Source organism: Phascolarctos cinereus, unplaced genomic scaffold (genome assembly GCF_003287225.1).
Source record: "Phascolarctos cinereus isolate Bilbo 61053 unplaced genomic scaffold, phaCin_HiC Scaffold_3;HRSCAF=262, whole genome shotgun sequence".
NCBI classification, from domain to species: domain Eukaryota; kingdom Metazoa; phylum Chordata; class Mammalia; order Diprotodontia; family Phascolarctidae; genus Phascolarctos; species Phascolarctos cinereus.
Window position 1 is genome coordinate 178,154,050 of NW_027555736.1, and position 288,358 is coordinate 178,442,407.

Consider the following 288,358-nt stretch of genomic DNA (forward strand, 5'->3'; position numbering starts at 1 on the left):
TTCTCATAATTCTCATTTCTCTTTTAAACTACTAAGGAACAAGATGTTGTTAGCCTATGCTCTCAATTTCTACAGGTTCTCTGTCTCATCAAGTGTGGGATCATTTTCCTTTATTCTAATGTATTTTAATAAATAGATGCCTGAACTCATTTACTAGATGTGGAGGCTATATTTCCATGTGTTGTTACTATTTTTTCTGTTGAGTTATCTGTTTATGGTCAAGGTTATTTCTTCCCAAAACCTTTAATACTTTCAGTCTTCCCCCCGGCCTTATTTTCCTAACCATTCATTTCTTGACTCCCTCCTCTCTGGTTTTTGTTTCCTGGTAAGCTGGATCTCAGAGCATCTCAACCTCATCCCACACCAGGCAATTCACAGTTCACCAGCCAACTACCCCCTTTTCTCCCCCTCCATACGCAATTTTTGGGTGGTCAGAACAGACCTCAGATGGGCACTGTGTTCTTTTCTTCAGAACTGCTGTAGTGTTGCACAGCTCCACACTTGCATGGAGTCCTGTCTTGGTGACTTGTCTTAGTCCTTTTATTCCTCTGTTCTCTGCCCTGGCACTAGCCATTCAGAGACTCTCTTCCCAGCATCAGCGGTTTAGCACTTTGCAATGCTGGCACTTCTGGATGCAGCCTCTCAGCAGGCTTTTCATTCTGAAGGCTATGACCAAGCTGGCTAATCCTGAGAGCCTTTAGGATGGATACTGGTCATGCTCCTCTGAATGCCCTCTAGCTTGTCCAAATCCTTCTTAAAAGATACACTCAGAACTAAATATTTTACTCTAGATGTTGTCTGACCAGGACAATATATAGTGGGTATTATTTGCTGCTCTTAGAAATTGGACCTAATGGAAAGGTTTATTCTAACTAATATAAAGTAAGTAGAACCAGAAAAACAATATATAAAATGACTAAAAGAATAGAAATGGAAATGGAAAGAAAAACAACCAAATAGAAACTGAGTGCTGTGAAATTTTAATGAGCAAGCTTAACCACAAAGAAGAGATATGAGAATACTCACTTTTCTATGGGAATGAGGGACTGCGGCTATAAAACACTGTATATACTGTTGGTAACTTAAACTTACTGAGGACAGTGAGGCCCTCTCTTACTCTCTCTTCACTTGTCTTGGGTTTTTATTCCTCACTGTTGCCTATTCCTTCCAGTCTGGAAATCTTTATACTTGATAGATAGGAGTTGAGTAGTTTTTGTTTTTCTCCAAGTCCATTCGCATCAGTCCATCATTGACTACAAGATTTCATAACCACTAGAGATTCTTTCCTGATTCCTTCTGGCATTATTATTCTTTTCCACATGTATTACTGGCAGGGGGTGAGGGGGAGGGAGGGTAGGAAGAGATTGATCTCCATAAAGGGAGGGAGTCCAAAGGCTTAAGGTTGTTAAAATATGGCAATGAGGATAAGATAGCAATGATGGTTAATAAAGGATATGATGGCATCTCTGTAGACCTTTTTTGGAGAGAAGCAAGACTGGTTTTAGGCAAAAATTTGAAGTGGATGAAATTTGTGTAAGGGAAAATTTCTCAGCTACCTGTTTATGCTTCATAATTTTAACCTACTTTCCACAGTCTGGTGCATAGGCTAATATAGATCCATAGGACCATACCAGACTCTGTGCACATTTTAGGTGGCAATTATTTAATCTGGTCAATTAATCTCAGCTAATGTGAGATTCTTAGAGCTTTCTATCCTTCCAGGTAGAGGTGAATGCCATGCCCTGCATGAAGGGCAGTCAGGAATTGGCAAAAGCAAGAGAGAAGGGAGCTCTTCAGCCTTTTTCAAGTTGTCTTTGAACTCTCTTTAAGTGACAAATGGCTTAGGGTCCTTCTGGCTTCCAGCTTCAAAAGGGAAGATGCATGAGGCCAACTCCACTTCAGGTTTCTAAAAGAAAAAGATTCCAGGAAGGCATGAGAGGAGTTGGAGACTTCCATGTTTCCATTCCTAGCTTTCTACACTGGAGACTTTGGAAAACTTCCACTTGGATGAGATCTAGAACTCTCTCTCTCTCTCTCTCTCTCTCTCTCTCTCTCTCTCTCTCTCTCTCTCTCTCTCTCTCTCTCTTGGTTATGCTGAGTTACCTCACTCCCAATGGGAGGGCTCCTTCACTCTGTATTTTTAGTAATGTATACCTTCTTTCATGTCTGTTTTGCTACTGATTTGTATAAATGGATTTTCTTTGATAATTGTTATGTGTGTTTATTATAGAACTGGTATTTGGTGGGAAGAGTCAAGCCTTGAATATAAGCTTTGGGTGAAGCAACTAAAGACATTTAACCTGGAGAAGATGTGCTTTAGTTGGTACATGATAGCCGTATCAAAATATTTGAACAGCTGTCATGGGAATAAGGGATTAGACTTGTTTTGCTGGACTCCAGAGAACATTACTAGAATTGATGGGTATAAGTTAAATACAGATTTTGGTTCAAAACAAGGAAAAAACTCTGTGTCAGCCCCTCTTGGGACTTGCTCCCCCCGCCTCCATCATGCTTACTGGTTGCAAACTGGGGCATGGGAGAGGAAACTACCCCAAGATTCAAGGTACTCGATGGGTCTGCACTTCTAAAATTGTACTTCACAAGCCCCTGCCAGTGTGTTTATCTTAATTGTCAAGTCAGCCCCAATCCCAACTTCAGGAACAATGCAGAAAAATCCCATAATTATTTCTGTGTAGGAAGCAGGGAATTCAAGATTGGGTAAGAGCATTACACATTCATGCGCCATTCATACATGATTGTGCAAAATAATCACACCCACCACATGAACATACTTTCATCTTTTCCCTCACATCTGCCAAAAAGAGATGGCCCATACCTAGCAGGATACATGGCAATTACAGGATCTGATAGGCATTTTCCTTCCTTTTCCCCAACTTCAGTAAAACCCTGCCTGCATTTACTTTGTCCACACTTAGGAGAGAATTTTTCTTCAGAATCTCCACCTTCAGATTCATGGATTGTTTCTAGGTTTCATTTTTTCCCCTTGTCACCACAGCTGCAATAGCAGTGTACTTCCTGGGGTCACTACAAAGAGTGTCTTTCCATAGTGAGTTCTGTTACCCTAGAAACAGCAAGAAATCCTCTTCCTGTAATGTCCCAGAAGATCATAAGTGGATGGGATGAAATCCTTTTCTCAAGAATGACAATAATAGGAGAGAATCTATTTCTACTGAAGAAAACATGATAGCATCACATACCCAGAAGGGAATCATATGGTGTCATATCATATCATACCATACCATATCATCATCATATATCATATTATAATAATAATAGCCAACATTTATATGATGCTTTAAGGTTTGCAAAGTGCTTTACGAATATCACCTCATTTTATCCACACAACAGCCCTGTGAAGTAGATGCTATTATTATCCCTATTTTATAGATGAGGAGACTGAGGCAAACAGAGGTTAAGTGACTTGCCCAGGGTCATAAAATTAGTCTGGTCTCAAAGGCTAGATATGAACTCAGTTCTTCCTGAATCTAGGCTCAGTGCTTTATCCGCTGGGCCACCAATTCACATCTCACTGGCTGTTTGTTCATAAGGACTGAAGACATACTGATTTTCACTTTTTAGAAAAGCCTTATTCATTGGTCATTTTTTTTTTACAGTTGGATGGTATGTTTACAAAGGGGCTATTTTGACCCTCCCCAGTCCTCTAGCCCATCCCCCAGGCATAAGATCACCGGTTTTGAGCTGTAAGGGACCTTAAAGGAAACTGAGTCCAACTTCATTTTACAGATGATAAAACTGAAGCCCAGAGTAATTATTTAACCACTTGCTTAAGGTTACACAAGTAGTAAGTGGCAGAGCTAAAATCTGAACCCAGGTCTCTTACTCCAAATTCATCACTTTCTACTAAATGAAGATACTCACTGTGACTAGTTCCCGGGGGAAAGATGCACACCAATCTTGATAGACTCCAACAGTGAGCCAGATCTGATAAGAGCAAATATAGTAGGTCCCTGTGAAGGGGACATATTCTCCATGTTGGGGTTGTGTGTAGAGAATGAGCTGTATTGGCATCAACTGCCTATTCTCTGGTATGATTCACAAGTAGCCCTCTGAACAAACCACTGCTTCTGGGGAGACTCTGAAGTGACTCTTTACTATCTTTCATCACCTTTAAACTCCTTCCAGTGGGATTTATGATTGGTTCCCACCTTTAAAAACAAAGGGGCATTCTTCTCACCTGTTCTACCCCCCTCACCCTCCTCCCCTGTCCCAGAACCCATCCAGGATGGCAGGGCAGCCGGAACACTTACCACCATCAGGGCACGTTCCCCTCTTGCTGCTTGACTGCCCCACAACTGTTTCTTCTGGTGCCACGGAAGACCATCACTTGCCCTCCCTCTTTGTACTACAGTCCCATGGCACCATGGGTTACGTAAGTAACCCAAAAACCCCTGGGCTTTGCTTTTCACCTCTTGCTGTACATTTAGGACTGAACTTTCTTGTTTAATTCTCTCCCATAGTTAGAGCCTGATTTCTTTGAGAGAAAGTCTTGATCTTTCATTCCTTCAGAAGCGTGTTCATCCCCATCTTCTGCCCTAGTCAAGTCCACCTCCTTCTGTGGCCCCCCAAGTATACACTTGTCATTATTTCATAGTTGTTCCTCACACCCAATATGATCTGTCCCCTGTTCTCTACCAAACCAGTCCTTCCTCCTCCAACCTGCAGACTCCTTTCTAATATAGCTCTTTCCTACTTAAGGCATTCTAAACTATTCGGTGTCTCAACACCTTGGGAAGTACCGAGTTCCCTGTCAAAAGATGTCTTCAAGTAGAAGCTAGACTTATCAGAATGCTACTGTGACAGGAACACTGAACTTGGAGCCAGAAGACTTGGCTTCCTTTTCTCTCTAGTTTTCTTCTCTTGAATATACAAATTCTTTCATAGAATACGTACTTCCATGTAAAAACCTCTGAAATTGCAATCTTTGTGTTAGCTATTTTTTAAAAAGTGACTTGAAAATTGATTGAAAATAGCCTTTGCAGCCATTTGCAAGTAGCATTTTGAGCATAGACAAATTCATGTTAAGGCCTCTTAACTATTTCATATATGTGGATGTGACCCATGGGAAAATCCCAGTGGAGATTTGCACTAATGCATTCCACTCCACACAGCTCTGGGTGGACTCACTCAGCTGTCCCCGCCTATCATATGTCCCCATGAGTCAGAAATGAAGAAACCCCCAAATCTGACACTGGAATCTGAGCAGCTATTGGAATTCCATGGCCCCCTAAGTATCTGTTACTCTGAAGGATCTCAGGCTTGCAGGTTCATCCCCTTTCTGCTGGCAAACATGAGCAGAAGAGAGGTCAGATCCACAGGATCATGGATCTAAAGCTAGAAGTCACCTTAGAGGCCATCTAGCCCAACCTCCTTATTTTGCAGATAAGGAAACTGAGGCCAAGGAATTAAATGTCTTGCCCAAGGTCAGACTGATGGAGGCAGAATTGGAACATGGATTCTCTGACTCCAATGATCTCATCTTCTTCCCTGTGTAAAAAACAGGATAGGGGGTAGAGATTATAATTCTATTGACTAGCATTGATGCCAGAGAATGGATAATTAAACATATCTTCTTCTTCTTGGCAGGCAGATGATCATTCATCTAGCTTATCAGATGCAGTTGCTGTATCCATTGTTTTTGTGTGACTGGTTTTCTACGTTACAATTCTGGAAAAGGTCTGTGTACATAAATGGAGGTGGGGGGTGGGGAGGAAAGGAATATCTAAAAATGGCTGTGATGTTCAAAACAGACAACAAAATACATCAATAAAGTTTTTTTAAGGTGATGGTAATATCTTTTCCACCAACTCAGGCAGCTTTTTTGCTCATTGTGGAAAAGAACTGCAGGTCACTACACCTAGCATCAATATTATGTGGCAAAGAAGATGTTTGTGTTCATTATCTACTCCACTTGACAGGTGAGAAAGCAGAGGCCTAGAGTCTGACTGAGTAAAAGCACCTTATGGCCCAAATCAGATTCCTTGGCCAAAGCCCAGCTTTCGTGGCAAACTACTATTCATCTGTGGTATAATAAATGAGAGTGTAAAGGAAACAAGATGATAAAATTTATATGCTACCCGACAATGCCACACAATACATTTTAATCTCTTAAACACACTTTAAAAACCCTGTCACAGCCTGTGGCTGAGTTTTAGCATTTAATCCTCTGTGACTGGACAAGGTACCATTCTTCTAAGAGCTATTAGGGAATACAAAGGCAAAATCCTGACCCTGAACAACTACACCACAGCAGCAACTAGTCAAAGAAGTCTGAAGAGCTCAAAGCACTCTGTAGTTCTGTTCTTTTTCTTTCTTTTTTCTGTCCAGGTCTTTGATTTCATCAGATGTTGAAGACCTTTGTAAGATGAACAGAGGAGTTTATAGTGTGTCCTAGGCTCAATAGGAAACCACTGGAGGGCACTGACTAGCAGAGTGATTTGGTAGGTGGGCAATGAACAGGAGAGGGCAGAGACTTCAAGCAGTAAAACCAGTTGGGAGGCTATCTTAATAGTCTAGGCAAGAAATGATGAGGGCTTGACTTCTAAGGTGGTGGCTACACGAGTGAAGGAAAGGGGATATCTATGAGAGATGTTGCGGGGATGAAAATAGTAAGATCTGGCAACTGATTGAATATGTGGAGTGAGTAGGTGTGTGGAGTGGAGGGTAATACCAAGGTTATAAAACTGGGTGTCTAGAAGGATGGTAGTGCCCTCCATAGAAATAAGGCAGGGGGGAGTTGGTTAGTTTTGCCAAACTATTTCCCCCCTTCTAAAAATTTTTCCTTAAAATGTATTAATTACTCTTTGGAAAAAACAAAGGGAGAGATATATTGCAAAATGTGGGTGGTACACGTAACAAAAGATAGAGCAAAATTTTACCTTGAAAAATTGGTAAATTGAGAAGAGGAATAAGTGTAGAGAGAGAGATAATGAGGTATATATTGGATATCTTGAGTTTGATATGCCTGTGGGATATCTAATTTGAAATGCCCAATTGGCAATTTATCATATAGTAATGAAACTCAAGAGGGAGAGTAGGACTAGATATAAATCTCTGAGATATATGCATAGAAGTAATACCAAGGAATTGATGAGATCACCTAATAGGAAAGTGTAGAGAGAAAATAAACTTGTACTTAGGTCTCCCTGACCCCAGGCCCAATGCTCAATCCACTGAACCACTTAGCTGCCTATAACATGATGACCAAGCTTGGTATGCCACCTTCCTTCCCCTAAAAAAAAAGATAAGAAAATGCCATTCCCTCTTTTCGTTGGAGAAGTTGGAACTATGGATGTAGTACACTGCATATGCTGTACTAAGTAGCTAAAGTATGTTAGTTATGCTGAACTCTTTTTTTATGTGAATCTTTGTTTCAAGGGACAGCTAATTGGTTAAGGGAGGAAAGAGGGTGCATTCATTAATGAATGTGACTTAAAAACAAAAGGTATAAATAAAATGTTTTTAAGAAAAAAAAGGAAATGAGGATTTTTATTTGGAAAGTAAGAATTAAAACTCTTTACCTCCCCACATTGTCTCCAACCTGCTTTTCCAACTCAAAATGACCTGTGATCTCAATTCATGAGTTTATTGCAATGATGCAGTTCAAAACCCATCCATGCCTACCCATCCCTTGCCCCTCTTTCCCATGTACTCCCATAAGTTCACCACATAGGGTCTGTCCAAAGTGCCTTTCTTTTTTTAATTATTTATTTATTTTTAGTTTTCAGCATTCACTTTCATAAGATTTTGAGTTCCAACTTTTCTCCCCATCTCTCCCTTCCCCCCACCCCAAGATGGTATGCAATTTGATATAAGTTCTACCTATACATTCATATTAAATCTATTTTCACATTAGTCATATTATAAAGAAGAATTAGAACCAATGAGAGAAACTATGAGAAAGAAGAAACAAACAAAAAGAGAGAGAGCAAACGATATGCTTTGGTCTGCATTCATACTACATAGTTCCTTTTCTGGACATCGTGAGTCTTTTGGAGTTGTCTTGGATCCTTGTATTACTAAGAAGAGATAAGTCCATCAAAGTTAGTCATCTCACAATGTGGCTGTTACTATGTACGATGTTCTGCTCACTTCACTCAGCATCAGTTCCTATAAGTCCTTCCAGGTTTTTCTAAAGTCTTCCTGTTCATCATTTTTTATAGCACGATAGTATTCCATTACATTCATATGCCACGATTTGTTCAGCCATTCCTAACTGATGGGCAACCCCTCAACTTCCAATTCTTTGCCACCACAAAAAAATCTGCTATAAATATTTTTGTGCATGTGAGTCCTTTTCCCATTTATATGAGCTCTTTGGGATACAGACCTAGAAGGGGTATTACTGGGTCAAAGGATATGCACATTTTTACAGCCCTTTGGGCATAGTTCCAAGTTGCTCTCCAGAATGGTTGGACCACTTCACAACTCTACCAACAATGCATTAGTGTTCAAATTTTCCCACATCTTCCCCAGCATTTATTATTTTCCTGTTTTGTCACCAACATGCCTTTCTTGCTCTCTCCTTTCATTCTGAGAGTACCAGTGGAACACCGACTCTCCACTTGCATCTCCATTCTCGCCACATGAGCAGTCTATCTTCTTGTCCAATTACGCAGTTCCTTGATGGTATCTTTTACTCCTTTTCTTCTCTGGAGTCCCTCCCTAGTTATACGTTGCAGCCTGCTCATAGCCACCATGTGCCCCCATCGTCCTCTGCGTGGTATCCATCTGGAATCCTTTGGAGGTAGTTGTGTCTATGACTCATTGCCATTTAGCAAAGTATTATACTTCCCATCAATCCCCAACATGACCCCTCTACTCCAGCCAGACTGATATGTTTATTCTCCATAGGTATATGTATTCTTGCCTCTGTACCTTTTTTTGCATGAGCTCAAGAGGCATTCTGTCATCCATACTCTCTGGTTATCCAAATCATATCCATCTTTCAAGGCTCATCTCAGGTTTTCCTTTCCTCCAAAAAGCCTTCCCTGACCAATCCACCATCACAGAATTGAGCTCTCTATCCTCTGGATTCATATAGAATATTTTGTTTGTGTCACTCACTTTGCACTTAATTACATACTTCCTGAAATTATGTAATTAAACTGTTTAATCTCTTCAGGACAGTGGACACCTCTCATACTTCTTGGTAACCTTAGCACCTAGCATAGCATGTTTCACATTGCAGTCTCTTCATAAATACTTGGATTTCTCAAATAACTTGAGAAAATCATTTCATATCTTTATTTAGGAAAGATATCCCCAGCTAAAAGATTGGAATCTACCAGCAGACTCAATTCAATTCAGTTAACACTTCTTAGGTGCCTATTATATGTAAGGTAAGAAGCAGGGTGGCATAGTGGATATAGGGTTGGCTTTAAAGTCTGGGAGACTTCGGTTCAAATCCTCTCTCAGACACAAACTAGCTATGCAGCCATGGGCAAAGCATTTAATTCTGTAGGTATTTCCAGGCACAACTACATAACATTGTAAGATGCTGAAGAGTTGGTGATTTGTCCTGATGTGATAAAGTTACTTTTCACAACAGCTTCTCATTCCACCCCAAAAGAAATAAGGTTTTTATAAAGGTTAAGGCATTTTGATAGGCATTGGTGAAACAAAGATAAAAAGGAAATAGCCTTACCTTCAAGGGACTTACATTCTGCTAGATCTCAAAGCATTTCCTGACAGATCTCTAAGCAGATTGCCTCATTCTCTATGGTTTGCCAAAATTCCCAGCAGGAAGAGTAGTTGAACTGTGGTAGCACCCTGTACCCCACTCTGATCAAAGACTTCACTGTCAGCATCCCTCCCCAAGCCAAGGATTTGAAGATTTCCTTTCATTTGAAGGGAAATGAAAAGTAGCTCCTCCCCGCCAAAAGTTTGGGGATCTTGATCTAGAAATTAGCCACAGAAAGGATTGTAAGACCACAGATTTAGAACTAGAAAGTTCTTAGGGGTCATCGAGTCCAATTGTCTTTAATTTGCAGAGGTTGAAACTGAGCCCCAAAGAGATGAACTGACTTGCCCAAACAGAAACATTTAGTTCCTGACTCTCATTCGTGGTTTTTTTTCTTGTACAATCCTATCAGGATATTGATTTGTTTTGCATGTATTTGGAATCAAGAAGAGACAGATGGCATTGATGTTTCCACACAAACATGTATAACCCTCAGAAGACAGCCAAGAAGTTCAAAGTGTGGAGAATTTAGGCTAATTCGTTTAAAATAACACTATGATTATGTTATTGTCATTTTGGCACAGAATGGAAAATGACCCAGAATGTAACTAACGTATGACCTTTTCATTGCACCCTAAAATAACTGATTCTCTAGGATTGTTTCATCACATCTATTTCTCATTTATATTGAGTGAGCAATTATCAAGTTTCTGACAATAGTGATGTTTGAGAACTTTTGTGTTCAAGGTCCTAAATTCAACTTGGATATTGTAACTTTCCACCGAGACTCATGATATGCATCTGATTAATTTTGTGAAAATGAAGTGTTGAAGTGTTTCAGTTTCAAAGCCCCCTAATATATAAATGAATTCTCACATCTCCTTCTCCATCCCCACCCTACCCCACTCCAACCATAAAAATAGCAACAACGAGCAATTTAGGTTGCAAGTCCCGGTCTTGTTTATTTATAAAGCAATAAATATTAGAAGCACAAATAAATTGCACATGTGTGTAAACAAACTGTACAATGACTGAAGAGAATTCAGGTAGGGTGGTATGGAAGACTCCAAGAAGCATAACATTGTCATCCTGAGTGGGAGGTAAACTGAGGGAGAAGGCACTTTAGAAGCATTTGCGGTGGACAATGGATGGGCCAGCCTCATCATACTCTTGTTTGCTAATCCACATTTGCTGGAACGTGGACAGGGAAGCCAAGATGGAGCCTCCAATCCAGACAGAGTACTTGCGCTCAGGGGGAGCAATGATCTGGAGAAAGAAAAACAAGACTTTCCCAATCAGTATTCAAGTTCTGACATGAATAAAAAGTAATCAATAAAAAGAAATGTAAGTAATTTGTGCTGGGTTGTCTAGGTTTTCCCAGAGCTTATCAAAAGTAGTCTACTCTTTTGTGGACTTTCCCCCTATTTCCATGTAGATGGTCTTAAATATTTCCATTATCAAGGATTCTTCAGGATAAGAAATGCCCTCCCGTCTAGGATTATACCAAGAGCATGGTGCAGTGGCAAGAATGATGGAATTGATATGAGTACTAGAGTTCAAATACTTGTTTCATCACTACCCATCTGATCTTGGGTAAATTACTTAGTTTCTCTAAGCCTCATTCTCTTTATATGTAAATGAAGAGGTTGGATTAGATGTCTTCTGAGGTCCCTTCATATGTGGCTGATATGTCCTTGGCAACAAGCTAAGGGCAAGGGTGAAAGGCAGAAGTGTATTGGTAAATATTTAACAACCAGACCTCCAGGGAGAGAAAATGTATACACAGCACACTTGTATATCTAATCTGCATTATTAACATTTTCTCCATCACTTTCTTAAGTCTAGACATTCAATAAATCAATCTCTGATTTGCTTTGGCATTTGTCAACTTCTGAGGTATAAACGCTCACATTGAAAGTTTAACAATTGACTATTGCCAGTAAGCATGATCTGGCTCCAGCACACCCCTGGACTTAAGGATAGATCAAACGTGAAGTACAAGGACAACATGGGAGACAGGCACAAAGGCAAAATGTGTGCCAGGAGCTATTCTGAGATCTATCTCATGTGAAAGCGTTTTAAAAGTCACATGTACGAGAAATGGGGACTAGGTAGCAGAAATAGAGAGAGCGAAGTGCCTAGCATTGATAAGGTAAATGTGTGCGAGAGGTTCAGAACACATCCTTTCTAAGATTTCAGGTTTGCCCAGTCCCATGTCTTACTCTTTTTCACCAAAGAAGCTCTTTACCTTAATCTTCATGGTGCTGGGAGCCAGAGCAGTGATTTCCTTCTGCATACGGTCAGCAATACCAGGGTACATAGTGGTGCCTCCAGACAAGACATTGTTAGCATACAGGTCCTTACGGATGTCAATGTCACATTTCATGATGCTGTTGTAAGTGGTCTCATGGATGCCAGCAGATTCCATACCTAAGGACACATGGTGGGGAATTAAAAGGAGTGAGCTCAGGCAAACAGAGGAAAGAAGACAAAGAACAGGATGATGCATGTAAGTAAGCTGTCACCATTTGTCTCAGCAACATATGCTCCCCTATAAAATACAATCCATGCGTTGGTTGAACAGGTGTTTCCTAAAAGGGCTGACAGTTAATCCTCAGCACCCTGCCAGGTAATGGACAACTGCATTTCTCATTCATTTGCTGTAGTTGTCAGATATGTCAGCGGTTATTAAGAATGTGAGCAAAAACATTCATTTAAGATAACACAGTGGTAATTACTGGACTAGCACTAAAGGTCCTAAAAACTCCACTCTAAAATGATTTCTTAAGAAAAGATTTCCAGTGATGCATCATTCTAACTAACTTAGCAGGGATTGCCTGATTGAGAACTCATAGGAATAAGTCAGTTTCCTCTACTCAGTCAACCCCTGTAAGTGAGACAAAGCAATATTGACTCATCCTTCATTCACAGTGAAATCTGTGTCATCCCTTATGCTACCAAGGCAAAACACTCACTTTTACAGTAATTAGTCAGTGGGACTGACAGATGAGATTTATATCATTCAAAGAATGGCTTTGTACTTATAGCTTAAGTGGGCTCTATAATAATTTTAAATAGAAAATGGAATCATAGAGCTGGGAGAAACCACAGAGATCATGTACTTCAGAGCTTCTCAAACTGTACTCCAGGGAACCACCAAGTTCCCCAAGGGATGGTGGTTGTTTAGATGAGCTTTATGTTGTTTGATACTAGGTATCAAAAGTGATCATTTTAGAGGATTTCACTATGTGGTTTCTGCCAAAGTTTGTTTCTTTGTTTAATTGAAGGGCTCTCACACTACAAAAATTTCAAGAACTACTAATTTAGTCATAGAACCATAGCTCTATGGGGACCTCAAAGGCCATCTGGTCTAATGCCCTCACCCTGCAGATGAGGAAACTGTCCCATAGTCTCATTTCCCTAGTAAAGAAGCCAAAAGTCAGATAGATTAGTAAATTGCCAAGTTAGTGGCAGACTGGACTGGAATTCAACTTTCTTGACATTCCCTCCCCCACCTAGCTACTGCTCGTTCTGTTACACTTTACTTTGGGATATAGGAAGGGTTCTTTCTCCCTAATGTCTACACGGGAAAAATTATTCTTTTGGCTCATTCCTTCTACAACTCACCAATGAAGGAAGGTTGGAACAGAGTCTCGGGACAACGGAAACGTTCATTGCCAATGGTGATGACTTGACCATCAGGCAATTCATAACTCTTTTCCAGGGAGGAGGAAGAGGCTGCCGTAGCCATTTCATTCTCAAAGTCCAGGGCAACATAGCACAGTTTCTCTTTGATGTCACGGACAATTTCACGTTCAGCTATAAAAATAAAAGAGAGTCTGTCAAGTTTGGAAGTGCATCCATTGTTGAGTGGCAAGTAAGTCTGTTAAAGAAGGGAAATAACAGACCCCTACTGACAAGCCCACATGTACACACACAAGAGAAAGAGAGTCAGCTCAACTTACCCGTAGTTACAAAGGAGTAGCCACGCTCAGTGAGGATCTTCATGAGGTAGTCAGTTAGATCCCTACCAGCCAGATCCAGACGCATGATGGCATGAGGCAGAGCATAGCCCTCATAGATGGGGACATTGTGAGTGACACCATCACCAGAGTCAAGAACGATTCCTGTAATAAGGAAATAATAAGGACAAGGTAAATCCCTAAGACTCTTTAGTCATAACAGACCCAGGAGAGAGAAGCTTGTTTCCAATCTTGGCTGCTGGCAGATACCAGAGCTAGGCATTGGCCCAGGAAAGATCAGATCTCTCCTACAGTAGAGAATACATTTCCATGTAATGAATGCTAAATCTGAAGCCAATCAGTCACAGCTCACACTTTTAAATAATGAAGTAGAAAAAAATTACTTCAGCACACTTACAAATGACCACATCTTACCAACCACACACACCCCTTGCTTAAAGATTACAGCATCCTCTTTTTCATATAATGTTTGTCTTGTTTCAGTATTGCACAAAGGTTATATATACTTTAGGTATGAAAGACAAATAAAAGCTACTTACTGGATTTTGCTCTTTCTACTTAACCATAGATCTTGTAAATTAAAATACAAAAATGAACTTATTGATCCACATTTTGAAAAGAATGAAAATTCACTCTTGGAGGTTGCATGCTGTCTTCCACATACGTAAGCAAATGTAAAATCACTCTATTCTTGTTTGCAAACATGTTGCAGGTTCTTGCCTATGATGGCATGTGCCTTCGAAATAACAGGAGAATTTTAAAAGTTCTTAGCATACTGTCCTATCAACTGCTGGTGTTATTACTGTCTCATTCTCCAAGCACTTTCCAGGTATGCTTCGCATTAGTCCTATTAATGATCCAGTAAGGTAGACAGATTAGTCAATCAATCAACGAGCAATTTAGGTACCTACTATAGGATAGGTACTGGGAAAATGGGATTATTTCCTTATTAGAGGTAGAAAACAACATAATGAAAAATAACTTAATTGCCTTGTGGGGCAGGTTGTCCAAATTCTCATAAAAGCTCTATTCACTAACCTAGACTGTCTTCTCAGTCAAGACAGAATATCTTTCATACCTGTGGTACGGCCAGAAGCATACAAGGACAGCACCGCCTGGATTGCCACATACATGGCAGGGACATTGAAAGTCTCAAACATGATCTGAGTCATCTTCTCCCGGTTGGCCTTGGGATTCAGGGGGGCCTCAGTGAGCAGAGTGGGGTGCTCCTCAGGGGCTACACGAAGTTCATTGTAGAAGGTGTGGTGCCAGATCTTTTCCATGTCATCCCAGTTGGTGATAATGCCATGCTCAATGGGGTACTTTAGGGTCAGGATACCTCTCTTGCTCTGAGCCTCATCACCTACATAGGAATCTTTCTGACCCATACCCACCATGACACCCTGTAGAGAGGAGAAAAAAGATGGGGAAACTGAGAAGTAAAGCTCCCTCTCTACCAACATTGATCAGGAGGCATCACTAACCAAGGTAAAAAGAGATGAAGTAGTTTGTGGTAGAAACAGTTCTGGCCTTGAAGTCAGAAGAGTGGATTTTCATCTTACCTTTGCATTTTATTGGCCTTATGACTACAGAGAAGGCACTTAATCTCTTTAAACCTCAGTTTGATCATCTGTAAAATGGAGATAATAATACCTGTACTATCTACCTAATTGGAATTTTTTTAGGAAAACATTTTATAAACTGTAAAGCATCACATAAATGCAAACCATTGTTAACGATAATGCTATTTTGTTGTATTTATGTATGTGTGTGTGTGTATACATATATATATGTATACACACACACACACACACATACACACACACACACACACACACACACACACACTAAATAACTGCAGGACTTATTTTCCCCATTACAGGAATGGATGGGGAAAACAAACTATAGAAAATCTAATTCACTGAAGAAAACACAATAGGGAAGGGACCTCAGATATCACATAATAGCTAGCATTTATTTAGCACTTTAAGGTTTGCAAAGTACTTTACAAATGTTATCTCATTCTCACAAAAACCCTAGGAGATAGGTGCTATTATTATCACCACTTTACAGAAGAGGAAACTGAAGTTAAGTGACTTGTTTAGGGTCACATGATTAGTAAATGTCCCAGGAAGGATTTGAAAGCAGGTCTATCCTGATTCCACACCAGAGCTTCACTGCCCCACCTAGGTGCTACTAGGATATCTCTCATTTTGCAGATGAAGAAACTGAAATCAGTAGAATTGAAATGACTTGTCCAAGTTCCTATAGACAATAAATAGCAGAATTGTCATTCAAACTAAGGTAAGTTACCTTAAAAAAAAACTACTGTAATTCAAATGAATATATACACACACACATATACATATGTAAATATATACATATATTTGTATATATGAGGGGTATAAAATTTCTTTTATGAATGACACCTAAGCAGAAAGCTTTAGAATTCCCAGAGGGAATAAAAAATTATAAAGAGCGAGGCTGTTATCACCCTGACAGTGAAATTTAGTCTCCACAGAACCCATATAGCATCCTATGTTTTATAAGGAGTTCTACCTGGACCAGCTTGGCAGCCTTGCCTGGCTGGCATGTTGCAGACACTCAGAGCATGACATTTCTTGTAGTAAACAAGGTGGTATGTTACTAGCACCATTTCAATAAGTAATTCAACCGTGCCTGGATTTTTAAGAAGCTGTAGTAAGGGACATGAGATCATTACTGAGAGATAGTAAACTCTCTTGAAGGAAGAAGAAAAATGGGGATGGGGGCTGAAAGCAGTTTTATTTTTGTAGAATTCTGGTAAAAGACAGAAAAAGGAAGAAGAGAAAGCAATATGTAGGGGAAAGGGGAAAGGAGAAGATACACTTTTGGTAGATAATTCCAGAGGGCATAGTTGGAAGAGAGTGGCTAATGGCTTAATTAATACTTGGGAAATGGGCCCCATCTTGGTATGTATCTATAGGGAGAGCCAGAGGAAGGATGTTAAGTTTATGGATAGGATTTCAGTGAGGCTGTCTTTGCTGGCGTTGATTTTGGTTTTTAAGTTTTTTGCTTACTTGGCCTTGGGATAGATTAAGCCATCAAGGTAAGAAAAAAAGCAAGGTCATACTTAAGGTTGTTGGGAGGGTCAAAAGTCAGATTTCTTTTTTTTTCTTTTTTTTTTCTTTTGTGAGGCAATTGGGGTCAAGTGACTTGCCCAGAGTCACACAGCTAGTAAGTGTTATGTGTCTGAGGCCCAATTTGAACTCAGGTACTCCTGACTTCAGGGCCAGCACTCTATCCACTGTGCCAGCTAGCTGCCCCTCAAAAGCCAGATTTCAAAGTAATCAAGGAGACATAGTGGAAAGAGCTCAGGACCTAAAGTCATGAACTCCCTACCTCTGACATTAGCTGTGGGGCCATAGGAAGTCTCTGAACCTCTGTTTGCTCAGCTGTAAATAAGGACAGTGCCTACCTCCAAGACCTATTTTGAGGTTGAAGTGAAATAGTGAATATAAAGCATTTTTCAAACCTTCAAGGGCTATATAAAATAACAGCTCTAGAGCTGAAAGGGATCTCTGAGGCTATCCAGTCCAATCCTCTCATTTTACACATGAGGAAACTGAGGCTGAGAAGTTAAAGTGACTTGTCCAGAGTCACATAGGTAACAAGGGGAAGCGTTAGGGTTTGAACGCAAAACCTCTAACTCCAAAGCTAATACAAATGTCGAGCTGTTTTGTTATCCGTTCTTGTTTTTATTGTTCCTCCTTCGTTCTGAAAGGGGACCAATGACATCATGAGGGTGATATTATTATTAAAGATTTAGTGGGATGGGGATGAGGAAGATCTGAGTAAGGGATGAGGTATGGAGGTCAGAAGACATGGCGGGAGGGGTAAGGAGTTGCTGGTGGAGTAGAGAGGCTCCTCCAAGCTGTAGGTCTGTGTTAGAGAGGAGTGCGAAGGTTACCTGGTGGCGGGGGCGGCCCACGATGGATGGGAAAACAGCACGGGGCGCATCATCCCCTGCAAAGCCGGCTTTCACCAGCCCAGAGCCATTGTCGCAAACCAGAGCGGTGGTCTCCTCGTCGTCACACATCTTGCTGAGGTCTCAAGGAGTTCTGTGGGTGGAGGAGAGAGGGGGTAGAGTCATGCTCCAGAAACGGAGATGCAGGCTGGTGGAGTTAGGCATCAACAAAAGAGTTTCTCTGAAAGGGGGGTGGGTTAATGATAAAGTGGGTGGGAGGGTGACCGCTCTTGGGCTCCTCAAAGGGAACAAAAAAAGCGATTTCATTGCGGCGGATGAGGTGTCAGAGAGAGAAGGAAGACGAAAGGAAAGCAAGAAGAGAGAATGAGACAGCAAAGGACTGGAAAGAAGCCACTGGTCACCCTTCCCTATTGTGGAGTAACAAAAACTGTCAGAGCATTCCCACCGCGCTTCGCTCCCTGGCGCCTGTCCTCAGCATTCCCAGTATCCTCATCCCCTGCTCCTGAACCAGCTGCTGCATGGCCCTGGGCTAGGGGAAAGCGCCTCTAGCTCGAGCCCACTCTTAGACTGGGTCTCAGAGTCAGCCCCATCCAGGTTCCAGTCTGAGCCCTAGAAAGCTTGCTGTTCTCCATCCTGGAAGCGGGAAGGTAGGCACTCGCAGTCACCAATGCTCCCCCAGTCCTGGTCTAGAATGAGAAGCTGAGCAGCTTGCTAGACCCCCGCGCCCACTCAAGCTGAGAGACGGCTGGGGAGTGAGGAGAGGGAGGAGTTGTTCCCACAAGAAAGAGAAGACAAAAGAAAACAAGAAATGCCCTCTGTTCATTCTCTATTCTACCCCCAACATCGTCCGAGTGGGAGGACCAAATGAAAAAGAAAAGTTGGTACAAAATCAAATAAGTTTTTCAGCTTGTTTTTTTCGGGAGGGAAGAGAGATAGAGAGAAGAAAAAGAAAAGAAGGAAAAAGAAAAGAAAGAAAAAGAAGTCAAACGGCGCCAGGAACCTAAGCGTGCGTCCCACCTTCTCTGCTCTCCTTCCTCCCCACCCTTCTGCCCTGAGGCTCTGGTCCTGCTTGGCTGAGAAGAGAAGCGTGGATGGGCTGCTGCGCCAGGCTCTGCGCTGACTCACCAGTTCAGCACCCGCGGCTCAAACTCCGGGGCAGGCAGGCGCTTGATGGCTGGGGCACAGCAGCCGCGCCGCTTTATACTGCTTTGATGGACGGTGTCAGTTGGGGCCGACTGGGGCCGGGGGTGGGGGGACCCAAGCTTGCCACCTTGCCCTTATTTGGTCGTCTTCACGCCATTAGGGAGCGCTGAGTCCATTCATGGAGCCAAGAGAAGGGGAGAGGCAGAACAGGGGCCCCCCCAGACCATGTAAGGTAGGGGAGGGGGACGGTCAAGGGGAGAGCCAAATAGGGAGTCCAGGGAGGGGGAGGAGAATGGGGGAGGGGGAGGGAGAGGGAAGGTCACACATACCCTATTCCTGGGGGATCAGACAGGAACAAGGGAGAAAGGTTTCTCGTTGAATTTGGTTTGACTCTACAGGATCATAGATTTAAAGACTGAATGGACTTTAGAGGGTCCTCTAGTACAACACCTCATTTTACAGATGAGGAAACTGAGGCCCAAGGAAGTAAAAAACCAATCAAGGTTACAGTGGTGGAGCCAGAATATTAAGGAAAGATCTCTTGCTCCAAACTTGGCATACTTTCCACCATGCCACCACACATTTTCTATCAATCTATGTAGCAGGGATATTGCCGATAAGTTATACAGAGATGATTATAGGAAGTCTGGCATGAGGCCCTCTTCCAGAGGAACCTGGAAGCTGAGCCAAGCATGAAGAAAGTAGCCCCATCCTTCTAGTGTTCCTGGGCAAGGAATGGGGAAGGAGATATAGGTACAGTTTTCATGAGCATGATAACCTGACACAAGGCCATGGAAGACACATATCTTCATGGCAAAGAGGTGGGTAGCTGGGTAGGAGAAATCACTGGGTTTCTGGAGCTGAATAGCCACCTTGGTAGTGTTACTATACACCCTACTGAGTTACGACGGGAAAGTAGAGCTGACTTCCTCCTGGTGAACAAAAGCTTTTATTAACAATCAAATTTATCAGCTGCATAAAGCCTCTTACTGCACTAGAGGAGTGAGAGAAGGAGAAAGAGGAAGAGTGATTTGGAGGTGGAGAGAATTTTCAAGTCTTGCTCAAGAAAGAGAAGCAGTTATATTCCAACACACAATTAAATAACTAATTGATCTCTATGCCTATCCCATACATGAACTAGATAGACTGAATTTGTGTGATTCCACAGTCCTGGGAAGAGCCCATCCCCCTACCCTCCCTCCTGCCCCTGCAAATATCTCTCCCACCTGTTCCCTGATGTTTGCTGGACATCTTTTAACAGGACACAAAAGCTTTCATTTCACAGTTAGAGATGTTTTAAAATGCAAGTGACCTTTGGGAAATGCAACACATTAACTTAAATTCACACAAAAGAAGACTGATAGATTAGATCCTTTCTTGCTAAGAAGTTTCAGTGAAGATTTCAGGGAGAGGATGTGAAAAGCTAAGGAAAGATCAACTTCATTCATAATTTTACCCAGTACTGGTCTCCTTGGATCTATAAATCTTTAAGGGAGTTATACTTTGTTTTTGTTTTGTGTTTTTATGTATTTTTCTTCTGTTCCACACCAGTTAAAAATAGAAGACCAGGCAGGCATCCCTCACCGGAGTGGGCTTGGGATGGTATGCTGAGGAGGCATTCAGATTAGAGATATGGGTCCTGACTGAAAATATCTAAGGCCTGCCCCTTTTCTCCTCAGCCATGTTTGGGTTGGTCTATGTAAGAAACAGATTAAGCCGGTTTTGGTGTTGAGCTTGGCTTCTGGAAAAGACACCAGATGTTCACCTGTTTGCATTCATGTTATATGCAATGAGTATGTTATACATGATGTCCTAGAAGTCCTCAGTAAGAATTCTGGGACACCCTGGGGGCAGCTAGGTGGTGCAGTGGATAGAGCACTGGCCCTGAAGTCAGGAGTACCTGAGTTCAAACCTGGCCTCAGACACATAACACTCACTAGCTGTGTGACTCTGGACAAGTCACTTAATCCCAATTGCCTCACCAAAAAAAAGGAAAAAGGAAAAGAAAAGAAAAAAAAAAGAAATCCCACATTAAGGTAAATACCATGGGTAGAAATGATGGCACCATTTCCCTGCCTCAGGAGGCCCAGTGGCAGCCTGTCTACAATCATTCAATCTTGTTCTAGAGTCAACTAACCTAGAACCTCCACTCTAGGAAGGGCTAAAACTAGAATAGGCCTCAGGAGGTAATGTAGAAGACCATTGGAAGATACTGAATAGATTGTAGGATCACATTTAGAGCTAAACACTGTCTAATTTACTTATTTGTGTCCCCAGTGCTTAGCACAGCACCTGGTATATTAGTTAGTGCTTTATATAGTTCAGCTACCTCATTTAACAGATAAGGAAACCAAAACCGCGGAAAGGTTTAAAGCGACTTGGCCAAGGTCACACAATTAGTAAGTGGCAAAACTAAGATTTCAGCTCAGGTCCTTTGACTCCAAATGCAATGCTCTAGTGGTGTCAGAGAACTTTCAGATGACCCAAAGCTGGGTCAGACCACCCAGAACAGAACAGAACTTTGCTGCCTTTGAGCCTCGCCGAACCTCTGTGAATAAGAGAGTCGAATACTATTGATCTGGACATGTACAGAAATGTGCTGGATGCTACCTGGATCGTTCTAGATTAAATCCAGCTAGCCTCATTTCCCCCAGATCTGTCAGAACCTTCTTCCATGGCTGCAAAAGCCAAAGACCATATATCCAGAACCCTCAGAAGACCATAGTGCTGAAGTCAGGCCCTTTGCAGTGATGATGTGGTGAACGTGCCAGGGGGCAGAATTAAGTAGCAGAAAAAGGCAATGTCTCTTGAGATCCCTATTTTTATTCCCTGATTAGAAGAAGTCCCCATCAACCATCTGGTGGGATCAGAAAGAATCATAATAATATTTATATAGCACCTTCACATTTGTGAAGTCCTTAAATGTATTATCTTATTTGACCCTCATAATAACTCTATGAAGTAGGTGCTATTATGATTCCCATTTGAGAGATGAGGAGGCTGAGGCTGAGAAGTTCATCAACTTGCCCAGCTAGTGAGACAGAATTTGAAATCAGGTCTTCCAAACTCCAAGTCCAGTAGTCTCTACTATAGCACCAATAGAGTAGACTCAGCCCCTTCTAGGGCTGATAGATTAACAGTCACTTATCTCAGCTGTTGCTGCTTTCAGAGGTGCCACAGTATTTACATAGAAGCTGGTAACTGATAGCCCTGGTTGAATTCCTCTCCAATCAGACTCTCCCAGTCACATCCTGCATTCCCCTGACTGCAAGGGAGAAAGACTCCTGGGTCCAGATTGCAGGAGGGGGCGGGGAGCCAGCCCTCCTGAACAGGGACAGCTGATGTCCTTCTCACACGTGTTTCTTTTTATTTCCTTCAGTTGGCCTCTCCCCACTCACCAGTGCCCTCTGGCTGGAGCTGGTTTTTCACTTTAATTAAAAGAAGAGAGTGTGGGAGTGGCAATGGGAGTGGGGGGAAACACAGAGGGGAGGTCACATCATAAAGCTTAGAACTCAATACCAAGGGACTGGCATTCTCTGAATATATTTCACCATTTTTTACATGCAACCCCCAAAGAAGCTGAGCACTAGGGAGAGCATTCCAACCCCAAATGGTCCTCTTCCCAGATAGCACATTCCTGTGGTCACTGTCATTTGACATGTTAGGGCCAACTGCAATTAGCTGTTTACTAAGACTCAGAAAAGGGGCTTGGGGGGTGGGACAGAGAGAGAGAGAGAGAGAGAGAGAGAGAGAGAGAGAGAGAGAGAGAGAGAGAGAGAGAGAGAGAGAGAGAGAATCAAGATACCAAAGTAGGTTGAGTCCAATTCCATTTACCTCCTGGCTACATTTTTATTATTCCCCTATCCTTGCATGAGTCGGAGTCAACACACAGGGATTTCTAGGTAGTATCCTAATTCCTTAAAAGGATCTTGTCCTTCAGGAATGTTTCTAGACCTGAAAAGCTCACAGGCTTGCATTTAATTTAGTAGGTTTCCTCTTTAGCTCAGACTTGGCTGGCTACCATGCTGGCCCTCATTTTACGTATGGAGTTTCCATTTTCTGAGGGTTAGGTGAAGTAAAGTTACCTTTCTTGGACAGCCCAAGCTTCGTGTTAGCCTACCCAAGTCTGTGTATAGCACCTTTTTCACAATGAACAGAAGCATTAGAATGAATCAAAGCAATCAGTTCTCACGTAAATGGAAGGCACCTCACCAGTTGGGAGGCTCTGGTATTTTCAATTCCTTTGTTAACACAGGTCACCAATCAATGTTTAAGTACCAGCTATATGCCAGCCACTGTGCTAAATGCTGGGAATACAAAGAAAGGCAAGAAATAGTCAAGAAACTCACAGTCTAATGGAGAAGACAAACATGCAAACAACTGAGTACCAACACCATATGTACAGGATAAACTGGAGATAATGGTAGAAGGAAGGCACTAGCATTGAGGGGGATCAGGGAAGACTTCATGCAGAGAAGACTGTGAATATAGAGCAGCCAGAAGATCACTGGACTCAGTACTTGTCTCCCATGCCTGGAATGCATTCCTTTCTTCCTTTTGCCTCCTAGAATACCCAGTCTCCTTTAAGACTCAGCTCAAGCATTGCCTTTTACATGAAGCCCTTCCTCTTTCTTCAGCTCCTAGTGCCCTCTTCTGCCAATCTCTTTGTATCTATTTTGTATGTTTCTATAGGATGCTATACCTATATAGACTATATATTTATATATACATATATACGTATATATGTATATATATACACATACACACTCACACATATATATACATATATATGTATATATATGTATATATATATATACACATACACACACACACACACACACACACACACACACACACACACATATATATATATATGTAATGTGTGCCAATAGAATGTAAGCTCCTTGAGGGCAGGGACTGTTACATTATTGCTTCTCTTTCCCCAGTGCCTAAGAGAGCATATAAAAGATGTTTAATAATACTTGTTGATTGATCATAGATTTAGAACTAGAGAGAGCCTTAGAGATCACCTAGTCTAACCCCTTCAATTAACAGAGGCCAAAGTGACTAAATGACTTGTCCAAGGTAGTTAAGGGACAGAAACAGTATTCAAACACAGGTCCTCAGACTCCAGATTCAGTATTCTTTCTATTATACTATCATGCATGTTTATCAGATTTATAGATAACACAAAGTTTGGTAGTATGGCTAACACACTAGATGACAAAGTCGGGAATCAAAAAGATCTTGACAGGCCAAACCTTGAGCTGAATAGAGTAAAAAGGAATTTAATAGGGATAAACATCAAACATTACTCTTAGGTACAAAAAATTTCCTTTGAAAGTACAAGTTGAGGGAGGCACATTTAAAAAGTAGGCTTTCAGAAAAAGATCTGAGGGCCTGAGTATACTGCAAGCTATTACAATAAAATAACAATAGTGACTCCATTTTGTCCTTATCCACCATTTTGTGAAGTTAAGTTTCAACTTCTTGGAAGTCACTTGGTTTTAGAGAAGTCACATGATTTCTCCCTCTCCCAATTGTCACTCAACTTAAGAAATGTCACAAAACCACCCCTCTCCCTCTCACCTCAGTGTCTCCCAATCCTCTCCACCAATAAGAAATCACAAGTCTCAATTCCCATAATCCTGCTTTCCCTGTTTTTTTCACTCCCTTCAAATTATATATTAATTTTGTAGAAACCAATGGTCGGGGCCCTTGGCTACTGAGAGCCTTGGACCCAATTTATTTCTGCCACCACATGCCTTACTAAAGGAATCAGTTGTTTGGATGAAACTTGGTTTCTTTATTCCACCTTAACAGCTATATTCCACCACAACAAAGCTCAGCATGAATCAATATTGTGATATGGCAAGCAAAAATGCTAATGTAATCTTGGGCTATGTTAAGGAAGGCATAGCTTCCAGGAAGAAAAAGTGACAATTCTCTTATACTTTGTCTTGATCAGATTATATCTGGAGTACTATGTTCAGTTCTGAGAATTACATTGAACATTGATAAACTGGAAGGTGACAGAAATGGTAAAAAGGACCTTGAGTCCATGCCATGTGAGGATTGGTTAAAGAAACGGGGGATGTTTAGCCTGAAGAAAATACTATGGGGAAAGGGAGACACATCAGTCAGTCAATAAATATCTATTAAGCACCTCCCATGGATCAGGCACTGTGCTAAGTTCTAGGAATGCAAAAAGAAGCAAAAGACAATCCTTGCCCTCAAGGAACTCACAAATCTAATGGGGTCGACAACAAACCCCAAAAAAAAAGTTGGCTGCTTTCAAGGATTTCAAGAACTACCATATGAAAATGGGAATGAATTTGTTCTTTTTAATTCCAAAAAGCAGAACTGGGAGAAATATGTGGAAGTTATGCAGAGATGCATTTAGGAATTGAGTAAGGAAAATTTTCCTAACAATGAGAGCTAACCAAAAGTGGAATGAGCTATCTTGGTAGATACTAGAATCCCTTTCAATGGTGGTCTTCAAACAAAGGTTGGATGATCACTTGTCAGCTATGTTGTTGAGGGGAGTCTCCTCCTTCAGGGATGGGTGGTCTAGATGGCCATGACTTCCCTTCCCACTCTATATGTCTGATTCTGTGATTTCTGATTTGCGTGGTTGACAGTTTCATTTCTTGAAACATAGAGGAAAGAATTAAAGGAACTGCTACTCTGGATCTAATTTAACCATGAAGTGGAGACGATGTGAACCTGGGGGGGGGGGTGATTACATTATCTACAATTTACAACAGCCAAATAAGAATATATTAGATGTGCTCCAAATATTAAAAAAGCAACCTTCAAAAACTTTAGAGAAAAACTGTAGGCATGATGTTATGATCGAAAACTTTCTGGAAGGAAAAAAGGATAAAGAGAGGTAAGAGGATTTCTAGATCTGCTTGTGAAATTTTGGTGGCATTGACATGAATCACTTATGCTCTCAGCCTGGCTTTCCTCATCTATAAAATGGGGATAACACCTGAAGGAGCTACCTCACAGCGTTGTTGTGAGAATGTATGTTCTCAAATGAGAAAGTACATAAAGTACTTAGTGATAGTTTAAGGTACTATATAAAAGTCAGTTATTATTATAAATTAACCCAGAGGGAAAGTATTTAAAGCAGCCAATGTGACTTTACAAGGAGCTCTCAGGTGAGCTCACATCAAAAAATAAATGAAAGAGTAGAACAAACCTCTACTATAGTATCCATAGAAAGAATGCACAGGAAGAACTGAGGCTTGTGAAAAATTGGCTAGAAAGATGGATAAATGGATAAAGCCATGGCTTAAGGAAGATATTACAATGGGTACAACGATGGTGGGTGACGAAATAAAGGAGTCACCTAATTTGCCTCCAATCATTATCCTCAAGGAGTATAACTTACAGACTGTAAAAGAACATAATTGGTTAAAAGGAATAGGACTTGAAGGTAGAGGATGAGGTAAAGAACTCCTAGAAGATTTAAATGAACTTCTCTTGGTCATTCAGTCAGTTGGCAAGAATTTAAGTGACTATTTTGTGCCAGGTGGGCAGCTAGGTGGTGAAGAAAAAGTTATGTGATCAACTATTAGTAATATTTTATAAGGGATTCACAGTCAGACTGGGGCAGCTAGGTGGTATAGTGGATAGAGTGCTGGGGCTAGAGTCAGGAAGACCTGAATTCAAATCTGGCCTCAGACACTCACTAGCTGTGTGACCCTGGGCAAGTCACTTAACCCTATTTGCCTCAGTTCCTCATCTGTAAAATGATCTGGAGAAGGAAATGGCAAACCACTACAGTATCTTTGCCAAGAAAGCTTCAAATGAGGTCACTAAGAGTCAGACACAACTGAAACAACTAAACAACAACGACAACTTTGTGCCAGGTACTGTTCTAAGTTCTAGAGATATGAAGAAAAGCAAAACAACAATAACAACAACACTGTCTTTCCTCTCAAGGAGCTCACAATCTAATAGGGAGACAACGGCAAACAACTATATTATAAAAGCTATATAAACGGTAAAGTGGAGATAATCAACAGAAGGAAGGCAGAGGGAAAGAAAGAGGAGAAGGTGTGATTTCAGCCGAGATGTGAAGGAAACCAGAGAAGCCAGAAGGTAGAGGTTAGGAGGGAGAGTATTCCTTTTGGGGGTACAGCCAATGAAAATGCCCAGAGTAGGGAGATAATTGTGACAAATTAGATCCCAAAGCACAGAAAGATGATTCTAAAGTGCCATTTGAATGATTTAGTAATCCTTGAGAAATTGTGGAGAATAGGAAAAGTGCCAAAAGATTACAGATTGACCCAGTATAGTCTTAATTTTTAAAAGGAATTTTTTTTTGGTGGTGAAGGAAAATGGATTCAAGAAGCTATAGACTGGTCGGTTTGACCTCGATATACATACAAATAAATTCTAGAGTGATTTTTTTTTAATATTAAGGGAACATTCAGGTAAGCTAGATGCCAGGACAGGTGCTCTGAGATACATTAGCAGTTAGGAAACACATAGGATAATAAATCTAGAGCTAGAAGGGACTCAGAGGTCATCTAGTCCTAACCCCTCATTTTACAGATGAGGAAACTCAGTCCCAGAAAGGTGAAGTAATTTGCCCAAGGTCACACAGGCAGTAAGTGGCAGAATACATTCCATGCCGATCGTTATATGGTGTGCCTTTTGGCTCTTTCCTTAACTCTTTTCTTTCTATATACTCTGTCCTTTTGTGATGTCACCTATTATCTGAAGTTTCATTTTTACATATGCATTTGCATATAACTCACAAAGACTCCCAAACTTTTCCATGTTCCTTAGATGTCTTTGGAACACATAGCTCCAATCTTCAAACTTGGCTTCTAGTCCTGCAAATGCTAACTAGATAACTTCAATTATATGTGCCTCAAACACCAACTCATCATCTTCCCATCTTTTCCTCAAATCTACTCCTCCTTTCACTTTCTCTACTTTTCACATACTCTGCCAGTGGCACTGGCCACCCTGCTTTTCCTCATACTGAACACTCTACTACCAGACTCCAGGCATTTTTACTGACTGGCCCCATGACTAGAATTTTCTCCTTCCTTATTTCCATTCCTAGCTTCCATGACTTTCTTTAAGTCCCACTTGAAATCTCACCTTCAGGAAAGAAGTCTTTCCTAATCCCCTTTAATGTTAGCTCCTTCCTTCTGTTGATTATCTCCAATTTATTCTCTATACATCTTGTCTATAAATAGTTGTTAACATGCTTCCTCCACCATTAGACTCCAAGTAGTCGAATGAGAGTAGAGGCTGGTTTTTTAATATTGTTTTGTTTTGCCTTTCTATATATCCTCAGCATTTAGCCCAACTCCTAGCTCATAATGGGATGATAAATGTTTGCTGACTTGGTTTGACTTTTTCTTGATGCTACTATCATCTTCCTGGTCACCCAAACTCCTAACCGTAAAGCCACCTTTAACTCTTCCCTCTTCCCCAATAGCCACATCCAACTAGTTGCGAAATCCTATTGATTCTACCCCATCCCTCATCTTTCACATTTGCCCCTCACTTTACATTCATCCTGCCAACACCCCGGTTTAGACATTTATTGTCTCATATACATGGACTACTACAATAGTCTCTTAAGTAGTTTCCCAATTTCCAGTCTCTTCCTCTCACCATTCCATTCTTCATCCATCCTCCAAGTTTTATTCCTCCTGAACAAACTTGAGCTAAAGCTTTACTCTGTAATTCTTTGGTTAATCCTTTATTAATGCAACTAGAATTCCCTATAGGAAACTCATCATTACTTCTCTGAATCAAAAGTTGCCTTTGGCCTATAAAATACTTAGCTGTCAGAATATTTCAGGACAAATGTACATCCAAAATCCCTCACTGGAGGCTTTCCTCCAACCTCTAACTACCTGCCTGGAGAGAAGCTGTTAATGGATATTTTGAGCATACCCTGTTTTCTCCAGACCGGCAGGGGTTTGTCTTAAATGGTTTATATCTGTTTCATGTTCTGAACATTTTCAACCACAGTAGAACATGAGATATAACATGGTACAAGAGAAAAGAGCATTGGGTTTGGAGGCCTTGGGTTCATGACATATGAAGATTTCTTGAAGTAACTGGGCTTGTTAAGACTGGAGAAAAGAAGAATGGGCGTCACTATGTTCAAGTATCTGAAGGATTCTTTTGAGGAGGAGGCATTAGATTTGTTCTGTGCGGCCCCAGAGAGCAGATCTACCAGAAAAGAACAGAAGTTACAAATGGCCAATCTAGGCTTAATATCAGGAAAAACTTCTTAACAATTGGAGTTGTCCAACATGGGATGTCTAGCCTTGAGGGGGGGGTGGGTTTCTCTTCCTTGGAGGTCTTCAAGCAGAGGCTGAATATCCAGTCATTGGCTATATTATAATGGAGATTTTCTTCATGTCTGGGTTGGACTAGATACTCATGGAAGTCCCTTCCAATTCTTACATTCTGTGACACTTCCATTTATTATATATAACCTATATAATCACTCTGGCCTCAGTTTTCTCATCTGTAAAAAGAGGAGTCAGACCAGATGGATTCTAAGACCCCTTTCCAGCTCTGCAACACCCACCAAAATAATTTTTCTGCTACATTGTTCTGAAGAAGTCAGGTGGCATATAGAGCTCTGGAATTGAAATGAGGAAGACTAGTGTTTGACTCCTACCTTGCTTTATCTGTATTACTTAACCTCTCTCTATGCCTCAATTTCTTCATCTATAAAATAGGGATAATAATAGGACCTACCTTATAGAGTTGCTTTGAGGATTCAATAAAATAACATATAAAAAGAGAATGAGATAGATTCAAGAGATGTTGTGGGGGTAGAAATTACAATATTTGCTAACTGTATATGTTGGGTAAGGAAAAGTGAGCTATCAAGGGTAAGACTACAAGGTGATTGGAATGATGATGGCACCCTCAAAAGAGGTAGGGATGTTCAGAAGAAGAGTGAGATTTGCCTGCAGAATTGCTGTAGGTGCTTGAGTCAGGTTAGACTTAAGAGTCCCACTTGCTAGGGTACAGGAAGGGGCAGAACAGAGGAATGTTGAACCAGGTTGGGTAATTGTGTTGGAAACAAACCTGAGACTGGCTATGAAAAAAAGAAAGGGATCTAACTCATCTTCTCACCCTTCAATTGCTTGATCATATACCCCCGGAGAATCAAGCCACAAGCCACTTGGGGCCATTCCATGGCTCATAATTTGAAGATCACTGTTCTATAGGATGAAATACAAGTATTTTTACTGGTAAGTTTCAAGGTCCCCCACAAAATTATAAATTGGTATGCATTTGATTTCAAGGAACCTTTGGGGATGTCTGAGTTCATGTGTGGTTCTTAGGATTTTGCTATAGAACAGATTAATATCCCCAGCCCCTGCAATTTACTATCCATGTGGTCTTCGGTCCCTTCTCTTCTCTGGATTTCAGTTTCCTCATGTATAGATGAATTGGATTAGATGGTGTTAATTTCCTAATTTTAATAATCTGTAATCCTGTAGCCTGGGAACAACCTACTTTTTCCAGCCATATTTGAGTCTATTACTTGTTAGTCTCTACGTGTCAGCTAAATTGTTTCCAGATTTTGTCCTGCCCTCTCCAACCTCCCCATATTCACACAGGCAATACCCCATGCTTGGAATGCATTCCATCCACTTCTCTATCTGTTGATCTTCCCTGAGCCATGCAACAGAACATGATATTTTTCTCTCCATATTTCTTGTGGCATATTGTCTAGATTACTTTTTTAATGTCATATTTATAGGGCTCTTTAAGGTTGGCAAAATTCTTCCCATGACAAGTTTATATGGTAGGTAGCAAGTATTCCATTTTGTTGGTAGGGAAACTGACATTCTGAGATGATGTGATTTGCCATGATCACATTAAGTGGTGAGATTTGGACTTAGGTTTTCTTATTCCAAAGCCCACATTCTATCTGCTGTGCCAAACTAGCCCTTCTTTGTCCCCTACCATGTCTTGTCTAGCATCATACTTTTTTGTCTACCCATTAAAATAAAAACTCCTCAAAATAAGGACCACATTGTTTTTCTCCTGTATATCCCCAATGCCTTACAGAAACATTTATTAGATTGAACCGAATTGAATTTGTTAATAAATGTAGCAACTTCATAGCGTCAATTATTTGCATATTTTTATCTCAAGGTAAATATAATGACTGTAAGTTGTTGGGGTTTTTTTTAAGGCACATGTTATAGCATAACAAAAATAAAACTATACATATCACAAAATCCAGGGGACATTAACTTCCCTATCTAGTTACAACCATTATATGTGGGGAATAGACAAATAGCCCCCTATTTTGGTAGTTTACAAGAATGTCCACTTGCTCTTCAAAGAGAGACATGCAATGCCTGGAATTCATGTTAAAAACATTGCTTAGCTTCTATGGTATAATCTCAAAATCATCTCAAGTCAACAGCTGGAATTACACAGTGCTAAACTGGATAGCAAGCTCTGTGACTTAAGACTGCACCACCTCTACCTCACTTGTAAATTTTAGAGTGTGGGTTTTATTTAGTTTCTGCTTCAGCTGTTGAACTCTTTCAAAATGCCAACCTAAAAACAGCCAAGAAGAGAGACTTACAAATATGGACTAAAAAAATGGCACACAAAGAAATCCCATTGAAACCTTTGGGCTCATCTTGTGAGATTCAAAGAAGCCAGCTTTCTAGACATTCTTCCAGCCTCTTATCACTTTTTCTGTGTGATACAGGTAAGATCTCATCAGTCAAATTCATGTTTTTCCTGGGCACCTTTTACCCAATCACCATTATTAGGAAAATGCTTCACCAATTCTATTTTTCAGCCTGGGAATAGCAACAAGAGGAATTCTGAATTGTTCTTTCCATTTTAGATCTAGATGTTCTATGATGTAGTTTAGATAAAAAGGAGAAGCAGAGAATATACAGCAACTTTTTAAATGGATAGATGGGAGCATAGGTTCATAGACTTAGATCTGGAAGAGACCTCAGAGGTCATCTGGTCCAATTCCCTCATTTTACAGATGAGGAAACTGAGGTCCAAATAGGTTAAATGACTTGATCTAAGATTATACAGGCAGTAAAGGGCAGAAGTAGGATTTTAATTTAGGCCTCATGACTCCCAGTTCTTTAGGAAAGTTCAGCATGTTTTGTACTGTACCATGTCACCTACCTGGGTACATGGAGGTCAAAGGGAGGAAAGATGTTACCCAAGGAATGGGAGGAATAAAAGCAAATTTCTCCAAAATCAAAAATGCCAATATCTAGACATTTTGAAGGTTTTAGGGGTGGGGGAACCTGCAGCCTCAAGGCAGCATGTGGCCCTCTAGGTCCTCAAGTGAGGCCCTTTGACTGAATCCAAATTTCACAGATCAAATCCCCTTCATAAAAGGATTTGTTCTGTAAAACTTGACTCAGTCAAAAGGCCATACTTGAGAACCTAGAAGGCCACATGTGGTCTTGAGACCTCAGGTTCCCTACCCCTGGTTTAGATCATAGAATCATAAAAGTGTAGAGCTTTAAGAGGCATTAGAGATGAGATCATCTAGTCTAACTTCCTTATTTTGCAGATGAAGAAGCTGATAACTGGAAGGGTTAAATGAATTGACTGATGCCCCATAGAAACAACGTCAGGAGAAAAAAATCAGTATAGGGCAAGGTTTCACTCAAAATATAAAAGTACCCTTTGAGATTTGTTGATGGATTTCATCCAAATAAACAAATAGGTTTTATGAAATTAATCATTAAAATTAAAAGTAGCAGATCTCAAATGTGTCCCTCCCCTCATAATTTAAGTGTAGTTCGAAAAAGAATAACAGTTGAGGTACCAAGATAATGGGTTAATTTAACAGATATCTTGGAGCTGGTGGTCACACCCTAGGATGGCGTCAAATTGAACCTTAAGGAAGAAAGCAGGGGGAAAAACAACTTACTATAGCACTAAAAGTTGGCTACAATTCATGGAATGTTATAACTGTTCCTCACCAGCTCACAATTACCACAATTGCCAGAAAGTATTCCTGAGAGACTGTTCTTTCTACTAATGGCCATGTCTTTATTTCTCCCTCCCTCCTCCTTCCACATCACTTTCACCATCCTTCTATGCTGATATAATCTAGGACCCAGCTCCTGGGACTCAATTATATGCAGATGCATATCCCTAAAAACTTTAAATGACCTGAAGGAAAAAAAATCGACCATCTACTACTGATCACTTATTGAAGGAACTGAAGGATCATATCCAAAAGTTATTAACTTGTTCAAGGGCAGGAATAAACAAGACAAACTAGTAATTTCAGCAGGGTGTCCCATTCCCCCTTCTTTCTTTCTCCCTCCCCCCACCCATTCCACTGTTCTCTAAATAAAACTTGGCTAAACACAAATGACTGAGCAAATTGTGGTATACAACTATAATGAAATACTATTTTGCTGTAAGGAATGAAGAAAAATATAGTTTCAGAGACTGATGCAGAGTGAAGTAAGCAGAACTAGGAGAATAATTTATATTATAACAAATAATTGGCCACAGTCAGATAGATGTAAGTTCAATATCTTTGCCACTGATGTTAGATAAGAGCTCAGAATTAACAGATATTCTGTGCTTTTCTTTCTAAAGATTTAAATGAGAAGCAGCATGGCCTTATAAATAGAGAGTTGGTTTTAGAATCAAGAAGTCACACCTCTGGCAAATACTGGCTGTGTGGCCCTGGGCAAGTCACTTAGTTTCTGATTACCCATATGCAACCCAACTGCAAAATAGTTGCCTATATGTACAATCTAAATTGGTGGAAATGGTTTCCTTACTGAGAGTTCCCTACACCAATTAAATCACTAGAAGAGGAGGAGGAGAAGGAAGGAAGGAAGGAAGGAAGGAAGGAAGGAAGGAAGGAAGGAAGGAAGGAAGGAAGGAAGGAAGGAAGGAAGGAAGGAAGGAAGGAAGGAAGGAAGGAAGTAGAGATGGGAAGAAGGAAGAGAAAAAGAAAAAGAGGAAACTGAACCCAGAGCGGGAAAATGACCTGCCTAAGGTAACACATGGTGTATGTGTAAGAGCTAAAATCATGAACCTAAATCCTCTTGGTTAATCCAGTGTTCTTTTCCACATGGGCACAGTTTATTCATTTGTAAAATATGAGATTAATAACACCTGGAGGGGCAGGTAGGTGGCACAGTGGATACAGCATCGACCCTGGATTCAGGAGGACCTGAATTCAATTCTGGATTCAGACACATAACACTTACTAGCTGTGTGACCCTGGGCAAGTCACTTAACCCCATTGCCTGGTCAAAAAAACCAAAACAATAACAACAAAAATAACACCTGGATCATTTACCTCAAAAAAGTTATTGTTAAAATCAAATGTGATGGTGTATGTAAAGTACTTTGCAAACATCACAGCACTATATAAATGTCATGTACAGAGACAAAAACCCCCAACCTAGTTGTTACCAGGTATCTGTAGTTACATTCTAGCATTGTCTTTCTCCAACTTCATTTGAATCAAAATTTCAACAGTACCGCTTCAGAAAAAAAAAACTTTTCAAATGATTTTTTAAAAAATCTCCACTACCAAAGAAGTGGAAATAAAATAGATGCTTATTGATTAAGGAATGGCTGAAAACATACGTGCTGGCACCTGAATTAAATGGAATTAATATGGCTGTGCTATAAGAAGTGAAGAACTGATACAAAGTGAATTCAACGGAACCAGGAAAATGATATATACAATGACTACAATAGTGTAAATGGGGGAAAAAAACCAATGTTCCCCAAACAATCAAAAATGACTAATGAAAAATTACAAATGAGCTGGGTCCCAAAGAAGAGATATGAGAAGATATCTATCCTCATTCTTGCAGAGATGGCCTAAGGATGTGGCATATTACACATAAAGTAAGATTTTTGTCAGTGTTTTCATTGGTATTGCTTATTTTTTTCTTCTTCTTTTTTCCCTTTTTTCATTTTCTAAAAAAATTCTTTGGTTTAAGGATGGCTCACAGATTGGGGGAGTGGGAAAGGAGAGAGAAGTATAGGAGGAGAATCTAAATGACATAAAACAAATACTATAAAAAATATTTTTTAAAAAATCCCTCCTACTTTTGGTATCAAATGACTTGATACTAGACTTCAAAGATCTGGGGTTTCATAAGTGTGGGCAATCCCTTTATGCATATTTATTATCTGATCACTTGTGTTTGTCAACTGTTTCTGTGTTTGTCCCCTCTCCCTTATCAGCTCCTTGAGAGCAAGGCCAATATCTTCTGATTACTCAGAGAAACCCCCTACAATTTATCACGTGATGAGTCTCAATACCTATTGATGGACTGAAGCCAAGAACCACAAAATGTTTGGGAGAAAATGAAATATGACTTCAGAAGGAAAGCTTGCTGTATGCATCTCTTAGAAAGGCTGTCTGAATGAGGACAGAATTATTTATTATTTTTTCCCTTGCTCCTGTTGTGGCTGTTTTCTACTTCCTTTCCTAATCTTGGGTGAAACGTGCCAGACATTGCGCAAACTGAGGAGCATGTCTAGGCTGGGGGGTGGGGAACATGCTAAATTAGCTCAGTGTTGAGATCTTAAAAACACACATCTAGAATCAAAGAATTATTCCTACTGATCCCAGATTCGGAGAGAGTTGTTCTTTTGTGTTGTCAAGGGTACTTGTCAGCTTCTCTTGTCACATTTCCAACATAAATCAAATGTACATGTATCTTTGGTCTTTCAAGTGACTGATTCAGGTATGAATATGCATGTGTAACTGACTCATCTGCCTATATTACTCCATTTAAAAATAATTAGCTTTGGAAAACTGAAAGAAGGTCTACAGCAAGCAGAAACTACACTCTAAACAAGTCTATCACTCTGCTTTAGCTTACTTTTCTCCTTAGTCCCAGATTCTCTATACTCTGCAAACTTATGGATTTTCTCCCATCGAAGATAAAAATCTCATCTCAAGAATTATTGTTAGTGATGTGAGAGAAGATCTCTCAGAAGTGAAGCCTCCTCAGGGGGTCAGTGGTTCTTATTAATAGTTCTTGATAGTTGCTTTCAAAACCCTCCCCGCTCAGACCCTGTTTTAAATACTTAGCAGAAAGAATAGTCCTGCCTCCAGCCTGAACTGCTTGCCCTTGAAAAGCTTCCCACCTTTTCTTGTCTCTGGGCAAACTTGTGTCTCTTGTACCCCCTGAAAGCCCAGCCAATGGGATAAGGGGAAGGGGGTTAGGGAGGAGGAACTCGCATTAGGGTATAAATAAGCCTTGATTTCTGTACCAAACTCGTACTCTCCAGGCCCACAATGGTGACTAAGAGGGTACCCTTTCAAATGAGAAAGCAATAAACTCCTTTCTACTTTCAAGGTATCTAAGTCTTTGTTTTTATTTTTGAGTAAGTGGTCTCTGTCCCACACAATGAGATATCTGATTAACAGAATATATAAGAATATAACAGAAATGAGGAGCACCTATCTAGAACCAAAATGTTTTTGCCACTGCCACACATCTATGAAAAGAAATACGATTATGAAGAGATCACTTTTCAGGCATCCCTATCTTTTTAAGGATTACAGACTGCTGCTTCCTATTCTGCCAAAACAAAGGGGGGGAAATCTGGTGACAAAATACAAGAATAAACAAATGCTTTTTTTTTCAATAAAAAAACCTCATCAGGGAGATTGTCCATTCATTCATTCAATCATTCTTTTACTGAGTATTCATTAAGCACACACTACATTATTGGGAGTAAATGAGAGTAGGAATAGAATTATAATTAGAGAAGAGAGAAAGAGGGTATAGTGGAAAATGCATTCAGTCTAGCTTAAGGAGACCAGGGTTTATTTAGTGTGGTAAAAGTCAGTCGGTCAGTAAACATTTATTAAGCACCTACCATGTACTAGGTGCTGTGCTAAGAATTAAAAAGGAAAGGAAGTCCCTGCCCTTAAGGAGTTTACAATCTAATGGGGGAAAACAGCATACCAAAGGAAGGTACTTGTCACTGGTGGGGGTGTTGGGGGGTCGGGGAGGATGTGATGAACTGCAAAGGAGTGCGGTGCAGCCTGGTGGGAAATGAAGTGATGGCTGGCCTTGGTGCCCTCCTTAAGTGGAAGTTCTAGTAGGAGCTCTCCCACTCCACTCTCCAATCAGAGGGAGGGTCCTATGGGGAGAACGCACTAAATGGATGGGGCAGTGTGATACAGTGGAAGGAGTGCTGCATGAGGAGTCAGGAAAACATGGTTCAAGCCCCTTTAGATACTTACTAGCCATCTAACCCTAATCAAGTCTCTGGGACTCAGTGACCTCCTCTGTGAAATGAGGAATCTGGACCTCTAAGGTGCCTCCAGCTCCAAACCTAAGATTTTTACTTGTGGTGCAGTCGTGGACAAATCACTTAACCTTTCTGAGACTTTTTTGAAACTGGGATAATAATACTTGCACTACCTACCTCTCTGGATCGTTGCAAGGAAAGCAATTTATCATTAGTAAAGCTCTTTCTAAATACAAAGCAGTTCTTACTTTACCTAAATTTGAATTGCGCAAATTTGACTCCCAGGGCTTTGGCAGGAGCACCCCCCCCAATACTAGCTAGGGCTCTGGGTCTGGCTCCTTGCAGGTAGCCACCCCAGTGCAGCCCCACACCAAGGGTCCTCTGCTGGGGGTGGGGGAGGGGGGGCAGCCAGTGAAGCTGCTCTAGGGCTGCAGAGCCATGGAGGGGACAAGGGAAGGAGGTGCTCTGTGAGAACTGGCTGCATAGCTATGCTTCACTGAAGCATAAACCTGGCACTAGAAAGGACCTCAGAGGCCACTGGATCTGACCCCCGAAGAGACTGAAGCCCAAGGAAGTTAAGTGACTTGCTTACTAAGCGTCATTATGCAGACCTTTCTTGCTTTACATAAATTCTCATTATGCAAATTTGACTTTATGTAAAGAATCCTGAAAGAAATCCACGTTGAAAACACCTATGTTAACTTTATTGTACAGTACTGTGCTCTCTCTCTGTTCCTGCCACTAGGCTTGGTGCTACTAGGCCTCCCATTCCCCACCCCCACCAAAAAATAAACCATAAAACCCCTCCAAGTGAAAGCTGCTGCTTTTGTTGTTCTTCTTCTTCCTTCATTTTCAAAGAGGACCAATGACATCCCAGGGTGATGTCTTGACTTTCGGGTGAATTGGATTTAAGTGAGGCAGAGTCGTCAGCTTTATTCTCTCTTCCAGAATCATTGACGTCCTGTGGCAGGACGAAAGTCAAGATGGCTACCCATGGCCCAGGATGTGGTGGATGACCTTGACATCTTTGATGTCAAGCATTCTGCAGCTCCTGCTGCAGCCACCTTCGTGGCCATTGGAGCAAGAGCTAGAACTAACCAATACTGGAAAGGGCTTCCTAGTGAAAGGGGGTCTACTCTCCCCAGTGCTTGGAAGGATTAAAGGAAAGAAGTTGAACAGCTGTGTTAAGAATACAATAAGAAGGGATCTTTTCATTTGGGTGGGAGGGAATGGATAAGTAGTCAAACTTCATATACAATCTACAAAGAATCACATACTATTAACAACCATATGTAAGATTATTCCACCTTAACTATAATAAGAGAAGTGTTTGTCAAAACAATTCTGAGGCTTCACTTTGTAGCAGAATGGCATATGACAAAAATCATTCATGAGGTGAAATAAAGCAGAAGAATGGAGAGATTACCACTGTCAGAAAGGCTTGAGTCCTTGGGCGCTAAGAGAGGAGAATTTTGTCCCTGCTCCACTCACCTGCCCACCCTAGAGTCAGGCCCCTCCTATCTGTCTTCCATCAGTCCATATCTGTCCTGGCCTACACGTTGCCTGTCCTGTCTGTGTCCATGTCTGGTACTCACATGTCTGCCCTCTCCAACATGTTCTTCCTCTCATTTCTGGACAGGTCCCTGTGGAGCTGGCCCCCATGCCAGCATGCTCCTCTTCCTGCTCTAGCTTCTTTGTCTTCAGCCTCCACACATCCTTGAACCACAAACCGGCCTTCTCCCTCCACTGCTGGATCCCTTCCTGTCTCTCTTCCTCCCTCCTTTACCCAAGTCTGCAGGCAAATTTCACATTCCTAAAAATCACTTTACATAGAGGTCTAAGGAACTTTCCACTTACATAAAGCAAGAACTGTCTGTATGTGTAAGATATAGTTCCTGCCCTCAGAGGGTTTATAATCTAGTTGGTGAGACATTAACCTATGGTATGTATAGTAGAGGAAAACCTATAGTTGGAGGGGGGATACTTGTTTTAGGTTGTCCCCCTGCCCAGGAACTAACTTCAGACAGCACACCGAAGTAGAAAGAGATTCCCTAGCCACTATTTGATTGTACTACTCTGGAAATGCTAGTGTAATTATAACTACACTGAACTTTAAGGTTTGCAAAGCACTTTACAAATATCTGATTTAATCCTCACAATAACCCTGGGATGTAGGTGCTATTTCTATTCCTATTTTACTTATGGAGAAATTGAGGCAAACTGAGATTAAAGTAACAAGGTCACACAGCTAGTAAATGTTTGAGTTGGGATTTGAGCACAGATCTTCCTGATTCAAGTTCCAAGTCACTACATCACCTCCATACTTGTGATATAGCAAGGAAAGAAACCCAAATAAGCAAGGGACACTGGGAACCCCCCATAAATAGCTATAATACACAGTCCATATATTAGAAGTTCAACTCCTCTTAGAAAATGCAAATATGGCAAGGGTGAGGCCTAATTAGACATTAGCATCTTATCGTGATTTATTCGGATTGGATCATTACATTGCCTCGTTCCTGAGATACATGAATATGACTCTTGATTGAGGAACAGTAAAGGGAAACAATTTTGGAGCATGGAGAGCTTCTGGGAGGTAAAGAGTGTGGTGCTTCAGTCACAGCTTTGAGACACCTGGAGGATTAGTATAGAAAGCACTAGGTGCCTTGAGGGCAGAGGGAGGAAGTAAGGACAAGGATGCTGAAAGGGAGGTAGGAAGGAGCCATCCAACATCAACTTACTTGCCATTATAATCACTAGTGTGCAGCTGCTTAAATGTAAAGTTGAAATATTTGTCATATTACACAAACCAAGTATATGCAAATCCTCTAGCAACCAGGAATCTACAGTTACATTCTACCATGGCAGTTCTCATTTTTGGCAGGAGGGAAAGGAGGAGGGCAGGGCAGCCCTAGATTCCTTCACTTTAAACAAAACTTCAACATCACCATTGCAGAAAAGCTAAGAAAATCCCTACTACTCACAGTACAAAACATACATTTCCATGGTTATCTCTGCCAGAGCTTTTACAGAAATTTCCTTCTCTTTCTCACAACCCTCATTTTTTTCCTTAATGGAAAGGGTGGGAGTGAAAGAAATCACATTTTTGTTAAGTAAAAATAAAATAAAATTTTATAAAAGCAAGAAATTCAGTCTTTTCCCTACTGGGCAATGCCTCCTTCTAACTTACTTGGATGCACAAGAACAGAGGTGGGGGGGATTTGGGTGTGTTATCTTCTGTAATTGGGTGTAAGAGAAGCAATCCACCCCATCCAAAGATTCACAGCCTGTCATTATCTTCAGTGTGGATTGGAACTAATTTTTCTTCATCATACAGTCAATGTAAAATCTGGACAACTAAACTGAGGGGAAAAATTATTAAGGAGCAAGTCAACAGGCAGTGTCTAAGTGTCTGCACTTATCTCATCTTTTCCCCTCTGGAAAGCACCAGACTGAGAGTCAGGAGAGCCTGGTTCTAGTCCCAACACTATACCTAACTGGTTAGCTGTTCGACCTTGAGCAAAGCACTGTCTCCTCTCTGAAAGTGAGTTTTCTCATCTTGAAAGATAATGAATGTAGGCTAAGTGATCTCTACCTGCCAGCTCTAACTTTCTGTGATTCCTGACGTCTTTCTTCAGTTTCCTAGAAGGAAGCCTTCTGATTACTTGGGATGAGCTCTTTACTTAGCAATGATCCTTTTGTCCATACCATTTCAATCTACTTTGAACTCAAGATTAATCATTGATTACAAATAGACAGCTTCAAAAGTTCTTGATCTCCATTTTTGTATTGCTTATCAATGTGGGCTTCTATCTAGATGATTTGTATATAAGTTTATTCTTTTTTAATTTAATTAATTTTTGTTACATTTTAAGTTCCAAGCTGTCTCTCTCCTCCCTCCCTCCCTCCCTCTCTCTTCACCCTAAACTGGAGAAGGCCATTTGACAGAGATATGTAGATATATAAATATATAGTTATCTATGTATGTATACATACACATACATACATATGTATGTAAAACAATACTATGCATGCTTCTATTTATCAGTTCTTTCTCTGGAGATGGATAGCAACTTCTTTAATTTAATAGATCCTTTATAGTTCATTTGAATATTTGTAATACTCAGAGTAGCTTAGTTGTCACAGTTATTCTTCAAACAACATTGCTGTTGCTATAGCCAATGTTCTCTTGATTTTGCTTATTTCATTTTTAATATTTCAGGCAAGTTTTTCCATTTTTTTTCTAAAATTAATCTGCTCATCATTTCATACAGCACAGTAGTATTCCATCACAATCATATACCACAACTTGTTTAGTCATTCCCCAATTGATGGGCATCTCCTCAATGTCTAGTTCTCTGTCACCACGAAGAGAGGGGCTATAAATATTTGAGAACATTTTTCCTTCTTCCCTGTTCACTTTGAAAAACAGACCTAACAGTAATATTGCTGGGTCAAAGAGTATACACAGTTGTTGGGGGGTTTTTTTCCACACTTTGGACATTAGATACTCTTTGCCACCATATAGATTGTTCTCCAAAATGGTTGGATAAGTTCATAGTTCCACCAACGGTGTATTAATGTCCCAATTTTCCACGCCCCTTCCAACATTTCTCATTTTCCCCTTCCATCATTTTAGCCAGTCTGATAAGTATGAGATGATATCTCAAAGCTGTTTTAATTTTCATTTTTCTATTCAATAATGATTTAGGGCATTTTTTCATTTGACTATATATAGTTTTGATTTCTTCATCCAAAAACTGCCTGTTCATATCCTTTGACCATTTGTCAATTGGGGAATGACTCATATTCTTATAAATTTGACAGAATTCTTTATCTCTTTGAGATAAGACCTGTATCCAAGAAACTTTCTATAAAAATTTTTCCCTTTTCTGCTTTCCTTCTAATCTTGGCTACATTGGTTTTATTTATCAAAAAACTTTTTTAAAAATTTAATGTAATCAAAATTATCCATTTTATATCTTACAATGCTATCTCTTTTTTATTCATAAATTCTTCTCCTATCAATAAGTTTGATAAGTAATATGTTCCATGTTCTTCTAATTTACTTATGATGTCTCCCTTTATGTCTAGGTCATGTATGCATTTTGACTTATCTTGGTAAATGGTATAAGATATCAATCTATGTCTTGTTTCTGCCAGACTGCTCTCCAGTTTTCCCAACAATTTTTTGCCAAATACTGAATTCTTATCCCCAAACCTTAAATTTGTCAAACATAAGGTTACTATAATCATTTAGTACTGTGTATTGTATGTCTTCTCTGTTCCACTGATCCACCTTTCTATTTCTTAGCCAGCACTGGATAGTTACCACCTTATAATACAATTTAAGATCTGGTACTGCTTTACTCCTGCCTTTACTTTTTTTCATTAATTCCTTTGATATTCTTAACCTCTTGTTCTTCCTTTTGTTATTATTTTTTCTAGCTCAATAAAATAATTTTTGATAATTTAATTGAGATGACATTGAATAAGTAGATTAGTTCAGGTAGAATTGTCATTTTATTATATTGGCTCTGACCACCCATGAACAATTAATATTTCTCCAGTTATTTAAATCTGACTTTATTTGTATAAAAGTATTTCATAATTATGTTCACGTAGTTCCTGGGTTTATCTTGGCAGGCATACTCCCAGGTGTTTTAAGCTGTCTACAGCTATTTTCAGTGGGGTATCTCCTACTATCTCTTCTTGTAGGGTTTTGTTGGTGATATGTAGAAATGTGATGATTTATGTGGGTTTATTTCATACCCTAATGGTTTATTCTTATCGATTCTGTCAGGACAGAAACATACAAACTGAGAAGGTATGAAGTTTAAAACCAAGAGCCCTATGATAACTGCTAGCCACTGAGCTGAGCTTCATCCCTTAGCACCAGTAACTATAAGCTATTTCCATCTCATTAACACTTTGCCCCACTGTAACTTTTATTATTACTTTTTGGATGTGTGTGTTCCTTTTTTATTATTATTTTCCTAAAATTGAAGGGCAACATATTATATTGGCTAGAGAGCCCATCTCAGAATCAGGGTGTGTTGGGTTCAAGATTTGCCTCTGGCGCATAAGGGTTGTGTGACCCTGGGCAAGTTACTTTCCTTTTCAGTGTCTCAGGCAAACTCTCTATGTCTGTGAGTTGTAAGACAGTTACCAACTGGCACTAGTAGAAGGAGTTTGTTAATAAAGGAGATTTCTAAACTGATGAAATCTTAGGTTGTGGAAAAGATATCCAGTTAGTAATCTTCCTTATCATCAAGTGATAAGAGCATTTTTCTAATTTTTAAACCTTTGGTTCGATTTTTAAAAATGCTCCAAATCACTAATAATTAGAAAAACATGCATTAAAACAACTCTAAGGTTCCTCGTATCCAGCAGAGTGGCAAAGATGGCAAAAAAAAAATGTGAAATGTTTGAGAGGCTACGAGAAAACAGACCCTATGTAGATAAAGCTATGAAGTAGTCCAGACATTCTGGGGAAAAAAACGGAACTATTCCCCCAAAGTTACTGAATTGTACACTCTTTGACTCAATGAAATACTCCCCAAAAAGAACAAAGAAAGAGGGAAAGAGTTCATATGTAAAAGATATTTATGGCAACTCTTTTTATGATCTCAAAGAACTGAAACTAAGAGAATGCCCACCAACTGAAGAACAGATGAAGAAACTGTGGTATATGAATGTAATGAAATACTCTTGTACTATAAGAAATAATAAATGGGATAGCTTCAGAGAACCCTTGGAAGACTTGTATGAATGCATGCAGAATGAAGTGAACAGGACCAGGAAAACAATTTCTATAACAAAATTATAAAGACAATTTTGAAAGAAAGAATCTGTTTAATGTAATGACTAACTGCAATTTCTGTGAATCAATGATGAAACATGCCAACTATTTCCTGACATTGGCAATAGACTCCGAGTACAGACTGACACATATATTTTTTATGGGCAATGTGGGAATTAGTTTTGTCTACTAACTATCCCTATTTGATAGAAGAGTTTGGTCTTCGTTTTTCTTTCCCCCTCACCCTCCACATGAGGAGGTGCAAGGGAAAGGAAATAGATTTTTTTATTGCTTTTTTTAATTAATTTTTTTTAAAGTTTATGGCTCCATTCTTCTACCACATGTTACAAATATCAGAGCATATAGGCTGCCTAGGCTTTGCTACCAAATCTGTTAAAGATCAGTGCTCTTTTTACCTCAGAATCCTATAACATTTGGCAAACTCCGGAGTCAAAAACAACTGGGCTCAGCTCTTACCTCTAACACATACTACCTGTGAAACCTTGGACAAGTCATTTAACCTTCACAAGTCTCAGTTTCTTTATCTGAAATGTATAGGGGTTGAATTAAATGACCTCTGAGCTGTCTTCTAGCTCGCTGTCCCTGAGCCTATGATATTCCAGGTGAGAAAGTGTACAAATATCTTGGCTCAGTTCCAGATAATTATTTGCTACTTGCCAGTAATTCATAAGTGTTGCTATCTATTTTTTGAACTAAACATAGAGATGCACTCAGAAATCCACATTCTAAAACCAACAGGATGGGTGATAAGGGTTTCACAGGAGGCAAAACAGCATCATAAATTGAGAAAACCAAAGTGAAGATAGTTTTTAAGCTTTTGAAACTGCACTTTTGGCTTTAGTTTCTATATATACTGACCCACAAAATTTACATTGTCAACAAACCTTGATTCCCCCAAAAGTTACATTTTTTAAAAAAATTTTTATTTAAAATTTTGAGTTTCAAATTCTATCCCTCCCTTCTTCCCTCCTTGAGATGGTAAGCAGTCGGATACAGGTTATGCATGTGCAATCATGTAAAACATTGTCATGTTAGCCATTTTGTCAAGAAGATTTGAATAAAAGAAAAAGAATGAAAGAAAGTGAAAATAGCATCCTTCAGTTTGTGTTCAAACAATATCAGTTCTTTCTTTGGAGGTGATAGTATGCTTCATCATTAGTTCTTTGGAACTGTCTTGGATCATTGTATTGCTGAGAATAGTGAAGTCATTTACAATTCTTCATTGAACAATATTGTTGTTACAATGTACAACATTCTCATGGTTCTATTCACTTCACTATGCATCAGTTCATGTAAGTCTTCCCACATTTTTCTGAAATCATCCTGCTCATCATTTCTAATAGCACAATAATATTCCATTACAATCATATAATGCAACTTGTTTAGCATTTCCCAATTGATGGGCATCCATTCAATTTCCAATTCTTAGCCACCACAAAAAGAGTTGCTATAAATATTTCTGTACCAATAGGTAATTTTCCTTTTTCAGGAGGTCTTTGGGATACAGACCTAGCAGTGGTATTGCTGGATCAAAGGGCATGTATCTGAGTCCATTGTCCATTGTCCATGGACAATTGTGCGTGCCTTCTGGGTATGGCTCCAAATTGCTCTCCAGAATGGTTGGATCAGTTCACAACTCCACCAGCAGTGCATTAGTGACTTTTTTTAAAAATTGAATCATACAATAAAAAAGTCTCAATTTGAAAAATCCTGTTATGAAAGCTTCTGCCAAAAAAAAAGCCAGTCCTTAATTTATCTTTTAATAAATCCAGATTTTTATGAACTGTGCTGAATTTGTTTGAAGTTTGAAACATCTGTAATGAAAATAGTCAAACTTGCTATAGAAACAAGGGACTTGTTGGGCAATAATGACACACTTTGATGGATTCGCATGACAATACTATCCATCAGTGCAGATCACAAAGTATCCATACCTTCTAATCTTATGCATCTCTTGTTTGTATCTACTCATGAATCCCATGAGCTAGAGGCCTTCCTCTGGTTCTTTTAATACTTTGTGGATACCAGTGTAGAACTTGGGCCCCTGCTCTGTTATCTCTCACTATCACTACATGCTGGTCCAAATCTTTTCTCAGCCATACATCTCCCTGATCACATTTCCGCAAAAGTCACCTTTAGTAATACCCACCTATATTCACTTTCTACCATTCCATTGCCATTATGGTTACTAACAATTGTGTTATGTGATGAGGTTGCTTGATTCTTGGCCATATGGAATGACCAAAAACATATTGTTATTTAAAAGGAAGATGGAATTTTGCAGCAGTGAGCAGCTTGAAATCATTGAAAGCAATCTCCCAAATGTAAATCAGATTGATCTCCTACTCAATTCTGTCAAATGATCTGGAGAAGGAAATGGCAAACCACTTCAGTATCTTTGCCAAGAAAACCCCAAAACAGAGTCACAAAAAGTCAGACGCGACTGAAACAAGTGAACAACAATCCTTCATGGGCTCCATTATATACGATAGTTTGGTATAGTGGGAAGTGGGGCAGCTACGCGGTACAGTGGATAGAGCACCAGGCCTGGAGTTAGACTCATTTTCCTGAATTAAAATCTGGCTTGAGACTCTTCCTAGCTGTGTGACCCTGGGCAATTCACTTAACCCTGTTCACCTCTGTTTCCTCATCCATCAAATGAGCTAGAGAAGGAAATGGCAAATTACTCCAGTATCTCTGCCAAGAAAACCCCAAATGCGGTCATGAAGAATCAGACACCACTGAAAAACAACTTAATGACAAAATAACAGAAAGCAAAGTACTCGCTACAGCTTAGAAGATCTCAGCTCAAAGCCCAGCTCCAACCTTTACTATCTGTGTGACCCAGGGCAAATCACATAGGGTCTAGGAACCTCTATTTTGTTTTAGCATCAGACGACCTAGGTTCAAATTCCAGCTCTGTTGGTATGAGCACTAATATGTCCATTAATGTCATTGGGCCTCAGTTTCCTCATTAGTGGAATGATGGGGTGGATGAGATAGCCTCTAAGGTAGTTTTCAGCTCTCAAATTGACAATCCTACTTAGGCTATCTACCTCAGAACATCATTTCCAGGAAAGAACTTTTGTAATGATTTTTACCCTCGAATGTGCTTGCTCCCAATCCATGACAACGAAATATTCAGACAGGAAAGGATGCCTTTTATTTAGTGATGCCCCGGAGGTGGTAAAAGTGTCAGGACAAGCTAAGCCTTTCTTGGCCCTGCTGTTTGGATTCAACCATGAAGTGTTTAGCAGTTCGCTATCTGCTAAGGGAATTTCCTGGCTGCAGTGAGTTTAAACTTTCCATCATAATGTTAGACTGACATGCTCGTTTGCACTGAAATATTTAAAGGAGGGAAAATTTACATCCAAGCTGCGAAAGACACATCACTGAAGTGGGAAGTAGTTCAAGGGGTGCCATGTGTTTGTTAGAATGTGAGACGGAAATAGCCTCACTGTGTTATTTGAGGCGTCTCACGTGGAGCACATATATATACTCTACCTGAGATCACACATAGAAATAGATGTGCGTCCTGTGCATTTAATTGAGAAAATGATCATACAGCTACATCTGAATGTACTGTCTCAACCTATAAAAACAAATGGAAACCCCTCAAATAATTGTGATCACAGAACCAAAACTTTCAATTTATCGAGGAGTGTAGTGGAAAGATTACTGGAACTCATGGAGTAGTGACTTTAAGTCAAGAAGAAAGAGTTGGGTTCAAATCCTGCCTTAGACGCTTATTAGCTGTGTGACCCTGGACAAGTCACTTCAGCTCCCTAGGACTTACTTTCTTTCATCTGTAAAGTGAGGGAATTGGGCTAGATGAGCCTTGAGGTCTTTCTGAGCGCTAAATTTAGGCTCTTAAGATTGAATTTTTATTGAGGACTGAGTCCATTTTACATTTGATATCCTACATATGTAGACCTCAAATAATATCATTTCAGAGGGGGAAATATATTTCCAACAGGAAAAAAATCTTTAAAAGAATTGAATTGATCTGAATTAACTCTGCAAATCTAAAAGTCCATACTTGGAAAAAGAAAAATACAACTGTTTTGTGACATTTTTGCTGTAGAGTTGGAAGGTATCTTTAGAGATCTTATAGTCTAACCATCTTGTTTTACCAATAAGGAAACTGAGGCCCTCAGATGCTTGTACACAGGTAAATAAATAGTGGAGTCAGGATCTGAATCAGATTCTCTAGACCAGTAATATAGAGTGGGAGGTGGAAGGGGTTGGCCCCTAGTGAGGGGAGCTATTATTTTTGTTATTCAGTTGTGTCTGGCTCTTCGTGACTCCATTTGGAGTTTTCTTGGCAAAGATACCAGAGTGCCTAGGTTCTCCATTTCCTTCTCTGGCTCATTTTACAGACGAGGAATTAAGGCAAACAGGGTTAAGTTTGCTCAGGGTCACAGAGCTAGTAAGTTCCTCTGGCCAGATTTGAACTCAGGAAGATGAGTCTTTCTGACTCCAGGCCAGCCGCTCACTGAGTCACCTAGCTATCCAAGGGTTTCTTAACCCTGAAGAATATGTGATCGACTGATCAGAAGACAAGAAAAAGGGGCATATTTTTGGCCATAATACTCAGTTGTGGGGTTGCCTCCAATATAATGAAATCTATCCTTATTTCCCAGGCCTCCCCAACTCTGCCCCCTCCTATTGTGGGGCAAACTCCCAGTCTGGTCATTTCAGAACTAGCCATCGGTCTGTCAGGGCCTCTACCTGGGCACCCACAGCAACAACTGCATAGGTGTCACTGGAAAAATCATACATCTGGGCCCCTAGAATCACCACACCATAACCCCCCAGGTCAATGGGCACCTTGGAGGCTGAACTCCACAACATGGGTCTCTGACCAGTAAGTAAGGGTCCTTTATCTCAATTTTTTGTTTTGGGTAAGACAGGATGAACAGTTGTTGACAAGTTGTGATCTTCTCTGTTACTGATTTCATTACATAACCTTGTCCCCAAACCCGAGCTTCCCCCAAGCACACTCTCATCCTTCCACAGTCACCCCAGTTCACAGCCACAGGGCCATCTTTGATCCCTCCCTTTCCTTCAATCCACAAAACCAATCAGCTTGGCGTTCCTCCCTCTAGTATCCCTCCAACCTGTCTCCTATATCTACTTGCATGACCCCCACCCTAATTCAGACCTCTATCATCTCTAACCTAGATTATTGCCATCCCATCCTTATTAACCTTCCTCCCTCAAGTTTCTTCCCCTCTCCAATTCATCCTCCACAGACAAAAGTAATTTTCCTGAAGTGTAAGTCTGATCACGTCACCCAATAAACTCCAGAGGCTCCCATTAACTCTAGTGTTGGTCAGTCATTTTCAACTCTGTGACCACATTTAGGGTTTTCATCGCAAAGATACTGGAGTGGTTTGCCATTTCCTTCTCCAGCTCATTTTTCAGATGAGAAAACTAAGGCAAACAGGGCTGAGTGACTTATCCAGGGTCCCACAGCTAGTGAGTGTCTGAAGCTGGATTTGAACTCAGGAAGATGTCTCTCTTACTTCAGGCTTAGCATTCAATCAATCCACTGCACCACCTGGCTGCCCCACTAACCCTAGTACCTAATATTATTTCACTTTTATCTCATCCTTTTTAAATTTAAATTTTGTGTAAGGTTTATAATATACACAATTATTAATATAATAAGCCCATTATAGTTTATAAGTGAGTGAATATATTTGGGGTATATGATCAAAAAAATTGAACTGATGGGGGTGTGATAAGAGAAGCTTGGGTACCATTGCTCCAGATTCACTCTATACTCTTCATTCCTCTCCAGGTGACACTCTGGATTCTCTCTACCATACCACCAAAACTTCTTTATCTTGGGAGCTAAATCCACCGTGGAGTTCACTCACTGGAAATACCCTCTGCTGTGACCTCTCCCTTTGGTTAAATGACTCCTCCCAGAACCTCTGTTTAGCACTCAAGCCGGCCATTTTCTTCATCCCTCTCCAGACTACACTCCAGACTTTCTCTACTAGGTTCCCACTCTGAAGCATTTTTAGCTTTTTTCTATGTGCTGTCTTCCTTCATTAGAATGTAAGTTCCTTGAGGGTAAGGACGGTCTTTCTACTTGTATTCGAATTCACAGCACTTAGCAGTTGAGTTCAAATCTGGCCTCAGACACTTACTAACTATATGACCCTGGGCAAGTCACTTAACCCTGTTTGCCTCAGTTTCCTCATCTGTAAAATGAGCTGGAGGAGAAAATGGCAAACCACTCCAGTGTCTTCGCCAAGAAAACCCCAAACAGGGTCACGAAGAGTTGGACACGACTGAACAAAAAAGCATTGTGCCTGACACAAAGTAAGTGTTTAACAAATGCGTGTTAACTTGACTTGCCTCTATATATAGTGTTCAGGCCAAAATATTAGGACAGGATACCACTAAAGGCCAGGTTCACAGAGTCAATCCCAAAATACCAAGTGCTACTTGGGAAATCTGTAGAACAGATCTTACCTCTTCACTGTTTTTTTTTTTTAAGATTATAGCACCTAGCACAATACCTTGCATTTTATAGGCACTCAACAAAAACTTGTTGATTCATTAATTGTCTTTTCCCAGGGATGCACTGGAGTAAGTCCTTCCCTGCTCCCAAAAGCTGATTGTTAACATTTTCAGTGTGAGAATTTACACCTAGGAAATCAATCACAAAATGCTACAAATCAGTGCTTAATTTATTGTTTTGTTGATTGTCTAGACTTAACAGAGTGATGGGGAAAGTGTTAATAATACAGATTAAACTTAAAAAGTGTATTGCGGATTCTCTTCCCCCCCCCCAGAGAGCTGGTTGTTAAACATTTACCAGTACCCTACTGTTTACACATTTCCCTTGCCCTCCTGTCTACACATTTCCCTTGCAACGTTAGAATCACTTTTCTCCTGAAATGAAATATTAGTGAATTTTGCTCAGCTGAAAATCTAGTAGAAGAGAAATTCAACACGAAAAAAAAAGTTTAGAATATGTGCAAAATATTCCCAAACTATTTGTTTCACAGGCCACTGCTGGTATTGCTGGCAATCTCCTAGTACAGGAGCCCTGAGGGCTGACATTTTGAACACTTTTACAAAGGTCAATTTTGCCACCTGAAATACAGTACCTGGAAGGGTGCTTAGAAGTCACCTAATCCAGCTTCCTCATTTTACAGATGAGAAAACTGAGGCCCAGAGAAGCAGTGACTTAGGCAAGGTCACACAGCTAAATAGCAGCAGATTGGGTCTAGAGCGTAGGGTTCCCAACTCACCGTGGAATGTTCTTTCCACATCCCATAGTTCAATCCCTTCTAATGTGGCATGATTACTCAGCAGCTGGAATCCACAGTGTTTCTACCTGAATTAATTGGATGAAATGGAATTAATTTGATAAGGGGAAGAAAATAGATTATTGAGGTAAAATAGGCAATTCTGAACACTAACTCCAAATGGGAAACAGTTCTATAGGTATGTGGGTGGCAATTTTCTTGATTTCAGGATATATTTGGTGTTCCTGTCATTTTTGTTTAGTTTTGTTTTTTCCCAGAATATACAAAAATATTTGCTGCTACTGGAAAAATCAGAGAAAAGGCTGTTGGGCTAAAATTACGTGTCATACTGCATATATTAGTAAGTGTGGGTGAGTATTTTACTGTATCATCCCCCCAAAATGGAATATTAATTAATTAAATTTTAAAATGGAATATTAAACCCCCTTCCTGCTGTCTTACCTGTTCAGGGAGGTGGTACCAGCCATTTTGCCTAGAACTGGCTGTCTCTCTAATCTGCTATTTGTCCAACTACATAACCTGCCCTCTACCTCACTATCTGTAATCTCTCTCCCTGAGCTCATGTCTCCTGTCTTGTAGAATGGATGGAACCAACTTTATTCCTGAATGAACTCATTATTTGTGAAAACTAGAGTAATCAGATACCACCAGGACACTTCTGTAGGTTCATTCTCCATCTCCCTTCTACTTAAGGCATTAAGTATATTTTTGGTATATTTTTAACATAAGCTTTTATTGATATTTTTTGCTTCTTATATCACCATATATCTCACGTGTCCCTCCTCAAGAGCCATCTCATATGACAAAGAGTATTTTTTTGAGTGGACAAAAACATCAGTACAACTTATTGATACATTGAAAAAATCCGAAAAACATGTGTAGTGTGTAACATTTGTGGAACTCTCACCTCTATGAAGGAGTAGGATAGGGTTGTCTTCTCATATTTCTTCATTCGAGTCCCACTTGATCTTCATAATTTTGTTACATTCACTTTTGATTTTTTGGTGTGTCATTTTTCTATCCATTTACATTGCTATAGTTATTGTGTATATTGTTTTCTTGGATCTATTTACTCCACTCTTCATAATTCATATAGATCTTTCCATGTTTCTTATTATTCTTCATATATATCATCTCTTACAGCACAGTACTATTCCATTATATTCATGTATCACAATTTGTTTAGCCATTCCCCAATTGCTGGGCATCTACTTTGTTTCCAAATCTTTGCTATCATAAAAAGGTGCTGCTATAAATATTTTGAAGTATATAGGGACTTTTTCCTTATTGATGGCTTCCTTGAGGTATAAGCCCAATAATGGAGTCTCTGGTTCAAAGGGTGTGCACATTTTAGTCATTTTTATTTGCATAATTCCAAATAGCTTTCCAAAATGGCTTGTACCACTTCAGAGCTCCGCCAACAATACATAATCCTATTTTTCCATACTCCCTCCAACATTGACTGTTGCCATTTTTTAAAAATCACTTTTGCCTATTTGAAGGATGTGAGGTAAAACCTCAGGGTTGTTTTGATTTACATTTCTCTTATTTTTAGTGATTTGCAGCATTTTTTCATGTGGTTGTGAACACTATACAGTTCTTTTGGGAATTGTTCATATTTTTTGCCATTTATCTGCTGGGGAATTATTATTAATTTTATATATACATATGTATATATATATATATATATATATATATATATATATATGGAGAGAGAGAGAGAGAGAGAGAGAGAGAGAGAGAGAGAGAGAGAGAGAGAGAGAGAGAGTTTATATATCTCTTGGATACCAAACTCTTATCAGAGATATTTGATAACAAAGATTTTTTTTTTTGCATTCAACCACTTCCATTCTTATCATAGAAGCATTAATGTTGTCCATACAGAAGTTTTTCAGTTTCAAGTAATTGGTTATTTTATCTTTTTTAATTACACCAGTTCTTATTTGGTTAAGAATACATCTCTTACCCAAAGCTGTAAGGGGTAATATGATGTTTCTCTTTTAATTTTTTTATGGTATGATCTTTAATATTAAGGCCATGTGTCCATTTAGAATGTATTGTGGAGTGTAGTATAAGCTGTTGGTCTAAGCCTAAGTTCTGCCAGGCTGCTTTCCAGTTTTCCCAGCAGTTTTTTATCAAATAGGCAGTCTTTCCCTAGGTAACTTATGTTTTCCATTTCATCAAACACTGGGTTCTTGAATTCTATTGTTCCAATTCTTATCTAGTTCTTGGTACATTTTGCTCATGAAAGTTATTATGGGATAACCCTGCTTTCTGAAAGCACATCCATATCTCGTGCTTTGGGGCATCCCTAGAGGGCCTAGTCCACTCACTGTCACTCCCGGGATTAAATATAAAATCCTCTGTTTTGTTTCAAAGCCTGAGATACTGTCCCAGAATGAAAAACATTCACAATATAAGACTAGCATATAGGCTAGATGCAACTGATTGAAACTCACAGAGCTATCAACTTGTAACAACAGCTCTACTGTAACTCAGCCATGTAGTTGGAATGGGCTCTGAAGAAACTTGCCTTTTCAGTAGGGGAAATAGGTTGTACAATTCTCACATTCTTTGGGTCACCATCACCTCCTCAAGTTTCCTATGAAGAGCTGCTAATTGTAGTAATAATAATAATGTAGTAGTGAGAGATTTCCTAGAGAGGAAGGAAAATTTTAAAAAAAAGGTACCCAACATACAAACATGAATCAGGTATTAAAAAGGTTTATTCCCACACAGAAAAGGGAATGTTAAGCCTGAAATGCTCACAGCATGCGTTACAAGATGATTAGAACAGAATTTAGTAGCTCACTTATAACCACTGTTGTAATCTGCTAGAAAGGTGTAAGATAAGCTTTATCAGGGCATAACACAGTTTGACAATTCTACTAATTAACCATTTCGTATTTCACCTGTGCATTAGACATTATCTAATCACACATAACCTTGATCTTTCTCCTGGTGGCCACTATCCTTGTCTTGCTGGTAGAAGAGACTAATCACTGCAACTATAGACACCTGGACCTTTCCAGTTCTGACAAGTTCAATGCCAAAGGGTGTAAATGCACAAGAAAGCCAAAGACAGCCACGAACCATGGCATAAGAATGGCTGGTTGAGTCCCTACCCCAAACAAAATTAGAAGAAGACTCAAGATGAATCATACACAGCAAGAAGCTTGGTCCCCTAGAATTCCCTCATTATCACAATGCAATTGTACATGCTCTTATGACAAAAGTACCCCATTACCTAACAGATCTGCTTGATAAGATATCAATGCTTGCTTCTTAGCTGCATCTATGTATCTTCTCTAAACTCAGCAGAAGAGGTTGGCAATAATTAATTATAAATTGAAACTTGGCATGCTGTATGTATACCAGGAACCCATTGCTTTGAGCTTTCTTGAATATCGGGATATCTAGTAAATTTTTACATGACAACATCATTGCATCAACTTGGATTGAAAATCTCCCACAAGATGATACTGTCAGGTAGTTTCTGATAGTCTTTTATCACAAAAAATTAACTTTCATTAAAAAGTCTAAGCAGAATTAAGCTAAAGCTTGCTACCATTCAAATTCCAAAGCTTGGGGGCTTTCCTTCTATCTAGAATATCATAAAATCTCCAACAGTAGCGTGGTGGAGTGGATGGGGTTCTGGATTTAGGGTCAGGATAGACTTAGATTCAAATCTCCATCAGACACCAACTCCCTGTGTGACCATGGCAAGTTACTTACCACTATGTGTCTGCAAAATGGTGAAATGCTAGATTCAATGCTTTCTAAGGTCTCTTCCATCTCTAAATCCATGATTCTATGAGTTGGAAGCAACATCAGAGGTCACCAGTCACAAGATCGTAGATATAGAGCTCAAACGAACTTTAGAGGCCATCTAGAAGGTGGTGAAATAGAGTGCTGGGCCTGGAGTCAGGAAGACTCATCTTCATGAGTTCAAATCTGGCCTTAGACACTTACTAGCTATGTGATCTAGGTAAGCAACCCCAGTTTCCTCATCTGTAAAATGAACTGGAGAAGGAAATGGGAAACCACTCCAGTATCTTTGCCAAGAAAACTCCAGATGTGGTCACAAAGAGTCAGACATGACTGAAAAATGACTGAACAACAAAAGTCTCACCTCTTTGTTTACAGATAAAGAATTGAGACCCACAGAGATTAAGTGAATTGTTCAAGGTCACCCAGATCTCAAGAAGCATGGCTGGAATTTGAACCAATATCAACTAACTATAAATCCAGAATTTTTGTGAGTCTTTCACAGGCCTGAAACTTGGATAGCCTCTAGAATAGGGTCAGGCAAATTACAACCCAGAGGCCATGAACCGTTCCCCTTCAATATGCCTGTGAGCTAAGAACAGCCTTTTGTTGTATTTAACAATGTAAATTCCGTTCCTATTTCAGCAGGCCATACAAAAACAGTTGTACTTTGACTACACCTGCTTTAGAGCGTTCCTGGCTCATAGTCATCCAGATTGCAAAGTTGCGATTATGGCAGCCCATTCCACTTTGGGAAAGCACTAATTTTTAGGAAGTTTATGCTTACATTGAGCCTCTCCATAGTTCAGACCACTTGTCCTAGATCTGCCCCATAAGACCAATCTAATCGGAAAAACAAGCCTAATATTATCATTTGACTCTCTCTGCAATACCAGTTGAAAGGAAGAATTGGGCATTTCAGCCAGGAGATGTTGGAAAGGACTCCATCAGCGATTCCAAACAAACAGCATTGAACTTGTTTTCAGCTGGCAAAGCCACCAAAGAAAAGGCGATCAATAGCTCGGGAGAAAAGGAAGGCTGTCAGGAGGAATGTAGTACAGTGATTGAGAGCCCTGAGTCACAAAGGGATGGTTGGGTTGAAAGGAGATGAAGAGCAGCAGCAGCAGGGGACAATGGAAGGAGATTGGGCCACAGCCAGAAGCAGGAGGGAGGCCTTCGAAGGAAAGAGCCGGAACAAAACAAAGTAAGTGCCAAAGTTAACAGGCAGGGAGCTGCTGTGCGAATGCCTGCCAGATTATTCTCCCACAGGGCAGAGAGATGTAGGCTGTCTGGTGAGTCAGCACCCATCAGCCATTCGTCTCTTCCTCAAGCCAAGATTCTGGTTCTTTCTAAAAAACAGCTCTGAGGGAGTCTTTTCCTCTTTCTCGGAGTAGATGTGAGCACGAGTTAGTTTCCTCTTAATGAAAGTCATCGTGTCACGAAGGCCCATTTGACTTATTTGGCAAATGTTACCATTTTTAAAAAAATGTCCACCAACTATGCTACCGCTATGACATCTGTTTTAATTTGGAGGAAAGCCAGATGCCCAAGCACCACTACAAAGTCTAAATAAATTCAAATTAAAGCAAGCAAATAGGACTTCACACATGGAAAAGCTCACAGTAACATCAACTGATGAACACAGCACGTACTTAAAGAGTTGTAACTAGGGTAGAACAACCAGGGCTTTGTCCCACGGGGACAAATTCAGGACTTTAGTGAGCACAGACAACATAGAAACAATAGATATTAGCACCTGCTTAGCAACACTAGCTAATTAAAGCAGGAAGCAACCTAACAGGGTGAGCTCCTCTTCTGCCCCACTTATGTTGCCTCTCCTCCTCTTCAACTGAACAGACTTGGTGATGATCATGGCAGGCAAGTTTTGTTGTATTTGTGTGAGTGGAAAGAAGGGATCATACTTGAGAGGTGTCAGGAAGGTAGAAGTGGCAAGATTTGGTAACTAAGCAACCACTTGTACTGAGGACAAAAATTCCTAGTTGTAGCCCTGATTACTTAGCCAGTGATTTACCCCACCCCCCAAAAAATAGAGCATACAAGGGTGGGGAGCCTGCAGCCTCTAGGTCCTCAAGTGCGGCCCTTTGACTGAATCCAAACTTTTGACATGAGGACCTAGAGGGCCACATGTGGCCTGAAGGCCACAGGTTCCCCACCTTTCATCCAAGGCTCATGAAGCAGTCAGTTAAGCTGAGGGTCAGATTCTTAAGGGGAAAAAAAGCTTGGTTTTCTACCATTTCCAGCATCCTTCCAGTCTTCCACCACATCTCAGTTCTCCTGTTTCATCATGCTGTTTTCTTTCTAGACACCTGCAGCAACCTTCCTGACCAATCCTGTGCAGTACAACCGGAAAGTGTATTGGCTTTATAGCCAAGGACCTGGGAACAAACCCTGGTTCTGCTGCTTCCCACCTGTGTGCCTTTGGGCAAGTCATTTAACTTCTGTGGGCCTCAGTGGAGGACTAGATAACCTCTAAGTTCTCTTCCATCTCTAAATCTATGATTCTATGACTCTGGGCAGCATTCCCTACTTCAGCGTTTTCCTGATACCATTTCCTGTCAAAACAAATCTAGTCAGTGTCTCATTCCCTCAGGATCCTTATGTGTGATAGCTAATCTATTAAGCCAATGTGCTAAAGTGTTAATGACTCCATGTTTTGCATTTTAGCACTGCCATAACCCAGAAGATTTAGGCAGGGGCAAACAGAGGCTTTTGAACATGAACCTTTTCAAACACCTTCAATAACTACAATTTATTTAACAATAATAACTCATATTTTAACACTACTTTACAAAGGTCTTTTCTCACAATGGTCCTCTGGCAGGAAGTGGGATAGTGGCTCCATTATCCCTATTTTGCCAATAAAGAAAGTGAGTCTCAGAGAAATTAAGTGACTTGCCTTTACACAGAGCCAGTAATTCAGAGCCAGGATTCAAATTGATGTCTCCTGACTCCAATTCTTACACCCTTTCCACACCTTCCTCCAATCTACTGAGTAGGGTATGAAAATACTTTTAGGTCTACCTTGATTGGACTTCCATATAGACTATCCTAGACACTCCACTTTTGCCACTCTCCCTCTGTTGGCAACCTAATCAGCATCCATGAGTTTAACTATAAGCTCTATGAAGATCACACACACACACACACACACACACACACACACACACACACACACACACACGTGTGTGCATGTAAAGTTGTTTTTTAGGCATGTCCAACTCTTCATGATGCCATTAATATTGAACTCCATAGGAAAAGGGTTGTTTGATTCTTTTTCTTTTTTTAGGCAATTGGAGTTAAGTGACTTGCCCAGGGTCACACAGCTAGTAAGTGTCAAGTGTTTGATGTGAGGCCGGATTTGAACTCAGGTCCTCCTGACTTCAGGGCTGGTGCTCTGTCCACTGCGCCACCTAGCTGCCCCAGAATTGTTTGTTTCTTGGTACTTATTGCCCCAGCCCCTAGCCTAGTGCCTGGCACATAGTAGGTGCTTAATCAATAGTTATTGATTGCCTGATCACATTGACTCGGTGGATGGAACAGTTTCAGGCACCATTCTGACTGTTCAGAGGTAGCCTCAGGAGATTCCTTTCTTCAGGGGGCTCTCTCAAATCAGTCAGCATTTAGGAAGTAAGAACAGAGCCAGCCCACGGCATGCCTGCACACCGGGCAAGAAAAATGTGCCTCACGTGGCAATGTGAACTGACATCACAAAATAAATATCTACATGCCATGGGGAATGAAATTTCCTGACACTAAAAAAATCTTTATTTACAAAAAACAATATTCAAAGGATCAGAATAACCCCATCCTTTGGTCCAATAATCCCATTACTCTAAAGTGTGAACATAAATTTAAAAAAATACCTATCCAAAATATGTACAGCAGTGTTACCTATATGGGAGCCACTTAAACATCTCATAGGTGGTGAATGATAATATACTAGAAGCCACTGTAGTAAAAGGTCCAAGGAGGTAATGTTGTTGTCCAACATCACACAGATATGAAATGTAGAGGTAGTATTTGAATTCAGATCCTCTGATTCAACAGTTAATATTCTTTCCACCCCACCATGTTACCTCCTTGTTATGGACCCAAAATCATCTTGCCCAGAATCACCTTTCCAATATTACTTCTTACTATTTCCCAATACAAATCTTCTACTGCAGTCCAGATAGTCTTGAATCAGAGGCAGTATAATATGTCTTGACTCAGAGACAGTATAATGTGGCAGATAACAAGCTGTATTTGGAAGCAAGAACACTTCTTATCAGACACCATTCTGGGGCAGCTAGGTGTCTCAGTAGGTAGAGTGCCAGGCCTGGAGTTAGCAAGACTCATCTCCCTATGTTCAAATTTGGCCTTAGACTCTTACCAGCTGTGTGACCCTAACCAAGTAACTTTACCCTGTTTGCCTCAGTTTTCTCATCTGTAAAATGAGCTGAAAGAAGGAAATGGCAAACTACTCCAGTATCTTTGCCAAGAAAACCCCAAATGGGACCAATGAAGAGTCTGACATAACAGAAAAAGCTCAACACCAAAAAGTGACCATGGGCAAGTCATTTAACCTTTCCAGGCCTCAGTTTCCACATCTGAAAAATAATAATAATGCCTAAAGTAATTACTCCCAGGATTGTTGAGAAGTTCAAGTGAGCTAAGTCATGTAAAGCTCTTTGCAGATTTTAAACACTATATAATTGTTAACTATTATTATTCTTCACTTTTCTCAAATACATCTTATCCTTTCTAGACTCCATTTCTCATATATCTCTTCCTGCCTCTTCCTTCCACCTTCCCTCTCAGTGATTTGCGCTTCCTCTCAACTCCTATAAAAATTCCTTATAATAACCATTTAAGTGTGGATGACTCGTACAATGAGTGAGATCATACAATCAAGAGTAGAAACCAGTCAGTCATTCAGTTAGCATTTATTAAGCACCTACTATGTGCCAGTCAATGTGCAAAGTGCTGAGGATACAAAGATAGGCAAAAGCTTGCACACTTGGAGGCTGAGTAAGGTCAGTGGATCACTTGACCTTGGGAGTTCTGAGCTGCAGTCAGGCTAGATTAATCCGTTGTCTTCACTAACCCAGCAACAGTGTAGCAAGTCCACTGGAGTAAATTGGCTCAAGTTGAAATGGATTACACCAGTTTTAGGTCCTATGATATTAAAATAGTAGAATTTCATAAACACTTGAAAGCCAGGGTCATTCTACTTGTAGGGAAATAATAATAGTTACTGATATTTATACATGTTTTACAAATATTATCTCATTTTATTCTCATAATGACCCTGTAAGATTAGCACTGTGGAAATTATTTTCCCAGTTTTTATAGATGAGGAAACTGAGGCTCATTCCTAGGATCACACAGCTAGTGCATGTTTGAAGTAAAATTCAAACCCAAGTTTTTCTGACACCAAATCCAGCATTCTATCCAATGTGAAAGATTTACAACAAAAGGCTTGAAATGGGAAGACGTTTCTGGCTAAACCAGCAAATAAACAAGGAATCCAGTTACCCAAGCACCCCCATTCTTAGCATTCTGGTTAATTGAGGTTCCATTGCATAATGCTAAATTTACCCAAATAGATTAAACCTGATCCTATAAATAGAAGCGTTTAAAGCTTCGAATGCAACCCTGTTTTATTTCTAGGGCCTCCTTCCTGCCAGGTGATTGCCTGGTTGATTTTCCATTTCAGAATACAAATAGTTCTCCCTCCACAACTAATGGGAAGCTTGGCAGGGTGTAGAACACTCTCCAGCCCTCAGTGAAGCCGTTGGCTAAACATCGTTAAGTGCTCTTCCCCTGGATTATGTAAGTGGGGCTGACAGAAAGGGAGAAACACCGTCTCGGGTAAAGATAAAAGTGTTTTCAACTTCTGGTGCTTTACAGATTCTGGTTTGGCCCTAGATAAATAATTTTTTAAAAATGATCATTAGCTGTAGTTCCTTCCAATGTGCCAGTGAAGATTAATTTATTCTAAATTAAACAAACTGGGTAATAGATTACAGATAAATGTCTACAGAGATTTAGTCAACATGGGAGGTCTCAGAGGAGTCTAAGGCTCTTTAAATTAATACGTAAATAAATTTCCAGCTAGAAGCCACTGAATACAAATGGCATTGCTGAAGTCACAACCTGTAATAACTGCCTAAATCAGACCCAGCTGGAAGCCAAAACTGGGGCTTCAGAGAGAGGCAGAATCAGATTGTCATCCTTAAAGTGACCTCCTTGGGAAGTGATGGTCTCCTAAGCGAGGATGGCCCTAGGCAATATTGTGAAGGAGCTTAAGCTTTGCCTTCAAGGCCTGCCACATGGCCTTTGGGGGCCCTCCCTGTCTCTGTGCTCCCTCTTCCTCCTTTTACTTTCAAGCCCCCAATGACTTCAGACTTTCAGGCTTTCTTCTCAACCTCTCTATTCTCCATATATTTGATAAATCACTCACACATAACTGTTACCCCAGAGAGAATGTTTACATTTTGTAGGAGATAAAGCTTTAAGACAAAGAGACAGATCTCTAATTCGAGGAGTTTCAAATGGAATGTCAGGTGTTAGTAATAGGTGACATATATTTTGGAGTATAGAGGCCTTCTTGTGGCCCATATGGAAGGAAGGAAGGAAGGAAGTTTTATCTCCATCCTTAAGGAAGATAAGGTAGATATGTTCCCAACAGACTTTCAGAGTCTTTTCCTTGGGCCTCAAGCTATTTGTACGCTGGACTTTAAGTGATTTTCTTTGTCCCCTTGCAAGTTTCTAAGGCTCTAGCCCCTTAGAAGTCCTACTCTCCTTACCCTTGGCTTCTTGGATAAAAAATATACTTCCTTCCTAGTAATCTGACTATCAACTTCTTCACCTTTTCAGAAATCCTAATGGCTCTAGTCCCTGAACACCCTGACTCATCTCTAACCTAATTATCTCTGACCTTTTTGGTTTTACATAAACCAAATTCACCATCCAGTTATGAAGCCTTATTCTACACTTACCATGAATCCTGTTTCTTTCAATTCAATTCAGTTCAATTGAACTAGGCCAGGGGTGGGGAACCTGTGGCCCTTTAGGTCCTCAAGTGTGGCCCTTTGACTGAATTCACAGAAGAAATCTGGATTTAATCAAAGGGCCCCACTTGAGAACCTAGAGGGCCACATGTGTCCGGGAGGCCACAAGTTTGCCACCCCTGAACTAGGCTATATATCTAAGCCAAAGGTGTCAAACATACATCCATCAGGCTTCGTGTAACCCACAACACTTCCCACTGTAGCCCAAATCAAATTAAAATGTAATTGGGAAGTATTTAACAAAATAAACAGAAGTACAGTAAAACCCAGATAATATTACATTTTTAAACTATGTCAATCTACAGCAGCAAGGATTCTTAGGTATGGATTACTGACCTCCATTTCTATTCTATTCTATCAAATATTCTGACACCACTGATCTAGGCCAAGTTCCTTTGAAAACTCTGTCTTTCATGCCATTCTTTTCAAAGACCAGGAACAGACTGCTTTGTTTTCCAATTTCAAAGCCATGATCCTTTGCTGAACCTCCCATTAAGTTCCTGTTTGCATGTGAAGAATGGGCCGTTTCCCAGTTGTTTCACAGAACTAACACATACCAAGGCCAATGAATGAATATACCTTTTCCAGCTTGGGTTCTTAGTTCTAACCAACTTCCCCAGGTTATCCTAAATGACTCATCCCTGTGATGCTGACACACAGTTATACACTCACACCTCTCAGAATCCTATCATTACAGTTTTGCTGCAGGAAAAAAAAAATGCCTTCACATAGAGGACTAATATAGACAATTCCCACCAACAGCAAGAGAAAAGTCTATCTCCCTCCCTTTCTCCCTAATGTCAATTATTCTAAAAATAAGTGTGCTTGTCCCAAGAGAGATGTTACAAGATTTCTACATGAGCTTCCAGAAGTGCCTAGGAATATACAACATATCTTTCCTTTGTAGATCCTGCTAATTTAGGAATCAATGACTGACAAGTTAGCACCTTTAATCTCTTACAAGAGTGACAAGCCTGGTACCAAGGACCTGTTTACATTCTTTTAACCTGGATTTGTAGTGCTTCTGACCTCTCCCCAGAGCATGGAAGTTTCATATGTGATCGGGACTGTTAAGAGAACTGTCCCTAATTTTGCTTCAGATTGGGCCCATGATAAAGACCCTGACACATATGAATACATTTTTGGTGGAGCTGTGAATTGGTTTAACCATTCTGGGAAGCAATTTAGAATTAGTCTAAAATGTGACTAAAATCTCCATGTCCTTGGATTCAGAGAACTCACTGCTAGGTACATATACACCACAAGAAGGTCAGACATAAAGAAAGGTCTCAAAATGTTTATAGCAGTACTCTTTGTGGGGGCAAAGAACTAGGAAAAAAAGTGAATTCTCATCAGTTAGGGAACAGCTAAACAAATTGTGATATAGGGATATGATGGAATATTGTCATGTTATAAGAAATGATGTACATGAAAAATTCCGAGAAGTATGGCAAGACTTACATGAATTGATACAGAGCAAAGAAAGCGGCACTAGGAAAGAAAAGTTCGTAATTACTATGCCAATGTAAATGGAAAGAATGATTAATGGAAATTAAATGCTGTGTAATTATAATGATCAAGAAGAGTTGAGAAAACATTCTTTCTTCCCATCATTATAGAAATGGGGATATGCGTACGTACAGTCATATTGTCAGACAAAGTTGATGTACTGGTTAGTTTTATTCAAATGGGTTTAAAATATTTTCTTTTTAAATATTTGTTTTAAGGGAAGGCTAACAGGGAAAGGAAGGGGAAAGACATGTTTAGAAATGAATGCGACATTTTTAAAAAAAGGCATAAGTATAAATACATTTACACATACATAGCCTGACAAGTTAAAAGATTAGTCTGATTAAAGTGGAATCTAAAATTTGCCATTGTCATGGCAAGGGTGCCAGCAATTTCCTGATGATTTTCCAAAAGTCAATACTTTCAGTGCTTCTCTGTACACCTTTTCCCCCTAGAAAAAACTGCTCTTTAATAAGGGTTGGAATATAGGACCAGATCTTGAAATGGTGGCCTTGGCAGAACTGTTTGTATCTAATTTCAGAAACTGCTCTCAAAGTTTAATCTTTCCAAGGTTGATGATTTCATCAGGATGAGCACTCTAACTTCCAATTCAGTTGATTTTAACAAGCATTTATTCAGTACTCACTTGTGTTAGACTACTGAATATACGAGAACAAAAATGAAACATTACTACACTCTAGCAGCTTACGTTCTACTGGGGGAAACCACATGTATCTGAAAAAAATAAATACAAAATGTAAACAAAATACAAAGTGATCTTGGAGGGGTTCTGATGAATGAGAGGCTCAGGAAAGTCCTGGAGCTAGAAGGGAGGAGGTGGTACAGCTTACATATAGTGAGGGATGCCAAGAGGCAGAATTGAGAAAAGGCATGTGGGACATTCCATTCCAGGAATGGCAAACAGCCTTGGAGCCTGTACAAAGGCACAAAGAGAGGAATGACAAACTGTTATATGTGGGGAAAAGCAAATAGGCTAACATGGCTGAAATGTAAAATATAGGAAGGGGAGAGATGGGTGGGGGGGAGAGTCTAGAAAGTCTGGTTGGAGCCAGATTGGGGAGGGCTTTCTAAAGTCATACCGAGAAGTTTAATAATATATCCTCTAGGCAATAGGGAGCAACTAGAGTTTCTTGAGCAGAAGTGTGGCTAGGTCGGACCAGGGCTTTAAAAGTCTCAATTTGTCTCCAGGATTAAATAGAAAATCCTTTGGCATTCAAAGCTCTTCACAACTGGCCCCTCTCTTTTTTTTTTGGTTTTGTTTTTTGGGGTTTTTCTAGTGAGACAATGGGGTTAAGTGATTTGCCCAAGGTCATACAGCTAGTACATGTCAAGTATTTGGTCTGAGGGTATATTTGAACTCCCAGCTCAGGTCCTCCTGACTTCAGAGCCGGTGCTCTATCCACGGGGCCACCTCGCTGCCCCTGCACCTGGGCCGCCTTCTAGCATTCTAGTCTTACAGTTTCCTCCTCGTCTCACTCACTCTGAGATCCAACGACATTGATCTTCCGGTCTCTTTTACACAACACTCCAGTTTCTGTACTGGGCATGCTCACTGGATTTCCCTTATGTTTAAAATACTCTCCTTCCTCATCTCTGCTTTCTAGCTTCTTTTGCTCCCTTCAGGATCTGGCTAAACCTCCATCTTCTACGAGAAAGCTTTCCTGATCTCCTTTAATGCTAGCGTCTTCCATCTATTGATTGTCTACATTTTAGCCTGTATACGTCATTTGTTAATGTTGTTTGGGTCCTCTCTCCTCCCATTAGACTGTGAGCTCCTTGAGCAGGGAATGTTTTCTGTCTTTCTTTGTGTCCCCAGCACTTAGCTCCGTACCTAGCGTACTGCAGGCGCTAATAAACACTTATTGATGGACTGACCAGAGGATGGGTCCGAGAGGTGGGACGATTCTGATTGTAAGGAGGTCGTCTAGAAAGCCATTATCATCTCTGAGAGAGACGATGAGGGACCCAGATAAGATGGAGTTATGTGAGTAAAGAATAACTATGGGGGGTAGAATTAAGATAACGTGGCAACTGATTGGATATGGACGGGGAGGGGAGAAAGGGGTTGAAAATGACTCTGAAATTGTGAACCTGGACGCACTTGACAGAAGCGAAGAAGTTAGTGTAACATTAGGAAGAAGGGTAAATTTTGGAAGAGATTATAAGATCATAGATTTGGGGGTGAAAGAGACCTTAGAGGCTATTTACTCCTACCCTTTAATTCTACAGATGACAAAAGTGAGGGCCCTGGAGGTTAAATGACCTTCCCAAGTTTAATCAGGTAAGTTAAGTGGCAAAGCCTGGGTTTGAACCCAAGTCCTAAGAGTCCAGCTCCAACACACTTTCCATCATATTATGCTAAAATAGACTTCTGGTGAATAGGGATTATTTCATTCTTTGGATCTATATCATCAGTGTCTGGCACATAACAGATGCTCAATAAATGTTTATTGATTGATTAATCAATCATATTATTATATTATATTATATTGTGTTGTGTTATGTTATGTAATATTGTTATATTATGTTATATCATATCATATCATACCATATTATATTATATCATATTATATCATATCGTATCACAGGTTCCTCTTCTGTAAAATAAGAGGGTTGCACTCAAATGGCCTTCCATCTCTAACTAATTATCCTAAATTCTGTTTTGGAAATGCTGCCTCTGGGCCATTCAGTTGGGGCTGTCCAGCAGGAAGTTGATGATGTGGGCTTGAGGCTCAGGAGAAAGATAAGGGCAGTGCAGATCACACCATTTCCATGCCTCTGTCTATCCAAACAGAATGAGTGAGTAAGAGAGAGAGAAAGAGAGAGAGAGAGAGAGAGAGAGAGAGAGAGAGAGAGAGAGAGAGAGAGAGAGAGAAAGAGAGAGAGAGAGAAGTAGATGGACAGATAGAGCATTTATTAATACCCTTCTGTATCAGACACTGTGCTCAGTGTTATGGATACAAAAACAAGATGATCGAGACTTCTATGGAGTTTACATTCTTATGAGGGAAGACGACCCGTGTTGCTGTTGTTGTCGTTTGTCCTTCCCTCTTGAACAACACATAAAGGGGAACTAGAAAAGGGGGCAGTTGCCCACATTGGGGCAACCAGTTTGGCTGGAGCATGGGCTGGAAGGGAAATGGGAAGCAGATGGCCTTCATGGGTTACTGTGGGGAAAAAAAAGCCATTACTTAGAGGTCAACCTCCCCAGACTTAACTAGGTGCTCAGATGACAAAAAGACATTAGTTACCAGGCCTGTGCTCAAAATCTCTCCATGATAGTGCCTTCCAGAGCTTGTGCCCAGCTGTCATTATCTCCCGGAGCTCAGGTCGCTCCCATACAAAAACAAGGCACTAAAGCAGTCCTGTAGTGTAGGAGATGCATGCATAATATTTGAAAAATTAAAGTATTCTAAAGTGCTTTGACATTTGAAGCACGTCACAGAGTGCTGGAACTGGGGTCTGAAGACCTGAGTTTAAACCTGAACTTTCCACCTTTAGAGTTTTGTGACCTTGACAGTCACTTACCCACTCTGAGTCTCAATTCCTTCATCTGGAAAATGAGATTCGATTGTCTCTAAGATTCCTTCCAGCTCTCAGATTCTGTGATGTTGTGTGATTATTTTTTCCTCAGGACTTTCTTCTTTAACAAACTGGTTTTCACATGGCTCTTTGTCTTCAGCTCCAAAATGTGTTAATAATGACAGACACTAAGAGACAGTGGCAAAGACCATGACAGGAAGTTTGGAAGCTGAAGCCCAGCCTTCCAGGGCTGGTGGATTGGAAATAGCAACACAAAATCAAAATGTCTGCTCAAGGCTGAAGCGGCTCTCCCCTCCAACAAATCACCGAATTTAAGACAAATGTTGTTTCAGCATGCACTGCCTTTGTTTTACAACAAAACAAAATGGCTTTATAGTAAATAACCAGCATTTCGGAGGCACTAATAGTCCTGTTCACTGGAGTACCTCCTCTTGATGTTTCTGATTGCACCCATTTCAAACCCAAATTAAATGCTAATTTGGCTTCCATCCAGCAGTGTAAACACTAGTGCAGTTATTTACAATCTTGATTCTGATATTCCAACTCTAAAAAGAAATTTACCCATTGGCTTTGTTTCACCCAAGAAGAGAAACTAGCTTTGAATCATTTTATGTCTTCCTTGGCTGGGGGAAGAACAGAATTGGTCCAGGGAGAAGAATACTAGACAAGAAGTTAGGACACCCAAGCTCTAGTCTAATTCTGCTCCTTATATAAGCATAAATTTAGAGATGGAAGGGACCACAACAGTCAATCAATTAACCAACAAGTATTTATTAAAGATTTACTCTGTGCTGGGTGCTAGGGGACATACAAAACCAAAAACGAAATAGTCCTTGCCCTCAAGAAGCTTTCATTCTAGTGGAAGAGGAGGCAACATATTTATATGTAGCACACACCCCATGCTCCATCCCCACCTTCCACCCTCCAGGAGCATTGGAACTGGCAGGTTAGGTTCCCAGGGAGAACAGTATAATGATTCCACTCAGGATCCTGGGGGTAACTCTGAGGGGTCATAACTTCTATTGCTATTGCCCACAAGCTCCCATCTGGTGCACTCCTCAATATCGATGGACCAGCTGACATCAATTAGTTTTTACAAAGGGATATTTACTGGAAAAATATAACAAGGACTGAAGTTGCCAAAAATTTCCTTTTACTCAGGGCACAGTCTCGCCCCTCCACCCCTCAATCTGTACCCACACAAGGTCCCTGAGTGGCTTCCAATTTGAAGCACAAAGGTGGCCCTAGGAGTCATTTTCTCCCAGCTCGGAGTCCCTACCAAGTCTGCTTCTGAATATGTCATGGACGTATCACTCCATACTCATCTGGGTTGATCACAGAGGACAGTGTTATAGCTGATGGGTCTATTCACTGCTTGTCTGGGTCAAGAGACAAACAGACAAACAGGAAGCCCTGAATTTAAATCTGGCCTCAGCTACTTATTAACTGTGTGCTCCTGGGCAAATCACTTAACGTGTTTGCCTTAGTTTCCTTACCTGTAAAATGGGGATAATAATGGCACCTACCTTGCAAAGTTGCTGTGAGGGTCAAATGAGATAATATTTGTAAAGCACTTAGCACAGTGCCCGGCACACAGTAGGCACTATATAAGTGCTTATTCCCTTCCCTTACCCTTCCCTTTAAATGCCAAACAGAGGAGTTCACAATTAATCCTAAAGGCAACAGGAAGCCAAAGGAGTTTATTGAGCACAAGAGTGAAATGGTCAGACCTGTACTTTAGGAAAATCCCTTTGGCAGCTGAATAGAGGATAGATTTAAGTGGGGAAGAGTCTAGAGGCAGGGAAACCAATTAGAAGGTTATTCTAATAATCCAGGCAAGAGATTATGAAGGACTGAACGAGAGTGGTAGTCACATCAGTAGGAAGAAGAGCCTAGATGCAAGAGATGTTGTAGAACTTAAAGAAGTAAGAGTTGACAACTGATTAAATATGTGGGGTAAATGACAAGGATAACACCAAATGATGGGGGTGTCTACAGCAATATAGGGAGTATTTGCTGGCCCCTCTCCCACTCCATTGTCCCGTCAGGGTTCTAAGGGGACTTCTGAGGGTGTAAGGTGTCTATTCTCTAATGTTCTTGACTAGCGCCCATATTCTGCTGTGTTCCTCCACTATTAGCCACTAATGACTAGCACTCTAACTCCATGTACCCAATTAATATCATTAAGTTTTTACAAAGTGACATTTGGTTCAAAGATGTGGCAAGAAGCACAAATATTTCCTGCCAGCATCACAGGGACACATTCTCCCCTATACCTCCATATTCTTTGGGAAGAGTTGGCTTAGACTTAACACAATTTCTACATATCATTGGTCCAACTAAGTTCGTGTCCAAATACGACCTTACTTCTGGAGGAGCCCTTGTCTCAGCTACTACTGGACTGGGTCCCAAAGGCCATTCCTCAATCCTTGGATCCTCAAAGCTTGGCCGGCTGGATGTAAACCCTAGCATGGACTGTACTCCTGGACCTTGGGTGACTTATTTTCCCAACTCCTCAAAGCTCACAAGGTTGTATTCATCTCTACCTAAAACAAAAGTACAAATACCAAGGCAAAAAACCAAGGCCTGTCTTCACAAGCCATATGTTAGCCTTGAGTCAGGAAGACATGCATTTTTAGCCATTCTACAATCACGACATTTCAAAAAGAAACCATTGGAGTTATGAAAAAAATAATGTTCAGATTTTTTTAGTCTAGGATGCAATAGATAAATGCTAAATTTGGAGAAACTAACCCTGTAGAAATTTCGACAGATCACTAAACCTTTCTGGGTCTCAGTTTTCTCATCTGAAAAATGAGAAGGTTGGACAAGATGACCTTTAAGGTTCCTCCCAACTCTAAATCTATAATCCCGTTAAATTTAATGGGTCTCAAACAAAATTAATTTTCTTCCCTTTTAAAAGTGCCTCTCCTTCAAACATCACTATTTTTGTTGATGACAAAATCTTACCAGACACCCAGGCTTGCAAACCTTAGTCATCTTTGAGCTTCCCTCTCCTCCTTCCCCTCCACCATGTGATTACTCACTAAGTCCTATCAATCCACTTCCACAATCCCTTTTGATTCCATCTACTTCTCTCAATTCATACTGTCATTTCCTCCTGCCTCCTCCCCCACCACACGCAGACCCCTTGTTCAGGCTCTCATCATCTCTGTCTTAGGCTATCACAATGACAAGAGTTCATACAGATATGCTTTTAAAGCCCATACAACACTTTCCTCACAGTAACCTTGTTTAGTGGGTATCATAAACATTATTGTACTCATTTTATAGATGAAGAAACTTAGGGTCATAAAAGTGAAATGATTTGCTTAAGGTCCCACAACTAGGAAGGGGCAGAACCAGGACTCAAATCCAGGTGCTGTCCCTCCAAATCCAGCAATTTTGCCATTGTAACATGCTGCCTCTCACAACCTAATGGCTCTCCCTATTTCTAGTTTCTCCTCTTTCCATCCATCCTTTACACAGCTGTCAAAATAATTTTCCTAATGCACAAATCTGACTGTCACTGTTCTGCTCTAAATTTTTCGATGGCTTTCTGTTGCTTCTAAGATAAAAGATAAACTCCTTAGCCTGGCATGGAGGTCATATGTTATGATATAGAGTACTGCTCTTAGAACTAGAAAGACTTGGGTTCGGGGCCTGCGTCTTACATCCTAGCAAGTCACTTTTCCTGGTGCTCTAGGGTGAATCTTTAAGAATATGCATCACAAAGAAGAGGGAGTTTTCTCATCTCGGACTTCCTCTTACTGATGAACTTGGAGCTGCTATTCCTACACCATAATCTAGCTCGAACCAACTCTTTTAACCTTATTTCTCATTACTCCCTCCCAAAATATTTACATTCAGCCCATATTTAGTCCTAGCTCTTCCTGGTCTTCTCCTGTGCATTCACATAGGCTATCCTCCATGGCCAGAACCTATTCTCTCCTCAACTCATCCTATTGAAATCCTCTTTCTTCAAGGCCTAAAGGAGGTTCCATTTTCTCTATGAAACCTTCCTTTGACCTCCTAAGTGAAAGTGATTGCTTGCTCAAATTTTCTAAAATTGTATCTGGATCTCTATTATGTTTTATCTTAATGTAATATTTATTTGTGTACTTGTCATCTCCTCATTCAGTTGTGAGTTTATTTAGAAGTATGTCATTTTTCATTTTTGTATACTCCAGTGTCTAGCACACTTCAAGTGGTGACTATACCAGTTTTCATTAGTATAGGGAACTCCCTCTAGAAAGGAGATTAGCACCTGCTCTGCAAGTTGTAGTCTCAGAAAGTTGCATGGGGCACTGAAAGATTAGTGACTTGCCCAGGGTCACACAGGAAAGTATGTGTTAGAAGTGAGACCTGAACCCAAGTTTTCCCCACTCCAATCCACTATGCCACACTGCCTCTTGCTTAGGTCACAGTAGGCAACTATTAAGTTTTTGATTAATTGAAGGAGAACTTTAGGTGGGGTTCTGGATTCTAGTTTAGCTCCACTTATTCTGTGTGCCCTAAGGCAAGTCTCAACCTCCTTGATCTTCAATTTCTTCTTTTGTAAAAGCAATTTTGACTACTAAGGTCCTTTCCTCTTCTAACATTATGTGATTTTAATAAAGACCTTTTGAAAGCATAGAAAAATAAATATTAACTTAGTCAACTCCTGCTCAACTGCAAATCACTAACACATACAATATGACTGAAGCTACTTGACCTCTTTCTTGGGTAGACTAAGCTTTGAAACTTTCAAGAATTGATGATGGTACTCAAAGCACAAAGTAGGGATGAAAATAAAATAACTTGGCTAGAAACTAGATATGTTGAAGACTCAGCATTTCATTTGATCAGCACCTAGAAAGGACAAATATGTGAAGTAAGTCTACATAAAAAAAAAAAACAACTGAGTTTGGCAATCCAGTTTGTTGAAGGAGATATTTCTGAGCATTAAACCAAGGTTCCATACTCTTTTTATGTTGGAGAATTTTTTTGATTTTCTCAAAGTTTTATGACCTCCAAAGACCAAGGTAGGATATGTGTTTACAATGCAAGTAAGTCATCAAGGGGGTTGGGAGTAGGATCAGGGAAGGAAAGGCCAAACTAGTAACTTCTTAGACCTCTTAGACATTGCCCAAGTAAGGCTTCAATATCAACTGGTAAGTTGTGATTAGCCCAATAGAGACTCATGCATTAAACATTCCCACCAAGAAGTTTCTCTCTGTATTCTGTATTTTCCTTAATTTCATTCTGCTCTTCCTAGTTATGTTCCCAAGGGCTATACTAAATAATTCTTCTTCCTTTTTAAAAATATTTGCACCTTTTAAGGAAGCAAGATAACCAACAAGCTGAGAAAATGGGATGTGTAGGTAATATGGGCTGTGTGCTTTCACTGTTTTGGAAAAAAAAAAGGGAGGGGAGCAAAAGGGGGAAGAAAGGCTTAGTGTTAAATCCTGGAGCTTAAAATGAAAATGTAAATAGGAAATGCTCAGTGACCTTTTCCCAGTGGACTTATATGAATTAATGCTAATGTTATGGTACATTGGTCCAACTGCTTTACTCAGTTTATTTGTCTTATTTCAAGATATTGCTTTTGTACAGAACTATTAGGGGGTTGAACTAGATAACCTGTAAGGTCCCATCCATCACTAACCTTCTATTAATCTATTATGACATTATGACACATCCTCTTAGCTTCTTCCTCAGAAATGTCTCTGTCCATCTAAGACAAATTTTTTTTTTAATATTTGGTTAGGCAATGGGGTTAGGTGACTTGTCCAGAGTCACACAGCTAATAAGTGTTGTGTGTCTGAGGCCAGATTTGAACGCAGGTCCTCCTGAATCCAGGGCCGGTGCTCTATCCACTGTTCCACCTAGCTGCCCCCATCTAAGATAATTTAAAAAAATTTTTTTCTTATTATTCTATCCCTCCCACTATCCCCTATCCCTCGAATAAAAAAAAAAAAAAGAAAGAACCTGACAAATGAAGGCCTATTACATAGCTGCATAGTCTTGCAAAACAAATTCTCACATAGGCCATATCTGAAAATATGTCTCCTTCTGTACTTGTCTCATCATGTCTCTAGTGGGTCATTCTTTTGAACTTGTGTTGATCAGAGTTCTAAAGTCTTACAAAGTTGTTTTTTTTCTGTTATTATTATTGTATAGTTGTTATTCTACTCACTTCACTTTGTTCATAGAGGTCTTCCCAATTTCCTATGAAATTATCCATTTAATCGTGTCTTATAGCACATTTATATTCCGTTGCATTAATATACCCCAAGCGGCATATTTACTAGTGTATCAGTTGATACTAGTCATTTACCAATAGGACACTCCCTTAGTTTCCAACTTCTGGCTATCACAAGAACTGCTCTAAATATTTTTGTACATGTAGGTCTTTTATCTCTTTCTTCAGTTTCTTTAAGGTGTGGGTCTGGTAGTGGTATAGGTACTTCAAAGTACCACAACTTAATAACTTTTGGGGCATAGTTCCAAATTGCTTCTAGAATGGCAGGACCAATTCACAACTCTATCAACAGTATACAAGTGTATCTGTTTTCTCATAGCTCCTTCAACAGTTATCACTTTTTTCTTTTGTCATCTTTACCAGTCTGATGACTGTGAGGTAGAACCTCAAAATTGCTCTAATTTGCATTCTCCTAATTATTAGTGATTTAGGACATTTTTAATATGGTTATTTTATTAATAACTAAGTTATTCTTGGATTTCTTCCTTTGAAAACTACTTGCTCATATCCTTTGACCACTTATCTATTGGGGAATGACTTTTATTCTTATAAATTTGAAGCAATTCCTTATTCATCTTGGATATGAAACTTGCTACAAAGACTTTTCCCCCAGTTATGTTTCACTTCTAATTTTAACTACATTAAATTTGTAGAAACAAAAATTTTAAAATTTTAAATAAAAATTGTCCATTTTATCTTGAGTGATTCTCTTGCTTATTTAGTCATGAACTCTTTCTCCATCCATAGATCTGAAAGATAATTTCTTCCTTGATTCTCTAATTTATATCACCTAAGATTATAAAAAAAAAAGACAGTGGTGACACATAATCTTCTAAGGAGACTCAAAAGATCACAGATTTAAGTTTGAAAGGGGCCTTTAAGGCCATTAACTCCCCTCATATTACTCATGAGAAAACTAAGGGCCAGAAAGATTAAATAACTTGCCCAAAGTCATGGAACTAATAAGTGTCTGAGGAAAGATATGAGCCCAGGTTTTTCTGACTCTAGCTCTGTGCTCCATCCACTATTATATGCTGTTTCAAAATTCAATTGTTATAATGAAATTTAGAAGAAGAAAAGAGAATATTGGCTAGGTCATCCTAGCAAGTTTACCAGGAAACAGAAAATGTCACCAGACAAATACAGAGGATTCGTCTTGCAAGTAGGATTAGCTATGGCGTGTAGTGCAGTGGTGTGGTGTATATAATGTGTGGTGAATAGAAAGCTGGCCTCAGAGAATCAGATGGCAGACCTCTGACACATCCTGTCTGTGTGACCCTGGGCAAGTCATTTAATTTTTCAGTGCCCTCGTCAATTTTCTAAGACTATAAATTGAAGAGACTTTCAACTATAATAAAAGTGCTGACTGCTGACCTGCACTAGTAGAGGGCATTATCTCACTAGGGATTCCCTTATGTCAATGAAACCACACATCTGGACAATAAAGAAAAAAGATTTGGATGTAGAAGATGAAGGAAAGGAAAGACTTGAAGAAGACTTCCATGGTCCCCTGACTAAGAGAGAGGCTTAAAAAGCAGTTAATGCAAGTACTTCAAAATTACACCTAACATCTAGGCCTTTCAGAGGAACCATGGCAGCATTAGAATTCTTCTGTTCTTTTATCTAGCATAATCAGTCAATCAATCAATCAACCAACCAATTAAAAGACATTTGGTAAGAACTTACGAAATACCACGAACCACATGTGCTAAGCATTGGGGACACAAAGAAAAGCAAAAAACAGCCTCTGATCTCAATAAATTTACATTCAAATCAGGGAGATAACATATACTGAAATTGGTACATACAATAAAAATAGAGAAGATGGCAAGTAATCTTATACAGATAAGGGACTGGAGAAGGGGGACTGGGAAAAGTGTCATACATGGGGTGACACCTGAGTTGAGACATGAGAGTTAAAAAGAAGCCAGTGGTCTAAGAATTGGAGATTAGAAGAAAAGTATTTCAAACATAGGGTACCACCGATGCAATTTTTAAAATAATCAACAAAAATAAACAATACGCCTTTTGGTCAATTCTGTCTAAAGATGTGACTTGCTATTGAAAACATCTGCAAGAGGCTGGGGTGGGGAGAGGGCAGGTCTGGTCCATGGGTGTGGAACATAGCATAAAATATCAAATTTTATCAATGATTCTTGAATCAGTTTTGCTGATTTTTAAAAAATCTGTTATGAGGTATGGCTCTCTGTGATGGGAGGAGGAATATGGAGAAATCTAGATGATACAAAAACATGAAATCAATATAATTCTATTTTTAAAAAAAATCTTCAAAAGCCTGCCTGTTCCCTTCTCATATTTTCATCAAAGAAGTCTTTTATATCAGTGTAGATCCTCCTCATAAAAATTTTAGAGATAAGTAAGGCACATAATTCAGTAGTTTGATCGTAGCTGTTTAGGGGGTAATGATAGCATCTCATGATTTCCTTCCAAACATTTGCTATATTCTACTCTTTTCCATATGTTAAAAATTAATCCATTAATACTTTCAAAATTATGTTACCTCCAGCATAGATTTCTTCCATGCATATTTGGTCTGTTTCTGTCATTTTCACCAATTTCATCATCTTAAGTGGCAGCTCCAATTACTTATATAGCACATTGGGTTCTGAGATATTTAGTCCAAATGTGATGGTTTCACTGTCATTGGTGATGAGAGATCACTATGGAAATTTTCATAGATGTTGTCCATTATCCATTCATCTGATATCCTTCCAGTTAAATCTACAAATGCTCTTGGAGTAATTTGGCTTTGTAGGGTTTCACACTGAGCTCTCTGAAGGCTAACTTTCCCCCATACTTTTAGCTATTTTGATAAGTGTTATTGCTCATAACATTCCTCTATCATCCTTGTAATGATGTTTCGATTGCATCAAGTTCCAGAATACTACACAGACTCCCAATGAGATCCATGGCAGTCTGAAAGATGTCCAATAAACCACACAGCAAAAAATTTTAAAAATGGAAGAAAAATGCATATTTCCCAGTTGGTTGGGCAATCAATGTTGATTCCATGGCAATTATATCTTAGGCACTCCATAACTTTATGGAACCTGAACTGAACAGGAGAAAGTACGCAGGATTGAACTTGGAAAATTAAGTGCTTTCAATCTCAAGCTACACCCTGATGCATCAAACCACCTCTGTAATACCAATATTCTAGTGATGGTAAATCAAAAATCACAGATGATTCAAAAGGCAATGGAGAGATGCATGGTAGGTGAACATAACTAAGCTAAAGTGTATTATCAATGATGAGAAGGGATTTAATACAATTGGAAAAGGAGATGGGTCAGACATGTACTGAGAATTAGGGACAGATAGCCCAAATGCTGTATTGGTCCCTACAAGATGTTAAAAGACCTATAGGAAGGCCCTCAGCCTCCTGGGTAACTTTCATGGAGAATTTGTAGGAAGATATGGACAAAGAAAGCATAAAATGAGAATGTACAAGTGGGTTACAATTGGCACTGGTGGAACAAGGTAGAAGTAATACCTACCCCCTGGACTAGGGTAGTTTTTTCCCTCTTAAGAAGGGAAGTTATCTGAGACTTGACCAATCCAGAGGACTAGGGTACAAGTTAATGATGCAATTTATCAGTCATTAGAGGAATAAAAAGGCCTGCCCATGAGAAGTCAGTGCCCCTTAGACTTGTCAGACATCCTATGATGACAATCAACCCACCCTTCTGACCAGATACATTTCCATATGGAGAGAGAGAAACTGTATCTATCTAAACCAGCATTATATCCTAAATGAAAATCTTTTCCATTCTGTGGCTAAGGAAACACCCTTTAGTTAAATGTTAGATGGCCTATTTCTCATTTGGTTCTAAACCCAAATATGCATCCCTGCTGTCAAGGAGCTTACAATCTAATGGGGGAGACAACATGCAAACAAATACATACAAAGCAAGCTAGATACAGAAAAAATAGGAAATAATTAAAAGAGGGATCCAGTCACACAGGTTAGGTTTTAACCCTTACAAGTTAGGGAAATTGTTGCTGAGACTGGATTGGTCTAGGGATTAATGTTGCTTCTGGTCACCTGGCATATCAAAAGGCCAGCCCACAAGGAGTCAGTGCCATTTAGATTTGACAGATATCTTCTAAGTCAAGACAGCTTTCTGACTACATGTTTCTGTATGAAGCTGAGGGGAGATGCACATAACCTGAATTAACTGAATATCCGTTCCATGCTATGGCTAAGTAAACTTGTTTTAGCTGTTATTTAAACATGTGAGTGTCTCATTCTGTTCCAATTTTGAACCTGAACCACCTGAAATGCCTGAATCAGGCTTGGCCCACAAAGCGGGTAACCAAAGCAATGCAATTACTAATCCATGGGAACACTGAGCACTCAGAATATTTGGACATTCAGGACATCCTTTCAATTTTCTGAATATCATTTCAACTTGCATCTTCCATTATCTTAAGAATCCTCCTAATAGATATTACTTTGTTTAAGCAGAGAGAAGCTTTTAGAAGTGCTATCTCATCCTAACCCCCATCAAAATTCCTGAACCACTTCAGGCTACGTCATCCAATTTCAACAAACAGCTTATTAAGTTCCTACTGTGGACAAAACACTGGAGAAGATACAAAAATGAAAAATAATCTAGTTGGAAGAGGGGTGGGAGTCATGCCCTTTGACTGTGAACACAATTTCTTAATTGGCCTCTAGTTTGTATAATTTAAAGTATCTTTTAATATGCATATTTTAATTTTAAAAACCTTGAGATGTTTTCAAATATGCTTGCATATGGAAATGGGAAAGCTGTGGCAACTCTCATGTGAATTTGTCACACGTTGGCTGCAGACCCTGTACCATTTAATTCTGATTAAAAATGACTCCTTAATTTATGAGCCTGAATTGCTCATGTCGTCCACTGTGTCTCATTGGTCCTTCCAGCAACAATTTAAAAATAACTCAGCCATTATTACTTTGACAAAAATCAATAACTTGCTGCAAATCAGAGAAAGATGTGGAAAGATCTTGGATCAGCTAAACAGTAATCTGTATTACTGAAAAAAAAAGGCTTATTTAATTAAGAAGATTACTGGTTTCCTTGCTTTGGTTGCAGGTATCATGACCCCTATCCCTGGAGGGCAGACAGAAAAATCAATCTTTTTTTCCAGAAAGACAGTATTACTTTAAAGCTGCTTTTCAACTTTGTCTATCCAGATACTCTTCTGACCAATGAAAATCATTTTGCCAGGCCTCTGCCTCACATAGATGCCCAAACACCTGCTTTCAAATTCTTATAATCGGTGAAATTACATAACCGACTAACCAGTTCAATCCCTGATAGAAAAAGCTCCCTCCCACATACCCTCTGGACCCTAGATTTATCCTGTGAGGTTTTCTCAGTATTTCACTTATCTCATCATTCCATCACCTCAATTTCTCATCTTCCCTATTAAGTCAGCACTTCCCTGCCAGTGATAACTTTCCTTTAAACTAATTGGGAAATGTAAACATGAAAAGCCAACACTACCAAATCTTAGATGGGTTTACATTTTAAGCTCCCTATCTGGGGCCTCTCATTTTAGCACATTTGTAACCGGGAAGAAATGCTGGATTGGTATGGTGAGTATAATTTATGTAATGTGAGGAGAGTGTTGAAGTGAGTAGATAGACTTGGAGTCAGGATGACCTGGGTTTAAATATTTTCTCTGACACTTGGTTATATCCTGGGCCAGAGCCACACTGTTTATGAGTGCATAAGGAAGGATTTGATTCAGTTCTTCTGGACCCCGATCCAGCCCTCTATTCACCTAGCCTCCTAAACAAGTCTCTTAGAGACACTAAAATTCTCACAGGAGTCTGCTCTTTCCTAATCCACCAATTTAATTCATTTCAATAAGTATTTGCTGAGCTCTTCAGGTCCTAACACTTTAATAAGCTTAAAACTGCACTAAGACTTTTGGGATACACTGTATACATGCTATAGGGAACCAGATCCTTCTTACACATTTTCCACAAGGAGTTATTTACCAGTGAAATCTTAAAAAAAAAATACAAGGAACTATGTAATCAAAGTATTAAAATGTGATAAAGGTAATGAGAGTTAAAGCATTAAGAAAAGGGAGATATTCATGTGGGCAGAAGAGTTTAAAAGTCTTTACATAGGTGGCAGGGCTTAAAATGGAACTTGAAGGCTAGGTAGGATTTGAATAGGTAAAAAAACAATGTAAGCACTGTAGAAATACTAATTTTTGAATGTGTGGGGAAAGATGACATGATAAAATGGTACCTTGGGAAGATATAACTGGCAGTAGTATATAAGATGGAAGAGAATCAGGCTGTAACAATCCATGCATAACCTGAGGAGATTCTGTATTAGGGTAGTAGGAGTGGGAATAGGGACATGAAGGAATTAGTCGAAGTTAAGTGATTTTAACCTTGAAAAGAAGTATAGTATAAAGGAAAGAATACTGGACTCAGAAGACCAGGCTCAAGTCACACTAACTCTGGATTTCATTTTTCTCTTACAAAACTAGATGATCTCCAAAGGTGCTTTCCTGTGCAACTTCTCAACTTCTCTATCATAATGTGCAAACCCTGCTCTTCTCTGGAGACAAGGTAAAAACTCAAATGCCAGCAACAAGAAAGGCCACTGTACTGCGATGACTGTGCCTGTGCCATGGAATGCTGAGGAAAAAAAAATCGAAGGATATTATGGGAAAGGTATTAAGAATCAGTTTTTAAACCATTAATCAATTTTAATTTGATTATTAGCTCACTAAATGAAATTTCCCAATGATCAGTAAGTGAACATAGAGCAGGAAAAGCTCAATCATTTAAGTTTTGATTCTTGCTATAAAAAAAAAAGACAGTTGCAGCTCAATGCAACAAGCATTCCTTGGAGATATGAAGACAGTTGGTGTAGTAGGTTTTATCACAAGCTCAAAGTCAACAAGAAACACTTCTTCATGGGATATTTGGTCATTCATCACGTACTACGACGTTGTTGCAAAATGGGCCCCACGAAAATAACTACAAGTTTTACAGCATTCATTGCAAAAGGATAAAATGGTAGAAAAATTCTAAAGAACTTGGTAAAATCTTCTAAATATATATGGAAAAAGCCTGGTACTAGTATAAGGAATAAGAGGCCAAAGATTTGTTGATGACACAGGAGCCCTCACATATCTATGTTAAAACACTTTTGAGAAAACAGTTGTTAGACAAGGCAAGTACTAAGTAACATCACAAAGAATAAAAAGGTTACATTTGAAGAGAGAAAAAAGATTTGTTATTGATGTCTTCCCTAAGTCAGCTAATCTGTGTACAGTCAGACCACAAGTCAGACTTGTGAGAGCTAAGAAAAGAATTAGTAAAAAACCAAGGATGGGGGCGGAAAATAGCATACAATGGAAACTGAACTACTTAAACAAGTGAAAATCAAAATGCTAAGAACAACAGAAATGCCATCAAATTGGTTACAACATTGGTTAGAAGCTTGACCATTGTAAATTGCCAAAACGAGACCAAAAGAACCTGGAAAGTGCTGTTACTAGCATTTCACTTACTTGCCAAAAATAAAGATGGCTGCCAAAGGCAATAGTGGGGCAGACATGTTAACTTTTGGAAAAATCTTAATGATGAACATGATCACCTCACAGAGCAATCAACAGAGGGCAAAACCAGTTTCAACAGAGCTGTGCAAGATATCAAAGTTCTACCAAGCATATTTAAGGATAAAAATGGAAAGAAGACTACATACAGAAGAAAAAATTGAAAAAATTTGCAAAAATCATAATGAACAAAAATTTCTACATTAACAGGAGTGGAACCACCACACTTGAATCTTAACGTTATGGTCCTGGATGTACTCAAACAGGAAGCAGAAATGATACTGAAGGGAACAAAACTAGGAAAAGCAGACAGAGTGGACAAAGTTTATACAGGGAAGGAAGACGTGTGCTGAAGGTGACACAATTGTAAAAATGTTGAGACCAATATACCAGTCAGCTGAGGCAAGCAAAGATATGAAAAGCCTAGATGGAAAATTTCAGACTTCATTAATACTTAAAAAAAAAAAGTGACCAAGAGATAAATAGCTACTGACCTGTATGACTACTCTCCCACCTACCGAAAATCTTTCAGAGGTTTCTATAAATAAACTGTTGGCATTCTGGGATGAAGATATTAGTAGGGAACACGAAGGCTTTTGCCAGAAATACTGAACAATGGACCACCAACTCCATAATTTCATAATTAACTAAAAGTTGTAAAGAATATAAGATTCCATTATGCTTACTATTAGTTGACTCAAAAAAAAAACTTGAAAAAGGCATCTGATTCAGGATAATAAAACACTTTCTCAGATTTTTTTAATAACGAATCTCCCAATTATATATCTAACCCACTCAAGATTCCTTGGCATATATAACAATGGAAATAATCCTGTTCAATAAGTCAGTTAGTAAACAGGTAAGGCATGAAACAAGAAAATGTATGCCTGCCATAGGTATTTGCCATTGTGATGGGGAAGGTCCAGTAGATAACTCCAGGTCAAAAAGGTATTCCTTCTTTGGACAGTGAGGTCCTCCAATTGCTCCCGTTTGTAGATGATATTGTATTTGTACTGCACGGGGCCCCAAAAACCCACTGATTATCATGGAAAATATTTATATAAAATAATTTGGTGTGTCTATCCACAAAGGCAATATCAAGTAGATGAAGACTATTGCCCAGATTTGAACAGTATGTATATCTGAGACAGATGGTTCAGATGGACAATTTGTTAGGCCCACCACTGAACAGAAAGAGACCAAGTCGGAAACACTGGGAAACTGCAAACCCCAAAAGCTAAGTCCCACCTTTTTGATACCAACATTCTATAGGTGTTTGTAAATGGCAGCAAGACATGGAACACAACTATCTATGAAAAATTCAACTGAATTATACAAAAGGCAATGGAGAGCCGCATGGTATGGGCAGGCTGCAATATACAATAAGGAACTTGGAAGAACAGGAGTAAAGAATATCATTATGGAATTATATAACAGGAAGGGAAAACAGCCCAGTTAAATGCTAAGAGTGAGGGGTGACCTGTGGTTTGCCAGAGTGCTCTACTGGTAACCTTCAGATATAAGAAGAAGGAGGTAAGGCCTCCAGCATATCAAGTGGAAGGCCCTCTGCTCTAAATTTATGGGAGGACAAAGACAAGAATCCAAACAGGATGGCCAGGCATTGATGGGTTATAATCTGCATCACTGGAAGTTCCAAATCAATGAGATCACAAATTCACTTGAGTACTGGGAAGGGAGAAAATCTTCTTCCTCATTTTAACATCTACTTGGCGTTTTTTATTATTTATTTTCAATGTATTTTGTTTCTGCCTTAGATTATTGATTTGAGTTACCCTCTGTGAGACTTAATAAGTGAAACAAGGCTGCAAAATATATTTTTTTAATGGATCCATGGATCCTAACATTTGGAACAGTTAAAAAAAAACCAACTATATACACCAGAAAGTATAGCAATAATAGAAATTCAGCATTAAGTCAGTCCTCTCAAAGTAGTAGGCAAACATGAAAGCAGAAAAGTAATACTATATTCAGAGAGCAATGAGTAGTGTTCTGTTCAAATGTGGATGGCAGGTTTACTGATCAGTCTTTGATGTTGTAGGTGTGACTTCTGCCAAAAGGGATGGGACCTCTGCTTGAACAGGTGTGGAATCTGTCTTTATGCTCTCTGTTGTTGTGGGGTTAGCCTCTTCTGTGGCAGGAGTAGCCTCTGCCATTGTGAGAATAGCCTCAGCTGTTGTTGGGGTAGTCTCTGATGGTTGATGGACAGGTTCTACTTCAGTTTCCATTTCTGCTTCCTGATTTTGAACTGCATCACTTTCTTCTACCATAGCTGGTGGAGGTAGCAAAGCCTGATGAGAAAGAAGAAAAAGAAGAAAATATTTCAGCATGTCTACAAATTTCAAAACAACAAAAAAATCATTGTTTACCCACCTTAGTTCCCACTGTCACATTTTCTTCCTTGATTACAAATACTGTTTATTCCCTCTTGTGGTACCAAGTACCTAGGCTTCTCTGATTAGAAATATCAGAATCACAGAATACTAGATTTAGAGCTAGGGAGTTCTTAAAAGTCACCTAGTCTAATTCTCTCATTTTACAGATAAGGAAACTGAGGCTTAGAGGGGGGAAGTGATTTGTCCTAAGTCACAGGAATAGTAAGAAGCAGAATTGGAAATCAAGGCCAAGTCACTGGAATTCAAACTCCAACCTCTTTCTCTTCTACAATTATTGCCCCCAAGCAAACAAAATAGTATGTGAAGACAATACTGAATGTTCATAATGGGACAGCCTGCCATAGTCCAGCACATAATGCAGTCATTTTATTCTCATTAATATTTGTGAATTGAAGCAGTAAGAAAAAATGCAGCATTAACTATGGAGAGAGCACTGGACTTCAGAGTCAGGACACAGAGGTTTGGATCTTGGCTCTGACACTTATCTATTCAGCCACAGGCAAGGCGCTTCACCTGAGTTTCTTCATCTGTAAGAAAGGAGGATTACTTGACCTCAGAAGTGAGCAAAGCATTTTATAAACCACAATGGTCAACCTCTCTTTAGAGAGTGGGAAGAAGAAAGAGGGGCAAAGGGATAGGAGGAATAACAGCAGCTTTTTCACATGGACATTATGAGGTCCAAGTGCTTTGTCATCTCTAATAACCCAGTGCATTTCCTCAAAGAGATGTTAACACAATCGTTATGACTGAACTCCACCATCATCACTTTACATTAGGGGTTCTTAACCTGGCAGCACAAGGACCTCCAAGGGGTCTGATAGATTTCAATGGGAAAAATATTAGAACTTTATTTTGCTAACATCTCACTGGAATTTAGCATTTCCTTAATGGGTTCACCAGACTGCCAAAGGAGTCCATAACACAGAAAAAGTTAAGAACTTCTGCTTTACATTCACTGAAATGGTCATTTCTGTGGTTCTCAACAGAATTTGGTCATGTGGATGAGGGCAACAGGAATATGTACTTACGTATTTTCTTTTTCAATTTAAACAGTGACTATGATGGGGAGGGTATGGGGAACTTGATCATAACAACTAAATGATAATAAAGGACTGGTCATTATGGATTCATACATATTAAGTTAAAAACCTAATAACAATGATAATTTATGCAGAACTTGGTTTAGAGGATAATACTTCAATTAAATATTGTTTCTAATTAATTTTTACAATACAGAATAACTTCTCTTTTATAGATATCAAAACTGAAGCACAGAAAAGTAAGCTGAGTCACCGATGATCACAGACTGCCAATAACACATTCAAAAATGGTGCTATCCTTACCAAGGCCAATAGGGCTTGCTTTTGTAATTCTCATCCTCAAATATTCCAAAAGGCATGAAATTTCCATTAACAAAATCCCCAACATTCCCTGGCAAGTATTCAATTTTTTTGATCTGTTCTATATAGCCACATTTGCTTCCTAGGAAAATCTGCTTTCTAAGAATTTCTAAAAAAACAATTCTGAAGATTATCTTGACAGAGTGCAAAGTTGATTGAGTCTGTTTAGTCAAAACGCATATCTACTTTTTAAAAACTTGACCCAGTTTTCATGCAAGGAATTCTAATGATGTATTTTTGTGAATATATACCATATGGCTAATATTGCACTTTATCTTATTACAAAGATATGTATTTCCTCAGAGCTTTTTTTTTGGGGGAGTACAAGGGGAGAAGAATACAAGCAGTATAGGCTTAGAAAAGTACAGTGGAGAGACCACTCACTGGCTTTGGAATCAGAGGACCTGAGTTCAAATCTCCTATATAACCTCGGGGAAGTAAACTCTTTGGGCCTATTTCCTCATTTGTAAAATGAGAAAGTTGTACTAAACAATCTCGGGGTGGGGGGTCCCCTTCAGTTCTTGACTTTATTAGTATTACTAGTGTAGGGACCTCTGAGAAGATATTCCCTCCACTAATGCAGGTCATCAACAGCTTAGCAATTTGTAGACTTCAAGAACTGTCTGGGGCACTGAGAGGTTCCATGGCCAGTTTGTATGTCAGGAGGTTAGACTGGAAACAAGTCTGACTCTGAGGCAAGCTCTCGATATACTGCATCATGTATGGTCTACAGGGTTGTGAGCAGAATCAGATATGTGCTTTGCAAACTATGTAAACCCTCAAGTGCCATATAAATATGAGTCAGTATCATTATGTTTAATTCTACTAACGTGTCATAAATATGGTGGGAGTTGGGGGTGGTGAGGAGTGCAAACACATGATTTCCTTGGTCTAGAAAACTCTCAGCAATGAAACTTCTCCAGATAATTTTAGAGTTACCTAGGGCACTGAAACATAAGGTGACTTGCCTGGTCAGCACGCATCAGAAGTGAGACTTTGATTCAAATCTCCTTGCTCTCCATTCATTATGGCACACAAAGCTTGTTCATGGGGCAGAGATACAATAATACTTTAAAAAACCCTTTCATCTCAAATAGTGAATTCAGAAGGTTCTCAAGGAAGGCACTAACAATTATTATAAAGTATTCTTTATAAGAATATATACTTTTAATGAAGTATTACAAAGTAGTCTTTCTTTTAGATACTTGGAAGTATCTATTACTATAAATCTATTACAAAGAAATCTGCAATCTAGTATTTCACTGAACCATTCCTAGTAGAGAATTCTAAATGAACAGATGACCAAAACTTTACAGAAGTAAAAAGCAACACTAACCTGCATGAATTTAGTTCTTTACTTGAAAGAATCAAGCACCCTATAGACTACAGAAATTTACTCTGCATTACACAAGACATTTCTCTAAAGAAAAGCAGGCTCCAGTTACCTCACCTGATTATAATGTGTACTCTGGATCATAAGCATGTACATGTTGTACACAAAGTTTGCCATTTGAGGCATATTTTTTATTATCTGCACAGGATGAGATGGCTTCTCTCCATTCTGGAAAGGGAGGAAAAAAGGAACATTAATAACAGTGAGCAATAAAATGGACACAACAATGCCCCTTTACCCACTATGTATGAGAATAGCATTAGCCTTCAGATGAAATGAGAAAAAAGGTCAAAATAAGGAGCTTAGAGTATCCACTAAGGGTCTTACGGGTAGTGACTAAAATTTAAAATTAGAAAGAGATTCAAAGAAAACTCTGCTCAATGCCTTTTCACATACTTGGAACACTGTGAATCAATTTATTTTGTTTCATCCATAAAATAAAACACCATGAGTTTAAAATGGGTATTATGATATAATCATTTGTTCAAATAAGACTATTCCAAATGAATTCGAGCAAAAGAGAAAGAAAAACAAAAAAGGAGCAGAGAAATTTGTAAAGTGGGGTCAAACTCAAATAGAAACAGATGCCTTTAATCCATGCAGGCTGCACTATTGGCTTAGTTTTAAAACGTAATATTATCTATATTTTATTATACTTTTATTTATTTTGTTAAATATTTCCCAATTACAATTTTATCTGACAGAGGCCACAGTTGAGTATTGTGGGCCACATGTAGTCCATGACACCTCTGACTTAACTCATACTAGACAAAACTCTACTATACTCTCCACTTTTCTATAAAGACTCACTAATAAGATCTAAATCAGTTTTGTTATTTTAGAATGATGATCAAAGGAACCTCCTCCTATGCACTATATACAATATATCAAAAAATATAAAGGTAAAGTCAATTCAGGGAAAAGAAAGCACATCATTTTATAAGACTAATTCTAGTATTGGGGCAGTATTAGCATTTTGAGCTTTGGCAACCTCTGGATGGACTATGTGACCTCTGAAATCCCTCCTAGTTCTAATTCTACAGGCCTATGCAGACTACAAATATTCAGGGAAAATAAGTGCCATGAATATAACAAAAACAACTTATAAATAATTCAGAGCATGTCAAAGTGGGAGTATTTGTCAAATTCAACGACATTTCTCAGAATTGCCAGGGGTGTATGGTTATCCAGCATATTAGCAGGCATTCTTTTGATTGAAGATCATTTTCTGATCTGGGCACCAACTGATATGAAAAGAGCGCGTAAGTTATTTACTAGGTGCTCTGCTTCAGGCAGCCTTCAAAAAAAGGCAATTAAAAAACAAAAGGATCATACCAACATAATTACAAAAATATAATTCAAACCTGAGGAATAAATGGACTGTACTGTTTGCTCCTCTTTTCCCTGTTGTGCAACTCTATTTAAAACCAGCATCTTTTTGCATACACTCATTCCCCATCAGGAATGCCCTCCCATAATTCATGTCCCAGCTCAAAAGTCACTTCTTTCTAGGAAGTCTCTTATTTATTCATCTGTTATGCTCTCATCACTCTTCTCTACACTCACGTACTATACATTTACATGGCACTCATGGGTTAAAATGGTATTTGCTGTCTGAGGGTAGAAATTTGCCAATCGCATTAGAAGATGAGCTCTTCAGGGAGGAGAGGTAACCTGTGTTTTTTTACTATTATCTCAAAGCATTTACTTGCGTATTCTCCTCACAAATAGTGTTCTCAAGAGGGAATGTGGGGAAGAAAAATCTATGTACGTCCCTTAGAATACTGAATAACCTAAGTCAGTAACAAAATAAACCATATACCTTTCTGGTGGTAGGGAAATGCTCAGTGGGAATTATTTGTAAATGAAGTGGGCGGGCTGTGAGCTGGTTAAAAGCTGGAGTTAGTTCGAAGCAGTTCTGGAAGAGGGACACTCTTGCAAAGATATAAAGTCCAAGTCTGGCTCTTGACATGGCCACCACTAAACGACGAACATCTCTTTGGAAAACAGAGAAAAAAATGAAAACATTTCAATTTTATTGCTATATTTTTACATGTGACTTTTCAACATTTCACCTACAATCTTTCTCATCAGGCATAGCAAAACCTGTCACTGAACTCTAGTGAAGAAAATATGTCACAGTGCTGCACAGCCAATCAATTTTAAATAAAGTCATGAACTAAGCAAGACAAGTAAGTTAGTGTTTGCTATTGATCAGGCTGCTTAATCAGAGAAATAAATCTTTTCACTAATACAAAAGTCAAAGCAACTGGACTGTATCACGCCAAAACCATACAATTTAGTTTGCAATGACCCATCCGTATGGTCCCCATGAGTGATTCAAACACGCTGCCAATTCACAATGGTCAGCTCAAAGGTCTGGCCATGCTGTGACCCATCTGTGTGTAGACACAGCCTAGCTCTTGTTTCCTTAACAACCAGTGATGTCATTTCAAATTCTAAACATAAATTTTGGAAGGTCTATGAATTATCTATAATTTATAAAAATAAAACATAGTTCACATAAGCTTACCCACCGTATTACAATGGATTACAGTCCATAGCTATTCCCTACTACAGAAGCATTTGTTTTGATTGGAAGAAGCCATTTTAGTTTCAACAACAAAGGACAATTTGGTGGGCCCCCATTTTCAAATGGTAAATTGAAAGTCCGAGATATTTGCAATTGTGCTTTTTTAGGATTTTTTAAATATTTGGTCAAACTCCAATTTTCCACTACTTTTCTGATGATCACTTACATTTTTGAGTACCCTGCAAAGATGAGTAGATTTTTTTTTTTTGCTTTTTGGTGAGGCAATTGGGGTTAAGTGACTTGCCCAGAGTCACACAGCTAATAAGTGTTATGTGTCTGAGGCTGGATTTTAACTCAGGTCCTCCTGACTCCAAGGCCGGAGCTCTGTCCACTGTACCACCTAGCTGCCCCTAAAGATTAGATTTCTTAAAGAATATGTCTGGCACATTAAATTCTGTAGCCTGAAATTCTTGTAATAAGGGAAATAGCATAAGCTGTTTAAAACTTCATATCACAGTATGTTAGTGGCCTGTATCAGAAAAGGGTAGGTAAAAATGCCCCCATTTATCACCCACACATCCAGAAGCATCTGGCCACATTCTCAACTGAACAAAAAACAGAGAAAATCCTATCTTAATTTATCATATTCTAGGTTTTGCCTAATAACTTATGTAATTAAAGCATTGCTCAGACCTGGAAGAAAAGGGGGAGAATAGAACTTCCAACAACTTATGACTAGTCTTAGTTTCATTATTTTTCATTCTTTCTACCTCCTTCTAAGTACCTTTACTATGTAAGTAAAAGAAGCTCTAGGTAGGCAATCACAATTCAAAATAAAAATTAAAAAATCATCATAGCAACCCTATTCACTTACTTACCCTGACAGGCATAACTTTGGAATGGGGGACCTGAGACAATACACAGTTGGGCCTGCACTAAATGTAGCTACCTGTTGTGGACATACACCAAAAATACTATTTAAAGACCAAGATTAGCCAGAATATATGGAGCTACCGAATACTCTTCTACAGCCAGGAAAGTGGCCACTATTAGTCTTCAAACAAGTCATTAAAGTCATTTTAGCTCTACAGGAGAGGCAAGCAACAAACCACCTCTGGTATAATTCCAATACATGAGTCATCATGAAAAAGTCTCACTATTTTACTCTGGGCCAACCACTTCTATTTAAAGCTGCTTGGTCCCTCCAAATGAATTTAAGGGCCTGAACAATGGATGTTGGGAAAGCAGCCAGAACTCCCTACTTCTCTGGCTTACAAAGAGCACCATCCAGGCTTAGAACAGGTTTTTGGAAAAGAAAATAGTACAAGGTGGGGTGCCATCCCTTTAGCTTACCATGTGTGTCCTAGGATGATGAAGAAGATGATATCATGGTGAGGGTCAAAGAGTGGGGTGAACAGGAGGTAGGTCTCCTCATTTTATTTCAGAGGCTAATTTATTTTTTAACTCTTACAACAATTACATAAGAGTATTTTTCCTCCTTGTATGTCAAAGCTATAGAGTCAGACATATAATATATTATTTGGCTCACTGATGGACTGTTATTAAATTTGGTAAAAATTAATTTCTTCCCAGTGACTAGCTAGCTAGTTTTTCTTCGGTTTCAACTTTCATATTCAGTTTCTAAACTGAAAAAGTTTTACTGAAAGTTCATGGAATATGGTGACCAATCTAGCAGCGACAACTAGAAAAATGAAATCATGAATTCCAGTCTAACATATTTTCTCTTATATACTGACAGCAAAAAAAAAAAAAAGAGGAAGCTGGCCATTCAAAAGAACCTTTCAGCAGATTCTTTGATACATCATCCATTATTTAAGACTATGATTTAGTGTACACTGATATTTAATGTAAGAAAAAACTGAAATCAAATATTTTAAAGCCTTTTATAGCAAACATGTTCATTAGTGCCTTTCCTGAGAAAGTAGGTAAGAAGTATAAGGTAGGGGAGCTGGAAGTTAAGAAAGAGTCCAAATAAAGATTAATCTACAATACAAATGAACTAATGTGTATTCCGTTAAGAGCCCACAGAACTTGGCAAAGAAAAAAATAGAGATAAGTCCATTCAGATCTCAGTCAACAAGTTCCCCCTACTTAAAGCATGAAATACACACACACACACACACACACACACACACACACACACACGGTGGTCTGATATATCCCCATGAAAAATAAAATCAGGAACAATCTTACTATTTAAAAATAGTAAGGACTTGAAGCAATTTCTTGAAACATAGCATTTTTACTTACCCTTATATAAAACGTTATCAGACTAATGGGAAATGATTACTAGGTTAAGCCCCAAACAGATCTTGGCTACAGTGGTAACTCTATGGGAGCTTGATTTTATTTTTAAGTATGGGCATTTATCATCCATCAGAAAAAAATAATAAAAAGAATTCTTATAGTTTTACTGGTAAGTCATTTGATATGGAGGTTTACATAAAACTAAACTGCTGCCTGATAATAATAAGATGTTCTTCCCATAAGTCTCTAACACATAAATACATCACAATAAACGACAAAAATAGATTATGGTTTGTTTTGACAATTCTTAATCCTAGGAAGGCAAATGGCTCCTTTATCCTTTAACACTGAAGCTGAAATGTTCTGGGGGAAAAGTGAGGAACCAAGGCCAACCACAGCTCACATGTACAATTACAAACTTTCATAAACAGATTATTTTTTCATCACTCAACTCCTTTAAATTCTGGAACTATTATCAAATTTTTAACTGATTTGAGATGGATATTTAAGGATATTCTGATAGAACCCAAATATATATTTATTGTATATAATAATGCATTGTTAAGTACCAAGAGACTGGGCAGGTGCAAACCAATAGCCACATAAGGAATCTTATTTTAATGCACTTCAAAAACTAGGACTAAAGCTTATTTATCACACTTAAATGCATATTTCTAACACCCTTTTTATCTTTTAATATATAACAATTAAATTATCCAACTAGAAGAGTTCAAAAAAGACATCAATGCAACAGAAATATATACTTAATACCTTAATTAGATTATTTTCTTACATACCTCAGGTGGCCCACTGCTCTAGTTCGTACTAGAGAAAGAAGAATATAATCATTTTGCTGACCTTGAAATCTGTCAACTGTTGTCACCTAGAAATGGAAAAGCAACGCATATTTTTCAAAACCATATTGGAAATCACATAATTTCTTTGGATCATTAGCATATATGATCAATAACAATATCCTATATACTTTAACCAAGACCTGGGATAGGCAGAATCAATGAACCTAAGAACATTGTGAATATGAAAAATGATGCATTGCTTAAAGAAAGCCCTAGTTCTTATACTATTGCATTCTGTGGGTTTTGCCTGGTTTCTTTGATTCTAACAGAATATATTAATATTATGCTTTCTGGAGCCCAAGGAAGACTGGCATAAGAGTTTACTGCATTAATGCTAAAAAAAAAATTCCTGATATACAGTATTATGGATATGTTTCACTACAACAATAAAACAAACTAAGAGCCTGCTTGCTGGTTTTCCATCAATGTCCAAGTCAAATCCAGATGGCTAATCCTAATCTAAATGTTTATATTTAGTACAGTATCTCCACTGTTTCTCTTACTTCTCTATAAGCTTAAAACTAACACTCTCTTTAAAATTTTCATCATTTCCCTCAATTCTATTCATGTCCACATTTGTCCAGGACTTGGAACCTATTTATCAATCTTTAAAACATTTGGCTTTCCTTCATTCATTTTTTATTTTGAAAAGTAAGCCATCATCAGGGCATCTGAAAGCCAAATCATTTTCAACTAGGATATCTAACTAAGAAGCAGTGTTACAAACTCTAAGCCCTTGTCCATTTTTTAAAATAAGAAAGGTAAGCCTGCTTATGCCCTGAAGACACCAAAATGAGCATGCTATTAAATAATCATTATTACATTAAAATTTCTGAGTGATCCAAACCCTTACAATTTATAGTTTCCCTTCTACAATTACATTATAAGAATTAACATACAGATAAAGAAGATTTAACCAAAATAGTTCCCTGAATTATGTTTTAACAGGCCATGTCAGACTGAGTAGCAAAACGCCAGAAATTATCCCATATGTAGGTACTGATTTATGATGAGACCTATTTTATACTTTCCTTTCTATAACGTGAGAATATTTCTTTCTTTCTAGGGATATGATATGAACTAATTAATAACTACAACCTGCTTTGGAAATGTAAACAGCAGGGGGTGGAGCCAAAATGACAGAGAAAATGCAGGGACTCACCTGAACTCTCCCAAAAACCTCTTCCAAACAACTTTAAATAATGACTCAATGGGGCAGCTAGGTGGCGCAATGGATAGAGCACCGGCCCTGAAGTCAGGAGTACCTGAGTTCAAATCCAGCCTCAGACCAAACACTTGACACTAGCTGTGTGACCCTGGGCAAGTCACTTAACCCCAACTGCCCCCCCCAAATAAATAATGATTCAAAATAAATTTTAGAGTGGCAGAACCCACAAAAGGACAGGGTGAAACAACTTTACAGCCCAATACAATTTAGAAGGTTGGCAGGACAGGTGTGCTGCACCAGGGTGAAAGTAAAGCACAGTCCAATGTAGGGTATGCCCCAGCAAACCAGCAATAGGCCCGGCGGGAGGGGACGATGATGACAACTGAATCAGCAGTAGCAAGTGGCAGTTTCTTAACCTCTCAGCCCACAGAGAGAAAGGGGGTCAGACAACTGGTCAGAAGGAGATTATAGCAGTCCCTTTGATAATACCAGGAGCAAGACTTTGTTCATTGCCCATACTTAGAGCTGGACCGCTGTCCTGGGGCTTGATCCCAGGGCGAGGAGGAGCACAAGCATAAGGAGGAGCTTGTGGCCACAGGGGAGCTAGGACCCTATTCACAGGTGCTGGGCAGAAGAGAGTGCTTGTGGTCTCTCACAGACCAGTAAAGTAGTAAACACACTTCTCTCTAGATTACACCACCTCGGAAGAACCAAAAACTTACAGTTCCCCAGAATCATCTCTGAAAACAGCTGCATAAAAAACTTGAAGTTTGGAACAGTGCTCCCTTCACCCACTTTAGCATAGAGTTAAAAGTCAAGAAATAGGCTGGAAAAATAAATAAAGAACAGAAAAAGATCCTAACTATAGAAAATTACTAGGATGACAGAGAAGATCAAAACACAAACTCAGAAAACAACAAAGTCAAAACTGCTATATCCAAAGCTTCAAAGAAAAATATGAATTGGTCTCAGGCCATGGAAGAAGTCAAAAAGAATTTTAAAAATGAAGTAAGAGAGGTGGAGGAAAAATTGGGAAGAGAAAAAAGACTGATGCAAGAAAATCATGAAAAAAGAATCAGCAGCTTGGTAAAGGAGGAACAAAAAAGTTTTAAAAAGAGAACAGGCCCAATGGTAAAAGAAGCACAAAAATTCAATGGAGAAGAATGTCTTGAAAAGCAGAACTGACCAAATGGAAAAAGAAGTATAAAAATTCATTGAAGAAAAAAACTCCTAAAAAAGAATGGGTCAGTGGAAAAAAGTACAAAAGCTCACTGAAGAAAATAATTCCTTAAAAATTAGAATTGGACAAGTGGAAACTAATGATTTTGTGAAAGATCAAGAAGTAATCAAACAAAACCAAAAGAATGAAAAACACAAGAAAATGTGAAATATCTCAATGGAAAAATAACTGACCTAGAAAACAGATCCAGGAGAGATACTTTAAGAATTATTGGACTACCTGAAAACCATAACCAAAAAAAGAGCCTAGACATCATCTTTCAAGAAATTATCAAGGAAATGCCCTAATATTCTAGAACCAGAGGGGAAAATAGAAAGTGAAAGAATCCACTGATCACTTCCTGTAAGAGATCCCAAAATAAAAACTCCCAACAATATTATAGCCAAATTCCAGAGCTCCCAGGGCAAGGAGAAAATATTGCAAGCAGTCAAAAAGAAACAATTAAAATACTGTGGGGCCACAGTCAGGGTAACACAAGATTTAACAATTTTTACATTAAAGGACTGAAGGGCTTGGAATATGATAATCTGAAAGGCAAAAAAGCTGGGATTACAACCAAGAATCACCTACCAAACAAAGCTGAGTATAATCCTTCAGGGGAATATAAATAGACATTCAATGAAACAGAGGACTTACAAGCATTCCTGATAAAAAGACCAGAGCTAAACAGAAAATTTGATTTTCAAATACAAGAACTCAAAAGAAGCATAAAAAGGTAAACAGGAAAGAGAAATCATAAGGGATTCAATAAGGTTAAACTGTTTACACTCCTACATGGAAAAATGATACTTGTAACTCCTACAAACTTTCTCGTTATTAGGACAGTTAAAAGGAGTATATAAAGACAAAGGGCCCAGGTGTGAGTTGAATATGATGGGATGATTATTTAAAAAAAAATTTAATTAAATTAAGGGGTAAGAAAGAGGAATACATTGGGAGAAGGGGACAACAGCAGCAGCACCTGATAGAAGGGAGGGTGGATTGGGAAAGGTAAAAGTTAAAAGCAAAACACTTTAGAGAATAGACAGAGTGAAAGGAAAGAGTAGGATAAATGGGAAAATAGGACAGAAGGAAATATATAATTAGTAATCATAACTACGAAAAAAATTTTACAGCAAGTTTTTCTGATAAAGACTCTATTTCTCAAATATATATGGAGAGAACTGAGTCAAATTTATAAAAATAAGAGCTATTCCTCAACTGATAAATGGTCAAAGGATATGAACAGGCAGTTTTCAGACAAAGTAATCAAAGGTATCTATAGTCATATGAAAAAATGCTCTAAATCACTAAAGATTAGAGAAATACAAATTACAACAACTCTGAGCTACCACCACACACCTATCAGGTTGGTTAATATGGAAAATGAAATGAAAATAAGGAAAATGACAAACACTGGAGAAGTGGGAAAATTGAGACACTAACGCACAGTTGGTGAAGTTGTATACTAATTTAACCATTCTGTAGAGCAATTTGGAAAGTAATACCATTACTAGGTTTATATCCCAAACAAAAAACAAAAAGGAAAAGGACCTACAATACACAAAAATATTTATAGCATCTCTTTTAGTGGTGGCAAAGAACTGAAAATTGAGAAGATGTCTATCAATTAAGAAATGGCTAAACAAGTTGTTGTATATGATTGTGATGGAATACTACTGTGCTATAAGAAATGATGATCAGGATGGTTTCAAAAAAACCTGGAAAGACTTACACGAACTGATGCAAAGTAAAAATGAGCAGAACAAGAACACTGTATGCAGTAACAGCAATTTTATGATGATCAACTGTGAATGACTTAGCTCTTCTCAGCACAATTCTGAAGGACTTTTGATGAAAAATACTCCAAAGAAAGAACTAATGGAATTTGAATGCAGATCAAAGCATACTTCTTTACTTTTCTTGTTTTTTTCTTTTGTCTGTGTTTTCTTTCACAACATGACTAACATGGATATATGTTTTGCATGACTACATGTGTATAACCTGTATCAAACTGCTTGTCTTCTTAATGGGGGCGGGGGTGGAGGGAGGGTGAGAATTTGGAAACTCAAAAATTTTAAAAAAACAAATGTTAAAAATTGTTTTTACTTCTAATTAGGGAAAATTTAAAACATTAATGTTTTAAAAGGAAAAAGAAAATATCTATTTGCTAAATACAATCCTTAAATCCTTATCATGTCAGATTAACTCTTCAATCATACTGTATTTCTGCTTTCCTTCTTCCTTCAACCTACACAGCCCTTATCTAGAAGTCAGAGATCATCATAATTAGCTAGTGCTAACTCATCTCATCCCATGAGATGCAAAATAAATAAAATGGTTCAAAGGTAACCATGCCACCAAACGTTTTATTGGGAAATCAGTCTTATTCTTACAAGTCAAAAACACATACCCCCAAAGTACAAAATTTGATAATTTTCCTGCAAAGAAGATAAATACATAAATTTGGTTCATCACCAGTTACAAAACATAAGAAATGGGTGTTTCTGGCATCCTCCCAAACAAAGCTTCAATTTAGTAACTTACAAAAGAGGATTGTGAAAAGATTATCGATTATTCCTTTTCTGGGGGTAGAAAGTCGGGAAGAAAGAGGTGCTCAAAAATCAGTAGTGTGTATAAATCCTTTTCACTCACTAATAAGACCAAGGAGAGAAAAAGAATGCAAAGGAATGGAACAATATGAATTCATTCTTAATTAAGTGACATTTCTGAGCATTTTTCCTATCTACTCCACATATATACAAATTTCCCCAACATGATGGCTAGAGCTCTTATTTTCTTAATGTAAAATTACCTTATTTGGCCTTCCAATCAATGGGTTGCTCCCACAACGCTGATTAATTATATCCCGAATGAGATGCTTCTGTCCATTATATGTTGTTAGAATACTGATCTTATCTGCAGGATAACCAAGTAGGCACATGTACATAAAAAGTGCCACTACATATTCTGCCTCCCCAAGATTCTGCAAAGCAAACAAATCCAGTCATGAATTAATTTCTTTCTTATTTTTAAATTTTTTGGAATAACAGGCTAATTACATATAACATGCCCAAGAGAACTTAAGAAATGAGAATTAATCAACTGGCCAGTGAAGCCTTTTGTGAAATTGAGGAATAACCTTACTCAAAGGACTGGATCATAGATTCTGAACTTGAAGGAAACTCTGACATCATTTAGTCTAACCCCTCACTGAAGACATCAAAGAACTAAGGCCTAACGGTATTATGCGATATGCCCAAATTCACACAGAAAGTAAAGAACAGAGCTAGCATTCAAATCCTAGTCCCCTGACATCAAATCTAGCACTCATTATACTATTCTGTATTCTCAAAGAGATCATTTAGTCTAAAACAAAAATGGTTAGAGATGTCTGCTACAACATCTCCAACAAATGGTCATTCAGCCTCTACTTGAACAACCTTCAAAAAACAGGCAGGTTGAATGGATGGATGGATGGATGGATGGATGGATGGATGGATGGATGGATGAATGAATGAATGAATGAATGAAGAGCATTTCATACATACTTACTAGGTACACTGCATTGTGTTAAGTATCGGGGATACAAATAGTAGTTCCTTATTGTGAAAACTATACCAACAATACCAGCATATGTGTACTGTTTGCTACTATGTACTTGGAGACACTAACTTGTAGGAAGAAAGCATTGCATTGTGTCTTTCTGCTTTAGTATATATTAACTCTGATTTTAACTACACAGTATTTGATTAGCTTTTTTAAAGAACCTTGCTTTTTAAATAAAATTTATCACTTCTAACAAACAAACAAAAAAAAAGCAGTTTCTCTACTTTTAGACAACTCAGATTGGTAACAAGTTTTTCCATATTTCACCTCAAATTCTGACCCTCTGCAATTCCTCCTTTTACCTCTCCCACAACTCTTAGAATTCAGACTTAGGGGAAAGAAGCTGAACAAGGTCACTTACTCTTCTCATAACAGACCTTTGGATAATAAGAGCCTATTATCATAGCCTAAGTATTTTCTTCTACAGGATAAGTATCTCTAGCTCCTTCAATGTGGCCTTATATATTCTAACCACATTTCTGCTAAATTAAAACATATGGCCATTACGGTATATAAAAATAAGCCAAAGTATATTGCCAACAATGTGGTGTAAAGGATATAATCAAGGGCTTTTTTGATCAGAAAAGGTAGGCCAGTCACGTAGCAGAAGGGATGAGAGATGGACAGCACAGGTATTAATGCCATTATCCATAAGATATTAAAAGACTCAGCATACAGAGTATGATTTTCATGATCAGCAAGTACTCACATCATCATGACCATGGATTCATCAACGTTTAATACTGTTTCTTATACACAATAGTCACTTAATATCTGCTGAATGGGGGCAGGTAGGTAGCACAGTGGATAGAGCACCAGCCCTGGATTCAGGAGGACCTGAGTTCAAATCCAGCCTCAGACACATAACACTTACTAGCTGTATGACTTGGGCAAGTCACTTAACCCCACTGTCTAGCCAAAAAAAAAATGTTTAATAATATTTGCTGAATGGAACTGAGTATAGCACTTGGCATTTTCAAAAGGGTTTGTGTGGGTAATATTAAAATAAAGATATGACAATAAATACCTAATGGTCCTAGTAACACACTAATTAACAGAGATGCTAATACCATAATACTATAGTACACTGTTACTGTGAGTATAGTAAAATATTTTTATCTAAAGTTGTGAAGAAATCCCAGTGTAAGACTTAAGATGTATACACCATTGGTGATACTCATTAATTTTTTTCAAGGGAAAATCACATAAGTTTTTTCATGCTCTTCTTTTTCCCTCATTTTTTTTTTGCTTGCTTTTAAATTATTTACTCTTGGCTAACATGGTGAAATATTAGCTACTATTTTTGCCAGCTGCTTGAAAAGGTAGACTTACCACTAGATAGGCCAATGACTAGTTAGAAACTCTGGCCAAAAGTTTGATTGGGGAAAGACTACAATCAAAAGCTAGCACACTGTGTGCTCTGAATTATCTGCCGCAGCGCGAATACCAACTCACAATACAATTCACTACCATCCAATTCAATACAGATTAAAATGTAAAGCCTGATGAAAGAAGGAAAAAGGTAAAAAAAACAACAACTAGCATATGTGAAAACATGGAGGTAGTAAGTCACGAATAAAGATAAGCTGGACGTGACGTCATGGAGGCAAGGAGGAAAAATGATAGAAACTTCAGAAAAAGTACTCTGGTCTTAGTTCTTGAAGAATTACCGTATATGGTTCTCTGCCATTCTAGTTTCCCATATCCTTATAATTTGGGCATGAAAAACACATGTACATCCATGTGTGTGCACACATATATGTGTGCATGAAGACATCTTATGAAGAAGGCACCCCTCTGTGGAAGTCTTTTTTTCAATTTTTCATAAAACTGATAAACATACTTATAAGCATAAATCTAAGCTAAAACAAAATAAGATGTTCCAAGTGGAAAAAGAACAAGCTGGAAACTGACATGGAAAATAATCAGAGTAATCAATGCTCGTATTTAAGTCTTGTTTGTAAGACTTTCACATACTGAACAATCCACAAAATGGAAACTCAAAAAGAGCCACATCTTTATTTCTTTCTGGCAAGACAGGTATTCTAACTCAATCTTCCTTAGTTACAAATTTATGTAGAATATTTCACTACAAAGCAATGATTTTTGAAAAAGTAAACATCTGAGAATATATGTATCTGAATGAATGCTACCCCATTCAGGGTAGTCACCTTAAGATTAAGTGTGAACTTATTCCAGCATCACTGCAACTGTTAACCAACATTTCTAGAAGTCCTCTTCGGGAGCTGTCTTCAAAGTCTGTAGTACTTTTAAATATCTTAGCAAATCGTTGGCTTGTTGGTCAATTTTCAACCTCGGAGGGCTAATCTGATTTTTAGAAGCAGCCCAGTCACTTGGAACTTGAAACCAGTGAAAAATGCAAAGTCTCTATTATGCTATCTAAAAACGTTGGTTTCAACTCAGTAAGCCATTTGCTGCATAGCACATTCATCTGTCTGATAAATCAGGTATGCGATCAAGCTGGCCTAATACTGCTTTGGGTCAAAAATGAGGCATGGCTGTCAAATAATGAAAAAAAAATTTTTTTTCTCTTGTGGGTCATAAATTGGCCCTAAAGACAATTCAAAAAGTGAAATTCCAAAAGTATTTACATAATTAGAGCATTATTAAACAACTAGATAGTATCCAGAGAAGACTACTCTGAAGAACAATATTCATTTAAATGTATAAATTCTGGTACATTTGTTTTAAAGATATTATTTAATATTTACAGTATATGTCTTTTTAGCATCTTAAAATGAAAATCAAATTTTCTACGATTTTCTACATTATTCCAAGAGCCAAACAACTGAAATAAAATGAGAAAACCTATTCATGAGCTTTGGGGGTGTGTGTGTGTGTTGTATAAATTTAGCATAGTGACACAGAAAGCAATTCTCAAACCACCACAGTGTTTTTCCTTCACAACTTACTATTCTTTAATACTTCCTACCTTCTGCATCAGAAATATATACTTACATGAAAAACAGAGAGAGAAAATATACAAAGTTTACATTATGCTTTAAAGCCTGTAAGAGGTTTTCCATACATTATCTCATTTGCGGTCCTCAACAATCCCACAAAATAGATACTCCAGTGAGTATTATCCCCATTTTGTGGATGAGGAAACAGGCTCAAAGAATTTAAGTGACTTACCCATGGTCCACAGCTAGTAACTGTAATAGGTGGGACTTCAATTGACATCTTCTTTACTCCAAGTCCAGAACTCAAAACATTACATCATATGACACCCCACCTTCTCTTCTCTCTCTCTACACACATACATGCATATACATACCACATATATATCACACATATATGTATCTTATACATATAACTATATATCTTAAAATACATACACGTGTACTTGTGTATATGTATAGAATACTAGAGTGACTCTGTGTTACACACACACACACACACACACAGAGTCACTCTAGTAATCTCAGAGTTACCTAATTTTGGTCCCCACTAATTTAGATACTCATAAAGCCTACTAAGTAAGACATATGAGCATGATTTCATGATACTGAATCATCTTTCTTACCTGGTAAAAGTAAGGATTAGGTTCAGACTCGCCTACTCCATGGAAATCTTCCACATTAATGAGCTGGAAGTCATAGAGCAGTCCAGCATTTGCTGTTCTGAACTCTGGCATGAGCTGCACATGAGGCAAGTTTCCCAGATTCTTGTAACGCCAGTTGTACAGATTGCACAAGCTTTCCAAAAAAAAAAAACCCAAAACAAAAAAAAAATCCCCCACAAAACAAAGATTAGTGACTTAAATTCCTTTCAGATCACCTCAGAGGAATTTTTCAAAGACTAGACTGCTTTTTGACATTCATCTTGCCCATTTTGCCCGTATTCATCTTAAGAATAATCCTTTCCTCATCCTGGTTGTCCCCCTTCAACTAAGGGCACAACCAGGCCCATGGGATTAGAGTGGCCATGGCATCACTATGTTCAATGACTCACCAGCAGAAGAGTATTAATGTGCCAACTTCTGGGTGGTATCTGGTAGGCTTTCCTCCATTATGGTAAGGGCATCTTTGCTGACTAGTGAATGCACACTGCTGTATGCTAAATACTAAACAGCCCATATACCATACACAGTGGGCAAGTCATATCTGTTTGCTAATCTTTGCATTAGATCCTGATATGAATTTACAATTATGTCACCTTTATGCAATGTTTGTTTGCAGTGGGGATTGGGGGGGTACTTCATATTTGTTTTTAAAAGAAATTAGTAAACTACTAAATTGAAACCAGTGAAAAATGCAAAGTCTCTATTATGCTATCTAAAAAAGTTGGTTTCAACTGAGTAAGCCATTTGCTGCATAGCACATAAGAGGTACTCAAGAAATGTTTGTTTAATGAATTCAAACATTACTAAAGGGCCTACTATGAATAAAGCAGAGTCTGACAAGGTTAATACTGAAACAAAGTTCTCTATTTTAAAAAAATGAAAAGGAAATTTTTAAATTTTCAATGCTGTGTCGTATCATGTCCTACAAGAAACTTAGCACTATTACAAAAGGGAATTTTAGAGAAAGGAAAGAGATAATAGACTCTCATTCACTCACAGAAATGTCAGCAGATAAGGACAAAGAATTCATTTTGGCCAAGACATGTCCCCAAAACATAGGTGATGACCCTAGGTGATGTTTATGACAGTCAACTTTGACCCCCCAAAAAAGTTACAGTTAAAAATAAGGGAAAATGGACAAGAATTCAGCCAATACTATCATGTAGTAAACCTCCTAATCTGTACTTATATTAGAACCTTGTGGGGGAAGATGAGAACCATCTGAGCCTAACTCCACAGTGTGTCTTCTGGTTATGTACTTGCTGTCGACTTTAAGCCAATCAATTCCTTAATTTAAAAAATCTCCCATCTTAGTTAAAACAAAAAGGCAAACTCAGAATGGAATATTCAGTAAACAGACAAATCATTTTCCCTTCCTCTTTTTCATTTACCTTGCCCGGGCTCGTCCTTGAGCATCAAGGTCCACAGTGGGAACTCCTACTCTAACAAAGCGGGTAAAGAGTGACTGTTCCATGTTGGAGTACTTTTGAAAGGCCATATTCTTAATGACTGGAGGCAACTGATGATGGTCACCAATCATAATCCATCGTTTAAGTCTGCTGAAACCATCCTGTGGGTTCTAGAAATATGAAACAGAAATGATAATGGCATCACTGAAATGAAAAGAGATCTTTTATTTACAAATGCAGTAAGGCAATTTTATCATAAGCCTGCAACTTCTAATTCTATTTCTTTTGTCTTTAGATCAGGACAAAACCCAATGATATACATATAAGGCAACCTTTAACCCATCCATCTAGTATATTACTTTAAGGTACTGTTACAATGGGTGACCCAAGTAATTAAGTGACTATATTTTCTAATGCTGAATATAAATTTTGAAAAAGAAGAGAATCCGTCTTCAATACTAAAACTTTAATAAGGGTTATTTAGAGATAACATCACAATGGCATCAAGATACAGGGCATAAAACGTAAATAATTTGGGAACACAATCTAGCTTCAACTAATATTTCCAGACTGATCGCACAGAACTCTCTACTCTAGCCTAACTGATCTATTTGCTGTTCTCAATTCATGACATTCTATCCATCTACCTCTATGCCACTGAATTTAGTTGTTTGGGTCTTAGACCACAGGCAGCTACATAGCATAACCCTAGCTGTACTTTCTGCTTGAAATTTTTCTCTTTCTTGCTACGCTGGTTGAAATTCCACCAATGCATTTAGGTTAGTGTACATCTTGTTGTTAAATGTAAAATATAAAAGTTAAATGTAAAATATAAAAATTAGATTGTTTCCTTCCTTAGGAGAGTTAAGGAATGGCAGTTTAGATAAGGCTCTAACTGTGATACATGGAATATACTTCAAGGAGTAGGGCAGGTCTGAGTGGGAAGCGCAAAAAGAAAGAACAAGGATAAATGTCAAAGGAAAATTTTGCCTATTTCTACAGTTTGTACATAGCCAACTCAGTGCCAGGGAAGTAGAAAGGCCCTCTATGCCTAAGCTTGATACTATAATTACGGACTGTTTTTCAATCCATATAGCTCTAGGTTGAGGGGTAATGTGACAGTGGATAGAAAGCTGGCTTGGAAAAAGACAGACCTAGGTTTAAAATCTGCCCCTGAAAGATACTAGCAGTGTTATCTGGAACAAGCCAGTTAGCCTCAGAGAATCCCAGGCAATTCACAAACATGAGTAGGTTCCTACACTAATGAAATCACAGGTTTGGATCAAAAGAGTTCTTGGTCATGTTTTTTCTGGGCTAGTCTGGGGTTTAACAAACATGCATATCAGGCTAAAATGTGTCCTAGGTTCCAAATAACTGATTAAAAGTTAACTACTAAAAGAGAATTCATTGGAGTCTTGAGAACTGCTTGTATTAATAGACTTGGAATTCCAAATTTTCTTTTCAAAACTTTAATTCTAAAGGGCTGTTAAAAATTAATGCACAGCAGGGAACACTTGTATCTCAGCATTTGGCTTAGGACTCATGAAATAAAAAAGGCAATATAATCTGCAACTTCAAAAAACAATTCTAGAAATAACTTTGATGAAAGGAAGGAATTAAAAATAGCTTGTCTATTCTCCAAAGCACACAACAGTGTAATTTTCTTTATTACAGTTACCATGTCTTTTCAAAATACTTTGCACAGATAAAATATGAATTTTTAAGTGGAACTAAATACCCCCTGAGCAGAACTACAGAGTAATCAGTGAATACATAAAAGGAAGTTTATAAACTTATTACAGAATATTGGAAAGGACGAACAAAACCAAAAATATATAATTGTGGCAATTAGCATCATAAACTACTGTGCTTTATTACTGATAACTCCCCTACCAAAATCTCAAAGTACTGTGTTTCTTATTTCACAGTTGAATTGTTACCTGTAAAAGAAGGGGTATAAAGGTTTCTATCTCCAGAATCTGAGCAGACTCTTCCATCAAGATGTTGTCATACTGAGAAGAGGAGGTTAAAAAGCTTATCAATAAGAAAGTCATAAAAAAAAAATCAGAAAAGCAAACATTTAAAAAAACAGAATATTCAAACAGCAAATGTAGTTACTGCTTGGCACTGTTCCTTTTCAATGTTCTGATTTTGAGAAACATCAGACTATTTCTTCAGGGATTCAACTATGAGATCTCACATATCTTTACTAAATATAGCATCTCTTTGATATTAGCAACAACCACTAGTGCTCCTACACTCAGCTCTCAAAAACTCTAGACTATCAAAAATCAATTTGTGACTATATATGCATCTAATCTTTTATGGTTGGTTCCTCAGAGTACAAGGAATAAGATGAAGAAATTACCATTTACTTCTTTATTCACCTTAATGTCAAAACAGTCTTTAAGCAAACGTTAGATGACCATGTAAGTGTTGGGATCTTACGTCACTCAAACAATCAATAAATGTAACTATTATGTGATGGGCACATTGCTAGGCCCTAAGGATTCAAAGACAAGAGTAAAAGGGTGAATCTTGTTCAGCTATATGTTTAACTATGGCATCTGAAGTCTCAACTCTGAGCTTCTAATGTCACTCACTGGTTGGAAATAGGGTACTTATAAAAGCATATTCCTTTTTTAAGGCTACTCCCACTGACTGTTAAAATTTAGGTACCAGATACAATATGGCTTACTAACAGGGTCCCTCTCTAACCGCTTGGAAAATTGGTTGACTGACTAAAAACAATTAATCAATGTGTAATTTTTTGATCTCCAGTTAGATTATAGGGGTTAAATCATGATATGTTGACTTTGCATAGTATGGTGGTGGGTGGCTTAAAAGAGGAGGGACTACTTCCTGATCATAAAGTCTCTAATAAAATTCAACTACCATAAGTGAAAGAGCCAAAACATATTTAAGTATTCTGTTCCTTATGCATAAGTGCTTCAATTCCAAGGGGAAATATGGAAGAGGAAAATTTGGCAGCTGCTCCAAGAACAACTGAAAGATTTTGAGAATCTCTAGCCTTAAGAGAACTCTTTAGTCCTTCATGCTAAATGTGTTTCACACTGCTGAGGTTAGGTGAGGTAAAATTCTCACTTTCTCTGCTCACAAAACATAGACACTGAATAGGAAATATAATAGAGGTGGCCAGAGTTAAAATTTTCAAAGTCTTAAGGACAATTGTGCAAATTAGTAATAGTGCACAGTCTCTGGGAACAAAGTAAACTATTTTATAGATGGAGACACTCAAATGCAGAGAATTTATGAGATCTGTATAAAACCATAGAGTAAATAAACAGTCAGGCTTCAATACAGTCCAAAAATTCCCAACTTTCATTAGAGTAGGGCTACAGACTAATGGGCTTCTCAAATCTTATGTTTTTAATCACATGATTAAATCATCGTAATTCATCACCTTATGGTGTACAGCTGCAGGCATCTTCCATTCATACTGAATATTTACTGAATGAATAGACAAGAACTTGACATGAACGTGTTAGCAATACAAGCAGACTGATATCTGATATGTGGAATTCATATTCCATGTTATTTTCACAGCTTTTACTTCTGGCATGGAAGTTTTCAAGAGTTATTTGGTTTAATCAGGTGACAAGAAATGCATCAACACAAGTGCTGAAATCTATCAAATGGCTTAGTATTGAACATCACCAAGTATAAAAAGACGGTTGAGAGTTTTCTAGTTTTTTTGGTTCGTATTTGAATTTTCTTGGATATATCAACATGACAATTGGCTAACCTAAAAATGTGATTTTCTAATAATAGAGACACAGGATTTGAGTTGTCACTATTTGACCTAATTAATGGCAAAGAAAATTTAAAATTGTGTTAAGATCAATTTTGTAAAAGAATTTTTGGCAGAGAAGGAGATCTCTACAAGTGAACTGAACCAGAGATGCAAGTCAGCTGGAAACTGCTCTGAGAGCATACCCAGACCAGAGGGCTGCATGAGATGTTTCCTGAGAATCAGACGGCTCTATGAGATAAGACTTCTATGAAACGGACAATTTTATTTCTTTAACCATTTACTTTTCCCCCATGTGCATTTTATCTTTAAGGTTTGCTTACCCGAGGGGTGTGCCTGCTTTTATCTTGTCAATGTGCCAATCAATCTCTCTCCCTTTTTCACCTCACACCATTTCTCATCATAAAGACCCATAGTTAAAAATCCTTGATGAAGTGATTCATCTATTAGTTAGTGATTCATTGAGGAGACTGTGTCTCTCAAGAAAATCAAATGGGGGAATGAGAGAAATTATTATTTCTCTTATATCAATAACCAATTATTGAATGAGGACTAAGCCCCCCCCCATTTCCTCATTAAGAAATCAACGTCTGTAGACTATTCAGACAGTCTTTGAAGTGCATTACATAATGAGATGACATATTAGGTGAGATACAACCAAATGGGAAAACTCAGATCTGATCAAAAGGTAAAGAAATTCTACTCTAGGAGAACTGGTGAATTCTGGCCCATTGTGTTTTAGTCAAACAGGTCTGAGTGGATATGGATTCCCCCTTTTGTCTAGATTGTCCTAGATTGGGGTGGTCTGGGAAGAGATAAGTCTCTCTAAGACTGAGTGATCACACATACATCCCCCAGACCCTCATGAGAATAAGCCAACCTCATTCTAATATTCATTCTCTCATTACTTGTTAACCAATCAGAGTTGATTTCCACCCTCAGGAACTCTTCCAAGGGCATGTAAGCATGGAGTGAGTTCTATGGGAAGTCTTTGGTTTAAGAGAGATGGCCAAATGACTAGCTAGCCATAATTAATAAAACGACTAACTGCCCAGAAATTATATCTCAAACTTTTTATGCACCACAGTATAACATTTCTTGGTTAATAAATATTATGGATAACTAGACTTGGATAAATTAGATTCAGTGTTCATGAATAACATAACTTTAACATTTAGCAAACACTTTCAAAGGGATCAATGAAAATAATTCTAAATATGAATTGCAAAAAAAAGATTATAAAATTAAATTCCCAAAGTATGAGGTATGAGGCCATCACCGCCATCATCACCATCATAATCGAAAAAAAAATGTTAAGAACAAAAATGAAAATTGAAAAAGCTAATTCCTGGAAAACATTTTTTATCCAAAACAAGTGTCTACCTTGAAACCCAATTCCACCAAGTCATGTCGTTTCAAAGCAGCATGAGTACAGGTCATAGCTATGATTTTAGCCTCCTTCACCAAAAGGTATTTAGACCTGTCTAGTCCACTGCGGAGTAGTTCAAATGCTCTGAATTCCTATAAAAGAAAAAAGTCTTTGAGAAAAATAGGCACAACACTTAAACACTATGTTTTCTCTATGCTCTGATCAACATCTGAGAAAGACTTGAAAATAATATTCAGTCTCACAATACCATTCTGAAAACATGACCACTGAATCACAGCCTACATATTATCAGCATTAGGCACTGAACAGTTCCCAGTGCAATCTGGAACTGGATTTTTAAGCTGCAGGATGCATTAAGTGTTTAAGGACAAATGCAAAGAGAGGAAAAGGTTAACAGGAAAGATGGATTCTGCTCTCAAAAAACTCAGATGGAAATTGTGAATGAAGCATATTTCATTCAATTTTCACCTTTATTTCCTTTCTTGATTAATTTGGCCCTGAAAACAACTGTATATGACCAACCATTTCAACCATAGGTAGCAAACAAACCATCCTTCCAACTCTTGACACTTCTAAAGCTATTTTAAAATAAACAACAAAAACCTTTCCAAAAATAAGCCAGTGAACTTGAGAAGCCTCACCTCAAGTTGAGTGAAGATTTTCTTAATATGTCTGAAGCATCCTTCAGCAATTTCCATATCTTCTTCATAGGATTTGCTTTTGAAAATGGGCTGAGGGGCATTGGCAAAATATTTGTGAAAGGGGAAGAAGTTGGCGATTTCTGCAACATCAGGCACCTTATTACTTTTGCTTTTTACTTTACTTATGTACTCTTCCCATCGAGACATGACCTGTAGGAAACAGATTCAAGGTTATATCACTCAATCAGAGTAGATTACTACGCATTTTGAAAAAAACAGTTGTTTAAAGAGAAGAGGTAAAGCAGAATGCAGGGTTAAGAAAGTAAGTGGTGGGGGAGTTGTGGAGTAGGGTTCCCATGATCATAAAAGTTTACCAATGCCTAGAACAATTCTAGCTTTTGAGGCCCCTAGCCATAAAATAAAAGATGAGAATAAAATAGGGTTCGAAAAGAAAAAAGAAGACATAATTTCAAAAGTCTTAAATTTAAAAATTACTTTTCTAGCCCTTTTATGTGAAGTGTACTTGTTATTTGAGGAGAAAACTTAGATTTTGTGTAATAATCTAGTCAATACTAAACAAGGCAACACCTAGAAAAGAATGGTCTCCATTTGTTTCCTCCACTTCCTTACCAGTCACTTCTGCAACTCCTCATGACCTGGATTCTGTTCTCACCACTCTAATCATATAGATCATTCTAAAATTATTACCTACTTATGCCAAATACAATGGGTTTTTTTTTAATTTTTCCTGTCCCCATCTTCCTTGCCCCATCTATGGGATCTCACACTGCATGTAACACTTCTCCTTCTCTATGAAAAGTGCCCATATAAAGTTCTCTTTTATCCCTAGTACCTAGCAGTATCCTGCTTACCTCACACTGCCTGCTTCTTTGCTTTCCTCTTATCAGTCAGATCATCTCTCTGCTTGGCTTTTCAACCTACTCCTGCCACTTAAATAGCAGTCCTGTTCTTTGTCAATGCCCATCCCAATGGCTTCAATGATCACCTCTGTGCATGTGACTACCAAATTTCTGTCTCTACTGTCCACCACTCCCTAGAGCTCCAGTCATATATTACTGCCTATTAGATATTCATCTGAATGTCTTGCTGGCCCTTCAAATTCATCATCCACTACCCCATAAAGCTTTCCCAGCAAGACTTAACATTGCTATTTTTGTTAACAGCACTACCATGTCTCCCAGTCACCTAAGCTCATAAATGTCCAGTTATTTGTGACTCTTTCCTCTAAGCCAGCTGCCAACTCCTGTTTCTAGACATTATCTCGTGCATCTAGTCCCTCTTCTCCATTGCCACTGCAACCATAGTTCAGGCTCTTTTCTCTTATCATCTGGATTCCTAATCTTCCTAATATACCATTCCCCACTGCCTACCAAGTAAATTATTGATTTGCTGTTGATCCTAGCATTCAAGGCCGTATACAACCTAGCTCCAAACTTACATGTCTAGCCTCATTTCATACCATTCCCCTCTTTGTATGTTCTAATGTTCTACCCAAACTGGCTCCTCACCCATCCCATATTTTTTTCTTATCCTTTCTCATCACTTTTTGAAGCCCTGAACAAACTTTTCTCCTTATCTCTAGGATTAGACTTAAGGCTTCTGTAGAAATCCCTCCTTTCCTGGCAACTCAACTGCCATCATTACAAGTTTCCCTAGTAGCAGAGTCATTTGTTTATTTGTCCTTCTCCCAATTATACACGAAACAGTATCTTTATCACAGCTCTCTTTGTATACTCAGCACCTATCACAGTACTATGTACATAGAAGATATGATAAATATTTAACTTAATTAGTTACTGAAATGAATTATAAAGAGAACAAGTGAAATTATACCAAGTTCTTTACTGCCTTCCTACTATAAACTGTTGTTGTTCTTGGGCCTGTAACCATCTACAATGTTTCTAATTATTTTAGTAACTAGAAAATAGTCTGAATTCATGTTATTTTACTTTTATTAAGATGAACCCCCTAACCCAACCAAAATGGAAATCTCACCTCTACAATAAGGGCATATATTATCATGACTCTTTTAACATTTGGTCCCACTGTATAGTCTGTTTTAAGCAACAGTATATTTTCAGCCATTTAAAGAAATAATTGGTTTCCTTTCATTGGTTGTTTAACAAACACTGAAATAGTTAGCTACTGTCCTGAACGTTGTCATCAAATCAATAGCATGAACAAAAAAATTACTGATATTTTCAGAGTTTAAAAGGAATATTCAACTGGAAATTGTGCCAAAGTCACTTAAAAAAAAAAAGAGCCAGGGCACTGGCCTTTCAACAGATGACTCATCTGGCAAAGAGAATTAAAAATAATAACACAGGCATTTAGCAGTCATAATTATAGCTTTGGTTGTAGTCTGTATTCTCAGTTACCAAACAGAAAGGCTTTCAGAGTAAACACAGTGGTTCATCTAAATCAATACCATATACATTGAAGTCTGGTATGAAATATTTCTAAGACTCTTTTTCTTGAGGGAAGTAGGTGGTGCAGTGGATGGAGTACTAGGCCTGAAGTCAGGAAGACCTGAGTTCAAATCCAATCTCAGACACTTACTAGTTATGTAAGCCTAGGTAAATCACAACCTCTATCAGTCTCAGTTAATCAACTATAAAATAGGCATAATAGCAAACACAGGTTTCTTATGAGAACAAAATGAGACTATATTTGTAAAACACTTAGCACAGTGCCTGGCACATTATTAAGCATTGTATAAATGCTTATTCTCTTCCCTTCCTCTCTTACTTGGTATAAGAAGAAGTGGCCTGCTGTTTCACAAGTGTAAGAGACATCCCCTGGAACTCCCAAACTCTCCTGCAATCTTCCAACTTCCCGTAAAAGTTCCAACCTTCGAGTCAGGACATAATTCACTCTTCCATACCTAGAAAATGAAATTAACGTAAATTGCAAAATTATACAACGTGGAAAGTTTCCTGAAAATTGCCAGGAAAAAAATTCAAAAGTGTCATAGTACAATTAGGAAATGGAAGAACTGTGAAACAAATGATAGAAAGGATAATCTTTAACAATACTATAAATCCTGGATTTCTTTTCCTTTAGGTATCTTAATAGTAAACTGCTGCTAAAAACAAAAAGCATTACAAAACTTTTACATTAGGTTTTTAAAGGTTAAATCATTACAACAAAGGATGTCATTTCTTCTTTAAGAAATAAGTTTTTATTCATATAAATTAATACTATTATTACTTGGTTATCTCAGATTAAGAGTCTATGAACAACAAAAAAAATCCATTACACTTTCCTTAGATGTTAAAATAGTTCTATTTTATAAATTTATAAATAAATAAACAACCATAAATCTTTATAAAATTTAAATAATAAATTATTTAAATACTATTAGACATTATCTCAATTTATTGTGCTAATATAATATTATATTTATTCATGTATTCCCCCTTCTCTCACTAATTCAGTTACGAAATAATGAAGACTCAGACTTCAGGGGTCAGCAGTAGGAATGAGGAATGTGTAGATTCTAGTGACTACCTACATAAATTTCTCCCTTTTCCCCAATTTAAGAGGAAAAATAACTGTGAAAAAGAAGAAATTATATTTTAAAAAATACAACAGAATATGACATTCAACTACATATATTGGAAAAGTATAGTTACCTAAGCACATTATTTCTACAGATAATTATCCTTGTGACAAACAAGGCATATTAATATTTCACTTATTTCTGTGTCTCAAATCTTCTACAATAGCATTTGGGGGGGAAAGAGGAAAGGAATGTTATTTATTTCACAATATTGTATAAGAAACTGGTAATATTTCTAAGGTGCTTTATGATTTTTCTGGTGAAGAAAAGTACAAATTACAGAATAATAAAGTACAAAATATTACAGAATAGCAAGAGGGTATTTTCAATATAATTCCTAACAGATACTATTAAGTCATTTAATGAAAAGTAACTTCAACTGCGATTATTAATATTTATTTTCTATGTAAGAGTATCTTCCTAAAGAATTAAGTGTGTTAAATACCAAAGTACTTAATCAAATTCATTTCTCTAGAAAGTCAACCCTAAAATAATTTGAAAACATTCTACTTCTATTTTTATTAAAATATTCTTTCAAACTACTAATTTTAATGCAACATTATAATTATAGTATTAGGCATTTAAATAGTACCTTTATGTTCAGTTGACTCGGTATTATTAGGTTTTGGAGAAATGCCCATTTCAGAAAATTAGCTTTATTATAAGTAAACAAGTATGGAAAGAAGTCACACAGCACCACTGCTGAGCCAGAATTATAACTCAAGCCCCACATTCCTTAGTCTCTTGTTTTAGCCAAAATCCCCTTCAAGGTTCCAAATATCCACAAAGTCCCATAATCTATAAACTTAAAATGATGCCACATGATAATCCAATATTCCAATTTGACCGTGGTCAAAGGCCAGTTAAAATATCCAAAAGTTAAGTATATTAATATGTTATATTAAGTACATATAGCTATTGGGTCATTGTCTGAAATAATGTCCTAGAAATGACTTTAAATAATAGAATTAAAAAATCCTGCCCCAAAGCAAAATGAATTCATTTCATAAAAATTTAGTCAATTTGCAATGTAATATTAATTGTAAGTCAAGTTATGATAAAATTAATAATTAGGAGAGATTCAAAACTATAAAACATTCATGATTTTAATCTTCAATCTGCATTTTATTTTAAAAATCAACTCTTCAGCAAAACATTCAAAACTATACCTAGCATGCATGAAGGAATCAAGTATCTGGATGAAACAAGTGAACAAGAAATTACATCGTTTTAAAGGCTGGGGAAATTTCAATGATCAAAGAAAATACACAAATGACAATTTGGAACATTCAAACAACAAAACAAACACCACATGCCAACTCTTCCAACTGTATGAGTCTAAAGAAACAATGGCAGATGGCATCTTGCCCAGACTAACAAAGGGGCAAAGTCAGAATAAAAAGATTTCCTGGCTCCCAGTCAATATGTTTTTTCTAGTACATTTTTGCTAAAATGCTTTCACAAGAAAGTCAATTAATTAATCCCTCTTTTCCCTTGGAGTTTCTTTAATAAAGAAGAAAAGGTAAAATAAAATACTCATGCTGTAAAAAGCCATTCTGAAACCCAATTCATTTACTTACCTGCTGAAATCTTTTTCTGTTTCCAGTTCCTCCTCTCCATGACCAAGACGAAGGAGGTGGCGCTCATCAATGTCTAAAGCCATGATTTTCTCAAACAACTGGTTCAGGGCCTAAAGATCAAGAAAGATAAGTAACGCTTTTCCAGATATTATGATTTACAGTTCATCAGGCTAGAAAAGAATGATGATGCTATTTGGGAAGAAATTAAAACTAAAGTGAATAGTAATACAAACCTTAAATTAGGCACTTCATAGTATTTAAAACAAATAGAATAATTTCTACTTTCTGAAATCACCTTCCCATTAAACTTCTGCTTCTAATAATAATAAATTCCAAAAAAAAATGAACAATCACATCGAGTTCTGTTTTATTCAATTAGCATTTCTATAAGATGCAGAGAGCTAGTGAAGTTTGTCTAGTTTGGGGCAGGATTCTTCCAGGGAGCATATGATCTAAATTATGTAGATGGTAGACAACAACAGAGCTACATAAGTGAGAGGTAAAGTAAAAAAGATAATCTAGAATACTTGGCCATACTCATCCCATTCCGCCACTAAAATTCTTCATAGGACAAAGACAAGTACCATAGGTTGGGAATCAAGACAAATTTGAATCCTGCCTTTGGACAGTTATGAGCTAGCTATGGGACCCTAGGCAAGTCACTTGATGTCACTGAGCCTCAGTGGCTTCATTTATAAAATGCTGATAATACCTAGAGTATCCACTTCAAGCGGTTGTGGGGGGGATCAAATGACATAATGTAGGCAAAGCATTTTGTAAACCTTAAGGAGCTACACAGACATCAACTATTATTATTATGACACTATCACGAACTATGCCATACTATGTTATTTAAAAGCTGCCACTTTCTTAAACTGATTCATAAAAAGAAAGAGCTGTAATCACTGCGAAGTTTATAAAGTGCTTTAGGGTCTCAAGTTCTGTTTGCAACGACTTATAAACAGGGTTCTAACAAATTCACACTGACCCCTCCCCTCCACAATGCAAATACAGTGGAAAATATCACTTTTAGGCTGCTCTACTGAAAGAAGTTTGTCTTAACTATAATGATAACTTCACAAAACATTAACTTTTCATCATATACTTTTCATGTTTTCTACCTTCATTGCCAGTCCAAATACAATGCAAAAATGAAGTAATGAAAATAATCACTGTTACCTTGCAGACTTAGATTTCTATACAGAGTTGATAAATTTAATAACTTAACTATCTCCTTCTAAAAAAAGAAAAATGGTGCACCAAAGTCCACCTGCTCCTCCAACCTCACTATGAAGCTTTAGCTTTGGTATGAAAGAAGTAAGAGGAATGCCAACAATCCAAATATGTAATACTTTTTCCGTTAAGTCTCTCCTAACATTTTTTTCCTTAGGATAGAAATTTATTCACATCTGTTGGAGATTTCTCTTGATTTCCTTAGCATTAGTATATCTGATGCTGACTACTATTCTTGATATCAATGTGAATTTAAAAAAAACAAAACTCTCCATATAGTGTACAATGTAAGAGAATATGGAGGTAGACAAAGGATTCAAATTCCAGGTTCTAGTGCTTTTACACTGACATGACGGACAAGTCATTTCACTTCTCTGAGCCTCAGTTTCTGCATATTCAAAATAGGAATATTATCCTTTGTATTACTCTAAATTTCAAGAGGGTTACTGTGAGGATCAGATGATATGTTACATGCAATTCCCTTTGTAACTATAAAGTTAACGTACCAGATGAGTTTACAACAATAACAAATTTACTGGCCATTTCAGGCACTTGGGAAAGAAACATGAGTTGGCTAGTACAATAGCAGAGGTGGAAAAGAAAGACTAAATGGGCCCTCCAGGGCCATTTACCTGATTTGAATGGGTAACAATTAGAGTCCTCTGTTCTGGGAAGTTGTGGTACAGATTGGATATGATTTGGACAGCAACATCAGTTTTACCTGTACCAGGTGGTCCCACAACCTACAAAATAAAATGAGCATGCAAAGCAAATTCTTAAGTGATTACAAAGTTAAAAGGCTCTAAAAGAACAAAGTATCAAGGTAAAACAGGATATTATGATCCTACTTTTTATGTTTCCTAGCTATTCCTGAATTATTTGTAAGGCAAAAGGTAATGTTCCATCAGTCAAAGTTGCAATTATATAGATATGCTCAGATAATTCTAAATTGTAAGGCTGCCATCAAAAAAACACTACTCAAATGGTAGAATACTTTTTTTAAAATTGGGCTTGGTAAAAAAATAAACATTTACATGAGTCTGTGAGTACATATTTGGTCCTGAAAAGTAACTGACAAAAAAAGGACCATGAAAAACAGTGACAACTCTCTCACCCCCCCAAAAAAGAATCAAAGACTCATAATTAGAATCATATTCTAAGTAAAAGCCTATTAAGATCAAACAAGGTGAAGTATAAGTTGGTAGTGTGTGAACAGTTATATGGAAATACACAGATGGCAATACTGCTTTTATTGGAAAGTTATTCTTACTGATTCATCAAGTTTAAATATTAATTAAGAACACAACATACTGACTATAAATCCTACATGGTTAAAATAAAAAAGCTACCATACCTAGAGGGCTTTTTCAGTTTTTCTGTGTTGATTACATTTATAAAACATATAATTTTCCAGTCATTTTTGCAGCTGACAAGTAAGAAATATTGATCCGAAAGGAGACTCCTCTCCAAAGGGGCTGATATTCTTGTACCAACATTATAATTATTATAAATCTGGCAGTTCAATAGATTTGTCCCCCAAAAGACCTAATTAAATATAAGTAATTTTTACATTGGTTATTTTTTAACTACAGTAAAAAATCATCTTATATTTTTAAATTATGCTGTCTTTCTAATGTAATCTTTGCATAATTTATCTATTAATCAATGTTCTTGAAATACCAGTCTTATTAAGCTTACAGGCTGCTAAGTTTTGCCTTGTATTTATTTCTTCATTTTTCTAGCACATAGTCATAATGCAAACCTAATTAATTGCTCCTACTAAGTCCTATTTCATTGCAGTACAGAAGTGACCTTGGTTCTCTAATGCTATTCCAGACTGCAAGTTCTGGAAGGTCTTATTTAAGGTGAAAAGGCTTTGCACATGAGGCACACTGACAGACGGCATGTATGCTATCTAAGGAACAGTCGGGCTAAGTCTATTTACTAAGTTACAGAAAGGTAGGGGTGGGTGGGAGAGAATGTACGATATCTGCATGGATGTAACACATATCCATACTGACAATATCACAGATTCCTGAAATAAATATTTCCTCACACATGATCCATTCCCTCCATCCCCAAAATTACAGAGTAGAGAACAATGGTAAAGGGGTGATATTTGAGGTTCAGAAAAATACCATTATAGTATTGTTTGAAAAAAAAACTTTCATTAACTTCCCCCCCTCCCTATTTTAGCTAAAAATGATTCCCTATTTACCTATTTTTTGTTACTCAATTTGCAATTATCATACTCTAAACTTGCATTCTCATTATTTGTGTCAAGATTTTAACCCTTCTCTAAAGTGCAACATCATGGTACAGTGGAAAGAGTCAGAAGACTGAGATTCAAAACGTGGTTCTGACACTTAGTATCTTAGATCATTCAACCTCTCCAGGCCTAAATTTTGGCTTAGATGACCTGAAAATTCCTTTCCACCTTTTAATCTATACTCTTAGAAATTTATGACTTATCTCACTGACAGCAGAGACTATCTACCTTCATCTTTGTGTACTGTAGTATACAGGAAAGTTCTATGAGTTCATCAATGAGGGTACTTTGTCCAATAGTACAGAATGAAGTCCATCTATACATTTTCATACTGAGAGACTCCTGGTTATGTCCTTTAGTAAATCCTCCAATAGGAGGTAGGTGGTGTTGGTCCAATATGCTAGGGGCTTTACTCTAGATTTCTTAACATGGAATGAATACAAATGGAACACGCAGACTATTCACTGGTTATTAATCAACAAACACTTATTAAGCAACTACTATGCTCCAGAAACTAAGGGGCTTGAAAGGAAGAGAAGACAACACAGATATGAGTATATACAAAAGGAGAAAACAACACACCTAGGTTCATACAAAATACATACACGTATGAGATAACTGTGGAGGGAAGAGACACTCCCAGATGGAAGAGGTGAATGGGACAGGACCAGGAAAAGCCTTATGTAAAAGACAGTTCTTGAACCAAATGCTTAAGGAAATTAGGGATTCCAAGAAGAGAGTCATGTGTAATAAAGGTGGAAATGTAGGATAGAGCCAGATAAATGCCAGAGGAATTTATATAAGATCTTACAGGTAACAGGGAGCCACTGGAGTATATAGGATGACATGATCAGACCTGTACTTCAGGAAAAATCACAACGGCATCTATGGATATGGAAGAAAGATGGCTGTGAGGAAACAATTAGGAGGCTATTAGAATAGTTAAGACAAGAGGTAATGCAGGCTTAAAACAGAATAGTGGCCATGTGAGTAGGGAGAAGTAGATCGATACATGTAATGTGGATGTAGAAATGACCAGATTTAGCAACTGACTAGTTATGTGGAGTGAGCGAGAGCATGGTGTCAAAGATGATGTCATGGCTATGAACCTGAGTGACTAGAAAGATGAGCATAGCCTTGACAGAAATAGGGAAGTTTAGAAGAAGGTAGGTTTGTGGGGAATGATAATAAGTTCTGTTAAGAAATGCCATTTTGATCTGTGTTCAAATCCGGACTCAGAGACACTTGACACTTATTACCTGTGGGACCCTGGGCAAGTCACTTAACCCCTACTGCCTCGTCAAAAAGCAAAAAACAAAAACACAAGAAATGCCAGTTTGACATACAGTTTAAAATACCTAATAGGCAGCTAGTGAAACAACAGCAGAGTCTGGGAGACAAAGGCAGGTTGGGTATGCAGACCTAGCAATCATTTGCATAGAAATGATAATTAAAGCCATGGAAGCTGACGTGGTCTTCAAATAAGTAACTTTAGAGAGAAAAAAGGGCCTAGCGTATACCCACCATTAGGGAATGTGTCATGGATGATGATCCAGCAAAGAAGACTGAAAAGAATGGATCAAAATGTAGGAAGGGAAACTACAGAACAGTAACACGAAAACCCAGAGAGGAGAGAGGAAACAGAAGAGGATGGGGGCAGCTAAGTGGTACAGTGGCTAGAGCTCTGGCCTTGGAGTCAGAAGGACCTGAGTTCAAATCCAGCCTCAGACACCTGACACTTACTAGCTGTGTGACCCTGAGCCAGTCACTTAACCCCGACTGCCTCACCAAAAAGCAAAAAGAGAAAAAGAAAAACAAACAACACCTAATGAAGCCAGAGTATTTAAAAAAAAAAAAACAGAAGAGGATGGCTAACATGCCAGATGCTGTAAAAAGGTCAAGAACAATGTGGTTACTACTCACCCTCCATACATGCTCAGCCTTCTCTAGCCGTACATCTTTTTGGTGGTAGCTTTTATGGCCTTTTTTCCTGCATGGTTTTTGGTTTTTAACACCTTAGGTAAGCATACACCCTTCTGTTTCAATCTTAACTTGATATTAATAATTAGAGGGTATATACAATAAAGACATCTGTTTTTACTTCTTCCAAACAACCTTTTTAAAAATTTATTGTTAGCTCCCAACATTCACTTCCATGTTTTGAGTTCCAAATTTTCTGACTTTGTTTGTTTGAAAAGTGTTTTGTAATTGTGTTCATACAGTTCCTAAGTTTGTCTGGGGAGGTAGACTCCCAAATATTTTATGTCTACAGTAACTTCAAATGGAATTTCTCCTTCTATCTCTTGCTGTTGGGCTTGGTTAGTAACATACAGAAATGTGATAGCTTTGTTCCTTCTTTGCCTATTCTAATTCCTTCAATTTCTTTTTCTTCTCTTAAGCTAATATTTCTAGTACAATACTGAATAACAGTAGTGATAATATACATCCTTGTTTAACCCCCCCCCCATCTTATTGGAAATGCTCCTAGTTTATCCTCATTACTTATAATGCTTGCTGATGGCTTTAGATAGATGCTACTTATCATTTTAAGGAAGACTCCACTTATTCCTATGCTCTCTAGTGTTTTTAATAGGAATGGGTGTTGTATTTTGTCAAATGCTTTTTCTGAATCTATTGAGATAATCATGATTTCTGTTAGTTTTGTTGTTGATATAGTCAATTATGCTGATAGTTTTCCTAATACTGAATCAGCCCTGAATTACTGGTATAACTCCCACCTGGTCATAGTATATTAACCTTGAAATAAGTTGTTGTAATCTCTTTGCTAATATTTTATTTAAATTTTTTTGCATCTATATTCATTAAGGAAATTGGTCTGTAATTTTCTTTCTTTGTTTTGACTCTTCCTGGTTTAGGTAAAAACACCATATTAGTATCATAAAAGGAATCTGGTAGGACTCCTTCTTTGCCTATTTTCCCAAATAATTTATATAGTATTGGAATTAATTGTTCTTTAAATGTTTGATAGAATTCACTTGTAAATCCATCTGGCCCTGAAGATTTTTTCTTAGGGAGTTCATTGATAGTTTGCTCAATTTCTTTTTCTGAAATGGGATTATTTAAATATTTTATTTCCTCATCTGTTAATCTGGGCAATTTATATTTTGTGTAAATATTCATCCATTTCACTAAGATTGCCAAATTTATTGGCATACAGTTGGGCAAAATAGCTCCTAATTATTGTTTTAATTTTCTCTTCATTGGTGCTAACTTCACTCTTTTCATTTTTGATACTGGAAGTTTGGTTTTCTTCTTTTTTAAAATCAAATTAACCAAAGGTTTATCTATTTTATTGGTTTATTTTTCATAAAACCAGCTCTTAGTTTTATTAGTTCAACAGTTTTCTTAATTTCAATTTTCTTAATTGGTATTTAATTGGGGATTTTAAATTTGTTCTTTCTTTGCCTTTTTTAGTTGCATGCCCAATTCATCGATCTCCTCCTTCTCTATTTTATTTATGTAAGCATTTAGAGATATAAAACTTCCCCTAAGAACCATTTTCGCTGCATCCCATAAGTTTTGGTATGTTGTCTCACTACTGTCATTCCCTTGGATGAAGTTATTGATTATTTCTATGATTTGTTGTTTGACTCACTTATTCTTTAGGATTAGATTATTTAGTTTCCAATTAATTTTTAGTCTGTCTTCCCATGGTCCTTTATTACATGTAATTTTTATTTCATCATGATCTCAAAAGGATGCATTTAATATTTCTGCCTTTCTGCACTAGATTGTTAGGTTTTTATGCCCTAATATACGGTCAATTTTTGTGTAGGCGCCATGTACTGCTGAGAAAAAAGTATATTCCTTTCTATCCTCATTCAATTTTCTCCAGAGTTCTAACATAGCTAACTTTTCTAAAATTCTATTCACCTAAACCTCTTTCTTGTTTATTTTGTACTCAGATTTATCTAGTTCTGAGAGGGGGAGATTGAAGTCGCCCATTAGTATGGTTTTACTGTCAATTTCTTCCTGTAACTCCCTTAATTTCTTCTCTAAGAATCTGGATGCTATACCACTTGTTGCATATATGTTTAGTAATGATATTACTTTATTGTCTATGGTATCTTTTAGCAGAACGTAGTCTTCCTCCTTATTTCTTTTAATTAGCTATATTTTTCGCTTTTGCTTTGTCTGAGATCAGGATTGTTATCCCTGCTTTTTTACTTCAGCTGAAGCATAATACAGTCTATTCCAGTCTTTTACCTTTACTCTGTGTATCACTCTGCTTCAATGTGTTTCCTGTAAACAACATATTGTAGGATTATGGTTTTTAATCCACTCTGCTATCCACTTCTATTTCATGGGAGAGTTCATCCCATTAGCATTCACAGTTATGATTACTATCTGTGTCTTTCTCTCCATCCTATTTCCCCATTTATGTTTGTCTCTTTCCTTTCTCCCTTTCCCTCCTCACTAGAATTTTGCTTTTGACCACTGCCTTCCTCAATCTGCTCGAGTTTCTATCCGCCCCCTCCTTTTTCTTTCCCTCCCTACTATCTACCCCTTCCCTTTTCTTTCCCCTATCCCCTCCTACTTCCTATAGGGCAAGTTATATTTCTGTACCTAAGTATATTATTCCCTCTGAGCCAAATCTGATGACAGTAAGGTTCAAACAATGCTCATTTCCCTCACTTCTCTCCTCCTAGCATAATAGGTCTTTGCACCTCTTCATGTGATGTAATTTACCCTTTTCTGCCTCCTCCTTTCCTCTTCTCCCAGTACAATCCCTTTTTACCACTTAAATTTTTTTTATCACCATATCAAAGTCAGCTTATACCCATGCCTCTATGTATACTCCTCCTAAATGTCATAATAAAGATACAATTCTCAAGAGTTACAAGTATCATCTTCCCACATAGGGAGGTAAAAAGTTTGCCCTTACTGAATAACATGTTTTGATTTTTTTTTCCTCCTTTCCTGTTTACCTTTTTATGCCTCTCTTGAGTCTGGTATCTGAAGATCAAATTTTCTGTTGAGCTCTGTTCTTTTCATCAGAAAGATCTGGAAGTTCCCTATTCCATTCAATGTCCACCTCCTCCCCTGAAAGATTATGCTCGATTTTGCTAAATAGTTGATCATTGGTTGTAATCCAAGCTCCTCTGCCTCACAGAATATCATATTCCAAGCCCTCTGATCTTTTAATGTAGAAACTGCAAGGTCCTGCGTAATCCTGACTGTGGTTCCATGATATTTAAATTGTTTCTTTCGGGCTACTTGCAGTATTTTCTCCTTGACCTGATAATTCTGGAATTTGGCTATGATATTCCTTGGTGTTTTCAATTTGGGATCTCTTTCAGGTGGCGACTGGTGGACTCATTCAATTTCTATTTTACCCTCTGGTTCTAGAACCTCAGGGCAGTTTTCCTTGATGATTTCTTGAAAGATGCTGTCCAGGCTCTTATTTTGATCATGGCTTTCAGGCAGACAAATTATCTCTCCTGGATCTATTTTCCAGGTCAGCTGTTTTTCCAATGAGGTATTTTATGTTTTCTTCTATTTTTTTCATTCTCTTGATTTTGTTTGACTGATTGTTGATTTCTCATAGAGACATTAGCTTCCACTTGACCAATTCTAATTTTTTTCCCTTTTTTTTGGGGGGGGTGAGGCAATTGGGGTTAAGTGACTTGCCCAGGGTCACACAGCTAGTTAAGTGTCAAGTGTCTGAGGTCACATTTGAACTCAGGTCCTCCTGACTCCAAGGCTGGAGCTCTATGCACTGTGCCACCTAGCTGCCCCGACCAATTCTAATTTTTAATGAATTGCTTTCTTCATTTAGCTTTTTGTGCCTCCTTTTACATTTGGCCAATTCTACTTTTTAAAAATTAATTTCGAATTATCAACAATCACTTCTATAAGCTTTTGAGTTTCAAATTTTTCTCCCCCTTCCTCCTTACCTCCCTCCCCAAGATGGCATGCGATCTGATATAGACTATACATACACATTTCTATTAAACATATTTTCACATTATTGATGTTGTAAGTAAGAATTAGAAACAATAGGAGGAACCACCAGAAAGAGGAAACAAAACACAACAGAAGAAATAAATATAGCAAATAGTATGCTTCAATCTGCATCCAAACTCCATAGTTCTTTTTCCTTTGTGGATAGCATTTTCCATCATGAGGCCTCTGGAGATGTCTTAGATTCTTGTATTGCCGAGAAGGGTTAGATTTATCAATATTAGTCATCATGCAACGTGGCTGTTATTGTGTACAATGTTCTCCTGGTTCTGCTCACTTCACTCAGCATCAGACCACACAAGTCTTTCCAGGTTTTTCTGAAGTCAGCCTGTTCATCATTTCTTATAGCACAATAGTATTCCTTTACATTCATATACCACACCTTGTTCAGCCATTCCCCAACTGATGGGCATCCTCTCAATTTCCAATTCTTTGCCATGACAAAAAGAGCTGCTATGAATATTTTTGTACATGTGAGTCCTCTTCCCATTTGTATGATCTCTCTGGCATATTGCCCTAGAAGTGGGTCAAAGGGTATGCCCATTTTTATAGCCCTTTGGGCATAGTTCCAAATTGTTCTCCAAAATGATTGGATCATTTCACAACTCCACCAATAATACATTAGTGTTCCAATTTTCCCACATCTCCAACATTTATCATTTTCCTGTTTTGTCATGGCCAATCCTACTTTTTAAGGAGTTGTTTTCTTAAGCGTACTTTTTTCCCATTTACCCAATTGTGTTTTTTAAGGAACTGTTTTCTACAGTCAATTTTTCTCCTTCCTTTTCCAAGCTGTTGACTCTCTTGCACATACCTCTCATCTCTTTTCCCAATTTTTCTTCTACTTCTCTTATCTGACTTTTAAAATCCTTCTTGAGCTCTTCCAAGAAGGCTTTTTGGTGGGGCAGCTAGATAGTGCAGTGTGATAGAGCTCCAGCCTTGGAGTCAGGAGGACCTGAGTTCAAATCCAACTTCAGACACCTGACACCTACTAGCTGTGTGACAATGGGCAAATCACTTAACCTCGACTGCCTCACCAAAAAGCAAAAAAACCCAAAACAAACAAACATAAAAAAACCAAGGCAGCTTTCTGGGCTTGAGACCAGTTCATACTTCCCTTAGAGGTTTCAGATGGCTGTGTCAAAGCACTTGGGGGGTATCCTGGTGTTGGCACTTGCCTGCTCCAACACCCTGGGGCTCAGGATCTCCCACTGGTTTGCTAAAGTGGGGCTTGCCACAACACCTCCCATCCTAAACTGCTGCCCTTCCACCAGAGCAAGAGGGACCTTTCCAGTTAATCCCCCAAGCCTCTCAGGCTAAAAGTCTGCTGCACCCTGTCTTTCTGCTGTCTCTGCTGTTCCAGGTTTTCTCCTGGGGAGCAATATTTTCTGGGTTTTTAGAGGTTAATAAGGGAGAGTGAGAGAGGCTTACTGCTTACGCCAACATTTTGGCTCCCAGGGGCTCTTCCAAGCAATCTTGCATGATTTAACATACACATAGAAGGCACCTTGATGGTAGAATGCCTTTAAAAGAACATTTTGGTTTATCAAATCAATCAGGTTTGTCTTTGTTTTTTATAATCAACAAATAAGCACAATGAAATCTTGTATTCTCAATGTTTAGTCAATTATGTGACCACAGTGTTGTGATACGCTATGATACACTGCTTCTGAAAGCCTTCTTGTGCCCTTTTCATACCTTCATTCAGATGTCCTCAACGATCATGAATTTAGAGGTAGAAGGAATCTCAGGAGGCCTTTTAGTAGAGTCTTCTCATTTTACAGATGAGAAAATAGAGGTGTAGATAGATTAACTGACTTGCCCAAGTTCACAAAGTCAATATGTGGCACAGGCATGATTTAAATCCAGGTTTCAATACCAAATCACTGTACTTTTCATGGCACCACATTGCTTCTCATTAAAAAAAAAACTTTAAAGAAAGTTGGTAATCACTGATATTTTTTGGCTTCTTTTTTGTTGTTGTTAGGTCTTGGATTTTCTTCTAGGCATTTGGCATTTTCATTTCCTCAGGAGAATTCAGGAACCAATATCTCAAAACTGTGTCATGAAGCAACATCAATTTCCTCTTTGTACCTCCGGTCTAGTCAAGCTGCTCTTACTGTCTTCATTTTTGTCATGCCACTTCTAGTTGTGGCATTTCTAGTTCATCACACAATGCACTGGGGACTATATTACAAAGCAAATATGGCTGTTAGACTATTAATGAAAAAGTTGGAATGTTACAGAAATCTTGATCGATATCTATTTTTATCTATTGTTTTCCTTCCAGTCTCATTCTTAAGTGCTCCTAAGATGATCTGACTTGACTGGGTCTCTTGTCAAGCTTTCTACAAATTTGGTTTCTCTCCATTCCTTCTTCCTGCTTTATGAAGAAATATTGATCATAATCTACCATCCTGCTTCCAAAGGTTTTGTAAATCAATGAGTATTTTTGTGGTTATTTTTTGTTTTGTTTTTGGTGAGGCAATTGGGGTTAAGTGACTTGCCCAGAGTCACACTAGTGAGTGTTATGTGTCTGAGGCCACGTTTGAACTCGGGTCCTCTATCCACTGTGCTACCAAGCTGCCCCAATCAATGAAATGGCAAACCACTCCTGTATCTTTGCCAAGAAAACCCCATGGACAGTATGGCCCACAAGGTCACAAAGAATCAGACGTGATTCACAACAACAACAATAAAACTCTATATGAACTGAGGCCAAATGAAGTATGCGAAACCAAGAAAACACACAATGACAACAACAGAAATGGAAAGAACAAAAAAGAAATTGAAACTGAATGCTGCATAATTATACTGACCAAGAACGGTCCCAAAAAAGAGGACTAAGAATGCACTTCCCACTCTTTCTTACAGAATGAAAGACCATAGGTGTGGGGTACTCTATCAACTGTCAGATTTGATTGTAATGTTGGTTACTTTTATTCAACTACCTTTTCAATCCTTTTAAAATTCTTTGTTATAATGCCTGGCTCTTTGGACAAGGGAAAGAGGAACAAAACACTGGGAAACTAAGTCAATGTAAAAACAAAAAACATCCATAATCTTAATAGAGCACTTATTTTTTTGATCAATATAAGAAAATTCTTAAACAGTAACTTTCTTACCATAGTCAATCCAGGCTGCATTCCAGCACGTATAGCCTCTATTTGAGTAGGTGTAAACTGAATAGTGTTGCTGTAAACAAAATAGTAGATTAAAATTGGTAGAAAATATGGATAAATGATCTCATAGGCAAAGACAGATGAAACAAAATAATATATGGAAAGCATACAATGAATTTGAGCTATACTAATTATTACAATGGAAATTCAGACCAAAAGGGCAAGGATCTTCTTCCTTAATTGTTTCCAAAGTCCCTGAATGTTACCATGCCCCACCCTAAATGTCAAGCAGAGCAGAATATATCTTCTGGGGATGATCACCAGTACTGTTACATTATCTTGGGAAATTCTTAGGGAAAATGAAAGACTAAATCCCCTCCAGTACTGATTATGGTACATTTGCCATTGCACTGAGTACCCCTAATCCCACTCTGACCCCAACAGAAGGAAGGGACTGAACTCCAGCTCCCAACCCAGGAACATAGCATGACACAAATTAGATTAAACTAGTACCACACCAGAAACAGTGCTAGATGATCATTAATAGGATACAAACACGGGTACTTCTGCTGTTTATGTGATACAGGAATACATCAGCCTAGGTAAGGTGTCTGTGTTCATAGGATCATTAACTGAGAGCTGAAAAGGAGCTTAAAGATTATCTAGTCCAACCCTTTCATTTTACAGATGAGGAAACTATGACTTGCCCAAGATCACAAAGGATCTCACACCAGGTCAAGATGTGAATTCAGCTTCTCTAATTTCTTGTTGTTTTTGTTTTGTGAGGCAATTGGGGTTAAGTGACTTGCCCAAGGTCACACAGCTAGTTAAGTGTCAAGGGTTTGCTCTGAGGCTGGATTTGAACTCAGGTCCTCCTGACTTCAGGGTCGGTGCTCTATCCGCTGTCCCACCTAGCTGCCCCCAGCTTCTCTAATTTCAAAACACCATGTTGTCTCTATGACTAAAATAAACGAAACACTGGTGTTTCTCCCCATAATTCCAAAGGTTTCTTTTTGAAAAGTCCTAATCATAGAATCCCAAAAATATCTGGGTTTTCTTCTGGCTCCCACATCTGAAAGAGAGTCCAAGAATGCCAGATATCTTAATACACATCAGTTTTTACTAGGGCTTTTAGAAAAGTCTATTAACCTAAAGAATTTAAAATGTAGCTGAATTAGTAAGCATAATGATCACCCAACTGCTAAGCATTAAAGTTAAGGTGATTTGTACCCAATCCAGAATATAATGGACATATGTATACATAGTGTGTATATAATATGTATATTACATAGATATAATTGCATAAAGAGTCATTACCGTTTGGGTTTATTATAAGGATAAGGACCTCTATTAGGAATAACATGAGGTTCAACAATTAAAGTTTCAGCTTCTTCAATGCTTTCATCTTCTCCATCTGCTTCTCTCCGTTTCTTCCCTTTCCCATTTCTTACTGGGAAAGTTATCCTATAACACACAAAGTTTAATTACTTCTTGAAAGCTCAAGTTATCCAAATCTATTTTATATCCTACCTGAATATAAGTCCTAATTTCCAAAGGAGAAAGCCCCGAGCTGTCTTACCTACAGCATTGGCTCTACTTTTAATAATGAACATCTTTTCAGAGCTCAAAGCAAAGGAAGACAAGGAGTGAATCACAACCGATCGGGCATTTTCTTTTACCACTACTCCTTCAGTTTGAGACTTACCAACTTTTTAAACTAACAAATTTGGTTAATGAGGTCAATAGGATTTAGAATCAAAAGGAGCCTTAGAGCTCATTTTGTTTGACCCCCTCATTTTGTTGATAATGAAACTGAGGTCCAGAGGGGCTAAATAACAAGCCCAAGATGACGCACGAAGTAAGAATCAGAATAAGATGTGACATTCTTGCTATATGACTATAAAAAGAATGAGATACAACACACAGATGGCCTGAGACACTAAGTGAATAAAAGAAAAGTCTCAGGCAAATTGGGTAAATTCTCTGTAGATAATTTGGAAAAAACTAGAATCAACAAAGGATAAAAGGGGTGATGTGACCATGGTCTTCATCAGCGGGAGTATTCATGCTGATAAAAATCAAAGAATCTTCTATGATCATAATAAAATGTATTTATGTTAATATTAAACCATACTAGAAAGTGAGTATTTTACAATTTATGAAAGAAAACCAGAACAAAAGGCCAAAATTTTTCCTTTTAAAAAATCCCCAAATCATTTACCTATTTTTGGGGAAAGCTAATTCAATGGATGAGAAATCATTTTTACAGCATATGATATGCTACTTTATTGGAATAATGGCATACTTGGAACACACTTCAGTAAAAAGCTATTAACATAGTAGCACTCAGGCAACAAACATTGGCAGAGTGTGTGGTACTATATTAGACAGCTTTTCTTGTAGTTTTCAAATAACACTTGCACTGTAGTAAGGTTATCCATGTAACAGTCTCAACTAAACAAATTTATAGCCATCAGTACTTAACACATGGCAAAGCAGGAACACATAACTCAAAATCCTGCCATGATATCCAAATTTTACTTTAGCCAATAGTTTCAATCTCCTTTCTCAGGCTGACTACAGAATGGCAAGAAATCAATTTCTAAAATTCAGTATGTCAGTCTCCGACCTTACCTGAAAGGGGGGACCTGTAAGGCTGGGTTATCCACAGTAACTTTGACATTATAACCAGGAAAACTGGCTTTTAAGTGATCAATGGAAAGAAAAGTATCATTGAAGTCAAGACAGGCAATCTGATTAGGCATTTTTGAGTAATGGGCACTACTTGGGTCCCCATATCCTAGGATGATATCGTGTAGCCAGTCTGGTACCACACAATCTGTATTCATCAGGTTCCGAATGGTCTCTAGGACAGCCTGTCAGTAACAGAACAAAATGATTGTGTTAACGTGACATCTCAAACATCTGAGTTCCACTGGCATGCAGAACTGGCTCTCTAAACTAATCCAGCATTCCTGAGTGTTTCAGGGCAAGAAGTTATTTTCTGCTGACAGGTGCTTGGCTAGACTGAATCAGCAGCTATATTTTCTAATGATACCAAAGACTGAATTAAACAAAAGATCAAACTTAACTAGAACAGTTTATCCATTAGGGGGTCATTTAGACATAATGACACAAATGAGTTTAGCACTTGGTTCCTAATGGAAAGTAGAGTAATCTGACTCAGGGTCTGCATAGCAACAAGTAAACATCATAGAAAAAGTCTATAAAGAAAAAGCTTCCACTTTGAAACTCTTTAAACTTTCATCTCCCACCTAGGCTAGGAAAGAAATTACAAAAAAACCCAGAATTTCAGGGAAATATCATATAACCTAATAAAAAATAAAACATAAGTATGTTAAAAACAAAAAGGTTATATGAGGAAGGAGAATGAAGTCCTTGCCAAAAACAAAGATTTTGGAAATTTGTGAATCTCATTTATCCAAGCTCTCTGCACTCCTCACCCTTTTTTTCCAAATTAGAAGTTAAAAATCCAAGTCATGCTAATGAATCCTGCTTATACAAAATCTACCCAAAACACAAAACACTACTCTCCTCCCCAAAAAATGATTCATGGTTACATAATTCAGTTACATTACAGTTTAAATTTCTTTTCATGAAACAGTTATTTTGAAGTAAAAGTGTATTTTAACACAGGAGTTAGTCTATTTCCCACTACAGGTTCTAAGCATACTTCAGCGCTTAATTACTAAAGTACTATAGCTCACTAATTTAAGATTATAATTTAGATTATTATCTAGGATTTAATACTACTGATATGTACATATGAGACACCAAAAAAAATGTTTAAATTTTTAAATCTTCATTACAAAATTGTATTTATTATACATAATCTGGGCTGGTTAGAGCCTGATGGACATAAATATTTACTCCACTATGCTCAATCTCAGCAAGAAAATGGCAGAAAGTTCACTCATTCCCATATGAATTGTCAAGAGAACCAGAAGTTGAAATTCCAATAAAAAACCATAGAGATGAGAAGCAAAGCTCCCAAAAGCAAATAAAAATTCTCCATAAAAGAACAGAGCCTTTGTTATCAAGCTCAATATAACTGGTCAGTTCATGGGGATTCCCAGCACAGAAGAGGACATGGTTGGAAATGCCCGCCATAAATATATGTTTAAGACAGTCAATAACCCTTCCACCCTTCAATGAATGCAATGTCAGCACCATCTCCCAGTTATCCTAAGATTTCAAGGAAACAAAAATATACCCCTGTGAGAAAATGTCTATTTTACAAAAATCAGACTTCAATGAAGTAACTGCCCATAAACAGAACAATAATTTCTGAAAATTTGTCCTCCTTTCCCAAGGGAGGATATTATTTTTCTCTAAACTTTATTTCAATAAACATGCTCAAACTTGATTTTATATTAACAACCATTACTCTTTGAAGAGCTAATACATCATAAAATTCTAAATATTTTCAAAATCCGTGGTAGGCAGATCAAACGAGTCAGAAGGTTAAAAAAAAATATAAAAAAACCCTAGCCTTTTCATTCTTAATGCACTAGCTTTTCATTGACTGGATCACACCAGATGCTGATATTGATGATAATTTGTATGTACTTTCAGCTTTTTTGAGAGTAGTGGTGATGGGCTGCTAGTGAACCATGGTCCTGTGAGAACCCAGGTTCACTGTTCCTACTGCCCTTTCTTCTCTGTGTGTCTTTTTTCTATACTCCAATCTTCCGCACAGGTCAAGATTCTTCTTTGCCTCTGCCAGTAACACCAGGTGAAGACCAGAAAGCAATTTAAGGATTATGAAATCGTAGGAAAGAAGCAGAATAACTTAAAAGAACAGGCAACGTTTGAAGAGGAGGAGAGTTAAACTTGATATAAGGAAAAACTTTCTAAGAATTAATACTACCTCAAGGTGAAATGGGCTGCCTGGAAAGTTGGTGGGTCCTCCAGCTCATTAGCAGTTGAGCGACCATTTGTCAGGGATGTTACAGATGGGATTCTTCCTTAAAAGTAGGACTTCATGGCCTCTGAGACCCCTTCCTCTTCACATTCTGTCACCTATTTGACCTTGGGCAAGTCACTGAATGTCTCTGAGCTTTGGAAATGGAGGGAGATTGACTAAATTATCTCTAAGGTCTCTTCTACCCTCTAAATCTCATAACACTATCTGGCTCAAATAGGAATCAAGTTTAGGGTCATGGCCTTTTTCAGTTCCAACAAGGGAATCAAACTCTATCCGTCATAAAATGTAGAGATACTATTTTGGAGGGAGGGAAAAAAAAAGACGATATCAATAGAGTTGGTTTAAAGATTAAACAATGAATCAAATAGTTAAGAAAAACAAATTGTGTCATACAGATTGTGATGATCCATGATATACTACATCTGGAAAATACTGCCTAAACAACAAATTTTAATAGAAAGGACTCTTCTACCCTAATGCTAAGTATGGGCTGAATAAATGGCTCTGACAAAGGAAAAAGCTATACCTTCAGTAGGGCTTTTTTGACTTTGAAGTAAAATTAAGCAGTTTACATTTGAAAGTCACCAAACTCACTCATAGGAGCCTTCAAAGCACAAAGATTTTCATTTGGATTTCTCCATTTTAAGTTACATACTAAGCTTTAAAAGTAATGCTTTTTATTAAGTGAAGAGGTTTCTTTCACTAACCATTTTCACTTGTCAGAAATCGATATTATATTTCTTACATCTATGTTACCCACTTGATATTGCATAAAAGCTATTATAAACCTTGTTTTCCAGGTTAAATCCTAGAGTCTGTAATCATCACACTGCATACCTTAAAGTTGTTTTCCTTTGGTTTTCTCCTCATGATGATGTTAAAAGTCTCATACACATCTTCCCCTCCATTCTGGATAGTACTGGTCATATCTTGCTGATACTGGTTTGGATCAAGAAATACTCTATAGGTTCTTGAATCTCCTCTTAGTCTAGGTTTGGGTTCAGGTCCTACACTCAGTGAAAAATAAACCAAATGAAACAAGATATGTTTAAAAGGGTCCTAAAAAGCATTTACCACCTAAAATAAAAATAATTATATTCAAGAATGCTATGACAACTCTGACTTTCCTCCCATTCTTCCTCCTAAACTTTATTTATCAAAAGTCTACCTTATCCTTCAAAGTTCCGTCCTAATCCACCTTCTCCATGAAGTCTCTCTCAGCTTTTATATGATGTCTGCCTCTTTTGAACTCACATAGTATTCACTATAGGCATCACTAGTGGGATACTATGTATCATAGACATTTTTGTACATAAAGTATCTCTCCTAACAAGACCATAAGATTCTGAAAGGCCAGGGACAGATCCTATACTTGTTTATATCTTCTAATGCACTTAATATTACATATAATAGGTCCCTAAATATTTGCTAAATCAATGGATTTCAGGGTTTAATGTACAGTTTTCCTATTCATTAAAGTCTGGATACTAATCACATCCCTCATCGTAACATACTTTCATAGGCAAACCTCATGGACATGAAACAAAATTCTAAATACACTGAAATTTAGGGCTGTTAAAAGGCTAACTGCCACAAATACAACTCCTATCAACTTATCTTCCTCTCTCCCCTATTTTTCCAATTCTTCTACTCCCTTAATTATGGAGATTCTGATTCTAGCCACACATTCAATTCTTCTTTCCCACTGCCCTTCTATGATGCAGGCCAACTCTATCACAGAGTTCTCACTAGCCTAACCAACACAAAATCATAATTGGGAGGTAAAAGTATGTTCAAAGCTGAGTTCTCTACACTTCGTATTAGCTTTTATCACCTAGCATTAAATGCAATATAGTATATGATGTATGATAATTAACATATGTATAATGTTATATCATCATATGTGTAATATAAATATAACATGATGGCTATTATAGCTTAGAAACAGCATGGCATGACAGAAAGAGTGACCAGTCAGTGGAGTCAGAAAGACTTGGATTTGATCTAGCCTCTGACTTATTGCCATATGAACAAGGCATTCCAAAAGTATATGGCATATACAAACTGCTGATCTGCAGAAGTGGTGGGAGTTTCTACTCCAAAAACCCCTTTTACTAATGAGACTACAGGTCCTGACAAAATAATAAATACTGACATTTATACAGCAAAATATTTTAGATATATTATCTCAGCTAATCCTCAACAACACTAAAGGTTTAAGTACAGCCAATCCTAGCTTAAGGAAAGTGGACCATTCTGCAGACCTCCCCCTCCCCTGAGACCTCCATATGGCCCCAACCCCTCTGTGGTTCTGCAGCCCCCCACAGCTGGAGCTGCTTCAGTGCCTAGCCCCACCCCCACACAGCCCGAGCAGCTTCAGTGTCTGGTGGCCCCTAACCCCAGCCAGAACAACTTCAATGCCTGAAGCAGAAGACCCCTGGCAGGGCTGCACCAGCACTGCCATCTCCACCTACCAGAAGCTAGAGCCAGAGCCCAGGTCAGCACAAGGTCCTGCCATGCACAGGGAGTCAAATTTGCCATAATGTGAATTTACATAAAGCAAGAACTATCTGTACTATAGATATTATCCCCATTTTACAGATAAAGAAACTGAGGCTGAGAGAGGTTAAATGACCTGCCCACAACCAACAAGTGTCATAGATGGGATAAGGTCTTTCAAACTCTATCCATTATGCTTTGTAATCTGAGTGGCCAAAGTCACCATTGCTTACCACAGTCAATAGCTCAAAGGAAGCCACAACTGCATGGTCAGCAGCTGCAACAGGAACTCTGACTGGGACAGGTGGCTAGAGAGTGTACAAGTTCTCTTGGAATCAATTATAAATACTAGGGAACTCATGCTATAGTGTAAAGCAGAGGTGTCCATCTCAAATAGAAATGGATCCCTGTGGGTCATATACTGACACAAACCAACATTACCTATGTTCTATTACATATATGTGTACACACACACACACACACACACACACACACACACACACACACACAAAGCTGTTTTTTAAATTTTGTTAAACATTTCCCAATTACATTTTAATCTGGTTCAGTCCACACTCCAGAGTTCTGCAGGTCATAAGTTTGATACCTCTGGGTAGCATCTCAGTGAGTACACTATAAAATGGAGCCAACTAGTAGATGGATAAATTAGACAAATATATGATGGAGCAAAAGCAATCTGAAAAGTTTTAAGAGACTTTAAGATAAAAAATGTTCCTGTTATATAGTTAAAAAGGCAAGGAAACTTTTTATATGCAAAAATCTTCACCCAAAAGTATGAGTATGTCATTATACCATCTTCAATGACACGTCCTTTGTCATCCAGCATGCCCTGGATTTCACAGCCTCTGACATACACCAGGCCAGTTTGCTCAACAAAAGGTCGCCTCCGGTCAAACTTGGTGCCATAAGGCTTCGTGGGTCGTACCGTAATTAAAAAACAAACATCATGCTTGCGCAAACCTGGTTAAAAGAAGACATTTTCAAATTATTAAGTCAGCATGTAATTTTTTACTATTATCTTTTGCCTAATCGTGGACTAATCTTATTCTTTGGGATGACAGTAAAAACATTAAATGTTAGATGTCACTAATAAGTTAACCACTGTACTAAAGAGTCCCTTCTATAGTAAACATGACTGTAGTGGACGATATTCACGTGACCCTTCCCACTTTTTACCTGCAATAAACATGTAAATTTTTCTTAATACAAATGAGGAAATTTTGCACCATAACCTAATTTCTATGTTAATATGATAGATTATGTATGTCACAGCTGCAAAAACTGTATCTTCACCACATTTCAACTATCAGTTCATGTTCCACATTTAGAATTTTGCTATGTGGCCAAAAATATGGCTGGTGTGCAAACTGACTAAATAATGTTTAGAAATTCTGTCAGTTAAAGATAACCCATCACCGTTACTTCAGAGAAGAAATATTTTTATTGATGTAACTTGTCTCAAAGACCAACTGAAATATAATTCACCAGACACAAACTCTTGATAACATTATCTATACCAAGCATATGGAAGAGGATGTGGGGTTTCAGCTCATGAATGTTAAAATCTGAAAGCACAGAACAAGATATGGTGCTTATGCTAAAGTCTAAAGCTTCTCAATGATTATACTATGAAATGTGCCCAACTAGTTTCTCCAGTTTTATTAAAAGGACACTATTAAGACAGGGAACCTAAAATTAGACGACACAGTATGTAATGTTAGACCATCTGCCAGCACTCCTTTCTTGATCTGTTCTCATGAGCCAGCTTTGCACTAATGAGAATATACATTTCATCACCTTGCTTGCTCAAAAACTTGAAAGCAAAGTTTCAGCTAGCTCAACCAGAACAGCAAACTGGGACTGTGGTCAACAGCATCTCACAACAGTGGTCTGGGATGTGAAAACAAGACTATTCGAAATCAAAGTATTGTTTTGGAAGCACGTCAAATGTAGATAAAGCTAAAAATACAAAATCCATTACAGAAAATTGATTTCACTGTTGTTTATTTCCCAAGAGAATTTAAAGTCGCTTCCTTTATAGCGAAGCAAAAGGAATTAGCAGGTATAAGGGCCTGAATTTTGGATCCTGCTCTGCTCCTAACCTGCAGTGTGACTGTCCACATCATTAGTATCACAGACAGAGCCGGAAGACTAGAAGAAACATGATGGGTTCCACCTGTCATAGAAGTCCCTAGTAGAGCGTCCATCAATTAACCAACCAACATTTATTAAGTGCCTGCTATGAGCCAGGCACTGTGCTTGGAGCTATAGATACAAAGAATGAAATAATGCAACAGATAACAATCTCTGAGTCCAAGAGCAAAAACCTGTAAGACTACTCCTGTTCTGGAAGAGTTCTAACTCTTCACAAAATTTGTCCTTATGTTAAGCCAAAATCAACTACTCTTTCAATTTCAACTTATTTAATGATCCTAGTTTTTCCTCCTGGAATTTCACCCTGTCCACTGTTTTCTCCATCTAAAAAGTGGAGGTGTTGACATCTACTTCCTATCCCATTCTAGCTGAGAATATTCAAAACAGCACTAACATTCCTAATAATGACATGTCAATCAAGCACCCTATGATACTAATCACCATCCACTCTGACTTCCCTGTTACCACTTTCCCTACATGTTGTCTTCCCCATTAGAATGTGAAGCCCGTATACAGAGAAGTTGTCTTGCTCACTTTGTATTTTCATCCCCAGAACTTTGCACAGTTCCCAGCACATTGTAAGGACTTAATAAATGCTTCCATTGACCCATTTATGTGCCAGTAAAGTATAAAGATTGTCTGTTACTCATTGTTCTCATTACATGATCAGTCAATTTTCTTGTCTGATCACATATCTCTTTGATGATTTATATGTATTTTTTACCATTTCCCACAAATCATACCCTGGTGCCAATATCAGCGACATAAGCCAGAGTCTAACTTACAGGTCTGACCATAGGTGTAAATAACTCTTTAATCAATGCTTTTTTGCTTTAGACTATATATTTTTCTTTTTATCCTTTAAAAAAATGACATTATGATAAATTGCATCTGCTGTATGAGAGCCAGCCCAATTGGTCTCTTAGTGGTGAATAATTTGGCCACAGAAACTCATGAAACAACATCAAAACAGATCTTTATCATGTGTGACCTCTGGTCTGCTTATGCAGAGATAGCAGCAGACTAGCAGAAAAAAGAAGAAAGGGTACTAAGAATTAGAGGCTTTAGACTTTCTACAGATACCAATTAAATTATTGTTATTTATTCACTGAATCTCAGAACTGTAAGGAACCCTAGAGGCCCTTTAGTCCAACCCAGATCTACACAAGCCATATTTCTCTCCAATATCCTAAGTGTTTACCTTGCTTTTGTTTTGAAGATTACTAGTGAAGGGAAATCAACTACTTTCTAAGGAAGGATATTCTTTTTTCAGGGGGGAGGAGGGGACTTTTGGATAGTCTTAATTGTTAGGAAGTTTTTCCTTTTATCTAGCTGAAATCAGCCTGTCCATCAAATGCACCACTATTCCCATTTCTGCCAAAAAAAATACAAATCTAATCTTTTTTTCCTACATGATAAGTCTTTCAAATAAATATCTGATGATAGCTATTGTATCTCCCCTAATTCAGATGGCAGGCCTGGACCTCGGTCCTCAAAGCAAGGCCTAGAACCACTTCAATGTGGGCCTCCGGCACAAGCCTGGGACCTGAGGTCAAGACTTAGTACCACACTAACCTCTGACATAAATAAGTGACCACAGGCAAATTACTTAACCTTGCTGAGCCTCAGTTTCTTCATTTGTTGCCTCTATTTCACAGGGTTGTTGTGAGGATCAAATGAGATAATATAAAGAACTCTGAAAACCTTGAACCTTTGTTTCCAATTTCTAAGCAGTTCTTTACCCATGATCAAATCTTTCCCTCTAATATATGATGACTCTATTGTCTTTAGTGTAAAATCTTGAAAAAGGCTTTTTGAAGGTCTAAATAAACTATAACTATTGATCTCCCCTTATCTATAGGTTTATTTACTCCATCAAAGAATTCCAACAGATTAGTCATCATTAATACTTTTATTCCTTCCCCCATATTCACACACTGGTAATGTTCAATTAACTATTCAATGATCCTGTGTTTCATTATAAAGTCCAGAATTCTTCTCCAAATAAAAATATATAGTTTAGGATCTACTTTCAGACCCTTTCCCTTAATAGGAGTTGCTATGGTAACAATATGTCAGACCTCTGGGACAATGATTATTTGTAATGTCACATTTTCACCAACAGTTCCACAACAAGAGGCAGAATGGCCATGTGAAAAAAGTGATGGATTTGGAATCAGAGGACTTTAGTGCAAATACCAAGCTTGGCCACTTGCTACCTTCCTGAAATTTAGGATTCTGCTCTGTAAAATAAAGGAGTTGCAGGAGATGACCATGAAAATTCTTTATAGCTAGAAATCTATGATCTACTATTAATTTTTTCCTTGAGTTCCTTCAAGACTCTTAGGCCATTCTTAACTGTTCCCTCATACTACCGTCATCAAGGGGTTAGCAACTTTTCAAAAGTATTTTGCCAAACTTTCTAATACATCATTTGTACAACTTCCTCTCCCTTCCTTTAAATTTTGACATTACAGTCAGAAATTTCAACAAAGCAACATCCTCCACTCTTGAATCCTTTGCCCCTTTGTTTTTAAGATGACTCCCACATTGGATCAGCACCACTAATCACCTTCTTCAGTCTTGCTTAATGAATCCAAGTTGACTAGGTCAACTACCATGCTATTTATCCTCATCTAGGCCCTCATAGCTGCATGGCCATCTTTTATACATTTCTGATTATTTGCTGATCACACTTTGCAGAGAGGAATAATCTAAACCTTTTCTCTCAATCCCTTAACTTCAATTCTACCTCCCCTCTAATCCAGAAGATGACTATTTTACCAAGACCAATGAGAACTATATGATTTTCCTCATCTCTAATTCCTCTACAATACAAAATTTCTCCATGTGTCCAATCTCCCCCTTTTCTCTAGACTTAGGGAATCAAATGGTCTTGCTCCTGACCAGGGCTCATCCCTTTATTTGTGCCCTAGATGCCCTCTTTCAGGATGATGCCCAACACCCTCTTTCTCATCTTCAATCTCTCCTCAGCTGGCCCCTCTTCCTCCACTTAAAAAACAAAAATACTTTGCTTTTCTCAACTGCTTTAAGTTATTATCCTTTATCTCCTCTCCTCTTCCCTCCCAGATCTCTGGAATGAGTACTCTCCATTTGCTTCTACCTCTCTATTACCCACTAATGATTCAACCTAGTGTGATCTGGCTTCCATACTCACTGATCCAATGAAACTGCTCTCTGAGGTCACCAATATCCACTTAATTGTTAAAAGTCAATGGCTTTTTCTTGGTTCTTCCTATCCAACTTCCTTCACAATGATCTCTTCTATAGGCTTCTGTGACACTGCTCTCTTGGTCTTTCTCCTGCCTGATCAATTCTCTCCCTCTTTCCTCTAGTTTATCTTCCTCATTCCACAACATAACACCATACCACATTAATTCCTGGGCTATTTCCTAAAGGGGATGTTTATATTCATCTATACATATAGTGCAAAAACAATATACAGGTCAAAATAAACCCCAGATACAATTTGCAGGTCCAAAATAAACTATATGGTCTGATCCTGGGTGTTTTAGGATAACATTAAGCAGAGACAATTAAAACCCTGAAAACAAGTGTTCTCTACCTAGGAAAGAATAGGTATTTTCAACATTACATTTGATAAAAGTATTTCACCCTTCCTCTGATACACATAACACCCTCCTGAGTAAAAACAAAAAAGTTGCCTTACCACCTGAAACACAGAAGTCAACTTTTTAGTGTTTGAAAAACAAGGTTACCTTGCCATTCATCTTTGATTTGGTCTCTGACATTCAAATTGATGGTAACATCTGCACGCACTCGGGTTGGCCAATTTTCACCAATGTTGGGTTTGGCAACTTCAACTACAGTGAAAGCCACAATGGGCTGAGCCATACGAGCCCAACCACCAAACACCACACCTCCATATTCTGACTGCCTGAAAATCCAAAGATTGAAATGATTAATTATACCAGCAATAGTTATACAGAAGTTAACTTTTCCTGAATTACTACAGCAGTAAAACAAATAATTTATATGATCAGCTACCACTTAAGACCATAACAGTATGGTCTTACTCCTGAGTAGAAAACATTTCATAAAATTTTTCATTTCAAAAATTTTCAAAGTATCTAAGTATTCTTAGTATCTAAATTCTAAGTATCTTAGTATCAAAATTCTAAGTATCTTCCACTTTGCTATTTCTTCATTATAATAATAATAATAAGCTTCAAAAGGAAATGTTTAAGAAAAAGGAGACAAAACAATATGGGGAAAAAGACTCTTCTACGTAAAAAAGGGTATTCATAGAGTTAAATTATAAAGCTATGAAAGGAAATAAATCAACAAGACAACAGGTGCAAATTTCCCCTTTATTTAATGCCACATAAATTTCTATCTGAGATGTTGTTAGGGACTTACAAAACCTTTTACATGGGTACTAACAATACTCAGAACCAAAGAACTGTGTAACAAGGTAATAACTCTTTCCCATTGCTTCTATTCCTTACTGAAGATGGAAGTTATAACATGAAATTTGCAGAAGCTCTTCCTTCAATAGGAAAAGAGTGACCAACAATGACATGCTCAAGGACACAGAAAACCTGTGCACTTAGTGTAGGTTTCCAGTGTCATCAACAAACAGTGATGGTGATCCTTTAAAACTGCAAATCCATAACACCAAGGAGAGAAAAGCCAGGGGGAGGGGGGCATCCTGAGGGATGGAAAATTATCTCTGGGAGCTAATAACAACACTGGCGTCTGAGACAATTTCGTAAAGACTAGTTCATAGAGTGCTTAAATCCTGGTGGAACCAGGCCCATATTTCCACTCATAAAATGTGATGTTAAAAATAGAGATCTCTTATAATCCAGGCCACCCTCCTGGCTGAGCAGTCTCAAAACATGGTCTTTACAAGTGCCAGATTTAAATACATTTTCCTGAGTTTCTATCTCTAACACTCATGAACACGAAAGGAGACTGGCCCCTTTAAAATTTCATCACTTTTATAGCATCGTACTGGCCAACCAGAATCAATGGGTTAAAATTCTATCTTACAAATGTGAATGAATTCTCATCAAAAATGTTATTTTCTTTTCCCTTACAGTGGCTGTTTCAAAATAATATCTAAAACTCTCCTTGATTAACAGAACTCAAGACTGCTAGATTTGAGCAGAAAGTAAGTGAATCACTGACGAATTGTGATTTAAATTCAAGGTCTGACATATGCCCATGGTTAAACTCACATAAACTTGGGGCAGTTGCTCTACAGGGGCCCAATATCCCTCCACCCAGATTCATATAATGGGTAATAACTGCAGCAGGAAAACTGTGGGCAGGGAGCAACAGATCAGCCAGTGGGTATACAAATTTCCAACTGCCAGCCATATCCCTGCCTACTGACTCAACTGATTATTAAGTCAAAAATACTTAAATGCTATGCTTTATGGTCTCACCCAGAATAACTTTTCACACAATAATTAACGGAAAATATAGGGCTATATGTAATAAGAGAAAAAATCAGAATATGCTCATAAATAACATCTATACTGCTATCATTAGAAAATAATGGAAGACACCTGAATCAGTTTACAAGCTAACAAATTAAAGCTCCCTGTACAGAATGTTCTAGTACATACAAGGTATAAAAACAATGAAGCTATTTCTACATGAACTTGTGGACTCTGATATAGGATGATAGGAACGTCAGTCATATTTAGGGAACAGAACAGAAACTGTCTTATTTAGGGGATATAATGGTGACAAGTAAATAACTTTACAAAAGTGGAACCTTAATTTACAAATTCCTTGGGAACAAATCTTTCTTTTTATGAAGTCAGCAGCATTTAAATAAAAATGAAATCTTAATAAATACTACAAAGCTGAGAATTTTGTGTTAGCCATAGAAAAAAAGACTTCTGACTTTGCTAACCTGCTAAAGGCTTAGCTCCAAGAGCTGGCAACAGTAGAACATGTAAGCGTTCCTTCACCACTGGAGTCACCTGCTCTAGTTCCATCTCTTGACTAGTCTCCTCCTTTCAGTTCTTTCCACAGCCTTCATTACTCCTTTGCACTCCAACTTTAATGGAAGATGTGATCATAAAACGGTAAAACTTAATGCCTTTCCTTGGTCCTAAAACTTTCAGATATGTGTCTTACATTTTCATTTTATTGACATTTTATTTCATGAATTTTTGCAACATAATTCATCCCTCCCACCTCCATCTGATACCTGAGAACTAATTCCTATGCCTCCCATATCATTTTTAAATCTGGTTATGAAGTCAGTCATATAAGAAAGTATAGCAGTACAAGGTGTCTTCTTGGTTTAAAAGAGATGTCAATGTACTAACCAAGGCTTCATTCTGCTGACTCCATCCTCGATATCCTGTCTTATTTCATAAGTTGATTCTAACCGGAACAGATTGAAGTTTCTTAGCAGGTAGTCATGAAGAGTCAAAAACTGCAAATTTAGCTTGGGAAGAGCCAGACAACCTAAAAGGGAAGAAGACATAAGGCATGGATGTACCTTCTGTTTTACTTCTTATAAAAACATCAATGGTAACAGAGCAACATCATGTTCATTTTTATAAAAGATAAGGTAGATCTGACTTAGCTGCTAGGAATTACATACAGAGCAAAAAAAGAGTCTACATGTTAAAGGACAATTTACTGATTCTGTGAGTTACAGCCACCAGAAAATGGTAACTGGTTTTCCATGAAAATTAACTTGGGTGATTTTTTGGGACTGTACCTGTGATTTTATTGGTAGAGGGAACTCCCTCCTTCCAACACAGAGCCATCACTGTTCGTCACCTTAGGAGTTGTGTCTAGCCCTTAGAAGTTAAGGGAAGTATGGCCTGTATGTTTCAGGTTCTAAACCTAGGTCATCCTGATTCTGAGGCTGGTCCTTTATCCAGTATGCCTCACTGCCTCGCAGGAAAATGAGTATATTAGAAAAAAAAATCTATTTTCCAGGTGAGACTGACCTTTGAAGACGGTTATAATCACTGAGAAACAGTTCCTGAGCATCAAAAAAGATCTATGGCCAGTAGAAAATTAGATGAGTTGATTTACTGCAGTAGACTCATCATATAGCTCTACACTGACACAATTCCTTCCTTCTGAACAGTACTGTAACTTTAAAGTTCCCCATAAACTATTAACCCTCACCTGAGTTAGGGCAGAAAGTCTTTAGAACACTGAATGCTAAATGGATTCTAGTTCTCATCTAGCTAGCTGACTTGGAAAAGAAGCAGCATGAACACAAATTCTCCAGAAATAAGACATATTCCCAACTCTTAGATGCTCCCCAATTAATGTTACAACAGCCACTTCACACCTTTTCTGAAAGTAGCACAGATCTGTAAGAATACTATGAGTAATTCTAAGGCTCAAAACAAGCTGAAGCTTGCAATGGGAGCCAAGTATAATAAAATATTTAAAGTTTTCATTTAATTGACTTTTGTTAGCAACAAGAGGATGATGAAAGAAAAAGACTGTTCAAAATGGACAAGATGAAGAGTGTTGGTAGAAATGTATTTTCAACTATATCAGAGTTAAGGACAAAAACTAATGACTTTAACGAAAATAAACATTCCAGAACTTGCAAATCCAAATGAGGGGTTCCCTCTTCAAAGAAATCATCTTCAGAGCTACATACTTGTTCTGCTACCACTGTTTAAAACACTGTTTAAATGCCTCTTTTGGATATGCCTTCAGAGGCTACATCACACATGACTCAAATGCTACATAGAGAAAAAGAGGCCTTAGAAGTTATTTAGTACTGATGCTGAGTGAAGTGAGCAGAACCAGGAGAACACTGCACACAGTAATAACTACATTGTGCAATGACTAATTTTGATAGACTTAGATCTTCTCATCAATGCAAGGATCTAAGACATTTCCAAAAGTCTCAAGATGGAAAATGCTATCCCCACATCCAAAGAAAGAACTACGGAGTTTGAACGCAGATCGAAGTATATTATTTGCTCTTTTATTTTCTTGTTGTGTTTTGTTTCCTCTTTCTTGTGGTTCCATCCACTGGTTCTAATTCTTCCTTACAACATGACTAATGTGAAAATATGTCTAATAGGAATGTATATGTATAGCCTATATCAGATTGCATGCCCTCTTGAGGAGGGAGGCAGGGAAGGAGAGGGAGAAAAATTTAAAACTCAAAAGCCTGTGGAAATGATTGTTGATAAATCAAAATAAAATTAATCAATTAATTTTTAAAAAGAAGTTATTTAGTCCTTACCATTAACTTTACAGAAACAAGGCCCAGAAAAACAAAATGATTTGCATGATAATAATGATGATGATAATGACAGCTGATATTTATATAGCCCTTGTGCCAGACACAGTACTAAGCACTTTACAAATATTACCTTCTTTAATCCCCACAACCTTGGGAGGTAGGTGCTATTATTATTCCCATTTTACAGATAAGGAAACTAAGGTTACACAAATAAGTAGGAAAACAGAGATTTTAACCCAAGTTTTGTGACTCTTAAGTCCAGTGTTCTTTTAATTGTACCACATCCTCAGAAGTGGCAAATCTTCATTCTTTGATAGTGAACTTAATTTTTGAAATACCCTAAATGATATAAGCTAAGTCTGATGAATGAGATGGCTGATCAAACTGGCTAATATCAGCTTGGATTAAAAACAAGGCTTATCTATAAAACAGTGTATTCTCTTGCATGGCTTATAAATCAGAGTTCCACAAACTATCTTGGACAATGAAAAAATAAATAAAACAGATTAAGTCTTCTCAGGATCAGATGTCTAGAGCTAGACTCAGAAGCCATCCTATCTAACCATATCACTTTGTGGTTTAAGAAACTGAAACCCAAGTTGGTTAAGTGATGTGCCCAAGGCCACACAGGTGGGAAGCAACAGAGGGGGTACTTACAACCATATCCTCTGACTCCGGAGTCCACGCTAAGGTAATTATTATGAAGAATTAAATTCACTTCAATATATAAGTTTGAGTAGCATTGTTAAAAGGCAAGTTAAATTTAATTAATGTCCTAGTCTCACCGGATAAAGTACTTTCTAGGTATCAAAGATAAACTTGAGAAGCAGAATAATTTTCTTGACTAATAAAATATAACTATTTATTCCCAAGTTCCATTTTTAAACCAAATCCCTTCACTTTTTCTTTGCACATACCTTCCCCAGAATAATACTCAGTTGGGACAATATTTTCATCCCAAATTATTTTCTCAGTTGGATACAAAGGCATCTGGTTAAGCTGCTGAATTTGAGAAATTCGACGCTCATGACGGGATACCTATTTAAAAAAAGAGAAAGCGAATATATTTGTCAATAAAATCAATCCATTAGGAAGCAAAGAAGAAAGGCTTTCATGTCTGTAAGCCATTTTGGAACCATGGAATATACAATACTTTTTTTTTTCACTTTTCAAAATTCATATAATTCCCTTAATCAAAAAGTGAGGATGGATTTTGGAAGTAAATTTGTTTCATCAGTAAGTAGCTTTTCAGCATTTGAGATTAATTTTAAGATTATCAAGATTTTTTTCTTCTTAATGAGTAAGACACTCATTAAGCAGGGAAAAAATTAGCATTTAAAAATCCATACCAAAGACTAAAATAAGTTTTTCAAATCAAGGATCCTTTATTTGAAATCTAGTTATCTATTACTGAAATTATCTATATTGAAATCTATTAATCATTAAATGGCTTTACTAAAAATACTCTAGCCACAATAATTCTATTTTCTCTTATGGAATGGAATCTACTACTGACAGCAACAGTTGGTACAACCTGACTTAATATGGCAGACTTTAAAATATCAGAAAATAGCCGAAGGAATTTTTAGAAAGCAGTTATAGTCAAAAGAATGATTTGGAAACAGGAAGAGAATAAAGCAGGTTTGCTCCCCAAGATCATATTACCCCATCTGAGACAATATATCAATAGCAAAACATTTTCCATGTGTTTAATATACTTTACTTAACAAAAAAAATTATGCTAGGGATTTAAAAACCCCTCAGGGAACTCTACCCAGAGTAGCTTAAACACCTGCCACAAAAGCTTAAACATTTGTCACTGAGATCTTAGACAGTTCTTTGGGACTAACTTAAAAATTAGCTTTGTCTTCTTAAAAAACTCAACATACTAGTTTTCCCTTGAAAAAAGAATTGTTAAGAACTACATTAAACTTGCTACCTTGGAACTGAATTTTTCCATAAAATCTTAGGCTGGAAAGAACTTTAGTCATCATCTGGTCCAATCTCTTACTCCATGAAGGACTGACTCTAATCTACATTCCTGATAGAGAGTCATCTAGCCTCTGACTGAATACTCCAAATTATAAAGAATTTACTACCTCACAAAGCACCCAATTTCACTTCTGGACAGCTCTAAATGTTGAGATGCTTATGCTTTTACTGACCTGATATTTTCTTTGTCCTTGAGTATAAATTCATTGGTCCTAGTTCTACCCCTCTGGAACTAAACAAAAAGTCTAATCCCTCTTCCATACAACAAAAAGTCTTTCAAATATTTTAAGACAGCTATCAAGTCACTCCCCTTCTCTTTCTCCTTCCTTCTCCCATCATTCTCTTCTACAGATTAAATAACTCCAGTTCCTTCGAATATTCCTCATGACAAGGTTTTGAGAAACCTCAATACCCTAATCACCTCCCCCTGGACTCTTTGAATATGGTATCCAGAACCACACTGATTCTGTTCAACATACATATATGACAGAGTCTACCTCCACTGAAGTTCTCTGCCCCAATGCCTCCTTAGGGGATGGAGGTGAGCCTGGGCTATTAATGTGCCAACAAAGATCTAAGTTCTTCCCGGTCCTATGTCCTACTAAGATGGAAAAGCTTAGAATATGGGATTGTAGACAGACTATGTCTGTCTATTTAAATATGGAAAGAGTCACTGCCAAAAAATTTGGCACCTGGCAAGAGACTGTTCTGGCCAAAGTATCTATGAACAACTTTTCCTATGGTAGACTACTATTGGTAGCCCCCTTACCAATGAAGTCACAAACCTTTTGAAATAGCGAAGAATTCAGTTTAAAAATTTATTAAATTTTTAGACAGTCATTTCACAATGTGGACTCATTCTAGACTTATAATGACAAAAGACTTATAAAGACCTCATTTGTTGTGGTCACATAAAGAATGGTAATACCACTAACAGAAACAGGAAAGTTAGGAAGAAAGACTGAATTTAAGGAAAGGTTCAATTTATATAGACTGAGCTTGAAGTTAGTGGAAATATCTTGATGAAGATACCCAGCAAGCAGGAGAGAGCAAAAAACCAGGATGTTGTGACTTCTTTTAAGCCATAAACAATTTTTTTAAAAGCATAGGGCTAGAGTACTGTAACATGTCACTAAAAACTTCCTTCAGGGTTAACAATAATCCATTATTCAAAACACTTCAGGTACAGCTATAAACTCACTCAGCTGTGTCATTAACCTGCCTATCCTTAACCTCCATCTTGTCCACAAGAACATCAATTAAGACTTTGTCAAATATATTGATGAAATCCACACACTATTTCTACAGCATTAACCTAACCCACAAGTCTATTAACTCTATGAAAAAAAAAAAGGAAGTTTAATTAGGCATAATTTATACTTAGTAAAAATGAGGCACACTGGTAATAATCACTTCATTTTTAAATGTTCATAAGCTCTGTTTGCACATTCCATGTAGAAGTTTAAAGAGGTGATAGGGTAGATAACGAATGAATGAAAAACTTATTTATTGAGCAGTTCCTAAGGGAAAAGCACTGTACCAAATTATCAATGCTGGACTTTCAAAAAGGTTATAAATTACCGGCCTAATATTTAGCTGATCTAATTACTGCTGATAATTTCATTAACTCAACATCTGCAAGAGGGAATAAAAGATAAAGGAAAAAAGAAACTGAGACATTTTTTAAAAATGTAATCTACCAGCAGTTCCAGAAGAAATTCCTTGTCAAAGGTTGTATCTTCTTTTTCAGGCAAGGCTGGCAATAAGCAGAGATATGATGCCACCTGGTGGAGCGTGCTTGAACTGCAACACAGTAAAAATTACATTAGCATAAAAACTGATGAAAATTATGTATTGCGCTTAAAATGTGAAGAATGCATATTGCCCAGATCATGACATGTTGCTAAATGGGTAGCCCCTTCACTTAACCCATTAATTAGACAGTCACTGAACGCAGACAATGGTCTGTTAGCAGAACTGAATTCGAGTAAAGGAAAGTTTGGATTGAAAAATACAAAAAGCTTTCAATGATATCACATGGCTCCTTGCTGCAAGACCCTAATACCTCCCTGGTGATGTTACAGGCCTGTAAATCATGGAATGGCATGTTTTCTGTAGAATGAAAATTGCAGGTAGCCCAAAGGAGTATGGGCAAGTTGAATAGTAAGTATAAACAAGTTGTGGCATATTGCTGGGAAGTGTTAAGGGTGGGCTTTGCCTCAAAGACCATTCTACACGGAAGCCTGGATCATGGTAACAAGATCCCTTTTAAGGGATTCAGGTCTAAATCATGAACAAAGATAGCAATATCTAGATATGAAGCTGATGATAAAGGGCATCTATCTGCTCAGCAAGGTAGACGGGGACTATGAGGGTACATAACAATAACTATGTAAAGAAAGCAAAGAACAACAGAGGCAGGTCATACAAGACCAATGACCAAGTGACATCTGAGTAGAAATAAGGTACAATGATATCAAGTTCTACCAGTAGGGGGAGTTTTCAACAGGAAAGGAGGAGAAATCAGGCTATAAGAGAATTATGGGCTAATTCCCCAGAGCATTTTGCAAGAGCTACTCTGGAGTTAATAAAGTTGTAAATATCTGTGGCATCTCAATGTTACTTTATGAACTTGGATCTCTATGGGACATGGTACAGAGGCCATAACAAAAATGTATCCTAGAGCCAACAAACATAAACAAGGTCTCATGTGTTAGACGTAGCATAAAAGACACCACCAAGTCACAGATGTGCAGAAAAGGTGATGGGTTGGTCATGTAGTGAGAACAAGGGAGAGTAAAGGAAAAGCCTGAGTATTTGAAGGGTAAATCCTCCATGGTATGTTTGTGGATATGCATGAATAAGTCACAAAGAATAGAAAGGCACAGATGATGAATGGGCTGTCATCTGCAGAGGAGATAAAATTATAGTAGTCTTAATCCTGAAGAGGACATACAGAAGTACAAAAGACATTTTGAGAGAAAAGCACTATTTAGAAACTGAGCAACACTCACCAATACCTATTTCCTTATATCTTGAGGCAGGCAAGGAAGGTAGTAGAAGGAAGGAACATTGGCTCTAATACAGTCAGGATGCCTGAGTCCGAATCTCTCCTTTACTACTCACTACTTCTGTCATCTCGTGCAAGACCCTTAGCCTGCCTTGAACTCAGTTTCCTCATCAGTAAATCTATTATCCTAAGCCCACTCTCCCTGGGGAGGGTTGTGAGGAGCAAATACAAATGTATTTGCAAACTGAACAGCATCAGATATGTTTAAAAAGTAACTTTAGTGAATACTGGTGCTTTTCCTGTCAATAAATATTGAATTTGAAAAAGAAAGATATTCTTATTAATGTTTACTTCTAAATAATCACGTATTCAGTAAGCAAATGTCTTACTACCTTAAATACCTATGTCTAACTCACATATGAATATTAAAAACACAAAATTCCTGCTCCCTTCATTTTAAATGGCCAATGACCAAAAATAAATTTTCTCCATTTTAATAACTAAAAGCAGGAATATTTTTACAAGTAGTTAATAACTGCCTGAGGATATTATATCATCATCTGTCCCAAGTATTTAAAATTCAGCATATTATATCTCTATCAACCTCAGTGAATATCGTGAATATCTGTTGCATGCCTAGAGTGTGCACAGCACTGTTTTCACAGAAACACAAATGACAGAAGGTCCAGCTTACTGTCCATGACCCCTATGCTGCAGACAGCACAAGGCCTGGAAATTTCTGCCTTACATTTATAAGGCAGAAAAAAGGATAATAAAAAAATCTCCACAAAACAGGAAAAATGTATGGTCTAACCTAAATGAAATTAAAATACAAGAGTGCTCAATTTTGGGACAAGAGAAGTAACTAACAGCAAAAGAAAAAGACCGATTCCAAATAAAAAACCAAGAACTTATTAAAGTGATGAAGTATAATCATAAAAATGGCTTTGCACATCCTAGGAGCTTAAATGTTTGCAAAATCAATGAAAACAAGAAACAAAGAACAATAAAATAAAAGTTCATAAACCATAATAACTATATTACATAATACTATTTTCTTTCTTTGACTTACCTAAGAGGTCCAAAAAATTTTAATAAAGATTCACGAGTATCCACTGCTGCCACATTTGAAAGGGCAAACTCATACAATTCAGGGAAATGTGCAAAAGCAGCTCTCTAGAAAAACACCAACAGAAATCCCAATAATTTTCATATATTGATAACATATTTTTCTCAAAAGTTTACCATTTTCACAATTGTTAAGTAAAAAGAAATGCATAGTAAGAAAATTAAACCACAGACAGGACCAATATCCTTAAATAACCACAGTCCAATCCAGTTGTTTATGAATGATAAGATGATGTGTCATATATAAATTTTCTTATTACAAATATAATATACAAATTTTATCTTTTAAAAAATTGTTTCCTAAGATTCACAAAGAAGAGGGAGTAGTGAAGCTTCCTGTGAAAGAACATTGCTACTTTTTTCTTTAAACATCAAAATTAGAAATATCAAAGGTTCAAGCAGCCCTTAAAGTATTAGCAAGGTAATTTTTTCCCATTAATATCGCAAGCAAGAAACCTACTCAAATTGGCATGGTATGGGGTATGACATGGTATGTGGCATGGCGTGGCATGGCATGAGGTGGGGGGGGTGAGGCGTGGCGTAGCATGGTGTGGTGTGGTATGACCCAAGATTACCTATCTGTGGCATATGCACATTGAGCTAAATGTGTTGAAATAATATCTTAAAATTACCTGTAAAGAAGTAATTCTATCATAGTGAATTGTTGTCATCTCATTTTCTGTCAAGGCATTCCCAGTTTGGTCATTAATTTCAAAGCCAGTGTAGAATTTAAGCACATCTAAAAGCTGAAATGATACATTTGAATTAATGAACTGCGTGATCAGAACATATGGCAAAAGCAAAAACCAACATTGTGCCTTCTGTGAACAGCATTCCCCAACACAAAGTCCACATATAGCCTCAGGGAGTACCTATATTTTGAAGAAGAAATCTACTAAAATCAAAACCCGAAAATAAACCTAAAACATGTTCCAGATTGAAAAGTAGCTTGTGACCAGTTTTACAAACAAGTAAATTAAAGCATTGTCAATGGTTCATTTAATCTGCATGTTCAATTCTCCATATAAGAATTCTAACTAGAATAAAATTAAGACATTAAAATTCTTGAAACCAAACAGTTCTAAATTTCAATGAAATAAAGTTTATAAAAATATAACACTAAAGGTGTTTACTCTGACCAGAACTGAGTCCATTTACTCTGACCAGAACTACAAAAAAGACTTGCTGACTTATGGTTATGAGATGTCCAAATAAAATGTCTCTCCCATTTGGCTCCTACTTGGTGAAGCTCAAAGTGCTACATTATCAGTGGCCTAGCAGGGGATGGACATTATCTTAGATTCAATGTGGTTCATTCCTCACCTCAGGCCATTGACTATACACAGTGAAGCCTGACTAACTGCTGTGGATCAATGGGACATTCCTCTCCAGTTTCACCGATGGAGACAACACAAGAGTTGTACTAGGGAATGATGGATGACACACAGTAGGTCCAAGATGGAGCTGTTATTTAACTGTATAGTATGAAGGTCATAAGTCTGTAGCAGATTAACATATGGCAATTTAAACTAGGGAAAAATGTCTTTTCAAAATCAGAAAAGTTGAGAATGAATTAGATTTATGTTTCCAGAAGATTCACATTATTGCACATTTGTTCCCATATCAATACCATAAGATGGGAAGGATTTATGTTGATATAACCTTCTATTCTTGTATTAAAAAACCACAGGAACATCAGGTGGTAAATTTTAACACTTTTCCTTCTGTCCTGGGGATGTATATCAATGTTCCCAGGTAACTTCATCACCAAAACAGTGGGAACAGAAGGCTATGGCAGAGATCATTTGAAATTATTATTTGCTGTCTTCTGCTATTCTCCTGTTGCACTGTAATTAAATGAGGGATGGGAACAAAGATCCAAAATTAGAATGCAAATTAACAGGAAAACCCCACACAATTTGCAGATATTCATTCTAGAGGGGAAGAGAGGTGGCATATTGGATGGTGCTAGGCTTGGAGTTAGGAAGACTTGAGCTCAAATCTGACCTCACAGACATTTGACAGCATCACCCTAGGTAGGTCATTTAATCTCTGGTTTGCCTCAGTTTCCTCACCTGTAAAAGAATAATAACAGCACCTACTTCTCAGGGTTTTTGTGAGAAGCAAATAAGATAATCATTATAAAGCACTTAGCACAGTATCTGGCACTTAGTAAGCACAATGTAAACGTTAGCTACTGTTATTACTGTTGTAAGAGCCAATTTGCAAGGAGGGAATCGATTCCGTATGGCAAAGGAGATTTTTAATTTAAAATAAAACTCAGAAGTATATCAATAAGACAAATATTTCAATACTTCAATGGATCTATGATCTCACTGATTTGTGCCCTCCCTCCAATGGTGCAGTACATTTTATCACTTTGTCTAACTGTTATCTATGTCCTCCCATAATCCTCTGCTAGGGGACTACTTTGTATGCTGGTATCTTTCCTGTTAAGTCTCTTTATATTACAAGGGTAACAAGGCAGCATGCTAGCTACTCATCTTTATTCCTTGCTCTCAGTACACGACTAGCCTATCCCCTGTTTCTGGACATATGACTTCTGTATGAAATTTTATAATTTGCTTTTCGTATATATATATAGATATAGATATATATAGATAGATAGATATAGATATCTATCTATATCTATATCTATCTATCTATATATATCTATATATATCTATATATAGATATATATAGATAGATAGATAGATAGATATATCTATCTCTGCATTGCTCTTTGGATGACCCATAATTCTGATTTGATTCAACAAGCATTTATAAGCACCTTCTACGTGTCGCACAGTGCTAGAAGCTAGGGGTACAAAGACAAAAACAAAACAATCCTAGTCTTCAAAGAGATGAGTAAAGCATTCATCCCATTGGAGAGATGATTCAGGAAAAGCCTCTGGTAGGAGGTGACACTTGAAATAAGCCCTAAAGGGAGCTAGGGATTCCACAAGGCAAAGGTAAGTGGATAGAGAATTCTAGGTAGAAGACACAGCCTTCTGTAAAGGAACAGAACATTACCATTATCAAATCTTTGAAGGGACTTTTTTAATAATTTTAATAAACAATAAGCATAATGAGATTTTGTATTCTCTGCACCACTGAGTCAAATGTGATGTGAAAAATATGATCTGCTAGAGAGTATATTTTGAGAAAGCCTATCTCTTCCATTCTCATATTTTTCACTGAAGATGCCCTTGAAACATGTGCTGAACATTCTCATAAAAACTCCTTGCAGATAACAAAGGAGACATATAGACAGGCAATTACTGATGTCTTTTTTTTTTTAACTTTTTTTTGTTTACTACCTTTTTTGGCAATAATTTGTTTTCCCCAAGTATTCAGATTTTTCTCATCTTTTAGGCATCTTGATACACAATCCCACCCTTGATGAAGAAAATAACCAATTAAAGAAATGTATAGCTCTTTTCCAATTTTTCTTTCTCTAAGGTTTATACCTAAATATTCTTAGAAAGATCTGAGTCACAGAGTAGCAGACAAGGTATTGGACTTGCAGTCAAGAATATCTGAGTTCAAATCTTGCCTCAAATGTTTACCAGTTATGTGATTCTAGAAAAATACTCAACCTCACTCAACCTGTTTCCTCACCTTTAAAATGAAGATATAGCAATGTGAGGATCAAATGAGAATATGCATGTAAAGTGCTCAGCAAACTTAAGCCATTATATAAACTTGAGCTATTTTTTTATTAAGGTGTCAAACAAGCTTCCTGGAATTTCATTTTCCCCTCTATCGCTTCTCACTGTTTTGTGAGACAATAATCTGGTCATAGTTTAAACTATCCTTCTCCAAGTTTTGCAAATTAGTTTATACTCTAAACCTGTTTTGCCAATGACTGCTATGACCTCCCTGATATGTTAAGTGTGTGTACACTACCTGAGGTAGTCTTTGTAGGAGGTTTTTTATTTATTGATTTATACTGGTTAAATCTCAGCTGGAAACGGTTTAATAAAGACAGTTGTGTTAGCAGTAATGGTGACTGTTTCTTTATCCATTTCCCAGTTTTGGGCATTTCTAAGTTAATTAGGTCAAATAAAAGTTATTTTGTTTACCCACTATTATCTTCTCATTTTTATTCTTGCTCCTAATTTAGTGTTGACTTTGATGTCTGCTTTAATAAGTTAAGGATCTGATTCAGAAATTATTGATATGTAACCAGGCCCTTTCTTTCAGTTTCATCATTTTTATGATGTTACTCTATAAACCCAATATCCATTGCAATCTTACTCCCTTCTGGAAGTATTTATGATATACATGGATGAGGATTATGTAGTCCATAGCTTTTAGCCTCTTTTCTTTTTTGATACAAATGCATATCATCCAATACATCTCCGACTATCCTGATCTATATACACCTTTGCGCTGAAGCTTAGCATATAAAGTATACATATACATTAAAGTATACATACATATATACATACATACATACATATACACACACACACACACACACACACACACACACACACACACACACACACACACACACACACACATAGTTACATCTGGATTATTGGAGGAGTTCAGAGAATTTCTCCACATCTTCACTCTCTATAACAAATGCCAGTGCATAAACTACAATTGTTTTTGTAGCAGTTTGTGGGGTTTTTTTGCTTATGCTGATGTTTCATGGGTTTTTTTAAAAAAATATTTTATGTATCTTGTGGCTTCAGAGCATATGATAAAACTGACTTCTGCATTTGCTCTCCAAGGAAGACTCATTTACCTGTAACTTCCTAATCTTTTGATTCCACTCAAAGAGAGAATGTAAATATTGAAATGATTCAGTTCTTCCATTGGTTTGTCAATTCACACTGGTCAATGGATAAAGATCTACTGCTTAAAGAACAGTTTAATTCAAGTTTACAGACATTCTAGAAATTGTGATTCTTAGCACCTTCTGTCCATTTTCCTGCCACTATAATTGCAAAAGAGGAGCACATAGCTCAAAATGAAGCTACAACCTGATGGTGACAGACCTCTCCATATTGGGCTAGTCTAGTTTTTGGAAAGAAGTCAGTGTTACCAAGATGGCACTCAAAGACTTCCAATATCTACCACTTGCCAAGGCTTGTACTTCACTGGTACAGCCTCCTAGAACCCACAATTCCCTTCCACATCCCAGTGAAGCACTAGATAAACCTTGTGTGGAGGACTTTGTACACGACATCAAAATGAACTAAAATTCAAACATTTAAAAGTAAAGAAATCCTCAATAATAATAACAACATATGTATATACATGTTCAAATACATCATAGCTCACCTGGGAAAAAAGATGACCATCACCTTCTCTACGAACAAGATTGGACAGGTAACAATGAACCACAAGATGGGAGTCATCTAACACTGTGTTAAACCAGCGCCGTGTGGGGAGCAAGGCCTAGAATAAATAAATATCACAGAAACCAAGTTTGCACATTTTCCACAGCTAAAGCAGAATTCTGGGGCAGCTCGATTGCACAGTGGACAGAGAACCAGGCTTGGAGTCAGGAATACTGATCTTCCTGAGTTCAAACCCAGCCTTAGACACTTACTAGCTGTGTGACCCTGGGCTGGTCACTTAGCCCTGTTTGCCTCAGTTTCCTCATCTGTAAAATGAGCTGTAGAAGGAAATGGCAAACTACCCCAGCACCTCTGCCACGAAAACCCCAAAGGGGTCATGAAGAGTCAGACATGACTGGATTGAAAAAATTGCTAAACAACAACAACAACAAAAGTAGAATTCTAGTTATCAGTAAGCATGGTTCATAACAATGTATCCTATCACATGAGAAACAAATTGATTTCATAAGCCATTATTAATGACTACATGAAGAATTTTTGAAATACTTATTCCTCTTATGTTTTGTTAGACAACTCTGGCAGAAAATAAATTCCTTAGCAGCAACCATTTTAATCACTATATTTATCATGTACTTTCCTGTAAAAAGTAGCCATGTGTGAATGAGCTATTATCTATAGCCATCTATATATAGAAACAGATATAGACTTGATATAGATATGTATCTATAAGTACAGGCATAGGCATAGATACAAGTATAGATACCACCTGACCTCGAAGACAGTACTTTTTACACCAATATTGATAATTTGTTTGTTTGGGGTATTTTTTTTCCATTCTGGAGACACTGATGACAGACAGCTCAGAGTGAAGCTGAAGTAATTAAATAGAAACAGAGGTCCAATTAGTCTTCTGCCTCATTCTTAGAGAGATCATCTTAGACTTACCTCTAGATCAACCATCAGCTCAATAAATCGTTCACAGTAATGCACTTTGTCCATAGTGAGGGTTTCTAGAAGAAAAAAGACCCACTACTTTTATTTTATTCTGCCACCATTCATATCCTACCATGAAATTTACAGCCTTTGAGATCTCAATGTTTGGATAACCTTTCAGATAGGGGATGGGGGGTGTTTAGAAGGTTGTTCCAATTGTGATTAAGAGTCAAGCTATGGATCTCACCCCAAACTTTACACAAAAGAGATCTATTTCTTACTCTTACATGTATTTTCACTGATATATGTAATCTATAACGTAACCTGCTTTTTAATTTCTTGAATCCTCTTTTTTCCCCTCATCTACTAGCACCATATTCCAAAGAAATCAACTGTGCTTAGAAACTAGATTTGGAGAGGGCCTGGAGACTTGAGGAGGAAATGAAAAATATAAAAACAATTCCACACAATCATTATTTACATTTCCTTCATTAAAGAAATGATTTTTGTAAACTCTTATTCAGTTTTACACTCTTCATATTCTTCTTCCCCAAAGTACTCGTTTAAGCAGTCTTCTTGGTTTTAAATAATTGTTATTTTTTTGATACCCTTTAAGGGCAAAAGTACAAAATGCCAGAAAATAATTCAGACGAACTATTTTGCCAGCTAATGTCATCCTGTCAAAAGTTTAGTCCATTAAAGGGGAAATAATTTTAAATTCCCTAATAGTGATTTTTTTCCCCTGAGGAGCCACAATCTGAAAATGCAGGTTAGCTTATTATTGTACTATTTCACAAACTCTGATCTGAAAATTTCATATGAGAAAATAGCATATATAAAATTCATGTGCAACCTTGCTAATTAACATTTATTTACACACATAGCACTTAAAAAACATTTAGATCTAAAGGATCTAAAGCAGCAGGCCTTAAAGATAAGTAATAAAACCTAATTATTATTTCTTTTACTCTAATTATTATTTCTTTCCTTTTTTGGTTTTTCCTCACCAGAGTAAATGAGTTACATCAAGAGCAACTGGAAGAATGAGCTATAGCTGAAGGGTAAGAGAAGACAGTTCCAGCTGCTAATGGTTGTCTGTATGTATTGGACTGCTGAAAATTTCTACAGGTCATTGCTTTTTTTCAGTTAACTATGATGTAAAATTTTAGTTTCCAGGTAGTGCACATACTTAAATCCTTAGAAAGAGAACAGCTAATCTTAAGCATACTCCACATTGCTATTATGTGCTCCAGAAAACAAAGCCTTAATACTTCTAACTTTTTTCTTACCTCAGACTGCTTGGCCAAGAGTTTTAAAGAACATAAACAGAGATTGCATTTTTATTCCCATCATCTAGCACAGTACATATTAGGTATTAAATAACTGCTGACTGACTGAACATTCAGTTATTTGTAATACAGTAACACCAAAAAATTATTCTTTAGAGTTGAAAATGTCACTATTAATACTATTTTCCTTTAAATTCAATAAAAAAAATGTATGGTATGTTTCTTTTCTACTGATCTCAAGTCAGACTTGGATGATAAAACTACTAGATATTGACTACTGATTTAACACTAAAGATAACCAAAAAAAATCTATAACCCCTTGCCAAGAATCTCCAACTACCAATATTTCCCATGTAGTTTTATTTAAAGACCAATAAAGCTCATCAGAGAGGTGTAGTTAATAAGAGTTAGGACACCTATGTTCAATCTCTCAGTGCTCCAGGTAACACTGAGACTCTAGATCAACAGGTGTTGATTGGCACTGAGAAGGGAACTGCTTCAATGATAATTTCCTAAGCCAACGAAATTCCAGGTAGAGACAGAGGGAGAGAGACATAAAAAGAAAAAAAAAACCAGTGGTAGCCTGGTATAGGGAATAAAGTACAAGGCCACAGGCTGGGTAAAAATTTTACTGCTAATACTTCCAATGTGACCCTGGGCAAATCACTTAACTCATCTACATGAGGAAACTCCATAGCACTTATCTCCAACATCACATGCTGCAATCTGTCTTGGTGGCTTAGGGAATTTAAGGTCTTTCAGATAAAATGATGCTGTCTTCATTTATTAAAATGCATAAACTTAAAGATCCCACAAATAATGGGTAGGATAACCGAGATGTTTCAATATTTAACTACAGTAAAATGCATGAACTTAAAGATCCCACAAATAATGGGTAAGATAAAAGAGATGTTTCAATATTTAACTACAGTAAGGCGCCACTCTGACTAGGGTTTATGATGCTTCCAGAACCATTAGTTTATTATTTCTTCAGGAAGTGAGGTTTGGGAAGAGAGGAATCCATTCCCAAACTCCTTTCTCTACCTCAAAGGATAGTGTGCCACAAGGTCATTTCTTAAAAATAGCTCTACTCTTGCCCATAGAGTGCCTATTATGAATAGGCTGGGTAAAGTTCTTGCTCTTTTTTTATACTTAGATATGCAATAACGCTTCAAGATATTCACAACTTGCATGTTTCTGACACCTGAAATTATAAATTATCCAAAAAATAGATCTGAAAGCTAATTTCAAAACCTCATCTAATTTGATAAAATCATATGGACAACAATTTCAGAAACAAGCTGAATAAAACAAAATAATTACCAGAAAGTGGAACTGATTTCAGCACAGATATGAACCTCTGGATGAGCTCTGAAAGGAATCTTCGCTCTTTATGGGCCCTAAAAATCACAAACATTTGATATACAGGTATATTAAAAGACACTCAAAAACAAAATTTTCAAAAACTGAAACATGACTATTATTATTACATTTTACTATTATAGCTTGGGGCACTTTTGCCCATGCCTAGAATTCTTTCCCTTGTCATCTATAGCTCTTGGCTTCTTCCTCTGAGGGCCAGATAAAGCTCAACATTTGATAGGAAGACTTTCCCAATCCCTCTTAATTCTAGAGCCTTCTCTTTCTTATTTCCTATTTAATCTTTATAAAGCTCATTTGTACACACATGTTTGCATGTTATCTCTATTAGACTGTGAGCACTTGAGAGCATGGGCTGTCTTTTATGTTTATTTGTATTTGCAGAACTTAGCACTCTGTGTCTAGTACACAGTAGGTACTTAATAAATGTGTAATGCCTGACTGACTCTCTCTATGAAACTAGGAATATCTTAAGTTTTACTCCATTCTTTTGAATTCCTAATTTGTACAGTGCATCAAAGCACTAAATTAAAAATGTGAGAAAACTCTACTATCTACCTTACAGAATCATTTAAAAAAAATAAAAGAAAATATGTTATGGTACAAAGAGCTCTGGATTTGAAGTCAAAGGAACTATGTTCAAATTCCGGTTCTGCTAACTACGTGACTTTGGGCAAGCCAATAAACCTTTTTGGGGTCTCAGTTTCCTCATCTCCAAAATGAGGAAGTTGGACTGGATAACCTCTAAGGTCTCTTCTAGGTCTTAATCTATGATCCTACAATTGCTGCTAAAGATTTTTCACTTCCAAGTAATAGATACAGGATGAGAAGGGACTTCCCCAAATCATCTTAATTCCTATATTTGTTATTTATTCATCGAATACAAATAAATTAGTCATCTGACATCTTAAAGGCACCTAAAGTACAGTCTCACACTTTTCATATTGGCAAAACTGACCAAAAAAAAAAAAAGAATGACAAATGTTAAAATCAGTTCAGCCATTCTGGAAAGTAATTTTGGAACTATGCCCAAAAGATTACTAAAATGTGCACGCCCTTTGATCCAGTGCTACTACTACTAGGTCCATACCCCCAAAGACATGAAAGAAAAATGGAAAGATACTACGTGTACAAAAATATTTATAGTATCTCTTTTTGTGGCATTAAAGAACTAGAAATTAAGGGGATGTCCATTAATTGGGAAATGGCTAGACAAATAATGATACATGAATATAAAGGGATATTACTGTGCTATAACAAATGAAGAGGGGGCAGCTAGGTGGCCCAGTGGATAGAACACTGGCCCTGGAGTCAGGAAGGACGACCCAAGTTCAAATCTGGTCTCAGACCAAACACTTGACACTTACTAGCTGTGTAACCCTGGACAAGTCACTTAACCCCATTGCCTAGCAAAAACAAACAAACAAACCAAAAAAAAAAAAAAAGGAAATGAAGAGACCATTTCAAAGAAACTGGAGATTTGTTTGAATTGATATAGAATGAAGTGAGCAGAACCAGGAGAATAATTTATACTTTAACATCAATATTGTAAAAGACAAACAATTCTGAAATTGTAATCAAATATGATTCGAGGTCAATCGTGGTGGGGAACACCTACAAATCCTATTACTAGGGAAGCTGAGGATGGTGGATCACTTGAGCTTGAGAGTTCCAAGCTGCAACTGGGCTAAAGTCAATTGGGTATTCACACTAACTCTGGTAGCAATATAGCCCTTGGAGCACAGGGGCCACAAAGCTACCAAAGAAGGGGTAAACTGAGCCTGATCCGAAATGGAGTAGGTCAAAGCTTTTGTGTGGACCAGTAGTAAGACTGATCAGGCCCGTGACTGGTCACTGCACTTCGAGCTGGGTGAGAAAGGAAGGCTCGGTGTCAAAAAAAAAAAAAATCCCAGAGAATCATGAAGAATGTTACCCACCTCACGGCAGAGAAGTGATGGACTAATATGCAAAATATGACTTGCATTTTTCAGTGTAAGAACTTGTTTCACTTGACCATACTTAAATGTTACAAGGAATTTATTATATTTTATTTTCAGAGGAAAGGGAGAGAAAAAAAATTTGGGCAATTGAAAAAAAATGGTTTTTTTTTAAACATCAGCTTTAGAACACCACGTCATACCATATACCAAGAAAAGATACAAGTAGATATATGACAGATATAAAAGGATAAACAAATTAGTGGAAAAAGAATGAACTTCCCTTTGAGATTTGTAGATCAGGGAATAGTTCATGACCAAAGAAGGAATTCAAAGAGTGGTGGAAGATTAAAACAGACAATTTTGATTACCTATAATTAGAAGGTTTTTGCAAAAACAAAACCAGTTCAGCTAACACTGGAAGAGAAATAATTAATTGGGAAAATAAATCTGGCATTAGTGTGTAAGATGAGTTAATGGAAGGAAAAATAACGGAAGCATGGATTTCATAACACAACTTGGACTTGGGCAAGAGCAGGGATAAATAAGATGGAATAGATTGGATGCACATTAGAAAACATGAGAAGAGAGGAAGAGCTAAGAATGACTAGTAGAATGATGGCAGGATTGGCAGAATCAAAGAACTCTAGAAAGGTGCTTGTGTTGGGAAAAAGATGATGAAACTGGTTTTGAAAACAAAGTGATCCAGTTGCACATGTCCAAAAAGTAACTGCAGGTACAGGATTAAAATTTAGGTAGACTCATAGCTAGAAATATAAATCTGAAAGTCTTTTATAATCAAAGTCATGACAGAAGATAATGCAATTTCACTTTTTGTTGTTGTTTAGGCATTCAGTCGTGTCCAACTCTTTGTCACCCCATGGACACCCTGCAGTATACCAGGCCCTTTTATCCTCCACTATCTTCCAAAGCCTGTCCAAGCTCATGTTTATTGCTTCCATGACAAACCATCTATCATCTCATCCTCTACCATTCCCTTTTCTTTTTGCATTCAATTTTTCTCAACATCAAGAGTCTTTTCCAATGAGTCCTGTCATCTCATCATGTGCCCAAAGCATTTAAGCTTCAGTTTCAGTATTTGGCTTTCCACTGAATGGTCTGAATTAATTTCTTTAAGTTACTGACTGATTTGATCTCCTTGCTGTCCAAAGGACTCTCAAAAGTCTTCTCCAGTACCATAATTCAAAAGCATGGATTCTGTGGTGCTCAACTTTCCTTATAATCAAATTTCACCGTATGCCCATATTTACAAGGAATAAAAAGGAAACACAACTAGGAAAGACAGAGGGAAAATAGCCTGAAAGATATGAAGAAGAAAAAAATCAAGAAAGAATAGCTTCATAGAAGTACAGAGGAGAACATTTCAAGAGGAAGGGAGTAGTCAGTGATGAATGCCATAGAAGAGGAAAATGAAGTCACAGGATATGTCAATTAGGAAGTTATTAACAGCCTTAAAATGAAAGGGACAAAATCCAAATTGTCAGGGGTTAAGGAGTAAGTTGAGGGCAAAGACATGGAGGCAATTCAAACAGATTTTTTTTGGGGGGAGAAAGGAACAGGAAGAGGAAAAATAGCTACAAGATGATAGAGATTCTTTTCCTTTCTTTTCAAAAAGGAAGATCTGACTGTAATTATAGGAGGAAGAAAAGAAATCAGTAAGAAGAGAGACTGATGATGTAAAAAAAAATAGAGAAAGGATAATTGATTAAATAAAAAAGTGGAAGGGAATATGATCAAGAACCCAAAGAGATTAGGTTTGGAAACAAGTAAAGAGATACCTCTCTGGAACAAAAAAGAAGAATGAGTAAAGATCATCACTTATGAGGTGACAAATAGTGTGGCTACAAAAAATTCTGAATTGGAAAGGATGGAAGATCACAGATATCATACTTCATGCCCTTCATCTTCTCCACAAAGTCAAATAAATACATCCACAGGGAAGGATTCAGTTAAAAGACATGGAAATTTGGAACAACCACTGTTAGAAAAGGATACGTTCAGGGGAACACCATTAGGAAGTGTTGCCTACTGGTGCACAAACTTATCAGTGGTGAAGCAGGAAGGGAGAAAAAGCAAAGGGTTACTGGTTTCTACTCCAAACAACGACCTAAAGACAGCAATGACAATCTGAACACTATTTCTCCCAAAGAGAATAAAAAAAAATTTAAATCACCTATTAAGCATATACCTGCATTTTACATAATATCTAGTGTACCAGCAAATAAGTGGCAGGCGCAGTTAATGCCCACAAGAAATTCAGAATTTTGAAAAGTCAAGTAACAAAGAATAAAAGTTTCACTACATACCGTTCTCGTGCCTTTGGATCCATTTTTTCATCATTTTTTTTAATCAAGTTCCAGAATTTTCTAAGCTTGGGCGTCTTTTTCAATTCTAATTCCAAACGTGCCTGAAAGAAGGTGGAATGCAGTCATTGGTGACATTAAATTGCAGAAGCACAAGCCAACAGGTAATTAATTTCTTTTATTTACCTATTAGAGGCAAGTCACTCTTAGCAAAACCTGGGAATACCCCCAAAGCAAAGCTCCTTATACTACCCTCCAATTCCTTATTATGACACTCAGAATATATTTCTTTGTTATGGAATTACCTTTTCTAATAAAAATTCTAAAGAAAATTAGCAATTAAATATAGTTTTTGTTTCTAAATTTGGATTTAGTACATTTATCTAGAAAATTATGAAAAAAACATATTATTATAGGAATAAAATGTGTATGACATATTATGCAGAAGCATATTGTTTTATAAGTAAAGCTGTCAGAAAAAGAAATGGAAAATTTTGTTCATGTTTTTATTCTTTAGGAAATATTCAAGTAACAGCATGACACAAAAAATCCTTTAAGCTAAATATGATGCACTTATTTTAAAAGCTGTTCTGCATAGTCCAATTGAGGTAAACATAAAGATTTAAGTTTGAAATTAGTCTAATGCCCTGGGTGGGACTATGACAATGTTTTATATTTATATAACAATCTTCTAAGCTTCAGTTGATAGCATCATTTTACCTCGATGTATAAAGCAAAAATTACACTACAGTATTTAAAAATACTAAGTCAATATCAATACTAAGTTAATGCTTTGAAGAAATAGGAGAAAAAAAAAAAGAAAACTGTACTAATTGAGAGATAGCTTCTAAGGAGGGCAAGAACTTTTATCTAGTTGGCTCAGTGGTTAAGTACTCAGGGCTTGGCGTCAAGAGGACCTAAGCTCAAATCTCACCTCAGAGACTTGCTAGCTATGTGCCCTTGAATAAGTCACTTAACCTCTCTCTGCTTCAGTTTGCATCTTTGTGATATGGGGATAATAACAGCCCTCAAAGATTAAGTGACAAAATATATGTACAGTGCTTTGCAAACTTTAAAGTTCTATATAAGTGCTAGCTATTATTGTTATTATTACCAAGAAATTTTATATCTAGACAACACAAAGACCAGTTATGAAGCATGCATATCTATGTTTTTGAAATGACATTACTACTCACAGGTTGTAGACCCAACCACATGGGCAGAGAGATAAGTTGTTGTACTTGACTCCGGATCAGATCCACTTCCTATGCAAGGTATCAGAAAAACAAGTTTACAAAAATATGAGAAAAGCAAATTTTTCCTTTAATTTGCATACTTATTGTTAAGGGAAAACATCAATAAACTAAAGTTCAGAGAGACAGTATAATAAAATTTCTACGGAAAAAGGAGAGCTGAAACTCAAATCTACTTATTTTTGCAGGGTTTAACAAAATGTTTTGGTTGAAGAGAATGAAATTCTAAACATGCTTTTGGTATTAACTACAGATTTTCCTGACCCTCTGTTACCATAAGACAACTGGCTATGCTTTTGATTTTCTCTAAATTTTATCATGAAGAAGAGAAAGTTTTGGGGAAAACCCCTAAATAAAGTTAAAATTACCAAGCTATTGAAGCAATGATCAAGAAAGAGTAATAGGATTGTCTGTTCCTGCAGAGAAAATTCATCTTCATTTTCAACAAGTACTGATTCCAAGATGCACTTAAAAAAGAACGAGAAGTGCTCTGGCTTCTTCTTAAAAATCTAAAAAATAAAAGAATAAATTCATTTTGAGTTAGTTTATTCAAAACTATGTTTTATCTTCTAGAAATACAAGTAGGTATGAGAGTATATACAGATATAAAATATTTCTTAGAGAAACATACCCAGAGGAAAAGGTTGATACAATTCATTCTTTTAGTTTATTTTCTATCACCTTTGCCCATAATTATCTTAGAGTTTTCTTTCCAAGCTAAAAGCAAAACTATGCCAATTTAAAAAATCAAACGCTGGGGCCACAGGACTTCCAAAAGGCAAGTATTCGCCTTATCTTTCCTGGTCCCAAACCCACCAGACTAGACCACCTCCAGGTCATCTTTAGTTCATGTCATTGCATGTTTACCTTGTTCCAGCCCTACCCCAAACATTTTCCAATCCTTACTCTTAAGAATGATAACCACAAGGACACTGCAATTCCTAGAAAGGACATTCGATCAACCGTCTAAGACTCCAATCACTATCCCTCTGATTTCCCTGTCCAAAACACTCCTCCCTGGCCACCACTCCCTGTATGTGTTGTTTTCTCCATTAGGACTATCTTGCTTACTTGGATTTGTAATCCCAGTGTTAGCACAGTGCCTGACACATAGTAAGCACTTAAATGCTTTTCCATTCATTCAAAGAATCACAAAAAATAATTATTTACACTGAAATTCTTCAATAAGTACTTTTGAGTCAATCTAATTCTTCACATTTCTTTAAGGGTCCAAGTACTTAACAAATACCAATATAAAGGCATTAAATATTTACTGATGGGTCAAAATATCCACCTTTCCAACTACTCGGTGACTCTAATCTGTCCCAGATCTGCAATCACTTAATGAACCTGCAAGACAACAATTCACAGAACCTTAATTTTTACAAATGGCTGCTGGATTTCCACACAAGAATTAAGTACTTCTTGGCTACCTCTAAGGAATTAAAGGATAATTTCTCTCTCTAAAAAGTCCTTTCAGATTTAGACAGCAATACTCTAGGGCAAATGTAGGCAAACCTCTTCAGAAATAATTATTCCCTCTTTCTACCATGCTTTATTCACACACATACACACACCTAAAAGTAGCGAAACTGTGGCATTTGAGTTGACTCCTTCGTATCCTAGAGAAAATATTCTTGTCATTTCAAACATTTCCAAATCTAGGGACTTTCACAGGAAATAAGTCTGGGATCTCTAACGCCATGGGCTCTAAGAAGTAAGCACCAGTGAGAAGTTTAAATTCACTGGAAAAAGAAAACTATCCCAGGTCAAGAATAAAATTTGATAATCAAAGTTATGGCACAGAAGTTTGGCAATGACACCATCTCAAATACCACTCTGTTCATGTTAAAGTTACAAACATATTTCCCCAGGTGGGATAAAAAAGAAATTGAGAGAGAAGAAATTATCATCTCATTCAAGAAACACCTATTTGCATTTGTAACATGTGCTTGGCATTCATTTGGAATCAAAAGCTTTGCAATCTGTGTCATTCTTTGTGTCAAACACAGAATAACCACACATGTTTTTAAATTTAGGAAATAGCTTTACTGTGAGGACTGTTGAAAGAAAAAAAACTGGCATAAAAGCAACCTTTCAAATAGCCACTTTCTCTGACAGAGCTACCTTTGCCACTGTGGCAGGTACTGTGCAGACAGGCATTGTTTATTGTCAAAGTTAAAAGTTCTGCTACTTTGCAACAGTTTAAGTGGGCACAGTGTGAAGCTACAACTCCTAGATCAAAGGCAAATTCAAGTAAGTCAAGTAATTCAAATCGGTTACCTCCCACGCAGGGACATTTTCTCTGAACTTCTCATTCACCATACAGCAGATCGACATTAAATAGGCCTTGCTGGACACCTCTGGGGAATAATTTATCCACAGGTAATTTTCAAGGTACTGGCTGTGGCAAGTGAAAAAGCACAGAATATTTCATTAGTTGCTACCACCCACAGTAATGTGTCATTCACCTAAAAAAGCATAATTATCCATGTCTCCCTGAAAACATTCTGAAAATCCATATTTATGATCTAAGAACACTTCACAAAGTTACCTTTAATCTAGGTCACTGTTACTGCTGCAAACTTATACATAAAAGATATGGATTAGGCTCATCTTAGAAGGCACCAATGGAGAGTGGCACACATTAACTGTCATGACCAATGGGCCACAGATGATGTCCTTATCCAGTTTCCTCCAACCAATAAAAATAAGGATACTTAACCAAAAGAAGCTGTGAGAGCACTAGCTGATGCTATGAGAATTTTAGCAGACAGGTACACTCGAGACATAGGAGCCTAGCACAGTACCTCGACTGTATAACAAATAATTGCTGCTATGATTATCACAAATAGATTTTTTGAGGAGCTATTATTAGTATAGTCACATGTCATCTCTCCAGTGTCGCCACATAAAAAGACCTTCCACACTGTTATATCTGTAGAAAACTGAGTTATGCCTTTAAGCTAAAGCTTTTGTTTAGTTTTAGTAACTTTTCTTCCTAAAATGTTTAGCATAATTCTAACATCAAAAACAGAAGATACTAAACATAATTTATCCTTTCTTAATGGCTTGTTATGGACATCTATTATTATGCTACATTTTCTCATCTATAAAGAAAAACGATACTTGCAATGACATCTCATAAAGACTAAAAAGATGGAAGTTATTATCATAAAGATCTGTAAGACTAAAGTCCAATTTTGAGACCTCTTTTTGGCAAAGGAGTAACTGTGAGTTCTCACAGGCTCTCTTAGTTAAGTGCAAGGTCTGATGGGGCCTATCAAATTATAGCAACTTCATGTATGAGACTAGCTAAAGACTGTATTCCACTCTTCCAAAAACCAGCCTGGCTAAGTTCAGAGATGGTCATCACCAGAGGGGCGCAAGGAAGTGGAATCTATAGCAACTCATGAAGAAAAGCAACCAAGGTAGACACTGAAGAAGGAAATAACCAAACCAATACAATCAAATATCCTTAAAGCTTTGAGGAAAAATAGTAGTGCCTTGAAGGGCCATTAAAGTGTATAAAGCAGTTTGTCCCTACATATTTCTGGATAGCCATGCTTATGAAAACTTCTATATTTTTCTGTTATCTTCCCTTGATACTATGAAGACACTTAACCTACATTCTTCTCTTTTAGTGGCAACCATGAAAATTCTGTACCAAACAGAAAGAACATGGGCAGGAAAGAAACAACCAAAGCAACTCTTTCTCTCTATAGGTACCCCTAAAAAGAAAAATATACTGCCCCCCTAGAAAGAAAAATGTACCATACCCCATATAAATTAAAGGTTGACAAAATTATACTACTTGTATTATTCAGTACCTTATAAGCAATGTACAATATTAAAAAGATCATGGCAACTTGAGAGAGTTAATTTTATATTTACTAGCTTTTGCTGGAACATGAATGTCATTCCCAAGTAAAAGCACTAGGCAACTTTTTAAAAGACAAAAGCCTATCAATAATCAGGAAAAAAGGGGGTAAAACATTATTTAGGAAAACCAAAGTGAGAAAGCCAGAAGAAAAATAAAGTTTGTATCTTCAACTAACTTTTATATTTTATTTTCTTTGTCTTCAAATTTTAATCTGAATGAATAAGCAGAGTATAGAATCATGGTAAAGGGCAGAGAGGAATCAGATGACCTTCCCACCTCCCCAAAATGGACAAAGGAGAGTTACACACACACTGAATCTAGAAGAGAAGTACGTCAAACTCAACAGGGAAACAAGCAGAGAAAGGAGTGGGTGTAGCATACTGAGGGAGGACAATCCTGGAGACAAAATAGTCATGAGCAAAGCAAATTTCAGGATCCTGAAGAGAGAGATTAAAAATTGGGGGGGGGGGGCCCACAAGCAAATAATTAAACCTAGCATCTTGGATTCATCTTAAACTGAGGAATGGCTGAACACATGGATGTAATGGAATTTTATTGTGCTGTAAGAAATGACAGCAGATGATTTCCAGAATTTTGGGTAGTAACAAACAAAAGCAGAGCAAAGTAAGCAGAACCAGGAGAACAACTTAATATAAGGACAGTAATTGTGTAAAGAAAAATGATTTTGAAAGACTTAAGAACTCTTATCAAGGCAATGACCAACCACAGGTCCAGAAGACTTATAATGAAGTACATTACCAACGTACTGACAGAGGTGATAGATATAACGTGCGGAGACACTCATTTTTGGACACAGCCACAGTCTGGAATTATTTTGTTTTGCTAAACTGTGCTTATTTGCTACAAAAGTTTGGTTGTTTTGGGGTTTTTTCCTATTTTTTTTCTCCCAGTGTAGAATAAGGAAGGTCGTACAACAGAGGGGGATTAGCAATAGTGATGCCCCCAAAAAGGTCAATGTAAACTTTTTTAAGTTCGGAAGGAAACAAAGTCAAGCAAGACGGTCTTAAAAGCTAACACATAGAATTTACTACATACTTTTTTTTTTAAAAAGTAAGCAATGTGAAAGAAAGTAACAGTTTCACAGAAAAAAATCCTTTTTGGTTCTATGTATATGGAAAAGCTTTTTTTTTGTAATGTTTTTTTAATGGAATTTTAAAAAAATTTTAACCTGAAAACAGCTCCAGGTTTGGTTCATATAAGTAAGTAAAGACAAGGCAGGAGATCAAGCAACAAGTAGGCAGTCTTTGGTTAATAAAATTTACTCTTTTTCTAGATGGATCCTGTTGTCGTGAGTGCCTTCTCTCTGACTCTGTGATATATGTAAGCCTCAGGGCAACTACACTTGAATCCCGGGCCCTGCCTGTACAAAAAGTTCCTGGATGATGTCCCATCTGGACTAATATACTTATCAAGGCCTTTCCTTGTCACTAGAGCCCTGAAGCTGTTTTCCTTCCTGTACAAGTTCTGGTTTCTGGATGTTTACTGTAGCCCATCTATTCTGTCCTCCTGACTTCTGACATGCTAACATCTAATACCTGCTTGACCAGAACACCTTTGCCTCCACTTCCTGGACCCTAGAGACTCATCCTACACTCCCAAACTCCTGCTACCAAATGGAACACCTACTTCCATTACCTAAAATGCTATATAATTTTCTGTTCAGACTATTTATGAAGGACATGCTACTAATGTGGTCAAAGGTTGCATGTTCAATCTCTAAACTGCCCAGTTAAGTTCTATTTAGAGAAAAATTCTGTTCCATGGCCATAAACTATACAACTGACAGGTTCTTGTAACCACAAGCCATTGCTCAGTAGGACACCAAGGGAAAAATTATGACAAGATTCAACATAATCCATCACTAGCTACCAGAAAAAGGAGCTCACAATTCAGGTTTTACTGAGGATGGTTTTACTTAAGCACGTGAAGGTGAGCACCCATATATTCCAAATAACCAATGCCAAAACTATGATCCTTCTGTATTTTCAAATTCTTTCCTGTTTCAATTTTAAATCCTTCACAGGACTTTCAGCTTTGAAAAAAAAATCAGTTATTGTACAAGAACAAGTATATCAGCTATTTTACCCTTAGTAGAAACAACTTTAAGACTTTTTTTACTTACCTAAATTCCAGAAGCATTATTTTCCGAATGGCAAACCTAAAAGGCAAAAGTGTATATTTTTTTAAATGTGAGAAATTACTTTTTCCCATGGCTCTACTACCAAGATTTCAAAGTCATTACTGCACCTGGACTTTTTGAATCTTTATTTTTATATAGAATTATCATTTTTCATATGCATTTTGCCCATAAAATTTACAAAGGCTAGTTTATTAAACTTCTAAGCATTTTTACAATACACCCTATACACATGATTCATCAATATAATTATCAACATTTTGCTGATGGCAAATCAAAGACATGGGGGAAAATGCACATCAGTAACAAAGCTTTATTAATACTCACATCATCTAGTTACAAGTCAACTTTAGGTGGCTTAAGAGATGGCTGGTTTCCATATACCAGAATAAAGTCAAAATGGGTTCATGACTTAGATATAAAGGCTGATACCATAAGTAAACTGGAAGAACAAGGAATAGTTATAATAGTTTACCTATCAGATCGATGGAGAACAGAAGAATTCATGACCAAACAGGAGATAGAGAACATTATGAAAAGCAAAATGGATAATTTTGATTACATTAAATTGAAAAGTTTTTGCACAAACTAAGCCAATGCAACTAAGATTAGAAGAAAGGTAGAAAATTGGGAAAGAATTTTTACAAACAGTCTCTCTGATAAAGGCCTCATTTCTAAAATACATAGAGAATTAAGACAAATTTATAAGAACACAAGCCATTCCCCAATTGATAAATGGTCAAAGGATATGAACAGACAGTTCTCAGATGAAGAAATTAAAGACATATATATAGTCATATGGAAAAATGCTCTAAATCGTTATGGATTAGAGAAATGCAAATCAAAACATCTCTGAGGTACCACATCACACCTATCAGATTGGCCAACATGACCAAACAGGAAAATAATAAATGTTGGAGATGTGGGAAAATTGGAACACTAATACATTGCTGGTGGAGCTGTGAAATGATCCAACCATTTTGAAGAACTATACCCAAAGGGCTACAAAAATGTGCATACCCTTTGATCTAGCAACAGCACTTCTAGGGCTATATCCCAAAGAGATCAAACAAATGGGAAAAGGACCCACATGTACAAAAATATTCACAGCAGCTCTTTTTGTGGTGGCAAAGAATTGGAAATTGAGAGGATGCCCATCAATTGGGGAATGGCTGAGCAAGTTGTGGTATATGAATATAATGGAATACTATTGTGCTATAAGAAATGATGAACAGGCTGACTTCAGAAAAACCTGGAAAGACTTATATGGTCTGGTGCTGAGTGAAGTGAGCAGAAGCAAGAAGACTTTGTACACAATAACAGCCACGTTATGCAATGACTAAAATTGTTAAACTGAACCCTTCTCAGCATTACAAGGATCTAAGACATCTCCAGAGGCCTCCTGATGGAAAATGCTGTCCATATTCAAAGAAAAACTATGGAAGTTGAATCGCTATCACTTATTTTTACCTTCTGCTGAGTTTTGTTTCATCTTTCTGATGGTTCCTCCTATTGGTTTTAATTTTTACTTACAACTTCACTAATGTGAAAATACATTTAATGGGTATGTAAATGTAAAGTCTATATCAGATTGTGCGCCGTCTTGGGGAAGGTGGGGGGGAGAAAAATTTTCAACTCAAAAGAATATGGAAGTGATTGTTGATAAGTCAAAATAAATTAATAAAATTTTTTAAAAAAAGAATAAAATCTAATGGCCTCCCCCCCCCCCAAAAAAAAGAGATGGCTGGTTTCATAGAAAGCTATGGATAATGAATGTAAGAAGAGTCAAAAGGAAATGGACTCCAGTTGCAGCATGGGATATGCACTCTAAGTATGATTAATATCCATTTGTTTTGCTGGACAACACATTTGTTTCAAGAAGAGCTTCTATTCAGGAAGGAGCTGAGGTAGGTTGGTGGGTAGTGATAGATAACAAAAAGCATTAATAAAAATTTTAATGCAAAGAAGAAAACAAAAAGTACAGAAGAGAACATAAACAAATAGAAGTGTTTTGTTACTTCCCAGAAAATGTAACATGTAACAAACAGTATATAATAGAAGTTCAATTTCTTCAATAAGCCTCTTTTTCTTTATATATATGTATATATAGTATATATATATATACTATATATACTATATATACATATATACTGACATGTGTGTGTTTCTTATAATAATTAAATTCAAAATCAAAAACAAAATAAAAATAAGAAAAGGTTTCAAGAACAAAGGGTTCAAATTGCTTTCTTTTTTTCAAGGAAATACACAGGATCATAAGCTACAGGGACAACTTTTAAAGAATTAAGATGATTCATTGCTATTTCTTGAGCTTTGTGCTCTCTACAAAATACAAAGGAAACATGCAATTGTGCTGATGGAAAAGGAATAAAAAACTCAGAGGGATCAGCACATTTTTCTCTTTATTACAGTGTTCTTTATTTCAAAAAATTCTTTTATTTAAATAGATACGATGATGTTGGTCTTCAGGTACCTTTCCAAAAGTTAGTTCAAATATCCACTAATTTATTTTTTATCATTTTGTATAATGGTAATAAAGCAGCCAGACCAGAACATTGCCACTGGATCACAGTCTCCCATTTTGAAAATTAAATGTGTAGGCATTATGAATTTATAATACCCAAGAGACCATTATCCTGTCAAAATCCTATTCCACTGATTTCTGAAATAGTCTCCCTGAGCAATCTACGCCATAGAGCTCTGCTGAGCATGAAATAGTGAAGGCTTTCTCAGTTTGTAAAAGTCTAAAGAGAAAGCAAGAGACGAGCTTCCAGAGCTGCGCAGGCCATTCAGCAGGTATGACATCAAATGACATTCAGGATCTCTAGTTGTTTCCCATGGACATTTCACTTCATTTCATTATCCCTCAACATTTATCCAGTGGCCAAACTATGTAAGCTTGGTAACAAGTGCTATGAGAAGAGAGAATTCAGTGCAGTACTGCATGCACTGCTTGGGGGAAGAGGTGAAATAGTTTTCTTTTTTGTAAAAAAGGGTAGAGTCCTCTTTACTGAACCTGACTAAAAAACTTCACTCTTCATAGTTTCTTAATTCTAAACAATGTCATATTATTAAATCTGCTTTTCTCTAATCCAGAACATCATATTTAGGAATACACAGTAATTCCTTACTTGGTCACTTTTTATAACTTCCCCAGACATATATTCCCTTTTCCCCTCAGACTAGCTAAACATTTCACACTAAGTCACTGAGTTCCTGTAATTTGTAATCACTTCTCAGAAGTGTGTACAGTAAATAATGTCTATTTTGATGTGAAATTAGCCTAGAAAAGTTTACAAAAGACTTTTACAAAAGATTCTACATGATTATAATGGTCTATGGAAACCCAGAATTTCCCTACAACAATATCAAAGAGAGGACTGTCTATATGAGACTGAATCTAAGTTGACACCTTTAGAAAGTGAGGATGGAGCTAAAATAATTGGCTTTATTCCTTCCTTTAAGGTACTTCTTTTTTTAAACCAAATCTGTTTCTTCAGAATATATGAAGTGAGAGTAATTACAAAATGCAAAACAGTAATATGTGATCATCACCATTTCTTGACTACTTTTCAGGTCACCTTTCAATGTTTTCTACTTTATATCAACGTAGTGAGAAACCTGAGAAGGACATAAGTAGGAATCTCTAAACCAAATTTTATTGGGAGAAAAGGCCTTATTTTCCAAAGAAAAATCTCTTACTCTCAGGATCAAAATGGCAACTCTTTCCCAAAACCATAAAGCAAAAATGAGTCCTAAAATAGCTATCACTTAAAGTCCTATGATGATCAACATACAAGACAGAGAAAAACAAATGCCATCACAGCAACACTGGTGTCAGTATACTGATGGGGAAAATCATTTCCCATCCATACACAACTGCGAAACATTAGAGGGATCATAACTTCTATCACAGCATTTCAGGTATCTGCCACATTAAGTCTATAAGAGTGCAGGACAACTTTTAATATCCTTCTCCTTGGACTATGAACAAAAATTGGTTCTGTAGGAGGTACAAGGCACTATTTCAATCAGCCTAGGAATGGAATATAAAAGTATTCATTAAGTGTTTACCATGTGCCAAACACTATGCAAAGGGCTAGGACTACAAATAGAAAGCCAGACAAGAGCTCACATTCTATTTGTTGGCTCTAAAACATACAAGAGGAATGTTCAGCAACAGGATAGATGGAAAGGCCCAGTCACTCTTCGGGAAGAACAAAGCCGATGGCAAAATTCAAAATTCCTTATGATGCAGTTTGGAAGGAGAAATTAAATTAGGATTAGGGCAGGCAAGGTTTGAGGTAGGGCAAAAAGGGTACAAAAGCATCCTATAGTGGCCCAGGGACTCTGCCTTCTGGCTCCCCATAGACCATAGTGGTCTTTGCAGCAGCAGGGTTTTAGGGGAGAAGTCTCGTGGCAATAGCCTTGAATTCATCTCTGTTTCTCCCTAATGATCTCTGGTCCAGCAAAATGTAGGATGGTCCCATGGTTACTGAATAGGTTCTGCCTGCTGGGTGAGGGGGAAGAAGAGAGCAGTGTTCAAGGTGGGGGGAGGGTACAGGATATCCAGAAAGGGTAATGCTGCCCTCTGGTAACCTTGTTTCTAATCATATACATATAATCCAATTCCTTTGTGCTCCATAATTTCTCTTCCAAAGGTAAAGTCTCTGACAAGTTGATAACTAAGCTAATTAGTATTTATGTGTTAAAAAGAAATAAAATCAAGCTTTTGCTTTATATAAACTTCTTTGTTACAACAAAAAAAAATCTCTTTTCATCAAATCTCCCATTTGAGTATGCAAGGGCAGTGAGCTGGGGAAAAAAGGCTTAAAACCAAGAACATCCCTTTAAAATGGCCTATTCTCAAAACACAATATTGAGTCTAGGAATTTAGACAGATTCTTTCCTCTCAAATCACAAAGTTACTACCCTGGTGCAGGCTTCATCTCCTCACATCTGGACTATTACAACAGCCAGCTGATTGATTCCCTTGCCTTAAGTCTCTCTCCACTCTAGTCCATTCTCCTCTTAGCTATCAAAGTGACCATGTCACCCCAATATCAATAAACTCCAGAGGCTCCCTATTACCTCCAGGATCAAACATAAAATCCTCTGTTTGCCATTCAAAGTCCTTCACAATCTGGCTCCTTCCTACCTTTCCAGTTTTCTTACACTTTACTGCCCTCTGCATCCTCTACAATCCAGAATCACTTGGCCTTCTTCCTGTCCCTTAAACATGACACTATCTTCTTTCAAGTCCATTCATCTTCACTGGCTATCTCCCATTCCTAGACTGTTCTCCTTCCTCACCTCCACCTCTTGGCTTCCCTCAAGAATTAGCTCAAATCTCATCTTCTGCAAGAGGCCTTTCCCAGTCCCGTTCCCCCACTGCTAGTGCTTTTCCTCTGAGATCAGGTCCTATCTCCACTGTATATATCTTGCATGTATATATCTGCTTGCATGATATCTTTCCCATTAGAATGTGAACTCCCTGAGGGCAACTGTGTTTTTGCTCTTCTTTGCATCCCCAGAGCTTAGCATAATACCTGGCACACAGAGAGCTCTAAAGATATACTTGGTGACTTGCTGACTTGATTTTTTGGTGAAGATCCACAGGTCACCAAAAACGTTGTCATAAAGAACAGGTTGGTCATCTTGTATATTAAGATCCCTTCCAGATCAAAAATTCTATAATTTCTTTCCCTCTCAAGGGTATAAGGAAAATAATTAGTAAATAAGAATGCAAAGAAATTGGTTAAAACAAAAAATTCTACATAAGTTAAAAAATCATTTGGACTGGTTTTTTTTGAAGAAAATAATTACAAATACTTTTACAACCATACAGTCACTCATTTTTAGTAATCATTTAAACCAAAATAATAATGAAAAGGATTAACTATTTACTAACAATGTGCTTCCTGAAGATATGGAAGAGAATGAAAGAAAATTGTTATGCACTGGTAAACTGTCCTACTTTCAATGCTATACTATTCCAGGCAACTTCATGGTCAAAAATGATAATCCTTTCCTATAATTTCAGTTAGATACCAATACAAAGTATTAACCACAACACATTTTAAAGTAAACTACAGGAACTTTGACTTAAAGTATTAAAACATTTAATGCTTCTAGTTAAATATTAAGAGTATTTTATGGCAATAAATTGTGTGTTATGACAGACTAGAAACAAGTTAATAAATCTTACATCAAAACTATTCCCACACTACCCATGACCCCCAAATCAGCACTGTTCAGGAAAATGGATACCTTAGGCACTAGACTCAAAAATGGCCATTTAAATTTTTAAATATACTTTGTAGCTAGAATGTGGTAGAACGCTTCTTATCTTTTGAACTTTCAGACTTTGGGGCAGAATGCAGCCCTTTCAGTTTTTCCTTAAGTGCTTGAAAATGTGTAAAGGATGAGGAAATAACTATTAAGATTGCCATTATAAATCTTAGTGAGCATGGCAAACGACAAGTCACTCACTCCCTTCGGCTGTTACAAATAACACAGCCAAGTCTTTACTGCTCAAAAACCATTGGTGGCTTTTAAGTCATTTTGTTATTTGCACACCAGCAAAAGGAATCTTAAAACCAAAGTTTTACATATGCACACAAAAAAAAATCATGGAAATTTGTTTCTTCTCTTGATTCAAAGTATTTTCCAAGAGACGGTTAAAAAAAAGTAGTTAAAATACAACAAATACTACAGAAAGAACAGGGGATTGTTGGCAGAAAAGTCTCAGAGAATAGGGGTTTTCAACCTGAATTTGGGGCATGCGCTCTCTCTCTCTCTCTCTCTCTCTCTCTCTCTCTCTGTCTCTCAATATATATGTGTGTTTGTATGTGTATACATATATGCACACAAAAACTATTTCAATACCACTGGTCTTCTTTATAATCCTACATATTTCATTTTGTGCATCTAAAAACATTATTCTGAAAATGCTGTATAGGCTTCACCAGACTAACAACAAAAGAGTTCATGACTGAAAACAGGTTAATGCTTCTTAACTTGGAGGGGCATCTTTAAATCTTTGAAATTGGCCTTGTTCTGCCTGATATCAAAAGGCAGAAGGAGAACCAGTAGGATAGAAGCAACTGAAAGGCAGATTTGGGGCTCAATATCAAGGAAAAGCTTCACAAGCAATTATAAATGAGAATGATTGATTCTAAAATGACAAGAACATAGTTTTAGATATGAAAACCTCAGAAGTCATCTAGTTCAACTAGATGGAGATTCCATGTATAAAGTGAAGGTTCAGGGTTACTTTCAGAGATGGCATATTTGGTAAGTGAAAATCATAAATGACTCATTCACCCTGAAGACACTTAAAAGTGAAATAGTAGTACACAGTAACAGCCACATTGTGCAATGACTACTTGCACAGACTGGGCTCTTCTCAGCTATGCAAGGATCTTAGACATCTCTAAAAGTCTCATGATGGAAAAGACTGTCCACATCCAAAGAAAGAACTATGGAATATGAATGCAGACTGAAGCATACTATTTGCTCTCTTTTTCTGTTGTTGTTTTGTTTTGTTTCTTCTTTCTCGTGGTTCCTTCCATTGGTTCTAAATCTTCTTTACAACATGACTAGTATGAAATCATGTTTAATAAGAATGTATATGTAGAGCCTGTATCAGATCGCACGCTGTCTCGGGAAGGGGGCAGGGAAACAAAATTAAGAACTCAAAATCTCATGGAAGTGAATGTTGAAAACTAAAAATAAATAAATACTTTTTTTCCAAAAAGTGAAATAGTAGCAAAAGAATGGCATATTAATCCCAAGTAAATCAATGGAATAAGTAGTAGATTTAAATAAAACAAACACTCAATACCACATTCTAAAAATTTAGTAAGCATAAGCAACAGGTCCTAATATTAAATATTTACTTAAATTACTTTTTTAAAAAATCTAATCTGCCGGTTTTAGGTACATGATTTTATCTTCCGTTAGAGCATGAATTACATTACTTATCCAAAAATGCCAGTTTATACCTTGGCATTTACGATAGTTTACTCCTTTCTCAGTATTTTTCCAAATGTACTTTCTAAGAATAAAACACAAAAAATAAACTAAAATACATTGTACTTTAAACATCATCTGTTATTCTTCATCCATTTGGCTTTGCCTAGGCCAACTGTTAGGCTGACTATAAATCTCATTTAGAAGGCTCAGAAATGTGTAAGGGCTTAATACAAATCATCTACAAACAGTGAGAAAGACCCTTAACATGCAAATATAGAGACTCTTTCAAAACGGATGCTCTACTGGACATCTTCTATAACTGCAGCTAATAACAGAAGGATACACAGTCATTTCTATATTGCATCAATCAAGAAATTCTATGTAATCATAGCATATGTATAAGGAAGACACCTTGCTGAATGAGATTCTGGCTGAACGAGATTTGGCTCCACTTAATCAAACACTTTTTTATAGTCAACAAATAACAAGCACAACGTGATCTTATATTCTCTGCAACTTTCAGTCAACTGTGTGACTATAAAGATGTGGTCTAGGTGAGAATACTATTGGTGAAAGCCTGCCTGTTTCCTTGTCTTTTTTCCATCAAGGATATCCACAACATACATGTAGGTTGTTTTCATAAAAATTTTATGGAAATAAAAAAGTAAGCATTCGGGCTGCCAGTTATTGACATCGTCTTGACTGCCTTTTTCAGCAGTACCGTTATTTTTTCCAATTGTTGGTACCTCCCTCTTTCAGCTTTCTTGAAAATTGAGCCATCTGTGTATGCCCTCAAAATTGTGTTACATCCAGCACAGACTTCCTACTCTGTAAAAACTTGGTCTGGTTGAGATGTTCTTCCTGTCTTCATTTTGCATAGTGCCATTTCCACTTCTTCAAAAAGCACAAAGAACTAAGATGTTAAGGATCCAAACGTAACAAAAATAATAACAGCTAACATTTATATAGCACTTACTATGTGTCAGGCACTGTGCTAAGCACTTTACAATTATTATCTCATTTGATCCTCACAACACCCCTGGGAGGTAGCTGCTATTATTATTCCCATTTTACAGTTAAGGAAATTGAGGCAGACAGGTGAAATGACTTGCCCAGGGTCACAAAACTAGTAAGTGTCTGAGACTAAATCTAAACTCAAGTCTTCCTGACTCCAGGACCAGAGTTCTATCTACTGCACCATCTAACTGCCTATGAGGCAAACATGGTTTCACCATCAATAATGACAAAAGTATGTTTGCTATAAAAATGCTGACATTTTTTTTCCATTTTTATTCTGTTTCTTGTTCTTCTTCCAGTTTTCTTTAAATGCTCCTGGAATAAGTTAATTTTATTGGTCTACGAACAAAACTTTCTGAAAACTCATTTTTCCCTTCCACAGCTTTTCAAATGTTCTATAAGAATGGTGCCCATAATCTTACAGCATTCTGTTGCATAGGACTTTGCAAATGATTTTATATTGTAAACATGTATTACCACTGCCTGCCATGTACCTTAACTTGACAAAATCAAGTTTTTGATGGAGTGGGTAACTTTGAGCTCTTCACTGTGAGCACTGCTTGATATTATACTCCAATAGCAAATAGTGATGATGATAACAAAAACACTGTTGATTAACATCTGTTCCTTTTCCTATTTTTCAGCATGAAGAACCTGTGTGAAAAGCTACTTTAATAAAAAAAATAACTTTAATTGCATGGCACATCTTTTCATTTTTATTTTTTCTTCTAACTTGGTGTCAATTTTGAACATTAATTATTCTAACAAATCAATGGTCTAAATGTATATAAGGTAGCTGATTCCGAAATGACTCTCATATCAGTAACCATCATTTCTTGGCTATTAAGATAGACTCATTATAGTCTATATATAGTCAGTATGATGTGAACTGATGCAAAGTGAAGTGAGCAGAACCAGGAGAATATTATACACAGTAATAGCAATATTGTACTATGAAGAACTGTGAATGACTTAGCTATTCTGAGCAATACAATGATTCAAGACAATCCCAAGAATTAATGATGAAGCATACCATCTGCTTCCAGAGAAAGAACTAATATTGTCTGAATACAGATGAAAGCATGCTATTTTTTTCGCTTTCTTTAATTTTTTTTTAAATTCAAGTCTTCTTGTACAAAATGACTAATTCAGAAATGTTTTACATGATCACACATATATAATCTACATCTTATTGCTTACTGTCTCAAGGAGGGGGGAGGGAAGAGAGGGAGAAAGGGACAGAATTTGGAACTGAAAATTTTTTAAAAATTTTTATATATTTGTTTTAACATATAATTAGACCCCCAAAAAATCAAATATTACTTTTTTTCAAGAGTCAGTATGATATAATGGAAAGAGAGCTGGCCTTAGAAGCAGGAAAACTAGGTAACAAACCCTAAGCAAGTCACTTAACTTCTTAGTGCCCCTAGGCAACTATCCAAGTCCATATACTGCAAAAGAGGTGTTTGTCTGCATTGGTCAAGGAAATTCCTTAGATTAATAAAATCACAGATTAATCCCCAAAGTCAATTTCTTTCCCTCAGCCCCTCCCCCTTTACCATTATTTGGATCACATGTTAACCAGTGACTTCCCAGTTCTCTTCTCAAAAAAAGTATTGATGAGAGAGAGACTGATAGATGCATAAGTTACATATATATATATATATATATATACATATACACATATGTTATATATAAACATATATACACAGACGTGTGTGTGCGCGCCCACAAGCTTTTGGCTTCTTTCATTGCTTGACATGGTACCATGCTTTCCAATTTATTTTTCATCAATCTCCCTCATATCAACTTTTAATAGAAGTCACTGATTATTAAAAGTACACGCTGATGTAATTTGAAGGTCTTTATTAAGATATGTATGATTGGAAAAAAAGGCTGGTCATATAGCAAGACCACAGGATAACAGATACACAGCTCAAGTACTATGACAGTACCTAAGTAATGTGAAAAGACCTAGAAGAAAGTCATTCACCACTACCCCAACTTCAGAGGCCATCTGTGAAGGATCTGAACGAAAAGTCACAAAGGGCCTCAGTCAATCAACCAATAAAAATTATTTCTAAACTTTAAAACGTAGGACTAGAAGATCTTTAAACAACCTCACTCCCAACTCATGAATTTATAAACTCTGAAAAATAGTCCCATCGGCTTAGTGATCTTTCCTCCAAATTCCAGGAAAAAAAACCAAATACAACTTTGTTGAAAATTAATTCCTCCAACCTAAACCAGAAACTGGGTGGCAAAAAGGTAGAGTATAACTCTTAGGAGTCTTTAGACAATTCGAGCCACACTTCCAGCATAATTACTTCCATAATACAAATTGTGTTAGGAAGATGAGGAAAAAAAAAAGTCAGTCAGTACTAAACTTGAAAACAAAACATTGCCTACCTTGACCTGACGATCTCTTTTTCATATATGGCTTCAATGACCTATTACCAAAAATATAAATATGAAATACTGAATCAAGGCTATTCTGATAGATTATATTCATTTTTCAGACAGTAATTCAATTTATTTAATTAGCAGTTTTCAACGCCTGAGATTACACAAGACAATATGTTTTAGAAATAATATATATAATCATTTTAACTAACATTTCACAATACATGGTGAGTGAAAGAACAAGTTAATACAAAACTGCAGGACAAAAAAATAATATCAATCCAAATAGAGCTTGCACCCCTAAAATGAAATCTCATTCACAAACTCTTTGAAAAGTAAAAATATAAAGATAACTAAGAACGGTTATAAGTTAAACTAAAGTTTGTACAAGTCAAACCAGGGGGGAAAAGTACATCCTATATTTGGACTAATAGGATAAAAAAAATTTATGGCAGTGAAAAAAAATCAAATCAAAACATATGGTATGTTTTGGAAAAACAGGTGACAAGACACTTTAAAATACTTAATACTAAAATCTTTATATAGTTTTCCAAATCTAAAATTAATAAAGACTATTTCAGAATTCAGACCCAAAAGTATAATGCCTAACAGAAGCAATTCATTAAGGTTATGGAAAACATTTTGTTAACATTTTCAAGGATGCTTCAAAGCTTTCCACTTAGCGCAGCTGGAAAACACACTCTCTAATTATCCATCTAGAAGTACCAATATGCATGTAGTGGACTTTAAGTTCCAAGCAAAAGTCCTACATCCTCATACTACGATATATTTTGATTTCTGGGGAAAGTGTATAAATTCTGCAGATCTTGCCCAATCAGGATGGAATTTGGGGAATTTGCTGGTGATACTTTTGTACCAAATTTCAACTAAAATAATAATAGTATATATCAACTACAGGAATATTATATTTCTTCAACCTTTCCAAAACTAGTGGTAAAATGGCACTGATGTTAACCAAAGTGACGTGGGAATTCAATCTTCCCAGTCCCTGGATCTAATGATGCTACCTGGGCATTTCTGTAATAGAAGGAAAAAATTACTAAAGGACATACGACCTAAATCACATCAAGGCAATCAACATCTATGCTATTTAAGGACAATTTTTAAGTGGAATTCCATATTTATCAAATTATCTTTCAGAATTCATTCTTTGGCCTATCTCTCAAGCTAAACTAAGTTTAGGTTACTTTCATTCAGTAGCACAGTGAAGATTTATGGTATTGTTAAATACCACTCTATTTTAACCCTCCATCCCTTCACTGAAACTGATCTTCCTCAGGTCCTCTATATTAAGGAATTTCTTCTATTCCTGTAGTTTTTCCTCACTGGTTTAAAAGCTCAAGTTATTTAAACATAAACAAATATTTAAAGTTAACTAACACTCATAAATTAAAAAAATATGAGCTCAAAGTTTTACATTATCTAGAAAATTTGTGACACAAAACAAAAATGCTTACCTTTGAATCAAAGGGAGATTTATTCTTGACATGTGGAGCCCAGTACTTACAGGCTAACTGGAAATGTAAGCAAAAACAAATACTTTTGTTATATCATACAAAAAAAATTTTTTAACTGTAAACGACTTACAAGATAATTTGGGTCTAAAAGCAAATCCATTACCTTTTTTCCAAAACCTTCTCTTCTTGCTCAACTTGCTACTTTTGCTAAGGGTAGCAGCATTCAAACAGCTACCATCCTCAAAACTAGTCATCTCTAATTCCTCCCTATTTTCCTCACATCATATATATGATTGGTTGCCAAGTCACAATGATTCTTCCTCCAAAATATCTCTTGCAATGAGCCATAAACTTTTTGGTCATGTCCAATGTGAAAGTTTGCCTGATTATGCATATATGTTACAAGGATTTTGTTTTTCTTTTTTCTTTTCCAATGGAGATGGGGAAGGAAGTGGTATGGATTGAAAATTTGTTTTTTAATTAAAAAACATAATTTAAAAAAACTCTTGCATCCATCATTATTTTTCCATTGCCTAGCCCTGGTAAACAATTACTTCTTGTTGGGTTATTTCTATAATAATCTCTGAACTTTTCCTACTCTCTCCCTGCCCCTCTCTTCTATCAATTCTACATACCAATGCCAATACTCTTCCTCTCATCTCTACCAGAAAAAGCAACCTTTCAGATCCTGACCTCCAAAGACTAAGACCCCTGTCATCCTAGAAGAGTTAATACACTCATCATAGGCAGTGCATCCAGAAGCTGAACTATCCTGATTGGTGAATGAGTGAGTAAAAAAAATCACCTAATCTACTGTATCTAGGCAGCCCAGGACCATGTTTCACACTACATCCACAAGGAAACCAGGCGCCTACTCAAAATGGGCACCTTATCATCTGTCTCACATTACTCCTACTCTGAACCAGGAATAATAAAGTAATGCTAGCATTGCTATTGGAAAGGATATGACAATTGACTTCCATTCAAAATCCCTCTCAACTCCCTGAACAAAAACTACTTTTCAGAAAGACCTGAGCTCAAATCTAGCCTCAGACAATGAGTCCCTACATGAAGCTGGGCAAGCCGCTTAACCTCTGTTTGCTTCAGTTTCCTCAACCGTAAAATGGGAATCATAAAAGCACTGACTTCACAGGGTTGCTGTGCAGATCAAATGGAATAATATTGGTAAAGCATTTAGCACAATGTCTGGCACAGAGCAGGCACAATATAAAAACTTTTATCCCCATCCTTCCTGCTCCCCGCCTCCACACACAAACATATCTTCTCATTAGAATGTAAACTTGGGAGGAGAATGTCACTTTTATATTTGATCCTCACACCCTAGCACATAAGAAGTGTTCATTAATTCATTCATTCATTGGCAACATTCCTGATATTTTCCTGAAAAGGCCCTACCTTGTACAAGTTTTGCCCAGGTCAAACAGGCTATATACCAAAAGACCTATTAATACTTATTAAAAGGCCCAAAGATCTAAAGCAAAGATCCAGAAGTGTGGAATCAAACAGACAAGTATTTATTAAGGTCTACTATGTGCCAGGCACTGGGGATACAAAGACAAAAATGAACCAATCCCTGCCCTAACAAGTTTATCTTCTATCGAGAGCTATGTGCATACATAAGTAAATACAAAATATAGAGATACACACACACACACACACACACACACACACACATATATAAAATAAATAAAAGGTAATTTGGGGAGCTGTGAAAGGGCAAATTAGCAAGGAGGAAATCAGAAAGAGTTTCACAAAGAAGTTGGAACTTGTGTAAAGTTTGGAAGAAGGAGAATGTATAAAAAAGAGTAGAAAGGAAGGTTGGCGCCAGATTATGAAAGATCTTAAAAGCTAAAGAGTGGAGTTTTACGTTACATTCAAAAGGCAACAGGAAGCCATTGGAGTTTAATGAGTAGAGGAGTAACAAGGTGAAACATGTACTTTAGCAACTATAAGGTAAATGGAAAAGACACCACCATACTTCCCAACAATTAAAAACTCAGAAAATCTAATATAAATATTGATAAACAGGGATAAGAAAAATTCCTCAGAAGGAAATATAAAATAGCAGAGATGAATAACCCATCCAAAATAGAGCTGCACTATCTGTTCACAGATGTAGTACTATACATCAATGTCTAAATACACAGAACTATCCCTTAAAAAACTGAACAGGCACAGATTAGCAGATGAAAGAAATGATGCTTCACTCTTATTAGGAAAACCTAGGTATATAATGTTGTCCTTGTGTGCATCAATAAATAAAAATGGAAGCAAGAAAAAGAAAGTATACTGTGCTATTTCCATGTGAAGGAGGGCATAGCATTTTGCTCCTGAGCAACTCTCAAAGGTAGAAAGGACTGTTCACACACTAGGTTCAGGGCATGCCTGTTATGTAAATACCATGAACTAAAATCTCTCATGACTCCAAAGTAAAGGTCCTCTACAATCTGGCTCAAATCTACCTTTCCAGCATCATTCATACTGTTCACCTTCATATATTCTGCCTTCCAGCCAAACTAGATTATTCAATTTCCTGAACACAAGTTTGAGTTTTTTCATAACTGTACCATTGGATCGCACAATTACCTATAATTGGAATGCCCTTTCCCCTATTCCTACCTGTTGAAGTTCTGCTCATTTCCATGAAACCACCCCCTGCCTCTGTAGCCCAAACCAATCTCCCTCCTTTGAACTTGTACAGATAGTACACACCATACCACATTTGCAAAGCTCTTAGCAAATTGCCTGAGCACCATACACATAGTAGGCACTTAATAAATGTTTGCTCCCCCTCTTACAGAAAACCATATTCTGCTAGGCAACCCAGACTCCAAAAGGGTATGGCTTGAACCACCACAGCCAGAGCTGGCACCAAGCAGGGATGCTTTCCCCCATCCTCCAGTCACCCAGACCTCACCCTTACTGCCAATACCCCTTCCTTTTTTTCCTCCTTGCCAGATGTTGATCCCTCATTCCAATCACTACCAAAGGTAATCCAAAATCCCCAATCCCCTCCCTCCAACCCTTAGGATAACTCTCCCCACCCCAATTTCTAATGATGGTATAAAAGAACTGTCCAGGCTCCCAACCCTGCGGGGAAGACATCTCAATGTACCCTAAAGACTCCTGAGCTTTTCCATCCACACTGCAACTGACCCTCCTATATGTGTTGCCTCTCAAATAGAGAGTTAGCTACTTGAGAGCAAGACTGTCTTCTTTTTCTCTTTATATCCCAATGCTTAGTACAGTGTTTGTCATAAATTAAATATTTAATAAATGATTTTTAATTCACTTATTCATTTCATGTGTTTATAGAAATATGAGGACCTGTGATGAAGACTCTTGGTATAAGAACTTGCTCCACCATCTACTAAATTTATCACTTAGGGAACTTCTTTCGGCACACAGCAGCCAAGTCACTCGCCCAGAGTGACAAAGCTAATAAATGTCAGAGTTAGAATTTGAAACCATGTCTTCCAGACTCAGAATACAGCACTGCCTCTTTCATGTGTAAAAATCCCAACTTGGACACTTATTGTGAAGTCATGAACAGGTCATTTAATCTGAGTTTCAACGTCCTCATCTGAAAACATCTATAATGATGCCTAGCTCAGGGCTGTTCTGAAGATCAAATGAGAATGTAAAGTGCTTTGTAAATGTCAAAACCCCATTAAAAACCAATTGGTAAAAACCACTTGTATGTATATCTTATCACTGTCTCCCTGATGAGATTATAAATTTTTTTAAGAGTGGGAACAGTACGTTATACATCTTCTGAAACCCCTTAGAGAGCCTTAGGATATGACAGTCTATAAAATATGGACTATTCCTCATTTGAACACTATACCTTGTATATAATTTTATACTATTCAAAACACTACAATGAAAATTAATTTTATTTGCTCTTCACAAAAGCCCTGTGAACTGAGGACAGAAGATGAGTTAAGTAATCTACTCAAGGTCCAGATCTCCTGATTCTTGGTCCACCATACTTTCTCACACTTTGCTAATATTCTATACTTCCTATACAAAGCTACTAGCAAAGAAACAACCACGTCTGTGTGCAAGAATATGAATATTCCACACCCACAGTTCCCCATATTTAGAAAGAAACAAAGGAAATACATTTTACCAACTCCTCTCTGGGCTTCAGCTTCCTCATCTATAAAATAGAGAGTTTAGACTCCACTACAGTAACTAAAAGGTTTCAAAAGATGTATAAGCGTCCCTACTCTTAAAGAATTTGTAATCTCATCAGGGAGACAACATTAAGATTTATACACAATTGGTTTTTACATGGTATGTTAAAGTTTTCGAAAGCCCTTTCTAGCCCCAAATCTATGATCCTATGAGTTATTTTACGCATATGAACGGTTTTTTACAGGGGTGAGGGATTTGCACAAATCCATGCATACACTTGTCACATAGTGTGCACTTAATAAATACTTTTTAATAAGTTAATTCTCTCTCTTGGACCCCTTTATTGAAGGAGAAGGATCTTGAGTACTTTTCAAAGGCGCAGTGTCCATCAAGGGGCACTAACAAGGACTAAAACGGTGCCTGGCACATAACAAGTGCTTCATAAATGCTGGTTGACTGCTGAAAGACAGATGAGTACACCACAATAAATTAATGGGTTTAATAATTGCTTCCAATTGCCTGCATGTATGCCCGTTAATTCAACATTTATTCAGCAACATTTATTCATCTCTGACTCCTCATGGTTTCCCTCCAATCACATATATGATCAATTTCTGAGTCCAAAGATCCAACCTCCGAAATCTCTTCCATCCATCATTCTATTTCCTTTCCGTAATCCTGTTAAATACTTGCTTCATGCTGGATTACTTCCACAGTAGCCTCTTCACCTCTTATACTCTCTCTCCATCCCCCTTTCTATCAATCACTGCGCAAGGAGCTGGAAACACGAAGATTCCTTTTCTGTCCTCAAGAAGTTTCCCATTTAGGTAAACTCTACACTTCCCATCTACAGTTTAAACTGCAAGCTCCTCACTTTCCCTTTCTATATTTAAAAAAAGTAATGCCAAGAAAGTCGTCTTCGTCTAGTTTCTAGAAGTAGGGACGATAAAGCTGAGCTGCAACACAATTTAGAACTGGTTCTAAAAGAAAGCAATGGAGAAGACCCCCCCCCCCGCCTCAGCGTCGTCCCGGCCTCCTGCCCCACCCACGCCCCCGCCATTCTCCAGGCCTGGTGGTCCTCGGCTCCTCCGCCCCTCGACCCTCATCCCTGCCCGCCCCCTCCGCATCCTCCCCTGGCTCCGACAGCCTCATCCCTGCCGGCCCCGCCGCCCTCACCTGGGTCACGAACTCGGCGTTGATCTGGGACACCGTGGGGGCCAGGATCTTTTTGGGCGGCGCTGGGGTCGCCATGGTCGGTTGGCCCTTGGTCCAACCCTGGGAGCTGGAGGTAAGAGCAGGTCCCCGGCGATCCCAAGCGCTCTCTCCGCACACACACAGCAGCAGGAGTGCCAGCCGGTCATCCAGCACTTCCGGGACCTGGTCCTGAGCGGAAGTCGTCACCTTCGCGGAGGGAGAAGAGAGCCTAGAGTTATAAGTTTCCCGCGGAGGAACAGAGCGACCGGAAGTGGGCATAGAAATACTCGGGGCTAGAGAAGCGAGGAATGAAGAAGAGACCGCCTTCTATACTGCCCCCTAATAGAAGGCTGAGAGAAAGCACGGAGGACCCAGTCTGATTTTTCTTTGCATTTGGTGCTGGCAGCGTAAAAGGTGATGCTGAGAAAGGCAGACAAAACAGTGAGATGCACACAGGCAGTGATGAAGAAAGCAAGTTCACCCAGCCATCTACTCTGCCTCACTTGCCCCATCTGTAGCAATGGGTGACCTACCTTCCCCAAGTCTGTGGATACCAATGCAGTCATGAGGACAGCTGAGTCGAACACAGAGATGCAGTATGAAGGGTTTGCAGACTCTTCTTACAGTATTTGAATAAAGCATTTAAACTAATTGGAAAAATCCTGAATGCAAAGTCACTCCCTGTGGCTGCTAAGCTCTTTGTTACAGGCCTTAACTCTTAGCACTTCAATAATGCTTATGGACTTGATCTGAGTTCAAGTCCAGACTCTGCCACTTGCTACCTACGTGAACATTGATAAGTAAGCAACCTAACCTCTTTAGGTCTAGGTTGTAAAATGAAGATGAATGAAATGCCCTCTAAAGTCCTTTCTAGCACAAAATCTATGACCCTATAACTACTGGACTAGGGTGACCCAGGTTCAAACTTCTGTTTTGCCAACTTACTTTGGATAAATCACTAGACTTCTTAGCCTCAATTTCCTCATCTGTAAATGGTGAGAAATGGATTAAAATTACCTCTAATGTCCCTTTCAAGGCTAAATCTTAAATTTTAAATAAATCTTAAAAATCCTAAATCTTAAAAAATCTTTAAAAATCTTTTTAAAAATCTTAAATTTTAAATAAATAAAATGTATAAATGTATAAGGTCTTTCAACAGAGGCAAGGAAATTGCAATTCAGGACCACCACTCAGCACCAGGGTGCAAGAGTGCCCAAGATGGGCGGGGGGAAGGGTTTAAATGATACCTGGGAGGAGAATCTCAGGGAAGGCACAGCCCCAAAGAAGCTGTTTTGCATAACAACCAAAAGTCCATAGAGAAGCCTGAAGGAGGCTCAGAAGTGGTAACATCTGGTCAGAATGAAGGCTGCTTTTTTTCTCTTTACTTTTTTGAAGTCACCCTCAAGAAAGTCATAGCCCTGTGATCAGGCAAGGTCAGCATTCAACATTCCCCCATCTTAGTCAAGATGAATTCCTTGCTGGACAAGGGAGGCATTGAGGGGTTGAATGCACTGCCACACCATGATAGTGTTAGTCACCTTAGCCCCAGTTTCACTGAACAAGCAAGGATTCTAAACATTGTATACAAGCCCATCCCAGTTTCAGAAAATTGAAGGAATACAAAGCCACCAGTGCCGATGGTAAGTACAAGTGCTCATCTATTTAGTTGTAAAGGCTACTGAACACCTGACATGATTATTGAAATTTCCATACAAGGAAAAGAGTGACATAGGTATGGTATGAAAAAATGCTTCCCTAGCTAGATGTCAAGAGTCATATAAGTAGCCACTTGTATTGACAGAAAGTCACAGACAGGCTTAGAATCATCCAGGTAGGAAAACCGTCTGCTCAGGACAAATGTTAGGGCAGTTCTACCTCAGCCTATGCTACAAGCCACTATCCTAGCTTTCCCTGAGACAGAAGTCCACCTGCAGTTCACAGATGTCATCCCCATAGGGCTGCTGGCACTATGGATCATTGGTTCAATAGTATTTCTTGACAATCATACCTGGAATCAGACTCAGAATAATATTAAGTCTGGTTGCATAAGACTTAACGTCCTAAGGCAACACTTAAAGTAGATACTTTAGGAAGCTGAATGGGCCAGCTGGGGGAAGTAGCAGTGTGGTAAAACCCAAGAGTGAAATTACAAAACCTTGAAGGGATCTCTCTAAGGGTAGAGTGCCAAGAGGACTGACACAGATCCGGCAGGAATTAAGCCCCGCAGAGGACATAACCTGCTGGAGGCCAGGGGACAAGGGACAGCTCAGGTGGCCGAGAACAGAAAGGGAACAAAATACGGTGACTAGGGCCAGAAGCCCAAGCCAGTGAGCAAGATGGACATGGCAAATGAAAAGTGGAGTCAAGCAATATAGGATACTCAGCCCACATCTGGAGTCTTGAGGGGGTGGTCTACTGCTGCTGTTGTCTTCTTCTTTTTCGAGGTCAGATGGAGCTTCATATCACCAGTGGCTGGTTGAGCTATCTACTTGGGGGTTGGGGCCCTCTTTAGATGAAACAGATGTATCCAGCTATCAACTCCCTTCAACTTTGCAGTGGAGGGATTGATTGGTCAAGAGGACTTGGTATGGTCTTTTCCACTTGGGCTGCAAGGCATTCTTATGCAGGTGTCTTTTCCAATAGACTCAGTCTTCAAGTTCCAGCTGCAAGATAGACTGATCTGAGGCTGGATCCCTAGAAAATGACGAGAAATAAGACGGTTAAAGTCTCAAAGATTTTTAGTGAGCCCCCAGTGGTATGGCAGAACTGAAACTGGTGGTGATAGAGTCACCATAGGGTGAAAGGAAGAGTCTCAGGAGCCCAGTGACAATTTCAAAGGGTGATAGGGAAAACTTTCCAAAAGAGGTTGCCTTAAGGTTCAGAAGGACTAAGAGAAGAACCCTGGGCCCTGCAGGCTGAAATCATGCATAAATTTGGCAAGCTAGACCTTAATAATCCCACTGATATGCTCTAAGAGATCCAAGGATTAGGGCTGATAAACCCACTGTAAGTGCTGAAGTATGGCCAAGTAGCCAGCAGCTGGGAGACAATTGAACCAATGAAATGGGTCCCTCTGTCATTATGGATTTCTTTGGGGATTCCCCAGTAGGGAAAATCCCTTCTAGCAAACACTTGGCTACTGCAGTTGCAGTGGCTTGCTGGCAAGGAAAAGCCTCCACCACTGGGAAAACATACAGACCATGACCAATACAAACTTATATCCTGAGGAGGTGGAAGTTGAATAAAGCCAATCTGCCAAACTTGACAGCAGGCCTCAGGGAGAGGGAATTTCCCCCGGGGAAGGCTGCAGGGGCTTACTAACATTATGCTTGGGGCAGATTTCACATTTCAAACATGCCCAGCTAATCTCATCTTTCCACACCAATATTAGCAGGCCAAACTAAGCAGTTTGTCAGGGCCCCAGTAACTCAAGTAGAGCAAGTATTCCATCACAGGATGACACCAGGAGTTAGGGAGGACTAGGTGGTTATTTGGTCCATGCCAGAGCCCAGAGTTTTTGTTCCATGTGCACCTCTCTTGTTCAAACCTGTCCTGGATGAATTTGGACACAGTCTCTTAGACCAAAGCAATTTCTGCCACAGTCAGTGTTAACATAGGGGCAGGCCCCACAGATGTGGAGGAAAACAAGTCTATGAGGATTGGGGGTTGCAGGGCAGCACACTTGGGATGCAGATCAGCAAGAGCATTACCCCGGGCATGGGTAGAGTACTTGTAGAGTGTCCTGGGACTTTAATAATGCTGCTACCAACAAGAGGAAATCAAGCAGTCTCTAAACTTGCATCCCATTCTTAATGGGGGTGGCCAGAGGAAGTCAAGAACACTCAATATTTTCACATCTTGAAGTCATGTGCCACCTCAAAGGCATACCTGCTTTCTGTGTAAATATTCACCTGTTTTCTTTTTGCTAATTCACATGCTCAGGTCAATACTTCAAGTTCAGCGTGTCGAGCTGAAGAGGTCAAGGGGAGGGGTCATACCTCAACATCTTCAGTGACGGTGATGGCACACTCAGCCATCAGGTTGCCAGAATCATTTTGAAGCCAGGAACCAGGAATAGGAGTTAGTGTACCAGGAATAATCTGGGTTTTCTAGCTCAGTTTCCTCTCACAGGGTTAAAATAGAGTCAACAATTTTAACACAATTGTGATCCTCAGTGTAGTCGGGATCCTTATCTTCTGTGTTAGTGGCTGGGGTAAGAGTCTTACACTGGGAGATGGTGACATTTGTTTTGGATAGAAAGGCAACCTCTAGTACCGCAAGGTAGATAGTGGAGGCCAGGTAGATGAGACTTTAGAAGAGTCTGAACACACAAGATTAAAGTAGAGTCTAAAGTCTAGAGACATCTCTTCTAAGAGCCAAAAGTCAGAAGCCAACTCAATAGTTAAAAGGCACAGTGGGAGGCCCCTGGCCAATGGATCAAGGACCTTTCTATACTACCTAAGTGGTCGAAAATTGTCCCCATGTTTCTGATATAAAACACCAAAGTTATTTCCCGCCCCCTTCTTTTTCCACTAGGAAAAGGTGAAAGGGGAGGGAATAGTTAGGGTAGCTGATAGCCAGGGGACATGGAGGGCCACTTTGAGATTGACAAATGCAGCCCCGGAGATTTTGTCCCAGAGGAACAGTTCAGGAACAGAGTCCTTAAGGGAGTCATAAAGGGGCTGAGCTAACAGGGAAAACAAGGAGATCCATAATCTTCAGTAGCAAGCAAATCCTAAGAAACCATAAAGCTGCCATTTGGTTGAAAGAAGCTCAACATTGCAGTCAAGCAGGCTGGGTCAAGGTGGAAATGCTCAGCAGAGAACAAATGTCCTAAAAACCTAATCTGGGAGAACTGCAGCTTTTCTTTTAGATGCCTTAGGGCCTTAATGGGCCAAGGAGGTAAGGAGAAAAATGGAGTCAGTCTTGGAAGAGTCAAGATCTGGAGAGCGCAGGAGTAAATCATCTACATAGTGGATGAGGGTGGACCCTGAAGGAAACTTAAGGTCAGCATGGTCTCCTTTCAAGACCAGAGAGAAATAGGTGGGTCTCTTGGTGTAGCCTTGAGGTAGGCCAGTCTAGGTATATTGCTGGCCCTCCCAGGTGAAGGAGAAAAAGAACTGTTCAAGGGGAACACAGAAAAAGATGCTACACCAATCAGTAGTGGTAAAAATGGTGGAATCATACAGGATAAGATTCAGAATGGTATCAGGGTTAGGGACCACAAGTGTTCCAGGGGTCACACAAGTGCTCATGGCATGTGAAAGTCTTGGATGAAGCACCACTCATGGCTACCAGGCTTATGGGTAGAAAGGACGGAGCCTTACAAGGGATACTGCAGAGGACCAAGAGGCCAGAGGATAAGTAGTCATTGATGAGAGACCTGATTCCCTCAAACGCCTCTCTGGAGAGGGGATATTGTGGGACAAGAAGGAGAAATTTAGAGGGATCCAACTGAATCCAGATTGGGGGGGAGCTAAAGACCTTTCCAATATTGGAAGTGCTAGCCACCCAGAGGCACAGTGGGTGGCTCCTCAATGGGTGGAGGAGCAAACAAAGATGGGGCAGTGAGAGTATGAGGGAAAGTGTGTGTTGGAGGGAGGAGGAATCAGGGAGAGAGAGAGAGAGAGAGAGCGCTAAATGTCATTATGGGGAGAGAGATCAATTGTGGCCCTATATGTCTCAGGAAAATCATGAACTAGAAGGTGAAGAGGAGTGTCTGGTGAGAGAAGGAAGGGATGGGTCCTGGACAAATCCCTGGGCATAAAGGGAAAAGAGTGGGAAACATAGACAGACTGCACATGGTTAGGGATCTCCACTATTGAAACTTTTTCTAGAACTCCAAGGAAGAGGGTCAGGAAAAGCAGTGGGGTTCAGGACAGACATCATGGCATGCATGAGGATCTCAATAGGATAAGACGCCACCACAATATGAGTGACCCCTCCTAGAGATGCAGACACAGTGGGAAAAATCCTCTCTATACCCTCAGAGACCCACCAATTTAAGTCAGACCAGCTTGGGTTTTTAGTCGGGGCCTGTCAGAGGAGGTGGAGGAGGGAGGTGCCCAGCAGCTCGGTGGAGTAGCTGTAGCTGTTGGCAATCTTTCTTCTAGTGGCCTTTTTACAACAGAAGCATACCTTGTCAACCAACGGGCTTGGGTATTGGTAACCTGGATGGGGAAGGTCTAAAGGCAAGAAGAAAATGGAGGTTGGCTGCTTGCACTGCAACTGTTGTAGCTGCAGGTTCATGATCTGATTCTTTTTCTTATTTTTTTTTCCTCCATATCTTTCTCTTTCTCTTCCACTAGGGTTTATTGGTACTTACTAACTAAATAAACCAGATCAGAGGTAGGAATCATATTCCAATCTAATTTGCCTTTCTTGACAAGGTCCACAAGGGGCTTATTCAATCCTGCCACATAAAAGAGAGTTAAAGGTGATTAAGGAATTGGGAAAATCAGGAGAGAGGCCAGAATTAGCTCAAAAGATGGACAAGAATCTATTATGTAAAAAAAAAAAAAAAGACCAAACCCTGACTCTCCTATGTTTTTGGTGCAGAAATGAATTTTTCCCCAATCAACAAGCTGAGGGAAAGCCTTGGGGATTACTTCTGATAAGGCTTCCCCAACTTTTCAGGCTTCCCAGAGATGGATATTGAGTCCCACGCAACCTATGTGCTCAAGGGGATTATCCCAATGGGCTGTTCCAAACCAGTGGATGGAATCCCCAGTGCCTACAAGGACCTGGGCAAGCTGATAAAGGTCAGAGAGGCCAGGTTGGTAGGCATAGAGCCTAATCTCAAACTCCTGAGCAAAATCCACATGATTCTTACAGGCCTTGGGAAACTCTTTGGCCATGGTGCAGAGCTTAGCCTTGGTCCAGGGGTAAAAGATGCCTAGAATGTTTTGATGTCTTTTGCTCCCTTGACTTTGAAGGGAAAATAGGGCAAGGGGTCCTCAGATGAACCAAAGGGAGGACAGAGGGGATTTTCTGAAGAGCTTGGCTTTTCAAGACTATCTTTCAGGGCCTCTTCAAGTTTTTTGTTTGTTTGTTTGTTTGTTTGTTTTTTATTCTCTGTGTAAACCTGACTTTAGGTTAGCTTTCTCCTTCTTCAATTTGGAGATGTCCTTCTGAAGGACACAGACTTTATTCTCAGCTTTCCTTTCTCCTAATTTCAATTGTTGGATATCCTCTTGAAGGGAGGAAAATTCAGATTCAGATTCCCACTTGGCTACTTCAAGGAGTCACTGGAAAAAAAACCAAAACATCCCACTCAGGGCTCATAATCTTGGGGCCAGTGGAATCAAGAGTAGAGTGCAAAAAGTTAATTTTGTGATGAACAAAGGAACCCCACTGTGGCCAGCAGTTTTGGGGGTCAGACTTGTTATTTAAATATGTGCAACTAGATGGTTCATAATTTAAGAACATGTGTTCAGCAACCATCCCTTTGGGGGCACCTGCCAGGATAGATCCAAAAGCTCCCATGGGTCTTTTAACAAACCTTTGAATAAAGCTTTAGCCAAGGACTCAACTGAAAAGGGATGGGAGTTCAGAAAATTCAAGAGAATCACTTACCCAGGCCAAACTGTTGAGTCAAATCTAGACTGAAACATGAGGGGTCCGTGCTGGTAGTGGCATCTGGGGTCAAAAGTAGAAGCTAGCCAGAAAGTGTCTTCGAATCCCACTTCTGAGACCATATATCAACATGAAATAAAGAAAACTTCCAAAACAGCAAAAACTAGGTTTTTTTTTAAACTAATGCAAGAGAATCACAACTCGAGGCCACCACCCAGCACCAGCGTGCAAGAGTGCTCAGAACAGGCAGCCAGAAGAAGAGAGGAGGGGAGAGGAAGAGGGTTTAAATAACAACAGAAAGGAAGTTTCAGAGAAGGCATAACCTTGAGAAGCTGTTACATAAGTTGTTTTCCATAACAACTGAAAGTTCACAGAGAAGGATAGGAGAGGTTCAAGAGTGATAGCATCTGGTCAGAATAGGGGCTTCTTTTTTTTTCCCCCTCTTTTCCTTTTTTTAACTGGTTTTCATAGTTCTTTTTTAACTGGTTTCAATCACCTTCATGCAATTCACAGCCCTAGGATCAGGCAAGGTCAGTTGCATTCAACACGATAATTATGTTCAATTAGACATTAGCACAAGACTGACACAAGACCCCACTTTTAAATCTTTGGCAGAAGAAAGAAAGAAAGAAAGAAAGAAAGAAAGAAAGAAAGAAAGAAAGAAAGAAAGAAAGAAAGAAAGAAAGAAAGAAAGAAAGAAAGAAAGAAAGAAAGAAAGAAAGAAAGAAAGAAAGGAAGGAAGGAAGGAAAGGAAGGAAGGAAGGAAGGAAGGAAGGAAGGAAGGAAGGAAGAAAGAAAGAAAGAAAGAAAGAAAGAAAGAAAGAAAGAAAGAAAGAAAGAAAGAAAGAAAGAAAGAAAGAAAGAAAGAAAGAAAGAAAGAAAGAAAGAAAGAAGAAAGAAAGAAAGAAAGAAAGAAAGAGAGAGAAAGAGAGAGAGAGAGAGAGAGAGAGAAAGAAAGAAAGAAAGAAAGAAAGAAAGAAAGAAAGAAAGAAAGAAAGAAAGAAAGAATTGAGTTTCCATATGATTCTACTTGTATAAATAGATCCAGGTATAATTGACTTTATTCTGGTTTCATTTTAAAGGGGATGTGGTCACCTAGCAGGAGAATAGTGATAAACCACAATCTACTATCTGACATTCAGAAAAAATGTTGGGAAATTGCATGGGCCAAGAAAGTTTGAGTTACATTCCAATCTCAAGAAATTTGATAGCTGTCTGATCTTAAAACAAATTGTGTTACCTCAGTTTACTAATCTGCAGTGTGGATAAAGAGTGCCTACTATAAATTTAATTGTATTAGAAATGCTGTTAGAAAAGTAAGCTCTTCTTTGACTTTCTTGGGTTAAAGATTTAATTGTTGGGGCAACTAGGTGGCCTAGTGGATACAGCACTGGCCCTAGACTCCGGACAACTTGAGTTCAAGTCTGGTCTCAGACCTGACACTTACTAGCTGTGTGACCCTGGGCAAGTCACTTAACCCCAACTGCCTCACCACCCCCCAAAAAAAGATGTAATTGTTAAAAGAATGATGTGAATATCTTTGAAAACTATTTAGAAATATAAGAGATAATGATAATAGTTTTCTGTGAAGTTGATATAGCAAAGATCTCCTAAGATGTCCTCATCTGTGAAAAGTAGAGCCCTAAGATTTTACCAACTCTGCTAACAATTAAAATACATCAATTTAATTTTAGTTGAGAATTGGAAATCAAAAAGAGAAGGGATTCAATCCATAACCCTACCGCATCACCCTAAGAGGTTTGGGGTTTGTTTTTGTTCTTTTTTTTTTTTTAGCCTTAACTTCTTAGCCTGCTATAAATGAAGGTAGATAAGCATCTGGTGGTTGTCCATTCACTTTTCTTTCTTTCTTTCCCTTCCCTTCCCTCTGTCCACACAGGATATCATACCCTTACATGAGGGTGCTCTGCCCAAAGGAATGTAAATTTTGATCACTGAAACCTCACAAGATATCTTGGGGTTTAAGGGCAGATTTTTTTTTTAAGAACCATGCCTTAAACCCAAATAACTCTGGTTTTCACTGATTGGCCAACAGTAGGTCCCAGGCCAAGCTGCACTCAGTCACTGTTTGGGCCCTGACTGGCTCGTAGTGAATGTGAATAGCAATTCTTTCTGTTTGGGCTAGAAACCCTGAGTGTCTTTCCCTCCCAGATTGATTTTTTTTTTTTTACTAGCTAAAGAGGCCATTCTCTGCCTCATTTTTTACCTAGCCTTAATCACTGAATGGGCATTGACTCAGTCAAACTGAAACCTGGGAAAGACCTTAGCTTAAAAAAACCAAGGTCCTGATCTATATCATGCCATGGGACCCAGATAGCTGTGGAGGAGAAAATTAGGCTGGCAACTTCACACAGCCCTCCCTCATTTAAATCCAATTCACTTAGATGTCATGACATCACCTCCCTGATGCCACCATCCTTCCATTGTGAAGGACATACAACAACCTACTCTTCTGTTGGTTTGTAAGAAGCTCTTTTTTATAGAGTACTTAGCATGGACCTTGCCCATAGCACACATCAAGCACCATGTAAATGTTGGCTATTGTGATTTTTAGTGCTCCATTCCGTTTTATATGTGACTATTATCAGTCCAGACAGCTAGGTGGCACAGTGGATTGAGTGCTGGGCCTGATGTTAGGAAGACTCATCTCCTGAGTTCAGACCTGGCCTTAGACACTCGGACATTTAGTAGCTGTGTGACTCTAGGCAAGTTGCTTAACCCTCTTTGCCTTAGTTTTCACATCTGTAAAATGAGCTGGAGAAGGAAATGGCAAACCACTCCAGCATTTTTGCAAAGAAAACCCCCAAAGGGGTCATGAAGGGTCAGACACAACTAAACGACATTCAGTCCTCTACCTGGAATCGTAGAGTAAGAAATTTTAATAGCAATGGCTTATAATATTTAGCGCAGCATAATTTGAGCTAACCTAATAACATTTACTAGCCTAATAAACTGGTAGAGCCTTATGTGTATTTCCTAGTGCTGCTAATATAAATTAATTGCATGCTTATATTATGAAACTTGAAAACACCAATACTGTTTTTTTTTAATGACTTCACTTGTAATCTGGATACTGCTATGTTATAAAATCAGCTATTAAAGAGTTGTTCAAAAGCAACGCTTTCAGCGCAGTGGATAAAGCACTGGCTTTGGAATTGGAAAGACTCATCTTCCTGAGTTCAAATCTGGCCTCAGATACTTACTAGCTGTGTGACCCTGGGCAAGTCACTTATCCTTGTTTACCTCAGTTCCTCATCTGTAAAATGAGATGGAGAAGGAGCTGGCAAACTACATCAGTACCTCTGCCAAGAAAACCTCAAATGGGGTAATGAAGAGTCAGATACAACTGAAATAGCTGCACAGCAACAACAACAAGAAGCTGCTACTTCATTATTTCAATAGGATTGTAATAATGATTCCAAGGGTTTCTTCATTGTTTTATCTGATAAGATGTTTGGGACTTGCTACTTGAGCACAGTTATAAGTTTGTATCAGTTCTGCTGGTGGTATGGTATAAGGGTTTATAGTGCTTAAACTTGAGAGCTGCAAAATTTAGAGTTGGAAGAGCAATCTGGAATTATGCCCAAAGAGTCATAAAACTGTGTACACCCTTTAACCCAGCAATACCACTATTAGGTCTACTTCCCAGGAAAAAGAAAAAGAACTTACATGTTCCAAAATATTTATAGCAGCTCTCTTTGTGGTGGCAAAAAACTGGAAATTGAGGGGATGCCCATTCATTGCGGAATGGCTAAAGAAGCTGTGGTATATGATTGTAATTGGGCTATAAGAAATTATGAGCTGCTTGATTTTAGTAAAACATGGAAAGGTTACACGAAATAATGAAGGGCGAAATAAGCAGAACCAAGAGAATGTTGTACACAGTAACAGCAATACTGTTCTAAGAACAACTTTGAATGACTAAGTCATTTTGAGTATTACAAATACTCAAAATCAACTACAAAGGACCTATAAAGGAAGATGCTATTCACCTCCAGAGAAAAAAATGATAAATAGATGTATAGTATACATACACATACATTCCTATATATGTGTATATATGTATCATATATACATATATACACATATATATACATATGTGTGTGTGTGCATATATATATATATGCACACACATACACATACACACAACACACGCACACACACACATACTTTTCTATTGATGGCAGCCTTCTCTAGGATGGGGTGGGGAGGAAAGGAGGGAGAAAAAAATAAAAGGTGAGAGAATAAAAGAAAACTTAGAGGGAAGACAGAAAAGTAGGGTAGCGTTGAAAACAACATATAATATTTATTATGTAGTTTTTCAAAAAAAGTAAATTGTGAAATAGAAATGCATTGATTTCATATTGAATCTTCTTTTTTATATTGTGCCTGTGTACATGGAAATATTCCTTTTTTTGTCAGTTAAAAAACAAATAAAAACATTTTTAAAAAGAAAAAAAAAGCACTAACCCTAAAAAAGAAAATTGCAAAGGAAGGGCTCAATACCATATCACTCAAACTACCAAAGAGTTAACTTAGAGATTTAGAAAAAATAACAAAATTCATTTGGAAGTTAAAAAGGTCAAGAATCTCAGGGGAAATGATGAAAAAAAGTGGGAATAAAGGGGGCCTACCAGTACCAGATCACAAACTACATTGTGAAGCTGTAATTCTTAAAAAAAAAAATGGTACTGTTTAAAAATCAGAGAGATTTACCATGGAACAGATTAGGTATACAATATTCAGAAGCAAAAGAATGTCAGCCTAGGATTCAATAAATACAAAGACTCCTGATACTCATACAAAAATGCACTATTTGATAAAAATTGCTAGGAAAATTGGACTGCATTTTGGAAGAAATTAGATTTAGTCAAATATCTCACACCTTTTACCAAGAGAAGCTCCAAATAGATATGTGACTCAGACATAAAACGTCATATCATAGACAAATTATGGAAACATAGACAACATTACTGATCAGATCTATGAATAGAAGAAAAGTTCATGACCAAACAAGAGACAGAGAGGATCACAGAAGAGTAAATGGATAATTTTGATTACATAAATTTTAAAAGTTTGTGCCCAAATAAACCCAATAAAGCTAAGATAAAAGGAAAACAATTAACTGGGGGGAAATTTTGTGAGCAATTTTCTCTGATAAAATCTCAATTCAAAAATATATAAGGAACGATTCTAATTTATAAGAATGAGTCATGCCTCAAGTGATATGAATAGGCAGTTTTTAGGAGAAAATGCCCCAGCCACCTGTTGCCATATGAAAAAAATCCTCTAAATCACCAATAATTAAAGAAATATAAATTAAATCAATACTACCTCATACCCATTAAATTGGCAAAGATGACAAAAAAGGAAAATAACAAATATTGGTGAGGCCATTGGAAAACAGGCACATTAAAGCTCTCTTAATGGACCTACAAATGGATACAACCATTCTGGAAAGAAGTTTAGAATTATACATAAAATATTACCACATAGTCCTTTGACCTAGTTCCCAAAAGAGATCAAGAAAAAGGAAAAGTTCCTTTATACAAAAATATTTATAAAAATACATATATACAAATATGTAGCACCTCTTTTGAAGTAGCAAAAAATTAGAAATTAAAGGGATATCTATCAGTTGGTAAATGGTTGAACAAAATCTAGTCATTTGTTCTGTTATAGTCATAGAATACTACTGGGCTCTAAGAAATGAGGGAAAAATTATTTCAAAGAGATATAGAAAGACATGTATGAACTGATGCATAGTGATGTAAACAAAACCAGAATGATAACACTAATATTATAAAAATGAACAATTTTAAAGACATTTATAAACTGATAAAGAATGAAATGAGCAGAGAACCAGGATAATTTATACAATAATAACAACATTGTAAAGCCAAAAAATTTTGAAGGCTGTAAAACCTATGATAAATATAATGACTATCTGTGATGCCAGAGGCCTAAAAATGAAGCATGCTGACAGAGATGTGATGGATTTAGGGTACAAAGTGAGACGAATTGTTTTGAATGTGACCAATGAGGGAATTTGTTTTTCTTGATTATGCATATTTATTAGAAGGAATTTTTTCTTTTTTTTTTTCCAATGGGGTGGGGTGTGAGAGGGAGAGAACATAGATTTCTATCTAAAAATAAAATTTCAGTTAGAGAGACACACAAAAAGAGAGAATATGCATGCCAGTTTTGATTCTTCCAGTTCTCAGAAGCTTGGGAGAGTGATGGTCTTCTTCAGAGAAAGTTGTCACCATGCTGGATTGGGTTCCATTTTGTCTGACAAAGTAATGAACAAAGAGTTGGCAGATTATTATTGTTCAACAGGCAGTCTTGAGCAGAGGATGATGGAGCTGAGGAGTGAGGAAAAAAGCCAAGGAGGTAAAAGGCACTAGTGACAGTGAATAAACCAGGGACTAGATAGATTGTTGAGATATGATATAGTAGAAGCAGCAGGTATGTTGTGGTAAGACATCTGGGACAAGTTGGAGCCCATCTTGGCTTTTCATTCTTAATGGGACCAGTCTACTAAAGTTCTCAAATCTTTTTCAGAAAAACTACAATCTAACCACGCCTCTTTCTATTTTATGATGCTGATTGTTTAAAAACTTAGGTGTAAAATTGTATATTTATCCCCTATCCATTTTATTTTATTTGAAGCCCAACGTTCTAATCTGTTGATAACTTTTAGAACCTTAAGTCTGTTATCCATTGTATTAGCTATCTCTCCCAGTTATGTGTTATCTGTATATTTGATAAGCTTTCATTTAAGTCATTGATAAAAATGTTAACATAGCACCAAGCACAGATTCCCAGATTGTATCACTGGAATCATCCTTCCAAGTCAACATCAAAGCATCAATGACTATGCTTTGAATTGGGCTATTTGACTAGTTTCAAATCCCAATTGTACTATCATCTGATCCACAAAAATAGAACGAGACTTGTCAAATGCTTTATTAAAATTAGGTAAATTACATATACTCAGGGTCTGATAGTCTAATCACCTCATTCTAAAAAGGTTATACAATTAGTCTAGTGTGACCTGTTTTTGGTGAAGCTATGCTATTGGTTATCATTGGTTTTTCTAGATGCTTACGAACTATAACTTTAATACTACTCCTAGAATGTCCCCAAAATTCTAAGCTCACAGATCTATAGTTTGTTGACCCCATTCTTCCTTTTTTTTCCCAATTGAAAAGCAAGACAATATTTGCCCTTTTCCAACTCTCTCCTATTTTTATCCTTTGAAGGTGAATGACAATAACCTTATTTTGTGATTCTTTTTTGCATTTTCTTGAATGCTCCAGTTTCTATCTGACAAACTGGAGGCTTTAACCTTATTCTTTAAGTATCTTGGAGGTACCAGTGTACTATCTGAGCTGTCCATCTCATGTACATGTGTTAGTAGCAACATCTTTACCCTTTCCTCCATAGAGTTTAGGCTAGCTTTTCCTTAAAATGTATTGAGACATTCCTCAAGACTTGGTTGGCTCAAATTAAGAGCTCATATATCACTTCCTAATTGCCTGAGTACAAAGCAACCACAAGGATCTAAGGGGGCTTTGAGATGCTTGACTAGTGGACCATAATGGGAGCTTCCTTCAGCCTGATTCACCAAATTGTTTCTCAAGTGTATCCTTGTTGAATGTACTTTTCATGCTATGACTAAGTAAATTCCCTTTTGTTAATTCTTAAATGACTCTGTTTGTTCCCAAATCGAACCTCAATTACCAGAGGTTTGACTTGAGTCAGGTCTAGTCCAAGGCAACATGGAATGTCTCTCTCACTATAGTTGGCCTACCTCCATACTATCTCTAACCATACTTATATATGTAAGTTGCCTTTGGTAACACACTGTAGCCCATTTAAAGCCACTGAGCAACTTCTCATTGCCTTCATTTTTAAATCAGCAATATGCTAAGTTGAAGACTAGCTAAGGAAAACAAATAGAAAACCCAGTGAAATATTACTAAAAATATTGCAGTTTGGATTTTACTAATTAAAATGTTGTCATTTGGATGCCATACACTACTCCCAAATTCATTCATCTAGTGTAGGATGGCAAACTATGACCTGAGGGTCATACAAAAGTTGGTCCATAGGCTTTAGTTTGTTGATCCCGATTTAGTCTAGTTACTGAGTGACAGACAAGGTGGGGTTGAAAAGTAGGGGTGATGACGAATACGACATAGTCCCTACTCTTGTTTATTATCTAGTAGGGGATAGATATGTTTAAGACAATAAATGTAAAACTTCAAAATCAGGCAACAGTGGATTAGAAAGGGGAGAAATTAAAGACTAAGACAGCAGTTAGGTTATTGCTTAGTACAAGTAATGAGAACTTGAACTAGTGTGGATCATAGTAACAACGGACTAGAAAGGAAGCTTTCATGAGATACTGCAGAACAGTAAAAGTGGGAGAGTTGAGGGAAACTAAGTCTGGATATGGGGAAACAAAGCTTAGATAAAATAATGCCTGGCCTCTTGGAATTCAGATCTTCTAGGAGGAAACAGCATATGCTCAGATAATTCTAACATAAGAGACTGGCTCAAAGCCTAGGAGTTTTGTTGCTAGCTACACACACATGATAAAGGCAATAATTTAGAGTAAATAATTGAGGTGAAAGTTGATGCCTCCAAATGTAGCATCCCATTTAGATAGGATATCAAAGGCTAAGGAAAATCACAGGGTATCAGACACAAATAGCCCTTTCAGATTTGTTGGAAAACAGCCCCTGAAATCATTTCAAAGGGATTCAAGTTGGAGATTGGAGGCAGGTAGGTGGCATGGTGGATAGGGCACCTGGCCTGGAGTCAGGAAGACCTGAGTTCAAATCTTGCCTCAGCCCTATTAGCTGTGTAACCCCTGGGCAAGTCACTTAACCCTGTTTACCTCAGTTTCCCCATCTGTAAAATCAGTTGGAGAAGGAAATGGCAAACCACTCTAGTATCTCTGCCAAGAAAGCCCCAGACGGGGTCACAAAGAGTTGGACAAAACCGAATAACAATTAGTTGAAGATTAGGAAGTAAGGGGGCAATTACAAAGACTCTTTAAACCTAAGTCAGACAGAGGGACAAAGACTTGGATTCTTCAGGCAGGATGAAGCAGATTCAACGAATGGACTTTTGGGTGCCAAGGACTCAGGGAATCATAACATAGGATCATAGGTTTTGAGCAAAAAGAGATTTTTGAGATCTAGTCCAAAATTCTCATTTTACAGATGAGGAATTTGAGACCTTGAGAAATTAATGTTTTGCCCAAGGACTCACAAAAAGTAAGTGGCAGCACTGGACCTCAAACTCAGGTCCTGTGACTTAAACATTCTTTGCATTGCTCCATATAGTTTCCTGGAAATAGAGTAGGCCACAGTTTAATGGGATAGGAGATGGGAAAACCAGTTTGGAATGGGCTTTTAAAGGAATATAGCCGATGGGTGTTCAGGCACTGACAGTGTAAGCATGTAACCTGCATCGATGACAATAAGATTACATGACCCAGATTGGGTATTTTGTAAAATAGAAAGGAATTGGTAGCATTTATGTGAGGCATACTGCTCAGTCTGCCAACTTAAGAGAAATCTTAGTGAAACACTGGTACTTTGGGGTATCCTTCACAATCTCATCATTGATTATACTCTCTGACCCTGAAGCTAGTGGTCCTGGGGCTTCTAGGTGGGGAACTGTGCTGATGGTAGACTAAACCCAATTCTCACCCTATATATACTCAACACAAGGGAGAAAAGGGAGAGAGGGAGAGAGAAAGGGAAGGAGCTATCAAGTGTTATATTCCATAGAGCATTCAAGGCCCCGGAGCAGAGAAGAGGCTAATGTTTTGGGAATTAGGAAGTTACTGTTGATCTTCTAGGGAGTAATGTTTGCAGAAACTAATATAGTTTTAAATTTTTTGTAATTTGGAGAAATCATCAATATAAGAACTTACTCATTTTTTAACTTTTCTAGAGTTTAACTACAGTTTTAAAGAAACAACTCCACTAGCTCTACCAAGCTTCTATGTAACAGCTGTGTGACTGATAATTTATCAACTTAATACATGACAATTAAAAAAAGAACCAGTGCTCTTTAGAGTTTTATGAAGTTTATTCTTCTCCGAAACAAAAAACAGTTGATTCTAGCATGCAGCAGTCCATCAGTTATTTTGACATCTAATGCTTAATCTTATTAAAATAAGATTTATGTAGCATATATTCACATTTCTAAACTCTCCACATAAAGTGTACAACACAAATAGATAGATGATCTGTTACAGGTACTTCAAAGCTCTACTTTGACAACTTTTTTAATTTTTGCAACTCAAAAAACAGGCAGAAAATGTATTTAAATAATAACATTTACAGGTAAGTAAAGAGCTTTACTCCTTTAAAAAAAATTACATAAGCCTGTTCTGATTCTCTCTGTGTAGTTTGGGAGTAGGACAAATTTCATCCAAACCAAATTCAACCAATAATCTATGCCAATGCAAGTAAAAACCATGATTCTTCTTTAAAAGGTCTAGAGAAAATTCATCATCTTCCTTTAAATCCATCCAGACAAAATTAAATACTGTTATACTTTGTGTAGTAGTGTGTGTAACCTTTAAAGTTCTGTGTAAAATACATTTTTAACAGCTGAAATAATTTTACCTGTATCAGCAGAATTCAATATTTAAAGGAAACATTCAATTTTTTTTTTTTAGCATTTAACAGGTCCCCATTACTCAGGTGTTTTTGTCGGAGTAACTGTATAAAAGCCAAATTTCTATTTGTATATATGTAGTTTTCTTTGTAAATATTGAGCCAAAAAGGTAGGGATACTCTCAAAATAGCATAAAAAACTTATCACTCTTTATCTGAATTCCCTTTCAGAAAAAAGCTCCTTAAAAAAGAAAGAAAGAAAGAAATCTCTTAAGGTGTTTAAGTGTCCTACAAGTACTCACCTGTTGTTTTATTCCATCATATGAATATGCTGGTTCTTTCCCTTTAAGAATACCACTGATTTTAACTGAGTCCAACAAAGTAGATAGCAACTTCTCTATAACTCCTTAGTCCAAAGAAATTGCCTGAGGCACACCGAGGTTAAATAATTTGCCCAGGGTCACACAGCTGGTAAGTGGCAAGCCTAGAATTTGATCCCAGGTCTTCCTAATCCCAAGCCCAGCTCTCTATCCCCTAGTCCATGCTACCTCTACGCTTTACCTTTATTTACCAGAAGTCCTTATTCCAAATAGGATTAAATTCTTAAATCCAAAAAGAAGTTGCTTTCAGCCTTTACAGCTCCATATTAATAAAAGTTTTCCAAGCCATGAGTTTTGTTTTGTCAAGTGATTACTACATTCCTATGATGAGCATCTTATTAACAGGAATAATCTCTAAATACATAGCATTATAGATTTAGACTTACAAGAGACCTTATCATCCAGTCTAACCCTGGCTCATTTTTCAGGTGAACAAGATGATAACCAAAGATACTAAATAACTTACCCACAGTCACCTATAAGACTGCCTTCCCTTCACTCCAAATCAAATTTGCTTTCAAATACATCAGGATGCTGCATAATTGTCTAAGAAAGGATTAGGACCACAGTATTATCTAACATGAGAATTCTGCAAGAGGATGGAGGACAAAATATGGAGGGTAAAATAACAAACGTTAGATGCAGCTGTTGATAACTGCTGGCACCACTACATGAAAAGCAGAGTAGACAGTTTTATGAAAAGGAACTCAGGTATGAGGGAAACAGGGCTAAGTGACAGGTCATTAATCTACAACTAAGTACTGTTGGTAGACCTATCTAGTAGTTACCACAGAGAAAGTGGGTTGATGAGTTTCATTCTGTTTCTAAAATGAAAATCTGGTCATCACAGTCAGAAAGATTAAGGAAGCTGTAGAATATTCATGGCCTGGCAACTGAACAGGGCAGGGGTAAAGCCTACAGACTTTACCACTTTCCAAATGCATTTTAAAAGCATAACCTTTGCCTAGATTAGGAATTCTTAACTTGGGGTCTAAGAACTTGCTTTCTTAATATTTTGGCAATTGTATTTCAATAAAATTGGTTTCTTTTATAATCCTATGTATTTTGTTTTATGCATTTAAAATTATTATTCTGAGAAAGGGGTCTATAGGTTTCATGAGACTGACAATGGGGTCCATGATATAAGAAAAGTTAAGAAGCCATGGCCTTAGATAAAAGCAGGTGATGGAAAAAGTCTGCCTATTATCTCCTGAGAAGAAATGCAGTATTATTATAGTCAATTCAATTCAATAAACATTTCATGTTCCCTCTTTGTGAAGAAACCTAGGGTTCAAAGACGTTAAATGAGCAACCAGAACGTTGCCATAAGAATTTTTCATTCATTTTTACTTCCATTAATTCTCATTTTTTTAAAATGCAACTAGAGGATTCTGCCATGAAAACTGAGTAGTAAATGGACAACAATAGTCAAAAGATTTGATTTTCAGCCCAGGCCCACTCTACCACTACACACATACCTGTGTGACCATGGGCAAAATCACTTGATTTCTCAGCATCAATTTCCTTATCTAAAAATAGGAGGTAATGCCTGCACAACGTACCTCAACAGAGTGTTGTGAGAATCAAATGCATGCTCTATCTAAAGCACTTTGTAACCATAAAGCACTATATAAAATGTCAGTTATACTTTCAGGTCATATGGAATACAAAGGGAACACAGTGAAGACTGTTTATTACTTCCATGTGGGAACCACCTTCTGCCTCTTGCATTTTTGTGTACATATAAAGAGATGGCACACTGTAAGGAATAACCCCACTAAAATGAATATCATATTGTGATTTTCAATAATACTTTTAATATAACCACCACATGTATTTGCAACATTAAAATAAAACACTGGACACTCAAGTATCATTTTTCAAATGGGTGGATACTCATAAACAATATATTTACTATTTTCTCATCCTATGACCTTACCATGCATGACAAGCAATTGCATACTAATTCACTCAATTTCAGTTCCATTCAATTCAACAAACACTTGAGGCCTAGTATATGCAAGGCACTATGCTAGGTGCTGAAAGGCATGCATACAAAGATGAATAAGACATAGTCCCTGCCTTTCAGCTAATGCAGACCCACTGATAATCACACATTCCAAATGCAAAAGACTTTAAAAACAAAATCTCTAGGGATACTGCCAGCGGTCTGCCTAGCACCAATTGTGATGGCGATTCTATCAGTCACATAACCAAATTTAAGACAACCATATTTTCCTAGGGTCGCTCTTTGAAATGAGTAAGCTGGTGTCTCTTCCAGTGGGGTGCCTGTCTAAAGGTTTTGCCACACACTGAACATTCAAATGGCTTCTGTCCTGCATGTATTAAATAGTGTCTTTCGAGTTTGGATGGAGACCTGAAACTTTTAAAACAAACACTACACTGGTAAAGCAGACCTTCATTCTTCTCAGCACTTCCTGAATAGCCATGGTAACGGCTATAACGCCTCTGCTCTGTCTCCAACAGTTTCTTAGACAGATATGGCTGCATATTTCTACCATGGGTGACAAGAATGAAATCTCCTGATTCTGTGCTAACTTTGAATTCTGATACTTCACTTGAGTCAGTCACCTTATATTCTTGAGCATCAGAAGCCTCAGAATAAACCCCCAACTGAGAACTGTCTCCTTGATGAGTGAAAAGTTTGTTTAAATTTTCAAATTCTACCTGGTAAATAGGTCTTTTAAAAGGGATCTTTTCAATGTGAGTGAGCTTATGCCTCTTTAAGTGAGCTGACTGTCTAAATGATTTCCCACAAACATTACAGCCAAAAGGTCTCTGTCCAGTGTGAATTAGATAGTGTCTTTGAAGTTTGGATATTGAAGGAAAAACCTTCTCACATTTGTCACATGGACACATTTTATGTCGTGTATGCAGATCGTCAGCGGGAGCTGAAAGCGCATGTTGAAGCGCTTCAGGATCAAAGAGCTCCTCACCAGATGGACTATAAATTGTAATGTCATCATTCACTGAATCATCTACATTTAAAATACCTTCACTATTAATAGTACCTTTCAAATTGATTTCTGCACTAGGGCTCTGTAGTTGCTTTTGCCAGGAAAATGGCAAATGTCTTTTCTTTTTACTACTACTAACTTTCTTATAAGACCCAAATTTGCCATGAGGACTCTTAAAGGTTTTAGGTGAGGCATTCTGATCAGAGCTTTGCTCTCCAAGAACATCACGATTTTTCAAGAACCTAGTTTTAAACTTCTTTTTGTCAGATCGAAAGGCATCTAACTGCTTATCCGCACCTCGCCTAAGCTTAGAAAGAACTTTACCTTTAACATTAGTTTTGTAGTTGTGGTTTCTTTTGATGCTGTTTGTATTTTTAGCATCTCCTGCACGCAAACATTTGTGAACACCAAGAATCTGTTCTGATTCAAAACACTGCTCACATTCTGGACACTGAAAAGGGACAATATAAATAGAGTCAACATCAACTGGAGTATCCTCCTCAGGTTCCTGTGTGTCACCATTTTCAAAACCATCCTGCTTTAAATTTAATTTAATTGGTGCTGAGCGTGGCTCTGGACTCTTTTTCTTGAATGAAATAGTCTGAAAATTCTTTTTTCTGGTATGAATTTGTTTATGCTTTAGAAGTTTGCTTTGAATCTTAAATCCCTTTTGACAAAAGCAACACTGAAAAGGTCTCTCTTCTGTATGTGTTAGCTGATGGATTTTCAAATGAGTTGACTGTCTAAATGACTTACTGCAAAGAGAACATTTAAAAGGTTTCTGGCCAGTATGAATAAGTAAGTGCCTTTCCAGCTTTGAGCGAGATGGAAACATCTTGCTGCAGGTATCACATGCATGGATTTTCTTTCTTCTCCTTGCAGTGCCATACACATGATCCGATTTGGAGGATGGGTGTAATACCCACCTCTCTTCTGCTGAAAAAGAACGGTACACCCCATAAGTTGGCTTCTCTTGCTTGGATTCCACCAATCTTTTGACCTGCTTCACATCATTCTGATAGGTTTCACTGTGGAGCTGCTGATGTTTCAAGAAGGTTATTAGATTTTTAAAGTGTCGCTGACAAATACTGCATTTAAATGGCAGCTTGTGAGTTAGCTGGTGTCTTTCCAAATGAACTAGTTGCCTAAAAGTTTTATGACACACATGGCACTCAAATGGCTTTTGACCAGTGTGAATAAGATAATGTCTGGCTAATTTTGATGGTGTTTCAAAGTGCTTGAAGCAAATATTACAAATATATGGCCTCTTCCTAGGTAACTTGTTAGACACCACACACTGCTGAACCTTTACCATTTTAAAACTTCAGTCACAAAATTCTTCAGTGAATTCCACTGAAATCCATTGCTTTCTTAAACTCCATAGGTTTCTAAAAGTTAAAAGAAAAAAGAGTATTATTTCAAGGACTTTTTGATCATATAAAAAAGATGAATGAGACCACAGGTTAAAAATACTATGCAGAAAGAAAAACCTGGGCTTTTTCTGCATTTAAAAATAAAATACCAATTCTAAATAACAGAATCATAGATCTATCCTTCAAAATAATATTACTGACTTCGGACATCCTAAGAAATAAACCTTTAAAAAGGAAAACAGTTTATAACTCTACAAAATTCCTTAGGTAGGTAACATTTCTCTAGAAAAGATTAGCCACAGCCATGGTACTGAATAACGAGGTAACTAAATTGGATTTGTTTCTCTCCATTACATCAATATAATTTCTAATTTAAGTTTTAAAAAATTTTAACTTAAGTAGCATTTTTGGAGACAGGAAAGAATAACGTTACCACTATAAAAACACGCTTGCACAAAATATGTTGCACACATTAGGCATGATCTGCCTGGCAAGAAAGGGATACACATCACTCTCCTGAGACAAATTCTCTGATGCACTATTAGCACATTCTTTTCAACTGTCAACTACTTCTGTTTATGGGAGAACGCCATAGGCAATAAGAGGTACCATGGAAAATTCAGAGTACTAAGTCAGACTTCTGATTCTGGCTCTGCTACTTAGTAGCCAAGTGACCTTGCATAAATCATTTCAACTTCTAGGCCTTAGTTTCCTCTTCTGTGAAATGGGGAAAATAGCACCTGCTACATCTTAAACAACATGGGAAAGTTATTTGAAAACTGCAAAATGATACATAAATGCAAGTTATCTTTTTTCTTTTGTTTTTATTTTTGGTGAGGCAACTGGGGCTAAGTGACTTGCCCAGGGTCACACAGCAAGTAAGTGTCAAGTGTCTGAGGCCGCATTTGAACTCAGGTCCTCCTGACTCCAAGGCCAGAGCTCTATCCACTGGGCCACCTAACTGACCCATGTTATCATTATAAACAGTAGACTCTGTGACAGCAGGGATCATGTGTTCTTAACCCCCTATACAGAATCTTGAACATAATGGGCACTCAACAAATAATTACTGAATGAATAACTTATCAGGGTAGCTAACTAGTAATTAAACTGACTGGTTAGAGTTGTAATTCCTTTTATTATTCCATAGTGGGAGTGACTAAAAGGGAATGTGGAAAAGCAAAAGGTGGCTAATTAGCTCCAGAATGGCCTAGAGTTGCCTATATAGTAACGTCAATAAATAATAAACAGGTGGCATGGTGAGTAAAGCACTGGACTTGAAGTCAGGTAGACTTTAGCTCTAACTCTACCTCATACACTAACTAGCAGTGTAACCCAGAGGGAATCACCAAATATATCTAGGTCTGTCTCCTCATCCATAAAAAAATGGGGTTAATAATAGTACCTATCTCAGGGTTGCTGTGAGGATCAAATGAGACACTATAAGTAAAGCATTTAGTAAACCTTACAGCATTATGTAAATGTTAACTATTGTTATTATTACTTTGGGTGGTGTCTTCAGAGTCGATATGGTTGCTGAAAGGTTAACAATCTTACAAGAGCCTTACAAAATTGATATGCCAAGCCCAACCCCCTTAGCATTCTGCTAACATTCTGACGTACTGTACTCTAGTAGTTTTTCCTGTGACTCCACAATCGATTTTACTCTGCCACAACAACTGCAAAAAAATGTTTTTTCTCACCATTCTACCTATGTTCACCTCTGCCTTAGAGGAAGGAATCAGAGACAGAAGTTGCTGCTGCTCTGGCCCCACTTTTCGATTACTGAAAGAATAGAAGGAGGTCTAACCAAGGCACAGCTAGGTGACCCAGTGGATAGAATGCTGGGCTAAGAGTTGGGAAGATTCATCTTCTTGAGTGCAAATCTGGTCTCAGACACTTACTAGCTGTGTGACCCTGCGCATGTCAATTAACCCTGTTTGCCTCAGTTTCTCAATCTGTAAAATGAGCTGGAGAAGGAAATGGCAAACCACTCCAGTATCTTTGCCAAGAAAACCCCAAATGGGTTCATGAAGAGTTTGACATGACTGAAAACTTACTGAACAACTGAAGGTCAGAAATACAGTTCTATTTTGTTATGAGCCATCTGAAACATGAGCCTTTGTCTTTTCCAAGTTCATGCCTTAAACCCAGAATTACTTAATAAAAATTCCCTGCCCATCATACCTAGGATTTTGTTATCCAGCCTTTTCTTGAAGAACTCTAGAAATAGGGAAACCACCACCTCCATTTGTGTGTAGCTCTGTTTGTAGTTCCTTATATCAAGTCTAAATTTTCTTCTCTGAAACTTCCACTTGATCCTCCTAATTCTGCCCTGTGGATTCAAGCAGAACAAATCTAATCCCTCTTCTATGTGACAACCCTTCAAATATTTGAAAACAGCTATAATGTTCACTCTAAGTGTTCTTTTCTCCAGGCAAAACATCTTCTGCCTTCAAGCCAGTTCCTTCTGATGATACTTATATAAAATGAAGTCAAGGTCCTTCAGCATACTGGTTGTCCTCCTCTCGACTGTCTCTAGCTTGTCAATGTCTTTCCTGAAATGTGAACTGAACAAGAACACAACACTATAGACAGTCTGACCAGGGCAGAGGACAAGCAGACCATCACCTCTGAAAGACCAGATACTACACCTAAGATTACATTTGCCTCCTTGGCTTCCATATCACACTGCTGAATCACACAACCTCTAGATCTCTTTAAGACAAACTGCTATACAACCCCCAACTTGTCCTTGTAATACTGATTTTTTTGAACTCCAAAGCACAGGAATTTATATTTATTCCTATTAAATTTAATACACTTTGACTGGGTCTACTATTTTAGCCTGTCAAGATCTTTTTGAACCATGAATGTCATCTAATGTGTTAGCTACTCTCTCTTCCCACTCCAGTTTTGGGTCATCTGCAAATATGATGAGAATGCCATCTATGTCTTTAACCAAGACAACAACAAAAATGTTAAACAGGACAGGACCAAGCACAGATTCCTGGGGCACCTCACTGAAGACATACTTCCAAGCTGACATCAAATCACTAATACTACTATCTTTTGGTTCTAGCCATTCAACACAAAATGACTCATATCCATTGGTTCTTCTCAGCAACCTGCATTAGAAATAATATAAGAGCTTTTGTAATTCAACAACAGAAAAAGCTACCATATACTAGCTGCTGTATATTTATATAATTTCCCAAGAAATTCTGATCTAAGTGAGGAAGAAAAATAAATTTGGCAGCTTTATTCAAAATTACCAAGTAGCCTATTAAGCTGAAATGACTAGGATCCTATTGAGGGCCAAAGCATGTCACAGCTAACCTGCATTCTTCCTGATGACCTATCCTACTTTACCAACTGAAACAAAATGCTTAAGAGCAGAAAGTAAAAAACACTTCAGTAACTAGAGGAGTAGCAACATAATACATCACATGAATCCTTTAATATTAAAGCAATTAACTACCTGTTATTTTTGATATATCTAGAAACTATAGGTTTTCTCCTTAAGTTTAAAATATAATATAAACACTTCCAAAATCCCCATTGTGAACATCAGAGTATGGGATGTAAGTGATCAATAGAGCCAAAACTAGGGTATAAGCAAGGCAAATAGTTGCCCAGGGTCTGGGTGTGAGGTGCATTGCAACATATATTGGGATGTCAAAAGGAACAACAAAGAACACTTTTAACTTAAACGTATCTGGGGAAAAATGATAAATACACATATTTCTAGAAGCATAAAATTATATTCTCCATGTTAGAAGGGTATTTGTTTTGTAACAAATTGCACGTGTTATAGTCAAGGCCCCAATTTTCCAATGAGCAGAGATAGTTTATAGATCTTGCCTGTACAAATACCATGATCTGGCTCTGGTGATCAAAATTGAAAAAACAAAACAAAACAAAAAAACAGAACAAAAAAAAACACAACATGAATCCCATGATTTGCCAAGTTGCTTAACTTCAATGTCCTTTCTGTTAAATATTTTTGCAACAGTCTGTGCCTGAGTTGCACAATCAGCACCTAGAAGTTGGAAATCTATAACATTCATACCAAAGATGACATACACTCTGGTTTTCCATGGTGCAACAATGGTACCTGGCCCTATACATCTGTGAACTCTCATTAGTTGAAGCCCAGAAGGTTTGCACACTGAATGTCTTAGGGTCTGAGACTGAAAAAGGGGCCTCAGGAGCCATCTAGTCTATCAACTCTTTGTAAGTCCCACTTTTCAAAGGTGAGCTGGTAAACCACTGAAAGTCCCACCCCTCACCCTCTTCATTTCAAGAGTCAATTCTAATCCTTACCTATCATCTGAGCTCCAAGCCCTCACTCCACAATTCAAAACAAAAACTACTGTTTTATCAGCCCTAAGAAAGGAGGGATTATGTCTTAATTAGACTTTGTTTCTCTTTCAATGCAAGTTATTACTCTGCAAACAGGTGCTTTAAAAAAAAGCACTCTGAATGGATGAGGACTCAGGATAAACTCTCTTTCTATTTCCAGTGAGAATCAGGACACAATCTCAGTTGATATACTACAGTCCCGAAGAATGCTAAAGGGGTTGGGCTTGGCATATCAATTTTGTAAGGTTGTTCACCTTTCAGTTGAAAATTTCCTTCTTCTCTATTTACTGGAAAATGTTGCAAAAGATGATCCTGAAGATCATCAATAGGTGATCAGCTTTCCTGGAGAGAATAGTTCCTAAAAGAAGAAATTTAGCAGTTCTTTCTATTCTAAATGGAAAACAAGAAATACCATATTGAGTCAGGTCAAATCCAACCAGGAAATTACACAGAAAATTTCACATTTATGGGATAGCATAATTGTCCTCTATGTCCTAACAATTTAAGGATGCACCTACCATGGCAAAAATTTATAGAGTTTTGGACATGGAAACAATTAGTCTGGCCCCCTCATTTCACATAAGGAGAAATCAAGCCCCCAGAGAAGTCAGTCGTTGGCATAGCCAGAACCGAAAAACTAGGTCTCCTTCTCCCAATCAGAACAGTTTTTCACATCAAGTGACCCGAACCACTTTGATTCTTCTTTGTTAAGTTATTCTTGGATTTTAACACCCACAAATTTATTTAAACACTTCTTGAATCTACCGAAGAACACCAAAGCAATCTTTTGATAATATGGTAACTTCTTAAACTCCTTGATTTACATGGGTTCCTATAGCACTGGTTTTGGCAGTCAAAAGCCCTTAGTTCACAATAACTGGGACCATCTACTAAATCAGGTCAGTCACTTAACCTAGTCTAGATTTCTCCATCTGTAAAACAGGGGGAAGAGAATAAGTACTTATTAAGTGCCTACAACGTGCTGGATTAACAAAGGTTAAATGACTTGCCCAACCTCAAGAGCTAGTAAGTACATGGCTGGGTTTGAACTCAGGTCTTCTAGATTCCAGGCCAGACTCTCTCTTCACCACCCAGCTTCTTCTAGGGGATGATGATTCTTGCATTTAAAACACTACATAAGCATGGAGAAGGACTTGAAATCAAATTTAAAAAAAGAAACAAATAATTTAGACTCAAGTAATTTTTGGACACCTAGAGCAATTTCTAGTGGCATTTTCCTTACCTAGGGGCACACAGGTAACACAGTGGAAAGAGCGCTGGTCTGAAAAACCAGAGTTCAAATCTAGCCTCAAGCACTTTACCATCTATGTGACTCTGAGCAAGTCACCTAACCCTTGTCTGCCTCAGTTTCTTCACCTGTAAAATGTGAAGAATAACAATACCTCCCGGCTATCTTCCCCTCCTACACTCTGGGCTACAGGGAAAATAAAAATGAGAATTTGAAAAATGCTTTTCAAACCTTAAAGCACTTTAAAAATGCTAGCTCTTATTAATATTATTAACATCTCAACTCCATCCACACCATTACCCCCTTTCATCCTTGGCCTCCCCACAAAACAGTTTAGAAATGTTACCTGGTTGTCTGGTGCATTTCCCTTTCTAAGTAAGTAACTACTTCATCCTCCTACACCTACCTACCTTTAAATTGAAGACCAAATGAGATGTTTGTAAAGTGCTTCCCAAAACTTAAAGAGCTTTAGAGATGCTAGTTATTATTAATATTATTATCCTCTCAACTCCGCCCACACCATCATTCCCTTTTCATCCTTGGCCTTTCCACACAAACAGTTAAAAAATGTTACCTAACTGGTGGTCTGGCGCATTTCCCTCCGATCCCTATAGAGGCTGGAGAAAGAATTCAAGCTGTCAAGCTGGGGAAGGGGCCCGAGACACCGCCCCCGCCCCATGCGGATGGAGACAGACAGTCACGCATGGAGACAGTCACGCACACACATACAGTCACGCACACACACACTCACGCACACACACTCACGCACGCGCTCGGGGCAGGGATGGGGACAGGGAGGGGGCGGGCGCAGACAGTTCAGTAACAGCGACGGGGGAGGGGAGGAAAGGAAGGAGGAGGCCTGCCTCACCCCCCCATCCCCGCCCCCGCCCGGGGCGGGTCCCTCACAGCGGCGAGACAGGCAAGGGCCTCCCCACGCGTGCCGAGCTTGCCCCGCCCCACCGACTCTGCCCCCCAGCTCACGCACCTGGAGTCGGGACAGCGAGGATCTGAGGAAGAGGAGAGCGACAAGCCCCAGAGGAGCAGCGGCGGCAGCAGAAGCAGAGGCGGCGGCGGCGGCGGCAAAGAGGCTCAGTGCGCAGCCGCAACTCCGCGGGAGAGCAACCCGGACGAGGTTCCGGGCAGAAACTAGCTCTGGCGTCTCAGTACGGCTTCCATCGGGGTTCCGAGATCACTGGCGGTGCCTAGTAAAGGTCATTGGCCCTAGCCTCCGCCCCACACCCCCGACCAACACGCCGATGGGACAGGCAGCTGTCCCCATTCTTATTCTGCACGCTGTAAAAGGTAGGGAGGGGTGCGGAATCTGATTCCCTCAATCTCCTACCTCCGGCCCACGCCAGGGAAAACCAGCTAGCCGGAAGTAGGCCGCCTCAGTCCCTCTGGACCGGAAAGCACTGTGTAGTTGTCCCAGAAAAAACCTGTTGCTATTAATACTCAGTTCCGGAGCTTGGAAGCTCCTCTGTTAACGCCGCAGTTTGAATAATGGCCAGCTTTTATATAGGGTTTTAAAGTTTGAAAAGCGCTTTAGATCATTTGGATACCTCTGAGGCGATATCGATGTGATAAATAAAACACTGATAGATTGTGATGTGATAACATCAGTAGAACCTTTTTCATCCCCAGCTCCCCCCAAACTTAAATACGATTTTCTCTTTTCTCTTCTCAGTGGTATGGAAAGAGAAAGAGGCATCATCCCCATTTTACAGGTAAAGCTTTGGACTGAGGAACGGAGACAAGTGACCCACCCAAGTTTCCAGAGCAAGGGCTGGGCATGTAGGCCCCTGGATTCTAGAACTTTCTCTTAATTTGTCTTCTCTCATCTTGTGGCCTAGACACAAATTAATCTATTTAAAATTAGGTCATTCAGCCAGCCAGTCAATAAGCATTTACTATGTGCCAAGCACTGTGCTAAGCCCTGGGGATACAAAGAAAGACAAAAGACAGCCCCTGTCCTCAAGAAGCTTTTAGTCTAATGGAGGAGATAACATGCAAACAAATATGTACAGAAAAGCTGAATACATGATACATAGGAAGTAATCAACCAGGGGAGAACACTACCATTAAGAGAGACTGGGAAAGGCTTCTTGCAGAAAGTTGATTTTTAGCTGGCACTTGAAGGAAGCCAGGAGGTGGAGATGAGGAGGAAGAACATTCCAGGCACTGGGAACAGGCAGTGAAAATGCCTGAAGTTGGAGTGTCTTTAGAGGAACATCCCTGAGGTCAGGGTCAGTGGATGGAAAAGTATTGTGGAAGGAAGGTGTAAGAAACCTGGAAAGGTTGGGGGGAGGGGGCAGGGTATGAAGGCCTTTGAATGCTAAACAGATCCTTGAGGTAATTGGCAGCCACTATCATTTATTGAGTCCGGGTGGTGGTGGTGACATAGCTGAACCTATGTTTTAGAAAGATGAGTGGAAGAATGGATTGGAGAAACTTGTGGCATGAAAACCCATCAAAAAGCTATTCTAGTAGTCTAAGTGTGAAGTGATTAGGGCCTTCCAGGATGGTTAGCAGTATCATAGGAGAGAAGGGGGCAGATGGATGAAATGTTATGAAGGTAAAATCAGCAGGCCTTGACAACAGTTTGGAAGTGTGGGAAGAGAGGGAGTGAGGTGTTCAGCATGACACCTAGGTGACTGTCAGCTTGGGTGACTGGGAGGATAGTAGTGTCTTTGACAGTAGCAGACAAGTTAGGAAGAGGGCAGGGTTTGGGATAATGAGGTTAGTTTGAACACATGGTAAGTTTAAGATGTTTATGGGACATCCAGTTTGAGATGTCCCATAGTCAGAGATGCAAGTCTGGAGGTTAGGAGAGAGGTTATAGAAACACACCGAAGTAGGCCAGCTTTGAAAATGGCATTGAAAATATACTTTTTAAGAAGCAAGCCGTAGATAAAAGAGTTTCATGGTATCACAGAATACTCTTCAGTTCCACTTGTATATGGAAATATTCTTTTTTTTAAATGTTCATTAAGTTTAGAAGAAAAAAGGAATGAAATGTGCTTTGGAACCAAAAATGTTACAAAATGGTTATTGCCCAAACTTCTTTGAACTGGGCAAAAAAATAAAGAACTAGATCAATGAAACAGAATGAATTCTCCAGACATCCAACCAAATACATAAAAAAGATTTGTGTTTGACAACTTTTTAGTAAATATGATTTGGGGGAAATTATTTAATGAATGTACTTGGGAAACTGACTTCCAATTTGGCAGAAAAGGAATTTGGAATTATGTCTTATGCCATATACACCAGTGAGTTCCAGCTGAATGAAAAGATTAAACTGGAACAAAAGAACTCTAGAAAAAAGATGGAAGAAAATAGGACTATTTCTCTGAGTGATGGAAAGAAGACTTTTTGTTCAACAAATAGAAAGAATTCTTGAAGCTTGAGAATAAAATAGGTATGCTTGACTTAAAATTTAAAAAAAGTCTGTGGAGCAGAAAATATAATTAAAAGAAAAATAACAGATTGGGGAAAATATTTGTGACAGGCATGAGAGATAAAAATCTGGCATCTAAAAAAATGGAACTGTTAAAAAAAAAAGTGATAACTCTAGTCCATGATAGATAAATGGTCAAAAACTATGAACAGTCTATTTTCAAAAGAGGAAATTGTTAATTCTCACTTAAAAAAATGCTTAATCTCAATAATCAAAGAGGTACAAATTAAAATAACTTGGAGGAGTCTCTTCACGCCCATCAAAATGGAGAGACTAAAATAATGAAACTCTACTGCCATGGTTGTAGAAAAACAAGTACGTTTGTTTATTGCTGGTAAATTTCGAATGTGTAGAATCTTCCTGGGGACCAACTAGGTGATGTTCAGCAGATTATAAAAATGATCATACCCTTTGACCAAATAATTCCATTGTTAAGAGTATATCCTTTGAGTATTAAAAAGAAAAAGCTATTTAAACTGGAAGCAGTTTCAAAGTCCAACAATGGGGGAATAATTTATGTAAAGATGAGCTCAAAGATTTTCAGTCTTTCTGGGCTGTACCTACATATGAGAAGTCAAGAATATGGAGTCTACTAGGGCCTCCTATGTTTAACTTTATCATTACCTCATTCACTCATCTGTGAGCGGAAAATAGAATTGGAATTGGAAAACTGGGGAATCCTGAACCTTTAAGCTCTTTGGTAGATATTAAGTTAATAACTCTTGCATCGATAGTAACCAGGTATAACTTTGGCTTCAGAGATTAAAATAAAGATGTAAAGGGAATCCTCACCATAAACTGGGGCAAGAGACCCAAGAGGCTAAACGGTGAAGTGGAGTCCAAAGAAAAAAGCTGAGGCACGTGGATCTGGAGGTAATGGTTAGCCAGATTAGATGGCTATACCAAGAGGCACATAGAACTGTAGGGAGGCTTGCAATGAAAGCTGTTGCACACAATCCATCCTTTATGGGAAAGAACCCATACCAAGTGGGGAAAATCAGTGAACCAACTGCAAAGTAATAGAGTGTCAGACTTTGCCCAGCCCACACTCACTTAAATCCAATTCACTTGCATGTCATGGCATCACCTCCCTGATGTCATGGTCCTCTTCGAGAAAGAAGGACAAGCAACAGCAACAAATTTTGTAGACTGTGTATATCCATGGCAGGAGATGGTTGATATACTACTTGTCCTGAGCCACATTGAGTAGTAATGTAAGTTGGAAGGACAATAGATAGGTAGAGAGATAGATAAATAAATAGAAAGAAAAAAGGAAGATACCTGTATGAAGTAGGAGAGTTTTATTGAATGCCTATGGACTTGGGTATGAGCTCTTTCTATCTCTTTATTGTCTAAATCTTTCATGTCTTATTAGTTTGAGTGCTAGTAGGAGAAGTGTTCCTTTTCAGGAGAGCAAATTATTTAGATCATAAAGTTCTTTAGGTTTTCCTGAGTGCATGCAAGGAACAATTCAATTTATATATTTATACCAATCCCTATTTTGCATGTTACTATGGATAGGAATGACTGTGAACACTTAAAGGAATGCATGTATGTGGAGGCAGCCTTTTCTCACTCTCTTCTCCACAGGAAGCCAATAAGAAGTGGGGCTAACTGAAGACAATAAACATAATCTTTTCACTGTGCTGTGAATTTCCAGGTCAATTTCTGGTGGTTGTTTTTTTTTTTTTCTCATCAACAGCAACTGTGGGGAGGGGCAGAGGTATTCCATGGCTAGCCATTACCAAGGGTGGCTAACTACCAGGACCATGGGTACAAGTGTACCTAAGAACCAAACCCTTCCTGGTCTGGATGAAACTGTGTGCTCAGTTTCATTAATGACCCTTGGGGCAGGGGAAGGAAAGATGTATAGATGTGTTGCCCAGAGCCCAATCCTATTACTAAAGGAATAACATGCCTCCTGGCAGCAAAGGGCTTTCAGGGGAACTCTCAGCATTTCAAGGGATGTCAATAGCTGTTGCTATACTGTCACTGCCTGGGGTTTTAGCCAGATAGAAGAGAGACATGGAACAGCTAGCTGTCTAATGCACAGTGAACTTAGCTGTTGCCATGGAGACCAATGAAGGCAGCAGTAGCTCCTCTGCTGAAGCAACTCAAGAAAACATTGGAGGATCAGTTGTGACCTGGCATAAAAGTACACATGCACATACAGACCAACAGTGCAGTAATTGAGAGAAATCTCTTTGTCTCTCTCAGCTCCCTCTCTCTTGTCTGGTGCTGCACCATCATAGGCTGAGCTCTAGATTTTGCCCCTGCTTGGACTTTATTGTATCTTCTGGTTTTGATCAGACTTTTATTTCAGACACCACTTCTTGCCTCTGGCACTTTAAACTTCATGACTCATCTGTCTAATGGTTGATCTTAACTTGTTCCTGCTGCACAATTCTGACCTTTATCTGTATAAGGATTCTTAGTAGCAACACCTTTCTTACTTCCCTAGCCAGGGTCCTTCATGGACCCCAGCTAACTAAGAGAGTGTCTGTTGAGCCTACAATTTTCTCTAAAGTTGCTTTTATACAGGGAAAGCAGCTTGAGAACTTATATGCCCTCGTCCCCTTCTCTTTCCCTTCCCTCTCTCCCACATCCAATGAACTTCATTTATCTTTGAAGTATGGGACACGCTGACCATAACTCAGAAATCTTCCTAGAGAACCAAAAGATATATCATAGTGATAGCCCAAAGTCAGGGATCTTGAGATTGGTCATGCCTCTAGTGCTAATTTTATTAACATGTGTACATCTCCCAGAAGGTGCTGCACAGATCAGGATGGTCACTAGCTACTTCTCATCTTTACTATGGACAGAAGGAATTAATATCAGCTTGAAAACCATTTGAGATTAAAATGTAACCTGCCTGCAAAGGGGAGATCCTTGGTTCTTCTGGCTTCTCCAGAGAGGACTTGTGAGTTTCTGGGCTCTCTCTGCAGAGAGTGGTTCCTGGGGGGAGAGAAAGACGCTGAGAATCAGCTGACACATTGAGGATTTAATGCTTTGAGCATGTCCCTGGTCCTAGTTTGTCTCCTAAGAGACTTCTGGGAATTTCTCTTTGGGCAAAATCAGGGACTCTGCCCTTGTGGTTGAGTTGAAATAGCATGCTTTCAGAGGGAAAGCCCATTTAGTCTTTTTTTTTTTTGCTTTTTTTGTCTAGGCAATCAGGGTTAAATGACTTGCCCAGGGTCACACAGCTAGTAAGTGTCAAGTGTCTGAGGCTGGATTTGAACTTAAGTCCTCCTGACTCCAAGGCCAGAGCTCTATCCACTGCACCACCTAGCTGCCCTACCTGTATAGTCTTTAAACTGTCTGGTATATTCTAATCTGTATAACTTCTCTGATTTCTGTTTGTTCTTCATTTTAATAAAAGATTTATTTGCTATTTGTTTTGTGTGATGGTCTTTGTGTAACTGGCATTTTATGGGAAGGGAGTCTTGCGTTTGAGTATATAGCTTGGGGGCACTCCTTCCCCAGTAAAGGAATAGTGATCAGGAGTACATTTTGAACTTAAAAATCATTCCCCTTATGGTATGTAAATGTAATGGAATACTGCTGTTCTATAAGAAATGATGAGCAGGCAGACTTCAGAAAAACCTGGACTTATATGAACTGATGCTGAGTGAAGTGAGCAGAACCAGGACAACATTGTGCACAGTAACAGCCACGTTGTGCGATGATTGACTTTGATAGACTTAGCTCTTCTCAGCAATGCAAGCATCTAAGACAGCTCCAAAAGACTCATGATGGAAAATGCTGTCCACATCCAGAGAAAGAACTTTGGAGTCTGCAGATGGAAACATACTATTTACTCTCTTTTTCTTCTGTTGTTTTGTTTTGTTCTTTCTCATGGTTCCTCCCATTGGTTCTAATTCTTCTTTACGTCATGACTAATGTGAAAGTATGTTTAATATGAATGTATATGTAGAGCCTGTATCAGAGTGCCTGCCGTCTTGGGGAGGGAGAAAAATTTTAAACTCAAAATCTTATGGAAGTGAATGTTGAAAGCTAAAAATAAATAAATTTTAAAAAATCATTCTCCATAGATTAACAATATTTAAGGGGATGAATAAATATCATTCTACTCCAGTATTCCCTCATGGAGGAGAGCAGAGCAGCCAGCCTTATGGCTCCCAATCTGTTCTTCCCCTTCCAGCATGAGTCAAACTCCCTTGTAGAAAGTTGGGCGGAGGAAGCTCTGGACTCAGCTATCTATTCACTCCTCCCTTTGAGCCACTTCTAGATAGACCCTTATGGATACAACAAACCTGCATGGACAACACACACACATACACACACCACTTACACAGAGAATTTCTGGAAGGAGTGATAATTTACTTTAGAATGGGTTGCTCCTAAATGTAGAATGATTCTTATCTGTAGAGCTAGTTTTTGTATAGGTCTGGGGAATAGATACCTTCCCTATGTACCTTCCCACTCAGAGATTCTATGATATAATGATGTGGGATTTCTGTGGCTTTTTTTTTGTGCCAATTAACTATGTAGCCATATCATACCTATATAATGACCAATAGGACATTTAGTGCTGTCTTAGGACAGAAGTAAACTATACTGCCTCCTCTTTAAATGAATATACAAATGTTACATATTAGTGAAAAGTGGGATCCGTAGCTGGGTGTATATAATTTCTCCCCTCTGTTGGAAAGAAATGAATGGGTTATGAGGGGAGGGGGCATTGGCTTAATCAAATTTCAAACTAGGTTGGCCATATGGTCAATGTGAGCCTCTTATTTCTTGGTCTTGTCCCTTCCCTGTTCCCCAGAAGAGAAATAGGTATTCACAACATCAGAAAAGCAAAAAATACTATACAATGGATCTTGAATATAAAATACTGAGATGAGGTCAGAAATAATTAGTCACAAGTAGGTAGAAAGCAATGGGACAGTGAGTCTGCTTGGTGAATAGCTTTACAGATTGTAAGTCATTCATTTAAAAAATGCAAATACAGTGAAATCGATACCAAGAAGCACCTAATGAGTCATTATTTATCTTGTAGTATTTGGCATTGCCCTCCCATCTATTTCTAGGGAAGAGTCAATCTTATTTACTACTTGATAGTTTTGGAGGAAAAGGAGATAAACTCTCTAGCATGATGATAATTTCAAGTTAGGATGAACCTTTGGCTCAAGCCCCTTAATCTCGAAAATCCCTTAAGAGCCCCTACTTGGAAATTGGTTGCAGGCAATATCAATTACATCTATTTAAGTGGACAAATTTAATTACTACAGAACAGCAATTGATTTTTTAATTACAACTGATTGCTCTGTGGGTATCTTGGTGTGCAGATTGGTACATTTTGACTCTCTAATGTAATCAATTTATTAATTAGTCTAAAGATTGGCAGGAAAGGTAGAGAGATTTATTTTCTTTTTTTTCCCTCCCCTGGGTACATTAAAGGCTTTAAGCCATGGCAGCTCACAATATCCACAATGAAAGCACAACTAGATTGTGTATAGGTCCTTTGGCATTTTTTTTCTCAATATGTATTTTTTTTGGACAATTTCCTAGACTGAGGCAATACTGTATGTTTCCTAATTAATAAGGCAGTCCTTGCTATGTCACCTACTCCTGTGCATTAGGCATTAACCTTTTCATCTATTCAAGGCAATAGTGATAGCTGACAGCAAATCAGGCCTTGGTGATAATGACAATTGGAAAGAAACATGGACTGAAAACGTAGACACCAGGGTTCTTGTTCCCAGCTTCATCACTAATTGAGAGGCATAAATTCTGTCCTAGTTTCTTCATAAGTAAAATGGAGAAAGAGACCTTAGAAAGAATATAACCATATCATGTATGTATATATACAATATATCTCAATAACCAACTTCTCTATAAACATTTAATAAGTGTTTACTATGTGCCAGACACTGTGCTAAGGTACCAGAGGCACAAAGACATGAATGAAATAGTCCTTTTCCTTGAGAAGCTTACATTATATAAGGAGAATCAACAAGTAATCTATTAGTAGATTAAAAAAATATATACAAGATAATCTGGGGTGGAGGTGGAGGGATTATTAGCAGTTCGAGGTGGGGGTGGGGAATCAGAAAAGGCCTCATATAGTTAAGTTGAGCTTTGAGGGAAACTGGGGATTCTATGAGGCAGAGATGAGGTGGGAATACACAGGTTGCTTTTAAATAGCATATATGAAAGTTCTTAATATAAATATATACATGCCTAGCAGTGGTAGGGTTGGGGGACTGTGTTGTTCAGATGAGCATGAGAAGTCTCTTGTTCCCATCCTCATGGAGGGAGAAGGGGCTACTCCTTCCCAGCTACTCTCCACTCTCAACTCTAGCAAGACTTTTTCTTAACCACTCCCTCTGTTCCTTTCCTCTGAGGAAAGGTTTTCCTTTCCAACTGGTCACTGGAAACAATATAGTGGCCTACTTCCTAATGCCAGCCAGCTCATCACAGCCTCTCTCAGTAGAAATGCTAACTAATTTGCCTAGAATGATCTGGTTCTAAGTTTCTTTCTTGATTCTGGGAAATTATAAAAATGATTCAGAAATTATTTTTTGTTTGCTTCAAGCCTCCAGCCAGAAAATTCTTCCTCTGGCAAAATACTGAAGTTTTAAATCTTCATTTTTCTCCTCCCAGTTATTATTGTCTCTCTGCTGCATTTCAAAAATGAAACACACAAGTGGACAATGCTATGATTAACCACATTTCTCTTAAAAGTGACTTTAAAGACCAATTGAACAGGAAGGTAAATACACTTTAAAGGAACAGAAATAAGTTTTTGGAACAGGCAGATGCTCTCTTGGAAGAGACAGCAAAGAAGAGGGGAGAAGAGGAAGGAGGAGAAAATCACCACACTGAGTCTTAAAGAATCTGCTCTGATGTGATCTGTGACTCTGACATCTGGTGCTGCTGACCTCATTACTCTAGCCCCTTTGCCTCTTCCATGGCAATTCCTCTCCACACCTTTACTGTAACTCGTTGTGAATACCACCCTGCTTAGCACCCTCTCTTGCAAACTGCCTGTCCCCCATGTGGCATCTGCTCTTGAAACTCCTTAGGACAGAAAGGTCTAGGTTAGCCCATTAAGTCTAGTCACATCACTCCAAGGGTCAGGGTAAAGGAGAGGAACTCTAGGAATTCTCGTCACCTGCAGTGGGTTACCTGGATTAGTCACTTAATTGCATCGACTCTGCATTTCATTTCCCCCATATAGACAACCCATATACTCAAAAGGATAGTAATATTTTAATTTTAACTATTCCGAAAAGAAACAGGAAGTTTTCTGGCAAGTCACTTAACTTGCCTAAGCCTCAGTCACCACGTTTGTAAAATGAAAGGGTAGGATTAGAATAAGATACACTCACAGCCCATCCTGAGCCAGACTGAGATGTAATTGGGAAATGTTTAACAAAATAAATAAAAATGTAATACAGATAATGTTGATCTGTAGTTTCCTAAGTCAGTATGCAGATTGCAGCGATCTGTTTTCTGCTTGAATTTAGTACCACTAGATTAGATAAGGTCCCTTCAGCTCTAAATCTATCCTCCTGTTATTTTATATGATATTAAACACTTGGATTAACCCTTGTCCCCTTAAAAAATGTCCAGACGAAACATTTTAATATTTTGGATGAATAATACCAAGAACACAGTTATGTTTAACTGAACAATCTCAACCACATGTTACACATTATACAGACACATCCTCAACTTTGCTCATAGAATAGTCCTTGAATCATTCCCCATCACCCTTCACCACCATTCTTCAGTTTTTAGTTCTCTCTCCCTCTTGAAAAATGTTTTATTACTTTGCATCTACTTCATACTAAATTACACATATATCCCCCCAGCAGAACACAACATTCTTGAAGGAAGGGTATTTGTGTTCCCAGCATCTAGTACAGTGCCTGGCACTTAATGGTGTGGAAATGGATTGGATTGAATTGAATTCTGGACTGGGGCAAAAGGAATCCTTCTACAAAGTAAAAGGAAACTCTTGGGGGTGATAGGTATCTTCTCATTTCTGATTAGGCTTAAATCTAGGCACTGGAAAAAAGACAAGATAGCAGAACAACACAAACTCTGCAGCTGGCATCATACTGATTTTTACATCCTCTCTGTCTACCTTGGCATCGTGTTTAGGAACATTTTTTGAATGTTGCCATAACATTTCCTCAAAGGTCGTATTGTAGCTTAATATTATATTTGGCAGCCAATCTGAAAAGACTGTATCTAATCCCACATGCTCATTTTATTTGCATATCGTTGTTAACCACTTTCATATAGTACTTATCTAATGTGTCAGATTGTTACAATCTACTTAATGACTTAATGGATGAGATACATTGTTCTTAAATTCAATTAGACCCTTTGCACCTCTGGAGTTAAGGTCGTGACAGCATTTCCATTATATAAGTGCCTAGTTTTAGCAGTTTATAACTGAGCTATAAAAATTGGCTTCCGAATCAAATCTTAGCAACAAAGGTTACTGCCCAAGAGAGATATTTTTTTTAATGACATCTTTTGGAATATATGGTTTTATGTGCATCTGCTGGCTTTTTTTTTTCTTTTAGAAAGAAAATTTCATTAAGATTTTAATAGGGCAGAAGGGAAAACCTTTCCACTTGTCCCTTGCTTTTATAAGATTGGGCACTTTTCCTTTGATGAGTGATAGGAGCACCTTAGGTACTCAGTTCTGTTAAACAATGGAGTATATAAGGACAATTTAACAGATGGGGGTGGAGATTATCCTCAAAAAGAGGGGAAGCTAAGACATGATTAGTCTGTCTGCAGAAGGGTTTCAACAATAAAGCAGTTTACTTCTAATTGTCAATAAATTTTTTAAAAGACCTTTTAAGGGCTCATTTTCACTTTAAAATTTTAGTATTTCTCAGGAATGTGACCAGGATTCTTTAGGATCATAGACTTGCAGCTAGAAGGGACTTCAGAGGTCATCTGTTTCAATCTGCCATATTACAGATGAGGAAACTGAGGTGCTAAGAAGGGGAATGACTTGCCCAAGTGACTTGTGTGACTAGAGGTGACAAGTGACAGAGCAAAGATTTGAACTGACCCCATATTCAGTTCATGTACCACAAGAAGGAGCCTCCAAAAGCCCCATGTGAGCTTTGCAATGACTTTTCATTAGCACAATAATACCAGAAAGTGCAGTTTATAGGATACTTTTTGGTAGATAAATATTTTCAACAAACCCATGGAATATCTTTCATTTTCAAGATCATGGACAAATTTTCCCTTCCCAAAGTTAAAGCAGCTTGTTGAATGACTCCTTTTGATTCAATCACAAAACAATTAGTTCAATTTTTATTTATTTATATTTTTATTTATTCATTCATTTATTTTTTATTATTTTATTTATATTACATATTATATACAAACAATATATATCATTCATCATCACTTTATTTATTTATTTAAGGTTTATTTATTTATATATTTATAACCTCCATGTTTCTGCTGATGACAGTTCTGTGTAGTATCCTAAGGACCCTGTGCAGGCTCAGCTTCACTTGACTCTCTGGAAGCTATTCATAAGTGAGCTTTATGGACATGTGGACAGATGAAATGGTCGAACAACAATGATGGACCACTTTTCATAATGACGAAAATTACTGTCAGAATCAAGCAAATTTTTGCCTGATGGGAAAAAAGAAATCATTGCCCTGTTATATGAACACTGAACATGCCAGATAACAAAGCTTTAGTTCTAACCTATCTTTCCAGACTGATTTCACCTTACTTCTGTTAAAATAGAAATTCTGAGTTCTAAGTATGATTCATTTATTAGTAAGGCTAGCAATTACTAGTAAATGGGGTCAATGGCCTCTCTCTATGTATGACCAAGGACCTTGAGTGAAGGCTGACAGTGTCTTTTATAATATTAGCAAGATGACGGAGCAGTATCAGTGTGTTTTCTTCTGATTGGCTATTGATGACATAGTAAGAATTGAGATTACATCATTTGGACCTCTCCTTCGAAAAACCCCTTAACCACAACCAAGTGTGCTTTGAGTCACAAGACAAAGGTTTTCAGATGATGGGATTAGTCTGCAGGTGATGGGAATTGTTACAATAGTTTAAATTATGAGATTTGAGCTTTTAGGTTAATTAAGTTTCTCTGGAAAATGGGTGATGAGTAGGGTTGGCCTTCAGTCAAGTTCTTCTGGAACATGGATCATGATGAAGTTTACAAGGGGAAGTAATTTCAATTTTCTTGTTCACTTGTTTCAGTCACCTCTGACTCTTCATGACCCATTTGGGGTTTTCTTGGCAAAGATAGTGAAGTGGTTTGTCATCTCCTTCTCCAGCTCATTTTATAAATCAGGAAACAGAGGCAAACAGGGTTAAGTGACTTGTCCAAGGTCACACAGCTAGTAAGTGTCTGCGGCCAGATTTGAACTCAGGTTTTCCTGACTCTAGGCCTGACACTCTATTTACTGTGTCCTGAAGAATCCCAAAGGGAATGTTAAATCTAGCTTGATTAAATGTTAGTAAGATAGAAATAAAATCAGTTTTCATATTTACGTGTCCCCTTACATATTTTATATTCTAGTCCAACTAGGGTACTTGTTCTTCTCTATATGCAACATTCCATTTCTCGTCTCCACGTCTTTGTGCAGGCTGTCCTGTATGCCCAGAATGGACCCCATCTTCACCTGCATTTCTTGGAATCCCTGGCTGCCTTCAAGATCCAGTCTTTTCCCCCATCTATTCAAAGCTTTGGGCTGTTCCATTTGGAAAAGTTCTGACACTTTGTTATTTCTACCAATGGCATAATGCAGATCACACTCATCCAATTGCAATCTGTTGTTTTCACTGTGCTATGATTGAGATAAAATCCTGGAAATTTCTAGAGAAATCATTTGGCTGAGGCCTGGAATTTCTGGCAGTTAAATGTCTAAATCATTCAGTACACAGTTATCTTCTTTTCTTCTACTATCCTGTTCAATAAGCTCCAATGACTCCCTATTACCTCTATGATCAGATATTACTTCTTTTTTAAAATTTCATTTAAAGCCTTTCACAAACTGGCTTCAACATAACTTTTCAGGCTTATATAACACTCCCTTCATACACTTTACCCCCCCATTCAAACTAGCCTTGCCATTTCTTACACAAATTATTCCATATCCTGATTCCATCCATGCTTTGGACAGGCAGTTCTCATGCCCAAATGTGATCTCTTTCTGTCTTTCTCTGTCTCTCTCTATCTCTTTGTCTTCCCCACGCTAGACTGCTTCTCTCTTTCCCTCTTCTCTCCTTCTCCCTCTACTTTCCCTTTCTTCTCCATCTTAGAGTTCTAGCTTCCACCAAAGCTCAGCTGAAGTGCAGCCTCGTATATGAAGTTTCAGCTAAAGTCACTTCAACCTCCAGTGAGAAGGCTTTCCCAAAATATGTTTACTAGGAATGTATAAGTATAGCCTGTATCAGATTATGTGCTATCTTGGGGAGGGAGGTGGAGAGGGAAGGGGAGAAAAATTTAAAACTCAAAAGCTTATAGAAGTGATGGTTGGTAATTCAAAATAAATTAATAAAAAAAATTTTAAAATAAAGCTTTCCCAGTCCTCCTTAATATTAGTGCTTTCACTCTGAGATTACTTCCAGTTTATCTTGTGCATATCTTGTTTGTGCATAGTTGTTTGTATATTGTCTCCCCCATTACAGTGTGAGTTCCTTGAAGGCAGGGATTGCTTTTTGCTTCTCTTTGTATCCCCAGTGCTTTGCATCATCCCTGGAACATAGTAAGTACTTAATAAATGCTAGCTGACTGACCAGCTAATGCCTCCTCTGACAAAACATCTTATATTTATTTATACTTGTATGTATTCATGTATCACATATGAACTCCTTGAGGAAAGGGACTATTTCATTTTTGTCCTTATATCATCAGTCCCTATCACAGTGACTGACACATCATAGCGGTTCAATAAATGCTTGTTGGTTGACTGATTGGGTGTAGAACTTTAAAGGCTGAGATTCCTCACAAACTCTCATGGTGGACCATTCCAGTGGCTTGTACATAGTAGAATTGAATTTTACCAGCCTGACAATCCAGAGGTTCTTCCTGTGGACAGTCAAAATCTCTCATGCTTTAATTCTTGGTTCAACATTGGTATAATATATAGAGTGTCTCAAAAGTCTTACAGCAGTTTTAAGTTATTAAAGCTTAAAGCTATTAAAACTTAAACTGAACTAAGACTTTTGGGACACCCCGATTCTTTAAGCTCTATGTCTCATCAAACTGCCTTAAACTTGGTTATTGCTATATCCTTAGGTCTTTCTTTAGTTGTCATCATTGAGAGCAGTGAGGTTTGTAGAAAGAATCCTGGCTTCGTATATAGGAAGAAATAGGTCCAAATCATACCCTTAACAAACCTACTGGCTATATTATTTTGGTTAGTCACTTAAGGTTTCTGAGCCTCAGTTTCCTCATCTGAAAAATGGAGGTAACAGTACCTGCAGTACTGAAACCCAGGGTTGCTTTGAGGATCAAATGAGGTATCTGTTACTTTCATGCTATATGTACTTTCTTTAATATGGACAACTCACTGAACAAGTTATGGCATATGAATGTGATAGAATACTATTGTACTATAAGAAATGATGAAGGCAATGTTTACAGAAAAACCTGGGAAGATTTATATGAACTCATGTGAAGTGAAGTCAGCAGAACCAGGACAACGATCTACACAGTAACAGCAACATTATAGAGATAATCGACTGTGAAAGACTGATTAACTTTGATCAATACTAGGATCTAACCTCAACTCCAAAGAACTCATGATATAAAAATGCCATCCATTTCCAGATACAGAACTGATGAACTCAGAGTACAGATTGAAGCATGTTTTTTCCCCTTTCCTTATTTTTCTCCTCCCCCCACCCCCGACCCAGGACACGGCTAAAGCAGAAGTATGTTTTACATCACTTCATATGAGACAATGGGTATCATGTCTCTTGCCTTCTTGATGGACAGGGGAGGGATCAAAGAAAGAGGAGAGAATTTGAAACTGAAAATAAAAATTATTTAAAATATGTATGTACATCTCAAAGTTGATTATCTTTTATTTAGTTTCATTTATTTAGTTTTCAAAGTGCTTCCACGTAACATTATTCTACTTCATCACCAGAATGATAATGTTAATCCCATTTTACAGGTGAGAAAGAAGAGAAACAAAGAAGGTCAGTGACTTTGCCCAAGGTCCCATAGCTATCAAATTAGCCATGATTAAAACCTAGGCTTTCTGAATCCTCAACCAGTGTTCTTTTCACTATTTCACATTGCTTTACCTAATCATAGCTATTCCATGATTAACATATTTGCTCATTCTGATATTTTGTTTCCTGTTTTAGCTACTAAGCTTAGCATATGGACAAGTTGGTTACAAGCAGCCATAGTTTCCCCTTTTCTGTTAGATATTTATTTTGTTACCAGATTACTAAATTCTACAACTGCTTTACTTCCACCCACCTGATGTAAGCCTCTTCTCCCCTCTTCCTCAACTCCTATAACTTGGATGCCTTCTTTTCTCTTCCTTCACCCCATCTCACATAATAAAGTAGCCTTATTCCTCACCTGAGCTAACCCCTCTACTTGTTCAAGCAATTCCATTCCATCCTGTGTCTTCTAAAAGGTGGACCCTTCTATCATTTCTGTCCCATTCTGTCTTTCATTTTCTTTCAATCTCTCCTGGTCCACTGGCTCATTACCTGCTGCCTACAAACATGCCCATGTCTTCTCCATCCTAAAAATCCCTCATTGATTCTTTCATCCTGACATTTTTGTGTGTGTCTTTTTTGCCCTTTGTAGCTAAATTTGTTGAAAAGGTCATCTACAACAGGTGCCTCCACTTTCTTCCCTCTTGCTTTCTTCTTAACCCCTTACAGTCTGGCTTCTGACCTTATCATTCCACCAAAACTGCTCTCTTCAAAGTTACCAGTGATTTCTTAGTCACCAAATCCAATGACCTTTTCTCAATCCTTTGTTCTTCTTGATATCCCTATAGCCTTTGACACTGTTGATCACTGTCACCTCCTTGCTTCTCTCCTCTCTCTAGGTTTTGGGACACTACTCTCTTCTGGCTCTTCTCCTACTTATCTGACCACTCCTCTGTCTTCTTTGCTAGATCCTCATCCAGTTCATGCCTTCTAACCATAGCTGTCACTCAGAGTTCTGTTCCAAGTCCTCTTCTCTTCTCTCTCTATACGACTTCACTTGGTGATCTCATCAGTTACTATGGATTTAATTACCATCTCTGTATTGATGATTCTGTAATCTACCTATTCTGCCCCAAACTCTACTGACCTCCAGTCTCACATCTTCAAATGTCTTTCAGACATCTCAAACTGGATATTCAGTAGAAATCTTAAACTCAAAATCTCCAAAATGGAACTCATTATATTCCCCCCTAAAATCCTCTCACCCTCCTACCTTCCCTATTACTGGAGAAGGCAATACCATCCTCCCAATCCCTCAGGCTCACAACCTTGAAGTCATCCTGGATTCCTCACTATCTCTCACCTCCCATATCCAATCTGTTGCCAAAGCTTGTCAATTTCACCTTTGCAGCATCTCCGGAATATGCCTCTTCTCTCCTGACACTCATGCTCATCCTAAACACCTCATGCCTGGATTATTGTAATAACCTGTGGTGGGTGCCTGCCTCAGGTCTCTCCCTGCTTTAATCCATCTTCCATTCAGCCAAAGTGATTTTCCTAAAATGCAGGTGTGAACATGTCACCCCACCCACCCAACCCCCACCCCTACTTAATAAAGTCTGGTGGCTCCCTAATATGATGCCCCATTCGGCATTCATAGCCCTTCATAATCTAGCCTGAGTCTACCTTTCCAGTCTTTTTACACCTTCAGCTCTCAGATATATTCTTTAACCCTGTGACACTGGCCTCCTTGCTGCCTTATGAAGAAGACACTCCATCTCTCCACTCCAGACATTTTCTTCAACTGTCCCTTATGTCTTGAATGCACTCCTTAAATCTGCCTACTGAATTCCCTGGCTTCCTTTAAGTCCCAACTAAAATTCCACCTTTTACAGGAAGCCTTCCTCAGTCCCTCATAATTCTAGTGCCTTCCTTCTGTTAATTATTTCCTGTTTATCCTGTATATAGCTTGTTTTGTATATATATATTTTTGCATGTTGTCTCCTCCATTAGATTGTAAGCCCTTTGAGATCAAGGATTGGTTTTTGCCTCTATTTTTATCCCTAATGCTTAGCACATAGTAGGTACTTAATAAATGTTTATTTATTAATATATTTAAGATATATTGTCACCAGATTACAAAATTCTACAACTACCTCTATCCACCTGATACAAACCTCAGCCCACAACCTCTTGACAACTAATAATGCATTTGTATGGCGTTTAAAAATTGCAAATAACTTTATGTACATTGTCTTCTTTGAGACACACAAAACCAAATTCTGCAAAATAGGTACTGCAGGTATTATTATTACCATTTTATAAGGATGAAATTTGAAGTTTTGAAATGCTGAGTAATTTGCCCATAGTTCCATAACTAGTAAATGCCAGAAGTGGGATTTGAACCTAGGTCTTTTTGACTCCAAGTCTAGATTGCTATCTGCTAAGCTGTACTGCTTCTCATGTAGAAGGAATGTCTGACATATCATGAAAAACAGTCTAACTTGAAGTCTAAGATCAGGCACTGGAAATATTCTGGAATGTCTAAATTGGAGAATATCTCAAACTGGATAAGCATTGCTAGAGTACCCATTGGTGGATCAAAGGCAAAAAAAAAGTTCATATTAAAGGGAAATTTTTTTTTATTAACAAGAATGCAGTAATAAAGACCTCCATGACTTTTGACTTTTTAACATACTATTTCAAAAAATGTATACGTTCATATGTTTCTAGCAATTTGGCTAGGGTTTCTACGTCAAACTTTTTTCCCCTAGGGTAATTTATTTCATTAGACAATTATGCCTCTCTTGATTGCTATATTTATTTACCTTTGTTATATTTCTTTTATCTGGAAAAAATCTGTTCACACATCTGGTTTTCTTTGTAGGAATGCTTCAAAATGCTTCTCTTTTATGGAATGCTTATCTTTTTCATCGATGATTAAGCTCGAATTGGTAAGGCAAATTACCTTGGATTGCATCTTTAGCTCCTTTGTTCTTCAGGTATACATTATTCCATTTTCTTCAATTTCTTGTAGTGCAGAGTAGTTTTATGTTATTCAAATTTCCTTTACCTTGTGTTTGAAAGACTTTCTCCTGATTGCTTACAGAATTTGTTGCTTGCCATTGAAATGGCTAAATTTAGCCTCTATATATGTCTTGGAGTTTGCAACATAGGGTTTTTTCTTGAAGACAACTTTTAGATTTTTTTGAATGGAATAGTTTTCTATGTGCAGAACTTCAGGGCAGTTTTCTTGTATTGTTTCTTTAATTATGGTATTCAGGTTTTTTATCATCTTGCATTATTCTGAAAGACCTATAATCCTTAAGTTGTCTTTATATATCCTATCTTCAAGATCAATATGTTTTGCTTTCATAGAGGTCATGTTTTCTTTTAACATTATTTCTTTTTGTTTCTCTTCTTCCAGATTGCCCTTCATTCCCAGTTATTCTCTCTAGATTCAGATTTTTCTATTTTGCCTAAGATGACTACTAAATACGCTATAAATTCTGCTTTCTTGATTCTTATTTTTCTTGAACCATTCAGGAACATCCTGCCATCGTTCTATGTTCCTTTGAGAATCTACAAAGTCCATCTGCTTCATCATTTACTGTTTCATTCTCCTTTGTCTTGAAATATTTGTTGTGATGTTTGTTTTCATTTAGATATCCTGGAGACTATCTTCCCTTCTGTTATTAATATCTTCCCTGTTGGTTTATTACCTTGTTCTCAAAGTTTTTAACTGAATTTCTTCGTCATTTGTTCATTTCAGTCTTTTCCCCCTTATATCTCTTATATTGCTCTATTCCTTACTTTTGGACTCCTTCCTCTTTGAAAGTGGTTCCTCTGAGGGCTGGACCTCATCTTAGCCTTTTCTGTACAGGAAATTCACCTTTCATTGGCATCAATTGGAGGGACAGAACTGTTCTCAACTGGATGCCAGTCCCTCTTCCTTAAGAGGCTTAATGGACTGTGTGTGTCCCCACACCACCCCCATACTGATGCCTTGTTCCAGTTCCCTCTGTTTCTTGGTTCTCTTAAACTGTGGGTCGTGACCCCATATGGGGTCACGACCCACAGTTTAAGAAGTGCTGAAGGGATTGCCAGTTAAAAAAGTTTAAGAAACTCTTCTGCTTCAACACAGTGTGTTGCTTCCCTTCAATCCTGGGCAGAGCAAGCATCTTACTTTCCTGTATCTCAACTTCTACTACACAAGGGATGAGCAGAGTTGAATTTTTTTTCTTCTGAATGGTAAAGTGTGGAAGGCGTTCACTGGCACAGACAGCCAGAGCAGCAAAGGAATTGCTGAGTCAATACCAGAGCACAAACCTATGGATAGGTTTTGTTTGTTGTCTTGTGGGGGAGAGGGTGCTAAATTAAGAGATTAGGGATTAGTCTTCTCTGCTGTCACTTCCTTAGGCTGTTGTCTCATTCAGGTTCTTAGTGTGTTAGACTATGGTAACAGCTTCGATCACTTTACCTCTTGCATGTAATTCTTATTTTGGAGTGGTTTGAGAGGTCATGAGAGAGAAAATGTCTAGTCTTCCATCTTAATAGTCACATGACCTAGAAGTCTCCCCATACACATTTAGGGGAAGATATGGATAGGAGTTATAGAACAAGAGTTGTCATGAATCAGTTTCAGTTTACATCCTTGGAAGGAATATTCACGCCAACGCACTCCATTGTAGTATTATAGTATTTATTGCATAATTACATTCAATTGCAAGATATTTACCAGAGAACAAAAAGGTAGATGTGATTCAGGATTCTTAATAATAACCATATGCATTCTGATGGAAAACTAATTAAAGAAATTAAGAGGAATAATAAATATTATTTCATCCTATTTCTGTGGTCTCAAAGGGCTCCAACTTAGTTGAATTCCGCACGAGTCTCAGATTGTAAAAATGATTTGTGAATAAATCTTGCATATATTGATTCCTTAGAAGCGATCAATATCAAGTATATAATGGAGATTACAATGTTCAGCTATCCTTGTTGAATCAATAGCTGAAAGACCTAGACCCAAGGTGATATGACAGCTTCAAAGTTCTTTGCTGAAGACCTAAAAACATTCCTCAGCCTAATCAACTGGGAGTGGAATCAGCATGGATGATAAAGAACTAATTTGTTGTTTTCTTATTTTATCTGCCATCAATATAGCAGGGAAAGTATAATGCAGTATTTAAAGCAGGATTATATACAATTAAATGAGGAACATATTCATCAAAACTGAAATCAGCATGCAATGAGCATACAATGAGCAAGACAAGATTCATGGCAAAGAAATCACAAAACTCTGTAGCTATATTTTTCCTGAGCAGCAAATCAACACAATTAGTGTATTTGCTAGAAATTGCAGTGGAAGATGAGAGGCAGCAGGAGACAATTCCAGGAGAATAAAGACAACATGAAAATGGAAAATAATCTCTTTAAATCCTCACTCATACCAGCTGTGATCCATGGTGCTGAGTGCTGGTCTATTAGCTCAAAGAAAATGGCTAGTTCTTATTCTCAAGCAAAGAGGAATGTATGAGTAGATGTGCAAAATCTTGCTTTGCAAACACGTCAAACACAGAAGTTGGTCAACATATGACTACAACAAGTGTTATCCAAGCTGCTTATGATGCATGTGATGCCAAACACAGATGGGATGGACATGTGATTCATCAGCAAGACAAGAGGTAGGATGTGTGTGTGTGTGGGGTGTGTGTGTGTGTGTGTGTGTGTGTGTGTGTGTGTGTGTATGCACAGCCCAGATTCCTACTGACCAAAAGTGCTCCTCCGTCAGACGAACATAAACAGTTTTATTCAATGACAAACATGAAAATGGTCCAAATTGACAAAGGTCATTGATGTCAATTTCTTTTTTCGGCAAAATCTTCAGGCAAAATTTTTGGCAAAATCCAGTCATGGTGTAGTGGAGAGCACAGAGGACAGGAAGTTGGAAAATTTAAGGATCTAGTTTCACTTTGGAATCCCTTTACAACAAATTATAGCACTGAAAACTGTGGGCCTATTCCCTTTTTTTCTCTTTGATATGATATCTGTTTTAAAAATTAAAGTGCTTTTGAGCCAGAGATGAAATGCATGATCTCTCTTAAATGAGACTACAAATTGTAGTGTGTTATTCATCAATCATAAATACCTAACATTTACTAAGACTGCTAGAGGGTTCTGAGTACAACTGTATCTTGCTTTACACAATACATGTATTTCTCAAAACCCTGAGATTCAGATTTTTGTGCAATAGTGGAGTAGTGTATTTAAAGGGAACTGGCATAAGAAATCCTTCCTTTAGGGGCAGCTAGGTGGTGCAGTGGATAGACCTCTGGCCTTGGAGGACCTCAGTTCAAATCCAGTCTCACATCCTTTACACTTAATAGCTATGTGACCCTGGACAAGTAACTTAACCCTGATTGCCTCACCAAAAAACAGAAAGAAACAAATTCCTTTAAAGTGAGAATCTTTTTAAATGACAGTAATATGCCTCCAAATGTACTTTATTTTTTAAACTTCAGACTTTGGTAAATCTTTTTCTCACATAATAGGGCACAACTGTATTTTTGCGATGCTTAATAACAGAATACATGACATAAGCCTTCTAGATATCATTCAGTTTTGTTTCTTGCTATAAGAAAAATGCAAACTATCGTATGCATGAGATTTCCACAATCCATTCTGGCAGCCCATTTTACTAGCTTACACGCTTGACGAGAGAAATCTTTCCTCTTTCTGAAACTAAATCTACAATTCTAATTATTTTGGGTTTGTTCTCTCCTTAGTTGAAACTTAGGTCAGCTGGTCATCATACCCAATGCACCAGCCTTTGAACTTGATGGCAGTTGTGGACTCGTTAAATCAGCATTCCCAGTTCCTTCAGCCTTTTCTTGTGGGGACTATTATCTAATTGTTGAATAATTTTTCTCCTCTTAACCTTTTAAAAAAATTGTTCAAACTCCTTTGTAGCTGGAAACTGAACACTGGATGAAAGGGTCTAATCAGATCTGTTCCATGTGAAAGGATTGGCTTCAGTGCCCACATTCATGTGATCAGTCCATCAGCAAGCATCTATTAAACGCCAACTGTGTGCCAGGCACTGTACTAAGTGTAAGAGATACAGATACAAACAACAATAAAAATAGTTCCTTCCCTCAAGGAGCTCACATTCTAACACGGAAAGACAACACATAAAAAGGAGATGAAAAGTAGGGTGGAGGTTGAGGGATGGGAGTGGGGCGTATTCACTCAGGGGAATGGTGCCAAAGTCCATAGAGTAACAAGGAGAGCCAGGAGAGGAATGGATGGCCAGCCTGCCTAGGGTTCTTTTTGAAAATGAAGGTTGTGGGAGTAATTTACTAATGGGACTTCTAAGGGGCATATAAGGACAGAGGTACATTCCAGGGAAGGGGGAATGTTCTATCCAGTTCCTTGTGTTAATATATACTAGATTTAAAGCTGAAATGCATCTTATAGGACCATCTACTCCAACTCACTATTTTTGTAGATGAGGAAACAGAGGTTCAGAGAGGTTACTAAGGTCCTAAAACCTGAAAAGCTAGGATTCAAATCCAGATCATCTGACTTTATATCCAATGCTCTTTTCCGAACCAAGTGTACACACATCTTGACCATGGTAATGTCCATATAAATTATCGGCTTTGCATTTCGTGTTTTGAATCGATGGCTTTTGTTTCTCTTCTCCCTAAAAGTGTTCTTCTGCACCAGTCAAAATGAATGCATTTTACTCATTTGTTGAGAAGATCTTGAATTCCATTGTACCTTTCAGGAATATCTCATATTCTTTCATATACTCTAAGTTTCAACTAAAATGAAACACTCCCCACTATATCTTGTTTTCTTCTTCCCATCTGCTTTTGTCCATTTCTTGGACTTGATTACTTTCCTTTCCTCCTCCCAGTTTCTCCCTATTAAATATTTTCCTTTCTTCAAGGCTCAGTAGCACAAATGCTATCTCTGCTGTGAGAGTCTTCTAGATCTCTTCATTCCCCACTATAGCTGATCTCACCATTCTTGTAGCATTTTTTTCTGACCCCTTCAAGTACTTAAATATTCCAATTTTTATTTTATATTTTATTTATCACTGTGTATATTTCTTTTATCTTCTTTATTAGATCAAAAGCTCTTTGAGGGTAGGAACACACTTTTATTAAGCAGAGTATCTTTAACATAGTAAACAATTATCAAATTGTTTATTGAGTGAATCAATGAATTCTAATGCTGGTTTCCAAGCTATAGAAACCATAACTAGTACAAGGCCATCTGGACTTTGCCTTTGGGTGGAAAATTTAGAGGGTGATGATAGCATCACCCACAGGCACACTTCTTCCTCTGCCCACCCAGTCCATGAGGATGGCAGCCTTGTCTTAAGGGTTCTTCTTGCCTTTAATCAGCCTAAAAATCTTATAGCATCCCCAGGGAAATCTTCCATCCTTCAAGCCACACATTAGGCTATTTCCTCCCCCAATTCCAGCCTGGCTGCTTGCCCCACATGCAAAAAAATTTTATGTATGACTGTGTTAGCTACCCATTTATCTAGTTTCTGTACATAAATTTAATGGGCATAATCTCAATTCCATCAACTATCTCTTCTGACACTCATGCTGGTATGGCCAGTAGTCAGGAAACAGTGCAGAAATATAGTAATAACAGACATCTACATAATAAAAAGAAATAATCATCATAATTTAATTCATTAAAAACTCAACCGTCAGTTCACTAAAAAAAAAGCTACAATAAACTCTAAGTGCTTTGGCTATCAGCTGTAATGTAAATGGAAATTGGGGGAACCATAAAAAGTCACTAGGGGTTAATACTTGAATGGAGAACACAAAGAATTTGCCTAAAATCATATACATTTTCTTATCACTAACGTAATTAAACAGTTTGGTAACTTGCCACTCACCCTTCAGAAACATGTCACAGCTGTCTGTATGTTCACCATCCTCACCTTGCTCATTTTTTTTACAGTTTTTAATATGAATATCAATTCCTTTTTCATAAACGCAACCCATAAATGCTACAACCCCCCCAAGGAATTTTCTCAGGCTTCATTTAAGGCTCCACGAAAAAGGATGTAAAAGAGACCTTTCTTTTGTAAAGTGATCCTATAATTCTGTCCAATATCCATCATTTTCAAGGCCAAGTAATCATATTTAATAGATCCTAAATTACATTCTGTCAGGCAAGGATTCCCTTGATGATATTAACCAGAATGGAGGTACTGACACTTAGAGGCCTGAAAGTAAGATATTGTTCTACAAAGAAGCTTACAAGTCTTTTTTTCCCCTTTGATGGCGGCTGTTACCACTAAACCTGCTATGGTAAAGAATTTGTAAAACTGGAATCTCTGTTTCCCTACATCATACAAAAGTCTTTAAATTCCTTTCCAAAATATGTAATATGTAAGACCTACTTCCACAGCAGATCTTTGGCCTTATCTCTTTCCTTTATGGAATTTATCAGTGTGATTTTTTTTTTACACTATATCACCGAGACAAGTAGACAGGTAGTATCTTTCTACTTCTCCATTTGTCCTCTTCATAATAGAGGAGAGTGAAGTAGGAGTCTGAGTGACTCAGATTAGGAACATAGATTTTTTTTTTGAGATGAAAGGGAATTGGGAGGCCATGGAGTCTAACCCCCTCATTTTACAGATGAAGAAACTGAGTTGCAGAGAGGTTAAGTTGCTTACCTAGAGACACACAGCTAGCAAATGAAGCAGGATTTGAATTTGGGTCTTTCTGGCTCCATTCTAATGTTATATCCACTATGCCACCTGGCTTGCCTAAGGCCATGATTGCAATTTGGAGACAGGTATTCACTGGTCATCTTGGGTCCATGAATATTATAGTTTCAATTTGGAAATTTCTCTTTGCCTCAGTTACCATGCTGGATATTAGGGAAGCAAATTAGACATATTTGTCATGGAGGTCAGAGACAGAAAGAAGGGACTTGCATATATTCAAATATTCAAAGCAACATTTTTATGGTGGCAAAAAATTGAAAACAAACTGGAGAATGGCTGAACAAATTATGATTCATTATTTGCACCATAAGAAATTATGACTATAAGGAATTCAGAGAAACATGGGAAGACATATTAACTGATTGAGAATAAAATAAGCAGAATTGGGGGGACATTGTATATGAAGAACTACAATAGTGTGAAAGAAAAGAATGTGAAAATGAAGCTGTATTAACCAATCTTGATCCTAGAGAACAGATGAGAAGTCTACCTCTCTTCATTTGGTAGCAGGGTGAAGGAAGGGTGATCTATAAATTGTTGCATATCCTGTTAAAAACTGTTGCTTTTCCTTCACTCTTTTTATTTGTTGAAAGGGAGGGTTTATTAGGTATGTATTGTGGGGTGGGAGGGCAAATGAAGAAATGCACACATAAAAACAAAAAGCTATTAATTTTATCTAAAAGAATATAATCTCTTTGAGGGTAAGAACAATGTCCTATATGAGAGGCAAATTGGTGAAGTGGGAAGAGGACCAAACTTGCAACGTTTCTGAGTTCTGTCTTTTCCATTCCTTAGCTGTGTGTAAGTCACTTAATTTCTCTGAGCCTCATTTTTCTCATCTGTTAAATAGATATACTTGTGTCTCCTCTGCCTACCTCCAGGGTTGTTGTAAGAATATTGACAATGAATGTGAAAGTGCTTTTTTGAATTGCAAAACTTTGTACAAATATAAAGTATGTGTTACCTCTTTTCTATTCTTGAAACCTAGTACAGTGCCTTGCATATAACTGGCTCAATAAATCTGTATTATTAATAATGATAAGCCTGGAGGAAGGATGATGGCTTAATTTAGTCATACTGGCTTTCAATACGATACTCAAATTCATTTGATTATTACTAATACACCTCTCAAAGAATGCTCAGCATACATAGAAAACTAGAAAAGCGAAGAAACCCACTCACTGACTGGGAATCAAAATTACCAAATCAGCTCTCTGACAGATTTGCTGTGTAACCTTGAGCAAGCCATATTCAAAATGAAGATACTCCTCATTTGAACAATTTTCAAGCTCTGGTGGTATGCAAATTACTTTGGACAAGTAATAATTTTAATATAATTTCATTTTGTGACAAATGATCATGCATATATGCTTCTGTAAATACTAGGCTGATTCCAAATGTCAGATCTTGGGGGACATGAGACCATATTAAGCTGGTTTCCCCACTCTTAGTTCTGTCAGTCAAATGCTAGGTTTCATGCCATACACAAGCATCTCATTGCTGTCTTCTTTAATTCTGTTGCTTTTAAGAATGGTTACTCCAAGGAAATTGTAGCTTTTAAAGTACACACTTCAAGGACTGTAAGAAATATTGTAGCAAATGCTACTGGACAGAAGCAAAGAATTTCAAGGATCATTTAAGCCCAGAATCAGACTGCTGAATCACAGAGAAAAATGTTGTTGAAAATGAAAACAACACTGAGAACTGACAAATCATTGCTAAAAATTTGCCAAATCACTCCTCAGAAAATGTGATCCTGGGGCAGGTTGTAATGCAGTATAGAGTTCTTGAAGTTGGAAGCACGATGAGAAGACCAGTAAAAAAAATAGTGGTGAACTATTGCTATGAAGAAAAAAATCCTTGCCATGGGCTAGCATATGCAAAGTCTAGAGTACTAAAAGATGGGGGCAGGGCCCAAGCCAAAATCTTTGCCCCTTGCCCTAAAGGGAATCTGGCTCCCATTTGTCTACAGACCCCAGCTCCTTATCTCCCTTTGAAAGCCCTAGCCTCAGCTTTTGACCTTAATCAGATGCCTTCCAGTTCCCTTCATTACAGGCCCTATAAAACACTTCCAGTTCCCTCTACTATCCATTCCCATTGTCTATTCAATCTCTTAGACCTCCCAATCAGAATTCTTACCTAGACCCTTTTCCCAGCCCCCTTCTCTGGCCACCCAAAGTTACTTCAGTGTATAAAAATTCCACCCTGGCCCCCATTCAGATGCTGAGAATCTTGTGCCCAAAAGGCTGAGCTTTTCTCATGCCCACTCGTCCTTATGGGCATTACCTGGCCTATGTGTTTTATCACTAATAAACTTTTTCTCTGGCTGGAAGAAGATTTGAGTTGAATTCTTTTAGACCGGGCCCAGCGTTGCAATCTCAGGGGTTCCCCCGGCAGCACCTTCAAGCCTCTAGACCTCTTCACTAAAGATTGGAAAATGGTAATTTTTAAAGATGACTTACTTTTTCATTCGAGGCTATACCAAAACTATTGTCAGAAGTCCTGGTGAGCCTATAAGTTCTGAGCATCTTCATCAGACTATAAAATATTCACTGAGAAATATTTTTTACTTCCAGTGGGTTCAGAAGTCTTGGTTTCACTAAGGGAATATTGAACTCTAAAAAATACATTGATATATTGAGAAGCAGAAAATTTTCAGTTTATATAAATTCCTAAATGGAAGTATAATGTTATATATCTATACTCTACATAGTGTTTTACACACACACACACACACACACACAATGTTATATGTCTATACTTTATATAGAATAATATATGACCTCACACCATGCTATATATCATGAAAGGTTAGAAAACTTATTTAAGAAAAATTGATAAATATTCTTCAATGGTCTGTAAATTCATGATTTAAACTCCACTGATAATCTTTGTGTTATAATTAAGGTTAGATTTATAAAAAATAGACTTTTTGTCAAAGGTATTCTCAGTATCCAATATGATATGTAGCTTTATGATGAAGAATTAAGGATTAATTAAGAATTAATATGTCAAAATCTTGTGAACTTAATTGTGATCAACTGTAATATGTGTCAAACTGTAATATGTGTTAAAATCTTGTGAACAAAATCAAACAAATGAATTGAAGAAAAAGAACATGTTACATATTAAGTTTTCTTTCAAAATGTAAAAACAGTTTTAAGGTTTATTACAGAAGTCAATACATTTAATTATATCATTAAGGACGGCTGGTAGAGGTTGTCGTGGGAGTCCTGGCGGCTGCTAGCTCTCCTGGGGAAGAGTTGGAGCCACCCAGCTCAAGGGCTGGCAGCTGACGTGGAGACTGATGTGATGTCAGTTTTCATGTTGGTAAACCAGACCTGCTTGAGGAACGTAGCTGGGGTGTGTGTGAAGCTCACGGGGAAGCATTTTGAGATTGCTCCCTTCAACAACAAGGTCGTGGGCTGGCACTGCAGTGTAGCCTTTTTTTCAGTGTGAACTTGGAGGCCAAGTTGCTAAAAAAGATCTTATCAGTGCTTTTGGCACTGATGACAAGACTGAAATCTGTAAGCAGATTTTAACAAAAGAAGAAGTAAGGCTCTCAGATGAAGAGAGACACAACTAGCAGAGGATATTTAGGGATATTGTAACAATTGTAAGCAGATAAATGTGTAAATCCTAAAACAAAGAGACCACACAGGTCATCCTCATTGAAAGAACAATGCAAGGTATCCATTATTCTGTCAAACCTGAGTATGAAGCAGCAGGCTAGGGGAAGGAAAACCTGAAGACTGAGCAGGACACATGAAGTTTCAATTCATCTGACTTGTAGAGGGGGAAAACAGCTAAAAGGAAAACTCAAATCGTTGATCAAGGTGGTAGAAAGTGAAGACTTTGGTGACCAGTTAGAAATAGTGTGTCTAATTGACCCCAGCTACTTTAGAGAAACTGATGAGCTGATACTTTGTTGCTGTTTGTCCTTCCTTCTCAAAGAGGAGGAATGACATCATGCAGGTGATGACTTGCAAGTGAATTGGATTTAAGCGAGTCAGAGCTGTGCAAAGTCATCAGCCTCACCATCTCCTCCAGGGTCATTAGAGTCCAGTGGCAAGACATAGGTCAGGATGACTGGAGATGACCATAGATGCAGTGGGAGACCTTGGCCTTTTTAAGCTAAGTTCTTTTCCAGGTCTCAGTTTGTCAGAGGCAACACCCATTCAGTGATTTAAAGCTAGACAAGAATGGGGCAAAAGATAGCCTAGTTTGTCTAGTCAAAAAAAAAAAAAATGAACCGGGAGGGGAAGACCCCAGGGTTTCCTGCCAGAACAGAAGCAATGGCTATTTACACTCTTGAGTCATCAAAACCCAAACAATGACCAAGTGAGGCTTAGGCTGGGCCCTATTATTGGCCAATCAGTGGGAGCCAGAGTGATTTGGATTTAAGGCATGGTCAAATAGTACCATTTGCATCCCAATGGGCCTTTTCAAAGCCTGGTTTTTCAGAGCTCTATTTCAAGAAATCATAATTGGAATTACTTGTCGCATATAGTTTCATTTGAGCTGATACAGACAGAGAAAAAAGGAAAAAGAAGTTCTCAGCTTGAAAGACAAGGAAGAAAGAGATGAGAAATTTGAATGAAAGCTTTTCACTGTCTCTTCACTTATAAACACAGCACTAAAAGGTGTTTTCTCTTTCCTCAGCACTGTTAACTTCTGTTTTTTCTTTCCTGCCAAATACTTGCTCAGACTGCATTCCAGAATATGTGTTAACCAAATGAGTCACTTATATACAGAATATTCAGTATAAAAATCCTAATGTGGGATAAATGCATCCTGACTGCCAAGTTGAGATACTAATATTGAAAGAACCAGGGCGAACCTCTTCCGGCTTTGCATTCTACCTGGGCATCTGGGCTCTCTGTATCATCTTAATTTTTGACAGTGGTTACTCTTTGCTAACTTCATAAACATCCATGAAAGCTGTCTCAAAGTTTGTACTAAAAATTCACGCTTTAGAAATGTCCCTTGACAGAAATGAAATGTGTGCAGAAAGATGTAAACCTATATCATGTTTACATGACAGAATTTGAGTAATTTTAATTTGGCCTAATATTAAGCTGAGTGTTGTGACTTCCAAAATGACACTGCTTTTAAAGCTGCCAGAATGTAAAAGACTATCTTTGGTTAAAAAAAAAAGTCATTCATGATAATTTAAAAAATTTATAATATATATTAATGCGAATGAAGTTATATGAAACAAAACTTCTATTTTTTTAAACAATGGCCTGTGTGTTTCTAAACAACATCTTCCCACTTTTGTCAGTTTTACATTCTATGTGATGTAGGACTGAGAAATAATATGCCTTCTTTTGGACTTGTAAAAGAAAGTTTAATTTTAATACCAACATCCAAATGAATGAGCTTCAACTTTTTTTAAAGACAAACTCCTAAAAGAGGTTACATTACAGAAGATGAACTATAGCTTTACACAACAGAAATATATTTTAACAAAATATTTTTCCTTAGTATTAAGTAAAAAACAGGAAATAAATTCCTCCTGTAAATGAGCCCCATATACAAGTCTTAGGTATTTCTTAATCATTAGGCTATATACCCTAATCATTACCAGATGTCCTAATTAGGTCTTAGATACAAATATTTCTCAAGACTGAATTATTTTATACTAAAATTAAATTGTTTATTTAGAAATATTTATTTCAAGTTTTACATTCCTTCTAGTAGGACACAATATTCTTACTGCTTAATGATATGTGTGAAAAGAAATAATAATGATGGTATTTGACATGCGCAAAGAGTCCCCACCAAGCTGGTATCGACTTTATTGTTCTGTCCAATATTTTTTTTTGTAATCAGTTTAAGTTTGCCTGTAAAACTTACAAAATGATGTAGTTGGCATTAAATGCATTTATCATTAGCCATAAAAAAGTACATTTAATTATTATACTTTATTCCAGTTAATTTACAAACTTCTACAGAGGAAAGCCTCAGAAGTCATTCACTTCAGTTCTCAGAATGAAAGCCAGGGCCTAAGAAGGGCATCTATAATTTAGAGGAATATTTTGTCCAAAATATAATAGTTAAACTAGAACCATGTCAATGAAATGTGGTAGTAAAACCTAGTGAAAATTTTCAGGATGTAGAGAAGGGGGAAACCTGGGTTTAAATATTGGCTCTGATACTTACCATGTATATGACATAGTGGTATGACCATCCCTGGTCATGTGGTCTCATTTTTCTAAGTCTCAGTTTCCTCATAAGTAAAAGAGGGGCAATGATAGACATCAATACATCAAAGGATTGTTCTGGAGATTGAATAAGATGGTATGTATAAAAAGTGCTTTGCAAACCTGAAAGTGCAATATAAATGTGAGCTATCACTAATAGTAATATCAACAATGATAATAACAATTCACATTTATGTAGCACTTTCAAGTTTGCAAAATGCTTTACATATGTTGTTTCATTCTATATAACAACCATCAGAGGTAGGGGCTATTATTGTTTTCATATTACAAATGAGGAAAACTGAGGCCTGGAGAAGTTTGCTTGCCTGGTGTCACATGACTAATAAGTGTCTGAGGAAGGAGTTGAACTCGTATCTTCCTGACTTCAGGCCCAGTGCTCTATCCACTGTACCACTTGCTTGCCTTTAAGCACATAAAATTGCAGCCTTATAGATGACTTGATCTCTGTATTGAACATTCTTTTTTTTTGGCTAGGCAATGGGGTTAAGTGGCTTGCCCGGGGTCACACAGCTAGTAAGTGTTATGTGTCTGAGGCTGGATTTGAACTCAGGTCCTCCTGAATCCAAGGTGCCACCTAGCTGCCCCATGTATTGAACATTTTTATGACATAGAATGAAAATGTTGCTGTTTTTTTCAAGACTATTATTGATTTCTCAAATAAGTCCTGGCATGGAAAGAAGGAAGGAAACAAGAATGTATTAAGCACCTGGCTAAGGACTTTACAATTATTATTTCCTTTGCTCCTCATAGCAACCCTCAGAGGTAGGTGCTATTATGGGCTTGGTAGTGGTGGTGGTGGGAATGGGGGTGGTGGGATGTGGTGGTGGTGACGATGGTAAAGTTGAAATCAAGCAGAGAAGGAGCAGAGAATCATAAAGAGGGACATTAGAGCCCATCTAATTAAGACCCCTCATTTTACAAAGGAGGAAATTGAAGAGCAACTTTCTCAAGGTCTCATAGTGGCAGAGATGGTATTCCAACCCAAATTCACTGACTCCAAATTTAGCTCTCTTTCCATTGTACCACGCTTCTTCCCTAGGCATCCTGGGAAACTATATTGTCACATATTCCTTAATGAGATCTCAGGATATACTCAAGTCTATATGATAGCATCACAACAGACTTTTTAGTGATTGTCACCATACATATAAAATTTCAAGTTATTGTCCCTGGCTTCCTTCATGTATCAGCTAAAAGCTCTCTTTCTACATGAAGTCTTTCCCAATCTCCCTTAATGCTAGGGCCTTCCTTCTGAGATTATTTTCAATTTGTCCTGTATATACATTCAATTCATCCTTGTTTGTACATTGTTGTTTGCATGCTGTCTCCCCCATTAGATTTCCATGTCTTTAAAGGATGGGGCTGTTTGGCATTTAGCACAGAAATATATTATTTAGCATTACAATAAGATACAATACAATACAATAAACATTTATTAAGTGACTACTATGTGCCCAGCACTGTGCTAAGCACTGGTGATACAAGTAAGAAAAACCAAGTCAGTCCCTGCCTTCAAGGAACTTATGGAGTAAGATAACACACAAAAGGAAACTAAAGGAGTGGTGGTATATAGGGTTTCTGGTTGTGCTATGATGATGGTAGGGTCAAAAACCAAGCAGTGTATTGGGATGGAAATGAAAAGATGATTTGTTTCCTGAGCCCTCTTTAAAGGGAGGCTTGGGGAGGAGTTTTTTGCTCTGCAAAGGCAAGGTACTGATGTGTTGTGAGTACCAAAGATGAAGCAATCTGTATGATGACAACTTTCTGGTTGGATGGACTTGGTGGTGGTGGTAGTGGTGGTGATGGTGGTGGTGGTGATGATGGTAAAGTTGAAATCAAGCAATGCAGCTGGTGAGAAATAAATGGTACATAGTAGGTGCTTAATAAATGTTTGTTGACTTGGCATTCTTGAGATGGGTTGTCATCTCTCTGGAATATACAGGAATTAATTGGAGGCTTTGGGCAAGAGTTACATAGTTTGCAATTGCAATCTGTATGGCTGGAGGGAACAAATGCTCAAATAAATAAGAAAACAGATTCATCAGGGGCCTGGAATTCTGGAGAGAATCCTCCAGGTAGCTTTGTTCCTCTCTTTAAAAACTATAGACCCCAATAGTCTTATAATACAGATTTACTGCTATAATTATTTCTTAGAGCCCAACCTTTCTGCATCTCAAGCAAGACTGAGGGGAGATTGTTAAGGTACAGAGCTTAATTAGGTGTCAACATTTAATCTTCAAAAACAAAGAAGTGAGCAGAAGAACAAAAACATGACTGCAGATTCTCATAAACTATCTGCTCCAGGGGGCAAACGCAATTTTGAATTTTGTTTTATACCAAAATATAAGGAATTGCTACTATACCTTTAAATAAATAGTTGACATTTATACAGCACTTCAAATACATTTCCTCATTTGTGCTTGTAACCCCCATGTGAGGGAGTTACTTCAAGTATTATTGTCTCCATTTCACAGAGGAGGAAATTGAGGTTCTTAGGTGAAGCAAACTGCCCATGAATAAGTGCCTGCAGTTGATTCCAAGCCCAAGTCTGTCTGGAAAATGGTTTGTGAATGAATGAAAAAGCAAATATGAAGCACTTGCTACGTGCCAAGCACATAATGCTAAACGATGAAGATACAAATAAAAGAACACAGATAGTCCCTGCTCTCAAGGAACTTCCATTCCAGTGGGGTTAGATAACACAGGAATATATGGGGTGTTGAGGGAGGACTAGCACCTGTGGTGTGAGAAGGGCCCCTTTCAGGGCTGTTTATCTACCTTTGGTGTCCACTTCTCACCCAACTCTTACCTGTGGCTTCAAGAAACTGTAGCATGCACAGAGGTCACACCCGGGTAAAACCATCTGGGCAGATGGGCTAAACCAGGCCTCAAAACCATTGGTGAGTTGGGGGGGGTATCTATCCCAAGCATGTGAAGATCCCCTAGGGGCATGGGTGGATGAGAACAGTTTGTTCCAGGAGTCAGCAAGGTGGCTGAAGCAGGTGCTGTGGAGTGCTTAGAGGTTGGTCAGACATTGAAGACACCAAGGTCATCCACTGCATCCCAGGCCATCAGCAGTCTTCTTGATTTTTGTCTTGCCCCTGGACTTTGGTAACTTTGTAAGAGACAGTGAGACTGACCACTTTGTGCAACTCTGCCTCACTTAAATCCAATTCACATAGGACACACAGGACATGACACAAGAGGAATGTGTCAGGCCAGGAAGGATGCGTAGGTTAAGTCACCCTCTCTATGAACAATTGCAGAGTTGATCTGTTGGTTCTTGGTTCCAGACCTGGGGGTGGGGGGTGGGGAGGGAGGGAGAGAGTAGAAGGAGGATGAAAGAGTATGGGAATAGGCAAAGTAACTGGGGAGGAGATGGTTAGAGAAGAGGGAGCTTTTGAAGCATGGTGGCAGGGACAGCAGAACCCCAGGGGTTTCAGCTAGGTAAAGTGAACAGTGAACAGAATGCTGGGTCAGAAGTTAGGAAGACCTGAATTCAAATTTAGTCTTAGACACTAGCTGTGTGACCCTGGTCAAGTCTTTTAACCTCTGTCTGCCTCATTTTCTTCAACTGCAAAATGGAGATAATAATAGCATTTACATCCCAAGGTTGTTGTAAGGATCAAATGAGATAATATTTGTAAATTGCTTAGCACAGTGCCTGGCATATAGCTGTTGTTCATTCTTTGTTCTCAAACAGAACCAATGACACCAGGAGGGTGATATCTTGACTTGAAAGTAAATAGGATTTAAATGAGGCAGAGCTGTGCAAAGTCATCAGCCTCACCCTCTCCTCCAGAGTCATTGGAGTCCAGGGGCAAGACATAGGTCAAGATGACTGGAGTCGGCCCTGGTTGCAGTGGGAGACCTTGGCCTTTTTAAGCTAAGGTCTTCCCCAGGTCTCAGTTTGTCTGAGGCAATGCCCATTCAGTAATTAAAGGCCAGGTAAGAATTGAAGAAAAAGATGGCCTAGTTTGCCTGGCATGTAGTAGACTTTTAATACATATTTATTTCCTTCCTTCTTCCCCAGGCAGAAATTTCTGCAGGGTACAAGATGGTTGGTGAAGAGGAAATAGCTAGCAAATAGGCAGTGAAATGAAGCAGGTAGCTGGAGTTTTCCTGAAATAATGATCCAGGAGAAGCAGTCACTGATCAGGACAGTGAGAGCCAAGGCAGAAGCTTCTCCCAGGCGGAAGGGGGAGACTTTATAGGAAATGGTCAGAGAGCACCTTCTGGTTGCTGGACTCCCAAGTTTCTGGCTTCTGGGCTTTTTATCCTTCTGGTCTCCTTCCTTTCCTGACTTCTTCCCCTCCTTATTCCATTTCCCTTTAAGTCAATAAGCAGTTATTAAGCACCTACTATAGTCCAGGTGCTCTGTTAAGTGCTGATGATACAAAGATGTGGCAAAAAATTAGTCCTTAATGTGGAGGAACTCACAGTCCACTTAAGAGGACATAATATGCAAACAACTATGTACAAACCACACACACACACACACACACACACACACACACACACACACACAGGATAAATTGATTATCTCAGCCTTTCCATGCTTGCTTACTTTGTCTAGTCTATTCCATTGTCTCTCCCTTCTCTTTTTCTCTCTTTCACCTTCCTCCCCTTACTCTACTCTCAATCTATTCTTCTCCTCATCTTTTGGAGCTCAGCTTTCTTCCCTTTTTCTTGGAAGTTTCCATTCTAAATAGCCAATCCTCTAAAGGCAGTAGGTAAAAAAAAAAAACAAACCCGTGTAAATACTCAGCCGAAGAGTTGGAGAGGCTGGTTGAGTAAAGTGATAGAATGAGTGCCAGACTTGACCTGGGTTTGAGACCTATCTCTTATACTCTCTAGTTAGGCGACTTTGGGCAAGTCATGAGATTTTGCAGCTGTGAGGTCCAGCCGCTTAATTTTTGCATGAGGAAACAAGCCCAGAAAAGGCTTGCCATCTCTGCATACTAAGCCTTAATTTTTTCATCTGTTAAATGGGGCCAATAATATTTATGCTACCTACCTGATAAGATTGTAAGGAAAGTGCTTTGTAAACCATGTAGCACAACCAAAATATAAGCTATTATTTTTCATATGGTTATTTTAATTAAAAAGATAAGTCACTTTGATATTCTATCTTAATAACTTCAAATCTTTTCTCCCCCTTACCACCTTCCTCCATTCCCTTTCCCTCTCTTCCCATATCTAAATAAACTAAGAAAGAAATGCAGACAACAGTTTGTGCTTCTTGTGTGTTCACCTTTCAGCAAGCAATAAAACACAGGTGCAAAAACTGAAAGATGGAATTGGCTGATTTCATTACAGATTCTTCCATCTTTCATCATCATTAACTCCTTTCACTGCTCTCCTTCTTCACTTCCTCCTTAACAATAAGTCACTTCCTTCTTTACAATAAATCACCAGGGCTAAGACTTAAAAGTGGTTTAACATATTCTGCTACACAACAGTGGTTTAATTTTCATATCTGTCTAAACCAAATTGTCTTTCTTTACGATAGAGCTCAGTGGCCACCCCTTTGCCTGCTGTGCCTGTCAAATAATCCTCTGTCAAGCCAATATAATTGTAGCATTGTGGGAAGTATTTTCAGCGTGCTTAGATATATCAGTTTTCTCCTTTAAAGATTAAAAAAACCCCACTTTAGAATGAGAGTGGAAGGTTTAGTATTTAGGTGAGAATAAAAACCGTGACTGTTGTTGAATCGTTTCAGTCATGTCTGACTCTTTGTTACCTCGTCCAGGGTTTTCTTGGCAAAGACACAAGAGTGGTTCACCATTCCTTCTCCAGCTTACTTTACAGATGAGAAAACTGAGGCCAACAGAGTTAAGTGACTTACCTAGGCACAGATATTAAATGTCCAAGAACAGATTTGAACTCAGGAAGATGAGAATTCCTGACACCAGACCTGGCACTCTATCCACTGGGCTACCACCCAGCTGTCTGAGAACCATGATATTGTTCTCATTAAAGATGTGGCCATTACTTTCCTGATTCATTTAATTTAACTTCTTAGTTTTCCTATAAGGAACATAGCCATGTTATTGGAATAACTTTCTTACAGCATTACCATAGCTAGTAAAATATATTGTAGAATTATAGGCTAATCGATTTTAGATCTGGAAGGGATCTTAGACATCATGCATTCTCTTCATTTTGCAAATGAGGAAACTGCTGGCCAAGGAAGTTAAGTGATTTGCCCAGGGTCACACAGCTATTAAGTGTCTGAGGCCTGATTTGAACTTCTCTTCCCTACTGTAGGCTCAGATTTCTATCTACTGAGCTTCCACATATATATGTGTAAAATATTATATATATGAATATACATGTATGTATATATATGTGTGTATCTGAAGAGAGAGACAGACAGACAAGATGATGGTGTCATTGTTCAGTCATTTCAGTTGTGTCTGACTCTTTATGACACCGTTTGGGGTTTTCTTGGCAAAGGTTCTGGAGTGGTTTGCCATTTTCTTCTCCAGTTCATTTTACAGATGAGAAACTGAGATAAACAGACAGGGTCGAGTGACTTGCTCAAGGTTGTACAGCTAGTAAGTGTCTGAGGCCAGATTTGAACTCAGGAAGATGAGTCTTCCTGACTCCAGGCCTGGAACTCAATCCACTGTGCCATGCCATAATAGAAAGAGTACTAGGCTTGAAATAAGTTCAAATTCCTAGCTATGTGATTCTGGGAAAGTTACCGACTTCTTTGTACCTTAGGCATCTTCCCAAGGCCTTATCTTTGACTTCAGAGATGGGTTGCAACTAGTTATCTGTTGGTAGAAGAGCTCCTGCATAGAATTCTCCCCATTGATGAATCATGTATTTTTCATATACATGTAATGTAGCTTCGCACAGTTCCTAGCCCATAGTAGGCATTTAACAAATATTTATTGACAGACTGACGAATTGCATAACAAATCATAGTAACAATAATAATAGCTAGCATTGATAGAGTACCCTCTACATGTCAGGTGCCATGCTAAGTGCTTTACAGATATTATCTTACTTGATCCTCACAACAATCTTAGGAAGTAGGTGCTATTATTAACCCCATTTTACAGTTGAGGAAACTGAGGCTGACAAAGGTTAAATGACTTGCCTGTAGTCACACAGCTAGTTAGTGGCTGAGGCTGGATTTGAACACTAGTCTTCTTGCAGGCCCTGGGGTTTATCCATAGGCCCACCTAGCTGACTAATACCTTGAGGCTATGTATCACTTTGATACTTTACAAATGAATTCACAAATAACACCTCATTGGATTCCAACAGCAACCCCAACAAGAGGTAGATCTGGTTGGGAGAAGGTAGGAAACAATATAATCTCCATCATGTAAATGAGAAAACTAAGACACAGAGTGCCTTTCCTAAAGTCTCAATAGCTCAGGAGAAAGCCAATGACAGAACTCTGATTTCCTGTTCCTCGGGAAGTGCCTTCTATGATTGTGAACTTATTGGAAATGCTAACAAAAATGATAATGTTTGAAAAGCTGCTGCTTTTGATTAGTAACTTCAAGGAGCCAGAAGCTTCTGGGTGATGTGTGAATCACAAGGAATAAATCTACCATTTGCAGGCCCCAAGCTGACTAGCGACTTTTAATGATGTAAGAAGGTAAACAGAAATAGGATTATGCGCATATTTCAATTTCATTCAATGAACTTTATTAAGCACCTACTAGTGCCAAGCACTGTGCTAGATGCTGGGGACAGAAAGATAAATATGAGACTACCTTTCCCCTTAAAGAGCCAAGTCCTCTTTTGGGGATGCAGCATGTGTATAACGAAGCACAACACAAGGGAAGTTCAAGAGGAGAGAGGCCTGCCAACCAGCAGGATCAGGGAGTCAGGAAGGAAGACAAGAATTCCAAGGCAATTGATGGAGAGGGAGGACAGGCCATTGTAGTCCAGGTAAGCTTTGAGAATCACCATCCCAACTCCCACTCACAGATCAGGTCCCTGGCTTGGCTAAATATCCCCCGCGGGGCTTTAGGGGTACCCCTGAGGAGTCAGGGATAATTTTCTAATGCCATTGGCTCCAGTTCCCACCAGCTTGTTTCTCTCCAAGACTGACAACTGAGTAGCATTGAGTCGGCCAGCCTTACTGAGCTTTTAGAGAGGTATTTATTAAAGTGCTACAGTAAGCACTATTGTTATAAATCACTCTCTACCACAAAGTCAGTGAGTGACATATTCTCCCACAAGTATATACAGAATCCAGGGGAAAGTGGGCCTGTTGGGGTGCTTGGGTGCTTATGTTTGGGTGCTTGTACTTGGACCCCAATTTCTCCCTAGCCTCAGAAACACTGTCCCTTGATAATCATTTAAGATCAATTGAGCCCCAATAAGGGCCAAAAACCTAAATTAATCTTTTTCTCTCTGAGTGAACTAAAAACACCCCTCCCTGTGTCAGCAAATTCCAGGACCAGATAGAGCTGATCAGTATTCTTCCTGTTTGTTATCACTGGGCCCAGGATGTCTGGGACCAGATACTCTCTTGAATAATGGGACTTAAGAAAAGTTTCAATTGAGAACTGACCACTCCTTAACCACTCCCTAATCCCACCCTGAATCCCCTAGTTAGCATATTTGGCACATGTTTTATTGTCTTTTGTCCTATATAAACTTTAACTGTACCTCTCTAAGGTTGCAGGATCCTTTAAGAATTCTTGCCCGTTGAAAAGCGTAACAATACATCTTTGCCACCTTGGCTTAAAGAATGCTTGAGTCTGTGAATTTATTCCAGATGACTCATCCTGTACTCAGGTCTTTGAGGGGTCACAACCTCTCAACCTCTTAGCCCGCAACAGGCCCAAGCTTAGACAACATTTCTGGCGATGCAACTCATGGCTCTTGGTTGCTGGAAGTTCTCATCTCCCATTTGTGGGCATATTCAAAAAATCCCCTTTAAGCATGTTATACCTACATGTTCTTGCCTCCTGATGGACTTACTGCCATTAGTTGATCCTGGGGAAATGGGAGGTCCAACATCTTCCCAACCCTTTGAAGCTCCCAAGATCCTTAGCAGGGAACTTGATAATTTATAGATGACCCTTGCAGTGTGGCCAAGTTTCCTTGGTCTTTTCAAAGACAATTCTTGTGTGTAGCATCACTGTAGCCCAAAAAGACTTTCCCCCTCTTAGTCCTAAGCCTATATCGGATAGATTGAGACATATTCTTATTTAGTTATCCAGGCTAAAATGGGGCGGGATGATTTTGATCCCACCTTTGCCCCAGGAATAATGCATGGCCTCAGTAAGAGAACTTACTAACCAGGCTTCAGAAATAATTACCGGGCACTCAACAATAGAAGTGCTCTGGGTGATGAATGGAAGCATCCAGCTTGGGCCCAGGCCTCAGTAAATGGGAGTAATGCTACCTAATGCCCCATCATCCTGTGAATAGGTCCATAGAATTGCCATTACTCTACCTGAACCTGATTCCTTCAAATAATACAATAAGAGCATTAATCAAAGTAACCCTGGTTTAATGCTGGTTTCAAAAACCTCTTCTACATAAGATTATAGTATATATGTATGTATATATATATATATATATATATATATATATATATATGTGTGTGTGTGTGTGTGTATAGACATATATATGTATACACATATATATATTATATATACATATATATGTCTATATACGCACACACACACACACATATGTACTGTTACTGAGCCTTTAAGGGCCAAATGGAATGATATGGAAAGAGTAGTTTGGGAAGACTGTTAAGAGCTCTAGGTTCAGAGAAACTTAAAAGAGTTTTCCTATCATGGCTGGAGAAAAGCTAGAGAAGACAGAGAAATAGGATAGAGAGGACTTCTTTTTGCTGCAACTACTTTAACCTTTATCTTATAAAGAAAGTGAAGAAAATGCTTATGAGAAGGCTTTGCTTGTCATCTTGAAGGAACTAAATGAGTTGGATTGTATCCTGAGAAGCAAAGTCATCAACCTTTACTGTGAAGATTTTACATGATTCTGGTCATGATCTTTACAAGTCTTTTTTGTGGTCTGGTAGGTCAATCTCCAGATATTTTATGCATTTTATAGTTATTTGGGATGGGATTTCTCTTTCTATTATTGCTTCTTATGTTTTATTATCATTATATAGAAATGCTGTTGACAGACCATTCACTTTTACAATATCCTTGCATGGTTTAATATGTTTTTTTTTTTAATAGTAGCTGGGGGCCTTCTGTTATCAGGCCACTAAATGTTCCAAGGCGGGGGGGGGGGGGTCCCTATCTTGTTAGTCCGTCAAAATGCTTCAAGATGATTGTGGTTTCTGTTTTCCCTCACACGAGCAAATAGCATGACATCACTAGAGACCATGAGAAGTTCCACAGTGTTGGAGGTATTATTTGCTTTGGCAACTTATGTTCCTTGGCCACATGTGTTCCCTGTTTCCCTCCTTGTGTGTTCTCTAGTCACACATGTCTCATGCATGTGTTTCCTCCCCTAGTATTGTTAGGTGACCAGTTGAAGACTGACATCTTACTTGTACTTATTTTGGAATTCTGTATGACTATTTTTTACTTTGAATTATTCCCTCTGAGAAGCCTAGTAAAAGTAAACACATCACAAGATACTCATGAGCCATGCGTTTTGAGTGGCTGCTAACCATCAAAATGTTTTGTACCTGGGGCATATGTGAGAGAGACTGGGGTGTTACACATACTTAGAAGACAAACTTACAGGAGAGAGAAAACAGAGACTCCCCCTCTCTAAAGAGTTGCCTGAAAAAAAGTCTATTTTCACTTAATCTCTTAGATTCCATGCTCAGAGACAGAGGCAGGGGAAGGTATCATATAGAAAAAACACAGAAAAAAGTCCCTTTTCTTTAAGAGGTTATGGTTTTGTAACCTTGCAGAATTGCTCATCTAATCTCAGAACTCAGTTTCTTCATTTGTAAAAATGATCATCTCTAGGTACCCTTCAAAACTCAACACTAATTCTGTAATTATATCTAGTGGCTACAGAAGAACTTATTTAAATAATATTATTTAATAAAATATTTTTGACTCATTACTGAATGACAGTCAAGATAAGCAAAAACCTGAATCTTAGAGCATTTAGCTGTAGTGATTAATAGGCATAGTCCTAAACAATGTTCTGGAAGACAAAACAGTATAGAATTGTGTATGAGAGTAAAGATGCCTTCAGCCTCATTAGATTAAAGAAAGGCAAATGTTTTCTTGACTGGTAAAGGAGTATTGAATTAGGAATCAGGAAAATCAGATGATACAAAAAGCAAAGGAGAAAACTAATATCACTAAACATAGCAGAGATAGTTGATGCTTTACTTTTCACATCAGTCCTCAATTGTTTTAAAAGGTCAATTGTGATCAGACAACCGCTTGATTGAAGGATAGAGCTATTCAGGTATATGTATTAAGTGGTGGCCCCCAGAGGCTGTTCTGAGGGCTGCCATTATTTAATATTTTCATTAATGACTTTGTTGATGGAAGAGAGGGTGTGCACATTAAGTTTGTGATGACAATAAGCTGGGTGGGGTAAGAATGGAATTCAAAATGACCTTGGTAAGTTGGAAAAATGACTGACAGGATGAAGTTCAATAGAGAGACGTGGGCTTGCATGGGCACAAGATGATGAGTGATGGGTGATGCACAAGTAGGTCAGACAAAGATCAGAATATGAGTCGGCAATGAGGTGGTGTTATAAAAACACTCTCAACAGGATACTGGAATTCATTAGCATAACTGAGATGTAGAACATACAAGAAGTGGGCATTTTTATCCAGTTTGATCTCCACATTTCCCAAAAGAGATAATAAACTTGGAAAGCATCCAGAGAACAACCACAGTGATTAAAGGAATGGAAAATATGACCTGTGGATAAAGTTTAAAGGAATGGACATAATAATGTGAAATAGGGTATATGACTAGTTGCTTTTAGGGGATGAATGGTAGCATGGTCTAATGCAAAGGGTATGAGTCAGAAGACTATCTGCTGTGTGCTTAAAGATGGGCCATAACCTAGCTTAGCTAAGGGCAGCTAGGTGGTGTACTGGATAGAGTGCAGGGCCTGGAGTTAAGGGAGACCTGAGTTCAAATATGACTGCAGACACTTACTAGCTGTGTGACCTTGGGCAAGTCACTTAACCCTATTTGCCTCAGTTTCTTCCTATGTAAAAATGAGCTGGAGAAGGAAATGGCAAACCACTCCAGTATCTCTGCCAACATGATCAACAAAGATCATGAAGAGCTGGACACAACAGCAACAACAATAGCGAACTACTATTTGTATTGCCTAACTCATGGGATTGTGATGAAGAAAGCATTTGATAAGTCTTAAAATGCTGTCTAAATATCCTCTCATTATTGTTATCTTTAGGTGACTATTGGTTAGCTAAGTTCCATTTCCATTAAAGACTTGTTCATTTGTTTTGCTCTGACTCTTCATGATCCCATTTGGGATTTCCTTGACAAAGATACTGGTTTGCCATTTCCTTCTCCAGCTCATTTTACAGGTGAGGAAACTGAAGCAAAGAGGAGTACACGATGTGCTCAGAGTTACACAGCTAGTGTCTGAGGTTGGAGTTGAACTCCTCCTAACTCCAGCCCCCTCATCCCAGCCCTGCCTCCTCCCATCCACTATGACATCTAGCTCCCCTCTCACCCCACTAAAGACTAAGCAACACGGGGCCGTGAGGTGGTGTAGTGGATAGTGCACTGACCCTAGAGTCAGGAGGACCTGAGTTCAGATCCAGTCTCAGACACTTGACACTTACTAGCTGTATGACCCTGCGCAAGTCACTTAACCCTGATTGCTTTGCCAAAAAAGGGAAAAAAAGACTAAGAAGAAAAAGAAAATGGGGCATGATGGCACTAGGAGATAGTCTTGACCCAAGGAAGAACTTCATGATAGGGTTGTTTAAAAATAAACATCTACTCATTTTGCTTTTTATTATTTCATTCAAGTCTTTCCATGTTTTTCTAAACTCATCGAGCTCATCATTTCTTATAGTACAGCAGTATTCTGTCACAATTATATATCACAACTTGTTTAGCCATTCCCCAATTGATAGGCATCCCTGCAATTTCTAGGTCTTTGCTACCACAAAGAGAGGTGCTAGAAACATTTTAGAACATATAGGTTCTTTTCCTTTTTCCCTAATCATCTTTGGAAATAGAGCAAGTAGTGGTATTGCTGGGTCACTGTACACAGTAACAGCAATATTGTTTTAAGAATGACTTTGAGTGAATAAGTAATTTTTTCTGTTATAAACCCAAATTAATTATAAAGAATATATGAAAAAAGACACTACCTATATCCAGATAAAGAACTGATCGATGTATGTATAGAATAATTTTACATTTTATATATATATATGTATATACATATACATAAACCTATTTGTATCTAATGGTAGCCATCTCTAGGGTAGGGGGGGAAGAAAAAAAGAAATTTACATGATACTTTTGTTGTATATTTGAAAGGAGTAGCAAGTTGTGCATAGGAGATTTGCAGTTTAATGTACAATCACCTTTTTTATTGTACTATACTATAGAAATACTTGTTTTATTCTATAAATTTAAAATAAAAGAATGTCTAAAACACTAGAAAGTGGGAGGCTGTAAAATCTCTTTGCCCGGAGACATTAAGGAACAGTAGAGACATCTATCCACTCACCAGGGCATAATTTAGAGATTGTCCAACTCAGTCAAAGAAGGCCAAACTAGATGGCCTCTTCAGATCATTTATTAAAGGCCTATTGTATGCCAACTGGTAGAGATGTAGCTTGGCTTAGTGGATGGAGATCTGGCCTTGCCATAAAGAAAACTTGGACTTTGACACATACTGGCCATCTGACCAGTCACTTAGGTGGCAAGTCACTTAATTGAATGTTAAGGCAACTCTCTAAGACTAGGAGTTATAGAATTAAGTGTGGATCTGCCTTGGTAGAAGGAGTTCCCTGTATCAATGAAATCACAGTTCTAATAGAAGGAAAAGGAGGGAATTAGCATTCATATGGGAGCTACTATATGCCAGGCATTGTCTAAAGCACTTTGCAAAGATCTCATTTGATCCTAACATCAATTGTTATCCCCATTTTACAGTTGAGGAAACTGAGGCAAACAGGTTAAATGACTTGCTCGGGCTCACATAGCTATTAAGTTCTGAGGCTGGATTTGAACTCAGGTCTTCTGGACTCCAGACTTGGCACTCTATTCACTGTGCAACCTTTCTTGAATAGAAAATAAAAAAGGTTGCAAAGCTCTGGAGATGCTAACACACACACACACACACAAAAAAGAAAGCAATCTCTGCTTTTAAGGAGTTCACAATTTTAAGGAGTTGTCTCAGGTTCAGACAACATAGGCACATAGAAGCATTTATACAAAAGAAGTACATATAATCATTGGAACTGTGATTTCGTAGGTAAAGGAACAGAGACTCCCTTTTACCTTTAAACTCCCTCTACCTGAGCACCTTCTTGGTAAGATGTAATCTTAGAGAGTTTCCTAGCGCAGGGGCATATAGAAAGTGAGTGTGGGGGGATGGGGCAGCTAGGTGGCACAGTGGATAGAGCACTGGCCCTGAAGTCAGGAGTACCTGAGTTCAAAGCCAGCCTCAGACCAAACACTTGACACTTAATAGCTGTGTGACCCTGGGCAAGTCACTTAACCCCAATTGCCTTAAAGAAAAGTGAGTGTGGGGGCAATAATCTGTAAATGAGGGGTTGCGGGCTGCATGTTGACTTCATTTTGAAATGTTCACTACATTTGCACTTATTTTGTTAAATCTTTCCAATTACTTTTTTTTGCACTTATTTTGTTAAATCTTTCCAATTACTTTTTTTTTTTTTGCTATACAATGGGTTGAAGTGACTTGCCCAGGGTCACAGAGCTAGTAAGTGTTATGTGTCGGGGGCCAGATTCTTCCTGAATCCAGAGCCTTTGCTTTATGCACTGTGCCAGCTAGCCAGCTAGTCATCTAGCCACCCCCCACCCCATTACATCTTAATCTGGTTGGATCTGCATTTGGGGCCTGTGGCTGCATATTTGATACCATTGAGAAGTTAGTTAAGTGCCTTACCCAGGATCTCACAACCATCATGTGTCAGATGCAGGACTTCAACTCAGCTCTTTCTGGCTTTGAAGGTTCCTTCCTATCTACTATGACATGCTGACTCTTTCTATACAAGATGTATACAAATAACTGCGTATGGAAGATCACACACCAGCCAATGGGTCAGTCTTTCTGGTGTTACCTTGGATCTGCAGTGTAATTTTAGGAAAACCAATTAACTTCTAGGAATAATGGAGTGAATAGAATAGAAAACTTCACAGAGAAGAGGTATACAGTGCTCTGAACTCCAAAGAAATAGCTTCTCATATGTACATAGAAGGTGTAACCTTGAAATCAAGGAACATCTCAACTTTTCATTAGCTGAAGTTTTTTGTTTTGATGCTGCCAATATACAGAGACTACCCTATGAAAAGCATGCTGGGGAGGAGGGTTTCTATTATTGATTCAGGGCTGGAAGGGACCTTAGAAATTGCTTGTTTGAATTGTCTTAGGAAGATTCTGAAGATCACCTGGAAAGATAAGGTACCAGACACTGAAGTCTTTTCTTAAGTTGGATTGCCAAGCATTCAAACTCTGTGGCAGAGAGAACAACTCCAATGGTCTGGCCACATTGTTCTAATGCCACACGTGTGTTTGCCTAAAAGGCTATTTTACGGAGAACTCATAGAAGGCAAGCACTCACACAGAGGTCAGAAGTGATACAAAAACATTCTGAAGGTCTCTCTGAAGAACTTTGGTATCAGTTGTGAGACACTGGCACAGAATTGTCCAGCATGATTTGCTTGTATTAAAGAAGGCACTGTGCTCTGTGAGCAAAGTAGAATTACAGCAGCTTAGAAGAAACATGAGATGTGCAAATTTAGAGACATCGCCATCCCAAATGTTCATAGGACTATTTTGCTGACCTGTGGTAGAGCCTTCTGAGCTTGTGTTGGTCTGATCAGCCATAGCTGGACGCACTGTACATTGACCCCATCATCATGATGTCATTTTGGTCCTCTTCAAGCATAAGGGACAATAATGAATGAATGAGTCCAGGGATTCTTAACCTGGGGTCTGTGAATATTTTCCCCTAATATTTTGATAACTATATTTCAATATAATTAGTTTTCTTAGTCCTAATTCTTAGGAATATCAATCGGTAATCCTAAATGTTTTCTTTTATGTATTTACAAGCATTATTCTGAGAATGTGTTCATAGGCTTCACCAGTCTAACAAAAGGCATCTATGACACAAAAAAGAGTCTGATCCCCAACTTCTTAATTTAATGGATAACAGAACTGAGGACTAAAGGGGGGGGAGATAGCTTGACCAAAGACCACCCCATTAGCAAGTAACAGTGCTGAGATTTGAACACAGGTCCTCTGATTCCCAATCACTATGCTCTGACCTAAGGTTACTTCTTTTTTACAGATAGATACAGTCTTCATGGTGAATGCTCAAAATGAGATCATTGTAGTGTCACCTGCCATCCTTATGGTAATCCACTTTCCTGCGTTCTGGAAATATGAACTATGGATGCAACCCAAGTCCATGCTGAGAAGCTCTATGTCTCCCTAGGAGCACATTTAAACCACATGGTTAGCATCAAAGCTGCCTCCTCTGCAGGGGTTGTGGTGAGAAGTCCTTTTTCCAACATGCTCATGGCTTCAGAGGCCTCCCAGTGACCAAGAGGAGTTTGGGAAAGAAGGGTTTGGTGTCATAGGAAATCAGGCCAGTGACTGCCAGCATGTGTCCTTTTGCTTAGAGCAGAGAGGACTTCCTGTGAGACTCTTGGTTTGGGGCAGAGTTGCCTTTTTTTTTTCTTTTTCTTTTTCTCAGATGTATGAATGAGTTTCAGTGCAATAGCTTTCACACTGTCAGCAGCCCCAGAGAAGAACATGACCCCAACACTCAACAGCATGTTTCCTGTGAGGATTAAAATCTTTCCTTTTGTACTGTTGGGGTATGAGGTTTCGGTGCCCTCTTCCCTCCTGGGATTTCACCACATGCCGAAATGTGGAGTAATGTCTAGACCATAATTATAACCTGGCTGAAAGACAACCCTATGAGCAAGACTTCTAAGTAACCAGCTCTCACTAACACACTCAACACAAACTCCAGCCCTTTGGGCATTGCTCTCTTGCGATACTGAATTGTAGAGGGTACTGTCTGTCTTTACTGATTAGGATACAAATAGAGACACATAGATACAACGGAAGCTGTTTGACTCCAGTCTTTAGTAACCAGCCCCAAGACACACACACACACACACACACACACACACACACACACACACACACACACACACACACACCCCTCCCCAACCTGCATAATAAACATACATTCTCAATGTGTGGTACGATAGAAAAAGCATTGACTCTGCAGTTAAAAGACTTGCTATAAATCCTGCATCTTAATGCTGCCTGTGTGACTGTGGGTGAGTCATTCAATCTCCCTGTTTCAGTTTCTTCATCTTTAAAATGCAAGTGCTGGAGGAGATAGGGCAGCTAGGTAGTGCAGTGGATAGAGCAGTGAACCTGGAGTCAGGAAGACTCGAGTCCAAGTCTAGCCTCAAACACTTACTAGCTGTGTGACTCTGGGAAATTCACTTAACCCTATTTGCCTCAGTTTCCTCATCTGCAAAAATAAGCTGGAGAAGGAAATGGCAAACCACTCCAGTATCTTTGCCAAGAAAACCCCAGAATGGGGTCACTAAGAGCCGGACACAATTGAAATGACTGAACAACAGCAATGCTGGGCTACATAGCATCTGAGGTCCCTATCAGCTCAGGATCCATGATACCATGAGCTGGCCTCAGCTAACTTTGCCCCTATTTATTTCTGGTTCTTTGGTTGGTTTAGCCAACCCTACCTTTTTGTGTTACTTCTTTCTGCAAAGCTTGGTCATAGGATCATAGATTTAGAGTGAGAAGGGTTCTTGGAAGTTATCTAGTTAGCTGTTCTTAGTTGGATAACCATGAGCAAGTTACAACCTCATCTGTAAAATTTTCCTCATCTGTAAAACGGGAATTAATCAAAAGGCATTTATGATGTACCTGCTATGTGCCAGGCCTTGTATGGGCATACAGCAAGTACAGAGAATGAAAAGATCTCTTCTCCCGAGGAGGTCATATTCAAATGGAGGTGGGGGAAAAGGGATAGAAAATACATACAGCATAAATACAAAGTTAATAAATACAATATATAGAAAGAAGTTCAACTTAAGATTGTTTGAGAGGGATGGCAATAGCAGTTGGGAAAGGCGTCATGCAGATGATGGTGTTTGAGTTGTGTCTGAAAATCATAATAATCTGCTCTCTACCTTAGACGATTGTTATGGGGAAAGCTTTCTGAACCTCGATTCACTTTGCAAACACAAGTTGCTATTATTATTCCCTGTGTGCTCAATAATGCCCAGAGCTGGTGTGGAAATTTTTACTATAAGAAAAGAAGACAAGAGAAAGATCACAGTGGGGAAGATGACTCATATTCTATTTCCTTATTTCTAGAGAACACCAGCTCCAGCTCAGACTAAAAGATCTCCAGGTTCTTTCTGTTCAGAAAAGTGTCGAGAATGATGGTGTAACCAAGGCTTATTCCAAGGCCACAGGATCCTGATTAAGCTCATGCTTCTGAGTTTATTAGGTAGACAGCATAGGGATAATTACCAGACTCAAAAACCATGGCGATGACATCTGACAGTATATGGTAAATTGAAGCGATGATCTTGTGCTATTTTTGTTTGTTTTGTTTTGTTTTTTGAGGAGGTAGGGATTGGTGGGATAGGTCTTTCTGTCTTCCTGTGATTAAACTGCTGAGTAATTGCTGGGATTTGGAGTAACAGGGAGGGGAGTGGAAAAACACAGAAGGATGTAGTTTGATTAACTGGTTCTAAAGAACCCTAAGAGTTCCAAGTTTCATCTATTATCAGCCAATCAGTGGCTCCCTTCCAACCCAAGGCAAAAAATGGGGGTGGGGGAGATTGCCACATATTGTCTTCTTTACACTTGCCTGAGGCTACATATTACCCTTCCAAGACTTCTTTTCCCTTCAGGATTGTCCCCAAAATTCATTTAATTTGATTTTATCTGCATAAATACTGAGGGTGAGGGAGCTACACAATGTGATTTGCCCTGGGCCCTAGGGCCCATGTGGCACTGGAAAGTTCTGGGCATGCTCTGCTGAGTGATTTCTAGCCATGTCTAATCAGGTGGTTTCCCTGATTATACCCATTACTCATGGACTTTTCTCTCTTTTTGGTATCTCTTTCTCTACCTACAAAGTACCCCAGCTTGCCCTGAATAGAAGACCTCTCTTTGTAATAGCAAGCATAGTCAAGCAAAACAAAGCGACAGATGGTCCCTGTATGAAAATCCACATTCAATTCTTATCTTGTCTTTTACCCTCAGGAGTTTGTATTTTATCATCTAGGCAATAGGGATCTAGGAAAGGTTTTTGAGTGAGGAGCCAGAGGAGGTCTGACCGTGCTAGACCTGTACATTTAGTAAGATTTTCTTGGTGGTTCCAGGAAGTACTCCTGTGGAGAACTCTGTAGAGTGGAGGTGTCATACTGGTTGTGGAAATTCCCCAGTGAGTCCTAACCAGATTAAAATGTAATTGGGAAATGTTTGATAAAAATACAATTCAATGTAGATAATGTTAATTTGTGGTTTTCTAATCAATCTGAGGCCTGCAGAGATCCACTTCTTAGAGTTTGATATCACTACTCTAGAGTCCACGTGTGAGTCAACAGACTGGCAGGAGATAAGACCTTTAGGAGGTAAAGGGGCAGGGACCTGCAGAGATTTACCATAGGAAACCATTTTGTGAGACATAATTTGGCTTGTATGCTTTTTTTTTTTTGGTGAGGCAGATGGGGTTAAGTGACTTGCCAGGTTACACAGCTAGTAAGTATTAAGTGTCTGAGGTCAGATTTGAACTCAGGTCCTCCTGGCTCCAAGGCTGGAGCCCTATCTACTGCGCCACCTAGCTGCCCTGACTTGTATAGTTCTAAGAAACTGTGTTACACAGGGCTTCAATCACAGAGCACCTTGCTTTTTCAACTAACCTGGACTACTTTAGGCTGAAGAAAAATCCCCGTAAAGGCAAGAGAAAAAGATTTAATAATAAATCACTTGAGCAATATTTTTAAATGACATTTCCTATCCTATGAAAATAAGATTCTTTAGAATCCCGTAAAATGGATACAAATATATGTTCATGAATTGATGGGCCTGGCTTCTACTGCACTATATTTTATGTGGAACAAAAGCTTCTTGGTGAATAATGTGGAATCTAAGGACCAGGGACATCATATATGGAGAGGAGAAGGGGACTCCATTACCTGCCAACAATACCAGGCCTATTTGCAGGAATACAGGTTAATTTTCTGTTTCTACCTCTGGGGGGTAAAATTGTTTTTTGGGAGATGTAAAATAGAATTTGAGGGGCAAATGGGAACAGCCCACATTTTGAATGAAATGTTGTTTGGTTTCCGATTTTCTGGCCTTCTCAAGTTTCTGCTAACCTTGGTATACTTTTTTTTCCTTCATCAACTTAGGGAAGTCTAGTACTGAAGCCATTATCTTCCCATCCAAAGATGGAATGTGGTGGAATGATTTGGTGGGGTGTGGTTGACTTGGAATGGAAGGGACCTGGGCCTCAGGCACTTATTAGTTATGGGACCCTGTAAAACGCAGCTAATAAGGGCACTTCGGTCAAAGTGTTGTAAATATGAGGTGCAATAAGGTAGGTAAATCCTTCTGTAAACCTTAAATGATACATAGGATCTCAGAGCTAGAGAGGGAAGGAGGGTCAGTGGCTTTCTAGTTCAACTCTATCATTTTACAGATGAATAAACTGAGGCTTATGAATGTTGAATGACTTGGCTTAGGTCATACAGGTAGGAGGCATCGGAGGCAGGATTTGAACCCTTGTTATATGACTCCAGAGCTGGAACGCTTATTACCATAATATGGTGCTAGAAGCAACTAAGTGGTGCAGCGGATACTTGGAGTCAGGAAGACATGAGATCAAAAGGAAGAAAGTCGCAAGAAAGAATTAAGTAAATGAAAAAAAAGTATGCCTCAATCTGCATTCAGAGTCCACCAGTTTTTTATCTGGATGTGGACAGCGTTTTCCTTCATGAGTCCTTTGTACACGTCTTGGATCATTGTGTTGCTGAGAAGAGCTCAGTCATTCATAGATAATCATCACAAAATGTTGCTGATACTGTGTACAGTGTTTTCCTGGTTCTGCTTATTTCCCTTTGTATCAGTTCCTACAAATCTTTCCAGGTTTTTCTGAAATCTACCTGTTCACCATTTCTTATTGCACAATAGTCTTCCATTACATACATATACCACAGCTTGTTCAGCCATCCCCCTTAAAGTGTTATGCTTAATTTCACTGGGTAGGTGATTCTTGGTTGTAGTCTTAGCTCCTTTGACTTCTGGAATATCATGTTCCACGACCTTCATTCCTTTATGTTGCAGCTGCTAAGTGCTGTGTAATCCTGATTGTGGCTCCCTGATATTTGAATTGTTTCTTTCTGGCCATTTGCAGCATTTTTCCCCCCTTGACCTGATAGTTCTATAATTTGGCTATAGAAGGATTTCCAGCTTTCATAAGGAAAAAACCAGAAATGAACAAAGAATTTGATCTTCAACATTGAGACCCAAAAGAAGCCTCAAAAGGGAAAAGGGCAAAGAAAACATAAGTGATTCAATAGAGCTGAACTGTTTATATCCCTACATGGGAAGATGATATGTATAATTCTTAAAAATTGTGCCACTAATAACATACCTAGAAGGAATATACATAGACAGAAGGTACATGTATAAGGTGGAGTTGAGGGAAAGACATAAAAAAAATAATGAATGAGAAAAAGGAGCATACTTGGTGCAGAAGGAAGGGAGAGCTAGAAGGTGGTCAATTATTTCACATGAAGAGGCACGAAAAATCTATTACAGTGGAGGGAAAAATGGGAGGGTGAGCCATGAGCATCGTTTGAACCTTACTCACATCAGTGTTGACTCAAAGAAGGAATAATATATACAATCTGTTGAATATAGAAATCTGTCTTACCTGACAGGAAAGTAGGAGGAGAGCAGATTAACTAAAGTAGGTGGGGACTGACAGAAGAGGGGACAGACTGTGGGAGGTGGCAGACAGAAGCAAAATACTGTAAAGAAGGGAAAGAGTGAAGGGAGAGAGAGGACAAACAGGAGGAGAAATAGGATGGAGGGGAATACACAGTTAGTGATCATAACTGTGAATGTGAATGGGATAAACTCTCCCATAAAATGGAAGTGGATAGCAGAGTGGATCAAAAGCCAGAATCCTACAATATGTGGTTTACAAGAAACACACTTGAAGCAGAGAGACACATAGAGAATAAAATTAAGGGGTACAGCAGAATCTGTTATGCTTTAGCTGAGGTAAAAAAAAAAGCAGGGGTAGCAATCCTGATCTCAGACAAAGCAAAAGCAAAAATAGACTTAATTAAAAGAGATAAGGAACCAAACTGCATCTTGCTAAAAGGTACCATAGGTAATGAAGTAATATCAACATTAAACATATATGTATCAAGTGGTGTAGCATCCAAATTCTTAAAGAAGTTAAGTGATTACAGGTTCATGACCAAATGAGAGATAGAGAGCATTACAAAATGTCAAATAGATAATTTTGATTACTTTAAATTAAAAAGCTTTTGCGCAAACAAAACCAATGTAGCCAAGATTAGAAGGAAAGCAGAAATCTGGGATAAAGGCCTCATTTCTCAAATATGTAGAGAACTGAGTCAAATTTATAAGAATATAAGCCATTCCCCAATTGATAAATGGTCAAAGGATATGAACAGACAGTTTTCAGATGAAGAAATCAAAACTATCTATAGACATATGAAGAAGTGCTCTAAATCACTTTTGATTAGAGAAATGCAAATTAAAACAATTCTGAGATATCACCGCACACCTATCAGGTTGGCTAATATGACAAAAATGAAGATGATAAATGTTGGAGAGGATGTGGGAAAATTGGGACACTAATGCAGTATTGGTGGAGTTGTGAACTGATCTAACCATTCTGGGGAGCAATTTGGAACTATGCCTAAAGAGCTATAAAACTGTGCGTACCCTTTGATCCATCAATACCACTACTAGGTCTGTGTCCCAAAGCGATTATAAAAAAGAGAAAAGGACTTACCTACTCAAAATGTTTATGGCAGCCCTTTTTGTGGTGGCAAAATATTGGAAATTGAGGGGATGCCCATCAATTGGGGAATGGCTAAACAAACTGTGGTATATGTATGTAATGGAATATTATTATGCAATAAGAAATGATGAACAGGTAGATTTCAGAAAAACCTGGAAAGACTTGTATGAACTGATGCCAAATGAAATGAGCAGAACCAGGAAAACATTGTACCCAGCATCAGCAACAGTGTATAATGACAAACTATGAATGATTCAGCTCTTTGTAGCAACACAATGATCCAAGACACTTACTTTATTCTTTTTCATGTTTTTTTTTCCTTTTGATTTGTTTCTTTTTTCACAACTGTGACTAATATGGAAATGTGTTTTACATGATAGCACGTGTATAACCTATGTCAAATTGCCTACTGTTTTTTTGGAAGAAGGGAGAAAAATTTGGAACTCAAAATCTTATAAAAATGAATGCTAAAAATTGTCTTGGCATATAATTGGAGAAAAATGCTATTAATAAAGAGAAAAGGAGCAATGAGTGGAGGCCATGGAAGGAAGAGCCTAGATCAAAGTTCTATCTGAAACTGTACAGTGGTGTACAGGCTCTGCGTGGTGCCTATTTCTTACCTCACTATACATTCCTATCAAATCTTACAGAATTTTCTATGATTGATTATTTATTTGCACATGGTATTTTCCTTGTAGTTTGGGTAAATTGTAAAAATGTAGTCAAAGTAAAGTTATTGATTTGAACTTCAATAAGAATGGCTCTACATCACTGGTCATCTTCAAGCTGAGTAGGTGTAATCATTGTTGGAGATTTTGCAAAAAGAATTTGTGGACTACTTTTCCCCCTCCTTTTTATTGTTAGAAGGGATAGTTCACTGGGTAGGGGGTAGAGAGACAGGGGACAGATTGGTATAGATTGGACTAGATGATCACACTGATGTCCTTTCTGATGATTCAGTGGGTTGTCCTGAAGTATCAACAATTTTGCAGTTTTACTTTGAGCACTCCATTTTATTCATGTCACACAGATTTATTTCCATTAGAATTTTACTCCAATCTCCCAATATGGATAATTAGTATTTTTTTCTTCCCTAAAAAGATGAGATAGTCTCCAGTGGGTAGTGCCTCATTTAGAGGCAATAATTCAATTTGCAATTGAATTGAAGAAATTGAAGAAATATCTAACTGGTTCATCTCTTGTCAACAATTACCTATAGTTTCCTAACTTCAGAACTATTACATGAACTATCACTCTTGCCTCAGAGAGTAATCACAGCAGATAGATGACTTCCTCAGCAGCGATAAATTCCCCAAACCTCCCACTCACTACATAACAGGAGCCCACATCAGTTGATTGTCTGTCCCAGTGAGCAGACCTGGCCTCTGAGGGCCTCTGACTCATAGAGACAGACGCCTTTCTCAGTTGGGGAGCTTTTGCCTTCCACCGTCACCGGTGTGGCCAGTACATCCAATGTGTGTGTAGATGAAAAGCCTTCCTGAGGCATCATTCAGAGCCTGAGTAAGGGATCAAAGTGAGGTCCCTAAAGTTTATTTGATTTATATCCTTCCCCCTCCTGTAATTTCAAAGTGGGAATGATGATTTATTCATTCGTACAGGGACTGATATGCCATTTCACTGTTGTCATCATTAGGCCTTTTTTCCCTCATCTCTAAAAAGTAAAACTCTAAACGCTGTTAGAATTTTTTTTTTAAAGAGAGAGAGAAAAGGAGAATGAGGTTGGTCCTTCAAAAGGATGCAAAGTAGAATGAGTAAAACTAAGAAAGAGTCGTACCTGCCACAATTTTAACACCAGGGTCTGTTTGGAATGACTCCTGGGGAGAAGAGGTGATGCAAGGGGAGACTAACGGGAAAAAGAGCTACCTCAACTTTTATGTTTGGAAAATATGTTTTTCAGATGTTCTTGCATGCCAGAAAAGTGTCTGTATGATAAAGAGACAGCTGTCTGACCTCAAAAGAAGGTGGCCACCTGCCTCCTGGAAATCCTGCTGCTGTCTGGGGCTTCCAAACGGAGCCATCTCAGGATGAAAACGTCCTTCTCTCCCTGCTGGATTTTCTCTTGGAGCCTTTGAACAACCTGCCAAAGGAGAAGGGAGGGGAGCGTGTATGCCAGGTGTACATCACTTTAGAGAGGGAAAACTTTCATCAGCTTCTCTTCCACCTGGCCTGGGGAGATGAACAGAGTCCTCAGGTTACCTGGGAAAACTTAGTGAAAAATTACTCTGCTTTGTCAGAATTTTTCCCCTGGTTTTTATCTTAAAGGAGGCATACGTCACACCCATGTATATGGAACAGTGCCTCCACTTACCTCAAGGCAGAGGAACGATGAGAAGTGCTGTCTCCAGGTGGGCTGGGTAATTGATGCTAACTCAGACTGAGAAGTTCCAACAGCATTAGAAGAAAAGGGGAAGGTGATACTGTCACTCAGAGCAGAGATTAAGGATATCAGGGACAGAAGGAAGAAAGACAATTTTTTTAGTTCCCTTTTTTTAAAGTAATGATGTTGATGACAATGATAACTAACATTTATATAACACTGAGGTTTGCAAAGCATTGTACTAATATCTCATTTTATCTTTGACATGTATTCATATATTTTGTTCATTTATGAATATATCTCTGTTTCTACCTCTACCCAGTGAACTATCCCACCTGACAATGAAAAAAGGAGGAAAAAAAGGTAGTCCGACAAAAACAGTCAATACTTCAGTAGAACCTGGTAGTCTGTTCCACTTACATAGTGCCCATCTCTACCCAATGAAGGAACAGAGGAGCATTTTCTCATCTCTGTTCCGGGGGTCAAGATCAGACATTATAATTCTCTGTCTCTCTTATGAATGCATGTACACATGTATGCATCTGTCTACCTGCCTGTCTCCTTCCCCTGAGCTTCAGTACCATGTCACCGATTGCCTAGTGTACATGTCCAGATGTTCTGGAGACATCTCAAACTCAGTGCGTCCAAAACTGACCTCATTTCCCCGCCTCAAATGCTCCTGTTCTCCCAGCTTCCCCAGTTCTGTCAGTGGAACCACCACTCTTTTGGTTTCCCAGGTTTGCAACCTCAGTTTTAGCCTGGACTTCGCATTCTCCTTCGCCCCACACATCTCATCAGTCATCGAATCTCGCTCTTTCTACCTTCGCAAACCTTTGCTGTCCAGCTTCCATCGCCTCTGCCTGGATAACTGAAACGGCCTCCTCATTGGTCTTGCTGGCTCAAGTCTCTAACCACTCCTGTCCCTCCTACGCGCTGCGGCCAAAGTAATTTTTCTTAAGTGCGGATGTGATCATGTGACTCTTCTACTCAGTCAACTCCAGCAACTTCCTATTTCTTCCACGATAAAAAAGGAACTCCTCTACTTAGCTTTTAGAGCCCTAAACGACCTGGACCTAACCTATCTTTGTAATCTCCTTGAATAATCACCTCATTTTCCTTCCCTTCCTTTTTTCTCTCCTTGAAGGAACCTCAGAGATCATCTAGTCCCCGGTCTCTCATTTTGTAAATGAGAAATTTGAGGCCCAGGGAGATTAAGAAATAATAATTATTATTCTTGTTCTAACAATAGTTATAACAACAGCTAGCATTTACATATACAGAACCTGCTATGTACTAGGCACTGTACTAAGCACTTTACAAATATTATCTCATTTGATACAATAATTTTGAGAGTTAGATGCTATTATCTCCATTTTCCAGATGAGGAGACAATCAGCCCAGAAGGACCGATGACTTTCATATCTGGAACTTCTGCCATATTTGACATGCATCCTCCCCACCTCCACCCCCGCTGGTGAGTGCCTTAGTGCCAGCTATCTATACCAGCTCCAGTCATGCTTCCTTTTACGTCCTGATCACTGTCTTGCCAGCCACCCCTTCCTCCACTGTTTCCAGTTCTGGAACCATAATCAAATCAGTATTGCCATTGCTGTTGGAAAGAGTATGAATCTACTTCCCTATGCCTTCAGTCACCATCCTTGTAACTTTCCAAGCCCAGATCCTCATTCTGCTGTAGTTACTTAATATAATGTAAGGTCATTGAGAGTAGGAACTGTCTTGGCTTTTGTATTTGTATCCCCTACAGCACTGCACTGTGCACTTGGCAGATAGAAAGAGCTTAATAAATAATTTTTCACTCACTCATTCATTCATTCATTCATTCATTCACTTATTCTTTTTTCAGATAGCTTGCTATCTAGCCACACTGTCCCCATCAAAGATGTATGATGTTGAATTTTTAAACCCAGGTTTAAGATTTTATATTGATACCTATTTAATTTAATCTGTTGGATTTTGCCCAGTCTTCTAGCTTGTCACAATCTTTTTGCACTCAGACTTTGTCAGTGTGTTAGTCAAAGATTTTATCATCACATGCTACATAGGTAGAGTCTCATGAATCCTGGTGAAGTCTGTGTTTGTGTAGGGGGGGGAAGGGAGGGAGGGAGAGAGAGAGAGAGAGAGAGAGAGAGAGAGAGAGAGAGAGAGAGAGAGAGAGAGAGAGAGAGAGAGAGAGAGAGAGAACAATTGGGGTAACAATTGCGGTACAGATGAGATAACTGCAGGGAAAATGAGAAAACAGAATCCCACTCAGAGGGTTGTTCCTTTATGGTTTTTCAAGGCCATTGTTGGTGGTTTGCTTATTTATGTCAAAATTTTTTCATGTTAACTTTTCTTCAGTAAGTACCTCTGCTAGAGTTAAACAGGGTTTAGATCTCTTCTTTCCATCACTGCCTTCTCATTCAAATGGGAGGAACACAGTGCATTCCTGCTGTGTGGTAATAATGTTTTGCAAGTCTTTGACATACTTGACACATTCATTTATCCTTTTATATGTGTATATATATATATATATATATATATATATATATACACACACACACACACATACATATATACATATATACACATATATATGTATATATGTGTGTGTATATATATGTGTGTATATATGTGTATATGTGTATATATGTGTGTGTGTGTGTATATATATATATATATATATATATATATATATACATGTATATGTTTTTTAAGACTAGGTCTTCCTATCTCCTTCAGCCTGGAAGTGCAGTGGCCACTCATTGATTCTTGCAAATTAAAAGGTCAAGAGGGAGAAAAATTGACAAGAATTTCCAGTCCAACCCGTTGGGCTTTTTCTTGTCCAGTTCCATGTCTTAATTTTTGGTCCCCTAGGCCCTTAAGGGCATTTTAATTTGCTGTCCCCATTAACTGAATTTTCTTCCCTGCTTTTCAGGTCACCAATCTGCCTTAATTCACAGTTACTCCCTAGAAGCTTTAACAAAATTTCTCTTGCTTATAAGTTTTTGTTTTTTTAAGTCCAGATCTGTGATTTCTTCAGTGTAAGAGATTCCAGGTATGGAAGCTCTTTCCACCCATGAAGATTAACAACTCAAGTATCACTTAAAAGTCTTAGAGAGTTGACTGGAGAGCTCTGAGAAGTCAAGTCTCTTGCTTGGTCACATTGCTAGGATAAGTCAGGTCTTTCTGACTTCAAGGCTGGCCCTCTATCCTCAACATTATGATTCCACACACTCTATTACTCTGTCTCCACATTTCCGAAATCACAAATGAAGTTGCTGGCCTATTCTTTATGTTGTTCAGTTGTGTCTGACTCTTTGTGAGCCCATTTTGATTTTTGTTGGCAGAGATATTGGAATGGCCTGCCATTTCCTTCTCCAGCTCACTTTTACAGATGAGGAAACTGAGGCAAACTGGGTTAAGTGACTTGCCCAGGGTCACATGCTAGTAAGTGTCTCAGGCCAGACTTGAACTCAGGTCTTCCTAATCCCAGGCCTGGCACTGTATCCACTTTGCCACCTAGCTATCCCTATTCTCAACAGGCCACTCTAAAAAAAAAAACACCAAATACAATGAAAAAGAAAAAGAAAACAAAGAATGGGATAAAGTGCTACTTTGAAGGCAGACTTTGCTCCTCAAATTCTGAGGTCTGGTCATAGCCTCCTGCCCTTTTACATACATGACACTCCAAGCTCTCCCTTTGCACTGGGGACTGTCCCTTGTGCCTGGAACGGGCTTTCTTCTCAGTTCTGCCTCTTGGAACCCCTGGTTTCTTTCAAGCTTCAGCTCAAGGGCTGCTTTCTATATAGCCTTTCTTGATGCCCTCGAGTGCCCGCCTTTTATTCATTTTTTTTATGTTCTGTATACATGTTAGAAAGTCAGTTACTTCAGGGCAGGAACTGGTTTACAGTGATCTCTGCATCCCCAATGTTTAGCACAGAGCCTGGTGCCCCAAAGCTCTTAAAGAATATTGTAGATTGACTGATAGTCTTCACCCTCAATCTTTGCCTGGAGGAATCCAGGTCAGACTTTTTTTTGAAAGTCCTTCGGGCTTCACAGAGGGAAGATGCTGCAGAGTCTGCCCAATGTGTTTATTAAATGGCTTAAATCTTGGTAATAAGACAGTCAAAACTATCCCCATGATTTATACATATGCTGGTTTGTAGGTATTTGTGTGGGTCTGTGTCACTTCAAGACAAGAGTCTGTTGGGAACCAGGGCCCCTGCACTAGTGATCTAATGAGCGCTCTCTGGAAATAGCAGCCATTCTGCCTTGTCTCGTGCACTGATTTCCCAGGGCTTTTTGGGGAGGGCAATGCTTCTGGAATCACCTCTGTTTGAATTCTCCAGCTGTTGAACAAAAGAAGTACCTACTAAAACTTGAGAGAGGACAGCTGGTAGTTAGTTCCCTGATCTGTAAAGTTAACCTCTCATGGTTAACTCGTCAACCCAGCTGAGGGATGCTTCTGAGCCCAAGCACCCCGTGCTGCTTCATGAAAACATTACCCATCGTTATCAACCCACCGTGTACCTCACTGACAAAGCATTGTTTGCTGAGTGGGTCCATTCCTACTGAATTTGAAAATAAATGAAATAATAACGACAACTCATATGTATTTAGCATTTTAAAGTTTGCAAAGTGATTTATGTAAATCATGCATATGTGATTTCATTTGCTCCTCATGAATATCTCTGTGAGGTAGATGTTATTATTATCCACATTTTACAGATGAGGAAACTGAGACTTAGATTAAATGGCTTCTCTAGGGTCATATCGCTAGTTTGAAAAAAAAAAAGCACAATCTGGTCCAACAAAAAGTCCTGTGTCAAGAGGGAAAAACACTTTTGCAGAAAGGGATATACATGTTTCTGGGTTATGCTTCTGAAAGCAGGCTGTTATCAGGGCAACAAGATAGTTGACTCTGTACTTGAATCCCGTCTCTGTATATAGGTGGCCTTTTGAAGACCCACAACATACTGTGGAGTCAAATAAGCAGAACTGAAGAGGAGTTCTCATATTGTGGATATTTATTTGGGGATATTGGGGATAGTTATTTATTTTTAGTGGCTTTTTTTTTTTTTGGTAAGGCAATCGGGGTTAAGTGACTTGCCCAGGGTCACACAGCTAGTAAGTGTCAAGTGTTTGGTCTGAGGTCAGATTTGAACTCAGGTCCTCCTGACTTCAGGGCTGGTGCTCTATCCACTGCGCCACCTAGCTGTCCCAGGGGATAGTTATTTCTTAAAAGAAGCACTAAGAGGCTGAACCTCCATCAGCAATTCGACCCATGTTTCCTCTGGCACAGTGTCTATTATTTGTTGGAAACCACGATATGACACTGGACTCAGAATCAGAAGACCTTATGGCTACTCTTTACTAGTCAGAAGAGCTGTAACAAAGGCAGGGTGAATAGACTTTTGCTACATGGCATCAACATGGGGTGGGGCATTTTTTTTTCTGGCATTTATCCTTTGGCATCCATTAGATTGTGAGCTACTTGAGAGCAGATATTCTTTTTTGCCTTTATTTATATCATCCTCAATGCTTAGCACAATGGCCAGCACACACTATGTGCTTGTTGACTTCTGACTGCCATGCCGTCCTTTGCCATTCTCTTCCAGCCTATGCCCCATGGCATGAATTCTCCTTGTTTCTCTTCTTGAATCAGGGGATCACCTCAGGAGACTTATTGCTGTGGTGCCCTCCTGCTAGGGTCTTCTTCCAAGACCCCCAACCTCCAGTCACTGCCTGCTTTCTCCTCCCCTCCTAGGAGTAAAGAGAGGCTATAGGCCATCCTGTAGTGTCATTGACCAGAATCTCTGGGTGTGGGCACTTATCTCTTCTCTTGGCCTAACTACACTTGGGTTGAATTATTGACTGTATCACTGCCGCCCTCTCCTCATACCCCACCCCGCAAATGAATTTACCCCAAGAAATAAGTACAACTCATTGTAACTCTACACTATGTCACCTTTGGCAAGTTGGATCACCTCTCTGAGACTCAGGGCTTAGCACAATGCCTGGCATATAGTAGGTGTTTAATTTATGCTAGTTGGTTGACTTTCCTCATCTTTAATAGGAATAATGGCATTTACAACTACCTGGTTGTGAGGATATTGTATGTGAAAACACACCTTTTCCCCCTCTTTTTTAGCTTTTATTATTTTATTTTTCCCCCCAGTTACACGTAAAGACAATTTTTAATGTTTTTTTTAAAACTTTGATTTCCAAATTCTCCACCATCGTCCCTCCCCACCTCACCTCATTGAGAAGGCAAGCAATTTGGTATAGGGTATACATATGTAGTCATGCAAAACTTATGCATAATAGTTATAATGTGAAAGAAAACAGACAAAAACAACCTCAAGAAAAATAAAGTAAAAAAAAAGTATGCATCAATCTGTATTCAGACACCATCAATTCTTTCTCTGGGGATAGATAGCATTTTTCATCGTAAGTCTTTTAGAGTTGTCTTGGATCGTTGTATTGCTGAGAATATCTAAGTCATTCATGACTGATCATCTTAAGATATTGCTGTTACTTTGTACACAGTACATTTTACTTTGCATCAGCCCATGCAAGTGAAAGCACACTTTAAACATAGATCCTATATGAATATAAACTATTATTGCTGTTATTATTAATTACTATTATCATGCTCTTATTTGTCAGCATCTCTTCTGTTATGTTTTCTCTCATAGGCCTCTGAGCAAGTACATTTCTCCTTTTGGTAGAGACGTAAGAGGAATATTCTTTGGTGCAATGAAATGAATATTGGAATAGAGTAGTCACTTCCCACATCTGGGCCTTGGTTTCCTCATCTATAAAATGGGGGTAGGCAGACTAGATGACCTCCAAGATTTCTGCCAGCTCCAATCAACCACCCAATCAATCAATAAGTATACTAAGTGATGGCTATGTGCTAAACACCATGACAGGCACTGGAGAGAGACAAAAATGAAACAGTTCCTAACCTCAAGGATCAGTAGAAGCAGCATGTTTAATTATAAATATATGCAAAATGTAATCAAAATGAATACAATGTAATTTTGAGAAAGGGAGATCAGGAAACACCTCATATTGCTTGAGTTGCTAGCAGGTTTCTACCCTGCTGGAGAAGGCAATGGCAAACCACTGCAGTATCTTTGCAAAACAACCCAAAACATATGGAGTCATGAAGAGCTGGACATGATGGAGGTGCTTGAACAACACCAAACCACTACCTGGAGTGGCAGCCTCTTGGTATCACAGTTGATTCTAATGGTTGACCCAGACAGAATGAAACTATGACCCTGTTTATGGAGTATATGACTTCTTGTTGGCATCACTGAGCAGCTGTTCAGAACTCTCTATCCCCAGTTTCAACAAACCTCCTAGAGCTCAGTGAAGCTGGCAGAATGATGATTTCGGCATCAGACCTTGAGCTAATCACAAGCTCCCCAGGTTTCAATTTCCTTTTCTCTAGAATTAGTAGGTTGGGCTAGATGGTCTCCAAGAGCCATTTTCTCCCTACATCTATGATCCTATACCCCCTAGAGATGTGCCTTATACCCCCAATTTGAGAAATAATGAAAAAAGGACAAGATATAAGGAGAAATAAAGATACAAAAGAGAAGAAATATGGGATGAGTATAGAGAGGCAAAAAAAGGAAATTTTGATAAGTGAGGAAAAAGAAGGAAGAGGTAACTTGGTTTATGAAAGGAACACTGACTCTGGAGTCAGAGAATTGGGGTTTGAAGCCTGCCTTTATGTTTGTCTTTTTGATCTTGGAAAAGTCAATCAACTGCTCTCAGTCTATGTGTTTTGTTTTGTTGAGACAATTGGGGTGAAGTGACTTGCCCAGAATCACACAGCTAAGTGAGTATTATGTGTCTGAGGTCAGATTTGAACTGAGGTTCTCCTGACTCCAGGGCCAGTGCTCTATCCACTGTGCCATGAGCTGCCCCTAGCCTAGTTTCTTTATCAGTGAGATGATGGGGTTAGACTTAGATGACCTCTGAGGGCCTTTTCAGTTCTGGATATACGATCCTGTGAAGAATGAAAGAAAGCAACAGAAATAGGAGAAAAGTGATTAAAAACAGTATACCTCATCCTGGCAGAAGAGGTCTGGGCTGGAAAGCCCTTATTCTACATATATATATATATATATATATATATACACACACACACACACACACACATATATACACATATACATATATATATTCTTATATTTATATGTGTATATAAAAGTAAGTATATAACTGCATACAAACACATACACACGTATACATTGGTATACCATACATGTACATAGGTACAAACATATACATATACATACGTACATACACACTCTGGCTCTCATTGATTGGCAACAGTAGGTCTAAGGCCAACCCCAGCTTGGTCATTGTTTGGGCCCTGATTGGCTCAGAGTGAGTGTGAATAGCACTTGTTTCTGCTTTGGCCAGAAACACTGAGGGTGTTCCCCTCCCAGACTTTTTTTTTTTTTGATTAGGTAAAGAGGCCATTCTCTGCCTCATTTCTCATTAAGCCTTAATCACAGAATGGAAATGGGTGTTGCCTCAGTCATACCTGCTAAAGACCTTAGCTTGAAAAGGCCAAGGTTCCCCACTGCATCCTGGGCCATCTCCAGTAGTCCTGATCTATATCTGGCCACTGGACCCAGATGGCTCTGGAGGAGAAAGTGAGGCTGGTGACTTTGCACAGTTCTCCCTCACTTAAATCCAGTTCATTTGCATTTCACAGCATCACCTCTCTGATGTCATGGTCCTCTGGAAGAATGAAGCAGAGTATACACACACACACACACACACACACACACACACAAATGAATTAGCTGAGGAGCCTGGAAGTGAATTCAGCCACTGTGAGGGAGGAGAAGGAAAAATCTGGGAAGACTGGCTGGGGAGAGGAAAAAAAGGGCTGACAGGAATTGTCTCTGTGTAAATCCAAGTGGCAGTTTGGAAGTATTTATGTTTTAGGGGAATTTTAAAAAGGGAGTGACATGCTTTTTATACACTTTTTGCTTAGCAACACCAGTCACAAAAGCCATGTGTTCTCACAGGACTGTCAGAGGCTCAGCTCATTAAAATATTACCGGGAACACTGATGACAATTACCAAGCCCTGAGTCTTCTCAGCTGCCAAAATGTGCTTTTTCCATGCATAACAAAAACAGTAAGTTGAAATTTTATTTCTCTATTGTATCATTTCACCCAGCTGTGATTTCCCACCTACATGCTTGTCCAGGTTCAACAAGCCCCTGAGGGGTGAGAGTGGGTGTTCAGAGTTTCTGGATGCTCAAGAAAGTAGGAGGGATGGGGAGGGTTTATTCAGGCCATGCCTGGGGTCCTGACCAGTCCCTGTGGCAAATCCTAATGGATCAGGAGGCAATGCGTGGCCAGTGGAGGCCTCATTAAGCTTAAGATGCTACCATCTCCCACTCTTACACAAGTGTTTTGGCTCTGGGCACCTGGTGTTACAGTAGCATGGGCCTTGCATCTTCTCAATAATTGTGTGAGGTAACGAATCATTCTCTAGTCCTCCAGTGGAGCTATCATTGCATCAATGTGGGTATTCCTTCCCACCATGCAGATTGCAATCCATCCATGCCCATTCAGCTCTTGGCCATGTTCTCTTGTAAATCTGCTATAGGATAAGACACTCAAAATATGTTTGTTGAAAGAATGAATGATGATCGATAAAGTGGTACCAGGAGGTTTTGGCCCACCTCCAGCCTGGACCAATTGCTAAAGGACCCAGGAGCTTAGCATGGTTTGGGGCCTCCTTGGATGGCTGATTATTCAGACAAGAGGCTCAGAGTTTGGGAGCCATTGCCCAATTTGGAATGATATCCAAAAATGGAACTTGCATAAACGTTCATTGTCTCAGGGTCCAAGGCAAGGGTACCCAACTGATGTTTACCTCAGAAGTCCCCATCACTTGGAAACTACCAGGAATATCTCATGGACTTTTGAAATAGGCCAGAATATCTGGAGAGGTTTTTGAACTCCATGGGAATTCAGTCATTCACTTATAAATGGATACCACACAAAGCATCCTTTATTGCCTGCCATATCAACTCCAGAAATGTTATTTTTTTTTTGCCCTGATTATGTCACTGGCCCAAATATAATATCTATTTTAGGCTCAATTTCAGAGGTTTGTGATGGATAAAGGTTAAAGCCTACCTCTTACAACATCTATTGTAATTTTCTATTTCCTTGAAGATTTTTTTTCTCCCCATCTGCTCTCCAATATTTTTTCTGGCATTTTAATGAGTCATTCTGTAGTTATATAAATTTGGGGTAAACCAAAAATTTGAAAAAGGCACATTCGTTCCTTTACTATATATCCTTGTAACGATGACACACTTTATCAACCAGAGAAGTAATGACTAAACACTCAGGGAATTGAAATGTTGGATTCCAGCCCTGTTTACCTGGAGTAAAATTTCCTGGTGAAGAGCAGCCTGATAACATGGTCAGTAAACCTTCTTATGCTATACTTGTTTACATGTTGGCATGTTTAAATAAAATTCTAGAGACCATTTTAGCTTCATGAGTATTGCACTTGGAATCAGAAGACCTGGGTTTGTGTATTTTACTTTTTCTTCTTTAAGGTCAAGTAACCTTGGGGAAAGTATTTGGCTGCCCTGGGCCTCAGTTTCCTCACTTATAAAATTAGAAAAAAAAGCTCTGTCTTTTCTACCTCACACAAGTGGGATGATACATACAAAATATTTGAAAAAGTATCATAAAATTATATAATTTCAGAGAGGAGAGAGGGAAGATGTGTTTAATTCCCATCATTGGCATATACTAACCATGTGACCCTGGGTAAATTATTTAACTTCTCAGTGCTCCCAGGACTTTTCTAAGCTATAAGTTGCATAACAGTTGCTAAGATGCATTGGTAGGGGGAATTCTCTACATCTATGAAGTTATATATCTGCAAAAAGAGAATGCCATATAAATATAAAATATAACATCGATGTCTATATTATGTTTCCAGTCTGTGATCTTATCTAGGACCAAAATTTTTGTCTTTAAATGATAACTTCTTTGAGAAGCCATATGATGTAAAATTCTCCAATCCAATAAAAAAAAAATAAGTCTAATTCTTGTTCCAAATGACAGCCTTTGAAATATTTGAAGACAGCTGTCACATTCTTCCTAAGTTTTCTCTTAGCTAGGTGAAACAACTTAAGTTCTTTCCATTGATCCATGTGTACATAGCCTCTAGCCTCCTCACCATCCTGGTCATCCTACTTTGGACACTCTCCAATTTATCAATGGCTTCCCTAAAATGCGATCCTCAGAGTCGAACACAAAATTTCAGGTGTGGTTCAAGTAGTACAGAGAACACCTCTGGGATGATAACCACTTTTGTTCTGGACACTATGCCTCTTTCTCTCTTTCTTTTGTTTAATAATTAATTTATTTATTTTTAGTCTTCAACATTCACTTCTATAAAATTTTGAGTTTTAAATTTTCTCCCCCCCTCTCCTCAAGATGCCATGCAATCTGATACAGGCTCTACTTATACATTCATATTAAGCATATTTTCACATTAGTCATAATGTAAAGAAGAATTAGAACTAATGGGAGGAACCACAAGAAAGAAGAAACAAAACAAAACAACAAAAGAAAAGGAGAGCAAATAGTATGCTTCCATTTGCATTCAGACTCCATAGTACTTTCTCTGGATGCGGATAGCATTTTCCATCGTGAGTCTTTTGGAGTTGTCCTACATCCTTGCATTGCTGAAAAGAGCTAAGTCTATCAAAGTCAGTCATCATACAATGTGGCTGTTGCTGCGGATAATTCATTTACCTTGGCAGTATACTTTCCAGGGATGTACATATTGATAATGGGGTTGATGCATGAATTGCCAGAGCTAGCTTAGTGTTTGGGAGGCTCCAAAGGAAAGTGTGGGAGAGAAGAGGTATTTGACTACCAAACTGAAGGTCTACAGAGCTTTTGTGCTGACCTCATTGTTGTATACCTGTGAAACCTGGTCAGTATACCATCGCCACGCCAGGAAACTGAATCACTTCCATTGGACTTGTCTTAGAAAGATTCTGAAGATGACTTGGCAGGATAAGGTACCTGACACTGAGGTCCTTTCTTGAACTAAACTGCCAAGCATTCAAACTCTGCTTCAGAAAGTGCAACTCCAATGGGCTGGCAACGTTGTTTGAATGCCAAAAGTACACTTGCCGAAAGGACTATTTTATGGAGAACTCACACAGGGCAAGCACTCATATGATGGTCAGAAAAAGTGGTATGAGGACACTTTCATGAACTTTGGAATTGATTGTGTGACATGGGAGACACTGGCAAAGGACTGACCAGCATGGCCTGCCCTCATTAGAGGAGGTGCTGTGCTCTATGAGCAAAGCAGAATTGAAGTAGCTCAAAAGAAACACAAGGTGAACAAAT

At 38.2% G+C, this 288,358-nt stretch overlaps 4 protein-coding genes and 1 pseudogene across 8 annotated transcripts; 2 read left to right on the forward strand and 3 right to left on the reverse strand.

Moving 5' to 3' along the window:
- Nucleotides 1–10,657: 10,657 nt before the first annotated feature.
- On the reverse strand, nucleotides 10,658–18,903 carry ACTC1 (actin alpha cardiac muscle 1). Of its 2 annotated transcripts, none has more exons than XM_020994946.2 (7): nucleotides 18,797–18,903; nucleotides 17,654–17,804; nucleotides 14,783–15,107; nucleotides 13,687–13,848; nucleotides 13,349–13,540; nucleotides 11,970–12,151; nucleotides 10,658–10,987 (listed from the first exon to the last, which is right to left on the reverse strand). In XM_020994946.2, exons 2-7 carry the CDS (start codon nucleotides 17,780–17,782, stop codon nucleotides 10,844–10,846), a joined length of 1,134 nt encoding a protein of 377 aa, XP_020850605.1. In that variant the 5' UTR covers nucleotides 17,783–17,804; nucleotides 18,797–18,903; the 3' UTR covers nucleotides 10,658–10,843. The 2 variants fall into 2 exon arrangements, with proteins under 2 accessions (XP_020850605.1, XP_020850676.1); XM_020995017.1 differs by lacking the exon at nucleotides 18,797–18,903 and adding an exon at nucleotides 18,689–18,790.
- Nucleotides 18,904–82,780: 63,877 nt separating this feature from the next.
- On the reverse strand, nucleotides 82,781–189,309 carry AQR (aquarius intron-binding spliceosomal factor). Its single transcript, XM_020994828.2, has 35 exons — nucleotides 189,081–189,309; nucleotides 183,744–183,800; nucleotides 182,272–182,312; nucleotides 170,836–170,871; nucleotides 167,093–167,213; nucleotides 165,178–165,318; nucleotides 164,753–164,821; nucleotides 163,560–163,660; nucleotides 159,239–159,315; nucleotides 156,639–156,703; nucleotides 155,674–155,790; nucleotides 151,008–151,121; nucleotides 150,320–150,423; nucleotides 147,938–148,040; nucleotides 145,163–145,283; nucleotides 142,339–142,480; nucleotides 139,747–139,925; nucleotides 134,645–134,812; nucleotides 132,173–132,342; nucleotides 129,022–129,263; nucleotides 127,705–127,851; nucleotides 126,391–126,460; nucleotides 115,644–115,754; nucleotides 113,779–113,888; nucleotides 111,385–111,520; nucleotides 108,616–108,825; nucleotides 107,968–108,105; nucleotides 104,753–104,824; nucleotides 102,795–102,982; nucleotides 101,365–101,536; nucleotides 97,024–97,194; nucleotides 91,762–91,847; nucleotides 87,986–88,160; nucleotides 86,221–86,331; nucleotides 82,781–83,265 (listed from the first exon to the last, which is right to left on the reverse strand). The coding sequence occupies exons 1-35, from the start codon at nucleotides 189,153–189,155 to the stop codon at nucleotides 82,990–82,992; spliced, it is 4,416 nt and encodes a 1,471-aa protein (XP_020850487.1). The 5' UTR covers nucleotides 189,156–189,309; the 3' UTR covers nucleotides 82,781–82,989.
- Nucleotides 189,310–209,511: 20,202 nt separating this feature from the next.
- On the reverse strand, nucleotides 209,512–218,757 carry ZNF770 (zinc finger protein 770). Of its 4 annotated transcripts, none has more exons than XM_020994487.2 (2): nucleotides 218,668–218,757; nucleotides 209,512–212,083 (listed from the first exon to the last, which is right to left on the reverse strand). In XM_020994487.2, exon 2 carries the CDS (start codon nucleotides 212,008–212,010, stop codon nucleotides 209,956–209,958), a length of 2,055 nt encoding a protein of 684 aa, XP_020850146.1. In that variant the 5' UTR covers nucleotides 212,011–212,083; nucleotides 218,668–218,757; the 3' UTR covers nucleotides 209,512–209,955. The 4 variants fall into 4 exon arrangements, with proteins under 4 accessions (XP_020850146.1, XP_020850362.1, XP_020850212.1 ...); XM_020994703.2 differs by lacking the exon at nucleotides 218,668–218,757 and adding an exon at nucleotides 218,262–218,511; XM_020994553.2 differs by lacking the exon at nucleotides 218,668–218,757 and adding an exon at nucleotides 218,257–218,511.
- LOC110209708 (uncharacterized) lies at nucleotides 218,360–224,533 on the forward strand. The gene is made up of 2 exons (XM_020988366.2): nucleotides 218,360–218,984; nucleotides 219,367–224,533. The coding sequence occupies exons 1-2, from the start codon at nucleotides 218,360–218,362 to the stop codon at nucleotides 219,408–219,410; spliced, it is 669 nt and encodes a 222-aa protein (XP_020844025.1). The 3' UTR covers nucleotides 219,411–224,533.
- A 22,866-nt stretch (nucleotides 224,534–247,399) lies between these two features.
- LOC110209624 (ribosome maturation protein SBDS pseudogene) lies at nucleotides 247,400–248,052 on the forward strand (annotated as a pseudogene).
- The last annotated feature ends 40,306 nt before the right edge of the window (nucleotides 248,053–288,358 follow it).

Excerpts from the sequence above, each read along its gene's own strand:
- ACTC1 (XM_020994946.2), bottom strand. The coding sequence starts at position 17,782 with ATGTGTGACGACGAGGAGACCACCGCTCTGGTTTGCGACAATGGCTCT. Across the intron at positions 15,108-17,653 it reads TGGGCCGCCCCCGCCACCAG|GGTGTCATGGTGGGTATGGG; the intron begins GTAACCTTCGCA and ends TCCTCTCTACAG. Across the intron at positions 13,541-13,686 it reads CTACTCCTTTGTAACTACGG|CTGAACGTGAAATTGTCCGT; the intron begins GTAAGTTGAGCT and ends TTATTTTTATAG.
- AQR (XM_020994828.2), bottom strand. The coding sequence starts at position 189,155 with ATGGCGACCCCAGCGCCGCCCAAAAAGATCCTGGCCCCCACGGTGTCC. Across the intron at positions 139,926-142,338 it reads GTCAGCAGAATGAAGCCTTG|GCAGTCAGAATATGGAGGTG; the intron begins GTTAGTACATTG and ends TTGGATTTTCAG. Across the intron at positions 127,852-129,021 it reads TTACAGGTCCCCCCTTTCAG|GATAACTTTCCCAGTAAGAA; the intron begins GTAAGGTCGGAG and ends TGTGTGTTATAG.
- ZNF770 (XM_020994487.2), bottom strand. The coding sequence starts at position 212,010 with ATGGTAAAGGTTCAGCAGTGTGTGGTGTCTAACAAGTTACCTAGGAAG.
- LOC110209708 (XM_020988366.2), top strand. The coding sequence starts at position 218,360 with ATGCGGATGGAGACAGACAGTCACGCATGGAGACAGTCACGCACACAC. Across the intron at positions 218,985-219,366 it reads TATTCTGCACGCTGTAAAAG|TGGTATGGAAAGAGAAAGAG; the intron begins GTAGGGAGGGGT and ends TTCTCTTCTCAG.